The sequence below is a fragment of the Panthera leo genome, chromosome E1, assembly GCF_018350215.1.
Source record: "Panthera leo isolate Ple1 chromosome E1, P.leo_Ple1_pat1.1, whole genome shotgun sequence".
In the NCBI taxonomy this organism is placed as follows: domain Eukaryota; kingdom Metazoa; phylum Chordata; class Mammalia; order Carnivora; family Felidae; genus Panthera; species Panthera leo.
In genome coordinates this window covers 57,770,284-58,046,338 of record NC_056692.1, presented here as the reverse complement: position 1 = coordinate 58,046,338, position 276,055 = coordinate 57,770,284, and the positions used below count along the sequence as shown (strand labels likewise).

Genomic DNA, 276,055 nt, shown 5'->3' with positions numbered 1-276,055 from the left:
CAGGAGGTGCCCACGAAAGGCAGTTTCCCGGCACCGCCTGTCCGGAAGGCAGGAAGGCAGGGTCTATTCACCAGGGGATGCAAACGCCCTCTGACCTAGAAATCTTCCTTCCAGGAATTTATCCTGCAGATAGACTTGGTGCTGTGCTCAAACAAGCAAGTTCAAGGATATGCCCTGAAGCATTGTTGTGATGTAAAGATCACAGATATCCAAAGGGACGGCATTGGGGACCTGGTAAACTAAGTAACAGGACATTCCCCACAGCGGAATACTATGCAGCTGTTTAGAGAAGGGAACACCTCTCTACGGAACCATACGGAAAAAGCCGTGTTGTGAAGACAAAACTTACAAACCTTATTGAAAAACATTAACAAAGACCTAAGTAAATGGAAAGGCAAACCATGTTCTGGGTAAAAGGTCCAACATCAGAAAAATCTCAGTTCTCTCTGAATTAATTTATGGATTTAAAGCAATTCCATTCAAAACCCCAAAAGTGAAGGGTGGATGGAATGTAGGAGGGAGGTGAGGGGGAATTGTCCTACAGCACATGAAGGTTTATTCTTTTTTTAATTGTTTAATGTTTATTTTATTTTTGAGAGAGAGAGAGAGAGACAAAGTGTGAGTGGGGGGAAGGGCAGAGAGAGAGAGGGAGACACCGAATCCCAAGCAGGCTCCAGGCTCCGAGCCGTCAGCACGGAGACCGACGCGGGGCTTGAACTTGGGGATGGCAAGATCGTGACTAGAGCGGAAGTCAGACGCTTAACCGACTGAGCCACCCAGGCGCCCAAAAGGTGAGAGAGGTAAGAATAAGAACAGTAGTATTGGAGTGCAGATAACAGCAACTATACTGATATGACATAATAGAAAGTCCTAAACAGACCCATGTGTATACGGAAACTTGATCAGGGCAACAAATGGCATTGCATGCATCCTAGTGGGGGAAAGAATGGATTATTTCCTAAAAATAACACTGAAATGTTGGGGCATCTGCAGAAGAAGGAATATAAATGGTGGGGGGGGGGGGACCATAAGAAAGATAACACAACTTCTCAGCAATCCAGACAATGAGAAGACATTTAATGCCATCAGATTGGCAAAATGAATGCACCTGATAATATCTGTGGAGCGACGGGATCTCCCATCCATTGCATATAGTTTTATTTCATTTTTGTACAAGTTATAACAGGCATATATATTGTTGAGGGATGCATATCTATACGCTAAAATTATAAGATACAGGATGTGAGTGATTCAAGACTGGCAGTCACCTCTTGGGGTGAGAGGGGTTGGGAAGAGGGAAGAGTATGGAGAGCGTTCAGGATAGCAGGGCCAGCGTTTTCTTTCTCAAGCTGGAAGGCATATGTAGATACAGATAGTTCGGTAAATGCAAGGTTTGAAAATCATTTAAAAATAATAGTAATATATGGTATGTAGGTAGGACTCAGTTTAGCACAACGGGAAACAAGTGAATTCCAGAAGGGTTTGTCCCCTTTCCACCCCCCCAAAATGCAGAACCGAGTGTTTAGCAAATTTCCATTCGGCTTTTTAAAAAGGTAATTTAGGGGGCGCCTGGGTGGCTCAGTCGGTTGGGCATCCGACTTCAGCTCAGGTCACCATCTCGCGGTCCGTGAGTTCGAGCCCCGCGTCGGGCTCTGGGCTGATGGCTCAGAGCCTGGAGCCTGCGTCCGATTCTGTGTCTCCCTCTCTCTCTGCCCCTCCCCTGTTCATGCTCTGTCTCTGTCTCAAAAATAAATAAACGTTAAAAAAAATTTTTTTTTTAATTTAAAAAGGTAATTTAACGGTATGTGTTCATGATATGTTTGTGTGTCCCGAAATACCTCTGACAATAACCACGACAAACTAGTAATGGTGATCGCCTCTGGGCAAGGAATGCAGAACAGGGGCGAGAGGGTTATTATTACTGGACACCATTTACAGAATCTGAATTTTTCTCTCGCGCCTGTTACCTAATGCAAGGCTCCCCCGGGAGGGATGGGTGATCGCGCGCAGGCAGAGGCTGGAGGTGCAGACCCGCAGCTCTGACCCTCGCCTAGCTCTCAGCTCTCGTGGGACACTTCACTGCTACCAGGCTTTTTTCATGACTGCTAAAATGGGCATCTTTGCAGGACTTGGGGGTGGAGGGCAGGGATGTCCATCAAAATAGCTCAGGGGCCAAGGAGGGGACCAGAGCAACAGGACCAACTGGATACCCTTATTTGGGACACTCCAGCCTGCAGCCCTGAGCCCAGATCTTTACTTTGGAACCCGAGCAGCTTTCCAACGTGGCGGATTAGAAGGGCCGAGGAGAGAGGGGCTCTCTCTGATGAGGGTGGCAGGAAGGGGTCCGCGCTCCCCCGCCTCCCGGGAGACCACAAGGGTCGAGAGGGCCAGGCAAGAGGTCCTCAAATCTCGGCTGGAGAACTGATAGCCGCCTCCTGCCGTTGCTCCGCCAGCCTTCCGCTAGAAACCGGTGGAAAGGGCCTGCGGCTCCAGCAGCGCGAAGGTCTGCGTCGCCCCGGCCCTCGCCCCGGCCCTCGCCCCGGCCCTCGCCCCGGCCCTCGCCCCGGCCCTCGCCCCGGCCCTCGCCCCGGCCCTCGCCCAGGCTCGCTGAGCAGTAAAAACTACAACTCCCAGCAGCCCCCGCCCGCGCCCGCGCCGGCGCGCAGCCGCGGAGCCGAGGCTGCCGGGAGCGCGTCCCGGAGACCCGGCGAGCGAGCCGGGCGGAAGTCGCCGCCCGCTGGGTCCCGGCCCTGCCGCAGCGAGGCCCAGCCGCCCGCGGGCCCCGGAGCCAGGCCGCACCGGGTGAGTGACAGCTGCACCCGTCGCCGCCGCGCCCTTCCTCGCGACCGGCCCGCGCCGCCGCCCTCTCACCCCGCCGCGTCCTGCCCGTGGCCCTCAGACGCCGAGGAACGGTCCCCTTCTTCCGACGGGCGGGGGACACTCCACCCTCCGACTTGTGAGACACCTACCTGACAGACTTGCAGGACTCTCACTGGCTCTGCCTAGTGCGGGACACCAATCCCTTCCGACTCGTGGGACTCACACCCTCTCCCAACTCTCAGGACACCTCCCCCCTCTGACTCGAGGGACTCATTCCCCCCTCCAAGTCTCAGGACACCTCCCCCCTCTGGTGCGACACACCTCTTCCCTCTGACTCGTGGGGACTCACCCCCTCCAACTCTCAGGACGCCTCACCCCTCTGACTAGTGCAGGACACCTCCCCCTTCTGACTAGTGTGGGACATCACCACTTCCGACCCTGCAGGACACGTTCCTTTCCTGACTTACGTGGGACAGCTGTCCCTGACCGCGATCCCTTCCTGTCCCACCGCGATCTGCCCTTTCGATGATCGCCTGGCCTCTCCTCCCCTCTCAGACTGGCACTTTAGCGCACCTGCAGCAGGCCAGCCCCCCCCCCCCCCAACCCAGGCCTTCCTCTCCTTCCCCTCAGCCCAACTCACCTTCCTTCCTTTTGCACCCAAGCTGTCCACCACCCTCCTCCCCCTCCCCACTGTGGCCTGACCCTCTCATCCCTGGGTTCCTCCACCCCTGTTGCTTGGGGCCTTTCCTTTGCCCTCCGTGTCGCCAGGCCTGGCAGGCCCCTAGCGCTCGCAGTCCGTCTTCTGTCTGCCAGATACACCTTTCTCGCGAGCACCTTAGTGTCCCCAGGAAACCAGTGTCTCGGCTCCGTCTGTCATTCTTGTCTCCGGGTATGTGCTCGCCGTCTCTCCCTACTACGTTTCCAACAGCGCAGAGGTTTGGGAACAGGCGTCTGCCGACGTCCACCGACTCTCGCTGGCAGTTCAGGGCAAGGACCCAAACTTGGCAGAAGCATGGCGTCGTCACCTTCGGGAACCTAGAGTCTCTGCAGCTCCCCCCCCCCCCCGCCCCTCCCCGTAGGAGCTGTGTGGGAAAGACCTTTCTGGACGGGCTGCAGCCCCCCCCCCCTCCAGCTCCTGGCCCCACCCCACAGGCACAGTCCAGCCAGAGCCCGCGGGCACAGCGGGGCTCCTTCCAGAGCAGCCAGTGGCCTCCCCGGGCCCCTCCCTGATGGCCTCAATGAGCCTTCTATTCAGGCCTGGGGGCCGTGCTGAAAGATACATTGACCGGCCGGGCCTCTGCCGTGGGGACCCGGGAGGGGCGTCTCCTCCTGTGCCGGCCCGAGCGTCCTCCGGGAGGGGACTCAGGTGAAGCGCGGATTTGTTCAGGCGCTGTTAGGCGGCCACGGGAGTGGTCTCCAGACAGAGGAGTCTCAGTCCTGTCGCGGTTTCCCGTCCGGGTCAGCCGGATCGCAGAAAGCATGTTAGGCGGCAGGGTGGGGGAGAAAGTCACATACTTACAGGTGTGTGGGCGCCCCACCGTGTCCCCTGCGATCCCTCAGTTGAGGTGGACGTCTGAGTATTTGGTGCCTTGTGTTAGCTGAAAGCCCCGTTGCCCCCAAAACTGTACCCCGGACGCAGTTCTGGCCATACTTCCCGTGGCCCCCAACCGTGTAGCAAATGTTGGTTTAAGCAGTTGATAATTGAGGAGATGTTTGCCCGCCAGCCCAACTGCACGTAATCCGCCGTGCAAGGGAATTGAGCCACCGAGGGAGTGAGGACCACCCGAGCGTGACAGGTCCGGCTCCCCGCGTGTGGCCACGAGGCAGCCTCGCGCAGGCTCACAAATACAGCCCCTTCCATCGGACTCGTACGACCTTCTGAGCAGCTACATGGCGGGCCTCGTGGCAACCATATAGGGCAGGTCTGTAGATGCTCTAGTGTTTTCTTGTTCAGAAACGGGACGGCCCAGCTCTGAGAATGTGGTCCAGAGTCCTGAAATGGATCCGCACCGGGACAGAGAAGCCGTTGCTGTGTTGTGTAGACATTTGAGGAACGGTACCTGGGATACTGGAAGGACAATCCAGAAAGTACTGCCCTCCTTTCGCGAGTGCTCTGGACCGTGGAGGTTTTCTGGAAGGCTCTGCTTAAACGGCAACACTAAGGGAACGCAAAACGTTTGTTTTGATGTTTCGGGACTCCTTTGTTGATTTTCCCTCTTGCGAGACGAAGACAATTACTTAGAAAAAGAGAAATCCTGATAATAGAGCGATCTGGGAATACGTTCGGTTTTCTCTTTTTGTCTGCGTTTCCTTTGAATCCCACTTGTTTATCTGTACTAAGTGCAGTAATGAAATGGAACTCGCTGCTCGGGGTTCCTATGCAGAGCGCAGTTCTCATCCGTGGGAGCAGGCCACGGGAATAAGGCAGGAGCGGGGACCCAGATGGCATTGTGCCGACACCGGGTGACAGTGGGGATGTGAGTGTCAGATCAGAGCGCATCCAGAATGGCTTCAGGGGGTCCGGCAGGGCTGACCGCTGGCTGCATCCTGGGAGCCGGGCACCAGCAGAGCAGGAGAGAAGATGGGTTCGGGCAGGTGCGACCCCACCGTCTACAGGAGCAGGCCGTGATTTGGGTGGATGGTGGGATTTTTATTGTGTCCCTTTATCTTCAGGCTCTCTGATAACGAGTAGCGTTGTTTGGGACGTTGCTTTCAACCGGAAGGGTAACTTTTGCTGCAATTGCTCCTGATGGTACGAGTTCATCACACACGGCCCTACCGTGATGCAGTAAATACAGTCTCTGAGGCTGTGTGTGGAGGGTCCTGGCCCCGGGAAGCTGAGGCTTCTTGCCCCGTCTCCCTTCTTGTGGCTGGCAGAATGATGGCCCCCCAAGATGTCCACATCGTGACCCCCAGAACCTGCAGGTGTATGAGGTGGCAGAGGGGGCTGAAGGTAGCAGATGGAAGGAAGGGTGCCAGTCAGCTGACCTTGAAATGGGAGGCGCATCCTGGATGACCCAGGCGGGCCCAGCCTAGTCCCAGGGCCACAGAGCAAGTGGACGCAGAGACAGGAGAGCAGGGGGGAGGGCGTGCGAGGCTCAGAGAGATGCGGCGTTGCTGCTTTGAGGATGAGCAGGGGCCAGACGCAAGCATCTCTGGAAGCCGGAACCATCTGGGAAGAGGCTTCTCCCTGTAGCCTCTGAGGGAAGGGAGCCCTGGATTTTAGCCGAGCGGGACCCGTCAGACTTCTGTCCCGCAGGCCTATGACATAAGTGTGCAGTATTGAAGCACCACACCTGCCCGGAGTGGTCACAGCAGCCACAGAAGCTCGCTTCTCTCAGGTAGTTGACTATAAGCAAAAACAGGGCTGAAAAAGAAGTTGTTCTGAGGTGTATTTAACCTGACTCAGGAGGCGGCTGTGAGTGCCTGCTGTCTGCAGAGAAAGGGGTGGGAGACCTGCCCTGGGAGGCAGCTGTGAGTGCCTGCTGTATGCAGAGAAAGGGGGTGGGAGATGCAGAATTTAGTAGGATCCAGGGTGTGGGCCTTTAAGGAAATGATCTGGGAGGAGGGCCTCAGTCCCTAAAGCACATGCTTGGCCGCTGTGACTTTTTCCTTCCTGGTTTCCTTGTGCCTCTCACCCCGTCCAAATTTGAAGTGCAGTTTCCTTGTTGAGTGCAAGGAGGAAGAATGCCGTGAGCCCGGTAATGCTTTCCAGGAGCCTGGCCCCGGTGGGTGTTCGACATTCGCTTCCCTGACTCTCCCGGCATTTCTGGAGTCCCGGAGCCCGCCAGCCCTCGCCTCTGTCTTTGTCACTCTGAGGAGCTCAGGGCCGGCAGCCTCAGCTCTTTTCTCCAACCAGGAGGTGCGGTGGGCAGCCAGCTCCCCCCTGCTGCCTGGACGTGTGCCCTCTTAGGACCGTTCAGTTCCGAGACCGGGGCCGTGCTGGGGGAGGGGAGGCAGCCACCGGGCCAGGGGTGAGGCAGCGCCTGAGCCTAGATCCTGGAAGGGCGGAGGTTTGCTCTGGCAGCTGCAGCTAAACCTGTTGGTTCTGCCACCTGTCACACACCTGTCCTGAGGGAAAGAGTCCCTCTTGGCTGTGGGCTCTGTCGGGAGTGGCCGCGCCTGTCGTCTCAGCTTTATGTGGAGTCCTGTCTCGGCCTGGGGATGGCGTGAGAAGGTAGGGGTGGCCGCTCCCTCCTGGGGCTCGGGCGGGAGCGTCTCCCTAGCAGGGTCCGGAGTCCGGGGACCCGCTTGGGAGTGGACAGACCCCGGGTCACACCTCGTCGCTCAGGCCTGTGTTACAAGGAAGTGCTGGCGACGGGAACCAGAGATGTAGGCGAGGCAGTGAGCCGTTCTTGGTGCCCGTCTAAGAGAGAGGGGGTGGGGAAGGAAAGGAGGATTGGAGCCCCCGCGGGGGGGCGGGCGGTGGTTGTCCCCCCGGGTGGCTCTTTCCCGGGACCTCTCCCGGCGGTGCGGCTGGCGCAGGAGAAGGGAGGCCAGCAGGGGTGCGGCCCCCGGGTTTCCGAAGGGAGATCCGGAACAGGCGAGCGTGGCCAGCCAGAGACTGTGTGACATTTTGCCGTAGCAACTAGGTTCTAACTTTCCTGATTGTGTAGGATCAGCCCGTTATGCTGCAGACGGTGGGGTTGACGACCTGGTTGTCACGATAAAGCAAACATTTAAACTGTGGAGAGCCTTGAGGAGTGCGGGCAAAGAGATCCTCTTTGAGAGAGAGCCTCACCCGGGCCCTCTCCTGGGAGCGGCTCTGTCCGTTTCGCTGTTGCCCTCGTGGCGCGTTTCTGTTGGGGTTCATGGCTGCACGTTTGGGGTTGTGGTGGTGGCTGGAGGTGGTGGTGTTTCCTTTAAATACGAACGCGAGGCCCCGCACTGCGCCAGGACTCTGGCAACAAGATGCTTCAGGCCCCATCAGTTCTGAAAGTTCTGGGTGCTGAACCAGCCTGGGCTTGGGGGGGGGGGCAAATGGAAAGACATCTGATTTTATCTCCACAAAATAAAAGTAGCTCCTAGGACACTAATGGAGGGCTGTCTTCAGAGGTTGGGTTTTGGTCCAGAGAGAAATTAATCCAGTCGTGAAGCTAAAGGGATTTTTCTGGAAGGCAGACAGAGCCCACTGTCGTTCTCTTGTTCCCAAAAGGCGGTGGGGCCCCAGGCTCTGCCCGCCGGTCAGGGGCTGGGACTAGCCTGGCGGAGCAGAGCCCCTTCCCCCCAGGAGCTCAGAGTGGAGCCGTGGTCGCAGGGGGCAGCACAGAGGACGGCGCGGGAGGAGGTGTGTGTGTTCCTGGGGCCCTGCCGTGGCAAACTACCACGAACGTGGCTGGAAACCACACACATTTATTCTCTCCCAACGCGGAGGCCAGAAAGCCAGTGTCGGTGTCACTGGGCCGAGGTCAAGGTGTGAGCTGGCGAGTGCTCCCTCCAAGGCCGTAGGGGACAACCTGGCCTGGCCTCTTCCAGCTTCGGGGGCCCCAGGCACTTCTTGGCCATGGCCCCATCACTCCCCTCTCTGCCTTCGTGGTCACAGTCTCCTCTCATTGTCTCATCCCCCTCTGCCTCCTTTTGTAAGGACGCTCGTGGCTGCATTTAGAGCCCACCTGGATCATCTCCCCATCCCTAGATCCTTAACTTAGTCACATCTGCAGAGTCTTTATTGACAAATTAGGGGACGCTCACAGGTTCAGGGTCAGGCCTGGATATCTTCCGGTATCCACAGGAGGGAAGCTCACCGGTTGGGGAGTGGGTCCTTCGCCGTAGATGGGGGCAGGAGGGGAAAGGGACAGCAGAAGCATGACTATCATGGCACAGCTAGGGACCTCCAGGTGGTCCTGTGTGGTCAGAGAGGTTGGCGTCCCAGGCAGAGGCATCACGCACAGGGGTTTGGCTCACGGACTATGGAATTGGAAACCACCCAGCGCTGTGTGTGTGTGTGTGTGTGTGTGTGTGTGTGTGTGTGTCGGGCTGAGGAGTTTGTCCGTCAGTGGGAGAGCTTTAGGATCTAGTGAAGGACTTCAATCCACGTTCGCTTTTTCGGGGAATCGATCTGTCACTTGTGTGCAGGATGGGTCTGAGAGGGTCCAGGGCAGGGCCCGGCCCACTTTCTCGGTGGAGAGACGGTCCTCGTGTTTGGCCTTGCAGGCTGCGCCGTCCTCGAACTTGCTGCCGTGCCCAGTACTTCCGGGATGGTCCAGCCGCTTCTGGTCAAGCTTACTTACACGGCTAGGCCCTCCGGGCAGGTGGGCGAAGGTGCTGGCAGAGTGAAGGGGAAGGGTGGGGGGGAGCCGGCCACACGGCTCTGGGAAGGGGGCCCTGTCCTGTCCCGGCTTACACGTGAAGGAGCCGAGGCCCAGAGAAGCGAGCCCAGGCCTCTGCTGGGTGGCGGGATGCCGGTGGGACCTGGACGGTCCAGATCCCCAGAAGGCCAAGGTGAGAGAGGGCGCCAGGTGGAGGCCTTGGGGGTGGGACCCACATCCAGAGCTGGGGTGCAGACCAGACCAGGGAGGGGAGAGAAAGCGAGCTGCCTGCTCCCCAGGATGACTTCTGAGGGCCGCGAGTGCCCTCAGCCAGCTCAGCAGATTCCTGGGGGAACCCGTTCTGGTGCCCGCGGGCGGACGAGGGGGCCCAGCGGCCGAGCCTGGAGTTCGGGGCAGAGGTGCGGGCGGGGAAGGCGCGGGGAGCCCGCACTGTAGCAGTTCTGCCCCTGGAGACCGAGCCCTCCTCAGGGAAGATTCAGGAGAAGAGGTGGGCTGCAGGGAAGGAGCTGCAGGCTCGCTGTCCCCCTGGCAGGAGGTTCAGCCTTGTGACATGGAGCAGGACGGAGGGGCAGAGGGGGCGGAGGGGGCGGAGGGGGCAGAGGGGGCGGAGGGGCGGAGGGGCGGAGGGGCGGAGGGGGCGGAGGGGGTGGAGGGGGCGGAGGGGCGGAGGGGCGGAGGGGGCGGAGGGGGCGGAGGGGGCGGAGGGGGCGGAGGGGGCGGAGGGGGCGGAGGGGCGGAGGGGCGGAGGGGCGGAGGGGGCGGAGGGGCGGAGGGGCGGAGGGGCGGAGGGGGCGGAGGGGCGGAGGGGCGGAGGGGGCGGAGGGGGCGGAGGGGGCGGAGGGGGCGGAGGGGGCGGAGGGGCGGAGGGGCGGCTCCTCCAGGATGGTGAGGGGCGGGGAGGGACCGAGGTGTCACAGGCTGCGGAGGGGTTCTCATCACTCAGACACGGTATTTACTGGGTGCGTTCCGTGTCCCTGAGAGTATAACGTGGGGATCAAATGGCCACTCAGGTGGCTGATTTGGACACATATGTAGACGGTGGAGAAGGAACCAGAAGAGCAGACATGGCTGAACTACCCCCAAGAAGCAGGAGTGGGCCCCTTCTCTCCAGACCCCTTGGACCAGGGCCAGGCAGCCTGGTGCATGGGAGGGGTGGCCATGTGGGCTCTGCCCTGGGCCCCCTCGTCACCTGCAGGAAGCCAGCGGGCAGGAGATGTGACAAGATGACCAGGGGCAGGATGACGAACCAGGAATGGAGAGCGGGCAGGCTAGGGGCCAGTAGGGTGACACCTCACGATGGTGACCCCTGGCGGGCATTGCGTCCACCTCCCCTGAGGCCCAGTGTGACAGCCGGGCCGGATGCGGGGGTGTGGATCTGCAGTATGACCAAGGTGGGGCCTGGGGCGGAGTTGAGGGACTGTTGAGGACGTGGGCCTATTTTTCATTCCTTCCGCAAATATATGCCGAGTTTCCACCGTTTGCCAGGAGTGTAAGTTCGCAGTGGGCAAGTCCCTGCCCCGTGGAGCCACGGCAGCGTGGAAGTGATTACGTGGGTGGCTGAGGGCCTCGGAGACGAGGGGCAGGATGCCGTGGTAGAGAATGGGCAGGCACTCCAGGGCAGTCCCTGCGGGGTGGGCGGCCGAGTCTTTCCGGGCAGCTGACAGTTTAGAAAAATCCTGAAAGGTGAGGCAGCCACGCACAGAGGCGAGAGCGTCCTGGCGGGGGGAGACGAGCCCCGGCCAGGGTGCACGAGGGCCGCGGTGCCCGGCCGGCCAGTAGAGGAGCCGGCTCAGGGAGGTGGAGGTCTGGGCGGGGGCCGTGCGGCAGTGAGGGTTTACTCCCAGAACTCGCGGCGACGAGGTGCGATCCACCCGTGTGGGTAGAGCAGGTGTCGCCGGCCGCGGGGCAAGTGGGTCACCAGACGGGAGTGGCAGCAGACGGTGTGGTTGGAGGGGGTGGGTGGCCGAACTGCCAGGTCTCTGCCTGGAGCAGATGCTGTGGAGGGAGGGGGCGTGCCTGGGTTCTTCAAGGTGGTGGTGGTCCTCGTGCAGAAAAGGGCATCTCCTGAGGTTCCGATGGAGATTTGGCCCCGGGCAGCAGAGAATATGGCGGCTCTCGGTCACCAGCACTATTCCTAAGGGAGGGGTTGGGGGGGAGAGAAGCTTGGCGAGAGCAAGCAAGACTTAGTTGGGAATAGTAAGTTGAGGAAGCGTTAGAATCCAGATGGAACTGGGAACGGGAGGTGAGCGGGGGTTGAGAGCTCTGTGGCCACGTGGCAGAGGAGATGGGCTCTGGGTGGCTTGGGCCCGGCCGTGGTTTGGGAAGCCCTGGGCTTGGGTGCAGCAGAGGAGGGGCAGTGGCCGGGACCCCCGTCTCCCAGCCAGGAAGGCCTCAGCCACCAGCTCTGTGGCCACAGCTGGGCCGCTTCCCGGGGGGGCAGGGAGCCCTCGCCCAGGAGGGAGGCCTGGGACCAGCATCTGAGGTGAGGCGGGGGGCTTCCTGAGCCCACCTCCCCCGCGCAGCACCCCTGCCCCCAGGGCCCCCCTTTTCTGCACCCGACCCTACGGGCAAAACCTACACATGTGTCCAAAAGCAAGAGAAGGAAAGGGCTGGCTTCCACGTGGAACCATGGCCACACTTTTCTACCCGCAGAGCCAGCGGCCTGTGGTGTGGATGGGAGCTCCTTGGCCCCCCCGCCGTGGGCCGTGTGGACTGGGGTGCGGCGGGAGGGGGGGCTCGGGGTGGCGTGAAGCTGCCTGGCCCCCCGCCCTTCCCTGCTGCCACCCATTAGCAAGAGGAGCTTCCGCCCCTGAAGTCACGTCGTTGGCTGTTTCGGGGCAGAGGCAGAAGTGAACTAGCGGTCCGGCCCGGGGACTTTCTCAGGCCGGGACTTACTGAGTTCCAACTGAAGACGGAGACCGAGGGCCGCAGCCCAGAGCCGGCTGTCTGCCGATCGTCCCCAGCTTGTCCGGCACCGCTGTGGCCACGCCAGCCAGGCTGCCGTGGTCCGTGCCGGCGACGTAAACGGGGCAGGTGGTGAAGAGCCGGGTTCCTGGCCGCCGCCCGGCTGTGGTAGTGCCCCTGGGGAGTGGGCCAGGGTCCCACGGCTCCAGGCCAAGAGGGCCCGTCAGACTCTAGCCCCTCCGTCATTTGCATGAATAGAAGGGTGCCAGAGGACAGACTTTGCCAGAAACAGAAGTATTCCTGTTTGGTTTACGTCTGTTTTATACTTGTATCTGCATATTACAGACGCCTGGCCCAGGAGGAAGCGCGCACACGTCCGCTCTGTGCCCTGTTCTAGGAGTGCAGGACTGGAACACACTGATAATTGTGTGCCATGATGTTGGGGGGCGGGGTGGTGACAGATGCCAAGGAAGGGGACATGGGGGCTGCTGTCGGGAGCAGAGCCCTTGGAGCGGGCTTCTCGGATGAGGTGGCATCTGATGAGAATATAGCTCAGGAGCCTGTCCTGCCCAGACCCCTCGGCACCCCCACTCCCTCCCTCACCCCCTGCTGCTCCCTCTTTCTGAGCTTGTAAAGCGCCAGCCTCCACAGAACTCGCCCTCGCCAAGCTTTCTATCCCGCCAGTCGAGACAGAGGAGATGGAATACTTTTGCTCTGGAAAGACTTCTCACCTTGCCGAATAAGAGTGAACAAAGATATTGCTAGAGTCGGGTTTAATTAAGCCAAATCCTAACAGCCGCACAGCAGTGACAGTGCCGTTCCGGGTACGGCAGCCTTCAGGCCGTGCACCGTCACGGGATTGGGAAGCCGCTGACCTCTCTCCTCTCTCTCTGGGTGTCCAGGTACCGCCTGCCCTTCAGTCTGATGCCCGTCCAGCCCTCCAACCACCTGGAATGGAATGAGTCTATGCACTCCCTCCGGATAAGCGTGGGGGGCCTTCCGGTGCTGGCGTCCATGACCAAGGCGGCAGACCCCCGCTTCCGCCCCCGCTGGAAGGTGATCCTGCCGTCCTTTGTGGGCGCCGCCGTCCTCTGGCTGCTCTACTCCCACCGCCCGCCCCCAGGCCGGCCCCCCATACCCAACGCCCACAACTGGAGGCTCGGCCAGGCACCCGCTGACCGGTACAATGACACCTACCCCCTGTCCGCCCCCCAGAGGACGCCAGGCGGGACTCGATACCGAATTGCGGTCATTGCTGACTTGGACACGGAGTCAAGAGCCCAAGAGGAAAACACCTGGTTCAGTTACCTGAAGAAGGGCCATCTGACCCTGTCAGACAGCGGGGACAAGGTGGCCGTGGAGTGGGACAAAGGCCACGAGGTCCTCGAGTCCCACCTGGCTGAGAAGGGGCGGGGCATGGAGCTCTCCGAGCTGATCGTTTTCAACGGGAGACTCTACTCTGTGGACGACCGGACAGGGGTCATCTACCAGATCGATGGCACCAAGGCCGTGCCCTGGGTGATCCTGTCCGATGGCGATGGAACCGTGGGGAAAGGTAGGTCGGGCCCTCTCCGCCTCCCGGCTCTGGCTGAGGTGTTGGGGGACAGGTTTGGGTTGACTGTCTGCTGGTCTGGTTTGTGCCCGTGTGCGGTGAACACAACCAGGAGGGACCACGGGGAAGAGCCCTCCCCTCCTGCTTCTGGCCCCCGCCACCCCCCACCCCCCACCCCGAGCTGGGAGCCGAAGTCTTACAGGGCCTCGGACCAAAGCAGTTTCTAGCAGTAGGAGCTTCTTCCTAGAAGACTGGCCATGAAGCAGGCTCCTTTCCAGGACTAGTTTGAGGGCCCTGTCCACTGCTGCTCCCGGTGACCCCAGGATCGAGCCCTTTCTTCCATCTTCAAAGGTGTCTTCAGAGCACGCAGGGATGACACCCTCTGAGTGTCTTACCTTTAAAGCCATGGTGTCCGATTGCCCTCGTTTTGAACTGAGACTTTATTGAAAAGGTAAACTTACGCTGCCTGGGGCTCCTTTCTGGAAACCCAGCCGAGGGAGGGTCTGCGTAGCAGCGACCGCACTTGAGTGGGATCCGTGCTCAGAAACCAGCTGTCACCCATGCTCTGTTGAGCCAGAAAGGAGTTACCGCTCTCAGCCCGCGGGGAGAGGGAGCCAGAGCGGGCCGGGGCCTTCCCCGGGGGAAGGGGCCGGGAGGCGCTAGGCACCGGCGGGGGAGCTGACAAAAGTCCCGTTCCCAGGCTGGGTGTGCACCCTCTAGGAAGCTAAGCACTGCGGCCTCTCTAAGGCCGGAGCAGTGGTAGCAACTAGCTGGCCCGTGGGGCGCGCCGTCCGCCAGCCCTCCCCCCACCAGTGATAAAACCCCTTCCGGGCTTGCCCAAGCCTCGGGCAATTGGCAGGGAACTATCTCGGCCTGGGTTTTAGAGAAAACATTCGTTGCCCATTTCCTGCCATGGTTTGTCAGCGTTTATGGGCAGCCATATAATGGTTCTGTTCTTCCCTGTCGGATCAGGAAGAGAGCGGAATAATGGGAGCCTTGGGTTGCCCTGTGGTCAGGTCATCGGAAGGGACAAAAGACTGGTCAATGGAGAGGGCCTTATCTGAAAGTGACCCCGGGGGGTTGATGAGGTCCCTGAGACCACAAGGTACTCAGCGGGTCCCTCCAGAGCCACCTGCAGAGAAGCATTCTGGAGGCCACAGCTCTAGGTCCTTGGGGCCGGCCAGAAGCTGGCAGAACGTGTGGGAAAGCGGGCACAGTTTAGAACACGGGGTGCAGGGAACGGCTTTCCCACACAGCCTGAGCGCCCTGCAGCCTTCAGCTGGGCTCACAGTAAGTAAACCTGCCGAGAAGTAAACACGCTGATCAGAGCCGACTAGGAGCCCCCACCAGCCCTCGTAGCTCTGGCAACCGGGGCTTCACGTCCGCTCGACGGGTGCCAGGCACAGTTGCAGAGACAGAGACCGCTCTCTGCTACGGTAACCTCTCCAGGCGCTCCCACCTGCCCAGGGTCGGGGGTGATCCTGAGGTTGGGGCACACAGCTTGAGAAACAGTTCGGGGATCAGAGGAGACTGAGCAGTGGCTGCTGGGCCATTGGGAGTGGGGGAGCAGGCGAGGCACCAGCGGCAGAAGCCATTGGAATCGGTTTAGGACAGGCTGTCCCAGCAGAGGGTCCCTAGATCCAGTGGCCAAAGAGAAGGTGACGGGTCTTGGGGACAGAGGACAGGGAGAATAGCAGGCAGAGGGCCGGTGCCCCACTGCTGGCCCTCTGGGAATGGCGCCCTGAGCCAGACTGTCCCCCGCTGTCTTGTCATCGCCTCATGTGAGGTCCAGCATGGGTGCCCTCCGATGCCCAAGGCTGCCAGACCCCCCGCGAACCCAGGGAGCAGAGGGGTGGCTGTCATCCCAGGCACGCCCACTCGTCTCCTTGTCCCCAGGCTTCAAAGCCGAGTGGCTGGCGGTGAAGGACGAGCATCTGTATGTGGGCGGCCTGGGCAAGGAGTGGACCACCAGCACGGGGGAAGTGGTGAACGAAAACCCGGAATGGGTGAAGGTGGTGGGCTGCAGGGGCAGCGTGGACCACGAGAACTGGGTGTCCAGCTACAATGCCCTGCGGGCCGCCGCGGGGATCCAGCCGCCAGGTAAGGGACCCGGCCCCGCCCGGGGTCATGGCAGATGCCGGTGCTCTGCGTGCGCGCTTTCTCTGGGCACAGCGGTGTTGGGGATTTCTGCCTGTGCGGTCTGTTCCCAGCCCCACCCCATCCCTTCGCTGTCCCTGACAGAGCGCCTCCTGCTGTCTCAGACCACAGCCCCTCCTGTGCCAGCTCTTCTGGCCGTTCCCTGAGGGTGGGGCCCGGGCCCCGCCCCTGACCAGGTAGAAGCAAGGTGGACCGGGCTCTGGTTCTCCCCTCGCCTCCCGGGAGAGTGTCACGGCTGGTGTGTGTGTCGGGGCGGGGGGGGGGGGGCCGGGGGGGTCGGGATGCTTGGAGCGGCCAGGCAGCTCCAGGCTTGGGGGGCATGGCGCCGAGGACGTTGCTTCGCCCCCAGATAGGAGGGTGTGCTGCCTCCTTTTCAGCCTCGAGGGAGCGTCTCCCCCCAACCCTGATCCCTTCCTCACAAATCCATCGTGCTGGCTTATCTCGCTCCTTCCCCCGGGCTCGCTCGCTCATCGTGCTCCTTGGTTAGCAGCAAGGGAGCAGAAACGCAGACAGAACTCCTGGCCACGGGTCCCCAGGCCCGGGCGGTCTCGGTCTGGCTTTCCCGTCTTTGTCTCTCAGAGTGACCAAGGACAAGGACGGACGGAGAGCGCCACAGGAAGCAGGGAGGTCTCGATAGGACGGAGTGGTGACGCTCCCTGGCGGCCAGCCCGCCACGCACTGTCAGCAGCGTGGAAGCCCGCGCGGGGAAGGAGGCGCCGCGGGCGCACGACCACGTGGTGGAGGGTCCCGTCCGCACCCTGCTCGTGGGCGGGGCGGTCTGGTGACCCCGGGGGGGTCTGTCGTGTGTCCCCAGGCTACCTCATTCACGAATCGGCGTGCTGGAGCGACACTCTGCAGCGGTGGTTCTTCCTGCCACGCCGCGCCAGCCACGAGCGGTACAGCGAGAAGGACGACGAGCACAAGGGCGCCAACCTGCTCCTGAGCGCCAGCCCGGACTTCGGCGACGTCTCCGTCAGCCACGTGGGCGCCGTGGTCCCCACGCACGGCTTCTCCTCCTTCAAGTTCATCCCCGACACCGACGACCAGATCATCGTGGCCCTCAAGTCTGAGGAGGACGCGGGCAGGGTCGCCACCTACATCCTGGCCTTCACACTGGATGGCCGCTTCCTACTGCCGGAGACCAAGATCGGAAATGTGAAGTATGAAGGAATAGAGTTTATTTAAATTTACAAACTTCAGACCAGCAAGGCCGAGAGCTGGACGCCGTTCAGCTCCATCAGGACTCAAGTTTTATAAAAACCAGAGGACGGCACTTTTCCGCGGTGTTTGGTTTTGCTTTTGTCGTTTCCTTTTCAGAGCTCAGGTGTGTGCCTGGTGCAGAGACCCTCCCCGCCCCCCAGAACAGGGAGGTCAGCCCCAGGGTGCGAGCAGCCGCAGGAGGGGGTTCCGCAGTGCGCAGTGCCGGGAAAGGGGCCGGGACAGTTCCCCTTGTGGCCACCTGTTCTGTGCACTGCCACCTGGTGGTGGGAGCTGGTCCCTGCGGGCGTCCTAATCTGGGACCCGCCCTCCCTCCTGCCCACCTCCCTCTCTTTCTCTCCTTCCCTTTGTGCTTTCGTTTAATAAATGTTTCTTGAGCTCCTACTGTGTATCCAGCACTGTCCCCCCGTGGGAACAGAACAGAGTCTGAAGTGGGACCTGCCCGTCGGGAACTCCCAGGCCACCCCCTTTGCTTCCTTCCTGGTGAACCTCGTGCGTTAAATCCAGTCCTCGAGGCGCCCGGAAAGGAATCTGTCTACACTACAGGGTGTCACAGGGCTGTGTGGGCGAAGGCAGACCTCCAGGGACGCATCTGCCCACAACCCACAGGAAAGGACACAAGTTTGCTCGTTTGTCCTCAGCCTCACATCAGGCAGTCTCCGCTCCGTGTGGCTGACTCCACGGTTTTTCCCTTCAGGAAGCTTCTGTGGCCAGGCAACACTTGGAAGTTTTAATTATGGCGCTCGCTTTGCCAGCATGTGTACTGAGGTTTTAATTATTAACTCATTTTAATTAAACCAATTTCCTTTCTCATAGTGCAGTCACCAAATCTTATCACACAGACCAAAGTCCCATAGTTAACGAATTCATTCCCAGCAGTGGAGGAGGCTGGAATTCAGTTCTAGCAGGTGGGAAGACAAGTGATTAAGCATTTAGAAGTCCTTCCTCGGTCAGAAGATATGAAGACAAAACATTGGCAACTGTCAGATGTTGTCTTGCCTTTAAAGACTTCCACGAGTGACGAGCTTTTCCTTCCTTTACGGGCCTGCCCTAGGTCAGGGGTGCTGGGCTCTTTCCAAGAGAGGTCATGTACGAGGCCAGCCTGGCCCTGTGGCTTCTGTCCCCTGACCTTTTGTTTCTCCCTCCCCTGGGGAACTTTGCAGCTTCTCCTCTGGAAACTTCACACAAATCGCTTGCTTATCTGCGTCCCTGTGGCCTCTTCGTGCTCCACGGCAAAGGCAAAGGGTTTAGGACAGGTCAGCCAGGACCAGAGCCGAGGAGGGCCCTTCCCCTGAAGTTCCCTCACCCCTCCGGGAGTTGTAGGATGCCTGATGGTCTGGGAAGGGCCATCTTTTAGGCTCGGGTATCACTGAGGACCCCTGTCTCACAGACTTTTCCCGCTTACAGACTCTGATACCGCTGCTAGGCAGGAACCCAGGGAGGCTCCCGCTCCCACTGTGAAGTATCTAGGAAAAGTATGTGCCACGTTTCTCTGGAACTCGATTCCTGCTGGACGTAGCCTGGAGCAGCCAAGTGTTTTCTGACTGCCCGGCCAGGCTCCCTGACCCACGTCCTTGATAAACGTCACTGACGTGGAGGCCGTGTGAGTTTTTGAAACGGAAGCAAAATTAGGAAGGTTGGAGGACTTGGGACAGTCACTAAGTCGAGACCTTTCTGATGGCACTTCAGGCCTAGGTGCCCCAAGGGGGTTTTCACAGTTAGGGATTTGAGACCGTTTTAAAGCTAGAAGTTTTGTTTCTGTATTTGCTGCCGTAAGCATCAGGAAGCATCGGGATTGCGTTCCTTCCTACTGGAGCCATTGTTTTCTAAACAATAAAGTGCCAGAGGGGACTGTGAATGCTCTGTCTCCGGCTTTGTGTTGGCTGTTGGCCAGGGGCCTCATGCAGGAAATGTAAGGGGGGTGGCGATTCACAAACAGGCCGGGCTCTCTCAGGTGCGCTCTGTCCTCTTCTGGGGCGGGGGTGTCTGACGGGCCATGGGAATTGGCGGGACAGGCGCCTTCACAGACCAGGGAACGGCTTTTCTGGAAAACGAATCATCCAGTCCCAACTTTTCCTGTGTCTGAAGGAGCCCGTTTGGTCATTGCAGTGAAGGACACGGGCTGTGAAATCACTCACAGGTTCCAGTCCTGCCCCGACGCTTCCCAGCTGTGTGGCCCGGGACAGCACGTCTGACTTCTCGGTCCTTCGAGTTCCTCGTCTGTAAAGGGAGGACGCTGCTGTGAACAGCCCCCGGTGCCCAGTTAGCATGCGCTCGCCCGTTCTGGCTCGCCGCGTGATGGGGTGATGAGGAGGGTCCCAGCAGAGAGGTTAGGCCGATCAGGGTGCCCTTGGCGCGTCTGTGGAGCTGCGGGGATGAGCCCGTTCCCCGGGGTGCGAACCCTCAGGAGCACCCAGGAGCAGCGGATGGGGAAGGGCTGTTGGAGAAGACGGGCCTGAGCCAGCGTAGGACCCAGAGGGCGTGCTCACAGGTCCTTTTCTCTCTTCAGACCCTCCCTTGCCCTTCCTCCTCCCCGCCCTGCTCTGCGTCCCCAGAGACTGATGGTGGTGGGGGGGGGGGGGCCACGGAGGGAGGAGGATGAGCCGAAGGTCCTCAGTTCCCTCTAGCGGGGTCGCCTCCGGCACGGTCTCGCGAGAAGGGTCCCCCCTGCCCTCTCAGCCTGTGCTCCAGTGACTGCTCCCTGCCCTCGGCCCTTCTGGCCTGAGAGTGGTCCACACTCCAGGAACCACTCTACCCCTGCTCACTCACACCTCGCAGGTCGTCCCTTCCTTAAAGCCTCCGTCGGTGACCCCCGTTTGGAGCCATCTGTTTCCTACTGGGAGCCTGACCATCAGATACCGCAGGGAAGTCAGGGAAGAAGGTCCGCAGAGGGTCCGTGGACTGAGCCACAGGGAGGACCTGGTGTTCTTGGCAGTCCTCCGGAGAACAGCTCCAGGAGGGCCGCGAGGGGGAAGCCGGAGGACGTCGGCCTGAGATGGAACCGGACAAGGAGTCATCTCTTTGAGAAGCTCCAGATACCGCGGGGTCCGGGCTCACACCCTCCTCACACGCGTGGTGACTGCGGCCTGCTGGCTGCTCTCTGTGTTCAGGGTATAATTCATCAGCAAAAGGAGAGCTCCCAAGCACCGTCTTGGAACAGAGTGAAAACAAGTGACATTAATCTCTTCCCAAGCGTGAATCCTGTCATATGCACTTTAAATTGGTGAGTTTCAAGGTAAATCGTACCTTAATAAAATTGTGTAAAAGATGTGACTCAAAAGCCTTCACGCCAAGAAAATTCCAAGGCCACATGGTCTTACTGGTGAATTGCCCCAAAGATTTAAGGAAGAAACAATACCGAGCCAACACAAAATCTTCCATGATTTGGGAAATCGAGAACACGTCCTGACTGATTTTCTGAGGGCTCCACCATTCTGATACCAAAACCAGACACATCTTTTACAAGAAACGACAGATACAGGCCAGCATCCCTCATGAACAAAGATGCAGAAGTCTTTGATGAAAATCTAGCCGGTTGAATCCAGCTGTATGTAAAAGCGGAAGTAATTCACGAGAGAGTGTGTTTTATTCCAGGAAGGCAAGGTTGGTTGAATAGTCAAAAAGTAACATAATCCACCACGTTGCCAGATTGAAAACGAAAAATCCTGGAGCGCCTGGGTGGCTCAGTCGGTTAAGTGGCCGACTTCGGCTTGGGTCATGATCTCGCAGTCTGTGAGTTCGAGCCCCGCGTCAGGCTCTGTGCTGATGGCTCGGAGCCTGGAGCCTGTTTCGGATTCTGTGTCTCCCTCTCTCTGACCCTCCCCCGTTCGTGCTCTGTCTCTCTCTGTCTCAAAAGTAAATAAACGTTAAAAAAAAATTAAAAAAAAAAAAAAAAAAGGACAAATCCTATAATTGTCTCAAAAGACACAGAAAAAGGTTTGGACAAAATTCAACACCTGTTCATGATTTTAAAACAAACAAAACTCTTAGCAAACCAGGCATAAGAGGAACGTCGCTCATCACTTGATAAAGGGCACTTGCCGTAAACCTACAGCGAGCGTCATACTTTGTGCTGAAAGACCGAAGGTCTTCCCTCCCCCTAAGGCTGGGAACGAGGTAAGAATGTCCCCCCAACAACCTACTTTCTTATGTTGGAGCCATTTTAAACCAAAACTCGCACAGAAGTTGCAAAACTAGCACGGTGCCTTCGTGGAGCTGAAGGACAGATGGCACACGTACAGAAACTCCCTTGTTTCTGTGTAGCTGACGTGAACAACTGGAAACCCTGTGCAGTAGTTAAAACCTGGGAACGACCCAAATGTCCATCGGTGCACGTAAACGCATACGCAGGGTGTAGTCTGTCCCCATGGGGCACGACTCCTCAGGAAAAAAGTGAGCCAAGAGCTGGTGTTCGCATGTGGCACGAATGAGTCTCAAAAGCCTCGTGCTAAGTAAAAGCAGCCAGATGCAGAACATCACACGTTGTGTGTTTCTGTTTCTATGCAATTCTAGGACACGCAAAACGCATCGGTAGTTGCCAGGGATGGGGGCTGGCGGAGGGGACTGACCGCAGAGGGGCATAAGGAACGTTTGAGGATGATGAAAACGTTCTGTAGATTATGGTCACGGTTGCCATTTGCACACCTCTGTCAAAACTCATTAATGCATTTTAATGAGTGCGTTTTAATGTACGTAAATCATACCTCAAGAGAGCAGGGGGGAGGGGCAGAGGGAGAGAGACCGACTCTTAGGCAGGGTCTACGCTCAGCGTGGAGCCCCACGTAGGGCTCGATCCCATGACCGCGGGATCGTGACCTGAGCTGAACTCAAGAGTTGGACGCACAGCCGGCTGAGCCATCAAGGCGTCCTGAGCCAATTTTTTTTAAAAAGAAAAAGTGGGGGTTTGAATCCCAGCTCCTTCCCTTTCTTGCTGCACAACCGGGCACATTTTGCCTCTCTCGCCTCTGTTTTCTCATCTGCAGAGGGAACCCCCTTTGCAGATAACCACCCACGGGGGTTTGGGTAGCAAGTGGGCCGAGACCCGTGCGAAAGGTCTCTGGTAGACCCCAGCAGGAGCCTCTGGGGCCAGTTCCTGCGCTCGGCGTGCAGGTGGGGGAGACGCAGGAAAGATTGCCCTATGAACCGGCCAAAGGTCCTCGCCTCCGAAAATCCCCAGGCCTCTCCCTGCCGTGTTGGCAGTGGCTTCCTGGTGACAGCAGCCCGACCGTCGTCTGCGGTGCCCGGGGCTTTCCGTCCTACCGGCACGGAGTCCCTCCTCACCGGACCAGGCCCTCTCAAGCTCGGTTCCGCCTGGAGGGCCCCGGGGGAGCCCACACCCCGCACTCGGATTCCACGCAGAGGCCTTGGGCTCACACCTTCCTTGCCCGAACACGAAGGACTTTCCAGGACCGTGGGGCTAAAGATTCAGCAACTTGAGTGGGAAACCGCGCCACCGTGAAAATGAGGCCAAGGAAACCTCGGTGAGAATGGAGGGGGGCGGCGGGCGGGGGGGGGGGGCTCTCACCCCCAGCCCCGGTTGACCACCGCCGACCCAGCAGGAAGAGACCGCGTCACCGTCCCAACCTGGAGGAAAGCAGGGTTTCTTCCTCCCTGCGCCGCGGCTCAGCCACTGGGAAGCCACTTACGCCGCCTCCCAGTTTCCCGCAGGGGCCTTTCTGTTTATAACAGCCCCTCCCTTTGCTCTAAAACTGAGCCCCTTCTTCCTTGCCCAGTGGAGTTGCTTTGCCGTAGCCTGCTTGCTCCGGGTAGCAACTCTTAGCTCTTCGTCAACAAACTGGTCTTTGCTGGTAAGATAGCTGGCAGTTTTACGTTTAAGGGCAACGCCACCACCACCTGCCAAAGGACTTCCTTTGTACTCTCTTCCTGACGGGCAAAATCGTGGAGACTGTGAGAAGGCGGGGGGTCCTGGGGGTCCTGCACCAACGAAGCGGAAGCTCCTTCGTCCGGATGGGATTTTAAACCTCACCACGGTCTCTCCTGCCAGCGCTGTTTCCAGATGCTTCTCCCCCTGGATATCTGGTTTCTCTGGAGGGAGCTGGAGGAACCACGCAGCTCCCCGAAACCTCACCTCGTGGGCAAACAGCCATTCGGGGCTTGACCTCGGCGCGCCAGGGAACCCGTGTGTGTCAGCCCTGGCCGCGCACGGCAGCCACCTGGAGGGCTTTACGCGGCCGATGCCTGTCCCCACCCCGGACATCGTGACGGAGTGGGCCTGCACACCGGGGGTTTGTAAAACTCCCGGGCGACTGTCATGTGCAGACCAGGCCGCGAGCCACTAGGCTGGGGAGACCTGGGGACAAATCATCCAGAGCCGTGGCATGCAGGTGACAAAAACAAAAGAGGGCGTTCGTTGCCTCATTTAACCGCGAATCCCAGGGCTTGACCTTGGCAGCTGGACCCAGGGGCTCGGACCGCAGCCTCGGGACCTACCGCCTCCAGGTCTCAGGTCCACACCCCCCCCCCCCCCCCCCCCCCCCCCCCCCCCGCCTCAGATGGGCTCTCCCCGGGGCATCCGCAGCCCCCAGGCACACACACCCTACAGGGACCCTCCCTGAGGCCGAAGCTGACCCCCACTGGGCCCGCCGCCCTCACGGCCTCTCTCCGACACCATCCCTGTGGCAAGGGGCCTGCAGGGCCCTGAGCTGCCAGGTCTGGGTCAGACTCCGGGGGAGCCTGGGCCCCCAGACAGCCTGGGAGTGGGAGCCGGTGCCTTCCCGAGGGAAAAATGCAGTGCTGCTTTCTGTGGGGTGGGGAGGGGGGGGAGAAACGGCTGTCTGTCGGGGGGGCAATTTACACCCACCCTGCAGGGGTGAGACGCTGGGAGAACAGCCCTTATCGGGGGTGGGTGGTGTGCCCCCCTGGGGGTCACTTGCTGGCTGCGTACTTGGCCGTGCTGTCTCGCGTCTCCGAGCCCCCCTCGCCTGTCCGGGGATGACTCCGTGCAGCCTCGCGGAGGGCCTCTCAGTGACGTCAGGCTTGCCGCGCTCTCAGCGCTGGGTGACGCTCGGTGAGCGGCCGTCCCGGCGGTGGCCACCCTGCCAGCCACGTGCCAGACCCAGGATACGGCCCGGAGCGTTCAGCGCGAGCCCGGGGCCACACTGGCAAGGTGCGGCCCCAGCCTGTCTGTTCCCACCCCCTGCTCTTCTTCCCGGCTCCCCCTCCCGCACTCTCCTCCCTCTCCCCCTCCCCGCCACCGCCGCCCTCCCCCAGCGCCAGCCCTTGGGGCCAGTCCAGCTTGGAAGGTTGTTTACAATCGAGCCCAGCTGCCGAGCCTAGCTGCCGCTGTGGGCAGGCCGCCTCGCTCCGGTTATCGAGTCAGTTAGACTGCCCCCGTGAGGTCCAACATCTGCAGGCAGAGCTGAGAGGAGGGAGGGGACCAGGGAGCCTTGGGCCGGCAGCCAGTCCCAGAAGAGACCCAGGTCAGGTGGTTTCTAGAAATCGAAACTCCACTGTTTTCTGTGGCGTTTCCTGGGACCAGCATGCCACGCTTCACCCTGAGTTTTCTGGGTTGAAGAGGGGATCCTGCAGCAGGTAGGCAAGAGGATCCAGGGCAGCCATCAGTAGTGGCCTCAGGTAAGCTCACGCCTCTTGTTCTCAGGCGGGTGTCCCTCTCACTACCCAATGTAATCTGGTGGGTACAGTCCCTGTGGGTACCCAGCTGGGATCTGGTGCTCTCCCTCAGCCCAGAAACCATCATTGCCGCTCCCAGATCCACGGGGTCTCTATGTACAGTTGTCCAAGTGGTTCACTGCACAAGGACAGAGGGCAAACAGGCTTGGAATTCAGCCCAGTGCCCTCTCACCAGATGGTGTATTCCAGCCCAGGCCTATACCTATCCCAAGAAAGAGTATCTTTTTTCTAATTTGCAAAGGTCAGGCAGCCTTATCCCAATTTCCCATGTGAGGGAGTCAGGCTACAGCAGGTGGCCATGACCACCCCAAGGGCAGCCATATTTGCATACCACGTACCAGGTGCTTGATCGGCCACTGTTAATGCACAACTGGGGTGCTGCCTCAGGGTCACCAGCCCTGAACTTGTAGGGGTGCCCACAATGGCGGCCTCGTTGCCCACTTGCTGGGCCCGGGAGTGGCATGTGGCCATGGGATTGTCACCGAGACAGAGAGACGATGCCTGGTTCCCCCACAGCCGGGGCCTGGCGGGCAGAGGCAGGTGAGGGGCAGAGGCTGGGATTAAGGCGAAAACCGAGCCCCCAAAATTGCAGAGAAGCAAGGACTCCAGGCGGACGTTGGAAGAGCTGCGCCCCCCAGGCTGGCTGTGGAGTCTCGGTGGCCCGAGCCTCTCCGCGCCTGTGTCTTGGGGACACTAACCTCAGAGGTGGCAGCACCAGGTCCACCGCTCAGCATCTCCCCCCCGGCCTGCTCCCCCGGCCCCCGTCTCGTCCGCACCCCCACCCCCACCCCCACCCAGCTGCAGCCAGTCCCAGGCCTCAGCCCTGACTCCCCCTCCCAGCCACTGTCTCTGGCCCTGTCTGTCACTCCTGCCTGGATTTTCTGAGGACCTCCCGGCGTGTCCCCTCCCTTCGGGGGCCCACAGAGAGCTCTCAGGCACGCCCACAGGAGTCCAGCTGCCAAAAGTAAAGCCCTACCTTCAGCAAGGCCCACCAGGCCTCTGGGGATCTGGGCCCTGCACCCTCTACAGCCTTGCCCAGGGCCTGGTTTTCGGAGATGGGCTTTAGTGCCCACTGTCCTGCTGCTTAGAGACCTCCACCCGTTCCCCTCACCCTTCTTCTGGGCAAGTCTCACTCCCTCCTTACGCGCCGAGGACCACCCCTCGGGGGAGGGGCTCCCGCTGGGGGGGGTGGGGCACCTGTCACGCTCACAGCTGAGAGCAGGGACACCACACGTAGGGTCTGAAGGATCCTGGTCCCAAGGGCTGCCCAGCTCTGCCATCGGACTCTTCTGCTTCCTTCCACCGCAGGACGGGGGCCTCCCAGGAGAGCCATGGCCCTCCCACGACTCCTCTGGATGTGGCTGCTGGTTGCAGGGACCCAAGGTGAGCTGAGCCCCAGGCATGCCCAAAGCGGCCATCTGAGGGGCCGCTGCTCCGCCTTCTGTGGGGCTGACCCCTCCTTGCGGAACATCTAGGCAATGTTCTGCCTGGGTCACCGGGGTCAGCCCGGGTCTTCTCTCCTGCCTGGAGCCCTGGTGATCCCCAGTGATGGTGGCTCATAGGTTCTGGGGGGACACCAAGGGATTCTCCGTTGCATCCAGTGGGACCCGGAGGGACTGAGCACCGGGAGCCCATCACGCAGGCCGAACGCTGGGGGTTGGGGGGGGCGGGTCACGAATCAGTGCCCTGTGGACCCAGTCAGACTTCAGAGTTCTGGATGCCTGTCTTCAGAAGTGTTCTCAGGAGGCCCTTCCTTGTCCTGGTGACCCCATGGAGGCCTGCTGCACCCCCGACTGAGAACTACCCTTTGACATGGCACCCAGCTCCTGCCTGACCCTGTCCCAGAACAGCCCCACTTTCTCTCTGCACCTGGCGTTTCCTGCCAATGTTTCTGGGGGGTCGCTGGGCCTGCCACTCCTGGACTCCCCCCCCCCCACCCTCCTAGGGGTCCATGCTGTAGTGCATAGGCAGCATCCCCGAGCCCCAGACGCCCTCAGGTGGGGTCACATAGGCCCCTCCTCCTCCATTCTGCCCCCCGGGGTCCCGCCTCCCCCGTTCTCAGGCTTTAGGGTCCCAGCTGCCCCTCCTGCCCCTTCTCTACCAACAGAGGAAGGACCCAGACCTCACAGATAAGAGGCGTTTTACCTCCTGGCAGGGGGCCATGTCCTCTACCCCTCCCCTACAGGTGAACCCCTCGACGATGGAGGGAGGGCTTTAAAGTTCGTTGCACAGCAGGCACCCCGCCCTGGGGGGAACTGACAAGTGGTCCTGGGGGGGGGGGGGCAGGGCCCCCGGATAGGGAGGGAGGTGGGCCTTCCTCCCTGCTGACCTTTCTGTTCCCTTGGGGACCCTGTAGGTGTGAAAGATGGGGACGTGCGGCTGGCCGACGGGGACATGCGCCTGGCCGACGGGGACAGCGCCAATGAGGGCCGCGTGGAGATCTTCTACAGAGGCCAGTGGGGGACGGTGTGTGACAACCTATGGGACCTGACGGACGCCAGCGTCGTCTGCCGGGCCCTGGGCTTTGAGAACGCCACCAAGGCTCTGGGCAGAGCCGCCTTCGGGCCAGGTAGGCCTGCTGGTCCCCAGGTCCCACAGCTGGGAGCGGCTGCCAGAGAAGGGCCGGGCCTCCTCACTCGGCTTTGGCCAACACTTAAAGCAGGGCTAACACCCGAGCTGGCCAGGGGCACTCACGCTGGCCTTGCCGGCAGCCAGTCCCTCAGGCCCTGGGAACCATACCTTCCTGAACCATCCCCCCCACCCCCGGGGGGTGCACAGGACCGTTTCCACTGATGCAGGGCCGGTGATTCTGAAGAAAGGGAAATACTCCAACTATTCAGAGGCGGGGGTCGGGTACAGATGATGGCTAGTTTGTGGCCACCGGAATAAACCCGAACCCGCCCTCGGATCGCCGCCAGGTCACACCTGGGGACAGACCCCGCAGGGCAGCGTGAGGGACCAGGGGCCGCCGGCACGGAGCGGGAGGGCTGCACGGGGCTCCCGTCGCCGCAGTAAACGCAACTGGCCTCTGCAGTCGGCAGTTCTGGGGGAGCAGCAGCCCTGTCCACGCCCCGCCCCGCCCCCCCCCCCCCCGCGGAGGGCGCCAGCACCCCCAGCCCCGCCCTTGTGTGCCTGCAGGCGCGGGCCCTATCATGCTGGACGAGGTGGAGTGCACGGGGACAGAGTCGTCGCTGGCCGAGTGCAAGTCCCTGGGCTGGCTGAGGAGCAACTGCAGGCACAATCAGGACGCCGGCGTGATCTGCATCAACGGTGAGCCCCGCGCGCCGCACGCCCGCCCTCGCCCTCCCCTGCAGCGCCCGCACCCTCCCTGCGCACCGCACGCCCTGCCCCGCCCTGCCCCGCCCCACGCCTGTCCCGGAGGGAGGGGGCGGGAGAGCCTCCAGAGCAGCACCACGCCCCAAGCCATCCCCGATTCCCCACGGCCCTTCGCAGGGCCGCTCACAAATGCTCCCTTTAACCGGGTCCTTGGGCAAGAGCCGCCTGCCCCCTGCACGGGACACCTGCGTGCTGCACGCTTGCGTCTCGAAGCCTTTTACTTTCCTTCGTCCTCCGTCGGCGACACGGAAGGAGCGCCCGCGTGCCTGGACGGCAAGCCCTAAACCCTGCCCCCGTGGCTCCCGCCCCTCTGGCCTCCCCTCCTCCTCCCCCTGCACCAGCACGCGGGCTGACCTCTCTGGGCCGCTCCGCGTTCTTCAGTCCCCGATTCCTATCTTTCTTCTCCTTCCTGGGCTTCGCACGGGGCCTGGGGACCTGGGCAGCCCCCCCCCCCCCACCCCAGGCTTGGGGACGGAGCATTTACACAGCGATAGAGCCACCGCGTGGAGGGCTCCCTGGGAGCGGGGCGCGGGGGGGCCGGGCAGGGAGGCGGTGGTGACCGTGCGGGCGGAGGAATGCGGGGCTGGACCCGCCTGACTGACTTGTGACCCATTTGTGAAAAAGAAAGAACAGGTGGGATTTTTGTTTCCAGTTAGGCTTTGGGGGTGTCGGGACAGGGGTACATCACCCCCGGCACCACCTCGGGGTGGGGGGGGGGGCTTCAAGTGGCTTCTCTAGGCCCCTGTTCCCTGAAGGAGGCTGCTAGGGACCCCATGGCTCTGAACTGAGTTTCTGTAAGACTCTCCCTCCTCAGACGGTCCAGCCAGGGAAAGGGTCTGGGTTTTAGAAGGCACCACCTGGGTGACTGCTTGAGCAGCTGGGATTTTAAAGGGGGGGGGGCGGGGGTGCTGGACGTCGGGGGAGGTGCTGCCCGAATGTGGGGGAGCAGAGGAGCTAACTGGGGTGTCCCACGGCGGGGGGGGGGAGGCTCTGCACCACAGAGGGGACGGCACCCCCTGTCTCCCCTGGAGCCTTCCTGAGTAGATAAGGCGAGGAGGAGACCAAGTGCAGGGGGCAGAAGTGTTCTTGGGTGACGGCCCCTGGCCCTTCTTGCTAACAGTGTGCTCCCCTCTGCCCCTTTTAGAAACCCGCGGTGCCCACACCCTTGACCTGTCGGATGAGCTCCCTGCGGCTCTGGAGTGGATCTTTGACAGCCAGAGGGGCTGTGACCTGTCCATCAGGGTGAGGGTGAAGGACGACGAGGAGGAGGGCCTAGACGTGTGCGGCCACAGGCTGATCCTGTCAACCAACCCCGAGGCCGAGGCCCTGTGGAAGGAGCCTGGCCCCACCGTCACCATGGAGGTGGACGCAGAGTGCCTGCCTGTCGTCAGAGACTTTATCAGGTGACCATCCTCGGGACGGGGGTACCAGGGCCTGGGCAGGGTCCCCAGGGCGCTCCCACCTCCCTCCGGCGGCAAACCTCAGGGGCTACGGCACCGACCTCACGGGTGCTTCCGCGAGCAGGTGCGTGGGCACGACACAACACACACTCACACCCGCGTGTGCCCCCACATATCCGCATGGTCTTAAACAGGCACACCCACACCCTCACGTGGACACACGTGTGCTTGCACATGCTCGGGCTCACAGTCGTGTGCGTCCCACCCTCTCGCGTGCACACGCACACTCTTGTGCGCACACACAGTTGCACACTCTACACTGACACACACACACACACACAAATACCGACTTTCACAAAACACTGCATAAAAAATCTCCCAGCAGTCGCCGCCGTTAGAAGAGGCATCAAACCCTCTGTGGGTCACAAGTCCACCGGGTCCAAGACCCGGACCGGTTTGGTGAGAGGTCGCTGGAGGGGCCTGGGGCAGAGCTGGGAAGGGGTCCCGCCCACCAGAGGCCGCCGGTCTGGGCCACGGCCTCCGCGGAGGCCCAGTCGTGCGTGTGTTCGAGGAGGAGTCAGGTGGTCCAGAAGCACGCACACCTGTCTCTGAGGTCACGTGAGGTCACGGCCCAAGATTTGCGAGAAACTTAAACGTAGTTACGAACTCACCCTCCTCCCCGTCTGGCTCTGACCTTGCTTGTGTGGAAGGTGGAGCGCTTGTGACCCCAGACCCGTCGGCGTCTCCCCCGCCCGTGAGCCGGCGCCCCAGCTGGGGACACGGAGACACCAGGGGCCCGCCTCTCCGGGTCCTGGCCCGACCCTCCTGCCAGGCCGCCCTGCCGGGGCCCCCAGGGGCTTGTGCTCCGAAAGCACGTATTTAAAAAGAGCTGCTCCTTCTCCTTCTCCGGATCTAAAGCTCTATGTAGCTGGGAGCGACACTGAAGAGAAAACAACAAATGTTGGCAATTCAGACAGACTGAAACGGTTTCTTTCCGGCTGCCCTGTGCTGCACCGCCCCCCGCAATGGGACCATCTCTATGAGAACCAGGCAGGCGCCACCCCCCCCCCCCCCCCGCTGCCTTGTGTGTCCCCCCCCCCCCCCCCCCCCCCAGTGGGACCATCTCTATGATCCGTTCGAGAACCAGGCAGGCACCCTTCCCCAGCTTCCCAGGCCCAGCTGGAATCACACCCTTGGTCAGAGCTCAGGATTCTGGAGCAGTGGTGATGCCCCCTGTCTCTTTCCTTCTCTCTCTGTCTCTTCCCTTCTCTGTCTTTTCCTTTTTCTCTCCGTCTCTGTCTCTGTGCCCTCACCAAAGGCAGAAAGGCTACAGCGGGCTGGATGCCCCTGGCCTCCGGACCCCGTCCGGCCCCGGGAAGGCCTCAGGAGACCTGATCCCCATCGAGGGCAGAGATTCCCCCCATTCCTCTGCCCGGGGCCCCCTGATGCCCGGGGCCTCCTCACCAGTTCCCATGGTTTCTGAGGGTCGCCGACGCTCCCCGTCCTTGTTCGAGTCTGCCTCTCAGGGGCAGGCCGAGGGACGACTGGGAACCCCTCCTCACACCGGGGCCCACCTGAGGCTGAGGTGGGTAGTGACCGGCGGCCTGGGAACCTCCCGCTCCGGCCTGAAATGAGAATTGGGAGGGGTGGTAGCCACAGTCCCTCCCCCCTTTTGTCAACGCACCTGCGGGGCCTGCCACCAAAGAGGCCGTGCTCGGGAGGTGTGCGCCCCAGTGCCCTGCCACTGCTCCAGGGCGAGGCTTCAGTGATTCGGGCAGTTACCCAGCTGGTGGGTGGCCGGCCAGCGGGAAGATGCCCTCTTCCCCCTGCGAGTTCCTGTCGCCAGCAGGAATCACACGCTAAGCTTCGAGAGTAGCGAGTGCAGGAAGGGACGAGGAGGGGAGGACCCGCGTCTGCCACCGTCACTGGGCACAGGGTCCCCGTCTCCTCCCAAGGGACGCCACCCGCCCCATCCCGGGAGAGGGCGGCAGGCCTAGCCCGGCATTGCCCTCTAGGCAGACCCCTTCCACACCTGTTCTCACCCAGCACAGAGGGTCCTGGTGGCGCCCCGAGCCACAGAGCCAATCATAGATCGGGTGCCACTGGCATGGGCTCCCCGTCAGCAGGGGAAGCAGACAGGGAGCAACCAGGGGTGATGCCCGTGTCACGGGGGCAGGAGAAGGTGCTGGGGACAGAGGGGCACTGACAGGCACCCGGCAAGGGACCGAAGGGGCCCTGGCCAGGGCTGTGACGGCAGGAAGGAAGGGGTAGTGTAGCGCTGATGCCCGAGGTGGCCAGCAGGTCCTGGCGCCCAGGACACCAGAGGGTGATGACCGTGACGGCGGAGGCAGAGCACAGAGGTTGCTGGTGCTGCCTCCGTCACAGGTGAGGAGGTCACCTGTCAGATCTGAGCAGATGTGAGATTGGACTGTGGATTGGCCCGAAAGGTAAGTCCGCGGGGCACCGAACGCCTCTCGAAACGGGGCACCGCCGGGGGTGTCTGTGGGTCGCCGGCAAACACGGGACAGATAGTGATGTCAGAGAGGCAGGCCCGGCACACGCCCGGCCCCCTGTCGTCCCGCAGGGGCAGGGGTGCCCGGCTGGTCAGCGCTCGCTCCCCTCCCCAGGTACTTCTACTCCCGAAGGTTGGGCGTCTCCCTGACGTCGGTGAAGTGCTTCCACAAGCTCGCCTCCACCTACGGGGCCTGGCGGCTGCAGAGTTTCTGCGCGAGCCTCTTTGCCATCCTCCTCCCCGAGGACGCCTCCTTCCAGACGCCCCTGGACCTCTATGCCTATGCACTGGCCACCCAGAACCCCGTGCTAGAGGAGCTCTGCGTGCGGTTCCTGGCCTGGAACTTCGAGGCCCTGACGCAGGCCGAGGCCTGGCCGAGCATCCCCACGGCCCTGCTGCGAGTCCTGCTCTCCAGGAGCGACCTGGCCGTGCGCAGCGAGCTGGCCCTGCTGATGGCCGTGGACGCGTGGAGCCGGGAGAAGCAGCCCTCCCACGGGGAGGTGGAAGGCCTTCTGGACGAGATCCGGTTCCCCATGATGCTGCCCAAGACCCTGTTCGAGCTGCAGTTTAACCTGTCCCTGTACCGCGGCCACGAGGCACTCTTCCAGAAGAAGACTCTTCAGGCGCTGGAGTTCCACACCGTGCCCTTCCGGCTGCTGGCCCAGTACAGAGGCCTGAACCTCAGCGACGACGCCTACCAGCCCCGGCTGTATACCTCGCCCACCTGGAGTGCCAACATCTCGGGCGATTCCCAGGCCTCGTCCAACTACCTGGATGCTCCAAACCGGTCCTTCCAGACCCCACAGCACCCCAGCTTCCTGTTCCAGAACCAGCTCGTCTCCTGGTTGCTCCTGTACCTTCCCACCGTCCAGAGCTGCTGGGACTACCGGTTCTCGTGCACCGAGGACGAGGTCCCCCTCCTGGGCCTCTCCAAGTCTACCGACTCAGACCCCACCATCGGCTACCAAAGCCAGGCTCTGATGCTCTGCGAGGGGCGCTTCGTGGCCGACGTCACCGACTTCCTGGGACAGAAGGCCCCGATCCCCGACGCCCTGGGCACCAACAGCTCCCGGAGCGCCTCCCTCTTCCCCTGCCCGGAAGGGTCCTTCACCAGCTTCCAGGCGGTCATCCGCCCCTTCTACCTGACCAACTCCTCCGACGCGAACTAGGCGCAAGCGAGCGCCAGGAGGCCAGGCGCCTCCCAGTCCGCCCCAGGCTTGCCGTTGCTGGCCGCCTCCTGTCTGCAGCCACCGGCCGCACCGGCCACCAGAGGGCCCTCGCGCTTTCACTGATGTCTCTGAGCTTAGAGAAAGTACTGGAAGGTTTCAACTAACGTTCACCACCCTGCGCAGAAGTCCCAGTTCCACCCCCACCGCCCGGCTGGTTTCCAGGTCGAGAAGCAGCCCGGCTGGTTTCCAGGTCGAGAAGCAGCAGGACCCGGGAGGGGCAGCGGCTGGACTTTCCACCCGGCCTTTCCCTTTCCCGGTCGGGTCCTGTGCCGTCCCTCGTCCAAGATCATTAAAATTGCACTGATTGCCCAGTTCCCGCGTTGGTGCCCAGAGTCGCGCGTCCATTCTGCGCTCGGACGTTGGGTGTGCTGGGTCCTGGGGCTCAGAATGAGCAGACACAGCCCCTGTCCTCGCGAAGCTGCGACCCCGGCGGTGGGACGGGCGGGGCAAGTAGACACCGTCGGCGTCATCGCAGTGGGGATGCAGGTGATGGAAACCAGAGGGTGCGCAGGGCGGCGGGCCGTGGAGAAACGAGAGGCCGGGGCATATGGAAAATGGGGCGGGGGGCGGTGAGCCCCGGGGAGAAGGAGCGGCCCCTGGCGACCCCGTGCCTCCGCGAACCCTCGCGCATGCGCACGAGGATGCGGACGCGGATTCTCCTCGCAGCCAGGCTCCTGGGAATTGGAAACCACCGTCATGCGCATCAGCCAGGGGCTAGCGCCCCGACAAAGGACACCCACGACGGGGTGGGCGGGACAGAAAGACATGCTGGAGCGACCCTGGGCCACCCACGCAATCTAAGTGAGGGCAGGGGACCGAGCCTGGGGTCCCGTGGGGACTTATCCTTGGTTCGGGGTGCTCAACCCTACCCCCCCCCCCCCACCCCCCTCTGAGAGCAGGGCAGGAACTCTGAACTGTCCCTGCTGCTGTGTGATGTGAGCTCCAGGCCCAGGGTCCCCGGAAGCACGCGGTTGGCCGAGCCCAGGCCGCGTGCTCGCAGCTCTTGGCCAGGGTCTGAACGGCAGCATCTGGGCTGCTCTGGCCTCGGGAAGGGGAGGCGCGCACGGGAGGGAGGGTCAGACGCGGGACGGGCCAGAAGGCAGCAGGCCCGACGCACACTGCGCCCCCGCCCCCGCAGGGACAGAGAGCCTCCCGCCTGGCCCAGGCACAGCTTCGCCTTCCCGAGGGGTCCCAGCTCCAGGCCCGCGGTCTTGGCCACGTCGGTGGCTGTGCCTGGACGTTTTACAAACGTTACGCGTTTCGTTTCTACCGCGCGCTGACTAGCACCAGCTCCTGTGTCGGGCTCAAACGCAGGTAGAGGTCGAGGGGAAGGAAAGGTCGGCGGGAGTAAGCACTGGGTCCCGGAGGTGGCCCCGGGGACCACCAGCTTCCACAGCGGTGTTCTTCTCTGGCTCTGGGAGAACCACCTGCCGGCCTCGAGCTCCGCGTGCACCGAGAACCGGAGGGCGGTTATCGGCTTGTGCGGCAGCCCGTGATCGGATTCGTAAGGAATCTGGAAGCAGGGTGGTTCCGGCAGAACTGGCTGGCATGCCTCCAGGCCCAGGTTCTTCCGTCTTCCGCCCCTGCCGTCCCCGAGCCCTTCCACACTCGTGAGTCACGGGGCTGCCCGCATTAGATCCCTGGGCCTCGGCACCTGCGTGCACTGGGGCCAGGCACCACGCCATTCGGTGAGCCCAGGGTTGGTAGGACAAAGGCCAGTATGACGGGTGGGGAGGGCCAGTCCAAATCTAGAATAAATGTCGGATTCCTTGGCTGGAAGACATCCGCCAGGCGCGAGTGCCCTCGGGGAGACGGCGTTCCGCCTCGGCATCACAAGACGCCAGGGGAGGGCTCGGGAGCAAACGTCAGATCGCATCGGCCTGGGTGACTAGGCCAAGGTCAGCCCACGCACAGCCACCCTCCCTGCCACCAAGGCCACCTGGAGAGCCAGAAGAGCAGGCCACTGTGGCCGGGGAGGGGCAGTGACTCCCCCCGAGCAGCCTGCCTGACCCCCATGGCATGAGGGCCTGTTTGGTCAGAGACTCTCTTTGGTCAGGCCCTCTGATCAAACCCTGCCTCCTCTGCAGACAAGGTGGCCCAGACCCTCTTCCCTAATGGGGAGTGAGGTGTTGCTCAACCTTCTGCCCTAAGGGAGGGCGACAGTGCCACAGCAGGCCTCTCCCGCCTGGTGTTAGCCAACCGTGCATCCCGAAACCAGGCTCGCGTCTTCCCCGAGAGGCTGCAGGTGGCCGAGGGAGGGGCGACCGATGCGCAGAATATGGCAGCCCACAGATACGAGCCACCCACTACTCCAGGGATTGGTCGAGCCACTCCTTGGGGACCCACTCCACCTGCTGCTGGGGGCTCAGATCCTGTCGAGCTCAGGGAGGGCTGCTCAGGACCCGTGCTCAGGTGCTGGGGCCCAAAGCTGGTTGTGGCTTAGGAGAGAGGTTCCCTGCTGAGGACAGCATCGACTTGACTGCAAACGCCCAGATACCTCCCGGATGGTCCTCCCACCAGGCCTCGTGGGCACCGCCCCCCCCTCCCCTGCCAGTGTGCCTTGGTGAATCCCAAGCACCGCTGGGGAGGCAGCTCATAAAGGAATCCGTTCTGATCCCGAGCCCCTCACAGACAGCTGGCCACATCCTTCTCCTTGCAGTCGGAAAGCCCCCACCAACTGGCCCCTCCTTCCTCAGTGCATTTCCCCGGGGCGTTCAGGCAAGAGGGCTGTCCGGGTCTGTCTAGATGAGGGGCCACAGATTCACTGCACGTCGTGCACATTTCAGGGTCCTGGATCCTAGGTTCCTTTCTCTGCATCGTAGCGAGGGCTCCATGGGTCACCAGGAAGCCCAGTTGTCCCATCAGGCAGGTGAGACAGCACTACTCTCAGCGGCTCAAGCAACGAAGGCAGGTCTCTGATGGTTGTGCCTGTACTGGATATTTTTAGCTTCCGCTTCGTATATTGAAAACGCAAAAATAGCAATGACTCAGGTGGGATGCTTTCTTTTTCTCTCACGCAGGAGAGATGAGGCAATCATTCTGGAGGTGGGAGCCTCCTTTTCTCAGCACTATCTTAGGCTATGACTGCCATCTTTGAGGTTACTTCATGGTCCGCAGTGGCTGCTGGGATTCCGGCCATCATGTCTGCCTTTCAGGAGGAAGAAGGAAGGAGGTAGCAGAAAAGGACCAAAGACTTTCTTCTGGCTGTCTGTCCCCTGAGACTGGGTCTTTCAATTTTGCATCTTTAAATTTTGCACGTACTTTAGCTTGCTTGGTTCATCCTTGCTTCAGTCCCATTGAAAACAGCTGCCCCTTGAGCCTGCAATCCTTGAATATCTTTGGTTCTTCATAGTATTTTGTGGGCAGCAACAGGGTCCCCAACATTTTGCCTCCAGTGGATATTTCATTCCAGGCGACCCACAGGCCAGTAACTGAAATCAGCTGGTTTATACACTGCCAGCCGTCTATCCCTGTGTGCCAGTGGAATTTTGAGAAACGGTGTTACTGCTTTACGACATATACGTATGAGGGTACAGATCTACATCGATGCATATATATATATATACACGCACACGTATGTATAAAGTATAGAGCTCGGTTAATCTTTATATTACGTGTATACAACAAATGCCGACCCCTCAGATCTGGATTCTAACACCTCCCTCGGCCCCAGAAGACGCCCTCATGCCTCTTTCCAATTAGTACCACACCCCCGCCCCCATAACCACCGTTCTGACTCTCATCAACACAGACTAGTCTTTCCTGTTCTTGAACTTCACATAAATGGAATCACGCCGTGTGTACCCTTCAGCGTTGGCCTTCTTGGACTCAATATTTTGTCTGCAGGTTTCCGCAGAAAGACAGAGTCCCATTATAGGAATTTGCCCCAGTTTTCCAACCTGTTCTACAGCTCCTGGGTATCAGGGCTGTTTCCAGCATTTTGGTATTTTATTTAAATTTTTTTTTTTAACGTTTATTTATTTTTGAGACAGAGAGAGACAGAGCACAAATGGGGGAGGGTCAGAGAGAGAGGGAGACACAGAATCTGAAACAGGCTCCAGGCTCTGAGCAGTCAGCACAGAGCCCGACGCGGGGCTCGAACTCACGGACCGCGAGATCATGACCTGAGCCGAAGTCGGCCGCCCAACCGACTGAGCCACCCAGGCGCCCCAACGTTTTGGTATTTTAAAAGAAATATTTACTTATTTTGAAAGAGAGAGGAGGGGGCAAAGAGAGACAGAGAGAGGGAGAGAGAATCCCAAGCAGGCTCCGGGCTGTCAGTGTGGAACCCAACATGGGGCTTGATCCCATGAACCGTGAGATCATGACCTGAGCAGAGATCAAGAGTCGGATGCTTAACGGACTGAGCCACCCAGGCGCCTCTGCTGTTTTGAAAAAAGCCTCCGTGAACATTAATTGCGTGCGTCCTTTGGAGGACACGTGGGCTCGATGTCCCGGGGGTGCACCTGGGAGTGCAGTTGATGGGGCGTGCGTTTCGCTTTAGTGGACGCTGTGCAGCCCTTTTCCTCAGTGACCGTGCCAGTGTCCCCCCTGCCCCCGCGTGAGAGCTCAGCTGCCCCGCGTCGTCCCCAGCACCACTCACTGTCAGCCTTATCTGCAGTCATGCTGGAGGCGGGGGGGGGGGGGGGGGGGGGGGGGGGTCCAGTGGGAGTTTCTCTGCTTTCAGCCCACCGTTCTCCAAGGACCGCTCGCCTGAAATCCATTTCCAGCACCAGTGTCTACACCAGCCGCTGCTCTCGTTTGCAAACAACAGAACCAAGTCTGGCGACTCTAAGCGGAAGAGGGTTTAAGGAAGGAATCGGGAAGCTCGCGGACCGGAGGGAAAGGCTGGAGAACCAGGCTTGGGAGCTGGGCAGCAATTAGGGAAGTTAGTGTTTCAGGGAACTTGCCCACTAACAAACCGCTCCCAAACTCAGCCTCTTACTACCGCCATTCCTGCGCGCATGGCCCTAGGGGGCGTAATTTGGGCTGGATTCTCGGGAATGGCTGGTCTTTGCTCCCGCGGGGTTGGCTGGGCTCCTCGGGTCCCGGCCTCACCTGGGTGGGACAGCTGGGAGCGTGGGGCTCGTCTGTCCATCTGGTCCTGGTGGATGCCAACGCCGCCTTGGTCACCCGGTGGCAGAGTTCCCCGATGCGAGGCCGCCGTAGATCCAAGGGTGCGGGGAAAACAGCATCTACCTCCTGCCGGGAGGAGCACAGCCAGCAAGCTGAGGACGGCTGGGCCCAGGTAGCGAGGCTGGAATTTAGAAACCGCCGACGCCCCGCCGGGGACACACTCTCTGCCTCATGGGCCCCTGGGGTTCCGGATGCCGCCGCTCCTCTTCTGTCCCCTCAGCAAGCTTTCTGAACCACCCCTGCCTCACTCAGCCACCTGCTGCAGACCCGAGGTCCCGAGAGGCCACCCGAGAGCAGACCTGGCCTTTCCAGCCCGCACCGTGGCAGGTGTCCCGAACGCAGGAAGGAGCTTCAGAGGCCCTGAGAGATCGGGGACACGTTACGGCCCTGGAGAGGGGAACGTTCCTGGCTGTCTACCGAGTCTCTATGCCCCCCCCCCCCCCCCGCCCCAACTCCGGGCCCTCTCCCAAGGACCCAGCTGTTCCTTCTGGGACTGCCCCTCCCCCACCAGGTAGCAGCAGTGGGCGATCCCAGGGAGGGGCCCACAGGACCCCCACCCGTCTGTGCAGCTTCTGGTTTGGGGTGCAGTTCGTTGACGGGGAGGAGCACGTGACCCCTGTTCGAGCTTCTGTTGGGGGAGGGGAGTCGCGGGCGACCCTTTGACCCTGAGAATGCTTGTGGACCCCCCACCCCCCCCCCCCGCCCGATGAAAGGTTTCTATTGTCTGCTTTTTCCATTTCGTTTTTATTTTTTAATGAGGAAATAGGTCGCAAGGAAAGGTTTTCCAAAGCCGTCCCCTTGCTGCTCAGGCCCTCACACCTCAAGCTCTGGCCACAGCCTGGCGCAGACGCGTTCACGACGCCCCGAAATGTCACAACCCGCGGTGGGTTCCTTGCGCCGCCGCCCCCCCTGCCCTGCGTGGCCCCAGGCGAAGGTGGCGGGCCCGGGGCCTCCGTGAGGGCTGGACAGAAAAGGTTTGATGTGGCAGCAGCTGATCCCTCCGAAAGAATGTCGCTGGGGGGCTGCCAGAGCCCAGCGCCAAGCATGTGGTCGTTGCAAAACGGCCGGGAAAGAACACAGAGCCCTGCTCCCGGCTCCCCTCCCGCACCCGCGCTGCCCGGCCCGGCCGGCCCTCCCCATCCGCCCGGATGCCCGCGTCGGGGAGGGGGCGCCTTCCCTTCTCGGGGCCAGGGTGCAGGGGCGGTGGCCTCCCCCAGCCCCAGCCCCCCTCCCAGGTCCAGGAGTGAGCGGATGCCTGGCAAGTGTTGGGGGAGGGGGGGTGAGAGGCGGGGAGGAGAGGGCGCCAGGGCCAGAGGCACCACAGGCTGTGACCTATGGGGGGGGGGGTGGTGGAGAGGAGTGGGGTCCTGGGGACAGTCCAGAGCGGCCCGGAGGGTCTAGGGGGGGCCCAGGTCAGCAACCAGAGGGGCTTCGGGGCCTCCGGGTGAGCACCCACTGGAGTTGCCGAGGCGGGGACAGCCAGCACCAGCACCTGTGACCCCCACGTGCCCCTGAGCCAGCCTTCAAGCCTGCTGGAGTCGGCGGGGGGGGGGGGGGGGGGGGCCTGTCCAGGGGGCTGCACCGCGTCCAGGCGGGAACCGGCCTGTGTTAGTTTCCGGGGCTTCCGGCTGGAGTCGCCCCCACCCCTGCACGGCTAGAGACAGCACAGGGGTACCTCTCCCAGTGCTGGAGGCCACGGTCCGAAATCAAGGTGTGGGCCGGGCCGGTTCCTTCCCAGGGCTCCTCGGGCGGTCCGCTCCAGGCCCGTGCCCTTCTGCTGCCAGCCCTCGATCCCTGGCGTGAGGGCACGCGGCTCCCGTCTCTGCATCCAAAGCTCGGCTCCCTGTGTCTCCCGCCTCCCTGCCCTTTCTGTCATAAGGACGCCAGCTCCTGCATTCGGGCCCACCCTCCGTCCAGGGCGAGCTCATCTCCAAGTCCTTAACTTAATTACATCTCCAAAGACCCTTTTTCCAAACACAGTCACACCCTTGGGTCTTCGGGGTCAGGACACGGACATATCTTGTGAGGGAACACCGTCACCCCACTCCTTCCCTAATCCGAACCCTGCTGGTGCCCAGGAGAGGGGTCCTGGTCCCGAGGGGGACCTTCTGCCTTCCTGCCACGGCACCCTTGGGTGCCCGGAGCTGGATGGGGGCCGCCAGCCCGTTTTCTCCTGCTTGAAAATGGGAAGCTGTCTCCCCTCCTGCTGCCCGGGGAATGACGTTCAGACTCAGAATATCTCACCCTTCCTGGGGTCTGCTTTCTTTGAGACACGGACTCTCCCATCTGACTTCAGCAGACCCCCGTGCCTGGTGACGCCACCTCTGCCCGTGCCAGGCCCGGGAAGCGACGGGGAAGCTGGCCCTTGGACACTGCTACAGACCCCGATCCACATGAGCCCCGGGATACCGGCGAGGGGGGGGTCAGGTGGATCATGGACCGCGACCTCTTTCAAAGATCCGAGGGCCGAGGCAGGGAAGCCACCGGGACACAGGTTTTGGTGTAATGTGACAAGGCGCATTCTAACCATCAGAGTGAGACGGGGACGCACAGCTGGCGCTTGCTGGGGACGGCCACGGGGCAGTCGGCCGAGACCGGCCGGCGGGCCGGGCACCTGAGCCCCCGTCCTCAGCTGCAGAGCTGAGCGGACTGGGGCCCCTTATCCCCAGCCCCAGGCTCCTCTGTGCAGAGGGGACCCTGCCGGCTTCCCAACCCTTCCGCCTCCCTTCCATCTGTCACGTCCCCACCCTGAACCCAGAGCGACCTGCCTCTCCTTTCCGGAGCCTCCCCGCCACACAGCTCTGCCATCGTCCGGTGACAGTGCTGCCCGAGTGACGGTGCCACCGCAGGGAAGCGGGAGCAGACTTCCTAAGGTGCAAATCTGTTCTTGGAGCTGTAGCAAAACGATGCCCCACTTTCACCGGTGAGAGGACCCACTGGAAGTCTCCCAGCCTGACAGACAGAGGCTTGGAGGCCCCGGACAAGTGGAGGAGAGCCACCAGGAGTGTCCCCAGTCGTGGTCCCTTCACAAGCAAAGATGCTTCTCTACCGCCAACACCCACCCCCACGTCCTGCTCTGGTCGGTGGAACTTGTTTTCCCTCTTAGAGCGCACACAGACCAGAATGTTCTTCTGGAACATTCTTTCTCTTCCTCTTCACCGGGTAATTCCTACGCATCCTTCAGGTCTGAGGGCCCCTCAGATCTCAGGGGTCTGGCGGAAGGGGGCCTGAAGTTCTGCACCTCTAACCAGCTCCCTCCGACCACACTTTGGAGCCCAGCGCCTTAGACGCGGGACCTCTGGGAACGCTTCTCTGTCCTCCTCGCCGAGTCAGCTGCCCGGCCCTGTGCCCACGACACACGACATGTCCCCCTGCCGCAATCCTCCCCCAGGGCATGGCCATCCCCACCCGTGTCTCTGCGGCCACTAGACGGAATTCTTTCCGAGGCCGGATCCCAGGGATGCCCAGCACAGAGCGGGAACACGGTCAGCCCTGAAATCTGGGTCGGATGAAGGAACCAACCCATGCGTTCAAACGCACGGTCCGTCAGACCTACGCCCCCCTCCTCCAAGACCACATCTACACCCTAGGGGAGAAATCCACTTAGAACACGGACCTCGCGTCGAGTCCCAAGTAGAGGAAACGAAACGGCTGTGGAACATTGGACCAGCTTAAGTCAACTTCTGATGGGATCATCTAGACCAGCGGTTTTCACAGCGGGGTCCCCCATCAGCAGCGTCAGCGTGGCCTGGGAAACTTGTCAGCAATGCAAATTCTCGGGACTGCCCCAGCCCTTCCGAGTCAGGAGCCCTGGGGAAGCGCCCGGCCTGCGTTCCAGAGCCCCAGAGACGCCAGCTCCCGCAAATGCAGGAGCCCGGGTCTCCACCCCGTGACAGCTGCCGTGGCTGCAGGTGGGAACCCCCCGGGGGGCTCTGAGCGTTCCTGAAACCCCTGCCCTCTGTGCTGCTGTCACCACCCCTCTGACACCGAACGCGAGGGTTGTGGAGGACCCTGCTTCCTGGACCTCCCGGAAGACTTTGTTTCCGACCCTTCTCCGGCCCTCAGATACCAGCTGCCGGGGGTCAGCGCGGACCCCACCGGCTAAGGGCTCCCGTCCCAGGAGACCACTCCCACCTCAGATGCCAATCGCGGATCCCCAGGGGGGTTCCCACCACCCCCTCCTCAGGCTTGATCGTTTGCTGGAAGGGCCCACAGAACTCAGGGAAACACTCGGCCTGCCGTTACCAGTTTATGGTAACGGATACCAGCCCGGCGCGGTGGCCGAGGGCAGCCCTTACAATTCCTTGTGTGCGGTGCCCTGAGCAGCCGTTCCCCATGAGACCAGCCTCCAGCCCTTTCCCGGGAGCCGCGTGCAAGAGGCTTTGTGCTTCAGTCAAGGCAGCCCTGTGCGGGGATGGGGAGCGTTGCCTTGGCAACACGGAGACTTCGGGGGTGGCGATGGTGAGAAGGCCTGCGTTTGACCTTCTCGCCGTCCCATCTCGCGGCTCTGGCGGCTTTCCCGGCTCCCTGCTCTGCCACCAGGGCCGGGCCCAAGCCCTCGGCCGGGTGCGTTCCCCAAGGGAGGCCTTGGGCGCCCCCTCCCCACCCCCTCGGCTCAGAGGGCAGCCGCCTATGACATCGGCTTCACCAGGAGGCCCCGAGGAGTCCTGTGCCCATCTGGAAGCGGAGCCCCCGCCTGCACCAGGATAACCAGGGAGCCCCCCGTGGCCACACCTTCTGCTCGCTCGGAGGCTGTAACCACACAAAAGCAAGGTGATCTCTGAGTTCCGGGCGGCGAGTCAGGTCTCCGTCTCGGCCGGGTGACCTCAGGCAGAAGGCTTCCCCTCTCGGGGCCCCGGCTTGGCGACCGTAACGTGCGCACTGACACGCCGCCTCTCTCCGGGGACTGTCGTCAGAACCACGTGAAAGGGTATCTGAAGGCTTCCGATGTCACGGTCCCTCTTATCACGATGGCGAGGGCATTGTCTCTGCACGCTCGGGCGGCTCTAACAGAGCCAGCCGCAGACCGGGTGGCTCAGAAACGACAGGAACTCGCTCCCCTCGGCCTGGAGACTAGACGTCCGAGATCAAGGTGCCGATAGATTTGGTGCCTGGTGGGAGCCACCTTCCTGGTTCAGAGATAGCCCTCTTGGTCCGCTGTGTCCTCACAGGGAGGAAGGGGTGAGGGAGGCCCCGGGGTCCCTTTTATAAGGTCATTAATCCCATCCCTAAGGCTCCGCCCTCCGACCTGAACACCTCCCAGAGGTGACACCCCCTAATACCATCACACTGGGGGTTAGTTTCCAGCATGTGGATTTGTGGGGGGACACGAACATGACCAGATGCTTCCGGGAGCTCAGCTCTGTGCGGGGGCCTCCGGGAACCTTTACTCGGTTAGGGACCCAGGTCGGAGACCTCAGTGCCCTCCCGCCGCGGGGCCCAGCCGCAAACTCCCCCACCCCCGCACTCTGGATCGCAGGCACGGTTGCACATTTGGGGTCCTGGCTTCGCGATGCTTCCAAGGCTGTGCGTTGACCGGGGTTCGGGGAGGGGAGGCGGGCCGGCCCCAGCGGCCGGGGTGCATCTGGTCTGCCCTCCTCGGCGGCCCCGGCCCGGGGACGTGAGGAGGACTCACCCCTGACCACGCATGGGTCGGGCCAGCTGCCCCCCCGGCCCCCCCACTGGGCCAGTCGGCTCCCTCAGACCTTGGTGGGGTCCCTCGGACCCAGGCTTGGGCAGCCTGCCCGGTCTCACGCGAGGTCTGTTCGGAAAATGCTTAAAAGCGTCAGCTCCTTTAAGAAGGCTTTTCTCCAGTTTGGCACGGTGGGGTGTTTCTGGGCTGTGGGCTGCCCAAACCCTGGGGCGCCTGTGTTTATTCACCCAGTCAGGGAGGAGGCCCGGCCGCAGGAGCTGGCCGTGCTGTCCTCCGAGAAGTGGGTGTCGGGGACGTGTCCTGGGTTTCCTGGGGGGGGGGGGTGCGCACCCTCCGGCCCGGGAGGAAAGGAGGCCAGTTCGGTGGGTCCCCTCCAACAGCCAACACCACGGCCCCAGGTGCCGGCCACCGGGGGAGTCATCATCTGCTGGCCCCGGCCGTCCCGACCCGGGCACCTGCTCCCCGCACAAGGTCAAGAGGGCGCCCCCAGAGGGCGTCCAGAGGGAGAGGGGTCCCCGAGGCCCACGAGGAGGAAAACTAGCTGGGCCCCTTTAAGACTCTGCGTCGCCAGAGGAGAGAGAATGCAGAGCTTTGGTAAACATCTGAGGCCTTGCGGTAACAACTACCAGCTGTGTGAGGGGGCGCTGGGGGGGCGGGGAGGCCGCCCCAGCTCGGCTGGAGGGTGGGATGGGCTGAGGTCAGTCTGGGTGGGGACAGAACAAGAGCGAACGTAGGGAGGACGGCGGCCTGGGACGCGGAGAGGCGTGCGTTCGAGGGCAGGAGCAGCGGCCCAGCCCCGAAGCTGCCGAACCGTCTGGGCCTAGAAGCTTCCACCGAGGCTCCCGGTCTTGTCCCACCTCCTGCTGGGAGATCTCCAACCCTCCCCCGACTCCCCGCAGCAGCCGGGCAGTGAGGACAGCGGGAAAGGACGGTTTCAGCCCCCGTGGGGGCCGTTTCTTCGAGACGCTCTGATAGTCGCGTCTTCGCCCGACAGGGGTGGCGTTTGGGATCTCGTTCTAGAGCGAGTAGTACCGAGCCCGGCACCTGTGAACTGCCCCTCGGCAACGCCCTTCCCCAGACCCGTGGGCTCGGCCCTCACCTTCTCTTGCCTGGAAGCTTGGCTGCAGAGCCCTTCGTGTCGTGGCCGTCCTGCCCCCAGCCGTGCCCAGGCCCGTGGAGCCACCGTGGTACCGATTGTGTCTACAGCAGCCAGGGTGCTTTGGGATTATGAGAACGAATCCACTTCAGAAAGGCTTAGCCTCTGGAGAGGGTGTTTTGTGGGCATTAACGGGGACGTGCGGAAGCCGGTGGCATCGTGGCTTGCTGGGCCCAGCGTTCGGCCGTGTCTGAGGGGCCTGGTGCGAGGCCACTGCTCCTTTCTGCTTCCTGTAGCAGCCTCTTCATGCTCACGCCGCTCCCCTTCATGGCGCCAAAAAGGCTGCAGTGGCTCCGGCTCCATGCTGCGTTTAAAAGGCAGGACGAGGGACGCTTGGGTGGCTCAGTCAGTTAAGCATCTGACTCTGGGTGTCGGCTCAGGTCACGGTCTCACGGTTCAGAGGTATGAGCCCCGCGTCGGGCTCTGCCCTGACAGCCCGGAGCCTGCTTCGGATTCCGTGTCTCCCTCTCTCTCTGCCCCTCCGCCCCACTCTCTCTCTCTCTCTGTCTCTCTCAAAAAAAAGTAAACATTAAAAAAATTATAAAAGGCAGACTGAACCTTTTCTTTCAGAACTCCTGTTCCGGTTATCTATTTCTGTATAACAAATCACCCCAAAACCTGGTGATTGAATCTTTTGTTTTGCTCATAAATCGGCGATCCGGGCTGGGCTCAGCAAGAACGCGGTCAGCCTTGTTCTGTGTGGCATCTGCTGGGGCAGATCAGCCGGGGGCTAGAGGGTCCGCTTCAAGACTGCTCGCCCACAAGGCCCGCAATCCATGTGGCTCCTGGCCGGGAACCCGGGGGGGCGGGGTCTGGACTGGGGGCCTCAGCCCCGCTCAGGGAGAGCTGCTCAGACTCCCTACCAGCACGGTGGCTGGGTTCCAAGGAGACGAGGCCGAAGGGCACGACGTCTTTAGGACCTGGCCTCGGAAGTCACACCAAGTTACTTCCATCGGACTCTGCTGCTCGAGGCCTCGCGAGGGCCTGCCCAGCTTCGGGGGAGGGGCCGCAGGTCCCACCACTTCCTGGAGGAGTGTCGAGGCTGCCCTGACGAGGACCATGTGGGGTCGGAGCCACGGGTGCGGACACCTTAGAAAACCTCATCAGCCACAACCCCCCGCAGACGTCTTCTCTGTTCCCACTGAGCCACTTTGGGGCCCACGCCCAGCACCAACCTGGTAACTGAAGCCAGGGCACAGGGGAGTCTCAGCTCTCCCCACCGGTGTCCGGGATGTGTGAGGAGGTGTGGGTTCCAAACGAAACCAGCAGAGTCCCCCAGAAAAGGAAGGGGAAGCTCAGGATGTAATCACAGTGTCCCCGAGAGCCACATTCATTGAGCACTCACTATCATGTTTATTTATTTTTGAGAGAGAGAGAGACAGAGAGTGAGCAGGGGAGGGGCAGAGAGAGAGGGAGACACAGAACGGGAAGCGGGCTCCAGGCTCCGAGCCGTCAGCACAGAGCCCGACGTGGGCTGCAAAGTTCAAGACTGCAGCAAAGTTCAAGACTTCTGGTCTGTGGCTGAAGAAAGCACAGACCAGACTTTGACTGTGGGGGAAGCATGTAGTCTGGTTGCACTGGCAGCCATTTTGGGACAGGAGGCCATCCAATCTGAGAAAGAAGCAGGTGCCTGGAGGAGGGGAGAACGTTGACGGAAGACAGCAATGCCTGCCCTCCCCGGGGACACTCCAGCTGCCTGAGCCAGGAAATCTACTTTACCGTTTAAGACTGTGGCAGTATGGTGCACAGTTACTTATGATTGAAAATATCTTAACCAATACAGGAAGCTACTATAGTGTTTTTCCTGTTTCGTTGCGGGGGTGATCTGTAGGTCAGTCTATGCAACCAGACAACAAGGGGCTTAAGAGGAGGATGGGGCGCCTGGGTGGCTCAGTCGGTTAAGCCGCCGACTTCGGCTCAGGTCAGGATCTCGCGGTCCGTGAGTTCGAGCCCCGCGTCGGGCTCTGTGCTGACGGCTCGGAGCCTGGAGCCCGTTTCAGATTCTGTGTCTCCCTCTCTCTGACCCTCCCCCGTTCATGCTCTGTCTCTCTCTGTCTCAAAAAATAAATAAACGTTAAAAAAAAAAAATTTAAAGAGGAGGGACCAGGCCTCAAGCATCTCTGTCCCCAGTGCCTAGCAGAACGCATGAACCCTACTAGGAGAGAAAGTGAAGGGGAACAGGTGTAGCTTTTCCTCCAGAATTTTTAGGTGTTTATATCAGAAGCTCCTCTCTTCTCTGCATCTACACCTGGTGACATTGACTCACTGCGTCTAATTTTTTTTTTTTAATGTTTATTCTTGAGAGAGACAGAACACAAGTGGGGGAGGGGCAGAGAGAGGGGAAGAAATGCAGGAAGGAGGCCGCCCTGGAGTCCCTCCAGAGGCGACCTCGGTGGAAGAGGGCAGGCGCGTGCGTCTTCCCAGGGCAGCGGGAGGAGGCCGCTGGTGCTGTTCTGTTATCAGCACGTCGCCTGGTGATGGCTGTGGCCTCAGCCCAGGACACGCCACCACCCTTCGAGGCCGCTTCTCATGAGTCAGATTCCCTCCCACACCCAGGTTACGGGGGAGCTTTTGCACGTGAAGCAGCTTTGCGCAGCACCGATAAAAGAAAGCCTCGAAAACAAGCGTGTTCTGAGAGTTGGTCTGACAACAGCATACCCGGCCGGCTCCCTCTGCACCCGGGGAGTGTGGGCGCCCAAGGCCTGAGCCCCGGCTTCGCGGCCCTTCCGCCAGAACCAGCCGGTCGCCGTCCCGGGCTCAGGGCCTTCTTCACCCGCCTGAGAGACCCCGGCTCCTGTCCTGACGCTGGCCCTCTGTCTGGCCTGCCAGTGAAAGAAAACCCACACTCGGCAGGTGTAGACAAGAACGGTTTGAAAACGTCACCTGACAGGGAGCCCGGAAGCAGGGTCCCGGGGCCTGTCGACTCAGGGGCGTCACGACGTCTGACATCTTCTCGTTGTCCCGGGGAGTGGAGCTTCCCCTCATGTGTCGCCTGTGCTTCTGTCCTGCCCCAGGGTGCTCCCCCAGAAAGGGAAGGGAGGCGTTGGATCATTCTGGATGTTGCTGACTTTCCCTCTGACATGGTCACCCGATACGGATAAAGACAGACGGACGGTTGCCTAGAAATTCAAAGTCTAACTGAACCAAGCCGTGAGTACGTATTTTCTAAGCCAGTAAAATCATCTTTGCGGAGGTGACCGGACAGGTTTTTGGCACAATGTGTGTTTGAGGCGGCCTGGCCTAAAATAGAAGCCTGGCAGAGTGAGTCCCGGTGCCGGTGGTCAGGGCCGAGGTCTAAGCAGGGAGGAGCGACCCGGAGGGGACACGCAGGAGGCGGTGCTCCACGCGTGCTGGTGACGGGCCATTTCTTGTTCTGGACGGTGGTCGTGAGCCGTGTGCACACGGCAGGGATAGACCGAGCTCCATCCACCCTTAAGGTCTGTGTTCTCTGCACGTGTGTTGCATTAAAGTGGCTTTGGTATCTCCCCATGCAGGGGTCACACGATGTTCACTGTAAGGGCAGTGGGGGGGGGGGGGCCACAGGCACTCACCCCTCAAGCAGCTGGAGCCTGGGGGGTGACCCACTGGAGGGGGGGAGGGTGGCAGAGAATCTCACCTGTCATGACTCCCTGGCTGGAGACCAGCAGAGGCTTTAAAAATGTTTTTCTTGGGGCGCCTGGGTGGCGCAGTCGGTTAAGCGTCCGACTTCAGCCAGGTCACGATCTCGCGGTCCGTGAGTTCGAGCCCCGCGTCAGGCTCTGGGCTGATGGCTTGGAGCCTGGAGCCTGTTTCCGATTCCGTGTCTCCCTCTCTCTCTGCCCCTCCCCCGTTCATGCTCTGTCTCTCTCTGTCCCAAAAATAAATAAAAAACATTGAAAAAAAAAATTTTAAAAATGTTTTTCTTAACATTTATTCATTTTTCTTTTTTTTTTTTTCAACGTTTTTTTTTTTATTTTTTTTTATTTTTGGTATTTTTGGGACAGAGAGAGACAGAGCATGAACAGGAGAGGGGCAGAGAGAGAGGGAGACACAGAATCGGAAACAGGCTCCAGGCTCCGAGCCATCAGCCCAGAGCCCGACGCGGGGCTCGAACTCACGGACCGCGAGATCGTGACCTGGCTGAAGTCGGACGCTTAACCGACTGCGCCACCCAGGCGCCCCTATTCATTTTTCAAGAGAGAGAAAGAGAGGCAGGGTGTGAGCAGGGCAGGGGCAGGGAGAGAGGGGGAGACACACAGAACGGGAAGCGGGCCCCGGGCTCCGAGCTGTCAGCACAGAGCCCGACGCGGGGCTCGAACTCACAGACCGCGAGATCGTGACCTGAGCCGCAGTCGGACGCTGGACCGGCTGAGCCCCCCGCCCCAAGGCGCCCAAAGATCAGCAGAGGCTTCAGCCCCGAGCCCCCAGCACAAGCGGGTGAGCTGCCCGTCTCGCGTGCGGCTCTGTGCACGTGAGGACGGGACGAGGGCCGCGGCGGGCCTGGGGAGACAGGCTGTGGGGTCACGCGTCTGAGAACGGCTGGAACTTGGGTGGCCCCGGGACCCTCTGCCGTTCCGAGACCGTCACACCCTGTTCGGGACTTGCTGTTAGCACACCGGCCTCGCGTAGATGCCTTCCTGTCATGGGTCACTGGAGACATCAGGGCCGCCTGTCCCTCGGGCCACGGGCCTCCGCATCAGCCCCCACCCCCCCATTATTTCACTACATCCGTGCAGATGAGGACACTGGGGGAGACTTCCGGGCCACAGGGCTCGCGAGCCCACCGAGCCCAGCGCTTCCTGCGGCCCCGGGGGCCATCAGCAGTTCGCGACTCGTTCTCCATCCCGCGTGGCGGCGGCACGGCCGGGAGGAGGAAGGATCTCAGCGGCGTCGGGAGCGTGGCCCAGACCCAGCCCGTTTCCCTCCACGCTCCCCCAGAGCTGCTCTTGTCCCCCCGCACGGGGGAGGGTGCTGTCACACAGAGGGGGTCACCTGGGTTTAGTCAGCTAAGGGTCCGCCTTCAGAGTAGGTCATGATCATGTGGTTCATGAGTTCAAGCCCCACGTTCGACTCTGTGCTGACAGCATGGAGCCCACACTTGAGATGCTCTGCCCCCCCCCCTTCAAAAATAAATGAACATCGAAAACAATTAAAAACAAAGAAGATAATCAATACTGGTTCGATCGAGCCATCAAGTCAAATACGCGTGTGCCCCCCAAACTCACGTTGAAATCCTACCCCCGCCACGAGATGGTGTTAGGAGGTGGGTCCTTTGGTGGGGGGGGGGGGGGTCAGGTCATGAGGGGACAGCCTCATGAGGGGTTAGTGCCCTCGTAAGGGAGACCCCCGAGGGCTCCCTCGCCCCTTCTGCCACTGTCGGCCCCCCTGTGTCAGGCATCCAGCCTCCGGACTGTGTGTGAGACAGCTGTTTGCGGTGGGAGCCGCCCGGCACGGTCTGGGGCGTGTTTGTCACAGCGTCCCAGCAGACTGAGACATTGGGACCCATGTGTCACACTGCATCAGGTGATAACAGCAGGGAACCCCGCGCTCTCTGCTCAATTTGCCGTAAAACTAAATTTACCCTAAGACCTAGTGCTCGGTTCCGTGAAAACGACGAATACTGCAGATTTAATGAAGGTATTACACTCAGGCCTCAGGAGGGCCTGGCACCTTGCCCAGCCCACCTTGCACAGTGCCCGTGGCAGCCGCCCCCCGCGGAGTCCCCACATCGTCACCCGGTCCCACCCCATGTGTTTGACTCCCCCACCTTTTCCCGCCCCTCCCCCGTCTTCCGTGGCTTTGATTTGGTTCTCTCTCCCGCCAGCGGATCTCTGCCTTTGCCAGCCTCCAACGAGGAGCCAAGCTCCCCTCCCGTTCTCCTCCCGGCTGCCCACGACTCCCAGCCTGGGGTCCGAGGCCAGGAGCCACGCCAGCAGACTCGTGCCTTGCTGCTCAGATCACCGTGCACGAGTGTGGCTCCCAAGCAAGCAAAGTACCGGGTGTTGCCAAACCTCTCTTCCCGGGAGCACACGGCTCGAACCTTCCCCTCCTCCCGCCCCCCCCCGTCTTGTGCCCAACGTCCCCCTGGCGAGCCTGAGGAGCTGTCCCCGTGTGTCCGGACACTGTGGCCTGAGGGAGAAGCCGGAACCCCGGCTCCTCTCACGAGCGGCCTCCTGCTGGCCCCCCACCCCGCCTTCCGCCTCAGCCTCCCCGCCAGCCTCTCCCTGGGTGCCCTCTGCCCCTGCCAGCCTGAGCTCGCCACGTCCCGCCCACAAGTCAGGCCGGCTCCCCTCTCCGCCTCGGGCAGGCCCTCCCCTCCCCCTGGCCCAAACCCCACTATTCAAACCCCTTTCTCCTTCCTTTTTGACGGTTGCTGACGCACGAACCGGGTGCCACCTAATTCATCCATCGGAAGGGCACGGCTGCATGATTGACAGCGATATTCACAGCTCTCCAACCGCCTCCACGGTTCACCTTAAAACATTTTCACGGGGGCACCTGGGAGGCTCAGTCGCTTAAGCGTCCGACGTCGGCTCACGATCGTGATCTCCGGTTCGTGGGTTCCAGCCCCGCGTCGGGCTCTGTGCTGACGGCTCAGAGCCTGGAATCTGCTTCGGATTCTGTGTCTCCCTCTCTCTGCCCCTCCCCCACTCATGCGCGCGCGCGCTCTCTCTCTCTCTCTCTCAAAAATAAGCATTTAAAAAATTTTTAAAAACTAAAACATTTTCATCATTTCCGAAAGAAAACCTGTGCCCTTAGCCGGTCCCCGCCGTCTTCCCCTCCCCTCCCCTCGGAGCCCTGCAGCCCTAACGGACTCAGTCTCTACAGGCTTACCCGTCGGGTGGAGGGAATCGTGCAGTACGTGGCTGTGTGTGTGGCCGGCTCCTTGCACGGTTTGGAGGCTCATCCCCGTCGTAGCAGGAGTCAGTGCTTCGTGCTTTTCTGTGGCCACATAGTATCCACTTTACGGGTACCCACGTCCTTATCCGGCCATCACAGTGACGGACACTGGGGTCGTTTCCACCTCTTGTTACAACGAAGCCACCCTGCACACTGAAGCTTCTCCAGGCACTTCTCCAGCCCCGCTAACTCCCACCTACCCAGCCCGCGCTACGTGCCAGGCTCCAGACTGCACTCTCGCTCAGGCCCCCGAGGGCCGGCCTCCCCGTACCCCGACGGGTGCGGCACATGCCATCGTTCCCGTGTTACGGAGGAGGACACCCGAGTCCGGAGAAGTGAGGAGATTGGCCAACGTCCTGGTGGGAGGAGGACCCCGACACAGGTCTGCTCTGCAACCCGCAACCTCCCGCTATTGGGCATTTGGGCATTTACCCCTTGTTTCGGTGGGTCCTGTGTATTTATGGGTCTCCTCGAACTATAAGCCTCTTCTGGATAAGGACCACGTCTCTTGGCCCTTTGGTCGGCCGTCGGGGGGCGGGGGGAGCTCTATGCTTTCTGTCTGCTAAGCATCCTTTCCCTCACCCCCCTCCTGGCTACAGGATGGGCACGTGGTTCAGGCCTGGCCAGTCGCGGCCCTTCACTCCACTGGCTACAGTGATTGGCTCAAGGATGGGCACAGGCTCCAAGCCTGGCCAATCAGAGCCTTCCTTGGGTCTTTTGCCATAGCAACGGCTGAGGCCACCTGCTTCCTCTTTGGGACCGGGAGCTATAAGGACCATGAAGCCTGGAGCTGCCCCTGGAAAGTTCTTCCTGCCTCCCAGGGACAGTCTACACCAGAATGCCATGCAGATGTCAGAACTGATGCTGCGGGAAGCCATTTGATGGCACCGAAAGATGTTCGCGATACCTTCCCCGGGTTTACAGTAAGCAAGCTACGAAATAGAACGTGCAACATCACTTGCTCTCCGTGTGTTCCTGTATGTACGAAAACATACACACACACACGCACACACGCACTCTTTAGAAATGGACGCCAGATGCCAAAATATGAACAGTGTTTCTTTCCGATCCTACGACTTGTTGTATTTTTTCTTTCTGTTCATCTGAACTTTGAAGCCTCGGCCTGTTAGAAGTTGTTATGTTTGTTCTGTTTTGTTGAAGCCACAGGTTCTGCAGGACCCCCCCCCCCCCAACCACCAAGAAGTCCTTTTGAGTGCCCTCCTCCCTGGAATTTTTAGGTTCAGCCTGAGTCATGTCGTCTTGGCCTTTTTAGAGCACACAACTTTTCCAACAATCCCATTTTCTGCCCCGGTCCTGGGCGCTCCCCACCCTCGCCGTCTCTGCTCACCTGCCCCACCCCCTGGGCCTCCAGGCCTGGCCGTCCAGCTGTGCCTGAGTGACGCCATCCCCCAGTGTCTTCCGGACCCTCAGAGAAAGCCAGGCCTTTCACCCCCACCCCCAACCCGCCCTGCTGGGTGCTGTGTTTTCATTCTCAGCTCACAAGGAACCTGCAGAAAATATTTTCTTTGGCAGCCGATTAGGGAGTAGCAGCCCCGGACATGCCTTTCAGGCGACGTCCGAGCCTGGGCCAGCTGCTGGCCTCCACAGCTGCCCCAGGGGCTGTGGCCACGGGCAAGGCCAGGGTTTGGACCTCATCCAGCTTGAGTAAGGTTCTCTCCCCCATCAGGTTCTGAGACGTCCCAAGGCCCCACGGCACCCTTCTGGCAGACCAAACCTCTCCCAGGCCACCATGCCAGGGGGTTGGCGTCTGGCCTTCCAGAGGCCCACCCCCTGAATGCCTTCTCCCTCTGCCACAGGGTTCAAGGGTATGAGGGCCTCCCAGGCAGGGAGTCGAGGGCCTCATGTCCCCCTCCCCGCCCGAGTGTCTCCTTGTGGGGGCCCTGCCTTCCCTCCCTCTTGGAGGGGCTGCTCCCACTCCCCTTCTGAGCAGGCCTGTCCTTCAGATCTAGGCCCTGTCCAGCTGCCTGACCCTGGCTGGCCGGTCAGATCCACGCTGATAAGAACGGGACCCTAGCAGAGAATGAACTGGATGATAGGCTTTGAACCAAAGGGCCGGCAGGTTGTAGGGGAGCAGCCGGACCAGTAGAGCCAGGGAGAGGCGAGGGGCCGAGCTGAGTCACCCAGGGGAGCAAGAGGAGGAAGGGGGAAGGAGCCCTGGGGGCTCTCAGGTCCCGGATGCACAGCTGCACCTGTCAGTCTCACCACGTTCTCTGCTTCCTTCCAATAAAGCCCACTTTGGCTAAACATCCCACCTGGATGTTTATTCCCTAAAGCCCAAAGATACAGACGGTTACACTAGGGCACCTGGGCTTCCCCAGGTGGGAAGAGCCTTCCTCACCCGCCTCCAGGAGGAGGGCGTCCTCCTCTTGTCCCTCCCTCTGGCTGGAAAGCCCCTTTTTCTGCTCATTCCCAAGGGCCTTGAGCTCTTGAAGAAAGTGCTTTCCTGGGTCTCCTCCCACCCTGGTGTCCAAGGGAGGGGGTTCAGGGCAGAGAGGCCTTCCGGGTCACAAGCAGAAGTCACCGGGCAGCCTAGTTCAGTGGACCCTGATTGGGCATATGGCTGGTGGAAAAGAAAAAGGTAGCATATTTTGGAGTGTGGCAGATTTGGATTTGAATCCTGGGTCCAGCACCTGCCAGTTTATGCAGCCTGCTCTTTGTTGGCCCCGTGACACCAATGGCGTCCAGGACTTGCCACGCCCTGGACCCCTTCCTACACTCTCCTCTAGACAGCACTGCTACGAGGGTCCCGTTTTTCCAAACAAGGAAGCAGAGATGGGAGAGGGTAAGCGATCGTGCACAAGCTTCTCTCAGCCGGTGATGGGAGGGAAACCCTGATTTTTCTGACTCTGGGGAGCTGGTTTTGCCCTAAGAGAAGAAAAAAAAGTCTGGCTCTAACATAAACCCTCATGAAATAAAGCTAACGTGTTTCTCTACACAGAGGAAGAGTAGATAACCCTTCCAAAAAAAAAAAAAAGCTCTTCCCGTATTTACCCAGGAACTACAACATCTGGGATTTGCTTCAGAAGATCCCACTGGGGCCGGTGCTGATGAGCTGATGGTTCTGGAAGCTGGGGATGGGTGGCTCTCCCTCCATGTGAGTATGCTTGCGAGGTTTCACAATACAATGTTTTTTTTTTAAGTAGCAAGAAGGGACACGGCCAGGGTGGAGAAGCGGTCTTGCAAAGGATGTCAAGGTGCAGACAGCGAGCCCCGCGTCCCGCCAGGAAGGGAGCCCCGAGCCCCTCCCCACGGCCCGCCGCCAGCCGTGCCCCCTCCCCACGCCTCTCCCTGTTGACTCCCTTGTGGTCCAAGAACCCTCGGCTCTGAGTAATAAATGTGCGCTCTCTCGGCGGGACATGTGTTTCCAATCATTCTCCGCAGTGAGTGACCACCGACGGCTGCTGCCTGTCTGTCCCCCACCTCGTACCTTCAGATCCGCCATGACCACAGCCCCGGCCCAGCTCCCACCCCAGGTCTGCGCGGAGCTCCCCCCCCCCGCCCCCCCCCGCCCCATGCCCTCCCGCCCATGTGACTTCACGCAAGCAGGCTTTCGTCTGGAAATGAGTCCTCTGCACCGCCCCTGCCCCCGATGGGACAACTCCGACCACCCTGTAGGTCTCGTCTATCCCAGCGAGCGTCCCAGACCACCTGCCCCCGCCCTCCGCCGATGCCCTCGCTGTGCCATCAAGCACCCGCACCTGCTTGTACTTGTTTCTGTCCGCGTTTCTGCTAACGGCTGGTTGCTGCTGGAGGAAGAACCGGGCCACGTCTGTTCCCTCTGGGCGCCCGGCACCTGCACAGGCCTGGCAGATGGCGGGTGCCCAACACATCCTCACCGAATCAATGAACGAACAAACGAGCCATAACCTTAAGGAGCAGGGAGTCGAGGGGAAGACAGACACAAAGACGAGTAACCTGCTAGGGGACACGCAAGGGGCCTAAGGAGGCCGGACAGTGAGCTATGACCGGGTCATGTCCATCTCCGCTCCCTCTTAGGGCGACCCATTCTCCACGCGACTCCACTGGGCGCCGCCTTCGGCTGGCTGGGCCCGCGGCCTGGGGCTCAGCGAGGAGGGATCTTGGGCCACACCAAGGCCCGGTGGGGAAGGAGTGCTCGGGTCTGCTGGAGGTCGGGGGTCGGGGAACGCGGGCGCCCCCCCCCCCCCCACGTCCCCGAGGAGTCAGACTGCAGTCCGATGTGATAGGGGAGCAATGACGAGGACCCACAGCGCGCTCGGTGCAGGAACATCATCACCCCCAGGCCCCAGCGCCTCCCCCGTGGGCATCTAGGCCACACTTGTCGGGGGTGTGCTGAGTGGCAGCAGGAGAAGGCAGGGGACACTCAGGTGGCTGGCTCTCAGGCTTGCCTCTGGGGCCAGGAACCCTAGGACAGAGCTTGGGGTCCCCGGGAAGAGGAGAGAAGCAGGGGGATATGGTGTGGAACCGCTCCCATGGTCCCACCTGCCTCTGGGGGCTGGACGGTCCCTTTGGCGTCAGACGCAGGCACCAAAGGGCGTGGAGCCCGGCAGGTCTCCCCAGCCAAGGAGGGGCTGAAGGTGCCAGTGGGCCAGACCCAAACTCCAGAAACCATCTGGAGATGGCCATAAGGACCCAACGACTCACTTTCTAAGGAGCTGCGTTTCTCCTTGCCTCTCACGGCTCTGCTGTCTTCCGATCTTTTCGTTGATGACCAGGGCCACCCCACCCCTGCTCTCTCTGTTGTTCTGGCGTTTCAGCTCAAGGTTGAACGAGCGCCCTTAGGGATTCTCACCCCGTACTCCCTGGGTGCCGTCTCGGGGCTGGGACCGAGCCCGTACATGCCAGGGCTGGTCACGGAGCCTCACGGAAGGCGACAAGAGCCTGGACCGGTGCTGGCCACCGGGCGAACCTTCAGCATCCCGGAGAAGAGAGGGCCAGGGGAGAGGAGGGGAGGGAAGGAGAGGCAGGAGAACAGGAAGAAAAATAGGATGGGGAGAGGGAAGGAGAGAGAAAGGAAATTCTTGGGCACCGTCCTAATCATAGCCTTGAAATGAAATTTACTGCTGCACTCAGCATGGGGACGCCAGCCAGCACCAACCCCCCTTCTGTTTGGATTAGGCGATGACATCATGGCCACGGCCAATCACTGCCAGCACCAAAGAAGCAGAGGGTGGTGGGGGGAAACCTGAGCCCCCCCCCCCCACCCGCCCCGTGCTTCCAGGGAGGGGAACCTGAAACCAGCAGAAGTCAGTCTCAACACACCCCTGCTGAGCTGGGCCCGCCACTCCGGCTGCCCTGCTCCCTGCCAGCACCTGGTCCCCGGGCCCCGCCAGCTGAGGCTGCCTCCCGGAGCAGGCCAAGGCCAGGGGCGGACGCAGCAGTGCCGGGTTCCCGTCTCCGCTCTGCTCGCTGGCCCTGCTCCCCGACCCGCCCGTGTGAAGGAGGCACATGACACATGCCCAGGGCCAAAGGCAAGGGCTTGGGCACGAGAGAGCACAGAGCAGGCGGCGTGAGAGCGTGAGAGCCGGCTCTGGTCGGGTTCCCCCTGCTCTGTGTTTTGCGGCGACAGAGTCGAAGTGTGGGTCGGCGGGGAGCCCACGCTGGGGGCCTGCCCCCGCCGTGCCTCGCGGGCCGGGAGACCCTTCTGCGTCAAGGCCACCGTGCGGAGAAGCGGTGCCGGCTCAGAATCCGGGTGGGACGAGGTCCGCAAAGGCTTCGGCCCAGGGGACACGGCAGTGTGGCATCAGCCCGCCTCCCCGGGGGGGACGGGATGTGATCGCTGCTCCCAGACGGCTCAGGGGTGGCCAGTGACTTCACGGGCTGCCTGCTCACAAAGCAACAGCCTCCCTCGCACCCTCCCTCTCTCTTTCTGGAGTTACTCTAGACTGGATCAGAGCAGCACGGGCAGGCGGTGTTGGGACGGCATCCAGGCCTGTGGAACCTGTGCCCTGCGGAGCAGGCGGGCGGGCGGGCAAGGCCGGCATCCAGGCAGGCGTGCGAGGTGGGTGCCTGGGCTCCGACTGCCTTTCCCCACGGGGCGCCTGCCCGGGAGGAGTGAGGGAGGTGACTGGAGGCAGACAGTGAAGGAGAGAGAGGCCAAGCCCTTGCCTCTGCCCTGCAGGATGGCATAAAACAGCAAAGGAAACCCCGTGGGGAGGCAGGGGCTGAGGGAGTGTAGGTGACCACGTGAGATCACCGAAGTACCTGGCTTGGGGAGCTGAAGCCAGGACAAGCCTTGAGAGAGCCAGGCAGAGAGCCTAGAAAGTATCCAGATTTCGGCCCCAGGAGATACCCGTCGAATCTGCACCTGAAAATTGCCTTCCTCGCCCCAGGGGCAGGATACGATGCTCATCCCGGGGTCACCAGGTCCCATCACCTAGAGAAACTCCACGAACTTTCTGGCCAACACCCTCTTACATACTCTGTCCACGCATATGTGTAATTTCACGTAAATGAAACACTGTGCATACTGTTTTCTCAGGGACGCTTGGAGAAAACAAACCCTTGAAATACGCCTTGCCCTCCCTGTGTCCCCCGAGAGCCGATGTGGACACACGGATACGCCGTCCTGCACAGCTACCTCCCGAGAGCACGACTGTGTCTCTACAAAAACGGAGCCTTGCTTATCTCCTCTGCATTTTGCTTTTCTTGAGTCTGAAGATTTTATTGGTTTCCCTAAGCGAGTGGTTATCAACCAGGCGGTTTTGGTCCCACCCAGGGACATTAGGCAATGTCTGCAGACATGTTTGGTTGTCACAACTTGGTGGTGGTGGTTGGGGGGGACCCTTGGCATTCAGGGGGTGGAGAAGAGGGATGTTGCTCAACACCTCACAGCGCACAGGGCGCGCCCCTCCCCCACCGGAGATCAATCTGGCCCAGAGATCGGCGTCACCGAGGCAGAGAAGTCAGCCCTGGCCGCAGAGGGTTAATAATTTAATTAATGAGCAAATAGGAACATGGACCTTATAGCGTCCGCTCCTGGTCGTTAAGACGCTGACTGTGCAGAGAGCCACAGCCCATATTCTGGCCACAGTCGGACTCAGCTTCTTGTCACCGTGGATGTCCTGCGGTAAACAGCCCCACCAAGGAACACGGACGACAGATATCTGGGCGGATGCAGCGGGTGGCGGGGGGGGGGGGGGGAGGGAGGGGAGTACCACCTGCCTTCTATGGTCATGAGTCAGACGCCCAGAGTGGACAGGGGCCCATCATGACCCTGATCCCTCTCTGGGGGGTGTACGGACACACACCCACCCCCCACCCGGGAGCTGCCCGAGACATCACCGCTGTTCTGTATCTAGCCTCCTGGGCATGTGGGCCCAACTGTAATGCCTGTAAGTTACACGGAGCGTCTGGCTCTCTGGAACCTGCCGGAAGGAGGTGGGGGCTTCAGCTCCGCTCCAGCTGCCTCTCGGGAGAGAACACTCCATGCTCAGGAGGCAGGAGATCTCCTCCAAACTGAGAGAGTGAGTCTACGGAGAAGACGCACTCCCAGGGCTCTCCCAGTGCTGGGTGGACAGAGCCTGGCTCTCCTGGGCCTGCTGCCCGGGGCCCGTGAGGTCACTCTGACTCTGTTTACCTGACAGGAGCAGGAGGGAGGAGCCATTGGCATTTCCTCCTGGCTCCCGTCAGTGTTTACTCTGTCAGGCCAAGCCCGGGACACGTTTGCTGGGTGTGCCCCGACACGGGTAGGACGGGCAGCGGCTCTGGAGGACCGTGCATTGGAAAAGTCTCTTGGTGAGGGAGGCAGGGGCAAGCTGTGAGTTTCCGGTAGACAGCGGTGGGCCCACGAGTGTGGTCTGAGGGTCCCGGAAGTCCCCCCTCCCCGGCTGGCCCGGCAGGTCAGCTTCCCCCTGTCTGTCCTAAGACTCAGCCCAGAGTCAGGCTCTGGGGGCAGATACGAGCCCAAGTCCAGAAGGCGTAATCAGAATGGATCCCGGGGGGAGTGGGCCAAGGTCTCCTGCGTGGCTCCCCTACTGGCCCACTCCCCCAATATCAACGTAGAGGAGGCTGGGTAGGAGCAAAGGTGACAGAGGGAGCTACCGGCGGCCCGGGGCCTCCTCCCTCCCCACTCTGCATGGATGTGGGCCATCCAGACCCTGTCCTCCTTCTTGGGGGCGTGGTCAGAGGGCAGCCTCGCCTGGCTGTTGATGTTCTACAGCACGTAGCAGACCGAGCGCTCTTGGCGATGGAACATGTGAAAGATCACTCTGTTGACATCAGCAGCCGGGTTCTAATCTACTCCTATCCTCAGTACCTTCCTCCTCTGAGGCCTCAGTTTCCTGAGTTGGAAGACAGCACCTGGAAGGCTGGTCAAGGCTGCAAAGAGGAACAGAGAGGCAATCAGGCGGCAGTCAGATGGCTGGAGCCGGTGACGTGGAGATGGAGGTTGGGAGGGGGGCGGCTGCTGGGCCCGCATGAGAGTCATTCGATGTGGGGTGGCTCTCAGTAACAGCCAGCACATGCACCAGATTTTAGAGACCAGGTCAGCCATTCAGAGCAATCCGTTAGGAAGGGGGTTCAATCACCATCCTGCGGGTGCGGAGGGCGTGGTGGGACCGCGAGGCGGCTGGGCTGCTGAGTCTGAGATCTGCTGGTGCCCTCTGCCCCCACTCCAGCCTTTCAGAGAGGTACCTGCGCTGCCCATCTGCTAAAAACCCTCCAGAAGCTCCAAACTCACTCAAAATAAAAGGTGCGTCCCCTCCCCTCCCAGCCCCTCTGACAGCAAATGGGTCCTAGCTGGCCCCTTTTCCCTCCCTTCCCCCTCCTTCACTGGCTCAGGGGTCTTTCCACCCACTGCCCATGGGACTTTTGCCTGTTCTGTGGGTTTCTGAATGCCCTGCTCCTAGGACCGTGTCCCTCTGTAGATGCCCCAGTGAGCACTGTTGATGGAAGGGAGGAAGGAAGACCAGGTCTCTTATTTCCACCCCGGGGCAGCTGGTGTGGCCCTGCTCCCCTCTTGCACGGCCATCGAACCTACCTCTGGGAGCCTCATCACCCTCACCTACACCTGACTGCTCAGGTGTACGTCTTGCCTAAAAGGCAGGGCGCCCCTAGGTTGTCTGTTTCATAAACTGACAAATCGATTTTGGATTCTGCGAATTTCAGCAGCATTTTGGTTGTGCCTGTCACAATGAAAGGATGGGGGGGGGGGAAATGTTATAGTTTTCTGAATTCCCGACTAGAGATCGGACACCATCTCAAAACGACACAATTCTATTTTATGCGAACAAAAGCTGGAAAAGTGACTTTGGGTTTGTCAGGGTGCTAAAAATAACCACTCTGCCTATTTATCTTTGCTCCCGGTTGTGTGCTGCAAAGCGCACACAAACAGAAACCATTTTCTCCCAGCCTTCCAGTATTTTCCAGTTTCCTATTGAAAGTCAGCATCACACAGTTGCGTGAGCAATTACGCCTGAACTGTGCCCTTTTCCTGCACTTACAGCCCTCCTAGATAACACACGCCCTGCGGGCAGGAGGGAGGTCCTGTGTATAACACCACCACCAACCGCAGAGGGGCTCGGGGGCAGCCTCAGTGACAGACAGGTACACAGGGACCCTGGTGGCCACAGTTGGCATGCCATCTGCGCCTCCAAGATCCCGGCCTTTCCTGGAACACAGAACTGTTTTGGGAAAAGTCCTTCAGCCCCACATTTGTGGGCTAAGGGAGGAAACTGTGAGCTGAGCCCAGCAAACGCTTTCCATCCAATCCTACCGCGTCCTGAACTCCAAGGCCCACCCCCCACTGGCTCTTGTTGGCTGGTCAAAAATATGGCCAGTTTATATAAAATCCTGTTTTGTTCATAGTAACCACTCCCCCTCCCCCTCCATCTGAACTGGTCAACCGCCCTGAAAATTCTAAGACCTGCATTTGAGACAGGAATCTTCACTAAGCTTCCTGAGGCCACCTACCAAGGGGGGCATGGGCAGGGGGCGGCGGGGAATGACCCCTGCTCTGAAGCGCACACATCCCTTTGGCTCAATCCCTAGCCGAGGGACCCCAGGGGTGGAAGGGAATCAGGCAGCGTACGCCTCCAAGCCGGAGGGGAAGGGGCAGTCGGCGGGCGCCTGGTGCCGTTGAAGGGTGGGCTGCGAGTCCCAAGTGCTGAGTCAGGGCCCGGTGGGCGCTGCCCGCCCCGCGGCTGCCACCCCAACCTCGGGCGATCTCGGGGGGCGCCGGGGCGAGGGGGGCTGCGGGGCGCGGCCGGGGGCCAGGTGCGCAGCTGCGGGCGGGGGTGGGGGCCAGACGTGCCCGCCGGTCCGGGCACAACAAAGCCGAGTTTGGGGGAGGGCGGGGAGGCGCGGGAGGCGCGCGGGGAGGGGGCGGCCCGGAGCTGCCGGAGCCGCATTGGCCGCCCGCCACCGGGGGGCGGAGCCGGCTCGCCTCGGAGCGCAATAAAAGGCCGGCTCGGCCCGCGCCCGCAGCGCACGCATCCATAGAAGGCAGTGGAAGCCGCCGGCGCCGGGTCGCGCGCTCGCTCGCTCGCCCGCCTCGCCGCCCCCACCCGTCTCCTCGCCGCCGCGTGAGCCGCGCCCCACGCCCCGCGCGCCCCCCTCTCCGGCCCGCGACAAAGACCCGGGAAAGTTTGCGCGGGCGAGCGCGGGCCAGGTGCGGAGGGCGCGCCCGCGGAGCGCAGCGAGCCCCGCGCGGCCCCGGCGCGCCCAGAGGCCAGCGCCCGCAGAGCCGGCGGAGGCGGCCGAGCCCCGCGCCCCGCGCCCCGCGCCCCCGCCCGCCATGGGCTCCGCGGCCCGCAGCCTGCGGCTCGCGCTGGGCCTGCTGCTGCTGCTGGGGACGCTGCTGCGCCGGGCCGACGCCTGCAGCTGCTCCCCGGTGCACCCGCAACAGGCGTTTTGCAATGCAGACGTAGGTAAGGACGGCGACCCCGCCCCGGCCCGGTGCCCGCCTCCCCGAGGGTCCGCGGGCGCCCCGCCCGCCCGCAGCCGGCCGAGGGGCCCACGCCCCGGACCCTGGCCCTCGGGCCTTCTCGAATCCTGCAAGTGGACGCCAAAATCGCACTTTTTTTTCCCCACCCCCTTCCGTCTCCCTTTCTTTGCTTCTCCGCCGAGATGCTTCTCAACCTCAAAATTCCACCGAAATTCCGCTGCAGCTCCAGCCCCAGAGAAGGGAGCCAGGGAACGGATCGGGTTTTGGCAGGCGGAGGGCCCTGGGATGCCAGCGCGGGGGGCGGGGAGAGTGGGGGGACACAGCGTGGGACGGGGAGAGTTCCGGCGCCCGGGGGGCTGGAGGCCTGGGGACCCCGGGAGAAACTTGCACAGATAACATGGAGCTGGCCTTCTGTGGCCTGGACTCCCTCCAGCCCCGTGTGGGGGTTCGCAGGATTAAACTGGGGCAGAGTGGAAGCTTCCCTCCTCTGGCCGGCTTCCCTGCGCTCAGAGGGGCAGCCCTGAGAGGCGGCTAGAGCCCCAAAGGCAGCTCCTTAATCTGCACCCTGCCCAGGGGGCACCCAACCCAGGGCCGTGGGGGGGGGGGGGGACAGGGAGGAGGGTCCTTGAGTGGTTTGCACCCGGTGAGTGCTTTTTCAGGACATGCACAAGAACGAGGCCGTGTGGGGCAAGTGGGGTTGTGTGGCTGTTTAGAATCCTCAAGAAAATATCTGTTAACCCCAGGACTCCTTACCCCCCCCCCCCCCCCAGTGGTGGGAGCAGGCAGGGGAGGGAGGAGAAGCCAGATACTAGGTGTGATCCACGCAGGGGCTGGGACAAGTGGGGAGAAGCCAGCAGAAATGGGAGGAACCAGCTGGGCCCCAGAGGTTTCCATGCAGGCCTCCAACTGCCCTGGTGAGGGTCAGCCAGGTTCTCCTGGGCCAAGTTCAGTTGAGCCGGAAGGACAGATGCCCAGCAGGTGGGCCACTGCAGCCCCCTATCCCGCCCCCCCCCCCACCACCCCCAGGCTTTTCAACAGGTTTATGTTCTGCTCCTGAGTCTCAGCCAGCCAAGCATCCGGTTGCCAGGCCACATGTGGTGGGGCTGGCCGCCCTCACCTGTGCAGACAGAGCCAGGGTCTGTGGGTTTCTTCTGTTGTCAGCCATGCCCTTCTCATCCCCCCCCACACCCCCATGGCTGCTGGCCACACCCCAGTTGGCCCTCTGAGCTGTTGCCAGCCCAGGAAGTGTTCGTGGGTTCTTATCTGTGGGCCTCACATGGCTCTGGCCACCTGGGCGTGGGACGTGGTCCATGCTTACGGACTAGTTTTCCGTAAAACCCGAGTTGGGGGGAGGTAAGGTCGGCTCCCCGATTTGGCTTTGGTGCTCAGCAGGATTTGAGGGCGATGCACATCGGCCTCCTTCTGGGGTGTCTGCTGGGAGCCCCGGCCTGGCCAGGCCCCTTTGCTAAGAGCGAGGCCATACTTCTGACCATCAGGCCGTGGGGCAGGGTGGTCCCAAGGCCCAGAAGGAACCGAGTCTTGCAAGGTGCTTGGACTTGGTTCACAGGCACCAAGCAGGAAGGGCTGGCCCTGGAGACCACCTCACACTCTTTGGCCCCGGAGGGAGAATTCCTGGCCTCGTCCTGGCCCAGTAAGCTGAGGGAGCAAAGGGTCGGGGTCGAGGGGCTTCTCGCTTTGTGGTTCCTCTCTCTTCCGCCTGGATCTCCTGGCATTTGTGTCCCAATTCTCCAAAGCAGAAGCATCGGAGATCCTAGACTTTTAACCCCGTCTCAGCTCGGAGGCCGGTCGGGGTACCGACACCAGACTTGCATTGCGACGCCCAGTTCGTTAGATTCCCGTGGCTGCTGTAGCGAATCACCAGAAACTGGGGGGTGAAAGGGGGGGGGGGCGCTTAAAACAACAGGAATTGCTTCTCTCACAGTGTAGGGGCCCAAAGCCCCAGATCAAGGTGTGGGTAGGATTGGCTCCTTCCGGGGGCCCCGAGGGGGAATTCGCTCTAGGTCTCTCTCGCAGCTTGCTCTGGCTGCTGGTGCTCCTTAGCTTGTGGACGCGTCCCTCCAGCCTGCGCTCTGTCTTTACGTGGGTCCGTCTGTGCGCGCGTCTGTCCAAATCTCTCTCTCCGTAGAAAGACCCCGATCACTGAGTTTAGGGCCCACTTGAGTCCAGCATGACATCATCTTAACGTGATCACATCTGCAGAGACCCTATTTCCAAATAAGGTCACGTACGCAGGTTCTGGGTGGACCTGAATTTTAGGGGGAAGCTCGTCACACACCGGCTGCCCCGGTCGGCCCCTCTGTGTTCGATCTCCTTGGGATACAGAGCCGCGACACCCCAGGGTGGCCGTGGACTAAACCTCACGGTGAAGGCCGTGGCCCTTCTGTGTCTGCTTCTCTTTTAAGTCCTGCTTGTATTCCCCACTCTGGCCCAGAACCGAGTTGCCTGGGGCTCTTGTAGAGGCCACTCAAGGCTGGGTCCCTTTGTAAATACAGAGGGCCTGGCCTGGACCTCAGCTCTTGTGGTTTCAAAAGCTCCACAGGTGATTCCGTGCCACCACGGCCGGCTGTGGCCGCGACCCAGGGGCCCGTGAAGGGTGATGGCCTCACGCACGCTGGGGTTACTAAACGCTGACCTTGAATGTGCTGTGCTGGCTCCTTTAATTGTCGGCTGGACGCAGGCTCGTTAACTGGCTTGGTGTCTACGAGAGGCAGTTGGCTTAAGAAATAGTCTGATCTCTGTCTGCCTGCCTGTGTAAGGATTTCTGGGAGCTTGTAGGACCGGAACTGTGCTCAGGAAAAGGAGCTCATGATGAGGTTGTGAAATTTACGATGAAGGGAGCAGTAGGTAAGACCTGGGTCCCTCCTGGAAGGCCTTGTTCCCCATCCTTTCCAGGCAAATGAGGACAAACGGGAAACGTTTCCTGTCTCAGCCCTGCTCCCATGTGCTGCTGGCCCGTCTCCTACCACCTAATGGAGTCCGTGGCCGTCTACCGCGAGCCTGCCCAGCCCCCGGCACCTGGCCACAGACCAGCTTTGGGCCTTTTCTTCAAGCAGTACCACCACGGAGGGAGCCTCCAGATACTGAGCCAGCTGAGACACTTGGCCAGTTTGGGAGTCCTGGGTCAGTCCAGGAGCTCCCTGGATCTGGCAAAGAAAATCTCACTTCTGGCTTGGGTGGCAGCACCCAAGGCCACGTGGCTCCAGAAGAGTGGCCCACGATGGCGTCTTTCTCAGGGTGCTCCCGTCTCCAGACCCTGCTCTCAGCAAACCCCCTGGCGATCTCCGGCAGAGCGGAGAAAGGCCCACCGCCAAGGTCACTTGCCGGTTGCCTGGCAGAGCGGGCCAGACCGTGGCCACCTGCAGAAAACACACAGCGAGCATTCGGAAATGGCCGTGTCTTTGCTGGACGCACGTGTCCGGGAAGACCAGGGCAGATAAGACTCCCGTGAGTTGAATCAGGCCCTAAGTGCACGGGGGCCGGGTGGGGGTGGCTCTTTAAAACCGCCCTTGGCGACTCCTATGGAGTGCTTGCTCGCTTGGGGTTGTGTATACCCTTTCACAGCGGGCTGTGTTTCAACAAGCCGTTATGGCGTGGCTGGCTCCGCCCCACGGGAGGCATTGTCCCCCGCCTTAGGAGGGGACCTCCGGACACCAGTGCCAGGCGGTGTGGGAGTGCTGGGTGTGTCAGGGTGGGCAGAGCCCCGCAGTCCCCAACCCTGATGGCCACACTCCAGGTGCTTTGGGTAAATGATAAATCAAGTACCTGTGTGAGAGGGGAATGCATTTTTAGGATCTGGAAGTAGCGGGTTTTGAAGGGAGGGGGGCCACGGAGGGGACTGCAGCCCCTGGGCCCGGGTTTGGACAGTGTCCCTGGAAGGATGCATTCTCCCCAGGGAGTCCCTGGAACCTGGGCTGCTGGCATTTCCCGGGGTTGGGAGACAGAGGGCGGGGATGTGTCCGGGACACATGCGTGCAGGCCATGCCGGGCGTGGCCGGTGGGTGGAGGGACCCACCCACCGCCAGACCACCGTGGCCCCTGCCTGTGGGCTGAGGACTTGGTGTCAGCCTGCAGCCGGGACCCGGTCGGTCCTCGGGAATTTGCGGTTGGGGCCAGTGGTCTGTGAGCGGCAGGTGGGCTGGGCCCCTGCCTCTCTTCTGTGCTGTCTCTGCTGGGTTGCCGGGCAGACCCCCGTGCCGGGTGCACGGTCCAGATCCAGTGGTAGCATTTGAGCGCATTGAAAACAAGGATGGGGACCCCTTCCCAGGCTTATGGGGTCGGCAGGGAGGGAGGGCGTGCAGCCACCCTAGGCCAGATGCAGAGCCACTGATCCGATGCCCGAGGCCTGCAGGTGTGGGTGAACCCCTCAGATTCCCAAGTGGCTAAGAGATATACCCGGAGGACCCTGGGGAACGCAGCAGGAGAGAGAAGGGCCTGGAGGAGACCAGAGAAGAAAGAACAGCATGTTGGGCGGGGCCAGTGCTTCTCCCCTGCAACGGACGCTCCCTCACCCTTCCACAAGCACGTGCACAAGGGACCAAGGGCAGGTGGCCCCATGACTAGGATGGTTTTCCTGGAAAGAGAAAAGCAGAGCTGAGGAGCCAAGGTGGGAGAGCGTGAGCCCCAAATCTGAGGACAGAGCTGGGGGACCATGCACCCAGGCGTGGTTAGGTGCCTCATCCATGGCGGCAGCGTGGGGGTGTGCTGAGCAAAGGGACCACCCACCCAGGGAACGGGGAGAGAGAGTTCCAGGTGCAGAGCAGGGGGGCGAGGGGCCAGATGACCCCTCTGTGGCGTATCACGTGCCATCTGTGTCCCTTCCCAGGGGCCCAAGGCAAGCCTTTGAGGATGTGCACCTGTGGATGACAGCAGGGGTGGCCCCGGGAGTTGGCTAGAAGGCAGATGTCTGAACTGGTCCCGAATTGGAGCCTTGTGGCTCGGGGCATGGGCACTGGTATTTTTTATTTGGAGTGTGCACCTGGGAGAGGGGCAGAGAGGGAGGGAGAGAGCGAATCCCAAGCAGGCTCCACACTGTCGGCACAGAGCCCCACGTAGCTCTTGATGTCTCCAACCGTGAGATCATGACCTGAGCCAAAATCAGGAGCCAGATGCTTAACTGACCGAGCCACCCAGGCCCCTCATGGGCATTGGTATTTATAAGACTGTCCAGGTGATTCCGGTACGTGCCAATGTTTGCACAGAGCAGTTGTCTCCAGTGTGGGCTACTCAGGACACTTTCGGTTTGAGAAAAGAATGTTCTCGGGGCTCCTGGGTGGCTCAGTCAGTTAGGCGTCTGGCTCTTGATTTCAGCTCGGGTCATCATCTCATGGCTTGTGAGTTCAAGCCCCATGTCAGGCTCTGCACAGTCAGTGCAGGATTGACAGCTTGGGATCCTCTCTCTCTGCCCCTCCCCTGCTCATTCTCTCTCTCCCTCTCAAAATAAATAAACTAAAAAAAAAAAAAAAAAAAAAGAATGTTCTAGATCTTTAGTATAGGCATTGACAGCTGTACTTGTACATAACTTTAAATGGGTAGATAGGTCTTGAGGCTGCTCGGCCAGACTTCCGTCTTGGCGCTAAAGGGTCTGAGCAGGTGTGGAGACAGAGGGCCGTGGGGGTGTCCGGCCAGGGGTTAAGCAGGTAGATGAGATGCCTAGAGTTTGGGAGCAGAGGTGGCTGGGGGAGGCGGGGAAGGGGGACTTCCAGACCGAGCGATGGTCAGGAGCACCTGTGTCTCAGAGGGCAGGTAGGATGAAGTTGACTCCCCCATCCAGACCTGGGAGCTCCCAGGACCCACTCCCCCGGGCCCTTGAGGCCTGAACTGGCTGGAATCCTTCGGTGCCTCCGTCACTGCGTGGACGTGTGGCTCCAGGGAAAGGTGCACAGGACCCAGAGGAATCCTGTTTTGCAGCTGACTGACCCAAATTGGATCCGCTGGGTCTGAATAGTACCCCAGGTTAGGCTTCTGGAGACCCCAGCAAGGCGGACTGCACAAGTGTTTACTCTAAGAATCACATTGAGGTGGAGTCTTTCTAAGGAAGGGCCCTATCCTGGGCCGTAGGGACATCTATCCAAAGATAGACTGGGGGGTGGTGGCGGGGGAGGGGGGGCGGGGGACACGGGTCTCGAGCCCTGAAACCGTAAGCAAAGCCGTGTGTCTGTGTGTGCGCACGCGTATGTGTGTGCGCGTGCCCGGATTTTCCGAGGCAGGGGCGGTGGCTTCCACCAGATTCTCAGAGGGCTCTGTGACCTCCAAGAGCCGGTTCGCTACCGTGGAAACAGCCATTGTATGGCCTGTAGGGGAGAGTGGAGAATGTGGGGAGAAGCGTCACTGGAACCGAAATGCGGGCAGCTCTGAGCCCGGGTGCGGCAGTGGAGACTGCAGGATTTTGTGGGCGCCCCCCTCCCCCCAACTGTTAGACGTCAGGGTGGGGGAGGGGCACAAAGCTGCGGGCAGGAGAGCGAGTTTTTTTTTAATGTTTTATTTATTTTTGAGACAGAGAGAGACAGAGCAGGAGCAGGGGAGGGGCAGAGAGACAGGGAGACACAGAACCGGAAGCAGGCTCCAGGCTCCGAGCTGTCCGCGCAGAGCCCGATGTGGGGCTCGAACTCACAAACCGCGAGATCATGACCTGAGCCGAAGTCGGACGCTTAATGGACTGAGCGACCCAGGCGCCCCGATTTTAAGGGGCCTGCAGTTCTCCAGGGGCCCGTGCCTGCAGTGGGGAGGTCTCGGGAGACAGAAAGGCGGGTGTAGCAACTGGTGGGGCTGGTGGGGAGGGCAGGGGCGGGAAGGGCTCGTGGGGGCTCGTCTCTGGAGTTCGCCCTCAGTGCCCAGAGACCAGGTATCCCCTCACGTGCTCAGGGCTACCCTCCCCGTTTAGTTCTGCTGGGATACGGAGCCTGGGTCTACACGGGAAAGCCTCTGGCCGTGGCTCAGCAGACGGTGGAAAATCGGGGTAGGCGGGGGGGCCCCGGGAGGGAAGGGGAAGTAGAACACAGAGGGGAAGTCGAGTCAGCAGGAAACGAGGGAGCTGACTTTTATAACAAGCCTGTTAGGGAGGCCGCCGTGCAGCCCCATGCCGGCGTCCAGAGGGGTGAGGACCTGGGCCAGTGCCCTCTGCCTCAGTTTCTCCAGCTCCAAACAGATGGTAAATTACTTACTTGCTAGGGTTGTGGGCGAAGATCACAAGAACAAGCAGGGACGCTGCTCACAGGAGGTTCTGGTGTGTGTGTGTTTTGGGGGGGGGGGTGTTCGCTGTCTCCACGTGAGACCCTGTGCTGTGCACACCACCCCCACTGAACAGAGCAGAGGCCTTGGTGATCGATCGCACAGGGAAGGGAGCTGGGGAGACACAGGCCGGGTTCCCGGGCCGCCTGCGGGCAGCCAGGCAGGAAATCATCCTAAGTTTGGGAAGGGCACAGGACGGGGACCGTGACAATAATGGCTGTTGCCGAGTGCTTGGAGGTATGTCTGCGCGTTCCTGGTGTTAGCCCTGCCCGTTCAGTTGTTGTCCCCATTTTACAGAAGGTCACGGTGAGGCACGGCTGATGAGGTCACTTGCTCGGGGTCGTGCAGCGGGCAGGTAGCCGAGAAGACGGGAGGTGTTAATAGAGGAGCCCGACCTTCGGGATTCTGAGCCACGAGAGCTTGGCTGGGGCGGGAGGGTGGAGGGTGGAGGGTGAAAGACCTCTCGCTCAGAGGTGAGCCCGTCGACTGCAGATGAGCAGATAAATGAAGCTCTAACCTGACAGCAAAATATTCAGCTGTCATTTTCAGCGGTGTTACGGATTCATGTTTGTGACCTAGAAGAATCTTTAGGACGTATTTATTTTGTTTTTTTTTTTTTTTAATGTTTTTATTTATTTTTGAGACAGAGAGAGACAGAGCAGGAGCAGGGGAGGGGCAGAGAGAGAGGGAGACACAGAATCCGAAGCAGGCTCCAGGCTCCGAGCTGTCAGCACAGAGCCCGACGCGGGGCTTGAACCCACAAACTGCGAGATCGTGACCCTGAGCCGAAGTCGGACGTTTAACTGACTAAGCCACCCAGGTGCCCCAGGACGTGTTTATTTTAAAAGCCCAGTTGCACTGAGTGCTTTCAAATTTATTTTATTTTATTTATTTAGTTTTATTTATTTTATTCTTTAATTTTATCTTATTTTGTTTATTAGTTTTTAAATTTTATTTACATCCAAGTTAGTTAAACTGTTGTGTAATGGCTTCAGGAGTAGAAATCAGTGATTCATCACTTACATACAGCACCCGGCGCCCATCCCAACAGGTGCCCCCCCTTAATGCCCATCCCCCATTTAGCTCCTCCCCCCCCACCCAACTCCCCTCCAGCAGCCCTCAGTTTGTTCTCTGTATTTAAGAGTCTCTTACGGTGCGCCTCCCTCTCTCTTTTTGTCTTATGTTTCCTTCCTTTCCCCCATTTTTATTTTTTTAGGTTTATTTTCATTTATTTCGAGAGAGAGAGTGAGCAGGGGAGAGGCAGAGAGAGAGGGAGACTAAGCCCAAACAGGCTCCACGCCGTCAGCACAGAGCTGGGCTCGGACCCCGTGAATCATGAGATCATGACGTGAGCCGAAATCATGGGTCAGACGCTTAACCAACTGAGCCACCCAGCACCCCTGCTTTCGCATTTTAAACATTCTCTCCCCCGGGGCGCCTGGGTGGCTGAGTCGGTGAAGCGTCCGACTTCGGCTCAGGTCGTGATCTCACAGTTTGTGGGTTCGAGCCCCGCATAGGGCCCTGTGTTGACAGCTGGGAGCCTGGAGCCTGCTTCGGATTCTCTGTCTCCCTTGCTCTCTGCCCCTCCCCCGCTTGCACTCTGTCTCTCTCTCTCTCTCTCTCTCTCTCTCTCAAAAATAAACATTAAAAAAGAGGAAAAAGAAATGGAAGGACAGAGTGAGGTTTCCTCGGGAGGGGAGAGGCGGAGGAGAGGCCCCCACGTGATCGGGTGAGGGCGCTGAGCCTGGGGACACGTGCCGCCCCAGAGCCGCCTGACTTTGCCTTGGGTCCCCCGAGAAGCGGTCACACTGAAGGGTTCGTGGCCCCTCAGAACACCCGTCATCCTTCATCCGCCTCGGAGACGGGCCGTGAGTTCCGTCGGCTTTACTGAGGTGCGGTTCCCGTACGGCTGTTCGTCTGTTCCAGGTATATGAGTCTGGTTTTTAGTACGTTCGCGGGGGTGAGCGGCCGTCACCGCTGGCTGATTTCACAAGGGCCAGGGGACCCTGAGCTGGGTTCCCTTTGCGGTTTCTTAGCGGGCGGCGTGGGGTGGCCCTCAGCCTCCTCCCACCGCTGGAGCCTGCTGTTCAAACCCGGGGTCCTGGGATGCAGCCCCGTGCGCCAGGAGTTCGAGGCCCACAGCGGCTTCCGAGCCGGGCAGCAGAGCTGAGCGGTGGGCAGTGTGGCACACAGAGCCCGGTCGGGGGCCGTTGGGCCCCGGCCGGACCCAAGCCGAGCCCTGGGCCGTCGTGAGGGCCGGCTGCACGTGTGGGCTTTCTGGTGCCGGCTCCCCTCTCCCCTGTTGGCCTGTGGGGTGTCATTCCCCGAACTGACCTCAAAGATACGGTGAATCCACCCCCCCTCCCCCTTCTGGGCTCGAGCCGGCGAGCACAGTGGCAGAGATGAGCTGCAGGGCAAAACCCCGGCTTTCTGCCGTGGAACGTTCCGTGGGCAGAGAGACCCCGAGGTCACATCGGCGTGTCCTTGGGGACAGGACCTGGCTTGGGGTGAGGCTTTCCTTGTCCCTTTCTGGTCTATACTCTGGAGATGTTGGTTGGGCCTTCCTGGCAGCCCCATGAGGGGCTGGGGGCACCTTCACAGAGCCGGTGAGGCACAAGACCGCAGCACCGGGCTTTGCCCTCACCCCTGTCGCTGTAATCGAAGGCGCTGGTTAGAAAGCAGTTCCACTGCTGATTCTTCACGAAGGGCGGGATGAGAAAGCGGACCGACACGTTAGAGAAAAAAGACAAAGCAGAAGGTATTGGGAGAAAGGCCAGCCAGAAGTGGTTCCGAATCCCAACCCCTGTGCCCGTCTGAGTCTCCATTTCCTCTTCCGTACGAGCAGGATTGAGCTTCTGGAGGCCGTGCCCTCGTAGACGCTGAGTAAGGCTCTGCGAAAGAGTGCGGTGCAGGGGGAGGGGGGCCTCGACGGCCGTCGGTCCCCCCACTGCACCCAGGATTCTGAGACCCAGCACGATGCTCCGTCCCGCAGCTCTTTAGGGAGAGGCCGCGGCTGGCGCGGGAAATAAACCCGCGTCGTTCCTGGCCAGCTCTGGCCGCTGAAGGCCAGCCGGGCTGTCCTGGGGCCAGCTCGCGGCAGCTGCCTTCCTCCCCCCGTCCGGATGGGGGGTTCGGGGCTCGAGGGTGGACTCACGGTGAGGCCACGTGTCAGGAGGACCGTGTGCTTGATGATCACACGAGATCGTAGCGCCAAGGAGAGATTGCGCCTTCGACCGTCTGTGGCTCCGCCTCTGTGGCTGGTCGCGCCCGGTGGCTGAGAGTTCACCGTGCCGCGTTGGCCGACCCTCCCCAGGCCACCGTGTCCTCCCCCAGGTCCCGTGAGGTGCACGAGAGCGGAAAGCAAGGACAGGAGTGAGAATAAAGCCAGGAGTGTGTTGCACGCAGAGGTGTGGGGCAGTGATACCGTTTGGGCCGTGTGTCTTGCGTGTTTACACGTGCCCAGCGGGATCTGGGCTCACGTCACCACCAGGCGCTGCGACGCCGAGGAAGATTACCTGACCCTTTGCCCAGGTCGCAAGGCCACTGGGCGTCCCGGCCGCAGCCCCAGCCCGGAGTCCAGGGTGCTTTGGAGAGCTGGCGCTCCATTTGTCAGGGGCCGGGAGAGAGGGGACGTGGCATCACTTGTGGGCTTCGGGTCCGCGGAGAGGGTCCTGTTCCGTTCGGAGGAGAGTGCGCGTTTCAGGAGGATTGTGGCGGCCCCTGTGGCCGGTTGGCTTTGGGGGCACGTAAGGCGCCCTGCTTTTTGGGTACAGGGTTATTAGTTGGACGTGTGTACCCAGGTGCTCTCCTGGGGGCTTCTGTCTACAGCTCTCCTAGCATTTAGCCTTCAATTTTTAAGTCTCTGGGAGGAAAGGACCAGCCTGGCATCTCAGGAGGGGGGGAGGGTTGTGCTAGAGCAGAGCCAGGATGCAGGCCGCCCAGTTGCGTACATCTTGTCCCCTCATCCAAGGTGGCTCCAGGACGGAGAAGGAAGGAACAAATCCGTAGCGGCCTTGGCTTTTTGTGCACCAGTTCTGGAAGGCAGGGATTGAAAACCCAGGGCTCGTCGCCCCCAATTGTACGTCTCTTAGATGAAGATACCAGCTGTCGAGGCCTTCCCAGCACAGAAGGGCCTCCCTCCCGTGTCCCTTCCTGGTCACGAGGCCTCGGTGAGGCCGGTGAGGCCGCTGTCCTCTCCTGTCTGGACGGGGACTGTTTGGATGACTCGCCCAAGGTCACGCAGCTGAGGGCTCAGGCCAGGAATGCAAGGAGCCTGGTCCTGGCACGCGTCTCTAGAAATGGGACCGGATGTCACAGCTTTGGACTTCCCGTGGCTTGGTTCATCTGGCTGAGGGGCTTGCTGTCCTTGGAAGGGCTTGACTGTAGGATTCTGTCTTAACCCGAGCAGTTGAGAGGCTCGGAAGGGCATTTCGGCCTCGCCACTCGGGGGCTTTAAAAATCAGTCTCCCGTCTTATCAGGCAGCCCTGTATCTAGGCATTTTCTGAGGGAAGGAATTCAGCACACGTGCCAGCGTTCAGTCAGGATATTCATTTCCGTCTCGTTTGTCTCAGGGAAGCGTTAGAAACACCTACATACACAGCAGCAGGGGAGCAGTTAAATAAATCACAGCTTCTGATGCTCTGCGGGACCAAATGGTGTACAATTTTTTTTTCTTTTAACGCGGCGTGTTCAGATGGGGGTGGGAAATGAGACGTTCTCTTACAAGTGTGCGGTTCCTAATTTTTCTGTGACGCGTGTGAATGACACGTGTCGTTTTCGAAGCTAAGGTTCGCGAAGGTGTGGGTCGAACCGCGGAGCGCAGCAGTACGGGCCTGGGCTTGAGCTGGCTGGTCCTACGCCAGTGGTGGGCCCAGAGAGGAAATGCCGTCGAGCAGGGCAGGTCAACGCAGAGCAGGGGAGCCGTTGCTGAGGTGGTGTTAGGAGGACCGGGGCTCGGGAGAAATGTCTTCGACGGTGGTGGCCATACCGGGACGTTCTGGAAGGCCGTCGGGGGCCCCCTAAGCTGTAACATTTGGACGCCCTGTTTATTCCACCCCCCACCCCCACCCCAAACTTGTCCCTTGCTGGAGGTGGGTACGGAAGACCATGCTGAAGGGGCTGGGGGGCCGGAGGGGTATTCACTGCAGCAGAAGTAGAACTCTCTGTACCCGCAGGACCAGGAAGAGGGACCCCAACAGAAAGGGGGTGGAGGGGGCAGACTGTGGTTGAGAACTTCGGTGGGAGGTTCCGGCCCCAGACAAAGGCTTTTGTCCCCAAGATTCCCACGATTCAGCCAAGTTCCCGCTAGTAACCTTCTCCTCTCAAGAAACCAAACCCCGGGGCGCATGGGTGGCTCAATCGGTTAAGCGTCCACCTTCGGCTCAGGTCATGATCTCACGGTTCATGAGTTCGAGCCCCGCGTCGGGCTCTATGCTGATAGCTTGGAACCTGGAGCCTGCTTCGGATTCTGTGTCTCCCTCTCTCTGCCCCTCCCCTGCTTGTGCTCTCTCTCTCTTCCTCAAACATAAACGATTAAAAAAAAAAAAAAAAAAGGAAGAAACCAAGCCCCCGAATCAGTTGCTTTGACTTCTTAAGGCCAAAGTCATGTTCTCCAAACTAAATTTCTTGACTGTCAGATTGGCGGAGGGCACCCCCCCACCCTAGAAACAAGGTCAAGCATGTCTGGTTTCTTATTTTGTGTGAGTGGGTGGCCACAGGGGGCCGGGGCCAGGAGCCCTTCCCCTCCTCGTCTGGTTAGCTCTGCTCAGCAGCGGCGTCCTGCAGGTCCCTGACTTGAGTGGGGACAGAGGCTCTCCGAGCGGGGGGGGTGGGGGTGGGGGGGGGAAGGGGCGGCAGCATCTTGGGGATCCCCGACTTTGACTCGGGACAGCTCAGAAGAGCGACCCCCTGGCCCTCCTCACCAGCATGTGCTGCCGGGCCCCTCCTTAAACCCCAAAAGGGCACCCGCGCCCCGACCTTCATGATGTGCCTGTGTGTGTGCTGTCTGTCTGCTCGTCATGCCAGCCGCTTGAAGCAAATCTTCGTGATTGGTAGCCTCCCAACAGGTGTCCTCATAGGCGCTCGCCCTCTGGCTGGCTGGTCACCGTCCCTGACTTCAGCCCTGCTCTGATGTCACAGGCCGGCAGCTCTGTCGTTCCCGCGGCAACGGCCTGCCTTTGGTCAACGGCTGGGGCAGACGCCGGGCTGCTGGTGGAGGTGGGGAGCTGTGAGTCCAGCCTCCCTCGGCCAGTGCGCCCTGGAGAACCCAGTGCAGGCCGTTCAAAGCTCCAGTGGTGCCCGCCCCTTACCCGTAGTGGGGTGGGCTCCGTGTGTGCCCAACTGTTTGGGGGAGGGAGGTCTTACAAGGGCCTTGGGAAGTGGGCCAGTCAAGGTCGCCAGGCCACATGTCCAGAAGGCTAATTTGAATTTCTTTTTTTTTTTATATATTCATTTTTTGAGAGAGAGAGAGAGGGAGAGAGGCAGAGTGTGAGCAGGGGAGGGGCAGAGAGAGAGGGAGACACAGAATCCGAAGCAGCTCCAGGCTCCAAGCTGTCGGCACAGAGCCCGACGCGGGGCTCGAACCCACGAGCCGCGAGATCATGACCTGAGCCGAAGTCGGACGTTGAACCCACTGAGCCCCCCAGGTTCCCCTAGAAGTCCTGCACTAACGGGGCTCTCCATATGCAGCTGGATGGGTGGTGGTGGCTGGGGACAGGGCTGGCGCTGGAGGTCCCTGTCTGAGGGAATGGGGAGAAGTCATCGTGCGGCAACTTGGGGGTCGTGGGGGACCCCTGACCAGCACTGGGTACCTGGGGGTGCGAGGTTTTGGGGAAACCCGATGATTGACATAGTCAAGGGACGTTTAGAAAGTAAGCCCCCGGTTGGGTCAGCCGTAGCGGCCCCCTTGGCTAGCCCGGTGTCCCCCATGGGTTTGGGAGAGTCTGTGCCTCGTGTCTGTCTCTGAAGCTGGTCAGGGGGGTGTACAGATTTATAAGCCCCACCCTAGGATGTGGGTGCAAAACTCTGCTGTGGGACTTGGCCAGGATTATTCTTCTACCATGACTCCCCCCTGCTCCCAGTGGTTCCGATTCAGCTGGTCCAGAAGCCCAGCTGACTTTAAGAACCACCACTCGGAAACTTGGCTGAGAGTCAGGAAGTGGGCAAACCCCAAGGCTCTGGGCAGCCCAGTGGTTGTATTGTTAGAGGCTAGAGCTCAGACAAATGGAGTTTAAAATGTCTCTGATGTTTGTTTCATCCGGGCTTGGCTTGGATGCCTCCAGTGATGGGTGTCTCACTACCTACAAGGCACCCCCAGGATTTCAAGACAGACATTTAGCAAGTGCTCCTTTCCATCTGGCAAGTTTCCACCTCCCTGTAATGTGTTGTTGGTCTCGCTCAGTCATCTGGAGACACACACAGTAAGTACCACCCTCTTCCCCAAGTAGCTTGGCAAGCATTTGGGTGTTTCATGGTGCTGAATGCCAGCATCTGTGCAGATGGGTGCTGCTGTTACCACTATTTCACAGAGGAGCAAACCGAGGCACCCAGAGTTAGTCACACAGTTCATACTCGTCACCACCACATCGTGCTGTTCTAGACTTTTCCATCTCCTTCAAGCTCCTCTCCAGACACTCTTGGTTCCTTAGGATTTTTCTTCCACAGACAGGTTTTTCATTCTCCTCCCGAAGAGAGGCTACAGCCCCTCCCCCGCCTTGTGGAACTCTCTAGTTTTTTGTGAATCCTTTCTGGGAAGACACATCTCTCTAGTATTCAGATTTTCTCCTTAGTGAACGTGTAGTTCTCATTTATGTATATTTCTCTTTCTTTCAATGTTTCATTTTTTTTTTAATTTTAACCTTTATTTTTTGAGAGACACAGAGCACAAGCAGGGGAAGGGGCAGAGAGAGAAGGGGACACAGAATCCCAAGCAGGCTCCAGGCTTTGAGCTGTCAGCACACAGCCCGATGCAGGGCTCAAACTCATGAGCCATGAGATCATGCCTGAGCCGAAGTCAAACACTTAGCTGATGGAGCCACCCAGGCGCCCCTGTTTATTTATTTATTTTTTTTTTGAGGGAGAGAGAGAGACAGAGCATGAGCAGGGGAGGGGCAGAGACACAGAATCCGAAGCAGGCTCCAGGCTCCGAGCCGTCAGCCCAGAGGCTGACATGGGGCTCGAACCCACGAACCGTAAGGTCGTGACCTGAGCCGAAGTCGGACGCCCAACCGACTGAGCCACCCAGGCTCCCAGTTTTGTTTTTTTTTTTTAATGTTTATTCTTAGAGAGAGAGAGAGAGAGAGAGAGAGAGAGAGAGTGTGAGTGAGGGAGGGGCAGAGAGAGAGAGGGAGACACAGAATCCGAAGCAGGCTCCAGGCTCCGAGCCGTCAGCCCAGAGCCCGACGCGGGGCTCGAACTCGCGGACCGCGAGATCGTGACCTGCACCAAAGCCGATGCCCAACCGACTGAGCCACCCAGGGGAAACCATGTGTACATATTTCTTAATTAGGTTAATTCCGAAGCATTTCATTAGTTACACTTTATGAAGCTTTGCCCCCGATGCTAAGCACACATGCTGGCTGTCGACACCTCTTGCCCCTTAAGGTTATTTCGACACACGTCTGTCGCCTCCGTGCACGTGGGTTGCATCGTCTGCTTTTACGTCTCTGTGGTGCTCGGACGTTCACCGAGCCTTCCCGGGAGCCGGGCTGCCTCCCTCCATCCCGTGGGGTGGCGGCAGGGTGGGCTCCCCGGTGTGGGCACACACCTCTTCCACGTGCCCCCCAGCTCCTCTGCGCGTCCCCTCCACGCCCGGCTGGGGTCCGACCGGGGCAGCGCCGGGCCGGACCGTCGCCCTGCTTGTCCGAGGCCTCTCTGTCGCCACAGGTAAAGATCACGCGCGTCCCTGCCGAGCCGCTCCCGCTTTGCGCTTGTGCAGCCGGGGCTGGGGGGGGAGGGGGGGGGCCCAGGGGGGGCCCACGTGTGGGTTGTAAATGTCTTCCCCATCCATCGAGTGTTGTCAGGTTTGGTCGGGTGTTCAAAGCCTCTTAAAAATCTTCTGAGCTGGAGGTGTGCCTTCGATCCCCGCGGGGAATTGCAGGCTGGCTCTCCGTGCAGCTGGACTTGGGACGGCTAGACTCACACACTCGTGAACTTGACTCACAGAAGAGCCTGTGCGTGCCCCGTACTGCAGACTCTGTTTATTCTTCGGACACAGTTTAACAAGCTCCCTTGTGTGGGTGGCAGGCCACAGGAGTTGGGAGCTGTTGGAGAAAGGAGGATAGGGCGCTGGCTGTCACTCTCTGTCTGTCTCACAACCAGGGAGGAGGACATAGGCAGCTATAAAGAGTCAACGTGGAGGGGCGCCTGGGTGGCTCAGTCGGTCGGGCGTCCGACTTCGGCTCAGGTCGTGATCTCACGGTTCGTGGGTTCGAGCCCCACGTTGGGCCCTGTGCTGACATCTCGGAGCCTTGAGCCTGCTTCAGATTCTGTGTCTCCCTCTCTCTTGGCCCTCCCCCGCTCATGCTCTGTCTCTCTCTCTGTCTCTCAAAAATATTAAAGAGAAAAAAGTCAACCTATAAAACCCAGATTGTATTCGGGTATACAATTCGGGTATAGAGGAACCTTACCCTACGCGTGTCTTTTTCTTTCTTTTCGTTATTTTTTTAGTTTTCCGCATTTTAATTTCTTTCTTATTTTTTTTATGTTTATTTAATTTTGAGAGAGAGAGAGAGAGAGCACGAGCAGGGGAAGGGCAGAGCCAGAGGGAGACGCAGAATCCGAAGCAGGCTCCAAGCTCTGAGCTGTGTCAGCACAGAGCCCGACGTGGGGCTCAAACTCGTGAACCGTGAGATCATGACCTGAGCTGACGTCGGACGCTTGACTGACTGAGCCACCCGGGCTCCCCTAGTCCTATGCATTTTAAAAGCCTTTAAGGGAATCTTTATGTTACCGTCCAAAACAGAATCTGGAGTGTTCCAAAAGAGGTCAAGTTTGATCTATTCTGTGTACTCTCAGAGGACAGAAATGATGAACTTTGCATCTGAGAGGGTAAGCCTTAATTATATGGAGATGTTCTCCCTCTCTGGCCGCACCAGCTAACGGAAGCCTTTCTGTGTCTATTTTTGTGTGTTTCAAAGAAAAGGTGCTAAACCCTGTGACCCAGGCACTGAGCCTGCAGGCCTTTGGAGAGGGCAGGAGTGTTTCTCTAGTTGCTACAGAGCCCAGGGGGCCACGGGACCTGGCTTGGGAAACGTGGGTAGGGCTGAGGAGGTGTCTGTTGGTGGAACAAGAAATTGTGTATCCGGGGTGCTGGACCCGGATGGTGGGGGGGGGGGTGGCATTTGGGAACGGCGGGGAGACAGATCACACGCTGCCATCAGGGTCTCCGGCCCGCAGGCCGGGGACTGTGGACCCTGGTGGGTATTGTCTGGGAGCTGGTGATTGCCTGGTGAGCCGGCCGTGCTCTGGGCCCCTCCCTGCAGAGGCTGGGACGGGATCTGCGGGCAGCAGGGCCCCGGAATCTGCATTTTCACCGGCAGTGCAGGTGACGGGATGCAGGCGGGCTGTGGGCTGCACCTGGAGACCTGCTGGTGTGGGTGAGAAGATGTCACAGCCCGACCACCAGCTGGGCTAGAATGGTGGCCGAGGACAGAGGAGGAGTGGCCGGGGTCAGGGCGGGGGTGGGGGCACAGAGAGCCTGATTAGGGGTCTTTCCAGAGGGGCTCAGGTGGGGAGGGGGCTGGGGAGGAGGCAGATCAAGGCCCTGATGCTGGCTAGAGCCACCTACTAGGGCCGCCCTTCTCAAAGTATGGTCCCCGGACCAGAGTATCCCTTCCCCTGGGGGCTCCTCAGAAATCGGAGCCCCCAGCCTCACCCCAGACCTTCCGGATCAAAATCTGACTCTCCACGAGATTCAGGAAGCACTGTGCTAGATCTTGCCTTTCGGTGTTCAAGTAAAATACTCGAATGGGAAAGGGGAGGGTGGTTCATTCGATGACCTCAGAGAAAAGCACACGGAAAACACTGTGGACCCCCCCCTGCCACCGCCCGCTTAGCACAGAAGCTGTGCGCCTCAGAATCCCGAGAGGACAGGTGTCAGGTGGTAAGTTCTTAATTTTGCTTGCAGTTTATTTATTTATTTATTTTGACAGAGAGAGAACAAGCAGGGGAGGGGCAGAGAGAGAGAGAGGGAGAGAGAGAGAATCCCAAGCAGGCTCCACGCTGCCCGCACAGAGCCCGACACGGGGCTCAAACCCGCGAATCAGGAGATCATGGCCTGAGCTTAAAGCAAGAGTCTGACACTTAACCACCTGAGCCCCCCAGGCGCCCCCGGGTGATCTGACCACCCTCAGCTGCAGGGTAGGTGTCTCAGATCAGGGGTCTGCCTGCTCAGATTCGAATCCCTGCTGGACTGCTTCTGAGCTGTGTGGCCTCAGACAAGTTACTTAACGTCTCTGAGTCTTGGTTTCCCCATCCAAAAGTGGGGTAAGAATAGAGCTCCTCACGGTGAGACCACGTGAGGGGGATGGTCGGCTTCTACTGTGTCCCCGCTTAGTAGCCCTGTGGCGTTGTGCACCCTGTACACGGGAGGGAGCCACGGACCCGAGACCCTCCGTCCTGCCTGCCCTCGAGGCCCCTGGTCTGGGCACCTCCCGGCCTCTGATTGTGGCACTGTTGTCCTTCCTGCTCACGGGCACGGGGTGCCCCAGAGTCTGCTGTGGGCCTGGCGCTTCCCCGCCGCCCGCAAACGGGGTCCCCCCAGCAGCCTGGCAGGGGCCTGTCTCTATCAGAAGGCTGTCTGAGCGACTGCCTGGGGGCGGCCGCCGCGCCGGGGCCGCAGAGGGTGAGAGAGAGAATGGGCCCAGTGTCCGCTTGGCACGAGAGGCCAGTCGGTGACCACCTTCCTTCCGTCTGCTGCTCTGAGCCGGGCTTGTGTAGGGACCGGGGCTGTGGTTGCCCCGAGGGGCGGCAGGCAGCCGGCATGGGGCAGGCAGCCGTCCAGCTCTGGGGGAGCAGGCTTAGGAGACCGGAGGGAGAACCCCAGGACGCTGAGAACACTCTGGTCTTAAGTGAGCGAGCGGGGTCGGGCTTGGAGCGTCAGCACGCAGGAGCCGGGGACGTGGACGGACAGCGAGGGGGGCGTCTGCTGGTTATCAGTACTGGACTTTGTCCCCAAGACGTCTTTGTCCCCAGATTTTTCCGTTTCATCCATTTGTGTGTGTCCAGGAAAACCAGCTCAGCGGCTTTGGGGTACCCGCCTCCGGGGGCCTGGCTCAGGGTGATGGAGTGGTGGGGGGCACTCCAGAGTGGGAGAGTTGTGTCCAGGCTACTGTCCGGGGCCAGTGAGCAGAGGGGGAGCCAGTGGACCGCCGGATCTCGGGGTACACTCTCCCCCCTCCCCGCGGCTATCTTCCAAGGCAGACGAGGGGACAGCCACAGCTCTCCAGACCTCTCTCCCCCTGTTTGGACACCACCGTGGCCATTCCCGGGTTGGGAAGAGTTCAGTCTTGGGCATCTGAGACTCAGACCCAAGCTCCCCCTTCCCCCGGGAAGGTCGTGTCTTGGGTCACGTGCTTTCCTTTCTCTTGGCCACACGACTGCCGGGTCACCTGACAGATCTGGGTTTGCCTTTTAAAAATCGGCCAAACTCCTTCCCGAAGCAGCAGCACCATTTTGCGTTCCCGCCGGCAGTGTGTGAGGCTTCTGCTTCCTCCCCGTCCTCACCAACACTTGTTATGGTCCGTCTTTTTAATTTTGGCCGTAATTCGCGCCCGGCGGGTGTGGATGGGACCTTGCTGTGGCTTCAGTGTGCGTTCCCCGGAGGACCGTCCATGCTGAGCGTCTCGTGCCTTATTAGCGGTGTGCCTCTCCCCCAGGGAAGGGTCTGGTTTGATGTTGTGTGTGTGTGTGCCCGTTGAAAAATGGGATTGTTTGTCTTCCTGCATTTTGAGTGGTTTACATAATCTGGATTCAAGCCTTTTTTGTTGGATATGTGACTCACAGGTATTTCCTGCCAGTCTATCCCTTGTGTCCTCACTTACTAACGATGTCTCGTGGCAGGGAAATGTCTCGAGTGTCGATGGCATTTTATCAGTTTCTTTTATTGGTTGTGTTTTTGGGGTCGTATCTGAGACATCTTCACCTAACCCAAGGTCGTGAAGATGTACCCACGTTTCTTTCTGAACAGCCGTGGTTTTAGACCTTACGTTAAGGTCTGCGATCCATTCTGAGTTAATTTTTTTTCCAAAACTGACACAATGGTCAGTGTGTGTGTGTGTTTTTTTTTTAACATTTATTTATTTTTGAAGGAGAGAGAGACAGAGTGTGAGTGGGGGAGGGTCAGAGAGAGAGGGAGACACAGAATCCGAAGCCGGCTCCGGGCTCCGAGCTGTCGGCACAGAGCCCGACGCGGGGCTCGACTTCATGAACCGGGAGATCATGACCTGAGCCCAAGTCGGACGCTCTACCGACTGAGCCACCCAGGTGCCCCCTGAGTTAATTTTTATATACAGTGTATGATTTTGTCTGTGGCGAGATAGGGGGTCTGTGTTTGTGGTGTTTGCACGTGGCTGTCCCAGCACGATTCATGGGGGGAAAACACACCCAAACTGCTTTTGCCCCCGTTGAATTGCCGTGGCCCCTTTACCGAACCTCCATCAGTGCGTTTGATGCCCCAGCGTTCTCTTCTCTCCCCCTCCTCTTGCTCATAGCGGTGGTGGGCACAGTGGCTGAGCGTAACTCTGACCCCTACTGGAAGTATATCACCGCGTGATCAGATCTGCCCAGAGCCGGCGGCCCTCGGTTGGTCAAAGCCACTGTGGTCCCCGTGCACAGCATAGGCCTGGCTCTGCCACTTGCCGGCTGTGTGATCTGGGCTAAGTTTCTTAATCGGTCCCTGCCTCAGTTTCCCCACCACCTTGCGGGGTTATTAGAAGAAAGATGAGCCAAAACGCATAAGGTGCTGGAAGGGGGCCCCGCACAGCGACGGTCGGCTGTTCCACGGACGCGTGCCGTGTCCCGACTCCCACCATGCCTCTGGGCTGGCCTTGCTCAGCCCACAGAAATGAGAGCAGGGAGGGGTGGTGGAGGGGCGCTCGGCACAGCCTGCAGCTGTCCAGGGAGGGGCTCCTTTAGCCCACCAGCCTGGCTCATCTTGTTATCAGCTGCAAGGGGCCACAGATGTGACTCCACACCTTTTTGGTGTAAACGCCCCCCCTTTTCTGGGAAGGCGGGCAGAGCCCGGGTCCCTTCCTGAGGCCGGAGCGTCCCCCTCTGATAATCCCACGAGTGAAGAGCTGCGAATCCTGAGAAGAGAAGCTTAACCCCCTCTCTGATTGGTTTGCCCTGGATTCTGGTGCCAAACGTGCGTGCACACTTGCCTGCACACGCACACCCTTGCACACGTGCACACACATCCTGCCTAGCAGGCTCCTCGTCCTCCTCCTCCCTTTCCCCCTGCCATTTACAAGCAGCTCCCCCTGCAGAGACCAGACCCTCGCCCCCTTCCGCCCCTGCCTGAGTCCCGATGCGTCTCTACCTCGGGGTGGGGGTCGCTACCTCGGCACTGCTGACGTGTGGGGCTGAACCAGCGTTCGTCGTGGGGACCGTCCCGGGGCAGCGCGGGATGGGGAGCAGCATCCCAGGCCTCCACATACCAGACGCTGGCGTGTCGTGACAGCAAAGCGTGTGTCCAGACGTTGCCGCGTGTCCCCTGCAGAGCAGACCCACACCCCACCGGAAACAGTCGCCCTGCGGGATCTTGTTAAAGGTGTGCAAGACAAGTTGGGAACAGAGCCTGGGCCCTGGCGGGCGGGTGTGGGCCAAAGTGATCCGGAGGGACATGTCGTGGGGCTCGTCCCGCATTCCGAGCTCCGTGTGCCTTGTCTCCAGGGGCTCGCTCTGCTCAGAGCGTTCCGGGCCGCCGCGTGCGTCTCCTGTCCTCGCGTGTCCTCGGCCCCTGGCGCCTTGGCCCCCACCACCCTCCCTCCGAAGCCGTGTCCGCGGAGGCCGCCGACATGAGAAGAAACACAGGCAGAACCGCTCAGCCGTGTTCCAGACCCAACCACGAAGCCCTGCTTTTGAGGCGGAAGCACAGATTGCCCCAAGCCCGCGAGAGAGGAGACCTCGCTCTGCAGAGAGGACAAGACCGCCAGCAGCCCCAGCGCCTGGCCGAGGGGCCGAAGTCAGGGTCCCCGAGCCCACGAGCGCGAGGCCCGGAGAGGCCGTGTTTAGCGCATCTGTTCGGTGTCGCGGGAGGACAGGCCAGGGAGCACCCACCTGACTTGGAGGGGCCTGCCCAGCGAGGAGCGGCCCGGCTGCAGGGGGCCGGGGAGAAGCACAGAGCAGAGAGGAGTCACCCAGAGGAGCCGGTGAGACCGCAGCCCCAGCGCACCGAGAGGAAGGCGGTGGGCACGGAGAAGCGGGGGGCTACCAAAGCCACGGGCCTGACCCGTCGCCCCCGCCGCGCCCCAGAGAAGAATAAGGGGAAGCGAGTGCCTTCGACAAAGACCGGCGGTGGCCGCCGTCCCGCTGACCCGCAGGTGAGCAGAGGGGTGAGCACAGAAAAGCTGTTGGCTGCCGTGGAGGGACCGGAAGGTCTGGAGAAAAGGGAGAGAGAAGGAGCCTGGGACGGCAGGAGGCAGCCGGGAGAGGAGGCGCGTTCGCCCGTCCAAGGCCTGGAAAACAACCGTCGGGATCAGGGTCCCCGGGGAAAAGCGAAAGACCTAGAGCAGCTGTGGCCGCTTGGCTCTCCCCTCAGAAGGGGAGCCACGTCACCGGTGTCCCTGCGCTGGCACGGTGACAGGAGCAGGTGGCAGAGGGAGCTGGAGTTTGCCTTCGAAGAGTTGTTTGACACCAACAGAAAGCTGAAGGAACACCTCATCTTGAACCTTGCACCCAGGCCCGGGGCGGATCACAACCCCGGCGGGGAGCACGGCCTCTCGGGGATGCAAGGCCACGGAGGCGAGACCCAAAGAGACCAGAAGACGGGAGGTGTGGAGACGGAAATGGATCCTGGCAGGGAGTCCATGCGACCCGCGGATGTGGACGCCCGCCAGACGGCGTCCCGAGACAGTTGGAGAAAGTTCCTGAGCGAGCTCGAGAACCAGAAGTATCACAGGTTGGCCAGGCTCACGTTTAGGAATGAGAGTAAGCCGTCGTTTCCCCAGGCAGGAGGGTCTGTCGGTGAAGAGACCCGGGTCCCGTGCTCCAGCTCTGGGCAGGCACCGGCCGGGCTCGACCCGCTGGCCGGGGGCCCCCGTCGCCCTGCCCCACGACACCTGCCAGACGGAGCTGGCTGCATGGCATTGCGGCCCAGGCGGAGGGCGGAGACGGGGCGGGGGCCGGGTCGGCAGACGGGACCCCAGGGGCTGAGCTGGGGAGCCCACCCCCAGACTGAGCTGGAAGAGCCCAGAGAACAGGGAAGGGCGTGCGTGGCTCTTCTGAAGTCCCCCTCCTCCCGAGACCCGGACGAGGAAGGGCCGTATGAAGGCGACGCCACTTCCCCCTGGCCCTCTGGCTTCGCGGACGATGACGGGCACAGTCAGATGATCCGTGACCTTCAGCAGCAAATTGAAGAACAAAACAAGTTGCACAAGCAGTTTCTCGAAGACGCCAGGAAACGCTTGCAGGAGTTCCAGAGGATGTGATAAGCGCGAGAGTTCCCCCCGCAATAAATACACCGTTGGTACCCAAGCCCGTGCCCTCTGTGTCTGCATCACCCGCTCAGGAGCCAGTAGGCACCCCGCTTCACAGCGGCCTCCCCGGCGCGACCGCGGCAGCCCCTGTGGGGCACAGTCCGCGGGCCTGGCCACGGGTGGGGGCCGCCCGCTCGCGCCGCTCGCACAGCGGAGACTCAGGTGAATGAAGCATGTTTTGGCCGGACAGACACTGGACTTTCAGGGGAATCCAGGGTCAAGCAGGCACAGTTTCAGAAGTTTCAGTGTGGTGGTGCTTAGCCGTTGGCCGAGACCGAAACGGGGAGAATTCACTGAAACCTCTGAAGTCTTTTTCAGACCCACAAAACCAACATCGTTTAACAGGACCTCGCTTAGTATACGTTCTGGTAACTTTAATATCAGGAAGTGAGAGTGAGGCAGAGGAGAGGCAGGAAGAGAGGAAGGACAAGACAGAGGCCGAGGGAGGAAAGGGGAGTGGTCCCCAGCAACCGGGCCAGCCTGGCGACTCCGCCTGGGGCTGGCAGTGGCGGGGCACCTGGCCGGCTGGTCAGTGTCCCACCCCCCGCTGTACCCCTGACCCAGCAGCCCTGGAGACCTTGCCCTGGGCGGCGGGGGGCGGGGGGGTTCATCTGTCAGTTGCAGATACTGAGGGGCTGGGACGGGGGTGGATAAACTTTTTCTGCAGAGAACAGGACAGTACATTTTTCGGGCTTTGCCAGCCAGCCAGTCGGTGGCAATGACCCACAAACACGGCCATAGGCAACTCACACTGGGATGGGCGTGGCCGGGTTCCGGTGAGACTTTATTTACAAAAATGGGGGGTGTGGGTGTGGATTGGGACCTCAAGCCATAGTTAGGTGACCCTGGACCGGCGTGTGAAGGACGTGCTTGCGTCCCCCCTCCCTCCCCAGGACCTCAGGTGCACGGAGTGGGATCACCCGTCTTCGGTCGTGATGCATTTGTATCACTGGCCCATGAATGGCCTTTTCCCTTTTAACGTGCATTTCCTAAGGGATGACGTCATGAACGGTTGTGAGCCCAAGGCTGGAATATTTGCTCAAAACTGGCTTCTGCCTGCGTGCTACTTCCGTTTCGTGGCTGCTGTGCCTTCTTAGCTACATGCCTGTGAACTTGGGGTTTGTCCCCCGTCCCTCATCCTGTGGGGTGCGCCCAGGGAGATGTGGGGTGACCCAGTCACATGAGAAAGCTGAACTGGGCTTCCCTGGAGAGCATCGGGCTCACAGAACCCCCAAATACGCCACCTGGATGGGGCAGTAACAGCACCCCACCGAGTTTTTTGGGTTGTTTTCAAATCTTCAGTATCTCGGGTGAGGAGGCTTCTGTTGCCGCGCGTTTTCGTCTCATTGAAAGCATCTCCTCGGACTCTGTTGTCGGTCTGGCTTTTCCGCTTTAGGTGGAGAAAAGGTGTGATCGTTTTGTCCCCTGGTTCTGGAATGTCATGGGTCAGGACTGCAAAGCCAACTCGACGATCTGATCTAAGCCCAGTACGGTTAAGAACGAAGCCCCGGGCCGGGAGGGGTGTTGGCTTTGAGTTGCCCAGGGTTGCACATTTCAAGATGAGGTACCTGGAGCTCCTGCCTGTTCCTGAAGCTTCTCCGTGGTCGGAGAGGGTGCTGTGAGATCCCCAGGTTTAAAGCCATGGCCACAACAGGACGCAAGCATTGAGTAACGAGGTCTTCTGACAGCTGGAAGCCCCGGTCTAATGAATGGACGAGCCTGCCTTTGAGAGGGTGATTTTTGTTTCTACTTTCAAAGGTAGTATTTGTGGCCCGTGTGTTTTAGGTGAGGAACTGCCCCTTCTCAGCTACACTTGAGCTAAAAGTAGATGTAGGAGATAGGCAGTGAGACACAGTGGAGGGTGGGTCGTCGCTGCCCGGACGGTCACGCCTACACTGTCCCCAGAGAGCGGGATGAGACACCCTGCCCTCTCCCACCTGTCCTGCAGGCGCTGGGGGCCAGTAGTGCAGAAAATAAGACTGCCCTCCAGCCCACCCCCGACTCCCTATGAAGATGTCAGGTGCCCAAAGAGCAGGCTGGGGGCCTGGCAGACCCTGTCTTTGCTCCCTGTTGATCTGACCCACCTGGACTGCGGTGCCAGAGGCCCTGGGACAGAGCCACCTGGAAGAGTGTGGGGCTCCTGGCAGGTTCCCGCGGAGCATGCCAAGAAGCAGTGAGGACTCCTGACTCCCGGATGACTCTGTGCCCCTTCGTTCTCCTGAAGCGTTTCTTGGGGCCTCCCTCTCCGAACACCGTATTTTCTAGAACTTTCCGTGGGTTTGATGCTCCCGCCCGCATATTTTGAGGCAGCCTCCCTGTTTCCATCTCCTCCCGCATTTACTAGAACGTTTACCATCTGGTCGCTTCCTGGCAGTCCCGTCTGAGTCCTCGCCCCCAGACCACAGGGACTCGGGAAGGCCCCCGTGGCCGGTCTGGCGTTGCCCAGGGGGGTTGGAGAAGGAGAGCCGCACGTGTGCGCGGCTGAGGTCCGCTGCCCGCGGGACAGGTGCAGACCTGCAGTGCCGGGACAAGAGACGGGAACGGCGGTTCACCCCGTGATGGCATGACCCCCCTCCTGCTCTTGCCGCACCGGCAGGCATCGTTGGCTTTGGCTGTGACCCTGCCTTCTGTGTGTGCTGCTCTGAGGGTCCTCATACTGTCCCTGCCCCCGCCCAGCCAGGGGCACGGTCGCGGGTGTATGATAATATCCAGAACCCCAGGAATGTAGAATAATGGGGAAAAGTAAGATTTTTTAAAACTTGGGGCCCCGGGGGACCCTCTCTGCCCTGTAGTAGTTCTTCAGACGAGCGGGAAACGTAATGTGGTAGGGAGTTGATGTGTTAGTGTGGCCTGCCTCTGCGGTTCCTGTGACGGTCCGGGCCACGTCCCAGGCATGCGGGAGATGGCCGTGAGGACCGGACAGACCCGCTGGGTCCTCTCCCACGTTGGAAGCTGGGAGCGCAGGCCCTGGGATCCCTGTCTCTGCCTGAGAAATGCCGTGGGCTGGGGGTCAGCACGCAGACCGCATGCCTCAGCCCTACGCGAGGCGGGGGAGGGGGGGCGGGTGCTGCCGTGCCGATGGGCCTGAGCCCTGGGCCCAGCCCTCTGCCTTCACCCCTGAAAGTGGGGCAGCCCGGAGCAGAGCCTGGCCCGGGGTCCCGGCCTGCCAGGGGCAGCGTGAGGACGCCCCAGCCCCCAGCCCCTCCGTGCCCCTTCCTCAGCCTGCGGATGGGGAGGGATTGCAGGGGGGTGGCCAGATGCTCCCTCCGCGCCTCCCTGGGCTCCCTCTGCCTCCTGCCCCGCCCCGTCCAGCGGCTGCCCCCCGCTGCGGGCTCCAGGCCTGGGGTTTGCGGGGCTGAGCTTGGCTGCTCCTCGGGGTCTTGGCGGAGAAAGTGCAAAGCAGCAGTCCCTTCCACAAAGCCGCACTGTTCTCAGCAAATCCTCCCAGGATCGGGATGCATTTTTTTCAAGTGATTCAGCAGCACGTGAATGGGAACGGCCTGAGCCCAAGGCTTCGGGAACCGTGACCAAGGCCTCTGGCATGAGATCCCCCTGGGCTCACAAGGAGAAGGAAGGGTGGCGGGGCGCAACTCAGGGGCCTGCCAGGGTCCTGGGGGGGCGGGGGGAGGGCGGCCGAGCAGCGAGGGCCGAGGCTCTTCTCTGCGCAGCTGATGAGCTCTTAGAGACGGCTCCCTCCTGCTCCCGAGGGGGCCGTGGAGGTGGGAGTGCTGGTCTCCATGGAGACAGGGCATCCAGTGGACAGCAGCTCAAGCGAATGTGCTAGAATCTCGAATGGCCCAGGGCTGGGCCCACACTGCTGGTTCCTGTGCTCTCTCGTGCACCCCGTCACCCTCCCCGACACGTCGGCCTCCATAGACGCATCTGCTCCTAAGGGGTCGTGAGCGCAGGCATCTCCAGCACCGGCCTGAGTCCCGCCGGCCAAGCCTTGCCCTCACCCTGGATAGGCACAGCCCTGCCCCAGAGCCGGGGATGTCAGCCACCACCCACCCCCCACCCCAGGGTGAGGAGGCTTGCAGGGACCCGAAGGTGCCATCTGGTCTCCCAGCGCTGCCGCTCAGTGGAGGAAGCCCCTGGTTGCCTCCCGGCACCACGGGGAGGTCTTTAATTGTGAAATGATGCCTCTTCCCCCTTCTCAGTTCCCTAAAAGACTTGGCCTTGGAGGAAGTCTGCTGCACTGCCGACCGAGAGCGGCCGGGCACTGACAGCAGGGAAGGCAGAGCCAGGTGTTTGGGGAAAGCCCTCACCACCGTGTCCACCGAGGGGCACCTGCAAAGCTGGGGGCTGGGCACACAGGGAGACCGGAGGGGCAGGTGGGGCCGGACGCTCCTGTGCGCTTCTGGGTGCTGAGCCAGCACTCGATGTCCTTGTGGCATCTCCCAGGCTGGCTGACCACACCCTGCTTCCTCGTGGTGCAGTTCTGGGGGGAGGGGCATGGCCTCAAGCCCCGGGGGGGTCTGAGCGGGCCTGCAGCCCACGCGAGCACGGTTCCCTTTCTGGGTCCCTGTCTGCCCTGTCCCCCACCGTGCAGCTGGTGAGGTCCGCCCACCCTGCTCGCCATGCAGATGCAGTCCCGCTGGAGGGGTTCACACCCGTCTTTACTGTGCCCCCCCCCCAGCCACCGGAAGTGCTTTAGTCACATGCAAGCAGTTAGGGAGTCCCACGGCAATTGGGGGCCCCGAAAACCTAGTAATTTTGTTACAGCTTTTGTAGGGCAACGCCACAGCTGTTACCACTGGGCTTAGATGCTGGATGGGGGGCGGGGGGGGGAGCAGGGGGGGGCACCCCCTCCCTTTCCCAGCTCTGGCCTTGAAGGTGGAATGGAGGGGCCCCCTCCAGGGCGTGTCCCGGGGCCAGGCTACCCTCAGCCAGGCTTTAGACACGCTCATCACCTTCAAGGAGCTCCAGCCAGGTGGACCAGCCATCCGGTGTCACCCGTCCACCCCAGAGGGGTAAGAAAGTCTCGTCCTAAGCGGCAGCCGCAGGACGTAGTGGCAGGTGTCGGCGGGGACTTGGGTAGCTCTGCGGTTGGAGGGTGTAAATGTCTAGACGGCAGGGCCCCTGCAGCTGTCCCCGAGCCCCCAGCGGAGTGGAGCCCACCTGGAGTCAGTGGCAGCTGGGTTTCCCCTGAAGAGGTTGGCATGTAATTGTACGTGGAGACAAGGAAAGGGACCGGGTGACCCACGGAGGGCGTTTGCAGCTGCAGTGACCTCATTTCTGTGTGAGAAGTGGCCTTCCCCACACTCGCCCCTGCGACCGCAGGCCATTGCCGCGGCCGTCAGACCCCGGCGCCCACAGCGGGTTTGGCTCGACTGCGTTCCGGCTGCTGCACAGGGCGGCCCCGCCCGCTCTTGGGGACACAGGACAGGAGGGTCCAGGGCACACGTCTGGCAAATCTAGTCGAGACGCCATCTTTCCCTCCCCCTGGGCGCGTGGCCCCGGGAACATGCCCCTGACTGGAGGGACCACGGGCCTGGGAGCAGGGTGGAAGGGCAAAGCAGCTGTGTCCCTGCGGGCAGTGCTCTCCCTGGGCGACCCTCCCGGGTTCACGCTGGAGGCCACAGAGAGTAGGCTGGGCCGAGAGGGGACGTGGCCTGTGCTGACGCTGAGCCAGCCCTGCCGATCTGAGTCAGTGCACTGGTGAGGCTCAGATGATCCAGGGCTGGATTTTGACCTTGTATTTACAGGAGTATTTTTTCCGAACCCCGAGATTCCCACGTCTCTTCTGGGCAAATGCGTGGTTTTTCCATACGCCAGAAGCTCGGCCTCGCCCGGAACCAGGGCCTGGGGGCTTAGCGTGTGTTGAGTTTGTTGAGACGAGGCCTCGAGGGTCTAGAAGTCACGTTTTAACATCCACAGCTTGACCCGTGCTTTGGAATCGGAAGCCAGTGCCCAGGCAGAGCGGCCCCATTGGGAAGTGTCCTATTAGGATACATTCGTAAACGTAGCAGGTGAAATGCCTCCAGAGCGGCCAGGCCCATGGCAAGATAGTAAAGACGACCCAGTGAGAATAAAATACACAGGCTTGGCAAAGACAGCTCTCCTTCTGGGTCTGGCTCCCTCCCCACGGATTATGGGTACGGCTTGGTGTATCCTTCGTGGCCTCCCGGGAACGTCCACGGACACAGTAGGACTCAAAAGATGTTGGTGGGGTCCGGGGGGGATGATGTGAATCTCTGCCTGGGCTGGTCGAGCGAGCCACACCCCCTGGCCAGCCCAGGCCACGGTGCCGTGCGCTGAGGACACCCTGGTTTTCCCAGAAGCCCCCTGCTGCCCCTCCCCTGCCCCCCCTCCCCCCTCCCAGGACAGTCTGGCCTCCCTGGCTTTTCCCTGGGTGCTCGTCCTCTCTCAGAGTCTGAACACAGCCTGTGTTCTTGGGATCATCGTCTTTGCCCATGACTCTCCACCCGCCCAGCTCTTTTCCATCCCAAATCTGGCTGGGAGTGCGAGGGATCGGTTTTGCAGGCTGCTAGCCGGGGGAAGTGACATCATGTGGTGTCCGTGGCCCGAGGGGTGGGGGCAGGGGCTCTGCGGTTGCGTGTGCTTTGAATTAAGTCTACGGTTGTGCATTCCAGTAGCCAACATCTGGCGGTGAATTCATCAGCCAGTGTATCACCCTTGATCTCAAACCCAGATGTTGTGTTAACGGCAGAAAGGAAAGAAGAAAAAACAAAATCCCAGCAGCTTGGGGAGAGGCCATCATTTTTTAGCACAAAGCAGTTAGAACAAGGATCTTTATAAAGCCTCTTGTTCCCGCCGCTGCCTCTGGTTCCTACGGCGGAGGGCGGGCCAGCGGAGCGGAACCCCTCGCTGCTGGGGGGTGGGCAGGCCGTGGGCCGATCACCCACCCCAGGGCCGGACACCGGGCCCAGCAAACGTGTGTCCATGCCTGGATTTTAACTTCCTCTCAGATTCTTTTCTGCTTTTCCCCAGCCCTGGTCTTTCAGCGGCCTGGGACTGAGAGGGACCCGTCCTATGCTTAGAGTGGTCTCCATCCCAGAGCTCTGGAGATGCCCATCGCCCGGGGTGTGGGAGATGCCTTTCTGGAGAGTTCTCTGCCTCCTCCCTGTCCGCCGCGAGGGTGCGCGTTTCTGTTTTCCTGTCCATTGTCTGACTCCTTGCCTGGGTTGGATGCTCCTTGAAGGCCCTCCCACACCTCCCCCCTTTCTCCCGTGGGCAGCAGAAGGAGGCCCATGCTTTTAGGATTTCGCTTGAAATGCAACCCAACCCCAGACTCTTGAGTTTCTGGCCTCGTGCTGGGGGCAGAAGACTGAGGGTCCAAAAGTTGGCAGCCAGAGCTGGCTGGGGTCCACCTTGGTGCCCCTCCAGCCCTCCCGCCCTGTGGGGCCCCTCTGTCCTGTTTCCCCTCAGGTCTCCTGCCTCCACTTGCCTGTGAGATCCTCTGGCTCTGATAAATTTATTCGCTAAAGCTTTTCGCGTGCCCTTCCCCCACCTACAGTGCTGAGCCCAAGTAGCCCCTGCTGCCCGGAGCAGGTTGGCGGCTCTGGGGCTCGAGCCCGCGTGGACAGGTGTATGTGTCGCGCCTCTCCTTCACGTCAGGAGGGCGCTGACACTCCCAGAAGATCGCCAGAGAACTTCTCTTCATTCTCTTTCTTTCCTTCACCTTCTCTCTCGTCTTGCAAAGTGGAGAGAGGAGGTCCCCACGCAGAATTCAAAGACGCCGAAGCACCTGAGTTCTTGTGCTGCGTGGACGAGCCCCGTCCGAGCTCCTCCGGGCCCCTCCCCCCGCTTCCCTGCAAGCAGCTGGCAGCCCGGGAGCCACTTACCATTCTAGTCCGACCCCGCGAGTGGACCCTGGACCCTGGATGCAACCGGTGCCTTCTTTCCGATAATCTGAAACAGGGAAGTGTGGAGTCTGTCGCCCTAGGCCAAAGCGAGCATGTCAGGGAGCCGCGTCAGACCGGCCCCTGGGATTCGTGCTGACGGGGATGTGCGGTCTGGACCCGAGCGGCCAGCAGGTGTGGCTCTCCAGACCCGTCACCCGCAAGAGTGGGGACGTGCGTGCCGTTCTTCGCCACAGCGCTTTTGCTGTTCTGTCCGGAACTAGAGGTCCGTGGGGCCCTGGGCACCGTGTTTCCGAGCCCTCACCGCACCCGGAGGGAGTGCGAGTAGCGGCAGTGGCACCTGCCACTGTGAGCGGCTGTGTCTCCGCGATGTCAGGGAACTTCCCAGAGGCTGCGCGGAGGGGGAGGGGCTGACACAGAATCTAGCCCGGTGCTGCCCCTTTTGAATTAGGATTTGGACTGCCTGGGAGCCTTAGAGGTTTTTCTGGGAGAAAACTGCATGGAAGGCAGTGGAACCTTTTCACTGTCCGAGAGTAGCGTTTGCTTGTTTTCTGCCCGTCAGCGAGTGATGTTTCTTGAGCACCTATTTTGGGTTGAGCATTGTGTGGGGGTAGCGGGGCTTCTGGAAGGCAGTTCCAGAAAGCATGCAGAATTGGGTGTATTATAGTAAAATCCAGCAGCAATGTCCTTTCTAGAACCGTGGCTTCCCTTGGATGTTTCTGGTTCATTTGATATCATCAGCCGGTGACGGTGTCACGGGAGGAGACAGGGTTAATCTCGTACGTTTCCTGATTTGCATGAACACGTCTTAACGTGGCGTTGCAGTAGGGTATAGATTACACAGGTAGTACGAGGGACCACCGACAGACTTCACCTGGATCCCCAGATTTCCCAGGTACAGCTCATTTCCATCTGGCGAATACCTGGTGAGCACCAACTGCTCTGTGCCCAGAACATAGCGTCTGCCAAAAAAAAAAAAAAAAAAAAAAAATGGGGCACCTGGGTGGCTCAGTCGGTTGAGCGTCCGACTTTGGCTCCGGTCATGATCTCACGGCTTGTGGGTTCGAGCCCCGCGTCGGGCTCTGTGCTGACAGTTCAGAGCCCGGAGCCTGCTTCGGATTCTGTGTCTCCCTCTCTCTCCGACCCTCCCCCGCTCATGCACACACGCGCACTCTCTCGCTCTCTCTCAAAAATAGACATAAAGAAAAGAGAACGTGGCCTCTGCCTATCAGAAAGGCAGGTGTACAGGTGCTTGTGACAGGATGGATGAGGGTGTGGAATGTGCCAAATGCTATGGGAGGACAGGATTTCCCAGAACAAGACAGGAAAGGGCAGTTTTATCTGGGTCTTTAAGGATGAATAGAAGTTTTCCAGGCAGGGGAGGGGTAGATGGCATTCGGAGCAGAGGTGGGGATACCCCTGGGCAGGTTTGGGTTCAAGGGACTATTATGGGCTGGTGGAACAGCAGGATGGGAGCAGCTGGGGGTAACTGAACCAGGAGGTACCGGGTCGCAAAGGGTCTCCCGTTTTAGACGAGGGCAGTGGGCGGCTGAGGAGGACACTTGAGCCAGGAGGGATGCGTCTAGAAAAAGTCAGCTGATGCCAGGGCCAGGAGGAGCCATGGAAACAGGTTGACCTGTTGCCAAGGGCAGAGCCCTCGGTTCTGGGCGGCCCACTGGGTGGCATTTCCTAGATGTGGGTTTGCAGGTTGGGGCCTGGCTCAGCCCCGAAAACAGGAACCTGTGGCCTTGGCCGGTCATGACTCAGCTGCAACAGAAGACACATAAACGGGGCTTGGGCCTGGGTGGGGCGGGGGCGCTGGTCCCTGGTGCCAGGCTGGGATCCGGGGGATGGGCACAGACGGGGGGGGTCCATGTGCCTGGGCCTCCGGGCTCCGTGGGGAAGACCACCCTGGCCAGGGAGTCCCGAGATCCGAGCTGCCCACCCGCGGGTGGAGAACAGAGGCGCCTTGGTGCCCGGTTCTGTCTGTTCCTTCTTTCTCTGTCTTGCTCACATCCCATTAATGGGTGACCCTGCACAGCTGAGTTGTGGAGGCCAAAGCATTTAAAGCTCTTAAAACAGGCCGTGCCACCAGCTGATAGGGGTCAAAATGGGGAAAGGGAGGGCTCTGCCCAAATGACACGGGAACTGCCCACCTCACCCTGTCGGGGCACGGGCTGGGGCCCGGGGTCTGCCTGCCTTGCTAGGAGGAGGCCGTTGGGGGGGGGGGGGGCATGGCCCACGAGCAGCCTCGGGCTCTTGCAAACACTCCAGAACCTTCCCAGCCTGGCCTCTTCCCTTTCCTTCACCTTGTGTCCCAGTCTGGGGTCATTTTCCTTCTGTGGTGGCTCCTTCCGTGGCAGCGGCCCCGTATGTCGGCCGGGATGCCCCTGACTGCCTCCTCACCCGGTTCGATACCCTTTGGCGGGTAAAGCGCTCTGACCCTTCCTCTGTCGTGCTCCCTATAGAACCTGTGTCGTTATCACAGAGAGTCAGCCACAGGACATCTTTCAGGGGCACTTTTGGGACAGATTAGGCATAGCGGGATAGACTCTTCAGATCGAAGACCACCCCCCCGCCCCGCCCACTCCTAAACACGACGAGGCCTCTTGGGGAGGCTGTTACTCCCCTGCCTTCAGCCTGGAAAAAAAAGCCTGTTTGCCAGTAGACTGCGGACGGAGGCTGGGTGGTAGGAGGCTCCCCGTCTTAGCTGCACGATGATGATTGCGGGCCAGTTAATTTGCTTATCTGCTTCCCCAGCCACATGCATACACAGCGGAGAGAATTTGCAAAAGCCCCAGAGCACTCAGGCATGACCTCAACAAAGCGCTTTGTCCCCATCGGTGCCTACCAGTAACCCCGCTGGTCGTGAGAGATCAGGTTTCTGCTTCTGGCTCCCGTGGACCGATTCTTGGGACCAGAAGGGGGCTCTTAGGGCTTTACCTCTTGACCCTCCCCGCCGAGCTTGTGAGGGGTCTGGTGCCATGCTAAGGGCTGGGGTCATCTTGCCCCTGCCTCCCGCCTCCCTGCTGCCCCTCGCCCCTGCTCGGAGCCAGGACGGCACAGGGGGGACTCTCCTCACCTCTGTGTCTTTATTTTGCAGTGATTAGGGCCAAAGCGGTCAGCGTAAAGGAAGTAGACTCCGGGAACGACATCTACGGCAACCCCATCAAGCAGATTCAGTATGAGATCAAGCAGATAAAGGTAAGGGAGACTGTCACCAGGTTGCCCCACTGGGCAGAGCAGCGGGAAGGTTGGGAGCAAGGTTGGGCTCCCCCCCCCCCAGAGGCGGGAAACCATGCGGAGGTGTCCCGGGGTGTCGGGGAAGGCAGTGCGGCCCCCGTGGAGCAGACCTAAGGGCTTCGAGCCACAAGTCGATCTGGTTTCCCTTAGCCGTAAATGCCTGAAAAGTCGTGTGGACCTGCTGGGTTCCGTCGACTGGGTTACTTCAAAAATGTGTCGTCTTCCTTGTGATGGGTCGTAAATTCGGGGCAGGCCCTCAGCGTTATCAGCAAGTGTGCCAGAGTTTCTATGGACCATTCCACGGGTGCCTGTCCTCGGCTGAGCTAGGGCGAGGTTCGAAGCCAGGAGACCTTGGTCGTTGCGTCTGGGAGGCCTCTTTCCCCCCACACTGTGCTGTGGGCTCTAGTCTTGCCTGGTGAGCTTTAAATTCTAAGAGGAAGGAAGGAGTCCTCTGGGCAGGTGTGGTGGGAGCCAGCTTCTTGCAAGGGAACGTGAAGGAAGGAATGGAGCCCGTAGCCCGGCCGGTGACGGAGAGGAACATCGGCCGGGTGGCAGAGGGGCGGACAGATGTGGGGGGTGGGGGGCAATGCGTTCGTTTTTTCGGAACGTGTGTTCGTGTTCAAGGGCAAGGAGCCCGTATTTGAGGGGAGACGGGGGCAGAGGGCGGGGCTTGGAAAGACAGGACCAGCCCTGGAGGACCGTGATCGTGATCGTTGGCAACAGTAGCTAAGTCGGTCTGCAGGAGAGAAGGAGATTCTAGGCTCTAGCTGGAGAAAGGGCTTTGTCAAGGTGGGAGTTGTAGCCGTGCGTATTTAACTTCGTTACAAAAATGTTATTTTTAGCCGGAAACGTTATCAGAAGGTCAATGAAATGCTTATTCGCTACATCTGTGGCAGTTAAGAGGGCGTGTGCTATGAGCGGGAGAGAGAGCGACTCTGTTCTTGAGACCTCATTGAGGCATCGTCAAAAGGCCGGTGTCGACACCGAAGAACAATTCTTGCCCTTTGGTGATTAGTAGAGCTTGTTGTCGTCACCATCGGCCTAACCTTTCCTGGCGTGGGTGGGACGAGCTGTCTCAAAGCCGGTTTATCATGACATTGAGATGACCCTATTCCATCGGGGTTTGCTTGTTGAAAGCCCCTCCTCCCCCCCAATCCTGTCCCCCAAAACCAACGCTGTTGACTCTGATTTAGGCCCAGCAAAATCCCGATGAGGTGCCCAAAGCCCGGGGGCGCCCCCTGGGCTCCGCCCACGGCCGGGGTGGGGGACTGTCCTCAGTGCACACTCACGTCCCTACCGGTCACCACCCCTGGTGGGGCCACAGGAACCCCTGGCTGTGGTGGGTTCTGCCTGTGTCACCTCCTCCCGGGGAACAGCGCGCCCCTCCACGTGGGCTGCAGGCGCGTTCAATAGGTCAGTCAGTAGATCCGCAGGTGAGGAGTCAAACCCCATTGGCCCCGGGGAGTCACATCCTCATTGCAAGGGGGCAATCCCGCCCCGGGGCCCCATCAAGCAGCCAACGCTCGACCCAGATTCCTGGCAGTGCACAGGGGGTTGTCCCTCCACGACGGGTGAGAACCACCCGGAGATATACGGGCCTCTCCCCGGAGATTCTGAAATGACCTTGTCGGTGGTAGGGAGAGTCGGGCGTCTGAGACGGTTTCCTCCAGGTGACGGAGTCGTGCCCAGCGTGCTGATAGCTGCCACACTACGTGAGGAGTGTCTCCGGAGAATCAGTCTACAGCGGGAACGGTCACCTTCTAGCTCACTAGAACCTTCTGCCCCCCTTTCCCATGCTGGTGGTACCACGGGCGCAGGTCGGGCGGCCCCTCCCCAGGATGTTATGCGGGGGACCCGGACTTTGTTAGCTGTGCGGACCGGCCCTCCTCACGTTTCCTTATCCTTGTCTTTCCAGATGTTCAAAGGACCCGACAAGGACATAGAGTTTATCTACACGGCTCCTTCCTCTGCTGTGTGCGGGGTCTCTCTGGACATCGGAGGGAAGAAGGAATATCTCATTGCAGGTGTGTGTGTGGATATGCCCTGGAACGTTGTCAGGGACCGTCCAGGGCCGCGTCTCCAGGGTGGGACCTTGCGAAACCACGAGGCGGGACGGAGTCCCGGGTCCTGACGCCGAGAGGCCGTCCCGAGGTCTCTGGGCTTCCCTGCCCTTTCCCGTCTGCGAATTCCTGGTGGATTCTCCCCTGCCCCCCGGAACGGGGGACCCAGTGTGGCTTCACGGGGAGACACAGTAAACCAGTGTCCACGGGGAATCTGCGGCCGGGCAGACACCAGGAGGTGAGAGGGTTTGCGTTTTGCTCCTGAGGGGGAGTCGTGCGCGAGCTGCCGGAGGCACTCATGGCTGGGCGGGAGGCGGAGAGGGGTTGAGACCTTGTGTTAAATCTGCTGATGTTATGAGGTCCTTGACCTGTGCAGCAACTCCCCTCATCCTGTCTTTTTCCTTTTTTTTTTTTTTTTAGTTTATTTACGTATTTTGAGAGAGAGAGAGAGAACACGAGCCGGGGAAGGGCAGAGAGAGAGGGGGAGAGAGAGAATCCCAAGCAGGTTTTTGCACCGTCAGCACAGAGCCTGGACGTGGGGTTCGAACTCACAGACTTGCGAGATCGCGACCCGAGCCAAAGTCAGGTGCTCGACCGACCGAGCCGCCCAGGAGTCCCCTAAATGTTTTCTTATGAGCATCTATTATAGTTTAGGTTTTCTTGAGCTAGAACTCACACAGCATACAATTCACCGTTCAAAGGGCATCATTCGCTGGTGTGATACCTCCATCATCAAGATGGGCAACCACGGCCACCGTCGGAGAGAACTCCGTACCCTTTCGCTGTGTTACCTCCCTGGCCACCCCCCCCCCCCACGCTCCTCCCCCAGCTGCAGCACCCCCCAGGCTACTTCATGACTCCGTGGGTTTCCCTGTTTCAGAGGCCTCTGAATGGAATCGCAGAATATGCGTGGTCCTTCGTGCGCGACGTCCCTCACTCCGTGGGGTCGTTTCACAGCTCCGTCCAGGTTGTAGCAGGAATCAGAACTTGTCCCCTTTCTATGGCCGAGCAGACCGCGGTCTGTCTGCCCGCTCACCAGTCATTTCGTGGACGCCGGGGTTGTCTCCACCTTTGAGCCCTTAGGCACGAGGCTGTCGTCCACACCTGTGACCAGGTGTCCGCCTAGCGCTGTTTTCATGTCTCTTGGGCCGATACGTGGGAGTAGAATTCCAGGGCATATGGTGACCACGTTTAAGCATTTGAGGGGCTGCCACACTGTCTTCCAAAGCAGCTGCACCATTTTACATTGGTGGCATCTACTGTTTTTCCGATAAGAAAAATAAAGTCAATCGGAGAGAGAGGGATGGGGACAAAAATCACGACACGGAGACCTTCCTGACTGTGCTTGTCACGGTGATGCAGGGGACGGCGGGGCCGGGCAGGTGCACAGAACACGTGGCGCGGGTGCCCAGGGGCGGCTGTTAGAGACCCAGGTCAGCAGGTGCAGGGGGACAGTCAGCCTCAGGCGTGTCTCCTTTTTCATGCTTCCCTATGCTTGCGAAATTTTTGCAAATGACATCTATCGCTTTTATGATGATCAAAATAACGCCCTGGAGAGAAGGCAAAGGAGACAGAACCTTGCATGGTGGCGGGAACTTGGCGCCCTGACAGGTCCACGGTTTCCAGGTTCCCGCGTCGGGTTTTGCCCCGGTCGGTGAGGAGCAGGGCTTTAACCTACACGCCTCACCCCGCGTCTCCTCACATCGCCCTCTAGAGGCAGCCGCCCAAACTGCAGAGCTTCCAGAGCTGCTGGAAGGAGGGCGGGCCAGGGTCCCCTCCGGGTGGGGGCTCCTGGGTGGGAAGGTGACCTAGGCCTGGCTTCACGCACGTCTCCGCCGTCTCCCTGCGACGGGAAATCGTGGCGCCCCTTCCCTGGCCCCGGCGGGCTCTAAAAGCTTTTCGTGCAGATTCTGTCCAATCCTTACGACCCCTTATGAGGAAGGCACTGCCGTGATCCCCATTTTACAGATGAGGAAAACCGAGTAGACGAACACCGTGGCCCAGGTCCGGGGGTGTGTGCCTGAACCCGCTTCCCCACGCCAGTTGTTAGGTTCTGCTTGGTGGCTCGTTGGTCGCTTGACGTTGGGGTGTGTTTAGGGTGCAGACTTTTTTGGGCAGATGCTGTGCCAGGGGAGGGGAGGAGGGGCGGGGGGGGAGGGTGTTGGGCACTTCTCCACACACCCGCACCCGGGCCGCGCCGGGCTCTCACGCTCTGCCCTTCCGTTGGTCGGGTCCAGGCTGTGGAGGTCTCGCTGCCCAGCCTCTAAGCCAGCAGCCCCTCCCCCGCACCGTGTGCGAGAATTCCCGGGGGAGTTGGTCCCTGGTGCCCAAGTAGCACCGCAGACCGGATCAAGCAGAATCTCCAGGGGTGTGGCCCTGGCAGCAGCATTTTTTTTTAACGTTTGTGTATTTTGGAGAGAGAGACAGAGCACGCACACAGCAGGGCTGAGCCCCAGCAGCCAAGGTCGGTCCCCTCCCTCACGCAGGGGCTCTCCGGACATGACTCTCCTCTCCCGGCGCCCCTTGTGGTCAGGCCTGCCGCTTGCCCAGCGATTCCGAGGACCCGGGCCCTGCCCTTTTACTCCCTGAGGACGGGCAGTGGGGGACAGCAGTGGGGACAGCCCAGAAGGTGGATCCTGTCCAGCAGTCAGGAGCCCTGGCATGTCGTGTCCCCGTCCCGCTGACCGAGAAGAGTGCGAGGGAGCCCTGCGTGGCTGCCTGGAAAGTGTGGGTCCAAAACGAGAGCCGAGGTGCACACGGCACCTTTGTGGCGGTTCTTTTGCTAGTGGTTACTTTGTGTTGTTTTGGGGGACGTCATAGGAGAGTCTACTGATTTTGTTCAGCCCTGTTCTGAAAGGAAGAGGCTTCTGTGTCTCAGTGAAGCTGGGTTTTTAAAATTTATTTTTGATGTTTGTTTATTTTTGAGAGAGAGAGACAGAGCACAAGTGGGGGAGGGGCAGAGAGAGGGAGACACAGAATCCGAGCAACTCCAGGCTCCGAGCTGTCTGCACAGAGCCCGACGCGGGGCTCGAACTCACGAACCGCGAGCTCGTGACCTGAGCCAAAGTCGGACCCTCAACCGACGGAGCCCCCCAGGGGCCCCTCTACTTATTTTTAATTGATTTTTAATTTGCAATTTCCTGATGGCCTGAGAGCCACAAAAGGCACTTCTGGCAGCAGCTGACCCACCCTTGACAGGGGGGCCTCGCTCATCTGACTTCTTCCCCAGCTCGGGGAGATAGCTCTGGATACAGTCTGGTGTTCACTTTCTGAGCACAGGCTCTCCATCTCGTCCTCCTGGGGTCAGGATGGGCCACCCAGAAATCACGGGGCGCAGCAGACAACTCAGCCGGCCCGAGGCAGCCCACCTCCTCTCGGGCTGATGATTCAAGTTCACGTGTTGAGCCGGGCACCATGAGACACTCATGTGCGGGAACTGTTCTAGAACGGGCCCTGTAATTTTCTTCTGCGGTCCTCTCCTCCGAGAGGAAAAAGAAGCATACGGTCCTCAGTTACAAATTTTAATTAATTCCTGTCTTCCTCTCCAGTCCGAGAGGACTGTGTGTTTTTCCAAGGCAGACGTAGTAGAATGTGACAGACGGGCACATCACGCGTGCCCGCCCAAGTCTTGGTACCCGTCCCTGTACCGAGAGGGTGTCCTTTTAAGATCCGGAGATGCTGCTGGACTTTATACCCGACGTCCGAGGTCACCGGTATCCCCGTAACCAGGGCCACAGAAGACAGTTTGCATTGCATCGCGTGTCCTTCCGTGCCCTAGTCTTGGCAGAAGCTCGACTTCGTGGTGAACAGGTCACCAGGGAAGACAGACGATGGGGGCGCCTGGGTGGCTCAGTCCGTCGAGCGTCCGACTTCGGCTCAGGCCGTGATCTCGCGGTTCACGAGCTCGGGCCCCGCGTCGGGCTCTGTGCTGACGGCTCAGAGCCTGGAGCCTGCTTCCGATTCTGTGTCTCCCTCTCTCTCTGCCCCTCCCCCACTGGTGCTCTGTCTCAGAAATAAATAAACATTAAAAAAAAAAAAAAAAGAAGAACGGCAAAAAGCGGCAGGAAGTGGGACGCTGATGCCAGCCAAGCAAGACAGCAGACATCCGACATCCCTGTAGAAGTTGGGAGGGCAGAGCCAGCACGGGCCCAGCCTGTCTGTAAAGAACGACCCAGCCGGGCCAGGGGAGGGCCACGGCGTACCTCCCTGCGTGGGCCATGCACGCCAGGAGAATCCAGGAGACGGGAATGAAAGTCACTTGCCATCTGTCTGTTTCTCCCCTCCTTAGCTGCTCTGGACTCCTAGAAAGTCGGGGGGAAAAGCCAAACACTTATTTTTTTGTTTGCTTTTTTATTTTGAGAAAGAGCAGGAAAGGGGCAGAGAGAGAGAGAGAGAGAGAGAAAGAGAATACCAAGCAGGCTCTGCAGTGTCGGCACAGAGCCCCGTGCAGAGCTCGAACTCACGAACCGCGAGATCATGACCTGAGCTGAAGTTGGACGCTCAACCAACGAAGCCACCCAGGCGCCACAGAGACCTATTTTTAAAGTACTTAGAACCACCCAAGCACTTTGTTACTTGTTGGGAGTCAGAATGAATGCTGCAGTAGCAGTCCTGCTTGTTGATTCTGCCCTTCGCCTAGAATGTCAAGTGCAAACAGACACAAGGGAAAACAGGGCTCCCGAAGGTCAGGGGAGCCGTCAAAACAGAGGTCAGAGCGTCCGAATTCGCGTGCAGGGAGTGCCTCCTGCAACCCGCCTGGTGCACCGGCTGTCCCCGTGCCGCTCGCAGCCTCGGGCGAGCCGACCCGTGTCTCCCCTGGCCAGAGATCGCGGTGGCATTTACTCGCCGCAGTCGACAAGCCGCGTTAGTCACTCAACTACGTGTCTGTCAGCGGGTTCTCTCCGCGCCCAGTGCTGTGCCTGAGGTCGTTATGTTGGATGTACCGGAGCTTTGCCGAGTGCGGTGTGCCCAGGGTGCCCCCCGAGGCTCCCGTCTGCCCCCCGGGGAGCCTCCCCCTGCCCTCTGCCAGGCTCCGCCGCTCGTCGCCGGGCACCCGTGCGTCCTGACGCGATGCCATTGCGGTCACAGGGCTGGGAGTTGAAACGACCTCCCGAGCCCTCCTTACGTTCTGTCATTCGCCAGAATTCGCTTGCCTGCCCTTGTCTCCTGCTTGGCTAAGGCCAAGGCCGTCCCCAGCGTGAACTCTTCAGCAGAGGAAGGGAGGGGCAGAACCAAGAGCCTGAGGTATGAGACACAAAGAGTGCCTCATCTCCCCCCGCCCACCCCCGGAGGGAAGGGAATTTGGAGCGGATTCCCAATTCCGTGAGAGTCCAAGGTTTTGCCGTTCGTGGTAGAAAAACCCAGACAGGTAGACAGGTTCCTCATCAGATGGAGGAAACGTCTGAAAAAAACCAAACAAACAAGCAGGAAACAGTATGGTCTGCATGCGGCGTGATTTTTTCTGCGCACATCCATGGGCATGAAAGGATATTGGAAGGAAAGGCGTCAAAGCGTTAGCTGTGATGGAAACGGGAGGTTTTTTCCCCCTTGTGCTGTTCTGTGCTCCACGGCGAGCACACGTTCCTTTTATACTCAGAGCAAGCGACCCACGGTGGAGTAGCCCACTGGGGCTGCCGTGAGGCCGCTTCCCCAACAGGGATTGGTGTCCTCGCAGACCTGGGGGCTGGGAGTCCGAGATCCAGGCGTGGGCAGGGCCACCCGCCCCCCGTGGCCTCACCTGCTCGTCCCTCTGTGCGCGTCTGCGTCTGGATCTCTTCTTATCAGGACACTGTTCTTATGGGGGGGGCCTTGTGACCTCATGTACCTTAATGACCCCTGGGAAGGGCTCCAAATGCACATCCTGAGGTGCTGGGGGGTTAGGGCTTCGACACAGGGATGTGGGAGGAGACACGACACAGGCCGTGACACTCGGTATTTGTCAGTAGTAAAGTTCCCTGCGCCCCAGCCACGCTCAGGTGCAGGAGATGGGCAGGAGGAGGACGTGTATCTTGCCCTGAGCATGGTGATCCCTGTGTCCCCAGGAAAGGCCGAGGGGAACGGCAAGCTGCACATCACCCTCTGTGACTTCATCGTGCCCTGGGACACCCTGAGCACCACCCAGAAGAAGAGCCTGAACCACAGGTACCAGATGGGCTGTGAGTGCAAGGTAAGCCGATGCCACCTTCTTTTGGGCCTTCACTTCATCACCTCCGTCTCCAGGGAGACCGCTGGGCTTTGATCCCTGGTTTCTCAGTCCACGAGGTCCTTAGGACGGGGCCATGGGGAGGCACGGTCTCTCCACCAGCGAGGCTGTCTGGCCGGGGAAAGATCCCCGAGGCGTGCCCCTGCAGAGGGATCCGTGGGAGGTCGGGGCTGTCTAGCCACCTGGCCTATGGCTTCCAGGAAGGAGAGCCTCCCGGGGGGAGGGATTCTGTGGGGAGAACAGGGAAAGAATGTCCCAGCCCCCCTTCTTGAAAGCAGCACAGAGGCTGTGCCGAGCACAGCTGCAGCCGCGCTCACGTCAGATGCACCTGTACGCGGTGACATCCCCAGGCCTGCATCCCGTCCGTCCCGCCGCCCTGCACCCCACTGCCCCCGCCCCCAGCCCCAGCGCAGGAAACACCGCGGGCACCAGGGCCCCTCTGCCACCGGAAGTGAGTCTGGGGCCGGAGAGCAGCAGGGATCGGGCCCCAGTTGGCCCAGTGCTTACTGGCACACCGTCGTCGCTAACCTGTTCCTGAGCTCATTCAAAATACAAATTCCGACCCGCAGCCTTGCATACGTGGAGCAGAACCCCCAGTGCCCGACATGAAATCAAAACTGAATTCTATCCTTTCCCTGTCGTAGACTCTTGTTCCTCCACCAAAATGCTGCTTGCCGACCCCCTCAAAGCCCACACAGGCTTGAGAGCAAGATAGCATCCTTTTTTTAAAGTTTTTTTTTGGGGGGGTGAGGGCAGAGACAGAGACCGCATGAGCAGGGGAGGGGCAGAGAGAGAGGGAGACAGAATGAGACTCGCAAGCAGAGCCTGATGTGGGGCTTGAACTCACGAAACCGTGGGATCGTGACCTGAGCTGAAACCAAGGGTTGGACGCTCAACGGACTGAGCCACCCAGGCGCCCCAAGCTAGCGGCATCCTTTTTATTTGACTGGCGCCTCGCTCCGGAAAATTTAAGACCCTTTGTTGTTGTTAAGCTCCCAGGAGGGTGGGGCTAGCCCGAAGCTGGAAGGTCACACTCCTGCAGCATCTGGGGGCGCAGACACCATGCACAAGGGTCCCCCCGCCCCCGGCCCTGTCCCTGCTTCAGGCAGGTGCCTGCAGCTGCTTAGCAAGTGGAGGGGGCGGGGCACTGACGGAGCAGGTTCAACTCTAGTCCCGGTTGCTCGGCCAGGCGCGTTGGCTACGTTCTGGACGTGCCACCTTGCGCGGCCTCAGCCCCTGACCGAGTCCACCCCCGCGCCTTCTTCCTAGATCACGCGCTGCCCCATGATCCCGTGCTACATCTCGTCTCCGGACGAATGTCTCTGGATGGACTGGGTCACGGAGAAGAACATCAACGGACATCAGGCCAAGTTCTTCGCCTGCATCAAGAGAAGCGACGGCTCGTGTGCGTGGTACCGCGGCGCGGCGCCCCCCAAGCAGGAATTTCTCGATATCGAGGACCCGTAAGCAGGCCAACAGCATCCCCTTTGGCCAACGGAAGAGCCTCCAAGAGTTCAGACTGGTCCAGCTCTGACATCCCTTCCCGGAAGCAGCATGAATAAAATAGTCATCCGAGCGGGTCTATATTGGTGTGATTCTCCTCCCGCCCCCCCCCCCCTTCCCTTTTACGAACATGGTTGCGGTCCCACGCTCCATCCGCCAGCCTGGGCGGCGTGCGTCCCGGCCTCCCACCCTCGGGTGCGGACAGGAGTGGGACGCACGGGCCCGGCCACTGTCACAAACACTGAGCAGACAGCACTTAGGAGTCGCCCAGGCCTGGTCAGGGCAGAGCCTGGGAACGTGCGTTTTGCAGAAACTTTCGAGGGTCGTTGCAAGACTGTGTAGCAGGCCTACCAGGTCCCTTTCGTCCTGAGAGGGGCATGTCCCTCGTTTCCTGCAGCCTCCACGCCTCTGGCCCCAGGGTGGCAGTCCCCACCCTTTGCAAGTGCCCCGGCCTCCTCGGTGCCCATCATGGGCTCCCATAAGTACAGGAGTAGCCCTGGACGAGTGGCTTCCTCCTGTAGGAGCCCCGCTGACCCTGATGACCAGCAGAATTGCAGTGAGAGCCACGCTCCAGGGCCTTTGCGGCGTGGGCGACAAGCTTCAGCTTCAGTCCTGCCCCCCCCACACACACACCCCAACTCTGGGGGAGTCTGTCGCATTCTGCCCTGAGGGCAGGCACCGGGGGGACTCGCGGCTGCCCTTACAGTTTACTCCCAGGCGTCCGAAGTCCCTCCGGCTTCCCCCTCCTCGTCCCGGCCTCGAGCGCACAGGTGAGTGGCGCACGTCGGCTTTGCGAGGGGTCGCGTGCGCCCGGCGCACCGGGCTGGCTGTGCCCTCCCCACACACCGCAGAGCCCCTCCCGGGCGGGTGTGACCTCCCTCAAAGACAGACGGCCGCTGGGCTGTGCACGGATTCCTGTGAGTGAAGTTAGCCGGGCCTGCCGTGAAGTCTTCCCCGGGAAGGGGAAAGTGGACGGGGGGTGGGTTCGGTGGGTCCCCTGCTGGGCCTCCGGATGCTGTGGCCAACACCTCCCGCTCCTAAAGACAAATTCTCAGATAATACGTGAACCTAAGTGACAGCTGTACCAAGCTCTACTTCTGTTTGTCCTGTTGGCGCTCTCAGTTGGAAAAAAAACAAAACAAAACATCGTAGGGGGCTAGAAAACCTGTCCCCCACCCGTGGCTTTCTGCTGCCCGTAAAATAGGGGTTAACGCAGGCAGAAATCTCTCAGTAACAATAAAGGCAATCTTTTCCTTCCTCCTTGTGTTGTCAAGATGACCCGTTCTGAGTTGGCCACGCGAATTAGGGAAGGGCACACGCGGGCACCAAAACCGAAGTCTGTCGGCCGGTGAATGGTCCCTCTGCAGAATGCTTCCAAAGTCACCATGTTCTAAGCCTGCTCTGTTCTGCGGTGACCCCAAAACACCCCTAAGACTCCTGACCACCCCCCCGCCCCAAGTGGCATGTCGGTCCCATGCCTGCTGGGACCTGGTCAGCATAGATTTTTGATGACTTCCCTTTCTAGGGCAGACTAGAATATCCAGGAATCCGCCCTCGTTCCAAGGGTGCTTTCATGCTGTGCAGTGATAGAGAGTTTGTAAGATGTCATAATGGACCAGTCCACGGGATTGCAGTATATACGAGAACACCAGACCCCTCCAATCAATATAACACCCCACCCCCGTTTGCTTCCTGTATGGTGTTATCATATGTAACATTTACTCCTGTTTCTGCTGATTTTTTAAATGTCTTGGTTTGTTTCTGACATCAGTTGTAATCATTCCTGTGCTGTGTCTTATTACCCTTGGTAGGTGTTAGAGTTGCACTTTCTTGTTGTTGTTGTTGTTTTTTTTTTTTTTTGGTTAAGGTTTCTGCATCGTGGAAGCATTTGACCCAGAATGGAAAGCATAGCCTATGATGGTGGATTCCTTCAGATCTTTTGTTTCCTTCTTTGAGTATGGTTGCTTTTTTTCCATTTTGCTACCTTTTTGTTCTCTGGTTCAAGTCGTGACAAAGTAAAAGATCTTTGAGTAGGTCGGTTCTAAAATGTGGCCTTTCTACTTAATCCACACACATTGGTTCTTCTCGCCATGCTGAGCGGGGAAACAGAAACAGAAACAAAAAAAAAAAAATCAAGACAAAGTGCCCAGTGGCAGCCAAGAGACAAAGCCACTCAAATACCGTCAGAGTAAATAATTGCAACATGTATGTAGTTCGAGAAGGCTCTCCATTCGGCATTGTCTAATTTATGTGTTATGTTCTAAGCACTGCTCGTTCCTCCCACCATTCTTGTCTGCATTCAAGCAACTCAAAATATTTAAAATGAAGTTTACATTGTAGTTATTTTCAAATCTTTGCTTGATAAGTATTAAGAAATATCGGACTTGCTGCCATAATTTAAAGCTTTGTTTGATTGTGTTTGTTTTTGCTTGGTTTTGTTTTGTTTTGTTTTGTTGGTTTTTTTTTGTTTTTTTTTTTTTTTTTTTAATTTTTGGGCAATGTGTTTTTGCTGGAATATGAAGTCTGAGACCTTCCTGTGCTGGGAACACGTAAGAGCTGTTGAACGTTGACAAGCAGACTGCGCATGTCTCCGATGCTTTGTATCATTCTTGAGTGATCGCTCGGTCAATGGACAATAAACAGTATTATCAAGAACGTTGGCTCTGTCCGTGTGGCTGTATCCGACGTTGTGGCGTAAGAACCAGCCCCGACACCTCCAAAGGAGTCGCTCCCGTGGAAGGGGGGAGGGTGCTTCGTCTACGAGAGAAACAGAGGGCTGGGTGCTCAGAGGAGAACGTGGGGTAACTCAGCAGGGAGGGGGCAGACAGTGGTAAAGATGATTTGAAATTGGCCAAGGGGCAGAGTGCATGGCACAGGCCCTTTGTTCATCTAGCAGACGCACCCCACTTGCTATGCTATGCGGCACACAGAGCAGAGCCCCGTGCCCATCTTGCGTCCTCAACGGGGAGCACCTCCTGCCCCTCGTCCTCCTTCTTCGCCCATGTCCACACCCCGCACACCCCACTTGAGGTCATCAGGGAAATTCCAGGTGTGAAACAGCGTCACCTGTAAATGCTTCAGTCCGTGTCTTTTAAAAATAAGGACTATTTAAAACACATTTCCGGGGCGCCTGGGTGGCTCAGTCGGTTAAGCATCTGACTTCGGCTCAGGTCGTGATCTCACGGTTTGTGGGTTCGAGCCCCGCGTCCGACTCTATGCTGACAGCTTGGAACCTGGAGCCTGCTTCCGATTCTGTGTCTCCCTCTCTCTCTGCCTCTCCCCAGCTCCCTCTCTTTCTCTCTCTCTCTCTCTCAAAAATGAATATTCAAATTTTTTTTAATAAAAGCGAAAAATTTTTTTAAAAAATGAAAAAGGAGCACAGTTCCGGAATATTTTAATCACACCCTAAAAACGTAATTGGTATGTGCCTGTATCAGTGTTCAGACATCTCCGATGGTCCCATAGGATGCTTTTTTATGGTCCACTGGTGTGAATCAGGATCCTCATAAGGACCATACATTGTAGTTCCTCTCCAAGGCTCTTTTTTTCCCGCAGGTTCCCCTCCCTCCCCGCGCCCACTCTCCTTCGAGCCGGGAAAGATGGCCTTGTCGTGATTTAAACTTGAACCAAGTCTCACGTCGCACCAGGTCACCATAAAACTCTTTAATGGTCTGAGTCCTTAGCCACCCCGTGGCGCATTTGCAGAACGTGATCTTCCTGGCACAAACCAGAAGACGTGTATTCCCTGCTTTACGCGGCTGCCGCTGGGTCGGCGAGAACACAGTTCGCAGCAAAGAGGTAAGAGGACCAAGTTCGCCCCGATGTCTGCGTCACTGACCACTACGTGTCGCCCATTTCACGTCACCTGTGGCAGAACTGTGTGGATTGTTCTTCCCGTCGGGTGAAACGAGGGGAGTGGCCTGGGAACGGACCCAAACCATCTGTGTTGTGCGAATGCACTTCCTGGGCACGCGTGGCCCTCTGGAGGCCCCACGGGGTCTTTGCAAAGAGCACATCACATGATTGCTACCCGGTTCGTTTGTTTTATGTAATGTAGGTCAAGTGGGACTTTGGAAAAACACTTATTGTGGAAATTTTCAAACATTAAAAAAAGGCAGAGGGGTGCCTGGTGGCTCAGTCGGTTGATCGCCCGACTCTGGCCCAGGCCGTGATCTCATGGTCCGTGAGTTCGAGCCCCGCATCGGGCTCTGTGCTGACAGCTCAGAACCCGGAGCCTGCTTCTTATTCTGTGTCTCCCTCTCTCTCCCTGCCCCTCTACCACTCATGCTCTCTCTCTCTCTCTCTCTGTCTCTCTCTCTCTCTGTCTCAAAAACTAAATAAACATTAAAAAATTTTTTTTTCAAAGTCAGAGAACGATAGAACAAACTCTGTGCACCTGTGATCCCGTTTCAACAGTCATCCCAGTTTTCTTAATCTTTGCAAACTATTTTATTGTATTATTTTATTTTATTTCATTCTTTTTAAATATTTATTCTTGAGAGATAGAGTGTGAGCAGAGGAGGGGCAGAGAGAGAGAGAGAGAGAGAGAGAGAATGATCGGGGGAGGGGCAGAGAGAGAGAGAGAGGGAGACACAGAATCGGAAGCAGTCTCCAGGCTCCGAGCTGTCAGCACAGAGCCCACTCGGGGCTTGAACCCACGAACCGGGAGATCGTGACCTGAGCCGAAGTCGAACCCTGAACCGACCGAGCCACCCAGGCGCCCCCATTTTATTTTTTTTTTAAGTGATCTCCACACCCAGCTGGGGCTCGAACTCACAACCCCGAGATCAAGAGTCACATGCTCTACCAACTGAGCCAGCCAGGAGCCCCCCAGGATGTGTTCTTATCAGAGATTAAGAGGGGGAACCCTCCTGAAATCCACGTTCCCAGACGCCAGCCCAGAAGCAGACCTTCTGAAGGAGAGCAGCCTGTGGGAACTTCTGCATACACACCCCGACCCTTTCATGTTTGTGACTTTCCCCAGGCTCAGGAGACTCTGACCCTGAACTCCCCTGGGCAACTGCTTAGCAAATCATTCTAATAATAATCCTGGTCAAAGCTAACATTTTTTTTTATTTTTTATTTTTTTTTATTAAATTTTTTTTTTTTTTTTACATTTATTTACTTTTGAGACAGAGAGAGACAGAGCATGAACGTGGGAGGGTCAGAGAGAGGAAGACACAGAATCCGAAACAGGCTCCAGGTTCCGAGTTGTCAGCCCAGAGCCCGACGCGGGGCTCGAACCCACGGACCGCGAGATCGTGACCTGAGCTGAAGTCGGACGCTTAACCGACCGAGCCACCCAGGCGCCCCAAAGCTAACATTTTATTCCACGCCAGGATTCATACCGAGGGCTTCACGTACGTTATCCCAGGGGACACGGGCCAAATCCGAGAAGCCTGTGCTCTCATCCTTCTTGGTTGGTAGATAAAGAGTCTGAAGCATAGGGAGGTCCGTTTCCTGGGCACCCGGCCAGTAAGCACTGGGGCTGGGGTTGAACCCGGGCAGAGGCGGGGTCTGGCCTCCTCCCTCCCGCAGCATCCCTGAGGACCGCCAGCCACCAGGCTGGCACAAGCAGCTTCCCCTCCCCCAGACTGTCTCCCTCCTGGGGACATTTTGCCTTCCGTTTGCATGAAGAAGGGCCTTGTAGTGGCTTTTGTTTTCCTTTGCATGTGTCAGTTTTCAGAACAAGTTTTTGCCAGACTTGAAGCGAGCATGACAAAATCCCAGTGTCAGCTAAGACACGTCAAAACACCAAAATGCCTGTGATGGGTTGTAGTTTGTAAACTTAAAAAGGGTCAAATTCAACTGCTTGGAAGATTCATCTCCATACAATTTATCTTCCAAACTGGGACACTTTCGAGAGAGCAAGAGAGTGCTCGCAACGCGTGCGGCATAAACCAGGACGTGGTGTCGCCGTAGGACGACTTCCCCACGGACACCGGGTGCATCGAACCCCCCTCCGCTGTGGTCCCAGGTGCATGGCACCCGCCTCAGCACCCCACGGCCCCAGGGCCCTGAGATCTGGGAGCAAAGGTGCACCAGGCAAGGTGGTTGTGGATTCCGTAACAGATAGGCCCAACGTCTCCGAAGCTAACAAAGAGAGGGGATTTCTTGCCAAGATCAACGGGGACATTTGTTGGGTGACCTTCCTCAGGCGATTCAGAGACCTGGGCTCTTTCCCTCTGTGTCCCCACCACCTTCCGGAGCCTCAGAGTCCTTTGCTTTCGGCCAGAAAAAGGAGCAGAGGAGGCCCCGGCAGATTCTCAGCCTCCGGCCTGGGCTTGGGTGTGACACCTGTCACTTCCTCTCCAGGGCATCGGAGAGAATTAGTCACGGCTGAAACTCCCTACGGGAAGCCTCTGGCCACGGCCCCCTGGGCCAGTACCCACCTCCTTCCCAGGCAGGCCCAGACTAAGCCAAAGAACAATCTAGTTGAGCCTGATTCGTATGGCACCCTGGGCAGTGGCGGAGGTCTGAGTGTCCAATGCAAGGTGGTGCTGGGATTTAAACGGAAGGTCTTGGGGCGCCTGGGTGGCTCAGGTGGTTAAGCGTCTGACTTGGGCTCAGGTCATGATCTCCTGGTTCACGGGTTCAAGCCCTGCATCGGGCTCTGCACTGACAGTGTGGAGCCTGCCTGGGATTCTCTCTCTCCCCCTCTCTCTGCCCCTCCCCCACTTGCGTGTGTGTGTGTGTGTGTGTGTGTGTGTGCACTCTCTCTCTCTCAAAAATAAACATTTTTCTTAAAAGGTAAGTTCTAATTTGATTCATTTTGGTTACACTTTTTTTTTTTTTTTTTTTTTGAATTAAGAATTTTAGGGGAGGGGCACCTGGGTGGCTCGGTCGGTGAAGCCTCCTACTTGCTACAAGGTCAGGTCATGATCTTGCAGTTCATGAGTTCAATCCCCGTCTCGGGCTCTGTGCTGCCAGCTCAGAACCCGGAGCCTGTTTTGGATTCTGTGTCTCCCCCTCTCTCTTCCCCTCCTCCACTTGCACTCTGTCTCTCTCTCTCTCGAAAAATGAATAAACATTTAAAACACTTTTTAAAGAAAGAATATTTTCGGGGCACCGGGGTGGCTCAGTCGGTTAAGCAAGCATCTGACTGTTGATCTCAGCTCAGGTCTTGATCTCGCAGTCTTGAGTTCAAGCCCCATGTGGGGCTCTGCACTGGGCACGAAGCTACTTAAAAAAAAAAAAAAAAAAAAATAGAGAACGTTTTATTATTTTCAGTGTTTTTCTCCCTTTCTCCTTCAGGATTTAGAGATTATTCAATTGTCCCATCTTCGCTATTTCATTTTCTGTTTGGTTGGTCTTCGTGAACATTTACATGCACAGTATATCTGCAGTGAACCAGGCCCGGGGACACTCGGATGAGTGAGACATAGTGAGGGCTTTAAGAGTCATGGTAGGGGAGGGAGAAGACCAGAGAACATTCCAATTAATATATAAATGGAAAGTGCAGCAGGCCCAAGGCAACACAAACCTAATGGCAGGGATGGAGGGAATCCAGGAAGACTTCCTGGAGGAGGTGGCGCCTGAGGCCGTTGGAGAAGGGCAAGTGGGAAAGGGAATTTAGCCCAAAGACCGGTTGGAGCCTACAACAGAGACAGCCTTGTTAGGGTCTGGGCGGGGGCGCTTGGATTCAGCTCTGCTGAGAGATCCAGGGCAGGGAGTGGCTGGGGGAGAAGGAGGAAAAGGCAAGCAAGTAGCCAGCCCCCCAGGGACCATTAGAGACCATACGAAGGAGCTTGTCTTTCCCATCAGCTTCTGGTGACAGGGAAGGGTTCAGGCAGGTGCACAGTGTTTTCGGGTAGGCCTTTCAACTATATTATTCTTTTTGGCCGTTTGAGTGATGGATCTGGCCATCCCAGTAACGCAGGTGCAGAGGGAGAAGGGCTTTATTTGGGCAATTAGATGGAGGGAAGAGAGTGGCTTGAGGAATATTTGAGTAGTAAAATTAGCAAAATGTGTTGATTGACGATTTACACGGGGAGGGAGAGAGATGAGACCAGGATGTGGACCAGGAAGGTGGATGTTGGGGTCATTGTCTGTATCAGCCTGGGTTCACTCAGGAACACCAAAACCACTCTGTGCAGATTTTAAAACAGAGGGGATTTGGGGCGCCTGGGTAGCTCAGTCGGTTAAGTGTCTAATTCTTGATGTCGGCTCAGGTCACGATCTCATTGTTCATGAGTTCCAGCCCCGCATCGGGCTCTGTGCTAACCGTGCAGAGCCTGCCTGGGATTCTCTCCCTCTCCCTCTCTCTCTGGCCCTCCCCCATTCACTCTCTCTCTCTCTCAAAATAAAGAAGTAAACTTAAAAAAAAAAAAAAAAAACGGGATTAAAGCAGAGATTGCTTACAACCTGATGGAAGCCAACCAGAGAACAACAGGCAGCTGTTAGCACTTCTAGGGCAGAGGGACAGAGGTTGGAGGCTGTCCTACAAGAGCCCAGGGAGGGGACAGGCTGGGGAGGGAGAAGGCTGGAACCACAGTGCACATCGCTGGAGGGAGCCAGGGACTCCCGTTCCGAGCAGAAAGGGTGGAAGAGAGAGGCCCGGCCACTCCTTTCCTTTGCCCTCCAGTCTCGCCAGTGACCCCCAGTGGCCAGACCCTCCCGGATGCCAGGGAGCTTGGAAAAGCTGAAAAGGACAAGGATTCGGTCTGAGCTCCAGCCCGGCAGCCCAAGGGGGCAACAGGGCAGAAAAAGAGAGGCAGTTGAGGCAAGAAGGAATGCGCCCGTGTCCGGGCATGGTGGGCTCAAGGGTTTGTGGATCCTGCAGGGAGGTGATCAGCAGACACTTACTGGACCCCCCGTTCCCAAGATGGGGGTCAGGGGAGCAGAGGGCTGCAGCTGCGCATGTGGAAGGTCCTGGACTACAGGCATAGTTACAGTGGTGATGGCCACAGCAATGGGCGGCTCATGGGGCAGGTGTTTGTGTTACTGAAAAGAAACATTTAACTTTTCTTTGTAAGACAGTTGCATCATGTTATACTCCTAGGGGTTTTACGAGTCTACTTGCCTGCTTTCTCTCCAACACGTGGTGTTTTCAATTTTAGCTGTCCTAGTGGGCGTGAAACATCCCTCGGTGTGGTTTTCATTTGCATTTCTCTGGTGACCTTTGAGATGAAGCGCTTTAGGAAAGGCCTACTTGAACATACCTCGAGGAGATTCCGCGCTGAGGCTTCTTATCGAGAGTCGAGAGTCGGGAGGGGGAGTTAGGGTGGGAGTGTGGGTGGCGGAAAGCTCTTCCCTACTGGGTTTCAGATTACTTTGTGAAGCAGGACAGAAGCCTCTCGGCTAGCCTGTCATCTCAGATTTTCGGGGTCTCTCCGAGGGCTCCTGGTGTAAACCTGGAGCCGGGAACACCTGGGTTTAAACCCTCACATCACCTCTTTGCAGAGATGGTGCGCATGCTCAGTTTTTTTTTTTTAATCTGTAAAATGGGAACAGTATCTTTTTATAGGGTTGCCGGGGAGGCTTCAAGCATACGATGTTGGCAAGGCGACAGACCAGCTAGGTCTCTGACACATAATATCAGTTCAGCAGATGGAAGCAAAGGTGTTCAGTTTTGTTAAGCGCTACAGATCTGCTGGAGATTGTCTTTATTCCCCAGATGAGGAAATCCAGGTTAGTTCACTGTCCAAAGCAACCCGCGAATTAGGGCAGCGCTGGGATAAAAGCCTAGTCTCCTCCTTCCCCTGTCAGTTGCCAGCCCTTGGGACCTGCCCCCACACTTCTAATCACTCGCTTACACATGGGATCAGGCGACACCATAGTGAGAACTGTCTTGGTTTGAATCACTGTCTCGGGGCACAGAATGCTCTCACCCCAGGAACAGATCTCGATCTGAAGCTCCTGAGGGCTCTCCCAGGCCCGGGCCCCTACGGTTTTGTTTCTGCTTGTTTGCTTTTTCAGGACACCAGCATCCACGTAACAACTACAGGGTGAATTTTGTCCCAGTGACACCTGTTGTGGGTCCATCTCCAATCCCGGCCCCAAGGACTGTCGGGGTGCAGCGTGGGCATGGAGACTAGCTCTAGGCGGTTCCCCCAGGAGCTCACCCAACCCGCCGCAGGCTTCCCTGCCAAGAAAGAGCAGGCAGACAAGGCTCCGAGCGCCAGGTTGTGATTTTGGGTCGTTTATTCCCACCCGCTGCCCTCGTCAGTGTCAGAGAGCCACGGAAGGTCAGGCTAGGAGCCGCTCGTTCTCCCCCCTGCCCGTTCACGCGAGGAGTGGGTCTGGTGAAAAGGATGTTTTAAAATACCGCAGAAGCAATGCGTATTTGCAAGCATTCAACCAAGAGCTGAACGCAGTCGTCACAGGATGATGCGTTTGGAGGTCGGGAGTGGGGCCAGGGAATTGCACACGGTCCCCCCCCCCCCCCCCGCCCCCGGACATTTCAGAGGTCAACCGCCACCACTCCCCACAGTCATCCCAGCAGCTCTTTGCTCGGCCCTCCCTGGCTTTTCCGGGCCTGCCGCCCTCATCGCGCCCGGTCCGGGGCTCGGTCACTAAAGGCCCTGGAGAGCGAGGCCGACACCCCGCGACACCAGCACCACCCGCGCCGGGCACTGGGCGCGGGACTGAGGCCGCGCCAGGTGCGTTGCGCGTTAAGGACCCGGAAGCGGACGCCTCACGTGCTCTACGGGAACTCGCCCGGCTCCGACCCAGAGGGCGGGGCGTCTCCGACTCTGCGTGCTTGCGTCATCGCGTAGGGGGCGGGGCCGCGGGATGAGGGGATGACGTATCGGCTGCGTAGAGCGACTGTGGGCGGGCCCAGGGAGCGGGCCTGCTGCTCTTAAAGCAGCCACGACGTTTCGCGTCCGGCAGCGCTGGCCTCGAGTCGCGGCGCCTTTAAGCGTCGCGGTGACACGTGTGTGAGGCGCCCGAGGCCCGGATGGTGCGTGTGCAGGGCCCGGGCGGAGCAGACGCCAGCGCCGCGGGCCTGAAGCCGGGCCCACCGAGGGCCGGGTAGGCTGGGGCCGGGTGGCGGCCGCGCGCGGGCCGAGAGAAGGCTGCGCGTCCGGCCGGGTGGAGGGCTTCCGCGGGGCCTGGGGTGCGGGAAGATGCGCCCTGGCGGGGGGGGGGGGGGGGGGCGCCGCACAGGGGACATGTGGGTACTCGTCCTCGAGGGGCTCAGAGACCCGTAGGGAGGGCCCAGGGCTACTCGGTTGGCCAGTTCGGGGCTGCTCTGTCCGTGAGGGGCTCGGGGGTGCACGGGAAGGGCCAGGAGCGCGCGTTCCGCGAGGGGCTCGGGGGTCCACGGGGAGGGTCATGGGTGCGCGGCCCGCGAGGGGCTCCGGGGTCCATGGGGAGGGTCAGGGGCGCGCGGTCCGAGAGGGTTCTGCAGTCCACGGGGAGGGTCAGGGGCGCGTCGTCCGCGCGGGGTTCGGGGGGCTCCACAGGAAGGGTCCGGGAGGCTTCCTCTTTGCTGTTCCCGGGGAACCCTGACCGGTGATGGAGGGGAGAGCCTGCCCCAGCCAGGAGCTCCGGGGGGTCGGAGGAGGCAACTGCCTGTGTCGGTCGTGGACACGGTCCTTCCCCACGGAAGCATCATTTATGCAGAAACCAGACTCTCTGAAATGGCTTAAGTCAAAATCTGGAGGAGCCTGTTCGGTTTGGCAACAGTGCTGCCATCTCATTTTTTTCCTTTTAGTGAAAAACGTGGGAAAGACTTACCCCCGGAGAAGGTAACCTTCCTCAGGGTCATGGTCAAGGTGGATGCGAGTGGGTGAGGACAAGGTGGGAGGAGGGTGTTTAAAATACCCGTTTTAGTGGGTAGTGTGGAGTCTCCCCTGGGGTTATAGGAGCTAGACCGAGTAGCATTCTAAAACCGAGAGCGATGAGAGAGGAAAGCGTCCAGCCTGCTTTCTGTAAGCGATTGCTGAGAATCCGGCCTCCAAGGAGAGGGAGGCTCCGCTCGCCTCTGCAGAAGAGCCCGGAGGCCCCCTGTGAAGGTGCCCCAGGGAGGCCGGGGCTCTGTCCATCTGGGGCTCCTCCCCCACCAGCACGTGGTTGACCCTGTGAGTCTCGAGTGCATTTCATCCTGGAAAAGTGAATTTACAGGGCGGAGGGAGAGGGAATATGAGGCAGCTGTGTCCGGCTGCTCTCCGAGGTGGAACTAGGCACCCGGGAGCCTGAGCTGTTCTGGACCATAAGCGACGCGGAATGGAGGGAGCATCCTTCCCGACTTTGGAAGAGCAGGTTGTCAGATGCGCACATCAGAGGGCTTGCTGGTGATTGCAAGGACGTTTTTCTCTGGGTTCCTGCCCCTCAGAGGGAAATAACTTTTTGGTTATTGATGTTTTGGACGGCATCGGTGACACAGGGGTCGATCTTTGTCAGAAGTTGAAAAATGACGTTTGTTCAAAAATCTCTGGCTTCCACAGTGAGGAGTGGGCGGTGGGATAGGGGTTCTTGAAATTACTTCTCTTGAAATAAATCGGGTTATATCTCCCGAGTTCTGTTCGTCCCCTCGCTGTTTGGTCCCCCAACATTTGCCCTTGGGCCCATGTCTGTCTATGCCCTCACCTGTGCACAGTGAGGTATGAGTCTTGATTAAAACAGGGATATTACAGGGCGATTTTTGTAAGACCGGGATCTTCAGTTTCCACATTGGCTTTTCTTCTGAGATCACGTTTATTATGCTCCCTCTTTATTTTGGTGTGGGTATGCTTTTATTTATGGATATGAAATACAATGTATCTGAAATTTGCTGTCGGTAACGTGGGGACGGGAGAGGAATATGGATTGGGCCCACGTAGTAACTGCTGATATGAATAAAGGGAACGTGGTGGTCCCTATGTTGATTTCTCCACATTCCATATATTTAGAAGGAAAAAGAATGTATGTTTATTTTTGAGAGAGCAGTGGAGGGGCAGAGAGAGAGGAGGACAGAGGATCCAAAGCGAAGTCTGCTGACAGAGAACCTGATGCGGGGCTCGAACTCCCGAGCTGCGAGATCATGACCTGAGCCAAAGTCAGACGCTTAACCACCTGAGCCACCCAGGCGCCCCCACGTTGTATACATTCGAACGTTTTCACCGCAAAAAAATTTTCAGTACCTTAATCTTATGTAATCATAGTGATCGTGGATGGCAAGGACAAGAAATCTGCACTTAGCAAAGTGAAAATGTGGCGATTCTCTCTGCTCCTTCAATTTTTTTTTTTCCTTTTTTCTACTGGTCTCTGAAACATGGAAGTTGGAGGTGATTATTACCTCTCACTTTCTGGAAAGCATTTTGGACCGGAGCCCCCTGGGGATTTTTGGCCCCTGGACTTGTCCCTGGTTTGAAGGTTAGGACGCAGGGCCGAGGGCAGTGCTTCCCTCGTGTGCACGTTGCAGAGTTTGGAGCTGGTGCGTTCAGTTCTTCTCCAGAATCTTCCTAAATCCGGCAGTCGACCCTCCTTCAGCCTTCACACCGACTCTTCCAGGGAGATCGTCGGCCTCCCTGCTCTGTGTCCATGCAGTGGGGCCGAGGGGACCGTGCCTCACGTGGTGCTCTGTTCACCCCACAGATTCTGAACGACAGGCCCGCAGCTTTGGTGACTGACCAAGCCAAAGGCGAGGAGCTCGGGCATCTGAGGGTCGCGCACCGCACCTGCCCGCTCTGGCCCAGAACCTGACCCCATGCTGCAACAGCAGCACGCCCAAGGTCAGACGTCCCAGGTAAGGCAGCAGAGGTGTCTGTGCATCTTCTCATTTCTCCAAGCTGTCGGCCTGTTCAGGTGGTGGGAACCCTGGGATAAAGACTCTCAGGAAAGGTTCTTTTGTTTCCTCAAATCAAAGAGTTTGTGCTTGCTCTTTTAAAGATAAGTTCCAGGGGCGCCTGGGTGGCTCGGTTGGTCAAGCATCCCACTCTTGATTTCAGCCCAAGGTCGTGATCTGGCGGTTGTGGGTTCGGGACCTGTGTCGGGCTCCGCGCTGAGTCTGGAACTTGCTAGGGAATCTTCCTTTCCTTTTCTCTGGCCCTCCCCTGCTCACGCGCACGTGTGCCTGTATGCACGCTCGCCCAAAAAAAAAAGTGTTTTTTACGTTTATTTATTTTTGCGAGATAGAGATACAGAGCACAAATGGGGGAGGGACAGAGAGAGAGACACAGAATCCCAAGCGGGCTCCAGGCTCCAAGCCCCACGCGGGGCTCGAACCCTTGAACCGTGAGATCATGATCTGAGCCCAAGTCGGACGCTCAATCGACTGAGCCCCCCAGGCGCCCCTTAAGTTTCTGGGTTTGTTTGCGGAAATTTTGTTTTTGCAGAGATTTTATTTATTTCATCTTTTGAAAAGTGTATTTATTTATTTTGAGGGAGACAGAGACAGCATGAGAGGGGGAGGAGCAGAGAGAGAATCCCAAGCAGGCTCTGAGCTGCCAGCACAGAGTCCAATGTGGGGCTCGGACATACGAACCGCGAGATCGTGACCTGAGCCCCAGTCGGACGCTTAACTGACTGAGCCACCCAGGTGCCTCTGAAGTCGTGTTTTCTTTTTTTTTTTATTTTTTTAACGTTTATTTCTCTACCTCTGAGAGACAGAGGCAGAGCATGAATAAGAGAGGGACAGAGAGACAGGGAGACACAGAATCGGAAGCAGGCTCCGGGCTGTCAGCACGGAGCCCGACGCGGGGCTCGAACCCACGAACCGCGAGATCATGACCTGAGCCCAAGTCGGACGCTCAACCGACGGAGCCCCCCAGTTGCCCCGTTTACTTCTTTTATCACATGGATTTGTGTGTGCAACCAGGGTGTCCTGTGAGAGTTCGCGCTTCCCTGTTTGTGAGCACACATTAGGACCACGAGGTCACCTTTTGAAGGCAGGTGTGGCCGGCCGGAGGTGCGCGGTCCCGTATGGAGCAAATGCACGTCGCGCGGCTCGCCCGGCGCCGGTGCCGTCACTGTGTGTTCGGTGCTGTTTGTGGAAGCACCTGGTCTTTCTGAGAGAAGCACGGCCTCTGCTCCGTCCAAGCGGTTGGTGACACGTTTCCGTGTTTTACGCTTCCTTTGTAGGGTTGGCAGCCGATCCAGAGAAGCTTGTGTGGTGGCTAGCATCCGTAAAGACCAAAGAGGGGATTGCAGAGAAGTGATGCTTTGTTCCTGGGACCTGGGTACTCGTCGCTCTGTGTCCCTTCTCGTCCCCACGGTGATGCACCATGCCAATAGTCGATAAGTTGAAGGAAGCCCTGAAACCCGGCCGCAAGGACTCGGCTGACGATGGAGAGCTGGGGAAGCTCCTGGCCTCCTCTGCCAAGAAAGTCCTTCTACAGAAGATTGAGTTCGAGCCAGCCAGCAAGAGTTTCTCCTATCAGCTGGAGTCCTTAAAGAGCAAATATGTCTTGCTGAACCCTAAAACGGAGGGAGCCGGTCGCCACAGGAGTGGAGACGAGCCTCAGGCCAGGAGACAGGGTACAGACGCACGGTTGGCCGGCAGGAGGGGGTCTCGATGTGTGTTGACCACGCGGATGGACGGAGCGTTGGCCGAGTGGGAGGAACAAAACTAGAGACGTGGTCAGAGAGTTGGGAGGTTTCAGTGGGGTCGGTGGCTTTCAGTCGTAGAAATAACGACACGGGGTTGGTCAGAAAGAGATCCGTGACCTTAGAGAGGCCTTGGAACTCGTGTGTGTTTCATCAGAAGCGGGGCTTGGAAACGAGAGGAGCGGGCTGGGCCTCAGCATGCGGGGGCCTGGCCCCTCTGGCCGTTCATTCTGAGTCTTGCCTTCCCATCCGTGGGGGGCTCCTCGAATTCCAGACCTATGCAGTCTGCGAGGACCGTGGGATGACCGGGTTTTCTCCCGGGCTTTCTAGTAACTCCCGGTGGGCGGGAACACCAGTTAGCCTTTGACGCCGTGTTTTGGCCACGTGCAGGCCGAGTGTGCCTCTCGTGGTCCATCTGTGCGTGGACTCACGCCCTTTTTTCTTCCCTCGTCCCTTCTCTCACAGGCAGCGAGCATGCGTACGAGAGCTGTGGGGACGGTGTCCCCGCCCCACAGAAAGTGCTCTTCCCCACCGAGCGGCTGTCTCTAAAGTGGGAGCGGGTTTACCGCGTGGGAGCGGGGCTCCACAACCTCGGCAACACCTGCTTCTTGAACTCGACCGTACAGTGCTTGACCTACACCCCGCCTCTGGCCAACTACCTGCTCTCCAAGGAGCATGCTCGCAACTGTGAGTGGGAGGGGGCGGCCTGGGGGTCGTGGGGGACCGGACGGTGTCCCGCGGAGACAAACCCACGTGCTCACGGCCTGCCAGCCCTCAGCCCGGGTCAGATTTCGGAGTGACATTCGTGACGTAGTAACTGACAAAACCTAAATTTGTCGTGTGCCCGCGGCAGGACGGGCCGTGGAAGCCAGTCTCAGGTAGAGCGTTGGTCCCAAACTCTTGTAAAAAGGAGTACCTAAACGGAGAGAGGGGTTTTCAAAAAATACATCCAAACTACGTATATTCCACGACTTTATACATCCGTTATCGTACCAGTCAGCGTTTTATGCGCATTATAAAACATGCCCCCAAGTAGAAATTTAAAATGGGTAAGAGGGGTGAAATAAAATGTAACTTACCAAAACTGAAGCAAGTAGAAAGTTTTAAAAGCCTTGTAACTAATAAAGAAATTACATGGGCGGATTAGATCTTCCCATGAGGAAAATACCAGGCTGAGACGACTTCTGGGTGAGCTTCATGAAAATTTTGAGAAACAGTTCGTTGCAATGCTTCACAAACTCTTCCAGAGAATAGAGAAGGAGAGAAAACCCCCCCAGCTCGTTCTACGAGGTTCTAATAACTTGGGGAATGAAATTAAACGAGTACAACATAAGAAAAATTAAAGACCCATCTGATTCACGAATGTAGTGAAGAAACTTCTAGACAAACTACTACCAAACTCCAGTCTTTTTTTTTTTTAATTTTTTTAAATGTTTATTTATTTCTGAGACAGAGACAGACAGAGCATGAACGGGGGAGGGTCAGAGAGAGAGGGAGACACAGAATCTGAAACAGGCTCCGGGCTCCGATCTGTCAGCACAGAGCCCGACGCGGGGCTCGAACTCACAAACCGTGAGATCATGACCTGAGCCGCAGTCAGACGCTCAACCGACTGAGCCACCCAGGCGCCCCCAAACTCCATAGTCTTTTAAACACTGTGAGCAGTTTGTGTTCATCGTAGCCCTGGAAGGATGTTCTAAAATTTGAAAATCTCCCAAGTGTGACTGTTAAATGCTATGATCCTGATAGTGTTGTTGGGAAGTTTGAATGAATCGCGGGAAATGCTCAGAATGGTACTTAGGCCACAGTTTAGTGCCGTGTAAGTGACTGCTAATTTTGTTTCCTTAATTAATGTATCAGCAGATGAAAAGGGAACGGTCACCTGCAAATAGATGCCCAAAAAAGAAATTGATGATGAGCTTTTAGTAAAGCAGCAATAGGAAGGAGTTTCCTTATCTTGATAAATGGTTATTTATCTACCAAACACGAAAAAACAAAAACAAACAAAAAACCCCCCAAATTTCTCAATAGGAAAATATTGGAAGCATATACTCTTCAAAACACAGCGTGAAATAAGGGTCCCTGTCACCCCTTGTGTTGAAGATGTGTCCGTCTTAGCCAGAGTGGTGACGTGGGGGGAAAAAGGAGAGAACGCACCATTGTTAACTTGAAAATACTGTTCCTAAGGAAAAAAAAAAAAAAGAAGGAAGGAAGAAAAGAAAAGAAAAGCGAAAGAAACTATAAATTAGAAATTTGACAATGTAACTATGTCAGTGTACGAAAAGTTAGTTGAATTTCTCCGCACCAAACGAGTTTTAAAAAGAAGTTGCTACTATGAAAAAAGTTTGTAATAGCAACAAAAATGATAAAGTGTCTAGACTTAAATTTACCAAGAGATCTCTCACTGAAGGACGTTACACAAGAACCTACATACACGAAGATAGCTGCCTTCATTCAGAAGGAAGCCTCGCTGTTATAAAAATGTTGGTTCTCCCCAGATTAACGTAGATTCGTTAACGTAACTCCGGCTGATTCTAGGATGTATACGAAAAAGCAAAGCAGAGGACTCAGTATCACCAAGACGCTTCTGAAGGAGGCTATAGGGAGAGAGATGCCCTACCAGCTAGGAAGTCTTGTCAAGTAGAGAAGCTAAAGAGTCGAGAGTATTGGGTCAGGGAGGGACAGACTGACCAGTGCGGTGGAGCAGAGCCCAGAAACAGACCTGCACGTATCTGGAAGCGTGTTGCCTACATGCCGCTCTTTCACGTGTCTCGCGTTTTGAACAAATGGAACTTTGAAAGAACTCAGGCTTTCATCTGGGAAGAGTGAGATAGGACCCCCATTTCACAGCACAGCCGTGCACAAAAGATGCGTTCAAAATTTAATATCGGAAGCAAACATCACACTCTGATAGCAAATGTTGGCAACTATCTTTCTGGCCTTAGGAGGGGAGATTTTTCTTTTCTTTCCTTTTTTCTTTTCTTTTTTTTTAATGTTTATTTCTTATTATCGAGAGACAGAGCATGAGCAGGGGAGGGGCAGAGAGAGAGGAAGACACAGAATCTGAAGCAGGCTCCACGCTCTGAGCTGCCATCACAGAGCCCGACGCGGGGCTGGAACTCAACAGACTGCGAGATCATGACCTGAGTCAAAGACGCTTAACCGCCTGAGCCCCCCCGGGGGACCCCTGGATAGGAGATTTCTTAAACAGGACTCAGCACTAACGATCACAAATGACGAATTCCAATGCATTAAAAGTAGCAACTTTGGTTCACAAAAAGCATTTGAAGGAAATCAAAAGGCAAACGGGGAGCTGCGAACCAGAGGCAGAACCTGGGACGCGTCGCCAGCAGAGGATCACTGCTGAGAATGTGGAAAGAATACAGACCAACAGGGGACGGACAACCTACCCAAAACTAAATGAAGATTATGAACCAGCATTTTACAGAAGAGGAAGCTCGCGGTCAGAAGGACAGGGAGAGATGGTCAGCCTCGCTCGGAACCAGGGAACCGCCAGCACAACCGGGACTGGTACCAGGGCCCAGCTCTGTGATGGGTGAAGATTCAGAAGCCTGACGACACTGAACGTCAGGCAGCACGAAGGTGAGCGAGAGCCTCTGACGCTCGTCTGCTCTGGCCTCTTCCAGATACTCTCCCGGCCAGCAGTTCTGCAGGAAAGCTCTGGGACACGCCTGTCACGACACCTGTGTAAACACGGCTGCCAGCAGCTCAGGTGCCCGTGAACAGAACGGATCCCGGAGTCACGGGTGGGCCTGGGGCGGAGCAGCCCCCGGCGGTGCAGGAGCGCGAGTGACCCGCTCCGCGGGTGAATCCGAAGGCCACAAGGCAGAGTGAAGAAAAAGTCCCAGAAGACCGCATACGGCGTGAATTGCTGTTTATAAAGCTGAAAAAGCAAGACGACACGGTATTTAGGTACACGCGCATGGGAGAAGGCTAAAAAAGAACCATGGTTTTTTTAGTTGGTACGCAAGGAAAATAGGAAATCAGGCTAGACCTGGGGCAGGGAGATGGGAGCGAGAGAGGGGCAGCGGTAGGGTAAGAGGTTTGGGTTGTGTGACGTGTTCGGGGATATCGGCTGTGTTCTTTTTTGTTATTTCGTGAAAGATGGCCACGCGGTGGAAACTAGCATTTTGTAACGTCGTGGGATCGGAATGGCTCTGTGGCTGCTGCAGTTAAAATACTGAGGCACTGTGCACGCTGGAGGCATAGCTGGTTCTAAGTCCCTATTTCCGGTAGCGACCTCGGTGCCATTAGGGTTGTTTCGGGTGGACTTCCAGTAAGACCAGACTAGGCTTTCTTTGCTTTCATCTCGTGGTGGTGGTGGTGATGACCCTGCTCTGCCCTAGTTTTGTTCTGTCCTTCCCTGCACCGCCGCCCTTCGTTTCTGCTTTCTCTGCAGCACCCGTCGTCCACCTTATTAGGGCTGACGGAGGGACGTAGGAAACACCCGTAAGTCCCTGCAGCCCATCCATCACACCGGGCGCGTGGGAGCGAGGGTGTGAGGTGGGAGCCACCGGGATCGGCCCTGTCGGTGGTGGGACGTCCCCCGTTCCCTCAGGTTCCCTCTCCTGGGAGGGCGCCCGCGTCGCTCTGGGTCGCTCTGCCGAATGTTGGTGAGCCTCAGTGTCTAAGGTTTTTTGGAGTAAAAGTATTAAGGGAAGTTTTAGTATTTTTCCCCTGTACCCCACTGGCTGAGTGACCCCGAGTGGGCTTGGGCTGTCCTCTCTTCCTCCGCGAGTATGTGCTGTTTCGAGATCCTCAAGGATCCTGAAAAGTATCGCCGGAACTGCTACAGGCTGGCTGGGCCGCTTCGGCACCGGGATCCAGCCAGAAAACCGATTTTAGTATTTTTTTTTCCACCCCCAACCTGGAGCTCAGACCCATGACCCCGAGATCAAGAGTCGCACCCTCCACCGACTGAGCGCCAGGCGCCCCCAGACTTACCGCTCTGAGCGCACGGCTGAGCGGCACGAGGTGCATTCACGTTACCGTGCAGCCACCCGTCCGGCTCCGGAACTCCATCGTCCCAAGTTGAAACCCTGCCCGTGACGACAGAGTCCGCGTCCCCCTCCCCTCCCCCCCACCCCGGCGCCCCCCCCTCCTGCCTCTGTCTCCGTGAACCGGCCTGCTCCGGCTCCCTCGCAGAAGTAGAGCCCGATGGCGTTGGGCCTCTCGTGTCTGGCCGACTACACCAGCGTCTCGTCCCCAAGGTTCGTCCCCGCCGTAGCAGGTGTCAGGGTCCGCTTTTCGGTTCCAAGCCGAACACCGTTCCGGTGTCCCATCTGCACCGCATCTCATTATCCATTCGCTTGTGGGGGACACTTGGCTTCTGTGCTGTAGCGCTTGTGAATAACGCCGTGAGCGGTGGTGTGCGAATGCCCGCTCGAGACCCCGTTGCCCGTCCTCTTGGGCGTGCGCCCTGGAGTGCAATGGCTGATTCCTACGGGAATTCCATTTTTAATTTCTCCGGGAGGCGCCATACTGTTTGTTTTCACAGCCCCTGCGCCGTTCTCCGTCCTCAGCGACAGTGCGCAGGGTTTCCAGTTTCTGCACGTCTTTGCTAATGCAAGTTCTTTTCTGTTTTTAAATACTAGAGTTCTTAGGTGCGTGTGGTGAGCGGGCCGCATGCCGTTTCAGTATCGATTCTGAGACGGGCCTAAGTAACTGGGTAAGGAGGAGTGTTGCAGGCGAGAATGATTGGTTTGTGGTACAAGCTGGGCCTGTTGGAGAAGTAACATAGGGTATGTGGAACAGCAGGTATCCTGCAGAATTGAAGACACGCCTGCCCCGGGACCCAGAAGTCCGTCGTGGGCGTATGCGTTAGAGAAGGTTGCACACAAGGAAGCAGGTGTGGGACTGTTTGTGGGAGCAGAGACACAGTCAGCAGGAAGCATGTAAGTGAAGCGTGGTCTGTCCCTGTGGTCAGATACTCCAGCCTACGTGAAGGAACCACAACCACGTCAGAACTGCCGAGCCGTTCACACTGCGCGGCGTAGTTTATGTAGGCTAAGCGTAAACACGTTTATTGTTTGTGGGTACACACGCTCGTGCGTTAGCGCAATAACTACGTAAGCGGGAGCAGTTGTGACCTAGTTCGGGATCGCGGTGACCTCCGATGAGGGCGTGTGGGCAGTGCAGGAGAGGAGACGTCGCTGTCACGGCAGTGTTTTCCTTCTGGAGCCCCTAAAACGGGTTGGCGCTCAATGGTATAGGCTTTGTACTTCTCTGCATTTAAAAGATGTCATTATTTGAAATAAAGGTTAAGACGTACCACCGTCCGGCCTGCTGGCCGAGCAGCAGCAAATAGTTGCACACACGGCAGGGGCTGGCGGAGCGTGGCCTGTGGTCTCAGTCTGGCCCGCTGCCTGCTCTGTAGGTCAAGTTCCGAGGCGCACATCCCGCCCGTTGATGTACGGTCTGTGGCTGCATGGTGTGCTGCCTGTGCTCCCCAGAGACGGAGCCACATCGTCGTGGACTGTGTAAGAGCGGACGGCTCCCCGACCTGGCTGTCCTTAACCTCCCGGGTCTATACGGAAGAAGCTCGCCAAGCCTTGAGACGGCAGCGGGCAGTTTCCAGAACCAAGAGAGCAGACGTTCCCACAGCTGAGGAGCAAACTAAGAGTTGTCGGGGGAGCCTAAAACGTTCACGTTTATGGACCACGTGATCCAGCTTAGAAATTAGGAAAAACGTGTTCTAAACTTCATTTTGAAAGTCAGACTTCCCGCTTTTAGTAAGTAGCACCCAGGAAACATGAAAAGGGCCTCACACAGGTCAACAGCGCTGGCTCAGGGTGGTGGGGTGCGTGCCGGAAGTACAACTTTGGATGGGTCACGACCCCCCACGCTCTCCAGCAGAGGAAATGCTTCCTTCGTGGACAGCGGGCTGGCTTCAGGGCATCTGGGACCCCTGTGGCCCAGCCGTTCCCTGGGCCGTGTGGCGAGACGTCTCGGGAGCTCCCCCCTCACGGTGACCGCCTCGCCCTGCAGGTCACCAAGGCAGCTTCTGCATGCTGTGCGTCATGCAGAACCACATTGTGCAGGCCTTCGCCAACAGCGGCAACGCCATCAAGCCCGTCTCCTTCATCCGAGATCTGAAAAGTAAGAGTTCGTCTGCCGTGGGCGCTGGGGAGGTCGGAGGAGGGGGTGCGGGGAGGAATCAGGAACCAGGCGACGGTCTAAGACTTCCCAGAAGAGCACTCGGGCGCAGGTGGTGGCGCTGGGGTCAGCGGGGAGGGCTTCGCGTGGGGGTGCGCGCTGCCCTCCACCCTGAAGAGTGTGGAGGTTCGGGCCGGGCGGGGGGAGGGGCTCTTGTGAACATCACAGGAGCCACTTAACACAGACTGACTTCCCTGGGTCTGAAAGCTGTGTATGGTGCCGTTGTGATCGTCTGTGCTGTGCGTGGGCTCCTGGAAAAGTAGTTGACCAGTGGATTCCACATCCTTGGTGACTGGTGTCTCGTGGCCTCTGGCTCTTCTGTTAAGCACGGAGAGTTTAAGCTCTTAGGTCTCGGTGGGGAAACCTCTGCCATGAGGACGGGACACGCACTTTACGCAGAGCTCTCGATTTCCTCACTGGCCGCTTTGCAGGTGCTTCCCGTTTACCCTTGGGACAGCGGGGAACCGGGGGAGAAGGTGTGAGCTCTCCCCTGCCAGTCTGATGCTTCTGTCTGTCTGCAGAGATTGCCCGGCATTTCCGCTTTGGGAACCAGGAGGATGCACACGAATTTCTGCGGTACACCATCGACGCCATGCAGAAGGCCTGTTTGAATGGCTGTGCCAAGTAGGTGCTTCCCTTCACCCGCCTCTCCTCAGAGGCTTCACCCCTGTTCCCGCGGAGACGGGAGACGAGCCTCTGTCCCCAGGCTGTAGACCCTGCCTTCCGGGTCCTTGACCTGCTGATGCTCACATGAGGGACTGCAGGGCCCCCCCTGGGGCACCTCCGAAGGGGGCGGTGGGGGCGGAGCTCTGTGCCCGCAGCTGGCTGCAGGGAGGATGCTCTGGCAGGTCTCTGTGAGGGTCGTCCGCTGTCGTCCCGGACTCTTCCCATCTTTAGAAATCACCTTACTATTTTGATACGGAGGATGGCGGGGTAGGAATTACGTCTTTATGAAAGAACTTGAACACTCGAGGGTAGGAGGTTTATGATTTTTGAGCTTACTTTCTGCACGGTTACTGTTCCTTCATTCTAAATTTGAGAGCATGTGATGGGTCGCCGACTTTATGCTGCGTCTTGCCTTTTGTGACACAGTTGCCATCGGGGATGGCCGGTGTCTATGAGGTCACGTAGTACATGCTGTAGTGCAGGGACGCCTCGGGAGCCTTCCCAGGAGGATTCCACTGTGCTCTTACCTGCAGGAGGCCTCCTAGGGTGGGTCACCCCAAGGCTCCGATGGGGGCAAAGGGGAGGCAAGCAATGTGGCCTCACTGCCATGCACGTGGGCACAGCACGTCCCCAGCAGTGGTTGCCAGGCCTGGTCACAGCACGGAATCACCTGAGAGGTTTTAGGACAGCAGCTGACCCCCCCCCCCCACCCCCCTCGCAACATACACGCACGCACGCACCCTGCCAGCCAGCCCAGTTACCCAGGCCCTCCAGGGGTGGGAGAATGCGGGAGGGATGGGTAAGGTTGGGGTTTGGGCCCGTGGGCAGGAGGAGTCCAGGTTTGTGGTCTGGAGAGCCAGGTAGGTGGCGGTGAGCCTTCCAGGTTGGGGCACAGAAGTGGAAGATGAGCGGGTCTGACGTCAGGTGAGGTGCGCGTGTGGCCGGGCACCTGCACAGCGGGGAGTTGGGTGCTTTCCACGCACCCGTCCGTGAGAAAGGTGTCGCTGGTCTTCGCGAAGTGAGAGGAGAGTGGCGTAAGCTGAATTGGTTTGATTTGCAGGTGGAAGTGACTTTTTTTTTCTTTCTGATTTTATTAAAGATTTTCAGTTGAACTTGTGAACGGAGAGTATGTATAACGTTTCTACTTCATGGAACTTCCTGGCACCGGTTCTGACCCGATGCATGACGGTGGGGGTTCGTGAGTGTCCCCGTGCACCTGACACAGTGTAGTCTGTAGTTGGGGTCGCTTGTTGCGCGTCCGTCTTGAGGCCTGTGCCGTCAGTCCTGTGGCTGTCCCCTGTCTGCCCTCGCCTCCGCCCTCCTCGGTGCTGATTCTGGGCGGGCGCCAGCCTCCTTGTATCTCCTGGAGCTTTTGCTTTGGAAGCACGGCTGTGGTCAGATACAACCACCGTGCCTTTGTTGGAAGTCCGTTTCTCCCACGGGCAGGTTCAGCCCCCTTCTCGGGTGCTGTGACTTAGTCCGGCTGTGATACTGCTCCACCATTACCCCGGCACACCTGCTGTGTTTCCGTCTCTCCGGTTTTCCTTTGCTCGGTAACTTGTGAGCTTCCGGCTGGTGCTTAGGACAACCCGCGTCTGTTCCGGTGACGACTCTGCGTGCACCCGTGGAGGTGGCCTCCCTCCTCTTTTTTGGAGCCTTTGGTTTGTCACTGCTTCTTGTGCTCCGTCCTTCCCTCTCCTCTCACGCCTGACTCTGGGTTGACTTATCTCTTACATCGTCGGGACTTCAAGTGTCATGTGTTCTCCCCCCACGTTCATCCCTACCTTTGCCTCCGTCTCACCCCCTGGGCTGCCTGAGGCGAGTCCCTCTCTCTCTCGTCCTTGCAAGGACCTTGCCTTAAAGGGTGCACGGTCTTTAAAGTGTGACGGCTTCACAGGAACGTTCGTAGAGCTGACCATTGTCGGTCGGCTTTCCTAGACACCCGAGCAGTGACCAGAGCTGACGTTCGTGGCGGGCGGACATCGACTCTGGAAACGTCTTCTTACGCCTTACGCGGCGGGCCCGTGGTGTCCGAACCACGGCTTTTGAATCGGCTCAGTTCTGAGCGTCTGGGCTTGAAAACGTGCAGCAATCACTTAGGCGGGCGCCGTGCCCCCAGACGCGGGGTCCCCCGGTGGGGGCGCCGGGGCTTCTCCGCCCGGCCCGGGGCGGCGTCCCACCCCCATCTCAGGGCAGGTGCGTGTTAAAGGCCTCCCTGTTACGTCTCCCTTGGTCGGGGTCTCCCCCGCAGGACCCCCTCTGTCTGGCGGCCCTTTCTTCACCTCGACCGCTCCTCCGGACGCGTCCCCGCCTTGTCGCGCCCCTCCCCCGAGTTCACTTGCGTCTCGTCTCCTTCGGGCCCCGCGTGATTCCCGCTTCGTTTCCCGACCTGATTTCCTGTTTTTTCCCCCCGTATCGGTTAACTTTCTCCGTTTGCTCTTTTCTGTTCTTGGTTCTGAAACTTCTTACGATGGTTTTCCTCTCCCCAAACGCTTGTGTGCGGATCCTTACTTCAGCTTGGGATTTTGTCTCCTGCCTTGTGTGTGCTTTCCGGGGGCTCGTCTCCACCGGATGAGGTGGCTCTCGTTCACTGCTCTGTCCCGACGGTGCCGTGCACGACTGGGGCCGCCTGGGCGCAGCTCCTACGCCTGGTGGCTCCCGTGGTTCTCAATCCAGGGTGCCGTGAGCGCACCTTCTGTCCTGGGCGCCACAGGCTGGACGGCCTGTGGCGTGTGTGTGCCTCAGGACCCCGTGTGCTCTCCTGTGCTCTGCTCGCCCTTCCCCACCGTCACCTCCCCAGCCACTCTGGTGGCAGGCGCCCCGAGCCTCGCTCTCCCGCGGGCTCCCCTTCCTGCGGGGACTCTGGGCGATTCCCGGCTGCCTCTAGGACTCGGGCTTCTCCAGACCGCCCTTCAGACGTGGAGTTGGCTCGCTGGGATTGGGTTTTCTCCTGCCTGGGGCTAGTGTGAAGCTTGAGCTGGCTCTGCCTCGGGCCGGACGGACGGCGGGCTCCGTGCGGTGGTTTGCCCCTTTTGGGACAGGCTCCTGGCTGGCTTGGGGCCACCTGGGTCTCCAAGCTGCCGTCACGTGTGGCTTCCCACACGCTTCCGGCGTGTGCTGGGATTATGTCCTCCACGGTCCGGGGAGTTAAGACATCCCTCCTTTCGGCGAATGGCGGTGGTGATACGTGGCGGTAGTTGGTTTTCCTCTCCTAACTCGACAAGATGAAAACGTGCCCTTGTGTCGGTCCCCGTGGTGTAGACTTGTGCACCTCAGCGAGCTCCCCGGGTCGGGGCCGCCCGCACGCTGAGGCAGAGAAGGGGCCAGGGCAGGGCGCCGTGGGGCGTGTGTCGAGGTGGCGGGGGGAGGCGTCCGCAGGGCTGGGGGTGCAGGGGAGGGGAGCGCGCTCGCGAGGGCCCCCGTGGCTCCACTTGGCAGCTCGGTGGGAGGCCGAGGGTTGTCTTGGATCCTGGTTGGTTAATGGGGCCGGGGATTTGACCGTGACCCATGACCGCTGCTGTCCTGCTGAGGGCGCGCGGGGGAGGGTGTCCCTGCTCACTCCCCCTCTTAGCAGGTAAGAGGCTTGGACGTAGGACAGCCAGGCGTCGGACGGGGGCGGGGGTGGGTTCCAGGGGGATGGGGCACTTCTGTCGTAGACTGGGTGGGCACACAGGCGCGTTTCCCCGGCCTCTTACTTCCCGTCAAGGGTGGGGGGTCGGGAGGGGGTTCTTGAGGCAGCTGCTGTGGGGAGCGGCCGGGGACCCGCCGAGGGGCAGGGTGAGCGTGCCCGTGTGGTGGGGTCACGGGCCGTGTGGTGGGGTTTCCCCCCCGGCGCGCTGGGCCGGGGTGACTCAGGCGGGGGCTGCTAACTGTCATTCTCTTGAAGGTTGTGGCCTCCTTTCCAGGTTGGATCGTCAGACGCAGGCAACCACTCTGGTCCATCAGATTTTTGGAGGCTATCTCAGATCGCGTGGTAGGTGAAGACGCTTTCTCTACGCCCTTGTCAGGGAGGAGGATGTTGATCAGGGAAGGCTGAGAGTCCGTGCCCAGGTGGGGCCCTTTCCTGGCGGGCGGACCTGGGCGAGCCTCGGAGGCCCCGGTCTCCTCTGAGATGCACCCTTGGCCGACGGGCCCACTGTTCCCGGGAGGAGGTCTGGAGCAGAGCCTCCGGCACGTGTAGACGAGGGTGGCGTTATTCTTTCTGAGCCCCTGAGCTCCTCACACGCGGCCTCCGCCCTGCCGCTGGGGCCTGGGGCCCGGGGCCCGCCGAGGCCACGGTCTGGGACGGAGGCCATCGCTGGGCTGGCGCGCATGCGGGCGGGTTCTCGCGGGGCCGGCGGCCGAGGGCTTCTCCCGGCGCTGGGTGTTGGAGACGTGGGGGTGGCGTGCTGGGGGCGCCCGCCCCCGCCCACTGCCGCTTGTTCCGTTGCAGTGAAATGCTCGGTGTGCAAAAGCGTCTCAGACACGTACGACCCCTACTTGGACGTAGCGCTGGAGATCCGGGTAAGGACCACGGCCGGCTGTGCTTGGTCACGTTTGCCGGAGGCCGGGGAGGCGGGGGAGGCCGGGAAGCAGGGATGGCGAATGACCCAGGCAGGTAGGGAAAGAAATGCCGGGAGCGTCACCGCCTTGAAGTAGGGGCCGCCGTTTTTGCACGATGGTTGCTGGCCTTTTTCCTGTGTGCGTTGCTTTCGTTTAAAACGAGATAAAACGTGGCTTTGTGTCCCCGAGGCATGAGGGGTGAGCCACGGTACGTGCAGGACTTGGGCAGGGAGCCGCTGGCAGGCGGGCCTTCGGGAGAGCAGCCTTGTCTCGCTCCGGCCTTCGGGTGCTGCAGCCGGGGCCGGGTCACCTGCGCCCAGGGCGTGGGGCCAGCGCGCCTGGGAGTCCTGCGGCAGCTGCCCTGACCTGTGTGGCCGGGGTCACCGTCGGCCCTCCACCCCCACCCCACCCCCCACCCCCGGCCCCGGCCCCACTCCTCCGCAGCACATCCTGGGTGTCAGAAGGTGGCAGCCAGCAGGCCGGTCTGGATGCAAGTAGATTGTTGTGATTTGCTGCCTCAGCCTGAAAAAGACCTTGCGTTTGGCATCTCTCGAGTCAGCCTTTTTCTTCCGCTGCTGATTCATTTCCCCGTTTTTGTCCTTCTCAGCAAGCCGCTGACATCGTGCGCGCTCTGGAGCTTTTTGTGAAGCCAGATGTCCTGAGTGGAGACAACGCCTATATGTGTGCGAAGTAAGTTCCGTTTTGCTCACGGCGGAGAGCGAGCCGTCGGGGAGCCACCCCCGCCCCTCCCCGGAGGTGACCGCCACTCACATTTCGTGAGGAGGGTATACAGGTCTCAAGACTAAAACCTCTTCACGACGCAGATGGAGTAGCCACGGTTTTGCAGCTGGTGTCGGTTCGCGTCGCACTCAGGATGCGCCAGCCCCTGTTCTGAGCGCTCCTCACCCGGGAAGCAGGTCCCTTGGCGACACAGAGCGGCAAGGTGACCCCACGTGGCCCTGTGCCGTCCCGCCTCTTGGACGAGCTGCCTTCTGTGGCCTCCATCAGCCACGGCAGACATAACCGTGACCTCGTTCTGCTGAGGGTCACGTGGATTTTACTGCGTGGACGTTGTGCTTTGTATTAGCTCCTTCCGAAGCTATAGTCGCTGAAGATTCTTTTTCTTTCTTTATTTACTTTGAGAGAGAAAGAGAGAGTATATCCCAGGCAGGCTCCACACTGTCATTGCAGAGCCCGACGTGGGGCTCGAACTCACAAACCACGGGATCGTGACCTAGTTGGATGCTTGACCGACTGAGGCACCCAGGCATCCCCACCCCCCCGCCAAGAATATTTTTCTCGATGCTTTTCAGATTCATTATTCCTGCCCTTTCTTCCCCTCTCCGAGTCGGCCTCCCTGTGCCCCGGAAGCTGTTTGCTTTCCTTCATCTTCCCCCCCCTCATCCCCTGGTCTTCCGGCTTCGCGTTCAGTGATTTCCCGCCCGCCCTGCATTCCTGGGCCACACCCGCTCCAGCTCGCTCCTTCCTGTGTGTGTGGAGTTGCTTCCCCGTGTGGGCAGGTGCTTCCTCAAGACTCCATAGTCTCCAGCTCTTCGGCGGCCCCAGGTCCCTGTGGTAGCGTTCCTTCATTTAAGTCACGGGGATTCGGATCTAGGGACGCAGAGCACGGACTGATCACCTTTTCCACTTGCCGCCCCTCACAGATGCAAGAAGAAGGTTCCGGCCAGCAAGCGCTTCACCATCCACAGAACGTCCAACGTCTTAACCCTCTCCCTCAAACGCTTTGCCAACTTCAGTGGGGGAAAGATCACGAAGGTGAGTGTTCACTACAGTGTCCAGTCTGCTCGGTCGGCCGCCTTTAAAGAATACAGGTTCCATGGGGCGCCTGGGGGGCTCAGTCGGTCGGGTGACCGACTTCGGCTCAGGTCGTGATCTCGCGGTTCCTGGGTTCAAGCCCCGCGTCAGGTTCTGTGCGGACGGCTCGGAGCCTGGAGCCTGCTTCGGATTCTGTGTCTCCCTCTCTCTCTGCCCCTCCCCTGCTCACGCTCTGTGTCTCTCTGTCTCTCAATAATAAATAAACGTTAAAAAAAAAAAAAAAAAAGAATGCAGGTTCCAGGCTCTGCCCCTGAGCCAGTGACTTACAGTCTCAGGAAGACAGGGCTTAAGAGCCTGCATTTTTGTAGAATCTTCGAGTGATTGTTATTTTTTTATCTTTTTATCTTATTATATCAAAGTGAGTCATTTATTTAAAAAAAATTTTTTTATAGTTTATTTTTGAGAAAGAGAAAGCGCAGGGGAGGGGCAGAGAGAGAGAGAATCCCAAGCAGGCTTTGCACCACCTGTGAAGACCTCGATATGGGGCTCGAACCCACGAACCGTGAGACTGTGATCAGAGCCGAAATCAAGAGTCAGATGCTTAACCGACCGAGCCACCCAGGCGCCCCATGAGCCTTTTATTTTTTAACTTAATTTAATTTTACTTTATTTATCTTTAAGTTTATTTATTTTGAGAGAGAGCATGTGCACTCACAAGTGGGGGAGGGGCAGAGAGAGGGGGAAAGAGAGGGAACCCCAAGCAGGCTCTGCACTGTCGGTGGGGCCCAAACTCACGAACTGAAATCATGACCTGAGCCAAAATCAAGAGCTGGACGCTTAACTGACTGAGCCTCCCGGGAGCCTCTGTTTTACTTCGTTAACTTTTTAAAGTAATCTCTATGCTCAACATGGGGCTTGAACCCACAACCCCGAGATCGAGAGTCAAGTGCTCTCCAAGCTGAGCCAGGCCGGTGCCCCTGCACAATGGCGTTTTTAACAGAAGATGTCACGTCATGAAAGCGGTTAGAGCTGGTGATGTGGTTTGGGGAGGGCACTTATCTGAGCCTCAGTTTCCTTGCTGGCAGTGATGCGGTGATGGGGGCTGACTTAGAGCACCATTTCCCAAACTTGTGTTCTGCGCAACGTCTGTGCTGTGTGTTTACAAAAGACCGTATTTTGTACATACAACTGTGTTGTACTTTGAAAGCATCTGCCCAGCTGAGTTTGGGAACTGCCAAGCTGCAGTTCAGCAATTCTTTGGAATTACAGGCCTTCTCAGAGCCTTTATTAATCAGCTGTGTTGCATTTTGAATTTCCCAGAGGGGACTTAGGTTATGAAGGGTTTTCTGAAGTTAATTGTTTGGGGATCCGGTCATTCATTCATTCATTTTACTCACACTTAATGTGCTTAGGTCGTACCGTGCCGTCAGTGCTGTGGGAAGTCGGCGGGACTTAGTGGTAAATGAGATCGTCGTGGTTTTGCCCTAAAGAGCTCATATTTCACCTTAGTATGTCCCGGAACTAGTTTTCCATCAGAAAACCGTTTGATCTGGGGGCCCATATCTGGCAGGATTGGATGGGGGCCCGTGAGCTTCGTGTGTGTTGAGTTTGTTGAGATTCCGAGTTTGTCATTTTCGGCTCAGGTCACGGTCTCATGGTTCGAGCCCCTTGTCAGGCTCTGCACTGGTGGCTGATGGCTCAGAACCTGCTTGGGATTCTGTCCCTTCTCTGTCTCTGCCCCTCCCTCTCTCTCCCTCAAAATAAATAAGTAAACTTTTTTTTTTTTTTTTTAATCTCTCTTTAAAAAAGAAAAGTACACGTTCCAGGTCTCTAATGGTATAAAGCTCCGAAACAGTCAGAGCTGATAGACGGCGACAGAAATCACAACAGTGGGTATTTGAGATGCAGTATTTCCCGGGGTTACGAGACTTCCGGCTTGATGTCTGTGTCTCGATAGGAATATGGGTCAGTACACGCTTGTCAGACTCTGCTCCGTGGTTCACACTACGTAACTCATACTTCGTGTTTAAAAGCGTCTGTTTGTGTATAGGCAGAGATGCAGGTAAATCTATCATTCAGAGGTAATTTTGTTTTTGAGAGAGAGAGGGAGGCATGAGTGGGGCAGGTGTGCAGGGAGAGAGAGACTTAAGCAGGCTCCATGCCCAACATTAAGCACGGGGCTCGATCCCACAAACTGTAAGAATGACCTGAGCCTTGTTTTAAAAAAAAGGCGGGGGAGGGGGCGCCTGGGTGGCTCAGTCGGTTAAGCGTCCGACCTCGGCTCAGGTCATGATCTCACGGTCTGTGGGTTCGAGCCCCGCATCAGGCTCTGTGCTAACAGCTCGGGGCCTGGGGCCTGCTTCGGATTCTGTGTCTCCCTCTGTCTCTAGCCCCCCCCCCCTTTGCACTCTGTCTTTCAAAAATGAGCAAATGTTAAAAAAAAAAAAAAAAAGGATGACCTGAGCCAAAGTCAAGAGTCAGATGCCTAACCAACTGAGCCACCCAGGTACCCCTCAGAGATAATTTGTGAAAATACTTCCCCGTGGAAAACTGTCAAATTTGAAATAAATTCTGGCACGAGACCTCTGTCCCGATGCGCTTGGTTCTGGTTTTGACCTGTGACAGTGGGCTCCGTGGAGTGAGCACCGTTTTCTCTGAAGACCCAGACCGGGCCATGGCCTCCCTGATCCCCCCCAGTGCTCCTTACGGTGGCGTGGAGGGCACGAGCTATTTCTCGCCTTACGCTGGGGGCCCGCGCAGGGAGACATGGTCGTCCAGGTGTCACTCGACGGGACGATGAAATAGTTTCACGTCGGTCGGATGGAAGACGCCCTTCTCTGCGTCCTGTATTTTCACCCTTGGCTAAGGGGCTCTTGCCGCAGCGTTGCCGCGTGGCCTGGTTGCCCCCCGGTTGTCAGAGACCAGCCGATCGTGCGTTTTATGTAGCTGTGGGTGGAGGGGGCGAACTGACCCCCTCTCGCTGACGCATCTCCGTCGCCTCGTCTGGGCTTTTCCTTCAGGATGTGGGCTACCCGGAATTCCTGAACCTCCGTCCGTACATGTCCCAGAGCAGCGGCGAGCCCGTCATGTACGGGCTGTACGCGGTCCTCGTGCACTCTGGCTACAGCTGCCACGCGGGCCACTACTACTGCTACGTGAAGGTCAGTGCTCCGTGTCCAGGTGCGTCGGCGGCCGGTGGCGGCGCGCGTGCTCTGCCTCCTGGGGGCAGGCGTGCCGTGCCCGTGGAAGGTGGCCACGTTTGTGGCTGCGTCCCGGTCCCTTCGGTGCTTCAGCGAACGGAGGGCAGAGATGTCTTTAGAACCCGTCGCGCCAGGATCTGTAGTGTCCTTGGACTTGCGCTGAGACTCCGGCGGGGGGGGGGGGGGGGGGGGAGGCTGCCTCCAGCAGCCTGGAGGCGGCCCAGGACGGCCAGGTGTTGGTGGGAGACGCTGTGCAGATCAGACCCTAGACGGCCTTGCACCAGGAGGGAGCGGGGATTCGGGGCGAGAGCAGCGCTGGACGTTTTAACACGAGGTCATTGACAGCACACGGGTATACGTGGCAGTTAACAGCAGATTGTTTTTTGTGTTTATTTGTTTTTGAGAGCGAGGAGGACAGAGCGTGAGCAGGGGAGGGGCAGAGAGCGAGGGAGACAGAATTTGAAGCGGGCTCCATGCTCTGAGCTGTCAGCACAGACCCTGACGCGGGGCTCGAATTTGTGAACCGTGAGATCGTGACCTGAGCTGAAGTCGGACGCTCAACCGACTGAGCCACCCGTTTATTTATTTTTGAAAGGGAGAGACAGAGTGCGAATGGGGGAGGAGCAGGGAGAGAGGGAGACACAGAATCCAAAGCAGGCTCCAGGCTCAGAGCTGTCAGCCCAGAGCCCGACACTGGGCTCGAACCCACGAACTGTGAGATCACAACCTGAGCCGAAGTCAGACGCTTAACCGACTGAGCCCCCCAGGCGCCCCTACCAGCAGATTTTTTTATTTCCTTCTTTCAAAGGTACGGCTTACAGAACGCGTGTTGATTGTTTGGTTTTGTGTCGTTTTCTCCCACACCCCGTGCCGCTCCAGGCAAGCAACGGACAGTGGTACCAGATGAACGATTCCTCGGTCCGTTCCAGCAACATCAAGGTGGTTCTGAACCAGCAGGCCTACGTGCTCTTCTATATGCAGTGAGTCTTTTCGCCCCCCGCCGTCTGCGAGCCCGTCCCCTCTGCTGTGGGCCGCGGGTCCCCCGTGCCCGCTGCCGCGTGCGCGTGACGGTGGGCTGCGTGGGCGGGCCGTGTGCAGGGGGGAGCGTCCACCAGGAACTGCTCCTTTAGGCCCGCCTGCCTGGCCGTCGTGACGGCGGCTCCCTCTGGGGGGGCCAGAGCAGGACCCCGCCTGCTCCATGTTGAATGCGAGTGGGGGAGTTGCCTGTTATTTTCTGTTGCTGCCCCAGACGCCACGTGTCGTGTCTGGACGGAGGCCGCGGCGGGGCCCCTTCTCTTGGGGCCGGTTGTCCCCGACCTAGAGGTTGGAGGACGTGGAGACTGTAGGCATTTTTGCTGCCTCGTCCGCGTCCTGCTGAATTTGAACGCAGCGATTGAGTGGGGTGGGGTGGCGCGGCGGGGGGGGGGGGTCCTCTGGCTTTCTGGTGAAGCGAGAGTTCAGTCTCGGAAGGGCTCTGACCCTGACGCGCTCCCTGCCTGTGCCGAGCGGACGTCCGAGGCTGTGTGACGGCCGCCGTGGTGTAAGGGGGGGGTGAGAGCTCAGAGAACCAGACCGTGTTCTTCCTCTGACAGAATCCCGGGCTCTAAGAAGAGTCCTGACGGCTCCCTCCCCAGGACGGCGTCCTCCGCTCCCGGCCGGGCAGGTGTGGTCGCCGACCGCTTCAGGAAGAATGTTGGCAACGGGACTCTTTGCTCCCCGCTGACCGGAAAGGTACTTGTTTAAGAGGATGTGAGTTTACGCAGCGGATCCTCCTGCCTGCGCCCCTAGGGGGTCCTGGGGCCCCCAGCGCTCTTCACTGCCCGATGGCAGGAGAGCTCGGTTTGTCCTGGTTTATTCCGTGTTCTCTCTCAAACTGGTCACGGGCTGACACTGGGTGAGGGGCGGAAGGGACAGCGAGGAGAAACCCTGAGCCAGCGAGCGAGTCAGGCCGTGGCTCCGCGTGCCCCTCAGACCAGCTGCCGCGCACAAGTGCGGTGACGGGCTCGCCAAGCGTGTCCTCGCCCCGACGCGTCCTGGAAGGCGTCGTTTTTGTCTCCACGACTTAATGTTGGAAACGTGAGCGGTTTCTAGCAATGTTAATTTCCTGCTTTTGATAATCCTGCTGTGATCAGGTTAAGAAAACATCCGTGTTCTGAGGAACATACACGGCCGTTTTTAGGAGCGAGGGGACATCATGTCTAAAACGTATTGAGGTGGTTAGGAAAGGAAACGTCATACGTGTACGTGTGCGCACGTACGGATACGCAGAGGGAGAGAGCGAGCGAGAGATCTAAGGTGGAAAAACGTTAGCAATAAGGAAATACCCTCCTTTTCAAGTTATTTTTGTGTAATATTTGAATTTTTCTACTGAAAACCAGTCATACTGACCAAAGTAGCGAGGGATTTCCTTACCGTAACACCGTCTGTCGTTGAGAAACAGATCGGTCCTTTCTGTCGGCCGCTTCTGTGAACCTTCCCCTTCAGTCTGAAGATCAAATCCAAACGCAGGCTGCCAGGAAGGAGGTGGGGGCCCTTCGCGGTCTGCGGGGGTCTGGTCATTTTTGCAGATCTGTGTTTCCCTGCCAACACGTGAGAATTAGAAGCGTTGGGTTGACCCAGCAAAGAAAGGCCACGACCTGTGGCCCAGACCAGGAGTCGTAAGCCTCAGCCGTGCTCAGAAACACCGTAGGGAGGGGCGGGGTGTCGTTGCGGTCCGCCCGCGGGGCCACACGCCTCAGCATCATGAAGATAACGTTCCACACATACTGCAATTGACAAAATCCTTTTCACTTTATTTTATTTTTTATTTTAGAGCACGACTAGGGGAGAGGGGCGGGGGGAGGGGGAGAGCATCTTAAGCAGGCTTCGCGCTCAGCGTGGAGCGCGACACGGGGCTCGACCCCACAACCCTGGGATCATGACCTGATCCAAAATCAAGAGTCAGATGCTCAACTGAATGAGCCACCCAGGTGCCCCCAAAGCCATTTTATTTTAAATAACATTCTGTAGGTTACATAAATGTCAGTGCTCCATCGACGAGAAGGTCTCGCAGTGCAGTGGGAAGACGTATACTCTTTGCAAAGAATGTAAATAAAGGATAAATCGTTGTTGAGCGTAGAGACAAAAGAGAGGAAAACTCGGAAGAAAATAGAAGTGCATGTTCGGTAAACTTCCAGAAGAGGGAAGACTTTGTAAGAGAGAACACCTCGAAAAACAAATCATAAATTGGGTAAACTAACATTTGAAGTTTTGAGTGTGAGATATTAGAAAAAAAGAAACGACAAAGCGTCTAAAAATTTGTGCAGCAAATCCAGCAAAAGGTGAACGTTTCTCACGCACAGAGGACCCGTGCAGGTGACGTGTCAGAGCGTACGAGTGTTAACGGTAGAGCCAGCAGCGGTGTGAAATTAGCGAACGTTTTGAGAAGGAACCAGTAGCTCTTGCTGGTGAGAGTTTGGTAAATGCGTCGGCAGCGTGTCTCAGAATTCACGGAAGTGCTCCCGGCCTCGGAATTCCGTCCCGAAAACACGAGCACCGAGCAGTAAATAGGGAAAAGGTCTGGTCTTTTGGTGGTTCATTCGGCCAGCAGTTGTAAGCTCGGACTCCTAGACCTGAACCAGGCGGGCGGTGAGGCTGGCAGGCTGCAGACACCGGCCTCGCGGAGCATTTAAACCAGGGACGGCACGGACGCCGCTGCGAGGAGTCTGGAGGAGGAGTTGGGGTGCCCGGAAGGGTACCTGGAACCCCATGGCGCGGTTCGTTTCCGCGGCAGCGGGAGGCAGGGCAGCTTGTGTAAACTGTTCACCGAGGTGCTTGCTGGGCACACAGGAAGACCTTTACTGAGAGGAGTGACGATGCTTCGGGAAAGCGCGCTGGTGGGCCCGGACGCCCCCGTGTGGGCCAGAAGCCCTCGGGAGGCAGGGCCGGCCGGAGGGGACGCCAGTGTGTCGATCTGTGCCGACGTTTAGCCGAGGGGTGCGGCTCGGGTACATGTTTTTTTTACTTTACGCTTTTTTGTGTTTCTTGACTCCTGATGAAAACGTCCTGCTTTCAGTAAAGGTGACCATAAAGATCCCCACGTGCGCACGACTCACAAAATCCCACCACCGTTCAGAGAAGCAACAGCGTCCTTACTGTGTGTCCCCCCCCGGATAATCCATCTTGAATTGCTTGGCAGGGACCCTGCCTGCCTCTGACGGTGCTTTGACCTCGCGGGGGGAGCCGCCGGCCCGCGCTCCCTCCCGGGTGTCACCGTGTCCCCTGCTCCCTCCCGGGTGTGACCGTGTCCCCTGCTTGCTCTCCTCCAGCGACCGGACCCCGCGACGCTGAAGAAGCTGCAGGCCACTGAGGAGCTCGGCGTGCTTGTTTCCAGAAACGGCTCCGTGTTGGGTCTGAAGTCTCAGAATGGATACGTTCCTCCAAAGCCACCCTTGGGGTCCCCTTCCCCCCGACTCTCCAAAACGCCCCCCAACACTCCGACCATTCTGGATGAGCCCGGAAAGAAAGTCAAGAAGCCGAGTCCCCTGCAGTTCGTGTCCCCGTCACGCAGAGCTTCTCAGGGGCTCCACGGTACCAGCACCGGGAGCGGCGGCAGGGGCGAGGGCCACAGGCCCGGCTCCTGGGACGGCAGGGCTGCTGCCCCCTCTACCTCACCCAGGCTCCCGGCCGGAGTGACTGCCAGCGGGCCCGCGGCGGGCAGCGAGCGTCCCGAGCCCGACAGGAGGGGTTCCGGTGGTCCCAGCCCGGAGCACTCCGCCAGCAGCGACCCCACCAAGGCCCCCCCAACGCCCGAGAGCGGAGCCGCCCCCTCGGGTGATTCTCAGGGAACAAACCCCAGAGCGCTGCCGGGCGGAGAGGACTCCAAGGCGGCGAAGCCCAAGCCCCCCGTCCTGAGCACCACCGCCACTGAGCCCGCAAGCATCATGTCTCCTCCACCAGCCAAAAAACTGGCCCTTTCTGCCAAGAAGGTGGGTGTGTGAGGGTCTCGCCGCAGGAAGTGTGTCTGTAGAGTTCAAAGAGCAGGTTTGGTGCTAGTCTTGGGGGTGGGGGTTGTGGTGGGGCCTTTGGCCCCCCCCTCGACCAGAGGAACAGAGTGGTTGTGGGCGCTCGCAGGGTGCACAGGGCCGCCCCGGGCGCGGGCAGGGGCCCGGGGGACGCTGGTGTGGGAGTACTGCGTGTGGCTGTCGGGGGTCGGGGCGAGGTGGCGGTCCCCCGGATCCGTCCGTAGGCAGGATCTCCCGCGGAAGCCTCGGGGAGGACGGGGCAGGTGCGGTGGGCGGGCAGGACGCGGGCGGGCTGCACCTCTGCGTGTAGCACGAGGCTCGAGGAGGCGACTGTTGTGCTGAGACTTTTGCTTCGATTTCCTTCCTTTTCTCCTTTTTGTTTCTAACCAAAAACACTTCTGATTCTTCTTCTACCATTCCCCACCCCCACCTCCCTCTGTTTTGTCCCCTTCTGTCCCCTCATCCTTCTTTCTGGGCTCTTTCATTTTTACTTTTCGTTTACGTTTATTTTCATTTTTGTTTTCCCTCTTCACTCACGGCAACCTCTTTTAGACCACCAAGTTTTTATTTATGTCAATAACTGCAGGCCAGCACCCTGCGGAGGGCAGCCGGCAATGACCTCCGTCCACCCCTCTCACCATTGTCCGACCTCACCTACCCCAGGAAAACCACTCACCCGGTCGCCGCCTCCGCCTGGCCTGTCAGTGCCATCAGGTGAGCCGTGGGCGCGGGCCCTGCAGGCCGGCTGCTCCTCCCCTGTGCTTAGTGTGTGCTTGGCTGGTGAGGACTCACCGGGTCTCCAGCCTTGCGGGATGGACGGTGTTGTGCAGCTCGACAGGTACGGGGCGTATCCCGCACCGACTTCTCCCTGTTTTCTCGGTTTCCATCTGGCAAAGGAGCCCTGGCTGGTCAGAGGCGGCCTGGTCTCTGCCACGCTGATGTTTTTTTTTTTTACTGGTCTTCGTTTTCTGTCTGCCGTGTCCATGTGGTGACGGTGACGTGCCTGTGGTCCCTCCCCAGCCTCATGACGGGACCGCACAGGAGAAGAGGAAGGCGGGAGTCCCAGAAGGACCCTGCGTGGACTCATTTCTGTGAGCCCACCGAGGGGTGTCTTTTTGTCGCCGGTGTCATTTCGTGCGTCCCCCCGGTACCCCCCGAGCGGGTTCCCCGGGCCGTCTGGGCTCGCTGGCCTCCGGAGCTCCGGGCGGGCATCCAGAGCGGGAGGTGTGGCTCTCTGGGGGGGTCTGTTCAGGCTCCGCGCCGACGCGTCTCCCGGCCTGTTACGCACGGGGTGCTGGTGTCCCTCAGGGTGTCGAGTGGTAGAAAGCGGAGTTGCTGATGCCCGGTCGCCCGGTGGCCGGTGGGGCCTTTGGCGCCTGGGGAGGGAGGGAAGGAGGCAGCTGGGTGAGGCGGGACATGGTGCTGGTAGTTTGGTGTTCGCCGTGGGCGCCGATGTGTCCTCCCCACCCCCCGGCTGCCCCGGGGATGGTGTGGTCAGCCGCGTGTTCCCGCCACCCAGCCTCTCCAGCCCTTGTGCTCGGGCTGGACCCGGCACAGTGTTTTTGCAGCGGGTAGGTCCTTAGACTCTTAAGGTATTTACTGTGTGTCTCTTACTCTTTCTCTGACACGCAGCTTTTTCATGACATTTGCCAGGGAGCGCAGTAAATGGCGTAGTAGTTCCCTTGGCCCAGGTGTCAGTCTGTTCCAGTTTAGGGGACAGCATCCTGTTTGCTGCCGTGACCCTTCCGGGCAAGCTTTGTCATCACTCAGTCCCGAATGAGAACAGTGAGGCCCACAGAGGTTAGCTGTCTTGGGACCCTGTCGCCGGCAGGAGGTGGGCCAGAGAGTCTGGCGTGAGGGAGGCCCTGTTCCTGCCCCGTCCCTGTCTAGCCGCGGGGTCCACTGTAGAGTCTGTTCCCCTGATTTCCCAGAGCCCCCCAAATTGGAGAGTCCTGGTACACGACCCCTAGGCCTGCACCGGCCCTCCTTGCGAGGCTGGCGTCCTGGGCATGAACATCATGAGGCTCGTGGGGAGCTTAGCGAAGCTGCTTCTCCCAGCACACTCGTGTTGAAAATTAGTAACAGGAGGGGCGCCTGGAGGGCTCATTCGGTTAAGCGTCCAGCTTTGGCTCAGGTTACGATCTCAACGGTTCGTGGGGTTGAGCCCCGCGTCGGGCTCTGTGCTGACAGCTCGGGGCCTGGAGCCTGCTTTGGATTCTGTGTCTCCCTCTCTCTCTGGCCCTCCCCTGCTCACACGCTGTCTCTCTGTCTCCCAATAATAAATAGACGTCAAAAAAAATTTTTTTTAAATTAAGATCAAGAATTTGCAAAAATACTTCAAACCGTCTGGTGATAGGGACAAAGAGATACGTTACGATTTTTATTAACTTTGATCTTTGGTGTATTTGCGTCTTCTCGTGAGTCTCTTTTCTCACTCGCTACGTATGACCAACGTACGTCTAAGGTTGACAGCGGGGAAAACCACCTGAAAGGGAAGGGGGTCGAGGGTGGGTGGGAAGGGCCCGGCTGTGCATCAGAGCAGCGTGTCCTCACAGGGCGCTCTCACCTGCTCCCAGACCATCCAGCCGTCCGAAGCTCCCCGTCGGCCCCTGCTCGTCACTGTCCAGTAGCCCCCGACCCCTCGGGACGTCAGACCCACAGAGCTGCTCCTCCGCCTCTGCTCCCCTGCCTCAGGTCAACGGGGGCTTCCGGGCCCCTCCACACCAGCTGCCGGAGGCCAGCAAGCCCCCCCGGAGCCTCTGTAAGAAGAGGAAGAGGAACCGGAGGGGAGAGACGCAGGGGCGGGGCTCAGAGATGTGCGCCGTGGCCGCAGCCCCTCCCGGGAAGAGGAGAAAGAAGAAGGGGAAACGCGCGGAGGCCGTGGACGCCTCCCCCCTGCAGGAGGGGCAGGTGCAGAGGCAGCACCGGGGCCTCGAGCGCAGGAAGGAGGGCCGGGCGGAGGTGCCCGTGGACCGCCTGGAGGAGGAGGGCGGACGGCAGCAAGAGAACGGCCAGCAAGCAGGGTGCGTGGCCGACGGCCACCACGTGAGCGGCAGGAAGAGGAGGCGGGAGGGAGCCGAGGGCCTCGGTGCCGAAGACGGCCTCCCACGGGACCCACCGTGGCACAGGTGAGCGCGGGGAGCCAGGCGGCCCCCCACCCCGCCAGCGACACGGTCCGACCCAGGTGGGTGTCGTCTGGAAATACAGCGTGCCGACCAGGCTCCTAGGACGTGGCCGCGTCGTCAGGTGTCTCGCCGGAGCCAGAGCCGGCTGGCGCGGTGCCTGCCCCGGTGCGTGCCCCCAGGCGGCAGGCGTCGCGGCCGCGTCATCCGGCCTGTACGACTTGCCCGGGTCGGTTGCAGTTATGGGCTTTTCTCCCCGACCGTGGCCTCGGGCAGCTGGCACGCTCTGTCCTGCTCACGTCGGGGGGTGGGGGGGGCGGTTTCTCAGGGGGGGCTCTTCTGCACAGTTAGGCATCTGCCATTTGGGAGTTCCGGGGCGAGTGAACCCCCACTGTCACTCCCCGTTTGCTCAGAGCTGACTGTTGACTGACTTCCCAGCAGCTGTTCTCTCTTGGATGTCACCGAGTCAGAGGCCAGTACAGCATCTCCAAGGAAAAAGAAAAAGAAAAGAAGGCAGCAGGAGTCACGGCAGGAAGTACAAGAGAACGAGCTCCCCGAAGCCTGCAGGGGCGAGACGCAGAGGGGCCCTGCCATCCCTGGGAGCCAGCCCTCACCGGCCGTGAACGGCAGGCGGCCCGGGGACCGAGCAGGTGTGCACCCGCCGAGGAGGGGGAGCCGGGGGCTGGGCCCGGGGCCGCGTAGCTGTACATCCGGGGAGGGGACCGCAGGGGAAGGGGGCTGGGCACAGGCCTGCTGTATTCCAGAGGCAGGTGCGGTGCAGGGGGAGGGGCCAGGATGAAGACCTCTTACCTCTGCTCTGTCCCCGTGGGCAAGCCGCCTGCCCTGGGGGTCTCTGCCTCCCCATCCGGACAAGCATTCGGCTGTAACTACTCCGGAGAAGCAGAGAGGGTACGCGTGCCCTTCTCCACATTCTGGGAATACTGTGTTTTTCCCGATTCAGGGCTCTTCCTGCCTGAACTTTCCCGTCGGGATGAGTCCTGGGCCATCCAGCCTAGAGTTTCTCCGTGACTCTTGAACTTGGAGTGTCGGCCTGTGTTTATATTTGGCCTTTTCTGAAGATCACGTGGCCTCTTGCTGCCCGGGTGCCCAGTGTTTCGGCTGTCCCCAGGCCTTAAACGCCCGTGGCTCAGCACCTCCTCTGGCTTTTGTTTCCTTGTTCCCTCAGAGCTGGCCAGCCTCAGCTGGGTGCTCCTGACACAGCGTGTCCGCTAAGCGAAGGGTAGAGAAGGTCACCCCTGCTCGGGAAGGGATCCGGCAGGCGGCAGACTCCGTGAGATCTGCTCTGCCGCCGGGGGATCCAGTTACGTTCGTGCCTTTGGGGGCGAGCGGGCTGCTGGGGAGCGCTGTGTATTTGTCCAGCCCCTGAGAAGCGAATCTGGCTGGGCGTTCGTTACCGTGGGAAGCGCTACCACGAGGCCGTGACGAATAAGGCGGCCAGCCTGTCGAGGAAACGTCCGCACGGAGGTGGCCACGGAGCAGCCTGGCCGCGGTCGTCAGACCCCGGCTTGCTCTGTCAGCACGCTGAGCACGTGGAGACGGTGCTCGGGCCGCAGGGCCCACCGCCCGGCGCAGGTGCCCCCGCGGCCACTCGTCTGTTTGCTTCCCATCCCGAATATCACAAGGCTGGGCTTCGTGGGCAAGGGCCTTCACGGCCAGGAGACGGGGAGAGCGTTGCGGTAGCTCAGCGGGACCACTGGCCCGGGCCGTGCTGTGGAGCAAGCAGGAGGCTGGAGAGGGCAGCGGGCACCGGCCGAGGGGCACCGCGCTCGGGACACGAGCCCGCAGTTCACGGGGTCACTGACAAAGTGGAGGCCAGGAGAGCAAGGTCCGCTCTGTGCTGAGGGAAGGGAATCGGTTCTGGCAGCTGCAGGCAGAGGAGCTCGGGCAGAGGTTGGGACCGGGCAGACGTCGTTTCTAGAAGCCTGAGGAGGGTGGTCAGAGCCGTCAGTACCCAGGTGTCCGCGGTGGCCTGGCCGTGCCGGGACGGGGCTGAGAGACCGCCTCCCCGGAAGCTGAGGTGATGACGGTGCTTTGTGGTTCCCTCCGGTTCCGGCCCCTCATTTCTGGCCCCTTCCCTGGAGGAGGCGCCGGTTCCCACGGTGGGGCGCTGGGGTTTTGGTCTTTTCCGAGAGTCGGGGTGGACGGTGGCCCGCCTGTGGAGAAGCAGTCGGGTCCCTCGTGAGAGGCAGACGTGGTGTTTGTCTGATTGTAGGGCAGGCACGGGCTCCTCGCGTGTCCTGGGTCCGAGACGGGGAGGCCGACGTGCTCCAGGAGCTGCTTGAGTATTCCTCAGATAAAGCCTACGGGAGGAAAGGTACCGGTTTTGAGCCCGGGCAGCGCAGAGGTCTCAGATGGGCCCTGGGGTCGCGATCCTGGGGCGCGGGAATTGCTGGGCTCCAAAGATGAGCCGAGGAGTGTCCGTTCAGAACCGGTCCCTGGGGGCGGGGAGAGCAGACCCTGTGCCCCTGGGCGGCGCGGGCCGGGCGGGCACGGGTTGGAGGGAAACATCCGGCGCCTGAGACCTCGTAAACGAGGGCGCGGGTCTGAAAGGGACCAACTGCGGGCTGACGATTCAGAGCCAAGGACGTCTGCATGGAAGTCACGGAACCGCTGACTGTCCTGCTCGCTGCGGGCCCCTCTGCCCTCCCCCGTCCTTCTCTGCACGTCCGTTTCACCAGAGGGTGGCACTCGAACGTTTGAGTGTATCAGGAGTAGGCCCGTCCCTGTCTACACCGCGTTCTGGAAGCCGGTGCACAGAGGTGTCTGTTTTGCAGTGTTGACGTGGGACGGCGAGGTGTCGGCCGTCAGTCAGGACGCCATTCAGGACAGCAGATGGGCCCGCGCGGCCACGGTGATCGACGACTGGGATGAAGAGTTCGATCGAGGGAAGGTACGAGGTGTGCTCGTGGCCGGCGTGGCGGGGTGCTCGTGGTGGCCCCGCTGAGGCCTGGCTCAGGGAGGACTAGGCCCTTTGGGGCGGTTGGAAGTGGCAGTGGCCTCGTGAAGTCGTCCGGGACGGCGGGAGGTGGGCTGCTGGGCTCGATGCCGGCCTGGCCGCTCTGAACGTGGCGTGGCCACGGACGAGGCGTCTGTCCCCCGCTGCTGTGTTGCTTCCTCGGCAAGGTGGGGACAGTGGGGACGCCTCCCACGGGCCACACGAGAAAGCCTGTTGATTTGGTGGCATGTTGCGATCCGTGTCCCCCCCCCCCCCCGCAGTAAGCCTTCACGAGGGGCTGCGGGAACGGGGACAAGCCCTTTTTGGGAATTGTGATGCCTGCGGTTTCTTGACGCAGGAAAAGAAAGTGAAAAAGTTCAAGAAAGAGAAGAAAAGAACCTTCAACGCCTTCCAGAAACTTCAGAGTAGACGGAACTTTTGGTCTGTGACTCACCCAGCTAAGGCTACCAGCCTCAGTTACCGCCGCTGAGTTTGCTGCTGTCGAGATGGGTCAGTGTGTGTGTGTGTGTGTGTGTGTGTGTGTGTGTGTGTGTGTGTGTGTGTGTGAGTGTGAGTAGTGGATGTCAGTGTGGGTTCTGGGCTGTGTCTCGTGCATATGCGTGTGTGTGGTGAGGTGTGTGTTAAGTGTGGGGGTTGTGTGATGAGGTGTAAGGGTGGGGGGTGTGGTGCGTGTGCGCGGGACAGAGCTGGCTTCATCTGATGTCACGTGATGACTGGTGTGGACACGCCCTCCGGGACGTTGGCGGGAGTCCCAGGCTCTCCTTTCTCGTCAGAAGCAATGTCCTTTGCCCCACAGCCTCTGGAGAAGAGGTGTCCTTCCTGGGTCCTGTCCGTCTGAGCTGAGAGCAGCCCCGCCGAGGACTTTGTGCCCCGTGGCCGCCAGGCCGGCACCGCGAGCCCGCCGCAGGAGGACGGCCCACGGAGGCCCTGGGCTTCTTTGGATCGGGACCTCCGGTGTCACGGCGTGAGCCGCACGGTGACACGTAGAGCGGGTGGCAGCACGCCGGGCCGGCGGCGCGTGTGGTCCGCAGGGGGCGCGGGGGAGGACGGCGGCCGCACCCCTCCCGGCGCATCCTCGGACGAGAGGCCCAGACGTCCGTCCCTTGCTGCTGGCGGCCGGCGCTGCCGTCTGGTCCCGGCCTCCCTGTCTCTGCAGCGGGGGTGGGGGGGGGGGCTCTGTCTATGCCTTACGTGTCCCCTCAGAGGGTAAGCCCGGGGCCGCCGCCCACCGCACTCCTCCCTTTTCTGGAATCGGGGGCGGCCCTTCCGGTGTATCGTCCCCTGCGAGAGACTCTAGGCCGGCTCCGGGGAGCAGGGGCCTCGAGACGATGTGCCGACACGCCTGCCTTTCCGGCCGTTTATTCCGAGGTGGCTTTGCCATTCCTTCCCCTGCAGCTGCAGCGACCCGCGGGTCTTTATCGAGGTGGTGGTCTTGGGGTAGAATCCTTTTCTTTTACTACTTAATAGAAGACTTTCGTTTTGACCAGGTCTGTGGCTTCCATTAGCAACGTATTTCCTTCCCCCAATACGCGACACTAGCTTTATTCGCTCAATTTTGTGAGTGCTTTTGAATTTAGATGATTGTATGATTCGAGATCACTTTTTTATCTTGCTCAAGCTGTGCCTGCGAACTTGTAATTTAATAAATGTGGGAAACCCGCAGTCGAGGTGGCGTTTTCCGGAGAACAGACACGTGACCCAGTAGTAGAGGGCGTAGAGGTAAACCTTAGAGCGACTCCACGGTATACGTCTGTCTGCACTTCCTTTCCTCTTGGGAACGTCCGCGTGGAGGTGGACTGACGTCTGGTGTGGACCTGTCCGTCCTTCGCGGCCTGAGGCCCGCCGATGCCCTTGTCCGGCACCCCTGTGCCGCACTCTTCCCGAGCCTTGCCGCTTGCTCGGGGACCGGGGGGGGGTGGGGGGGGATCAGAAAAAGCGTTACGTGTTTCACAGAGGGAGGTACGTTAATTTTTTCACGGAGGTAGTTGTGTTTGGTTTTCCTTTCTGTCCTTCTATTTCTCTTTGGAAAAGGTGGGAGAGTACTAATACCCTGGCCCGCTCTGGGGCTGCTTCTGGTCCCAGCAGGAAGCTTGGGTGCTGTGTCACCTGTGCGGGGGCCTTTTGGTTTTTCAGAGGACGGAACCTTGTTCGTAGATGAGGGTTGCTCCCCACCCCAGTCCCCAGTGTTCTATGGCCTTGTCATCTGCCCGTTTGGGGGGGGAAGACAGGGGCCTTTATGGGCAGGGCTTTTTTTTTTTTACCCCCCCTCTTGCAGTGTTGACCTTCATTCTTGTATGGCCCTATTTTTCTGGAACGTTCTATAGTTGAAAAGGGAAGTTCATTGTCTGCAACACAGAATTTGTCTCTTTTCTCGCTCCCTCTTCAGACCAGGCTCTTCCCTCATCCGCTGTGTAATTATGAAGCCTTTTTCTAGGAAAACATGCCCGTTGTGTCTTGGGCGGTGCTGAGCACTGGCCTGTCTACAGCATTCGTCACTGTTCCATAGGGGCAAGCCCTTTCCTCCCGCAGAAGGTCGTCAGCCACACTGGGAGGGGGAAAGGGTGAGCCCGGAAAGTCAGTCCAAACTCTAGGGGATGTGTAAATATATAAATATATATAAGTAACGAAAGCTTTTATACGATTGCAGTCACTTGGTTGACTTAGGACATGGGTTTAATTTAACTTTGTGTTTGGGGGGAAGGGTCCCCCTCTCCCATTGGTCCCGTGCGGCCTCACTCGCCTGCCTTTTCCCGGTGGGCTCAGCCCACTGCGTCCCGTGCGCCACGCCTCCGCTCCCGGGGCTGAGGTGCCCCAGACGTTGCCAAGATCCGGGTGCAATAAAACGAGTTTTTGTGAGCCCTGCCCGTGTCCTCGTTTTCCTGTTTTTCTCCCTTGGGTTTTGTCAGAGTTGCAGTCCAGCCCCCGGCACAGGTGAAGGCTTCCCCGCGGTGTGGTGCTGTAACCCGCCGGTACGTGGGAAAGCGTAGAGCAGATCTTCGTTAAGGAAGAAGAGGAACCAAGGGGTTTATTCAAGTGTATTCATAAATACGTTTATTGGAATTTAAGACAGAGGAGCCCTTTGAAGTGGCCCACCAGGCCTCGTGGGTGATTTGCAGGGAGGACTGCGTTGAGGAAACTTGGAAACCGTAGCATTCCACTGAGGTTTGCTGCTGTTTGAATTTTTTTTTTTTTTTTTTTTTGTAACCGAATAACGTCTGGGTCTCTGCGGGGAAAGAGGAGAGAGAAATGATAGGTTTTATCGAACTGTGAGTTTTCTTCAGTCAGCAAGAGCAGCACAGGCCTCCGGTTTGGGATCCTCCCGGCTTGGCTGGTGCCCGGCGGAGAGCAGGTGCGGCCGCGCGGGTCGCGCCCCTTGAGCCCCTCCTGACGCGGGCAGACGGGCCCAGCTGCTCTGGCCACACGCTGGGGGGCGTGGCGAGGAAGACTGGATGCCGGGGTCCACACGGGAGCTTAATTGGGGCTCATCTGCTGAGCGGGAGGAGCCGGGTCTGGAAGCTGGGGGAGGCCACCGGGGGCGGCAGGTCCCCGCACAGGTGACCGTGACCGTGATCGAGAGGTTACGTTTGGCCAGAGCCCCACCTGCGAGTGGGAGACGGAAGCGAAGGCGGCCCTGGGCTGGAGGCAGGCTTCCGGCAGGTGGGTTCGGTTCCGGGCGCTCCGCGAACACCACCGGGCAGGCCTGTTCCCGAGCCCCGCGGCTGCTTCCCTCTTCCTCCCCCTCAGTGTCTCCTCCGAGTTCCCACCCAAACACGCCCGTCATACCCGTGGCCTCTGCCCCGTCACTAAGAGCAGATGAAGTGAGACCACAGCCGGACGCACACCGAACGGGGTGCCCGGTGGGGTGGGAGAGTTTGGGGCGGCTGATGGCAGCCCAGAGCCCCGGCTGGCAAAGCCCAGCTCACGTCCGTAGTTCATGAATCGGGCTGGGCGGCGGTAGGCTGGGGGTCCACTTCAGCTCCGGGGCCCGGCGGGCATAGGGGCAGGACCACCTCCTCGTCGCTGTCACTTTTCCAAACTGTAGGGCTGCCAGAGAGCTCAATCTCCCAGGTGGCCCGTGGTCTCCAGGGCAGGGACCAGCGGCTCTGGGTGGGAACCACGAGGATGTCTGTCCACAAAGCGTGGGGTATGTTTTGGTGGATGATGTCGGCATGAGCCACGTCGTGCGGGCGTCTGCGTGTAGGGAGTTCCCGTGAGCTCCCGCACTACTTGCGACAAGAGTTTGCAAGGTCTGGTTGGCGCCGTGGACTCTGGAGTCTGGTGGGGGTGGAGGGAAGACAGGTGAGGACGACCCGTCCGCTCGCCAGCCAACAGTTGCCCCAGGACGGCAGTGGAGAGGTGGGGAGCTGGCATCCAGGAGCGGAAGGTTCCAGGTGGGGGTAGGACAGCTCCTGGCCTAGGTGGGCAGTTGAGTGGCAGAACCAGTGTACCAGGGAGGCCAGTGGGTGACAGATTCCCTGCGGTGATGCAGTCACGCCTGAGGAATGCGCACGTTCTGGGAACAGGAACCTCGGGAGGGTCACAGGGGTGAGGTGTAGGTGAGCTGTGGGCTCCGAATCTTGGGGTTCAGAAAAGTCCAGGCGTTTGGCCACTGCCCCCACCCGCACCCCCCCACGCGGGGAACCCACTGGGGTCACCGTAGCAGTGAGCGTGCCCTCCGGTCCAGAGAGGGGCCTGAGTGCCAATCCCTGCCCTGAGTCTCGGGAGCGTGGACAAGCCTCCGTGTAGACGGGACACAGCAGGGGAGAAGGAGCCCCTTGGGGGGCTGTGAAGACGCCTGGTTCTTGGTAGGTGCTCAGCAGCATGATTCTCCCCCGGCCCCTCCCTTTGGCCACACGCGTGCCCCGCTCCTTCCTCCCCCACCTCTGCGTGTCTGGACAGCTGGCTGCCCGTCTTTATGAGGCTCTGCCAGCCCCTTCAGTGGTTTTCCCAAACGCCGTTGCTCCCTTCCCGCCTCTGTGCCACTCACTCTTGGCGAATGGTTTCTAATCCCGCTGCAGGAACCCCCTCCCGCTCCGAAGCAGAAGAACAAACCACGAGGAACCACCTGCCCCCCATCTTCCTCTGCTCCTGGCGGTTCCAACACTCGCGGGGCAGCAGAGTCAGCTGGGCGTGTTATTCCAGGCCAGTGTGAATGAAACTGGAACCTGGGAGCGAGGCTCGGGCATCGGCATTTAAGACCCCTCCGCCTGCATGCTACTGGGCGGCCAGTGCCGAGAAGCGCTTATTCTGGTCCCAAGCGAGCCTCAAATGTGCGCGCGCGTCGGAATCACCAGGGGGTCGTTCAGACACCCACGTTGCTGGGCCCCATCCCCCGACAGTCTGATTCAGCAGGCAGGGGCGGGGAGGGGGCTGAGAGCGTGCATCTCGAACGCTCCCAGGGGGTGCTGGATACGATCCAGTGGTCCTCCTATGGAGTGGCCGGCACGAGGGGGAGTTTGGGAAGGGAGTCAGGTGCGTAGACGGAAGACAGGAAGACTTACGCTTGACCCGTGGGGACCGCCACAGACACCAGAAGATGCGCCCGCTTCCCTCGGTAGGGCCGGTACCCTGCCTTTGTCTGGAGGCCAGCCTCTTCCACCCTCTGGGGGTCCGTCTGCCTCCTTCTCTCATGACCTGTTCACTTGTCTGCCGCCCTAAAACCCCTTGTCTCCGTGTCCGCCCCAGCCACCGTCTCCCCCCGCCAAGCCTCAGCTTGCTCTCTGCTCCTTCCTCGAGGTCCTCAGCGTGCTGCTGTCATTACTCCACTCAGCGGCCCCGTCCGCAATGTGATGGGCATTGGCCACAAGCCCTTTTCTGTATTTGACACTGTTCACTGCCCCCCCCGCCAAGAGTTCTTTTTCTTTTCTTTCTTGTCATTGTTTTGTTTTAGCGCAAGCAGGGGAGGGGTAGAGAGGGGGAGATAGGATCTGAAGCAGGCTCTGTGCGGACAGCAGTGAGCCTGACGCGGGGCTCGAACCCACGAGCCGTGAGATCACGGTCTGAGCCAAAGCCGGACGCTCAACCGACTGAGCCACCCAGGTGCCCCTTTTTCTGTCCTTTAAATGTTAAAGCTGTTGCGTTAAATGGAGCCAGAACCCGTCAGTTCCGATCAATACATCTCACTGCCCGATCGATGTAACCCTGCTGAACGTCTTTTCCTGGATGCCCTTCTGGCGAGTTCTTGGCCCGTCTTTTGTTTGCCTCCTCTTAGCGGGTCCTGCTCCTCCCGGGCCCCTCCGTGGCTGGGGGCTCACCCCCTACCCCGTTGCCAAACCCGGAAACGTGGCCACCCCCCTGCACGCCTCCCTCCCGTCACCCACACACACTCCAGTAACGGAAGTCTCATCTCCCCAACGTCCCGTCACCGCCACCCGTCTCTAAGCTTGAGTCCCCACCATTTTTGTCCTGACCCCCCCCCCCCAAGAATCAAACCAGCTCGAACGTCCCGTGGGCCTGCTTCCTGCTCTGGTCTCCTGGCCCCCAGGACGATCTTTCAGGACAGGAAACCCTAGGCAGTCGCCCCCTACAGAGGTTTCCCACACCTCTGGGCTGACTGCACCTGCATGGCCTCGGGGCAGCCGTCTGTCAAGGCCTCGGAAAACACGCTGGGGGGGCCCAGGGCTGGGCGGGCATGCTTCCTCCAAACACAGTCTCCGCCTGGCTCTCCTCCAGGAGCAGCTGCTGCTGGGAAAAGAGGTCGGGTCCCAGGGTTGTGGGATCAAGCCCCGCGTCGGGCTCTACACTGAGCGTGGAGCCTCCTTGGGATTCTCTCTCTCTCTCTCTCTCTCTCTCTGCCCCTCCCCTGCTTTCTCTTTCTCTCTGCCCCTCCCCTGCTGGTGCAGGTGTTCGCTCGCTCGCTCTGTGTCTAAAAACTAAAATCATCAAAAAGAAGTGATCTGTGTTTATTTTTTTTTAACGCACCTCTTCCTTCTCTTTCACGCTGATCATTCCATTTCCTGTCTTACGAGGCCACAGTCACGTGCTTCCGGTGACCAGCAGTCACTGTCCAGAGCAGGGCCCCGGAAATCTTTGTCAGGGGAGTGCACTGGAAAAGCCGCTTGAGGAAGTGTCACTCGTGACTGTGCATGTGGCCCCGTGCTCGGAAAACGGGCCGCCCACCCTCCACCCACGTCACGCTTCAAATGCCGCTCCTTTTTGACGTGGCAGCTTCCTGAGCCCAAGCCCCTGTGCGACCCCCTTTGCTTTGTTCTGTTTCACAAGCGAAATCATGGGGGCAAAGTCTGGCGGGAACTGGAACCCCCCCCCCCCCCACCGTTGGAAGTGAGAGCCTGAATCGCGTGGCACGTGGCCAGCTGTCTTCTGGGCGGCACGGGAACAGTTGGTGACAGCTGGATACAATCAAGTTCCATTACAAACAGATTTTAAGTGCCATTCACACAGAAGAAATTGCGAGCTTTAGCAAAATAAAATCTGGGGGTTTTCAAAGCGAGACAATGCCCCAATCTCGGCCCGCACGAGCGATCTGGTCTGTGGTCTCTTACGTGTGCGAAGCACCCTTTCCTCCCCAGCGCCCCGCCTGCCGGGAGAGCGGAACCAGAGAGCCAGGGAAGAACCCCTCGCAGGCCAGCTGCCCGGTGCCCTGGCTTGGGTTTATGGAGGACGCCGGGTCGAATGCCTTTCTCAACACCGTTCCCGCTCGCGTGTATCGGCTTTTCTAGAAGAGCCCCTGGCTGCCTTCCACTCTGGCCTCAGGTGGACACGAGATCATGACCTGAAACCAAAGTCAGATGCTCAACTGACCGAGCCACCCATGCGCCCCTAAAAGTTCTATCTTAAAACTTTAACAGAGGTATAGGGGCGCCTGGGGGGCTCAGTTGAATGTCTGACTTTAGCTCAGGTCATGATCTCATGGTTCATAAGTTCGAGCCCCACATCAGGTTCTGCATTGACAGTGTGGAGTCTGCTTGGGATTCTCTCCCTCTCTCTCTCTGTCCCTCTCCCTCTCTAAATTAATTAATTAATTAAATAAATTACTATAAATAAATAAATAGGGGCACCTGGGTGGCTCAGTTGGTTGGGCAACTGACTTCAGCTCAGGTCATGATCTCACCGTTCGTGAGTTCAAGCCCCATGTGGGGCTCTGTGCTGACAGCTCAGAGCCTGGAGCCTGCTTCGGATTCTATGTCTCCCTCTCTCTATGCCCCTCCCCTGCTCTCTCTCTCTCTCTCTCTCTGTCTCTCAAAAAAAAAAAAAAAAAAAAAAAACATTAAAAAAGTTGTTTTCAATAAAACATAAAATAGGTATATATTTGGCATATGGTATATATGATGTATAATTTAAAAGCTCTATATGTCCCAGGCCTACCATAACAAAGCCCCACAAATTGGAGGGCTTGAAACAACAGAAATTTATGCCCTCTCACCATATGCTTCTGGACGCCTGAAACCTGCAGAAAGTGTGGGCTGAGCCTCACTCCTTCTGACGCCCCCAGTGGCTCTTGGTTTGTGGTCACAACCCTCCAATCTGCCTCCTCTGGGTGTGTCTGTGCCCTAATCTCCTTTTCTTAGAAAGTCACCAGTCATTGGATTAGGGCCACTCTAATGACTTCGTTTTAACTTGATTCCATCTGCAAAGAGCCTATTTGCAAATAAGATCACAATTCACAGGTGTTGGGGGCTAGGGTTTCAAGGTTCCTTTCTGGGGGCCCCAGTCCAACCCCTAACAATATGGAAGGATGGGTAATGAAGAGTCTCTCCTACTCCTCCTGTCTGTCTCTGGCAGGAGCTCTCCGAGAGGCAGGCATGGCCCGGCCACTCCGTGAGGGTGGGGCTTTCCTGCCACTGTCTCCATGGCTGTGTCCCCAGCACCTTGAACAGTGCCTGGTACGGTGCAGGCCCCCAACACACATTTGTCGGGTAAACGTCTACTACGTGTGTAAATATTTTTATTACAAATGGAAATATATTATACGCTCCGGTTCTGTCCCTGCTTTTTTCACTGCCTACAGCTTGGGAATCATCTCACGCTGGACAATACGGAAACCGGCCTCAATCTCTTTAAAGCCTGCGAACGGTCCTTTGTAACGAAAGCACCGTAACACATTAACCTGCCCCCTGTTGAACACAGATTGTTTCTGAAGAAGTTTGAATCACCACAGTGTAAGCACAAGAAAACTTTGCTTAAAACCTTCCTTCATAATTCTGATTTTTAAAAAAATGTTTCAAATGTTTATTTTTGAGAGAGAAAGAGACAGCATGAGCAGGGGAGGGGCAGAGAGACAGGGAGACACAGAATCCGGATCAAGCTCCATCCAGGCTCTGAGCTGTCAGCACAGAGCCCGAGATGGGGCTCGAACCCACAAGCCTTGGGATTACGACCTGAGCTGAAACCAAGAGTTGGACGTCTCACCAACTGAGCCACCCAGATTCCCCCGATTTAAAAAGTCGGTCGTGGCGTCTGACTCTTGCTTTCAGCTCAGGTTCTAATCTCACCGTCTGTGGGTTCGAGCCCCACGCTGGGCTCTGCACTGACAACACGGAGCCTTCTTAGGAGATTCTGTCTCTCCCTCTCTCTCTGCCCCTTCCCTACTTGTGCTTTGAGTCAGAAATCCAAGTCGCGTCCTTGCACGCCTTCACACCCGACCGAAACAAGCACTGTATTACGTGTGACCGATGCGGATCTTGGATTTTAGTCCATTTTCATCTAACGATGATGGGTTTCTCCGCCGTCGAGAGTTGGGACCTGCTATTTGAAAGCCCCTGCTGGAATAAGACCTTGTCAGGTAAACGAACTTGTACACAGTCAAGTGCCATACTAATTGCAATGATGAGCATTGACACCAGTACCCCTCATTATCCTAACGGGCTGACATTTGGGAGTTGGGACCACGATCGAGTTCCGTGTGGATAGTGAGAATTACCCTGTCCTCTGAATGGCTTTTCTTCCCGAGGTTTGGTCACCGAGCAAGAGTTCAGGTGGCAAGGGACCCCCGTATCGTACCGTCAAGGGAAGAAAGCCAGCTCGGGAATGCCTTGAATCTCCTGGTGACTCTGGCCTAGAGAGTGGTAGGGAGAAGACACAGAGGGGACGGATGTCAGCGAGAGTCTCGGTGCTCCGCTCGGGTGAAAGGAGATCACCAGGTCAAAGCCGGTCGATGGAGCATCGAAGCCCAGGCCAACACGAACAACACGCAGCCAAATCACTGAGCACACACACCCCCAAAGGACACGGTCACGCCGGGGCCCAAATAGGACTCCCTGCTGTAAAGTCCCCGCTATAAACTAGACCACGTGGCGAAATCAGTGAAGATGAAACTCAGGAATCCACCAGAATCAACCTTTTAGGAGAAAGATAACATCATCTATTCAAGAGAAGTGTCTAATTTCTGGAATCATTTGAAAGAAACACTTGGGGGGGGGGGATAGGCCCAAAGAAATGGAGACACTAAGGTTCCCCACCAAAGGCTGGGTTGGTCCGCTCGTGAAATTAAGAGGGATGTTCGGGAAGGAGCCATTTTCTTAGAAGAGTGGGCCAGAGCTATAGCCCCGCCCCCCAGATAGGATGTAAAGATTCGGGTTCTTTAGGCTGTTATCTTGAAATCCGTCTCCTCTAACAGAAGTGACGTCAGCCAGCCGTGTAGAAGTTGAGCGGAAGACAGGGACAGACCTGTCCCTTCAGAGATCAGTTCTGGGCAGAATGCACGTTTACAGGCAGAGGCTGCATTTTGTGGGCAGGAAAGGGTCTGGAGGGTTGAGGGGCTTGCCCAGGTCACAGGGCTAATCAGAAGCAGATCTGAAATAAAAGCGCCAGAGTTTCCTCATTCATTCTTTCTTTCTTTTCCCTCAAGGGGAAATTACTTTTCTTTGTTGCCTAGAACAATTGAGAAGTCCTGGGAGGCATACTTGGGGGTTGGCCAGTAATGAAATAGGCTGCCGGGAGGGGTAACACTTCCCCCACCCCCGCCCCCACCACGGAGATATTCCAAGAGAGGTTCATGAGCATTCAGGAACTTGGCCAAGGCCAAGCTCTCCTCCAGCAGCCCCAGGTGTAGCGCACTGTGTTACGTGTCCAATGATCTGTCCAAAAGGAGGGGCTTGGACCAGCCAGAGTGACCGAGTGATCCCGAAGTCCCTGAGGCTCCTGTAATTTTTATGGCTAGCGCTAAACCAAGAAAGATCCCGTGCATCTGGGAGTGGCTAGAAAAGTAGCTTTTTTTTTCTTTATTTTTCTAAATTAACAACAATGAAGATACATTCACACTGTGTAAAAAGACCAGACAGCACAGAAAGACCATGACAAAGTATAGAATGAAATGTAGGTCACGGGGCCCCCTGGGTGGCTGAGGCAGTTTAGCCTCCAACTCTTGGCTTCGGCACCGGTCATGATCTCACGGTTCGTGAGTTCTAGCCCCACGTGGAGCTCTGTGCTGACAGTGCAGAGCCTGCTTGGGATTCTGTCTCTTCCTCTCTCTGCCCCTCCCCTGCTTGCCAGCTCTCTCTCGCTCTCTCTCTCTCAAAATAAGTAAATAAACTTAAAAATGAAAGAAGGATAAAAAAGTCTCAACCTCCCTTTGTCCCAGTTTATTCCTTTTAACTTCTTTTGTGGAGCCTTCCAGAAAAATCGTTTTGCACAGAACAACACATATATTTACACGCAGCATTTGTATCTACCGGTGAGTGTTTCAAAGTGGACAAGGGAGGGCACCGGGGATTCAAAAACACTGAAACTGTCCATAAAAGTTGTGAACTATCAGTGTAGACAAGCACTCTCAGGAAGGAACGGTTCCAGCAGGAAAGTCAGCCAAGACGGGGTTGCACTGGGGACAGGACGGCCCACAGGAAGAGTTATCTTCACCTCCCTCTTGTGACTTGTCTAAACCCCCAGAGGTCCGTGGATGTCCACGGAGGTCCTGAGGTAGTGCACGGTGTTTGGGTGAGGAGTCCTGAGTTCTGGGGCTGTCATTCCACAGCCCTGAGATTTTCCTCTTTGTCACAGAGAAACGGCCTTCGTGTCTCACTTGATCCCTTCTTGTATTCTTTTGCTGTCTTGTGAGCAATTATCATAAAGGGTCGGGTAGGAACGCAGTAAGGTGGGGGGGGGGGCGTTTAGTTTAGCATGGTAATGTTGGGAGATGTCCGGGAGAGGGGCCACTGTCTGGCCCTTGCCTCAGCCCTGTGTGTGCCCTGGACCTCCTAGGACTTCAGTTTCTTTGTCTGCGAGATCTCAGGACACTGTTCTCCAAGGGTCTTTCCAGTGCATTCTTCCATCCCCTCACTGGTTAATGCAAGCAGATACCTGTTAAGGAGCCCAGCACCCTGATAGCAGAGGTCTCCAACTTTCAGGTGCAGAGCTTCGCTGCCCCAGCACAGCAAAGGGAAGGGGACTGGTTAAGCCCGGTGCGGGCAAATAAAACACGTAGGGAACAGTCTAGAAACGTGTGGATTTAGAGATGCAAGAATCAGGAGCACGAAAATCCTGAAATGCTGGGGGGTGAGGTGCCTCCCTTTGAAACCTGATCCAGGAAAATTCAAAGGACTAATAAAAGCATGTATGAAAGCAGTGAAGTCATGGCACGCATGGGGCTAAGGTTTGGACCACAGAAATCAATGAATTCAAATGCTGTGCAGCCTCTGGCCAAGGACACGGCCCTCCCTGGCAAGCTGAGGCGGGCATGACCTTCGGGGCTGACGTCAACGAGGACCACCCTTCCCTTCGTGGCCGGACGCGACCTTGGGCGTGTGGGCGGCCGCCCGCCGGCTGTGGGCTGGGCACGCCGCACCGCCCTTGCGAAACCCGAAACAGGCGGGGCCCGCGGAGGCGGCCGGGCGGGGCTTCGGGACCAGGGGGTGGGGCCCGGGCGTGCGCGCGTGCGCAGGCGCGGGTCTGGAGTTGGCGGCGTGCCCGGGGGTGCGCGCGCGCGTGTGGGTGTGTGGGCGGCGGGCGGGGTCTCGGGGGGGCGGGGTCCGGGGGCCGCGCGTGCGCAGGTGCGGGCCTGGAGTTGGCCGTGTGTGGAGGGGGGAGGGGGGATGCGCGCGCGCGTGGGCGGCGGGCGGGGTCTCGGGCTCGGGGGGCGGGCCCCGGGCGGGCGCGCGTGCGCAGGCGCGTGCGGGCGGCGGCCGCGTGCCGGGGCGCGCGCGGGTGGCGGGCGGGGCCCCCCGCGGGAGTCAAGGGGCCGGCGGCAGCGGCGGCGGCGGCGGCGGCGGCGGCGCGGGCCGGGGGCGGGGCTCTGAGCCGGACCGAGGCGCACGGGGCCAGGCGCGGCGGGACGTGAGGGGCGAGCGGCGGGGTCCGGCGCGCAGCCCGGCGCCGGCACCATGGAGGAGGACGACAGCTACGGTCAGTACGGCCCGCGGCGCGGCCGGGCAAGCGCCCCCTCCCGCGCTTCCTGCCGTGCCCGCCCGGCGCCTCCGGCTGCTCGGGCGGCTGGCGCTTCGCGGCGACGGCGGTGCGGGACTGGAGCCCAGGGGTCGGCGGTGTTCGGGGACCGGAGGCCGGGGTCGCGCGGCGTCTCCTGCGGGGGCCGCGTCCCCCTAGTTTCGGGCCTCTGTGGGGTGCGCAAGTTGTGTGCCGGGTCCGCGTCTTTGTTCGCGGGCGAGGAGCACACATGGGCGGCCACGGAGCGCACAGGCTTCCCCGGGGAGCTGCTGCGGGCGGGCTGCGGGGAGCGGGCGCCGTCGGGCGGGCTCCGGCCCCTCCGCCGGCCCCCGGCCCCCCGCGAGCTGTGCCAGCCCCCCGCGAAGCCCGGCCGCGCTTCGGGAACACCCAAGTTAGCGCTCCCGCGGGTGCGCGGGGACAGATCGCCCTGCACGGCGTCCCACTTGACAGTTCCCACATTGCCCTCCTGCGACCCTTACCACCCCCCGGCCCCCCGAACCGCTGGTGGCCGGGAGCCGGCGCATCCCCCCCTCAAAACAGCCTGAAACTGCGGGGCTCGCCGCAGGTTCCTTGGGAATTGAGTAACACTGTATTCGGGAGGAATTTCGGAAAGAACTGGCAACTAGGACGAGGGGCGAACTTGGGTGGTTTTGGTAGCCGCGCAGGAGGCAGCCCCGTTTACAGCGCTTGTGCGGCTCGCCGGAGCCGGTCCGGGGGCAGTCGCGGAGGCAGGTCTGCTGTCTTGTGTTTATTTACAAGTAAGGCGTTGTGGAGCTGTTGGCTGCGGAAGAGGGGGGCCTGTGACCCGCAACTTGACCCCGAGCCGCGCGCCGGGGAATGTGCAGCTGCTCTCTAGACCCACTGGCAGCTCAAGTCCGGAGCGCGTTGGGGATGGCGACCGTCAGACGTCCCCGAGTTACCTTCCAAAGAGAAGACTTCTGTGCGCTCCTTTATGTGATGGGGGGGGGGGGGGAGATCACCCACTGGCTGGCCTCAGAGGATCTTTCCGCCCCTCCTGCCTTCTCTTTTCTGCACATGAGAAGCTTCGCCTGCTGCTATTTTCTCTTCCTTCTCTTGCCATTGAATCTGTGTGGGACCCCGGGGTTCTGCCAGGCTTTCTTCTTGCCCTCTGCTAGTGTTCTGACCCACCAAGCGAGGCAGGAAGCTGTCGGTCTGGTTGCTTTTAATGCAGCGACTGCTTTGCCAACGGGCATGCGGCGAATTTGTGCTTGGAAGGGGTAAATGGAAGCGGGCGGATTGGTGTCCTGGGGCAGCTGTACCGGATTAGCACAAACTCGATGGCTCGGAACAACATAAATTTATGCTCGTGTCGTTTTGGAGGTCACGAGCCCACATTTGGGTCTCACTGGGCTGCCGTCAAGGTGTTTGCAGGACTGTGTTCCATTCTGGGGGGCTCTAGGGGAGGACCCATTTCCTGTTTCAGCTTCTAGAGGCCACCTTAATTCCTTGCGGGGGGGGGGGGGGGCTTTTCATCTTCAGAGACAGCAGGTAGCCTCTTCTTATTAGGACCCTTGTGATTACATTGGACCCGCCGGGACGGTCCAGCTTAGCAGGGGTACTCCGCAGGGGTAATCCCACGTTTGCCACCTAGGGTAACACAGTCATCAGTTTTGGCGATTAGGTCACGGACATCTTTGGGGGCCGATATTCTGCTGACCACACGTAAAGATGAGAAAGAAGTTTGTTCTTCCCCTTCATACAGTTAAAAATGTCATCTTCTTTGTATTTTGGTGGAACCAAAAACGTTGGAATTAAAGAAGATTCGCCACCCGTAGGGCTCGCCACACAAGAAGTACCTAATGGCTACGAAGAGTAAGAATGTCAGTTCTTTGAGGGTTGTCTCTGTCCCCAGAGCGGCGGTTCCCCTCCCGGGTTTTACAGGGAACCCACCTGGCGGGGTAGGACACGTGGGGTGCAGACTCCTAGAGCACACAAAATGCACGCCCAGACGGTCTCTCGGCACCTCCAACCTCCGTCGTGTCGTGAGTTAGCCTAGCGCACAGGCCCTGTTTTTAACGTTGTGTCTCAGGGGAAGGATTGTGGTTTCCTGGCTGCCACGTGGGCATGAAACACTTCTGGAACAGAATTCGTTCATAACACGCTGAAGACAGAGGATGAGTTTTAGACTTTCCCTGTTCAATTACAGAGAACTTAAAACACTAATAGAACAGCCTTTTTTTTTTTTTTTTTTTTTTTGAATGTTTATTTTTGAGAGAGAGAGCGAGCAAGGGAGGGGCAGAGAGAGAGACACACACACACACACACACACACACACACACACACACACAGAATCCGAGGCAGGCTCCAGGTTCCAAGCTGTCAGCACAGAGCCCGACGCGGGGCTCGAACCCACGAACCGCGAGATCGTGACCTGAGCCAAAGTCGGACGCTCAACCTACTGAGCCACCCAGGCACCCCCAGAACGGCCTTTCCCGACTGTGGACTCCGGTGTTCTGTAGACCCAGTGACCACACCTTCGAGTTCGGATGCCCTTCCTCTCGTAGACGCGCCCTGTAATGCCGTCTTTTTAATTCAGAGGTTCTTAACTCACTGGACAGGTATCGGGTGCTTCGCACGGTGCACGTGGTGGGGCACAATGGACTGTAAGGACCCGGGCCAGGGGGTAGGAGGAGAGTCGAACAGAAGTCCCCTTCGGGCTTTGTTTTCTTTGAAAACCGTGGAACTGGTGATTTTCGAAAAGCTTAATTGACGTTGGAAGAGAGGTGTGCCTATTGCTTGTGGCTGGTCGATCTTCGTCCCCCAGTGTCTTTCTAAACACTGTGAAATAATTGGGACTTTTTTTTTTTTAAAAGGGTCACGCTCTCTTCTTAGGTCACCATTCTTTGCGGATTTCACAGTTCTCTTTGCAAGAGGAAGAGGGATTTTTGCCTTCGTAGATACCCTGCCCGGGAAAAGACTCCGTGACCATTCCCCTTGGTGCCTCCTGAACTTGAGCGGACATTGTAAACCTGCGGGCCACCTCTTAGCGGGCCTCTGGGGCCCTCCCGAAAGCGTACGTGAAAGTTTTTGTGCATGTGCGTATTTGGAGGGTCCGTAGCTTGGTTCTCGGGAGGTTCTGACCCAGGAATTGCAGTTCCAGAGTCCCCGTGGGTTGTCCACCCCTCTCTCGGGACAGATTGTGAGGGAGAGGTGGGCAGGGCCATCCCGTAGTGACTTTGGAAGCATTAGCCGTCAGGATTCTGTGTCACGGTTCTGACCTCAGACCATCAAATATCTGGGCAGAGCCGCTGAAGAGCTTTGAACCCGTGGTGCCATGTATGGCCTTTACTTCCCGAACACAGCTCCTACTCTCCTTGCTTTCCATTAGCTTCAGACTTGTCCCAAGTTTCGCCATGAGGGAGAACTGGCCTGTAAGGAGTAAGCTTCTGTGTGAAGGACACGCTGACCTCAGCCCGGGCCCGACTTCCGCCATCAGAAGACGGAACGAGGTGTGGGCAGTGGGGTGCGTGGGCGCTGCTGTGGCAGGGGTGGGAGCCCCGTGCCTTCAGGGGAGATTTGCTGTCTCATCTCTGTGCCTCGGGGGCAGGCCAGCGTGGGGTTGGGACCCAGCACAGACCCCTCGGCAGCCGTTGAGGGAACGGTAGTAGACTGAACCGGGTTCCATGCTGCAGAAGTTCATGTTCAGTGGTTAAGTTTTTGCCTGCCGCTCTCCATCCCAAACAGAAAGAGGAACACCCCTCTGTACGCGTTTGACCCTGTGCCAGACCAGTTTTCCTTTTTTTTTCCCCCCGGTGATAATGGTGTCTTTCGTTGTTCTCAACTTCAGTTACACGCTTAGTGATTTGCCTTTATGGAAAACAATACAGTTCTATGAAGTCAGGGTTTTCTTAGAAAAATCTGGAACATAAAGTTACCATAATTATACATTTTGTGGTCTTTAAGGTAGATTTCCAGGGGTGATATTAACCTGTCAGAGGCGATAAACATTTTTAGAATTCTTGGTACATGGTGCCGACTTGCTTTCCCAAAGGGCTGTACAGATATACCCTGTTCCTAGCGATGTATGGGGGAACGTGTTTGAGTATCACGGCAAGTACGCCACCGGTGAGGATTTGCATTTGAAAGCTTTTTTTTTTTTTTTTTTTAAAGAAAACAAATCTACTGGTTACAAAATGGCACCTCATTAAATCACTAGCTGGGTTGAAAGACTCTTTTGGGTTTTTGCGTATTATGACCTGCGTGTTTGTGTGGGATGATGGCTTCTTTATTTACTTACCTGAGATTAACTTTTTTTGTGTGGCTGCGAACAAATGAACTGTTTTTCTCACTGTGATGTTTTCAGCATGGGGAAAGATTTTGGGGTTGGGGTGAGATTTTGCCCAATGGTGGTGTTCACCTGTTTATCTTTTTTTAATTGTTTCTCTTTTTTATTTGAAAGGGTTCGTTTATTTTGAGAGAGAGTGTGAGCAGCGGAGGGGCAGAGAGAGAGGGAGAGAGAGAATCCCAAGCAGGCTCTGTGCTGTCAGCATCAGAGCCCGACGCGGGGCTTGAACCCACGTACCCGTGAGATCATGACCTGAGCCCAAATCAAGAGTTAGACGCTTAACCGACTGAGCTACCCAGGCGCACCTAGTTTTTCTCCTACAGATTGAAGACCTCTCAACCCATATATTGTCTTCTGGCCAAATACAAACGTTTCCTTTAGAGGAGAACTCATGAGTTAGGTAGCTCTTACAGGTCTGGGTTATGATGATGCTTGGGTTGGTCCGTGGGATCTTAAGGCTCATACCCGTTTCTTTCTAAATGTCCCGTGTATTAATCACGAGCAGTCTTGCCAAATGGGTTTTCCTTAATGTGTTTCAAACATTCAAGATCAGGTAGTTCTACAGAAGGAACTGGAAGGAGAGTGCCTTCCAGTTCAAGGGTGAGAGCAAACCCACGGGTCAGTTGGCGAGGGTGAGGCCGACGTGCGGGCGTGTTGCCCTGGATTGTGGGGCAGAGGTTCAGCGTGGGGCCGGGTGGCCGCCAGAGTCCGCCCCCGAAGACCTGTCCGCCCCTTTCCTGTTCGCCCTCCAGCACGAAAGGCTCGGACAGCGGGCTCCTGGAGACAGTACTTTGCCCGAACCTGTCCATTGGCTTTGTTGCCACACTGCCTCTTGATTGTCTAATTATTGTTGCTTAGTTTCAGTTGCAATAATAGAGGCACGGAGGAGGTGGAAAATGATTTAGAAATGTTCAAGAAGTGAGTCCCACATCCTCTGAAACTGCTGGTAGTGTTGTTTTGCGGGTCTCTCTGCACTAAAAGCACGTAAGATAGGCTGAAGGCTGTGTAGGGGATTTTTGTTACCCGTCCTTATCCAGGATGGTGTGACAGTGTCTGTCTCTGTGATGCTGAGGTGGCCGTGAGCTGCTTTCTGAGCTGCCTGGCTCCTTTAACAAGGGTCAGGACATGACCTTCCTTATCTGAGTCTTTTCCTGTTTTTTACCTTTTTTTTTTTTTTTTTTTTTTGAGTCTTCAAGGTTTCCTATTTCAGAAGAGTACCTTTCTCTGGCATCGTTACAGTGCATATTATAATTATTAATGCTGGTGCGAAGGATGGAATCGGTGTCCTGCTATTAAAAAACCTTTCCTCTTCGGTGGTACCGTCGTAGGCCCGTCTGGGCAAGCAGTTCGGAAGCGCGTATTTGGTCAGCCAGCAACGCCCCCCCCCCCCCCCCCCCCCCGCCCCAGCGTGCAGCCCCCATTGGCAGGCGTGCTTGGAGCCTAGAAGACAGACGTGGAGGCCTTGAGGGCGAGGGTCAGAGTGCGTGTGGCAGGTGTGAAAACCCTGGGTAAGCAGCTGGAGGAGTCCTGCCTGGACTTGGGGTCGAGCCGGACTGGACGGACGACAGTTCACAGAACTGGGCTCTAGAAGCCCGGTCGGTGCCAACTGGGTGAAGACGGCAGGGAAATAACATGTCCAGCAGAGAGAGTGAGCCAGGGCCAGCAGGTGAGGGGCACTGGCCCCTCTGCACCTAGAGAACAGGAGGCCACAGACACAGGCCCTGGGGGGGGGGGGGGGCGGTAGGGGGCGGGGAGGACAGAGTCATGGAAGGCTTCTGTGTGTTCCAAAGACTGTTGTCTGAGCCACAAGGAGCCTGGGGGGCTGAACTGGGGTATTTCGAGGTGATGATTTTGCATTTTAGAAAGATCCCACTGCCTGCCGTGGTTCCAGGGGGCAGCGGGGAGGTCCTTAGGAAGCCCTTGGCGCCATCCTGGTGGAGGAGGAGGACCTGGGCAAAGGCAGTAGGAGCGGGCAAGAGGGGGCATTAACCACAAGGACCGACAGTCATGGGGTCTGGTTGCCACGGCTCGGGAGAGACCGAGCGTTGCGGGAGCGAAACAGGGTTCCAGGTGAGCGCCGGGCTGCTGTCTCAGATGACTGCTTGGAGAGAGCCTTCAGATGAAGGCAGGTGCTCGGGTTTGGACATACTGAGTGGAGCCCGGGGAAATGGGGAGGTCGCGTGCTGAGAAGAGGGCGAAGGCTGTGGTCCTGGGCAAGGACGCCCAACCGACTGAGCCCCCCCAGGCGCCCCAAACACCAAAATGTGTATTAAAAAAAAGACTATAGGGGTGCCTGGGCGGCTCAGTCGGTTGAGCGTCCGACTTCAGCTCATGATCTCACAGTCCGTGGGTTCGAGCCCCGTGTCGGGCTCTGTGCTGACAGCTCAGAGCCTGGACCCCACTTCCGATTCTGTGTCTCCCTCTCTCTGCCCCTCCCCTGCTCGTGCTCTGTCTCTCTCTGTCTCAAAACTAAAATAAAACATTAAAAAAAAATTAATACACGTTTTGAAAACGATTCTGAGCCAGTCTTGAATTACAGGATTCACTCACGGCTCCTCGAGCAGGACCAGGCTCATGTTCTTCTGTCTGTGGGGCTTTTGTAGCCAGCAGCTGCCAGGGCCACGTGTGTGTTTGCACCTATTAGCTTAAGTTACTTTAAGTTCTGTGTTTCCCTGAAACACGGCTTCCAGCAGCCCTAGTGACTGAAATTAAGAGGATGTTTTGATTTCTAGCTGTATTCTCGTGTTTCTGGCTGCGCGCTGGACGGTCCCCTTGGCCGTACGTCCCCGTCTCAGATTCCGCGTGTCTGAGGGTGTCCTGCCTCTCCAGTCCAGTCCTCCCTCCAGACTTTTCCTTTGTGGTTTTTGTTTTGTTTTTTTTTTTTTTTTCACTTTTACCACCATTACCTATCACCCCAATTATTCATGCTTGGAAAGACATTTGATTCATTCTCTTTCTTGCCATCTGAATTGTTTTCCAGCTACCCATCCGTCTTTCTGCCCGTTGAGCATTTTTTTCATTACCTTCTCGGTGTCAGGGTGTTTGCTGGAATTTTAAAATACAGGCCTGCTTTCAGGAAGCTCCTGGTGGAGTTGACATGTTGAAAAATTTCAAGACTGTACAGCAGGAGCTCTGATGGACATGTGAGCAAATGCTGTGGGAGTCTGGAGGGTTCGGTTTTCACTGTGCTGGGTGAGAGAGAGTTCGGGGGCGGTTGGGGGGGGGGGGCACCTGGCTCTGGGGCCGGATGAGATGAGATGGAGGCACGCCAGAGCACAGCAGGAGTTCACAGCCTGCTCTGCGCTGAGTTCCTGCCGAGCACTTTGCCTGAGTTCTCCTTCGGTCCTCAGGGTGATCCTGCAGGGGAGGAGCACAGAGCCTGCCCGTCCCCAGGTGAAGAGGTCGCTGTGTATGTGAGGTGGCCTCACCGATGGGCGGCAGCCAGATTCGCAGACCCGAAGTCGCTTCTGCCGTGCTGTCTGCTCGTTCCTATTCCCCATTATTTCAGACCCCCTTTCCCACTTGCTCTGGACCCTCTGTGCTGTGTATCAGCTTTCTAAGCTCTCTGTGTCTCTCCTGGAGTCGGGGTGCGGAGTTCCGTGTCTTGCTGTAGTTGGGGTAGTTTTGTCGTTACAGCCTACATTGGGGGTCGTGAAACAGATTTAGATTGAAAGAGCCCGCCGTTAATGTTAGGGTGGAAATTGGAGGGCTCCAATTCCAGTTGGAGGGAAATTGGAAATGGGTTCCACAGGAGGCCATTCTTGCCCTTCATCTGTTGGATGGTGTCGGTTTCGAGGTCAGCGTTCCCTCCCAGGGCCTCTGGTGACCCGGGCTTGGTGTGGTGGCAGGGGTGTGACGGGCTGGCCTTTGATGAGTCCCGAGAGCCAGAGCTTGTGTTGTGCTTGGGCGGCCAGAATGTCAGCGAGCAGTCGGGTCACCAGGTGACAGTTAACGTAAGTGATTCCCCCCCCGCCCCCCGCCCCTTACAGATCGTACTGAAGTTGGCGTCTCAGCCACCTGCAGGGACCTTTCATGCCACTCCTTGCCTTTTCGCCCTTGTGATGAAATAGAGAAGGCTATTGAGAAAAGAAATTTCCACAGTGAAGCAGGAGAGCGCGGCTGGAGAACAGTATTTCTTCGGGCGAATGACAGCGCGTCTTCCAGCGTCTTCCCACCCGAGGCCCGGACTTGGCAGCTTTGTCTCCTGTCCGGGGAGAGGCCGGCGTCTGAGCGGGGCCCCCTCAGGACAGCGGTACCCCGGAGGGGTCACCGAGGATGCTGACGCAAGGCGTCAGCTCTGCGGGCTCAGAGACAGACTTTGGGGGCCTGGATTCCCAACCGTGACGCGAGATCGCCCATCTAGTGCCGTGTTTGAAGGAGTTGTAAAAGCCGGCTTTTGCACATTTGGCTCTCCCCGGCCATCCCCGGGAGCTCCCGCAGGGGGCCTGTGGTTCAGGACAGTGGGGGGCCTGGGGCGCGCCTCCCGGTTCCCAGCCGGGGGCCCTCACCCTCCTGTCAGGGCCGCACTGGACGGAGAGGGAGGCGGCACACAGCTTCTGGGTGACCTGGGCCGTCTCCTTGGAGCCGAGGAGCCTCCGGGGCTCCTGGTCTGGGATGCTCCCCCCAGGGCGCTTCTCCTCCCTGGACCCCATGACTTGTCCTGATGGGGAACCGCCTTTTCTTCAGCCCGTTCGGTAACTTTGACAGAGACCTTCAGGGATCTGCCTCTGTGCCCGGGCGAAGCGTGGAGGAAAAGAAGTTCTGAAGAGTCTTAGGACTGTAATTGGAAGATGACTTCCTGGATTTCCGATAACCCCACAGAACTAGGGACGCCCCCCTGGACTTGGTGGTCTGACTCTGGCTGTGGCCGCGGGGCGCGGGGAGGCCCCTCCACCGCTGGCCTCGGCGGCCGCTGACCTCAGCGAGGCCCCCCGGGTCCGCCGCTCGCACGTCTCGGCTCAGCCCGCCCGCGGGCTCTTCCCCCCGCTCGGATGCCTTCCTCCCCACGTCCTCCCGGTTCGTGCCCTTGCCCGCCAGCCTCGGCTCGTCCCCAGAGCACCTGCCGGCAGTCACGTGACTGCGTCCGCTCGGTCTCCGCCGCCGCGGCGTCTCTGGTTACCGGCCGGGCCCCAGGTGCCCGGCGCCGGCCCGGACCTTGTGGGCTCTCGGAGTGCGTCGAAGGAGTCGCTCCGGCCGTCTCTCCGTCTGTGGCCGACAGGGAGACGAAGGCCACCGAAGGGGCCCGTGGCTGCCCGCGAGGTGCAGTTGAGATTAGAACGTAGCCCTCTCACCTCACTTGTAAAATGTCCCGCTTCGTTCCTCTGCTGTCCCGTGCTTTGTTCGGGGGCTCGGTTCCTGCGGCAGCTGGCTGTGGCCGTGACCCAGGGGGGAGGCTCCTCGCCGCTGACTTGCCGCTGAGCTGCGGGGAGGGTTATGGAAGCGCTTTCCGTGCGTTCCGAGATTTCAGTGCGAGTCTTAAAAAAGGAACATTGAGACGAAAAATAGGATTATTCTGCTCTTGAAAGACGAGTGCGGCAAGGAGGTTAAGGGGGGCTCCCGCAGGGGTGCCTGGGTGGCTCAGTCGATTAAGGGTCCAACTTCGGCTCATGATCGTGATCCGTCCGGTCTTTGAGTTCAGGCCCCGCGTCGGGCTCTGTGCTGACAGCTCGGAGCCTGGAGCCTGCTTCCGATTCTGTGTCTCCCTCTCTCTGCCCCTCCCCTGCTCACGCTCTGTCTCTCTCAAAAATAACAAATAAACATTTTTTAAAAATAAAAAAAAAGAGGGGCTCCTGCATTCTCCAGGAGGTGATTTGTGGTGTGGGCTTACTTTATTCTAGGAAGCGTTGACGTGTTTGACAAATGCCTGATAAGGAGTAGACCTAGGTTACCAATTTTTCTTCAGGATTAAAAAGTCAGGAAAGCAGCCGGACATGGTGGCGGAAGGCTGCTCTGACTCGGGATCGCTTCTGGATGTGCCCTCGTGTGTCGGCGAGGCGGGGACAGTGACTTTGCTGTATTTGTATTCTCTTCCTGTGGCTGCCGCTCAAAAGATCGCACGCTTACTGGCTCCAAACAACACAAATTTATTATCTTATTGTTCCGAGGGTCACAAGACTGGGTCTCACTGGGCTAAAACCAAGGTGTCAGCAGGGCCAGTTCCTTCTGGAGGCTCCTGGAGAGATTCTTTCCTTGCCCTTTTCACCTTTCAGAGGCCGCCTGTGTCCCTCGGCCCCTGACCCCTCCCTCCATCTCAGAGAGCCCGCAGTTATTGCTAAACTCTTAATCTCATCATCCTGATCCTGAGTCCCCTGCCTCCTCCTCCTATATACGAGGCCCTGGTGGTTCCGTTGGGCCCGCCAGACGATCCGGGATCATCTCCCCATCGTCGGGACGGCTGGTGCGCTACCTTCACTCCCTCTGCGTCACTCCCCCTTCGCCGTGTGATTTAACAGATGCACACGTTCCCGGGACTGGGCTGTGGACATCTTTGGTGGTTCTGCCGACCACATCCGCCCTAGGACTTCTGTCCCTGGGTGTTTCTAGGGAGGGAAGTGTCCCACGTGGACAGTAAGGATTACAGTATTGATGGAGACTTGGTCTGCTCTTGGTAAGCATTTCTGGTTCTGGAAGAGCATTCCTGATTCAAAGGTGGAGGAGAGCACACGCAGAGCAGCCATGAACTTTGACCCGTCCATCCTGTTTCTGCTTCTCAGCAACCCTGTTTGTCATCAGACGACCAGAGAACAAAGACCATGTTTGGTCAGAAGGCTGTGTTGTTGCTGCCGATTCTTAGGAATGTTTTTTGTACTTTCTTCAAGAGTAAGGAGAATTTTTCCAGGTTCCAGGTAATGGAAACATCCCTGCACAATGGTGCTTGATAGGAAAAAGTTGTTCATTATTCTGGACGGAGATATTGGCGTGACGTGATTTGGCGATCATTTTCCCAGGCATCTGCCCTTTTCCGCATCTCAGTGGACCTCTCGTTGCGTGGGGGAGGCGGGCTAGGGGCATTTACTCTTGCACAGATTCGTGCCAGAGGCTCATTTGGTTTAATTTCCACCCCAAATAGATTTCAAGGATACGAAACCAAATTTTTGGCCAAATACTACTGTTCTTTCTGAAGGTCCCGTTTTCTTAAACACATAAATGTGTGCGTATTTATAGCATTCTACTAAGAGGAATTTAAACTTCTGCTTTAAAAAAAATTATAAAGATAATACATCTTTATGGTAAAAAGTCAACTGCTAGAGAAAAGCACATAGTTAGAAGTCAAGTTTGATTTTTAAAGGGGTTTTTATAGGCTCTAGGACGTTTGCACAATTTTAGTTCTCTGCCGTATCCCCAAGGTCGGTTGCTTTCCACACAAAAGTAGGTTACACCTCACCTGATTTCAGCCTGGAGCCGCGGGACTGAAGGAGACAGTCCCTATGAGACTGGGTGGCACTTGGAGAAAATCAGAATCTCAGGACGGTTTGACCGCATCTTGGTGAACACGGACGTGCGCCAGAGCGTCGCCGCCAGAGCCAGAACTTGGAAACCGCTGACTGCTCATCAGTAAAGAGACGGTTCAGTACATCGTGGTGTGTTTGTGTTGCAGAATATTAGGCTCCCCTGTGTGCACAGGTGCGGAGGATGGCCGTGTGATGCGGAGTGAGAAAACAGGTGGCTCGTGAGGTAGCGTGTTTATTTGAAAAAGTACGTAGTTTATCAGTTCACATGCGTGTGTGCCAAGAAAACCTCTGTCGCCTTTATGAGGATTCAAGTCAGACCCACAAACCAAAACAAAGCTGCAGACGGGGGACAGGGTGGGGGGAGGGGAAGGGAGGAGGTGCAGGGCCGGTGAGGGTAGAAGGAGTGGAGAAAAGTCCGGTCTTCTGGACACTCGGGGAAAATGATGGTGGCTGAATAATGCTTACTTTGGGGTGGATTTTGGTTTTGAGAAGTGATGCCATCAGACTTCCTTGCGTTCTGTATAGCTTTTAGAAAGATAGGGATGTGGTACACTGTGTGTAAAATTCCCTTTTAGTTCTATTTAAAAGTCTCACAGTCTGTGGGATAGTGGGATTTTTTGTTGGCCTTAAGAGAAGCCATTCAAACTCGTAAAATGTCATCGCGTTCTTTGTTAATCTGTAAAAACCTAACTATTTGGATAAGAGGCCAGGGTCAAGATATCAGTGGTCAAAAAGATAAGTAAAAGGAATTTACTATTTCCTGAATTTTTGGTTTTAGATATCCACATTTGTAAAATCACCACGTAGTTTGAGTTCCACCTGGAGACCTGTTCTAGTTGGAGTAGGCAGGTGTCTTAGGAAGATGAACCTACGAGTGTTCATCTACCTATCTGAAGCTCGTCGTCTTGTAAATTGGGACAAGCATGGTGTGGTTCCCGTCCCTGGCTCATCTGCAGAATCGCCTGGGTGGTTTTTTTTTTAAGAAATCAGTGTTTTCCGGGGCCCCACTTGAGCCATACCTACTAAACCAGGGCCCTCCAGGGTAGGATCCAGGAATGAATGAATGAACACACACATGTTGTCAGAGCTCCTAAAAACTTCAGGAGCTCAGATGCAGAGGAACCTCACACCTCCCCCCGCCCCCCCCCCCCCCCAGGGTGGGTGATAGCCCTGGCTTGGGCTGGTGCTCCAGAGATTGATCTGATCTCATCATTTCCCACGTCCGTTGTGAGCAGTGACGGTGTGAGGGTTTGTGTGTCCCAGATTGTAGGAAGTGCCCTCCAACTGTAACCGGCTGATTGATGAGGTTTTGCTTCAGGCGGTTCAGAATTCCCCTTAGAGCGTTTTGAGCTTTCAAGCAGAGGTTGGTTTTTTGGGTTGTTTTGTTTTGTTTTGTTTTGGTTTTTTAGGTTTTTTTCTTTTAACATTTATTTATTTTTCAGAAAGAGGGAGAGGGCGTGCGTGCACCAGAGCAGGGAAGGGGCAGAGAGAGGGAGACAGAGGATGCCAAGCAGGCTCCGCACCCTCAGCACAGAGCCCGAGCCGGGTGGAACTCACGAACCCGTGAAACCCGAAATCGAGAATGGGCTGCTCAACCAGCTGACCCCCCAGGCGCCCTCAGGCAGAGGTCTCTAAGTAGAGGCTCAGCAGCTAAAAACCCCCACAGAGCCAAGTTTGGGGTTTTTTTTTTTTTCCTCCTTCATCAAAGCTACCGGGCATAGCTGCCTCCCCACCTCAGGTTCCCCAGGTGTCTGTGGTTTTAGTTCTGTTCCGTTTAGAGACGCCGTCCCTCTGTTGTTCTGTTGCCAGGCAGCCCCTGGGCTCAGGCCCTCTTACCGCTCTGATCCGTCCGGCGAGGGAAGCGACCTGAAAAGATCCTTCCCCTCTGCCCCTTGGGACCTGGCTTGCCAGACGCAGGAGCCTGCGGGAGAACTGAGCCCAGTCACCTTGCCAGTGGCTTCCGGCCGCCTTCCCTCCCCTCCGGGCTCCTGGAAGGTAGCCTGACACTCGGCCACGTTAGGCGGCTTGCGAGGGTTGACTGGCATCGTGTGTGTCCTTCTTACTTTGTTACCACTTGGGCGGACTTTGGAAAATTCTTACTAACGGAGGATTCCAAAAATGCCAAGTAGAGGGAAGAGTGTAATTAGCTCATTACTTGTGTACATTTTGGTGTAATTTCCTGCAGAGTTTTTTTTTTTTTTGGTTTTTTTTTTTTTTTTTCTGTGCTGTCAGCCCGCCTAAGTCCCTTTGGAAAAATGTACAATTAAAAAGTAAACGTAAAAATGGGCTCCAGTCATTCTGCAGACTCCGTTGTAGCTTTCCAGATGTGTTTTTCTCGGCCATTAAAATGTGTATGTGGACAGTGTTTTAGCGGCATCTGTCGGGGCAGGGCCCCATCCTCATAGAGGACAGCAGGCCAGCTGGCCGGCCGCAGCCTTGCGGGGGCTGGAAGCAGGTAGGGAGACAGTGGGTCACAAGCGGCACTGCGTTCAGCAGGACCTCAGCCTCCCCGGCCCGAGTCCCACGGGGTGACGCGACGGGCCCAGACGAGGACCAAGCACCTTTTGTAGCGAGCAGCGGACGAGCCAGGCCCCCTCCCCTGGGAGCCAGCGAGTTGCGCTGTGGTCTCCTTGACCAACCAGATGTGGCCGAAGAGACGTGCGGGGACGCCTGGGTCCCCTGGTGGGCCGCCTCTGCCAAACGCGGCACGTGTGGGTGCACCACCATTCAATTAGTTATCCCCTCTTGTTGGCTATTTAGAAGTTTCCGCTTTGGTCCCACGACAGGGTCATCCCTGTAACGTTGTTGGGAAAACTTCGCCCACGTTTCTGAGTATTTTCTTAGGCTAGATTCCAGCAAGTACGATCCGTCACTTTCACAATTGCATCTCGCACTAGTGTTTGATTGTATTAGTTTGCCCTCCCGACACTGAAGTGTTTTATTTTTAATTTGTTTTTATTCCTTGTTTTTTTTAAAGTAGGCTCTACTCCCAACGTGGGGCTTGAACGCACAACCCCGAGATCGAGAGTCCAACGCTCCACTGACTGAGCCAGCTGGGCTCCCCTTATTGAATTGATTTTTAGTCATTGGCTTTTTGATACAATGTTTAAATCTTCTTTTCTTCCTCCTCTCAGTGTTGGTGGAGCGAACATTGACTGTTCTGAGATCTTGTCTAGTGTGTGCGTGAGTCAGCGGGGAGATCGTAGCCGTTTATCCCCAGGTCCGTTTGAATATATTCCCAGCTATTTATTGAGCATCTGTTGGGAGCTGGGCGCTGTGCAGGCCCTGGGGTTGGGCATGAGCAGAGCCCTCAGGGACCTTAGGCTGTAGATAGAAGAAGCTGGTTTTCCGTGCATAGTGTGTTTCATCTAATTTCATTTCTCCGTTGAGTTCAGATGAGGGCTTCTTAATAAAGTTAAGGTGGGAACCCATCTGCCTTCGATTTCGTGGATTGTCGTAGGCATCGTTTTTCTCATGTTTAAAAAAAATTTTTAAGTTTGTTTATTTTTGAAGGAGAGCGTGAGTGGAGGAGGGGCGGAGAGAGAGGGAGAGGGAGTTGACACGAATCATGATGTAGTTGTGAACAGATAGGTTTTTAAAATCGTTTATGGTAGGAGAGAAGACCGTCTCTGTGCAGACAGGGACACCGTGGTTGAAAGGAGCTTGACTTTTTTGCTTCATAACTACCCCCCCCCCCCAATTTTGCCAAAAGGCATGGTTACAGATCCTTCATCAGTCAGCCTAAACTTTATTTAAAACTGGCCATCTTGTGCCTTGGGCAAATTCTCAGTCTTCTCTAAGGGCCACTAACTGGACTGGGGTAATGACGCAGTCCTACCTGCCCCTCGGGGTCAGATGAAGGGTCCGGTGAGGTGCTCCGTGTACGTCGGTTGGGGAGTCGACACGCACAGGTGCTTGGGGAGTGTCAGCACCGGTGGCCGTCACCAGCAGGCACCGCCCAGGGCTTCGTGGGCTCCCCAGCAATCCGACACACCAGAGGTGACATTTAAACGCCTTTAGTCATAACGAATACATTAATTTCCACTTGACTGTTGCAAGAAACTCTTCGGGTTCCCTTTTCTTGTAGTGTTTTTTTTTTTTTTTAATTTAACACATACTTACCTATGGTAAACTGTATCCATTAATGGTTTTATTTTCTTTAAACTGTATCCATTTGAAGTGTGCGGTTTGATGAGATCTATCTGACAGATTTTTGCCCCGGTGAAGGCGCAGTTACGGTGAAGAGGTGAAATTCCGGGAACACTTATTGCCCTGAGAAGATCCTCCCTTGTCTGTCTGCAGCCCAGCCCTCCCTCCCCCGGATCTGCCTTTTGTCACCGCAGATTGGTCTGCGTTCCCCAGAATTTTGTATTAATGGGATCATCCGACGTGTTCTCTTGCGCCTGGCTCTCGCTCGGCGTGAAGTGTATGAGATCATTGTGGGGAGAGTCAGTCTTCCCTTTTCATTGCTGAGTTGTTTTATTTCTACTATCTGCAGAGAGCACGTTTTATTCATCCGTTCACCTGTCACGAAGGTGTGGATTATTTCCAGCTTGGGGCCACCGTGAATTAAGCGGCTGTGAGTGTGTGTGTGCAAATCATTGTGTGGGCGTCTTGGGTTAGTACCAGTGGAACGGCTGGGCTATACGGCAGGGTTTTTCTTTTCCCTCGAAGGCGTTTTAGGTAGAATGTAATAGAGGTAACAAGGACTGGTGTTTGCAAATGGTGCGCAACTAGTCCCGAAATAAGTGTTAGAAAAGCTCTTACTGAATGTAAGCGTAATGTGCCAGTCTGTTACAGGACGTTTTAATATATTTTGCATCAAATAAGAAAATCAGCATTTACCCCCCCCCCCCAAAAAAAGTCACAGAGTAAATGAAAACATTCTTTTTTCTTGTTCTTGCAGTAAAAAAAAAATCACAGTTTTGAACTTCCTTAAAATTGGGGAGAAAGCCTCGCACAAAATTAAATCGTTGTGGCTGGGCCCCGTGCAGGGTGGGGGGAGAAGGGGCCCTTTGGAAGGTTCCGTCAGCATTGTCTGCTTCTCCTGCGCTCTCCCCTTTCCAGAGCTTCCCTGTGTGTCCGGGGGAGCTTCTCTGTGGCTCATGCTCTCGTGCATGACGTTTATGACTCAGCCCGCATGGGAGAGTGTGCCGCGCTCCGTGGGCCTAGCGGGAGAGGCGCCCTCTCCTGTTACTAAGGTGTTTGCCCCCTACCGGGCTACACCGCCACCCCGGGGTAAATCTTCTTTAACGATGGGGGGGGGGGGTGTTTGTTTATTTACTTATTTATTTTTTGAATGTTTATTGTTTTGAGAGGGAGAGAGAATCCCAAGCAGGCTCCACGCCGTCCGCGCAGAGCCCGACCGGGAGAGCATGACCTGAGCCGAGACCAAGAGTCAGACTTCACTGGCTGAGCCGCCCAGGCGCCCCAGTTTTTTAATTCATTTTTAAGTAGCTCCCACCTCCAGTGTGGGGCTTGAACCCACGACCCTGGGATCAAGAGTCGCATGCTCGACGCGCCCAGCCAGGTGACCCTGTGAGCATTTTGTTTGTTTGTTTGTTTTTCAGGGATTCTTCTATAGAATCTTTTGAGAACAGTTCTGTTGTTTGGGGGTTCTGGGTGTTTGAACTCCCAGGTAGAGGATCTACTTTGGAATCAAGGTATTGATCGAAGGTTACTCTGAAGAATCCATAGTTTACGTCCCCACGCGAGTTAGGTGGCGGGGGTCAAAAGTAACGGAAAGCTGGGGACGTTGGTCTTTGCATAGTTGCAGTGTGGTAAGTCGCTGATTGAGTCGGCTTAGTGCCTTGTTTCGTGCTGTTTTCCATCCTCATTGTTAGTGCTACTTAATTAAATGCTTGGGGTCTCCTGCAAGACTCCCCGGGACCTCGCGGAAGCCCCGTGTGGCTGACGACGGGTGCCAGCAGCCGTGTGGTCCTGGGTTGACTGTCAGCCTTGCGGGGGGCGGGGGGCATGAGAAGCCTGGCCTCAGTGTTCTCACGCTCCTGGGTGCTCACCCTGTACTCCCCTTGCTCACTCCAGCACGCGCCTAAGGCCTTTGGGGATGGAGGGGTCAGTCTTTGGGGGGGGGGGGGAGGTGGGGGGAGGGGTTGGCACCCCTGAGTGCACCCTTTTTTTTTTTTTCTTGATGTCACTGTTTCCCAGCCGAGATTATAGATGACTTTTGGGCAGGACTGTCTTTTTCCTTTCCCTTTTCTTTCTTTTAAATTTTCATTTGTTTTTGCGACAGAGGCAGAGCATGAGTGGGGAAGGTGCAGAGAGCGAGGGAGACACAGAGTCCGAAGCAGGCTCCAGGCTCCGAGCCGTCAGCACAGAGCCCGACGCGGGGCTCGACCTCACACACCGTGAGATCGTGACTTGAGCCGAAGTCAGATGCTTAACCGACTGAGCCCCCCAGGTGCCCCTGGGCAGGACTGTCTTGTACTAAACAAACAGGTTGCATGTTTTACAGTGCTACCTGTAGCTTTGAATTTAATGAGGCATTTTACACTTTCAGGATAAAAGTTCATCTGTCCGAGCACTTGGTGAGGGGAGGTTTGTGGCACTGTTCGCATTTACGTGGTCAAAGTTACAAATTAACTTACGTGCCTGCAAAGTTCCCGGGGGCAGCAGCCCCTGATCCCCGTGGCTCTGAAACCCGGTGATCGATGATAGAGACTTGACTTCAATTAGATCCTCTTAAAAGGTGGCTTCTGTGAAAATCACTGCGAAACGCATCTGGTAAAGCTCTTTCCTTTACAGCCAGAGGGAGCACTAGATAAAATTTCTTTCTTTTCCTTGCACGCTCTGAACTACGGGGAGTAGAGAAAGGAGTCAGCGAGTGGGGACCACACCACCAGCTTTGTCGCGGGGGGAAGGGGCGGAGGAGTCGCCTGACGAGGAGCGTCTGGGAAAAAAAGCAGGTCACGTTTCTCACGGTTTCTTCCCTGCTGATCGGATCTTCTGAACTTGGGAATTCCGGTCTGACCTAACCCGCAGCGTCACGGGCTGCCTTCCTTCGAAGTCTCCTACGTTCATACAGCCCTTCCTCATTACTCGTGGGTTCCATATTCGTGAATCTGCCTTCTAACGTTTATTTGTAACCCCAGATCAGTCCCCAGAGCAGTGCTTTCGTGCTTGGGAACACGTGCGGGCAAGTGGAAACTGCCTGGCGCCCCCTGAGGGTTCGGGGGGCGGGGGGGGGGGGACCCGGCACCGCCCTGCCCCCCTGTCGCGGCTCCCCCTGCCGTAAACAGGGTCCTTTTTGCGGCCCGTTTAGTGCTGTGTCTTCCCCCTCGTGTTGGTGATTTCGCCGTTTCAGGCAGCCCCGAGCGCAGTGCTGAGGTGCTGTCCGTGTCCCCGAGTGCAGGGAGGCTCTGATGTGCCCCACCGAGATGTGGCAGATGAGCTTCCTCCAGGCCTGAGTTCAGTGTCGGCGAATCAACAACGTCGACTAAACGAGATGCCCTTAAACGGAAACACACCTAAGGTGAGCCTGGCTATTGACGGCTGAGAAAACGTGATCAGGGGGCTCGCGGGAACCCAGCCCTGCTCTTTCCCGGGAACGCCGGTTTAGTGCCCGGCCGTTGCTGGGACACGACTGCCCCAGTCACTACAGCGGGCTGTCTCTGGCCCTGTCCCTCCCTCCAGGCTTCAGGCTCGGCCAGCTTACTGCCTCATTTACCATCCCTCTGGGGTGTCTGAAGGGGGTCTCCCGTGAACTCAGGGTGACACAGCTCTCCCCTGTCCACATAGATGTGCACGTCAGATGTCGGGAAATCAACCCTGACTCCCTCCTTTCATTTTCCAGTTCATCCTGCCTCCAAAACATGTCCCCGAGCAGTCTGCCTGCCTCCGTCTCTACCGCCTGCCGCGTTAGAGGAGCCCCCCGGCCCTGCTGCCCACAGTGCCGCCCCGGCTTCCTGTGATAGATGCCACTGTGTGCACCTGTCATGCTCTCCCTTTTCTGGGCATGGGAGCTGTGCCGGCACTTGATTGGCTGTCCCTTTTCAGACCCAGAGGAAGCAGGCCGAGAAATGCTTCGGGCAGCGTTGGTAAGGGTTTCCCCGGGTCAGGGCTGCTTCTGCAAACCGAGACCGGCCTCTGAACCTGGTAGGAATATTTTTGAGGCTGGAAGGGATTTTTTTTTTTTTTTTTTAAGGGAATAAACGTCTAAACAGTAGTTTCAGTAAGAGCTTGAAGAAAATCTTGAAGGAATGCCCTTTCAAAAGTAGAGTTTTCTTGTTCGGATCTTACTGAAACCACTGCCTCCTGGAACAAGGGGATGAGATGTTACCACAGTGGTTTCTGCTCGGTTTGTTTAAAAACCAGTAACAGATGCCAAGAAAAAAGCTTAGTCCGGCCGACCTCTGTGGTGCCACCCGTGCCCTCGTTGCCCGGCCTCACGACAAAAAGCGGGCATGGCCCGCCTTCCTCCCCAGCTCCTCTGTGGTGTGATGGCTTCGTCCCCACTGGTTCGGTTTGTTCTCTGTCCGCTGAGTAAAAGGATGGGTGGAGTGCACAGATTTTGTAACATTCGTCTTGTGGTTTTACAGAGAAAGGGGTGATGTATAATTAGAAAGGCCGAAAGGGAGCAGAGGAGACAGGAAGGAGGTACGCAGCGCTTGTGCAGCGGAGTGGATGTCCGGGGCAGAAACGCGCGGTCCCCGCCCCCGCCTGGGCTGAGGCTTTGAGTTTTCAGAGAATCGCTTGAATTGCACGCCACGATGTTCATCGTTTTCGTGCCCGGTGAGGGCTGGGCGTCTTCTCGAAGCACGGAACACCCAGTGAATGAATTTGATCTTCCCTGCGTCTCATACTAATTTTGTCTTCCTCCAAGTGGTAAAAGTACCAGAAAGATCCCTTCTGGAAATAGCAGTTGAGTTTATCATAAGCGATTGGTGCTTGTAATGCATTACTCTAATCGAGTTGAAGGATGAACTTTCCAGGTAGCTTTGTCTCCATGCCCTCCTACAAAGCTGTTACACTTGTTTGATCTTTAAATATTTTCCTTTGGACCCAGGATGGTGTGAACCGTCCGTTCATTCTCCAGTGGGATGATGAGTGTTTATACTGAGATGATGGAATACCTCACGCGATTATTAAAAGCGTGTGAAGCTGGTTCGGCAGACGCTTTTCATCCTTGAGAATGGGAATCTTAGATCACGGAACCATCAAATGGTCAGAAGTGAAACTCGTAAATGCGAGTCAACACTTTCAGTTTGTTTCCTACGTACGGGGCGTGGTGGGCGACGGGAGAGTGCCGTGGGAGAGGCAGCGGACTTGGAAGAGCAGGTGGGATTCAGATGGGAAACTAGAAAATGTTGCAAGAGTTGTTCCTATGACAGCGATGCCCCTGCGTAGTTTAGAAGGTCACTCCCCACGTGGAAGTTGACGTGAGTGCTCACAGTAGCATTATTTCTGGCAGCTGGCTGTTCCTCCCCCTAGAACGGACAGAGTAAGGCGCAGCCCTGCGGTGGAATAGTATTGAGCCACGTAAAGGAACGAAGCGCTGATCCGTGCTGCAGCAGGGCTGAGTCTCGAAAACACGTTAAGGGGTAGACGCCCGACACAAAAGGCCATCTGCCGTGCGCAGGCGAACCCATAAGCACAGACAGGTTGGTGGTTGGCGGGGACTGGGGGTGCGGGCAGCGGGCAGTGAGTAACGGCTAATGGGAATGGAGTTTTCTTTTTGGGGCGATAAAAACCTCCTAGAATTAGATAGTGGTGACCGTCACGTGCCTTTGTGGATGCACTAAAACCACTGAGTGGTACACGTAGAAAAAGTAAAGTTTACGGTTTGCAAATTATATCTTAATTTAAAAAAAAAAGCCACTCTCCCTTGAGGAAACTGAGCGTTGATACCATTTTCAGATTAAAGCAATTTTCAAGTATTGTCGTTTTCATCTAAATAGTGGAACCCACAAGGTGACCAGCACTGATTGGGTTTGATCTTTTAAATTCAGATGCACTGCATCGATTTCAGCCCCCTTGTTTAACAAATGCAAACAAACATTTGCCATCTTGGAGGAAAGGAAAAAAAAAATGGTCGCACTAACTAACTGATGGAAAGGAACAGCCCCCTGTCCCCCCGCCCCCACCCCACCCCAGACCTGCCCTGGTGCAGCCGTTCTGAAATTTGATCAGCTGTTTATTTGTCACACCAGGTATTTCCAGTTTAAGACATAATTCGACAGCTTTTCGACTGCCTGTTTCAGACACGATCTGTTGACTTCGCGTTGACCACGGTAGTCTCTGCTGGGCCACGTGGTCTCCCCGACCACACAGCCTTTCTTGTACAAGTCTGCTTTTCCCGGAGCTGTTCTTTGCCCCAGTTTGTCCTTTGCCTGGTTTTCTTTGAAATCACCGGTTGCTTTCTAACATACTCCCCCTCTGCCCTCAGCTTCTCTCGCATGTTTTCTGCCTGCCTGGACACATCAGTCCCTTGGCTGTGCCTGGACAGTGCCCCCCCGTCCTGCTCAAATCCAGAGAGGTTTCTCTTTGTCTACGGCGTGGCCTCTGTTTTGACTTCGCTACCAGTCGTTCTGGGCTTCCCTCTTGGTTGGAGCACCTTTTCTTAGTAGGTCCCTGTCTTTTCTGTTTTGGGTTTACCTTAAGTCTGCGGAAGCATATTTTCTAGAAGTTTCCTAAGAAAGGCTATGTGGGAAGTTTGTGTTCTGAGTTTGCCCATTAGAGAGTGTCTTGACGTGTCCTTAACCCTTCTTATTTTTGGATTTGATATAAAATTCGTTCAGTAAAGTTTTCTTGTGATTTTGAAGGCTGTTTCACTTGCATCATGTTCATGAGGTTCCCCCACTGTGTTTCAGGGAGCCGGTTTGTTCATTTTTGCCAGTGTGTAATGTTTCATTGTTTGAATGTAGCACAGTGTTTACAAATCTCCTCCACTCTTGATGGGTATTTAGGTGGTTTCCAGTGTTGGGTTATTGCTATAGACGCGGCTCTGACCTTTCATATTCACATTTCCTGGTATCTGTGGGAAGGGTACATCCCCAGCAGGCAGCTCTTGTAGAAAACTCAGTTTGCGGGTCCCCCCAGCGCGCCCCCGTGATCTGTGTGGCCCCTCCGTCATGCACTTACGTCTGTGTGGGGCTCTGCCTTGGCTCTTCTCGTTCTTCCCACGAGGGACCACACTGCCTTCTAATCCCTGAAACAAACCGGTGAAACCTGCTGGCATTGTAGTTTGCAGCAGCAGCAAATCCGGAGAGCTTCCGGAAAGAAACTGACGTCCCTCGTGTAGGAGTCACGAATACAGCTTCTCCCTTGGTTTATTATGGCCTCTTTAAAGTCTTCCAAGTACGTGTTAGGATTTCTCTTGGTAAAACTCTTGCACACTGTTGACAGATCAGTTCCGTCTGCTGTTCTGTAGTGTCTGCTTCCTGTGGGGCGCTAATCTACGGAAATGCATTTGTGCTTTGTGTAGCGATATCTTTGTGACCAGCAGCCTTGTTCAACCCTGTCAGTGATTGTAGGAGTTTATCTTTAAGGTGTTTTTACCTTTTCTGTGTGGGCAAACCAACTGTGATATGATGATGGTTTCTTTTCTTTCTTTCTTTCCTTTTCTTTCTTTTCTTTCTTTCTTTCTTTCTTTCTTTCTTTCTTTCTTTTCTTTCTTTCTTTCTTTTCCTAACCTCTTTCCATTCCTTATGTCTTCTCTTGCCCTGTGTAACTAGCTAGGGCATTAGGATTCTTCCGGGCTCCCTGGTTGAGAAAGATTGGGCTGGAAAATCCTCTGAGTTCAAAGGCAGATTTCTTCTCAGTGTTAACGGAGAAGCTTTCAGCTTTTCCCTACAGAGTATATAACATGCAGTATAAATTGTACCTACCCTTCATCCTGTGACAAGAACATTCGTCTGCCTCTAGTTTTCCAAGAGATTTTTTTGCAGTCGTGAATGGATGTTCCGTCATTTTGGCACTTTTCCTGCACACACACGTGTGCACAGGCACACGCGTGTGATCCTCCCGCATCAGAGGTCCGGGCCACCCCTGCCCCGGCCCCAGCGCTGACCAGCCGTGGTTGGAAACGTGAAGTGTGCCCTGGTATAAAACGTGCACTGCACTTTGAAACCTTAGTACAAAGAAAATCATGCAGAATGTCCTATTAATTATTCATTAAATCGGCTGTATGCCGAAGTGTCACAGATTATGTTGGGTTAAAAATTTATTAGTAAAGATCATTTTACCCGTTCTTTTAGTTTTTTGACATAGCTGCTAGAAGATTTAAAATGACGTATATGCCTCACGTTTTAGTATTGTTGTGGATAGCACTGGCTAGACAGACCAATGCTTGTCGTACAAATTTGGTTTGTAACGATAATCGCTGTCACGTATTCAGGGCTTCCTGGACGGCTGCACTGTTCCAAGCGCTTTCACGATAACCTTGTGAAGTGGGAGGATTTTCTCCATCTCCTAGAGGAGCAAACTAACAGGCGTGGAAAGAGGAAGCAGCTCCCACACACAGAGCCTAGAAGGTGGGCCGTCCAGGACCGCCCTGTGGGCACCTGTCTCCTGGGCCTGTGCTTTTAGTCACTGCCTGTCCTGACCGTGGTGACGTCTCCCATCAGCGGGAAAAGGATGTGCTTCTTGACAAATGGTGATGGCACTTGACTATCCAGTCAGAAAAAAGCTTAAAAATTCAGATTTCCTTTGTCATTCTGTACTTAAAGGAACCAAAAAACTCCAGATGGAGTATGGATCAAAGCATGTATACTTTAGGGGGGCCTGGGTGGCTCAGTCGGTTAAGCGTCCAACTTCAGCTCAGGTCATGCTCTCACGGTTCGTGAGTTCGAGCCCCACATCAGGCTCTCTGCTGTCAGTGCGGATCCTCTGTCTCCCTCTCTGTCTGCCCCTCTCCCTCTCCCCTCTCCCCCCCCCCCCCTCCCCTCTCCCCCTCCCCTCCCCCCCCTCCCCCCCAAATAAACAAACATTAAAAAAAGTATATATACTTTATATATACATGTTTGTGTATGTGTACATATGTATTGTATATACTTTGGTAATTGACTTGAAGGTTTTTCTTTTAAGTGTAGAATGACAAAAATATGTAAATATATTTTGTATATGTATTTGTATATGTATATGTATATGTATATGTACATATATATATGTAAATATATATAATACATATTATATATACACATACATGTGTATATGTAAATTTTAAAGTGAATATTTTTACAACTTCATTGGGAAGGAACCCCATTTCCTAATAAGATCACAAAAACCCAGATCATAAAAGAAAAAATAATTTACAGACTTCATATGAATGGACTTAACATATAAATTTCTATTGTTTATGTTTTGTGTGACATAAGTTAAAAAGTTCAGATGTCTCATAGAAGTTAAGACGGTGCAGTTGGAAAAAATATTTGCAACGCTTACAAGCAAAGGATTACTATCCAAAACATACTAAGAGTACCTGCAAATTAATAAAAAGACGAACCGAAAAGAGGACCAAAGATATGAACAGTTCACGGGAGAAGCATAGACAGGCAATAACGGTAAGTGTTGGGTATTCCTAGTAAACGGGGGAATACAAATTATAGTAGCCGTCAGATTAGCAAAGCGTAAAAGAGCGTTGGTGGAGTTGGGGGACGCGGACATCCTCGTAGTGTGTGGCGTGGAATTTGGGGGGGGCGGTTTGGTACCACGGCCCGTGGTTGTACTGCCCGGACCTTGGTTTCCCATCAGCACCACAGTCCACTAAAAGCCGGGGATCGTTGGCGAGATGGCCGATCGCGGGGCTGGGGCAGGGAAAAGTACAAAGTGAACCCGCCTCGAAAATCTTGTGATGGCAGAAAGTCTAGAAGTGCTCAAAAAGTGCTGGGGACGGGTTGCAAGCCACAGGAGCCAACGTGAAGCAGCTGGCCGTTGGCACCAAGACGAACGGGCAGGGGAGGACGACGGACTGCTGGGTGGCCGCCCCCTCTAGAGCGTCTCCCACGCGCACTCACCAGTTACACAGGGACATCACTTTACAGAAACCCGCCGCTCACCTTTACCACACGTTCAAGGTTGGCGTCACTAGTAAATGGACTCAGCCAGGTCACGGGCCTTCGACATGATGCGCTGAGAACACGACCTTGCCTCTTGTGTCGTTTTGGCCAGAGTGCCCCACCTCAGGGAAGTCAGAAAACCTCCAACAAATCCAAACCGGGGAACCTTCTACAAATTAAGGGGCCGGTCCTCTGCCCCTCTGCCAGGGCTCAAGTCCACGAGACACAAGGACCAGGGAGCTGTCACAGACCGGGGACTGAGGACACAGGGCGACCACAGGCAGGGGGACTCCTGGACTGGATCCAGGAGAAAGGACAGTAGTGAGAGAGCTGGAGGCGTCCCTGGGAGTGTGGCCGCCTGTCCGCGCCCAGCCAGCGGTAACTTCCTGGTTGCAGTAACTACTGGGGTTACGTAAGGCGGAGAAAGAAGGTGGTGCTGGGGGAAGCGGGGGGGGGGGGGGGTGGCGGGGAGATGGGGACTCAGGGACTCCACGTGGTTGCCACTTCTCTGCAAGTCTACAGGGATTCAAGACACAGAGTTCAGTGCCCACACCAGCGCTCTGCAGTTCAGCCCTCCCCGCCGTCTTCCCCAGACACACCTGCGCAAGCACGGAAAGCCTGGTGGAGACGCTGATCTAGCTCAGCCTGTGGCAGCAACTCCAAGGTCATCCGTCGGAAACGGGAGTACGGCACACACTTTGCCGTGCGGCGTACCGGTTTCCAGAAGTTGAGATGCATACACTCCAACGCAGGGAAGTGTCCAAGACCTATTCGGTGAAAAAAGTAGCCTGTAGAAAAGTACATACCGTTTAACCTTTGTTATGCAGGCCGTAAGAAGGGCCTTGTGTGTTTTGCGTTTTATATCCTGTCCCCTGGGCCTCTACCGGGACCACGGTAACCCTGTATTTCTTCTCTGATTTAGAAACAAGAAGAGGGGCCTCTGGCTGGCTCGGTCGATGGAGCATGTGACTCTAGATCTCAGGGTTGTGAGTTCAAACCCCATGTTGGGTGTAGAGATTATTTAAAAATAAAATCTTCAGGGGTGCCGGGATGGCTCATTCGGGTAAGTGTCTGACTCTTGATTTCAGCTCAGGTCTTGATCTCAGGGTCGTGAGTTCAAGTCCCACACTGGGCTCCATACCAGGCATGGGGCGTACTTTAAAAAAAAGAAAGGAAGGAAGGAAGGAAGGAAGGAAGGAAGGAAGGGAGGAAGGAAGGAAGAAAAAGAAAAGAAAGATAAAGTAAAATATTTAAAAAATTAAAAACAAGAAGAAAGTAAGTTTGGTGTGTTTTGCCTTCAATGAGGTGATCCTTTCTTTGGTTAAAAGTACTCTGGGTGATCATTTAGTTTTCATGCTTTATTTCATAAGCAGTTTACTTTGATAAAAACAAACATGAAGACGGGAATTTAACCTTCAGGGAGACTCTCTTACTGGCCCACCTTTGTGGCTCTTAGACTTGTTTCAGTAGAGGTGCTCTCATTTGGGCCACGCCAGAGTTCTGGGGAATCACGCTGGACCCCACGCCGCGTGTTGCTATCTGGTTGCCGTGGGCAGAGCGTGCGTCCCACAGGAGGAGGGAGCACGGAGAGCAGATCAGCCGCGGGAAGAACCCCACTGGGCCCGCTCTCGGCAGGCCGGGGTCGGCGTAGCTCCTGACACCCTTCCTGTGTCCTGAGCTTGCCTCGTCGTGAAATGACGATGATGGGTGGTGATGGTAGGAGGGTCCCCTGCTCTGCTCCGTGGCTGTTTTTATGCCAAAAGAGATTCTGTATTTCTGGGACGGTATCTGTGTTTCTTTGCAAACTGATAACGTGCTTTTAAAAATTACCCGATTGACTGTTGTGCATTAGTATGTATCCCTTTAGTTAACATGGGAGACCTCACGAGACTCTGACGGCTCCGTAAGCCTGTTACCTGCTTGGACCTTCCTGTCTTTGTTTGTTTATTTATTTATTTTGAGAGAGAGAGAACATGAGCAGGGGAGGGGCAGAGAGGGGGGGAGAGAGAATCCCAAGCAGGCTCCATGCTGTCAACACAAAGCCTGACGTGGGGCTCGATCCCACAAACCGTGAGGTCATGACCTGAGCCAAAATCAACCACCTGAGCCACCCAAGCGCCCCAACCTTCCCGTCTTTTCGTCTCTGAACTTGCATTTAACGGGTCCCTCTTCCATGCAGACTTCTTTGCAGGTAGGTTTCCGGGAAAAGTATATACACTCCAGCAACCGGGGTGACTTTAGATATAAAATTAGTTTGGGAAAAGAGTAGAGGGTCCGGACTGAGGATTTGTTTGGGGGAAGGGAGTTCGGCTGGGGGCCACGTCCCGGGAAGGACGAGACAGTGCTGTGTGGGCACGGACATGCCCCTGTGCCCCTGTGCACGTGGCAGGAAGAGCCAGGCCTCCAAGGGCCTCTCGCCCGGTCCGCTGTCTGAAGGTGCCCTTCCTCTCCCGGACAGCACCTCCTCACCCTGGTGGCCAGTGTCTGCGTCCTTCAGGATTGTAGCCCAGGGTGGTATCGGACCTTGCCCAGATCTCCTCCTTAACACCAGGGAACGCCACTAGGATTTTTCCCAGAAGTCACTCCGCTTTTGTGGACTGCCCCCCTACTCTCCCAGGGACTGATTTGGGGCATCCTTCCACTGAGAGCTAGGAGCGCCTGGCCTCCCGGATTAGTCCTTAGCACACCGCATGGTGGCATCTGTGACTGCTGCCGCCCCTGGGTCCTCCCATCCCTGTCATGTGCCGGGGAGGCACAGTGTCCCCATCTCTGTGGCCCCAGCGCACGGCTGGAGGGTCGGCAGCACCGTTCGACAGGCATTGTTTAGGCTGAACACACAGTGAAAACTCAAGCCCTTTTTGAATGAATGCAGAGTCCTCAGCAAATACCTTGTTTTATTTTTTTATTGTTATTATTTTTTTACTTTGAAAAAGAGAACAAGCTGGGGAGGGGCAGAGAGAGAGAGAGAGAGAATCCCAGGCAGGCTCCACACGGCCAGCGTGGAGTCTGATGTGGGGCTCAGACCCATGAACCGCGAGATCATGACCTGAGCCGAAATCTGGAGTTGGACTTTTAACTGACTGAGCCACCCGGGGGCCCCAGCAAATAACCTTCTTAAAATAATGAGCCATGTGTGTGTGACCAGTAGCTAGAAAATGGGAGAACAGGTTTTCCAAGTGTGTTAGGCTCTGTGACCTAAGGTTCCCAGGTTGGTGAGACCTTCTCCTAAGGAGACACAGGCAATGGGGGGAGAGGGGCCCCTCCGCCTGGGTCCCCAAGCTCGGGCCTCTAAACAGAGAGGTGGCCGTGGTCATCAAATCCTGAAGGGGCTGTGTACTTTTACTGGTCTTCACGGAGAGGAATGGGAAGCAGGACATTGAGAGAAGAACATAAATGCGTCTCGTATGTCACAGAATTGTAGAAGAGAGAGGCCTGCGTGGTCTTTCTGTCTTGGGGGCATCGTGACTGTGGCCCGGATTTCACCTCGGCGGTCCTGTGCCCCCCACCGTATTCGGTGCTTTCGTAAGGCTGCTCCCCACACACGCACTCCTGGTTTCCTTCTGTAACCCACGCTAGTTAATATATTATTTATCACGTGTACAATACAAGTTCCTACTGGCTGGTAACCTGTTCCCACAACTGAGCCAGTGTGCGGACAAAGGGCAAACCGATTTTAATTATTAAGAAAACCATTTCGGAAAATAAGACAGAAGTACTGGTAAATATCAGCAGGGCATGGCCCGTCCTAGGTAAAACATGAAGATCCTCTTTTTCTCCCCATACATGTTCAAAGGGTCATTTAATTTATCGGCCAACTTGGCTAGTTGTCAACCTTTTAACTGTGTCTTTATTTAGCCAGCAGAGGGCAGCACAGATTGACTTTACCGCATCCAGTTTTTTTTTGTTTGTTTGTTTGTTTTTTTACTTTAAAAGGCATTTAAAACTGCTGTACCAACTATTTTCTAGCACAGTTTGAATTTTTTCTTCTTTCTCATCTGAGAATTAGTGTTGTTGCTAACCCGTCTTTGTGGAGGACGATGTTTTGATGTTTACATTTAGCCTCACAAATACTGTTACATTCTTATTTTGTGAAGTATTTGTGACCTGTTTGCGAAAGTCTGCCCGGACTGGTGAGGCTGGTGATGGTGGCTGCCGAGTGCAGTACGTAGGGACATTGGTCCACTGTCACCAGAAAGTGGGGAGTCGTTTAGCCAGGGTCCCGGGACTGGTGCCACCTGGACCCGCCCCGGGAGGAGTGTGACCCCGGACGCGGGTTCTCGAGCACCAGGGCTCTGCGTGAGCGTCTGATAAATGTATCCACCCCCTTCTCAGGAAAAAATGCGTATAAGCTCGGAAACATACGGCTTCTCAGTTTTATGGCGTTTTATGCTATCGATAATGGATTTTCTTCACACAGAAAAAAAGACCAGAGTTTGTGAAGAATTGTACCTTTCTATTCTTTCCTTACGAGAGTTAATGACTTCTTGGGAAAAATTGAAATTCAAATTGTGTGTGAAAAGGAAAGGGCAGAAGGGCATGGTTTAGATTGTTGTTTTTTAATATATACCTAATTGATTCTGACTTTTTTAAAGCATTTTATTTAAAAATTTTTTATTTTATTTTAGAGAGTGCAAGACACCCCCCCCCCCCCAGTGGGGAGGGGACCAGAGTGAGAGAGAATCTTAGGCAGGCTCCACACTCAGCACAGAGCCTGACGCGGGGCTCGATCTCACGACCAGGATCATGACGTGAGCTGAGATCAGGAGTCAGAGGCTCGACTGACTGAGCCACCCAGGCGCCCGTTGACTTTTTCTTTTGATGATAAGAGTGCTTTAAAAAAAAAAAAAAAGTGCCAGAAACTCTGCCTCACGGCAGTCCGTATTGGCAGATAGTCAGGAACCCCAGTACGCTCTCCTCCAGGTGCAAGGTTCGCAGTTGTCATGGGATGGCCATGCTCTTTGAAGTCTTCGTTTGACTTCTTTGCAACACACACATATTTCCTTTGTCCTCAGCACCACCCCCCCTTTTTGGGCAAGATCTATTCATATCTGTGAGGAAAACAGTACAAATGTGTGTCGTTTGTTTATTTTATTTCATTATTATTATTTTTTTGTGTTTATTTTTGAGAGAGAGAGACAGAGCACGAGCAGGGAATGGGCAGACAGACAGAGGGAGACACAGAATCCGAAGCAGGCTCCAGGCTCCGAGCTATCGGCACGGCGCCCGACGCGGGGCTTGAACCCACAAGCTGTGAGATCATGACCTGAGCTGAAGTCAGACACTCAACTCACTGAGCCACCCAGATGTCCCTAAATCCGTGTTTTTTAGGTAGCCCAAGCAGTGGTAACCTTCCAAAGAGTTTGCAGTATGTGCAGGGGTGTGTGTATGTGTGTGTGTGTGTGTGTGTGTGTGTGTGTGTGTGTTTTGCTGCAGAGAACTGCTGTTTGTGTCCCCACCCCCCACGTACAGCGGCTCTTCTGGTGACGGTGTGCCCCGTGCCGCCCTCCTGCTGGCAGCTGGCCAGGAAGGATCTAAGCTGCAGGGGAGGAGGCCATCAGGAAGGGGAATGATTTACCCTCACAGCCCAGAAAGGCTGCAGGGCTCCATGGGCCTTTGAGAACGGAGCTGAGGGGGAGGCTGGAAACGGGAGGCTGGATGGAAGGTGTTCATGGCGGGCAGGTAGGCTCTAGTCTCCTCTCCTCTGTCTTGCCACAAGGCGATGTCTCTTCCACTTTCTGTAAAACACGAAGAAGGTTTGACTCCCGAAGGAGGATGTGGAGATGCGTGGCCTCGAGCGTACGCGCCCGGTCTCTCCTCCACCTGCCCCCCGGCCCCGGGTACTGCTGGCCAGGGTTACAGCCCGCACAGCCCAGGTGGGAGGTCGGAGGGTGGCTCTTGGGGTTAGTAGGACAGAGAACCCACAGAGTCGCTCCCGGGCTCTGCGCGGCACCCCTTTTTTATTTACAGGGAGACCCAGCCCACCACACACCGCTTCCGATCAGGTTGTTGGTGCCGGGCTCTTAGACAAGGAGAAACAGCCTGTGTTTACTAGACGTTTAAGGAAAAGCCTCCGCGTTAAATAGGAGAACAACGCAAGTGGAAGAAAAGATACTTGAGGAACCACACCATAGCAGAACGTCTTAAAAGCCACGGACTTCAGAGTCATAGGGGTGGTATTAATGAAACAAGAACAGGATGCTATCCAGAAGGAATATTCAGAATTAAGAGTGAGTGCGTGCACCCTGAAAATAGCAGAAAGGAGACACCGAGGGCCAAGCGTGGAGGACGAAGCAGAGAGCCGTCCGGTGCAGGTGGCCGTGACACGGTACCCCTGACCGGGTGGCCTCTGCAGCACACGTGTCTCTCTCTGGGTGTGAGGCTGGGGTCAGAGAGCCGGCCCGCGTCAGCACCTCTTGCTGAACTCTCTCCTCCTGGCTCCCAGAGGGCCGTCCCGTGTGCCCACCAGCTACGGGGACAGCCAGCTGCCCTCTGGCCTCTCCCCGTGTGGCCGCCGGTCCCACATGAGCAGGGACTCACAAGCCGATTGCCTCCCAGAGGCCTCACCTCCAGACTCCATCGCGGTAGGGTTTCAACACACAGATTTGGGTGGACACAGGCCTTCGCCCCATTGCCAGAACCCTTCCTAGAAAGTGGCTCGACGAGGAGATGAAAAGCAGGGTGAAAAGATAAAAACCAGAGGATCCACGGCAGAGGGCCAGCGTCTAACAGAAACACTGAGAGCAGCTGAGGAAAAGGGTAGGACATCATTAGAGATCATAAGACTTCAGAATTGGGGTCTACCTAGGGGCCAGCATGGTGCATGGAAACGAACTCGCACCCGGGCAGCTTGTGACAAAGCTGCACAGCACTGAGGGCAAGGGCCCCGAAAGCTTTCGGAGAGGGGAAGAAGGTCCCACGGAAAATTCTGGGAGTCAGAAGGGCACTGTAGCTAACAGCACCGTGGGGACAGGGGACGACGAGGGAGTGCCTTCACCGTCGCGAGGAAATGATTTTAACTTACGGTTCTGTACCCAGACAACATGCCGGTCGAGTGTGAGAGAAGAAGAGGGGTGTTTGTGGACACGCAGAATCCACGCAGCAATGAAGACCCGCCCCTGCGCGTCCTTGTTCTGTTAGCAGAGGGTAATTCAGGAAAGAAAAACGCACGGAGTCAGAGGAACCAGAGCCGGCAAGTGCCAGGGGGACGGGGGGAAGCTGCAAGGCCAGGCCGCGGAGGCGCGTGGAGGCTTTTGGAGGGCCGTCGCCAAACACAGGCTGCTCCGAATGTTTAACCCTGTGGACAGTTTCCTGCCTTAGTGTAGAGAGTTTGCCATTCGGCCCGTAACGCAGAGAACTCGGCAAACGGAAAAAAAGAGACACTTAGCGCCCGTCTATGGTAATTTTAACCACAGTAGGTTCTATAGCTAAGTCGTGAGCAGTATTTATGGAAATAGTAAGTGTTGATTGAACCCAGAATTTACGTGTGACTCTACCGCGTGCGTGCCAGTGTGTGTGTGTGTGTGTGTGTGTGTGTGTGTGTGTGTGTGTTGGGGGGGGAGGGGAGAGGTAGAAGCCAAGCCTTCGTCCATCGTGGCAGGCAGTTGGTGTCCAGAACTGAAAACTCGGGAGCACATCGTGTGGGTGTGTTACTTGGAAACAGGGAGGTGATTAGCAGAAGGCCTAGCTAAGAGGGCTACCTCTGTGGAGCACGATGCAAGGGTGGGAGATACAGTTGGGCAGGAAACTGTGGGTTTCTGTTTTAAGCCATAGGTACTGTTTGTTTTTTGTACGATGTGTGCATGTTCCTCTGGTTGAAGAAGATGAACCAGGCATGAAGGGTCAGAGAAAGATCCGGAGGGGCTGCTAGCAGGGTCGCGTTAAGAAGGGTCTTAAGACCATGAGGAGGAGCTGAGACTTCTAGGCAGCTGATGGGGCCGAGGCAGACCTAAGGAGAGGTGCCCGGCAGCCTGTGGTTTGGGGTCCGCCCTTCTCCATCCTGCTCTGCTGGAGGCTGCCTGGGTGCCCTGTGCCCGCAGGCTCCCCTGCCCTTGGCCCCCGCCGGAGTTGTCCAGGCGGTTGGTCAGAGGAGAACGAGGTCCAGGTATTTTCTCCCTGCCAGGCGGCTGAGGGTTAGCCGAGTCCTGTCCCCAAGGCGGCCAGCCACCGCCACCTGCGGGCCTGGCCCTGATAGGGTGCTCCTTCCTGCTGACCCTGGGGTGCTTCCCCGCCACTTGTGGGTCTCCCCAGACCCCACCCTTACTTCTGTAGACAGTGCCTCAGTTCACCCTCCAGACTCCCGCTCCTTGGGATCATGACTGATGTAGGTATCACGCAGAGAGAAAAGTTTCCCCGGGACGTGACGTGAATATTCATGCACGTTTCCTCCCAGCGTCATTTCAAACCATCACAAGGTTGCACGTTCCCGCCTGCCTGTCCCCAGAGAAGACGAGACGGGGGTAAGGGACTCAGGCTATTGAAGGTGTTTTATCCATTGAAAACATAACACGTCTTGAGTCAAAACACCGGCAATCCAAGCGCCTTCACGTGTGAGGTGGATGCGAGCAGCTACAAAGGGCTGTCTTTCCCTCTGTTGGTTTCGTCCTTGCTGTGGGGCTGGGCCAGGGCTGGGCCGCCCATCTCGTTACTCACACGGCTCTGAGGCCTGGGCAACTGTTGCGCTTTTGTATTTTCCTTGTTTTCCCAGTGAGTTCAGAGTGTGCTTTGAACTTGTGCACAGCTCCGCTGAAGGAGCCACGTATGATCTTGGTGCTGTATTCGGGACTGATGCTGGAGCCGTGCCTGGCGAGTAGGGTGGCACTTTGTTTCCGTTTGCCCGGGAAGGCCAGGTGTCTGCCTGTTGGCTGACGTGCTTATAAATAGCACCCACCTGCAATCTGAAAAATGTCCCAAGATCTGGGGTAAGTAATGCAGTCACTCAGGAGTGAGTCAGACGTGGAGTTTGGTGCTTTGGTAGTTAAACTTCTGTTTTTAGGAACCGAAGTTGCCCTTCATTCACAACTTCGCTTTTTAAATAATGTCATCTGTTGCACTAGCTTCGGAACAGCGGTGACCGCGCGGCAGGCAGCGTGGTGGCCCGCCAGGTGCGCCTGCCGTGCTCCCGGTTTAAGGCCTGAGCGGCAGTTCTCCTGCCAACAGCTTACACAACCGGGACAGGAGCCGGTCGTGAAGGGGCCGCCGTCCCCCATGGGGGGGGATGAGCCTTAGAATCCCTCCCGGGAAGTGAACTGGCCAGCGGTGCCGCGCAGGGCGGGGCTGGAAGTCCGGGAGGTCCGGGCAGAGGCTGAGGCGCGCCCTGCGCCCTGGGGCGGGGACCCTGGTGGCAGCTCCGCCCAGAGACGGCATGTGCCTTCTCCCGCCCGCCCAGGCCAGAGGGCTTGGGCCACCCTTGACCTCTCTCACACCCACAGGGAGTCCGTCAGCAAGTCCCTGGCGCTGCCTTCCAAGTGAATAGAGCAGGACTTTGATCACTGTCCCGTCGCCCCTCGCCTGGGTGGCGGCAGCGGCCTCCCTGCCCGTCTCCCTGCTTGTGCCCCTGCTGCCCCGCGGCCGGAGTCATGACAGCGGAAGTCCGCTCCTTCACTTCGTGCCCGCCCCTGCCAGCGCCTCCCCGTCTCACCCACCGCGGAAACAGCCCCCAAGGCCCTCCGCAGCTCTCCCCTGCCTTCCCCGCCCTCCGGCCTTGCCTTCCCCTCCCGCCGCTGTCTGCTCCGCTCCAGGCCCGGGCCAGGGGCAGCCAGCCCTGACCCGCTGGGCGCTTACCTGCCCACGTACGTGCATTGTCCTCCCCGCTGCCCTCCCTCCCCAGCCCCCTGCAGCCCTACGTGCCACGGAGGCCGGTGCCCGGCACGCCGTGGGGTACCCAGCACCGCACGTGCCCGGAACGAAGCCAGTGGAGGAAGAGATTACATGTTTGATTGTAACACACAGAAACTTCTATAAAGGGAAAAGATACCACCACTGCTATTAAAAACAAGCGACCGGTTGTGAGAAAAGATTTGCGACGTTAAAATAAATGTGGTTTTTTTGACGTTTATTTATTTTTTGAGAGAGAGAGAGAGTGTGCACATGAGCCAGGAGAGGGCAGAGAGGGAGGGAGACACAGCATCGGAAGCGGGCTCCAGGCTCTGAGTTGTCAACACAGAGCCCGACGCGGGGCTCGAACCCGCGAAACGAGAGACCATGACTTGGGCTGAAGTCGGACGCTTAACCGACTGAGCCACCCACGTGCCCCAAAGTTTGCAACGTTTAATACAAAGAATTCACAATCTACAAATCAATAAGAAAATGGGCAAACAATATGAATAAGCAGTTCAGAAAAGAGGAAATACCTCAGACTGTTGAAAGGGTCATCAGCACCACCGGTCATCAGGTCAGTGTAGACAGTAACCGCCGAGAAGCCGTTTTCACTTCTCAGACTAGCAGACGTGAAGTTTGTCCTGCCAGGGAGGAGGCAGGCTCGGGCAGGGTCTGCGAAGGCGGCAGGTGCTCATGCCGGGAAGGGGGTGGCCACCGCGTGCGGGTGGGGGGGACAGGCCTGCCTTTGGGCATCTTTCCAGAGAAACGCTCTACCGCTTGACAGGCATGAAGTAGAAGTGCCCCGTCCTCTGAAAAGTTGGGATCCGCATCAGAGACCGGCCCTGGCCCCAGAGGGTACAGATACTGATTTGGGAATGAGTAACTTAGGTTTTGAAATGGGGCTGGAGGGGCCTTGGCCTGTGACTCGTTCCAGAAAGGGACGCGCCGGAGAAAGCATAACTTTGATGTACAGAACTGAAGGTAAGAAGTTGGTTTATGTTAGTTGCCTCTACAAAGCAGAGTGGTTTCTAAAAGTATGTGTTTGTGTGTTTATTTATTACCAGACAAAGAAGGAAAACGGTGGGCCGGGGCCGCTGCCCTGAGACACCTGGGGCCACGTGCCGAGCGTGCCTGGAAGCGATGCTCTGGTGTCTGGCCGTAGACGTGTGCCTTTCTGCCCGCGGTCAGGGCCCGGCCTCAGGACGGCTGGCCCCGCGTCCCGCGCGCCTGCTGCGGGAGGCGCGCCCGCGACCGCGACCGAGGCCACCGGGAGGAGGGGTCGGGGTCCAGCAGCGGAGGGAGCTCGGGGCCGGGTTTCAGGCTTCGGGCAAGTCGTGTGACGCCCCTGGGCCCTCGGCATCAGGCGAGCCCCTCACAGGGCGATGAGTTAGCCGGGCCGGGCCGGGCCACGGGGCCTGCAGCGATGACGCCCGAGGCACACGTTGTTTCATTGGTCCCTTGTGAGTGAAGAAACTGAGGAGGGGACCCGGTATCTAGATCCAGCAGTTCTGCTCTGAGAACGTGTGCTCAGGGGATGATAAAGGGCAAGCCAGAGGGTGTGCCCGGGGGTGTTGAGATGGGCAGGAAGAGTGGAAACCTCGTAGAAGTCTTACAGCAGGGGATTGGTTAAATACCGTCTATGCTGTGAATGACAAAAAATGTGATCAGTTTGCGTCCGTTACCATGGAAGATGTTTGTCATAAGTAAAAAATGGCCGGTTATAAAAGAGCATGTAAAACACCGAATTTTTGTCTTTCTGTATATGTATTTATTTCTTCATAGATCTGTATTTCTCTCTGGATGTATACACTCTAGATGTACCATCTCTAGAGATGATATAAACACATTTCAAGAGATATGTGTTTGTGTAACATATATGGTTATTATACACGTCATATATAGGATCCAAGGTATCTACAGAGGTAAAACATATATTTGTACATGTGTGTATACAAAGAGAGTGGGAATATGATACACAGAACAAAAATCTGGAAGAATATAAATAATACATACCGGAGTGTCACCAGTGGTTATTCCCAAGTGATAGGCTTTTTTCCTCATTACTGTTCATCTGATTTCAACAGTAAACACGTATCGTGAATATAATAACAGTATGCAGAAACGAACCCACAGGAGAAAATAGAAAGGGGATAAAACCGAACTTGTGTTGGAAATGTCCTTGGAATTTTTTTTTTTTCCTCTCAAACTCTGCTTTCTTGCCTGGGTGGCTCAGTCGGTTGAGTGTCCCAACTCTTGATTCAGCTTAGGTTATGATCCTGAGGGTCATGGGATCGAGCCCTGTGTCGGGCTCTGTGCTGAGTGTGGAGCCTGCTTAAGGTTCGTTCTCTCTCTCTCTCTCTCTCTCCCCCCCCCTCCCTAGCTTGCTCTCTCTCTCTCTCTTCCCCCTCCCTCTGCCCCTCTCCCTAGCTCTCTCTTCTTCCCCCCTCCCTCTGCCCCTCTCCCTAGCTTGCTCTCTCTCTCTCTCTCTCTCTCTCCCCCCCCCCTCTCCCTCTCCCTCTCTCTTAAAATCTGCCTTCTCCTTTTAGCCTGTGACCTCAGAGCATACCGTAACGATGACGGTGTCTTAGTCATTCTCTTCGGAAGTGTGCCGCCCTCTCGGTGTGAGAGCACCGGGGCTTTATGGGACTCTCTTCTGAGAAAGTGCTCGCCGGGTGCAGGGACGCGGGGGCTCGCCCCGTCCGTCGCTGTGGTTGAGTCGGAGGAGAGTCCGGGAGGGCGGCTGCCGGGCTCCTGGGCTCCGGCCTCGGGCTGCTTCCAGGGAGGAGGAGACGGTTAACTGCTGAACTTCCTCCGAAGCTTCTTGAGCTCGACTCCGGGAACTGGGTGGTGGCCGTGACGCCTCTGCCGCGGGAGGCCCATTGGTCCCCGGCGTTCAGGAAGGCGCCCGGCGGCCCCGCAGGTGCTCCCGCCCCGCCCGGCCCCGCCGCCCAGGGGAGCTCGGCCGCGCCAGCTGGCCTCTGAGAAACACAACCTAGCAACCTTCGGGGCCCTGCTCTGGTGGGGGAAGATGGTCCTTAAAACCCAAGAGGAGGATGGTGAGTCCCAGCCCCGCCCGGGCGTCTGGAGTGGGGGTGAGGTCTCTTCTCGATCCGTGTGGGTGACGCCGGGATGACAGTTGTGCTGCCTTTCGGGGGGGGGGGGGGGGGGAGCGCAGCCCAGGCCGTGGGCTCGCTCTCGCCGTTTTCGGGAGCGCGACCGGAGAGTGCGGTGGCGGGGAGGAGGCCGGGGCTGGCCCGTGTCCAGACTGAGAGTGATGGTGAGAAGTGCGGATCGGAGCGACCAGGGAGAGCCCCACGGAGGCGTCCGTTGGCACTAAATGAGGTGTAACGGAGGGGCCACTCGGGGTTAACTTGATCTTCCTCTTTCGGTATTGCTACCGGCCGCCGCCAGAGGCCCTGAGGGGTCTGTAAACTTCCTTGGTCCTCTCCGCACCCACACTGTAAACCGTGACCTTTTAAGTAAAGGGGCAACAAGTCACGTGGCCCATACGCCCCCGAGGACCCTGGGAAGGAGGTGCGCGAAAGCCCCTTCTGTCGTTCTGAAGCTCGCGTGTGGACGTGTGTCTGTTTTGTGATGTCGTCACCAGATGGCAATGTTTCAGTGGTGGAAGACACAGCACAAACGTGTACCGGTTTGTAGTTAGTAATGAATTACGTGAATGAGTTTGAAGATTTCACAGTAGATTTTGTGAAAGTTGGAACGAGTTTTGGGGGTCATTTTTATGCTTTTCCTTATCTGGTTCGCTATAAGATACATTGGAAAGCTTCACCTCTGAGCGCAGATTATCTTGGCCCGTATCCGCGGGTGACTCGGAAAGCTGTGCCGTGTGGGAAAGACTCTGGGAGAGAGGGACATACAGGTGTTCGTGGTGATACTTTTGAAGACGGGGCGTAAAGAGAGGCAGTTCCGGGCTAGCGTTGAACAGCCCACGTGGGAGGTGCTGTATCTGGAAGGTGGGTCCACCGTAGCCAGGGTCTCTCGTTGGAAAGGGGATACGTGCAAGAGGGGAAGAGAGCACTTCACTGACGATTCGGGGCAGCCGGTGTGAGCCTGGCCTGGGCAGTGACCGCTGGTCACTCTTACACGCCGCTGGTCCTCCAGGTGAGCTTGGCCTCAGACCCAGGAGAGGTCCTGCTGAACAGTCGCTTCGAGGCTGACTCGCAGGGCCCCGTGTCATCGGCCTCTGGCCGTCCCGGAGGGCCTGCTGATCCAGCCTGAGCTGCGCGTTGCGGGCGCTTGGCCCGGTGGTGACAGCGGGCACCATCTGGGGACTGGGGACTCTCGGGCTCAGAGTTGAGAGACAGGGTTAATGGGCAGCGTTGCTTTGAGCGAGTCACCGTCAAGAGCCGGCCACTCTCCACTTCCCTCATCGCCTCCCAGGAGCGCTTTGGCCTGTTGTGTACTGGGGACGTGAGGGAGGACGTGAGGGAGGACGGCGTTGCCCTTCTAACTGCCGCTGAAATCGACGCCCGAGGGATTACGAGGAGACACAGAAATGGCGTTCGCGCAAACGTGAACGGGAAGGGAGCAAACGGGCCTCCCCCCGGCGGGTCCCCGGGGTCCCTGGGGGAGGGGACTGTCCGCATTACGCTCCTCACAGAGCAGCTGCCTTTACTGGTGCCCAGGACGCCGAGGACACCCCGGATGAAGGGCAAGTGGGGGTTCGGAAATGTCTCTAGGGAAGTGAGACCTTTCCTGCTGCACGAATCTCAGACCCGTAATCCGTAAATTAAACGTGCTCTTGGCCGCTGTCCTTCCCTGGTGCCTGCGCTCGTCGGCTCGTCGGCACCCGTTCCCGTGTCCCGTAGGCGTGGGAGCCAGCGCGGACGCCGTGCACTGAATGGGGCAGTGTCTCCACAAGCCTGGCCTCTCGGTGCGTAGTCTACCCCCTTGGTTTGCCCTCGAACCTCTCCTTTGGGCCGGAACCCAGGCTCCCCCCGTATGTGGAACACGAGGCCCCGGCAGGCGGAGGCGAGGCTGTCTTCCGGGTGCCAGCCCAGTCCTGACGCGCCCTGGGCCCTGACCCCAGGTGTGCTCACTGTCCCCGGGCACCAGCCGCTTCCCGGCCTCCTCGCCTTGCGTGGTATGTGCGTCCACAGTATCTCTGCTTCCCCATTTGAATCCATTCGCCCTTCAAGTCCCGGCTCAGAGGCTTGACCTCCCTGAGGCCTCTTGGCGTCCCCAGGCGTCCTCCGGGTGCCGGGTGTGCGTGGCCACTGTGGCAGCGTGGGCCGCAGCTACAAGGCCTCCCCGTCTGGCCTTGCTGTTCTGTGCAGGGCAGGGGCCGGAGCCGTTTAAATCTGAGCTCCGAGCGCAGGCCGGGCCTGTGCAGGTGCTCCGTAAGTGGCAGTGCATGGGATTCTTCCAGTAAGAGAAAATAAAGAGCTAAGGACTCGGCCAGTGAGTTCGAATGGGCCTCTCTTAGTGGGTTACTTGTACTGAGCGAGTCTTCCCTCGTCTATAAAACTGGACGTGACCGTGCACATTTCATTGTCAGGAAATACGCAGACTTCACAGGTGGACTTCCTTATCTCGTCCAAACGAAAGCGGAAACGGGAAAGAAAAAACGTCTTAGGCTGTGAGGGTCCATGTGAGTCTAGGGAGGGGTGTGGGATGGAATGAGGTAGAGTGCCTCCCCACCAGGGCAGCGGGCTCTCAGGCGGCACCCGGAATAGCGTCCCACCCGATCCCCTCGTCTGGGCGCGATCCCCGTGATTGTGCCGGCCTTCGTTGGGCAAACCGCTTAGGGCGCGGAGCACAGGGAGAGGGGTGGCCCAAGCGCCCTAACTAGAATTAAGATAGGTTTTGCTCCCTTCCTTGGGGGTTGAGTTTGTGATTTGCAGATCAAAATGGTTGCATCCTTACTTTTAAGCGAGAGCACCTCCCAGCGGACCTGCTTCACCATCTGCTGTGGCAGGTCTCGAAGGGGACTGGCTCTGGTCGGAATCTTCTAGGCCCTCCTGCGAGCGCACCAGAGACGTCGCTCACAGCGCACAGAACCGCCCTTTCTTTCCGGTGAAGAAGGCGAGCGGAAACGAGGCTTGGGTCTGCCCCTCTCGAAGAGTGAACCTTTACCCGTCGTCTGAGGCTTCCTGCGGCCTCCCGAGTTCCCTTGGTTATGGAATATGAAAGCACAGGCCCGGCCGCTGGCGGTCAGGGCCCGGGGTCCGACACACAGGTGGGGTGTGGAAGGCAGCAGGTGGAATTGTCTCAGGAGCCAGCGTAGGTAGAAAGGAAGGGCAGGTGTCGTGGGTCTAGGCAGGCCCAGGTCTGGGCCTTCGGAGCACGGATCTGCCTACAAAGTGGTCAGCGGACAGGGCCTCGGGAACAGGAGACCTTCCCGTTGTTGCCATCGACCCTCTCTGCTTCTGGAAGGGTCGCTGAGGTGTGTTTGTGGTGGGGGCGGTGGCACCTGCATGCGGCTTGCTGCGGGTTGAAGGGCTCGGCCTTCTGGAAGTGTTGGGCCGTGCCGGGCTCTCCCTTCTCCCGTGCATTTTGACAGCCCTCCAAAGGCAGCTTGACTGGCTATACGTTGTTCTCGTCTCTGCTCCTCTAACTGCTTGTCCACTGGGCCGAGATTTCCTCGTGACAAGTAAACTTATAGCTGCTAAAGGCCTCTCCTGTCTGAAGAGCTGCGGCTGGTGGAGGTTTCGTCTTGCAGCGGGGACAGTCACCGACCCCAGTGTGGCCTCAGACCCGTGCAGCCTCAGCAGTGACCCGGTCAGTCCCGCCTGGCTGGCCACCGTGATCACCGGGGCTCCCCGAGGGACGGCCGGCTCCGCCAGGAACCCACGTTCATGAGCGCCGTTGCTACGGCCTGGCGATCTCGTGACTTCCTGTGCGTGTCCCCCGAGTGCGTGCCGTGTCTGCCCACGTAGATGTGGGTGACGCACCGGAGGAAACCGAGGGGCAGGTCAGGCCCCACTTCCCTCCGCTCCGCTCCGCTCTGCCAGCGGTCAGCGCTCACCCAGCACGCCCCTCCTTCCTTAAGGAAAGAACTTCCTTGCTGCACAGAGGGCTCCCGAAAGCTCAGCTTCTGATCTAAGAAAGATCCGGTGAATTTCTTTTCTGAGCCAGTGGCTGTTTCCGCGTCTCCTTTCTTTCTGGTGTTTAGAGTCTCCTTTCTTCGGTATCTTCTGTTGGAGTTCAGGATCCTGGTGCAGAGACTTCAGGCAGAGCCCCACGTACAAAACCACAGCACAATGGTGTGGCTACAGCAGGCAAAGTTTTACAGACATTAGAACAGAAGTCAGGTGTACTTTTTTCCACAAGAGAAATATTTAGGCGTCAATCTGGGCAGGTGTTTTGTGGTGTAGGTAAGTGGCTGGCGGCATTTCCGTATTTTCTCTGAATAGGAATTTCAGCATACCGTGTCGCCTGAGCTGCGGACCCAAACACGCGGTGGGGTTGCAAGTGACGTGTCCACACCCACACTTGCTCGCAGCCTTTCCACGCAGCCTCCGAAGACGGTCCCCGTCGGCCCCTTCAGGCGTGTCCTCCTTAGTCTTCTGTGCACTCACACACCTAGTGTTCTGTGGTTTCCTGTTGCACGGAGTGTGTCTCAGAGATTTTTCTAGATTAGCACTCCCGGATTATCTCATTCCTCTTAGTGACCGCATCGTGTTTAAGTAGTCTTTCATTTTTGCAGTCTCGGGGAGGATGCGTGTCGGGTAAATTCCTAAATGGAATTCGCTGAATCGAAAAGCACGTGGCTTCTAAGATTCGGTCCTGTGGAAAGGCTGGGCCAGGTTACGCGCCCCTGGCCTGTGTGCCCCCACGTCCTCGCCAGGGTCTCCTGTGTCGTCAGACATTTTAACTTCTGCCGGAATGACGGAGAGCAGTATGGTATTCGTGTTTTGATTGTCGTGTTTTGAATTTTTAATCTTTGGGGCGTTCGGGCATCTCTCCACGTTGGCCACGCGTGTGTTTCTCCTCGTGTCTGCCTGTGTGTCCTCGGCCAGCTGTGTTTGTCGCTGACTTTCCGGTCTTCGTGCTCCTGTCCTTGGGACTTACAGAAGTTCCCCCTCGCACGTGCTTGCGTGTTTGTGGTCCCGGCTGCTTACGTCTGCACCCAGGCGTTTCGTTTCGGTGCAGGAAACACACTCTCCGGGACTATGGCCATATTAATCCGTGCTTTATTCTAGAATTTTTATGGTTTCTCTTTCTACATTAAAATCTTTGGTTCGGCTGGAATTTACTTTGACATAAATGAGGTAGGCATTCAGCTTAGCCTCCCCCCGAATGGCTGGCTGGCTCACTGCCACACCACCGTTGTCCGAATAATCCTACTCTTCTTTATATCTGTGTGTCTTTTCTCCCCGAGACCCTGTGACTTGAAATGCGGCCAGGTGTGTCGGCGTCTCTTGAGTGTCCCCCGGGGCCGCTTCCCGTCACCGAGCCTCGTGAGCGTCAGTCACCAGGAGCGACTCTCTGACTTCATCTTTTTTCTCCTTTGTACTTTTCTGGACTGTCCGTATGTAAATATTTTCATCAGGACTTTGATATTATTTCATTTATACCGTTTCTGTAAAAATCTTGGTGATACAGTTTTTTTTCCCCCCTTTCTTTGTTTTGAGAGAGCATGAGCAGGGGAGAGGCAGAGAGGGAGAGAGAGGATCCCAAGCACAGAGCCCAACGTGGGGCTCGAACTCACGAACTGTGAGGTCATGACCTGAGCTGAAATCAAGAGTTGGACGCCCAACCCACTCCAGGTGCCCTGATGTAAAGGTGCTTTTAGGAACCGTGACCTACATACTGAGGGGAGACCTTTTCCTGTAGGGGTTTTCCTTTGTTTTCCTGGTGACTCTCCTGCCGCTGTGAGAGGCCGGCCCTGCCGCGGTGGCCGTGCGGGCCTTGGGGATGGGAAGGCATTTGTCCAGAGAAACCCGTCACAGCCGACCATCCAGGATAAAGGCCAAGAGGAGAGGATCTGTTTGTCCTGGAGGGGAGGCCCCCAGAAACCTCCCTGGTGTCGGGAATTCACAGCCAGACCCCCCACCCTCTCACGGATCACATCGCCTCTCCAGTTCATCTTGGAGACGGAGAAGCGCCACCCAGGGTCCCGGAGCGCAAAGAACATGGAACGAAGCTTTGCCCACCCACTGCGGCCCTCTCGTGGCCCTCCTCCCCGCAGCGCGGCTCCCGGTGGCTCAGCCGTGCGCTCTGCAAAGAGCCGGAGGCGGAGGGCTCTGAGAGCAGCCTCTCAGGACAGGACGGATACGCCCTTGGCCCGGCCCCGCGGCTGGGCCCTCCGTGCCTGTCCCGGCTGCGCCCGCCCGGCCCGGGCCTCCAGCCCCTCGGAAGCTTCTCTCAGAAGTCAGAAAACCTTCTCTGGATCCCCGGCGACTCTGATCAGGGTCAGGGTGTGGTTCTGGGAGCCGGGTTTTTTCTGCTTTGGGGTTAGAGTAGAAAGCGCTGCTCTCTTAAGAGACCTTCAGGCCCTGCCCGGTGGGAACAGATGTGTGGCGAGAAGTATTTATGCTTCTCCCTTTTACTAAAGGAAAGTTAAGCACTTTTAAGGGTCAGGAATGGAGCGGAAGTGTTGAAGAGCTCCACGCCTCAGCTGCCATGTCACACGGACGGGGGGCGGAGGGGGGGACAGGAAATCAGGTGCTCTGCGTGCTGGGGCCGCTGCCCAGGTCAGCTGGGACTTGCCGTGCCTCACGCCTCGACACCTAGGATGAGCCCGTGTGGGGCCTGGATGAATTGAAAGATGGTGATTTATCTCCACCTCAGAAGCTGTGGCTCAAGTAAAGTGAGTGCTGCCGCCTTCCCCCGCACGCGTGGTAAAGGGTCACTGGCCGGTTCCGTGCGCCCCGGGCCGCGCTGGCCGAGGGAGAGCGGGAGCAGGGGCAGGACGGAGGGCCAGCCAAGCCGTGAGCACTGCGCGGGGGAGCCCTGTGTGGGGGAGCCCTGTGTCAGCCTGCAGTTGCAGGCGTGAGCCGCTAGGGGGCGGCAGAGGACACTCAGTTCTTTGCTCCCGCTTCGGAACCCAGGTTTTTACTGCACTGGACAAACACCCTGTGTCCCTGTCCCTGTCCCTTCGCGACCGTGACCGCTGAGAAGCCCGCTCTTTCTTTCTGACGCCCCTCCCCGCCACTTCTCACCGCACCTGAAGTGCTTCTCTCCGGCTCAACAACAGCAGAGTCCGGATGTCTTGGTGTCACATTCAGAGGACACGGTGGGACTCCAGCTTCTCCACACGTTTCCAGAGTGTTCTTTCTCCCCTTTCCCCGTGCGACTGTCACGCTGCCCGGCCTGGAGTGCCCTCTGCTGCCCGGCTCTGGCCTCGGCCCCTCGCGGAGCCTTCCGGCAGCCTGGCCACTGCGTTCACGGGCCCGACCCCGCGGCACCTGTTGCTAGTGTTTCTTTGCACGTACTCGCTTCTTTTTCCTCCAGAAGGAAGGGGGCTCTTGGGGGGCTGAAACCATCCCTGAGCGTCTCTGTATCTTCCACAGTAACTAGTAGGGCGCCTTGTTTATGGGTGGTATGGGCTTTTTTTTTTTTTAAGATTGTTGAATTAACAGTCTGAGAAAACCTTTTTTTTTTTAATTTTCTCTGCTTGTAGATTTCCTGAGATTACTGGCCTTTGAACGGTCTTTTTCTTTGATCACGGTGATTTCATGACCTTGATCATGGGGCTACTTATTTTAGCATCTGTCGTCTTTATTTCTGAGGAGGGCCATGCTGCAGCCTTTCGTTGGCGGCTTTTTCGTCTGACTTCCGGTCCGCTCACTTTGTGGGTCATTTTGTTTGTGCCGGAATGGACTCTGGTGGCCTCTGCTCCCAGCTGCCCGTGGCCCACATTCAGGCCGAGCTTTGTCCAGGTTCACGCGCTGCCGGTGAAGCGGGCTGTAGGTCCTCTGCCTGCACAGCAGGAGGAGTGGGCGGTGGGTGGCAGTGAGCCTTGCACGGGAGGGGAGAGGTCAGGAGCCGCCTGCTGCGTGTGTGTATTTTTGTAAACATCAGTAATGCTGCAAACAAGGGGACGTAGCTGTGGTTGTACATTTACAGTATGAGGTCCATCTGCGCAGATGAAACCCCTGCGGCGGACCCTCCGGGGCGGGGGTGGGGGGGAGGGGTGGCCGGAGTGTGTGGGGGAGGGGTGACGGTCCGTCTTCGCCTTTGCAGAAAGCTCGTTTCCTTTTGCAGTCTAAAACGAGTTTATAAATAGTTTTCGTGTTTATTTCTCGTAGACTTGCTATGATTCTTGTAGATGAGAACTGCCATTTTGACACAAAAATAAAACCGTTCATATGGCTGTTTCTTAAAAGACTCTGCTGGGCTGCAGAGTTGGGATATTTGGGTCGGGTCTGGTGACCCTGTCATGGTGACGAGGAATCCACAGAGAAGGGAACCCACGTTAGTGTGGCGAGGGCTGGGGTGGGGGTGGGGGCACCTCCTAGCAGAAGTCAGGGGAGGGTGTGGGGATGTTTTTTTGGGTTTTTTTTTTTCCCCTCCCTTGTTTATCTGGAGCAGTGGTTTTGCCTTCAGGGGGACATTGGGCAGCGTCTGGAGACCTGTTTGGTTGTCACATCTGGAGGGGGCCGGGGGAGGGGGCCCTCCGACGTCCAGTGGGTGCAGGCCAGGGGTACAGCCCTGCGTCGCCCTGGACACCCCAGGACGGGGAGTGACCCGCCAGGAGGTCAGCAGTGCCGCCGGGGTCAGAGAGCCCTGATCTGTGCTTAACGGTTCCTCTTGGGTCTTTTCTCCTTGCTTGTTTGGCACTTGCTTTTGAGGCCTGTGTCTGCCCCTGTGAGTCAAAGGCAGCATTTTCTCCCCGGGTGGCCTGTGCACAGCTGCCCCGGGGTCATCCTGTGTTCTGGTCTAACGTGGAGCCCGCGTCTTGGGGTCCGGGGGTCCGAGTGTGTGTGTTTCATGGTGCTCCTGGGGTGTCCTCGGGCTGTCCGAAGTTTGAGAGCTCTCGGGCCGCAGTGATGTGTCCTGTCCCAGCCACTGTCCCCGAATTCAACCTGCCGAGCGCCTCCTATCCAGAACGTGCTGGAATGTGAGTTACAGCCTCTGGTGACCGAGTGGGAGGTGACCCCTCCGCCAGGAAGGCCGGCGCGCCCGTGTGGACCCGGTCTGGTCGGCGTCACTGCCTGCTCCGGGGGTGCCCTCCGTTTGTCCGCTCGGTGATGAGAGGGCACCTGACGGCAGCGCTGCGTCCTCCCAGGGAAGCAGCCATCAGCCTTCTGCTCCTGGGGGGGGGGGGGGAGGGAAGAGCAAGCGCAGCCTGCCTGCGAGCTGGCGGCGCACCCCTCCCCCAGGAGGCCGCGTGGGGGGTAGTAGGAGGGGCCGGCTGTAATCACATTCATGGAAATACGCCCGCCCGCAAGGAGCCCCCGGCACTCGGGCCGAGTGGCAGCCTGGCGGCAGCTCCGCGCGGCCATCTCTGTCCAGGCCGGCCTTCCCCGCCGGGACCCGCTCCCTCTCCGCCCTCGGTCCCCGCTTGCTTCTCGGCTTTTGTCTCCTCGCCGCCTCCTCTCCGCTGCTGTCACACATGCCGTGCTCGCTCTGTCCCTCCGTCCGCCCGGGGCTGCGGGAGCTCCTGGGGGCCCGGGACGATGGGGTCGCGGTGCCGGCCCCCCGCGGCCTCTGAAGCGGAAAGCTGAGAGCTGCCCAGGCTCTGACGGGGGCGCTGCCAGGACGCTGGGGCTGCAGGAGAGGGGCTCGCCTTGGGTAAGAGGCCGGGCGGGGGGTGCGTGAGCGCGTCGCGGGGGTCGCGCCCGGTGTGCGGACCCCGGGCCCCGCTCGGTCACGCTTTGCAGCCGGGCTGGCTTGCGCCGCTGTCTCCGCACGTCTGCCTGTGGTCTCGCGTTCCGCTCCCCCGACCTAGGGTTTTCCGCTAGCTCCTTGGGGGCAGGTGTCCAAACCCTCGGCCTGAGATTCAGGGAGAAGCTCATCACCGATGTCGGTGGCCTTCCGGGGTGAGGTGAGAAATGCTAGGACAGCAGGAAGCAGAGGGACGGATTCAGGGCGATTCTGTCCCCTGGACCCACCCCGTGAGTTTCTGTTTTAGTCTTGGAGTCCAGCGGAGCCGTTCCTGGGTCCGGGTAGCCCTCCTTCCAGGAGTTGGAATTGCACGTTCACTTTGATCCTCGGGGTCCTTTGCAGCTGTTATACCGGCTGAGAACGTTTGAGTGTGCAAAAAATTAAGGGCTTTACAAAGAGGCGGCATCCAAATAGGTTTTAGGAACAGGCAAAGTGAGAGAGAACCGGCTTCCTAAAACCTGCACGGAGCCCCTGTTTTGGACTAAAGGGGCGTGGCAGCGCAGCTGGGCAAGCCGGAGGGCGCCTGCGGCCGGTCCCCTTCCTCAGGGGACAGGGGGGCAAGCCCGGGTGACTCGGGGTGTCTGGGGGGCTCCCCCAGAGCTGAGCGCTCTGCCTCTGTGTCAAGGAGGCCAGTGTGAGAAAATGGTTCTCCCGCTGAGCTGGTGCGGCTCTGCTCCCTGCTCTGTGATCACACCCGGCCTTGCACACGGAGGTTGCACACGGAGGTTGGACGTCTGAATGCAGGCGAGAACCTTGCTGCAGACCTCCAGCTGGATCCCGTGATAGCTGCCGGGCTTTAGACAAGGGGGAGGGTTTTAAAACGGTTGTTTTCTAGTTCTTAGCATTTATCGAAAGCAGATGTTAACTTTGTTTTTCTCAAGCAAACTTTTAGGGTACAATTTTATGACTTCGTCCCTTTTCCTACCTGGAAATTTGACCTCCTTTCCCTTTGGTTGGCTGGCTAGTCTTGGAGTTCTAGGATTTATTAGATAAAATGTGTCAATTCCCTTTAGTGTGTAAGGTAGATGGTAGAATAGCTTGTTTTTTCCCAGGACAGTTTACGGGGCTGTATGTGTTTTGTTTTGGTTTTTAAGATTTTATTTTTAAGGAATCTCCACACCCAGAGTGGGGCTCAAACTCACAACGCCAGGACCTAGAGTTGCACGCTCCTCCCACTGAACCAGCCAGGTGTCTGTGGGGCTGTTCAGTACATGTTCTGTCATTGGAGAAGGGCGGTGATGATGACAGGCCCATTCGTGGGGCAGGGTGAGGTGGTGGCTTGCCCAAGGTCACAGGACTAGTTAGGTGAGGAAAACCCCCAGCAAGTGTCCCCTCCCACCCCAAGCCCAGATAGCTTCTCGTCGGAACTAAGGAGGCTTGAGTCATTAGGGCAGTGGTTAGATGAGCCGACCGGGGTGGGAGCAGAGTTTTTCTTAAAGATGAGAATGTGGGGGCGCCTGGGGGGCTCAGTCGGTTGAGCGTCCGACTTCGGCTCGGGTCACGATCTCGCGGTCCGTGAGTTCGAGTCCCGCGTCGGGCTCTGTGCTGACAGCTCGGAGCCTGGAGCTTGCTTCGGATTCTGTGTCTCCCTCTCTCTCTGCCCCTCCCCTGCTCATGCTCTGTCCCTCTCTCTGTCAAAAAGAAACAAACATTAAAAAAAAATCCAAACTCTGTTGTTCAGATGCAGAATATGGTTATAAAATCATTAACGTATCTGCTCTTCTCCTGGTCTGTTAGCAGGTGCCTCGGGCCTCTCTGTGCTGAGTACGTTATGTTAGCCACACGCTAGTTTAACCCTTTTCCGTCCACGTCGTGTCTGCACATTCCTTCAAAATCTCCTAGGCCGTGAGTTGGCAGTGAGACACTTTTAAATCACTCTACACAAAAGTGAAGTCATGAGTCAGTCGTGGCAGACGAGCACAGTAAGCAGAGACGAGGGAGTCGGGATGTTGCTGTTCACTTTTTGTGTGTTTATTTTTAATCACGGTACGATGCACACAAAACAAAACCTATCATTGTAAGCGTATGGTCCAGCTCGCATCGTCGTGTGAGCAGCGTTCAGAAGTTTTCCGTCTCGTAAAGCTGAAACTCTGTCCCCAGTAGCACCACGGCCCCCTGCCCCCTGCCCCCTGCCTTCTCCTGTCTGTCTCTGTGGATTTGGCTGCTCTAGGGGCCTCACGGAAGTGGGATCCTCCAGCACGTGGCCTCTCACGACTGGCTGGCCTCACCGAGCGTGCTGCCCTCAAGGTCCATCCACGCTGGGGCAGGTGTCAGAATTCCCTTGCTTTTGGAGGTGACAGCGCAGTGTTCGCTCTTACAAAGGATTGCCGTGGTTTTGACTCGCAGGGAGGAAAGCCCTCGGTTGTCTCAAGTTGGCAGACTTCCCGTGAAGGTGTGACGTGATCACGTGTGCTGTTGGCTCGCGGGTGCCCACGGGTTCCCGGCTTCGGCCACCTCCGTGTGCTCCGTCCGTCTCCGCCCCCCCGCCCCTTGCCCTCTGACCCCCGTCCTGAGGCCTGTCTGTAAAGCTGAGGCTCTCAGTGAAACCCCTTCATCCTTACAGCTGTCTGTGGTCCGTATCTCCGCGTGGTGCCCGGTCCCTGGGTCGTGCTGCCATTTTGGCTTGAGTTCTCCCCGTCTGAGGTCTGATCCCAGGGGTTCCTCGTGTCAGCTTGGAATCGAGACTTTTGTGAAAGTTGGCTGCACGTCCGTCTCCAGTGCCTGAGTTCTTTCTCGTCGTTTGAACTCTTCACACTGCGAGTCTCGGGGATTTCCGGGGACACCGGGTGACTCACCCCCGTCGGGCGGGGCCGCGTGAAGCGTCCAGCTGGGACGGTGAGCACAGGTGTGGGGGCCGCGAGCACCGGCCCTTCGGCCTTGGGTCTGGGGAGGGGAGAGAATCTGCCTTCCTCCCACGGACGGTTCCCCGGATTCGCACTCGTGAACCCCAAAGCTGTTAGTAAATAGCTGTGTTCTCTCTAGAGCTGGCAGCAGCTTCCAGACGGTGTAAGGAAGCGTGATGTTTCACTTTGCTGCTGCTGCTGTTTTAGGTGGGGCTCACGTAGGTTTCTGAGGCTGTGTGTTTTTTGTGTTTCAGAAAACGTACAGGTCGGTAAAGGGTTTGGCTTCGGTTAGCTGGGGTTCCTCAGGCGCTGGTGCTCTCTGGAGGGCGGGGTTGTGTCCGGACACAACGTTGCGCTCCCCTGGCTTGGGGGCGGGGTGGGGGCGGATTGGACCAGGGTGTTTTCTCCTGTCTGTTTACCTTCTCCACACTTGGGGGGAAGGGAAGCGCCTTTCTAGACTCTTGGCTTTGCTTAAAACATTTCCCTGCTGTGCTGGTTTAAATTTGGACCCTTCTTAGCCACCCAAAGGCAGGGCCTGTATATAAGATGGGTGAAGATTAGGATTGGAAAAAGAAGACAAGCGCTGTGCTTTACAGGCAGGCAGAGGGAGCTGGCGTAGCCGGAGGGCCCGTGGAAGGAAGCACATCTTTAGCTCCCCGGGGATGTACGACAGGGTCCTCCACTCGGGTGGGCGGCTGCCGGCACTCCTGCTGAGCAGAGACTGCCGTCTGAAGAGCCGCCTTTTCTGTTGAACTTCACGGCGGATGGCCGGGCACCTGCGCGCAGCCGCGGCTGCTGAGGGGGGGGGCAGTGGCTGCGCCATGTGCGCATTGATGGGAGCTGTCCCTTTAAGACAGTCCTCCTTTGTGTCTGCTGGTTGGAGCGCATTTCAGCTCAGGGGCTCTGCCTGCTGGTAAAATCTGCAGAGCAACATTGAAATAAAGAAATAAATGGAAGCTTCCCTTGTGTGGCTTTTCTGTTCACAGCTGAGCACAATGGCCCCTTGTTGTTGTGGGCACTTTAATCCCCTTGGTTCAATTGGAACCCTGCGAGGGACTGGGGAGGGCCCATCCCGGGCCGGTCCCCCTGCTGTAAGGGGGACACCTTGTAAGTGAACCTTTGCGGGAGTCATTCCCGAGGCCCCCAGACCCCCAGGCGCTCTGCTCCCCGCCTTTTGTGCTCAGGCCGCTGCCTCCCTGGTTGCCCTTCTTTTCAAGAGAAGGGGGCTCAGCCGCCTTCCTGGCACAGAAGCGTGGCTGCAGCACGTGGCAGTCGGGGGAGGGAGGAGTTGTTTGTTGCTCTGCCATCTGGCCCATCAGCCCATCTTTTACAGTTTAACCCTCATGGCTTCGAGGGAAAGCCACGGCGTGGATACGTGCCCTTCGTGGGGCCCATGCTGCTTTTCCAGCAACGCTGGGTTCGGGGTGCATGTGGCTGTGTCTTCCTTTCCAGCCCGGCAAGCGGCCTGCCGGACCCGGGGGCGGGGGCGGGGTGGGCTGGGCTGGGTCACTCACCCCTTGGGCTCCCCAGCCACGGTTTCTATTCTTCTTGCTATTAAGTGACACGAAGCATTTTCCCCGTGGCATCTGTTTTCCTCTTGGGCAATGTGGGGGTGAAGGCTTGTACTGAACGGGACACGTTACCCTGATGAGAGGCTAAGTGCAGGTGGTCCGTTTTCTTAAGTGCTGGGGTTTTCCTTGCCTCGGGAACATTTGCACGGGAATGATGAGATCTAAAGCTGCCCTCCTTTAAGAAGAAAACTTCTCGGAAGATTTGCTGAACCAGAAGGGAAGCGGTGCTGTGATGTAAGGTGGCTGAGTGTGGGATGCAGGGGGGCTTAGAGAGCCTGTGGTTAATGTCAGGAGACAGCATCGGAGTACATGTGAACAAACGTCGTGTTCGTTCTCACTGCAAATTAGCCAGAAGCTGCTTCCTTCTGGCCACCGGGACATGGAAGGCCCGTCTTTCCTGGTAACGTAGATTAACGTTTTTTTTCGTCTTAAAAATGCAGTAGCACCTACGTGTATTTTTTTTTTTAAGCGAGTATTCAGGAGCCCTTGGCCCCCCTCTCTCTTCCCAGACCCACTCCCCAGAAGCAGCCCCTAGTAATTAACTTTTTCTGGCTTTCAGCGACCGGTAGGTGCTGCCTCATGCATATTAATACTCTCATCCCGCTGATTATTTTATCAGCGTCAGAGATGGTCTCTTGACCTCTCTCACCATGTGTCCTCTTCCTCTTCACTTTCCCCCTGTCCCATTTGTTGGTCCCTGTATTTTCACCTTTGGAACTTCCATTCGCACGTTTCCGACGTCATTTTCTCGTTCCTGACTTTGTAGGTCTGTCGCTGCTTTTTGTAAGCAGGTGCCTGGCGCCCTCCTTGCCTTTCCGTTCGCCCCTCCCCCGGCCTTCGCTGCAGGTACCGCGTGATTTCCATTAGCCTTTGTGCTGTGTGTGCAGGCCGGCTCCGCAAGGTGACGGCGGGTACGCCGCACCGTCGCGAGGATGTTCCTGCGGCTCGGCCCGGAGCCCGCGTGTGCTCTGCTGGGCTCCCCCCTCGGGAGCCGGTCCCAGCGCCCAGGTCCAGTGGACTCCCCTTACCTTCCGCTGCCTGCCGCCAGCCGTGGCTGCCTCGTGATTCCCCCTCGGTGTCGTTTTCTCTGTTTCCAGTGATCGTCCTGGTGCTGTGGAGGGAAGGCCCAGGACCCCTCCCTTGCCTTCCCATTGCTTCTCTGGGGTGCGGCTCTCGCAGCCCGTCTTCGGTCTCCTGTTCTGATCCGGTCATTCTGTCCATGTGTGTGGGGGTGTGTGCTCCCGAGGGAGCCCCATCCTTGTGAACACGTTTTCCTCCCCCTGAGGGAGCACGGGGGGATAAACGTGGAGTCCTCCTCTGTCTGAAATGATTCTATTTTGCCCTCCCAGTTGACTGAGAATTCTAGGGTCAGAGTGGTTCCCGTGTGGACCCTTGAAAGCCCTTCCCGTCTCCCAGGGTCCAGCACGAACCAGCCACACCCTCCTTTCCCTTCCTGCTCACGGAGGTTCTAGGAGCCTCCTTAATCCTCCAGTTCTCGAATTTGTTTTCCAACTTCCGAACGTTGACAACGTATGTTTCTCTGTGGGATTTGTAAAGACCTCAGGACACTGAGTCCGTTTCTGCTGCTATTTTCAAGTGCTTTGACTCTTTATTCTGCGGGAGTACCTCACCTTTATCTTGTAATCCTTTTCTGGCGGGGGGACAAAAAAACGTTTATTTTCTAGGAGTGTGTTCTTTCGTTGTCCCTCTTTCAGGGTTTTCTGTTCTTTTCAAGTTTTCTTTTGTTCCGCTCCAGGGTGGGCTTTTGCTGTTTCTTGTTCGGGCCGTGGGCTCCGCTGCCTCCGTGGGTGCAGGAAAGACACGGGGCAGGTTCGATGGGAGCTCCGCGTGCGGGGTGGGCCTCGTGTGCAGCTGGCGGGGGGGGGGGGCCGGGGGGGGCTGCTTCAGGCCGGCTGGGCGCGGCCCTCCTTTGCTGTAGGACAGCACCCAGGTCCCCCAGCCTAGCTGCTGGCCCAGTTCTCCTGTTTTGCCTTGGGCGGATACGTGTGCAAGATCTTCGGTGTGCGGGGTGCTGTGGACGTGGCAGTGGTGGGCACACGTGGACTAGGCCTTCCAGAAGGGGTCGGCACTCTGCTTGCTCTGTCCCAGAAGTTCGTTGAAATCTCTTCTGCCAGTGGCCCCTCTCCCCGTAGTCTTTGATGTGGTAGGCTTATAGCTTTGTAAAAATGCCTTTACTGTTTCTAAAATAGTACCTTGGAAGGGGGAGGGCCAGCAGCACATTCTGAATTTAGAGCACAGAAACTAGACGGTGGCCTTCTAGGGAAACGGTCGTGTGTGAGCGTTCACCCAGAGCAGCTGGGTGCTGAGGTTCTGAAAACAGAGCAGCCACAGAGAGTTTCCATGTGGAACGAGAAAAATCGGTTTCTCGGGGCGCACAGCGCTCTTGAGATATAAATTTTCTACACGATGGTTCTGGTTTTCGTCAGCCTCATTCTGAGGACCTTAGTCTTGCCTCTGCCTGGGCAGGGACTCGCTGATCTGATTAAGCCGTCTCTGGCTTCAAACTCAAAGCCTGATGATTCTCCCCCATGGAACGGCTATTAAAAACGAACTGTCGCCTCAAATTTTCAAAACCTGTTATGTTAGAACGAATGTTTGTGTTCCAGGACCTCCGGAAATTGTTTCTTAAAGGGACCTTCCGGTCCTCGTGGATTAGAAAATCTGCTCTGTGAAATCCAGAAACGTTAGAATGAACTCCTTTAAAGCCTGCTTTTCTCAAGGAGGGAGGATCTGTGTTTCGCCTTTTGTGTGGTTTCTCAAAGTAGGGTTGGCTCTGACTAGAGCTGATCTGTGAGTCACAGGGGAGCACTCCCTCGGGGCTCTCAGGGACACAGCGAGGCCACTCCTGGAGGGTGACCCAGCCTGGATTTCGGGGGTCCGCCGGAATCCTGCAGCCTCTAGCGTTAGCGGGACCCCATGCATTAGTTCTGCTGTGACCTCACGGCCACCGTTAAGAAAACGAAGGGTAAAATGATGGCGTCGGTGGGCTTCGCATGGGGAAGGCACGGTTTTGGTATCGTCGTGTGTGGAGAAGATCGGGTCGTGATGGCAAGTGCATTTTTCAGTGCGTCTTGGGGAAGTTTAAAATTTGGGCACTTCTGGACAAGGGTGGGGGAAAGCCGGGTAGAAAAACGAAAAGCCAGCTTACCTAATGGAGCTATAAGTTACCTGTGCTGTGGGTATCGTCGTTGTGTGTGTTGCTTCTACCCTCTTGTGTTGTCTTCCGTGATTTTCATGAAACGTTTGGGGAAGGGAACTGGCCCCTGCGTGCCGTAAAGTTGCGGTGTCACGGTTCGAAAGAGAGTCGTGGGTCCTACGCTTTCAAGCAGGGCTGCTGTTCCAGCTCCGTGCTGTCCGGGAGAAACGTATACGCCGTAGGGGCACCTGGGTGGCTCGGTCGGTTAAGCGCCGACTCTCGGTTTTGGCTCAGGTCACGGTCGCACTGACTGTGCGGAGCCTGCTGGGGAGTCTCTCTCTCCCTCTCTTTCTGCCCCTTCCCGGCTTATGCTTGACTCACTCCTGCTCTCTTTCTCTCTGTCAAAATAAACAAATGAACATTAAACACAAAAAGAAACGTGATATGAGCTGCATATGCAGCGTTACTTTCTAGTAGCCCGCGTGAGAGCCACTTAGAGTCATCTTTTATTTATCAAGTTACGAATTCAGTATGTAATCGACATCAGCCATCATCAGAGAGATATTTCCCTTTCTGTGTAAAGTCTATACCCACCGTCCATCTCAGACTGGTCCAGTCACATCTCAGGTGCTTCGTAGCCACGTGTGGCCGTGGCTCCTGTACCACGTGGTGTGGCTCTGACGCGTTTCGGCGCCTGCGTGGGTGTGCAGGCATCCGAGCGCTGGCGCCTGCATCAGGCCACGGGGGTGCCTTTTGCTCTTGTCCCAAAGGAAGCAGAAGCCACCACCTTCCGGCTCCCGCTAAACGCCGGGCGGGGTGCGAGGCACTCTCTCCGTTGGACTCCGTGCGTGTGGCAGCCCGATGAAGCGGGTGAGGGTGTGCGCCTGCTTTGCTGGTGACAGCGTGTGGCCGGAACAGGCCAAGTGACTTGTGTGAAGTGACCCTGATTGGTGTGTGGTGGGCTGGCGCCGGGATCTGAGCCCCGGTTTTCCCGCTGCCAGCGCTCGTTTTCCCCACGGACCGTGTGGCTTTCCGCAGCACGTTCAGAAGGGTCACCCGCGGGCTCCCATCCCGCGTCCCTGTGCTTACGGGCGAGGAGGAGAGGCAGTCTCAGAGGAAGAGGTGCTTCGTGGGGAGAACCGTGCCTGTGAATTCGGCACTTTGTTCCCAGGATGAGAGCTTATTGAAACATAATCAAACAGGAGCGCCTGGGTGGCTCAGTCGGCGGAGCCTCTGACTCTTGGTTTCATCCCGGGTCATGATCTCACGGTTCTTGGGATCGAGCCCCACGTTGGTCCCTGCGCTGACAGCACAGAGCCTGCTTGGGATTCTCTGTCTCCTTTTCTCTCTCCAAATAAGTCTAAAAACACCATGCTCAACCGGAAGGGCATAAAGCAGCGAGAAAAGTCTCCGTGACCCAGTCCTCAGAGTTAAGCACTCCGTGGGGGGTACACCCTTCGAGATTTTTTTCCTCTGTACGTGTGTAATCCGTCCCCTCCCCCTCCAGCAATGGCACCGAAGCGTTCACGTGGTTTCGCGGCCGCTGCCCCCTCCCCACTTAAGGTGTCACGGAAGTGGTTCGGGGCTCGGGGTGGGCCCGGCGAGGGGGCCGAGGCCTCGAGAGGCTGGCTTGCCGGGGCCTGACGTGCCCCCACTGTAAGGGCTGAAGATGGCCAGGGCTCGGCTGACAGTCCTTTCATCCCTGGCCAACCTCACCTGACCTCAGGCCGCCTTTTCCCTCTCGTTTCCATGGCAAGCGCTCGTGGAGCGGAGCGGCTCTCTCATCGGGGTGCTCTCTTCCTTTGGTGAAGCCGGTGAACGAACGAACGGGAGCCAGAGCTGTCCCCGTTTCCAAAACGGGCTTCTCGCTGCTGCCGTGGTGTCCTTGTCCTTTTGTGGTCTCTGGAGTCTGTTTATTTTTGGTGACAAAGCTCTCTTAGTAACGTTTCCCTCCTTTCTTGTAGTTCCCAGTGACCTGACAGCAGAGGAGCGTCAGGAGCTGGAGAACATCCGGCGGAGAAAGCAGGAGCTGCTGGCCGACATTCAGGTAGGCGGTGCCAGCAGTGACGCGTGCGGTGTGACAGGTGTCCTTCCCAGAGCCTCCTCACCAGGTGTCGGGAGTTGACCCCCCCCCACGGCCCGGGGCCGAGCCTCGTTACTGACGGTCACTTCGGCTCCGCCCGTGAGAAAGTGGACTCTTCGAGGGGTTGGGAAGGCCCCGCCCGGCCGGTCCGCCGTCCTAGGTGACCCCCAAGTGGAGCCCGCGCTGCCGCGTGGGGTGTGGGTGAGGCTCAGGCGCTTGGAACACCGACCTCAGGTCAGGCCCGGACCCGCGTCTGGTTCTGGCGCTGCCTCTTTCTGGAGGAGTGACTTCAGACACGAGGATCCGGGCTCTTTGAACTTGACAACGAAGACGCGCGTTGATAGGTTGCCGTGAGGGTGGAATGAGGTCCTGCTCACCCGGGACTTAGCGTGGCTGCGGGTCCCTAGGAGACGCCTAGGCAGCCATGGCTGCTTCACCAGAGTTTTTCCAAGCCCCTTGGTGTAACCGCCACGCTTTGTAGAAGTCAGTCATAGAAGCCATTGGCTGGGCTCTTTTAGCCCTCGGGGCAGGGAGCTCGGGAGAGGGGAGGGCGGGGAGGGGACACACCCTGTGACCCCAGAGCTGCCCAGTGTGGAGAGGAAAGACTTGCTCCGGTGTGGTTTCAGTATCTTTGATCATCTGCGCAAATTCTCGGATTCCTGTTTCACTGATAAATGCCGGGAAGTCTGAGCAGACGTTCACTCAGAGCCCCCTTCACCGCACCCGTCCAGCCCGTCCAGCCCGTCCAGCCCGTCCAGCCCGTCCAGTCCGAGGGTCTGCTTGCCTGCCTTGCAAAGGCCGGAGCGTGGGACGGACGATCCCCCTGCTGGCCGCTTGGCGGCAGTGTCGGCCCGGGCCAAGCACCCCCCGGCCCCGCAGCCTGGGCGTTTAGGCAGCTCTTCCCGAGTCTCCTGACACCTGCTGGGCTCCGAGAGGCTGTATCCGGCCTGCCGTGTCTCAGTGGGAAGGCTGTGTTTTGCACAGTGCACACGACTAGAAGTTCTGTCCTAGACCGTGAGCTCCTCGAGGTCGGGGGCCGTCTTGCTCACCTTTGGTTCCCTGGAACGCTTCCTTCCTGGCAGGAGCGCCATAAATATTTGTCGAATAGATGAACTTCCCACTGTCTGTTTCCACGTTAAGGTGTTTTTTTTTTTTTTTTTTTTTTCTGGTTTGTCTTTATTTCGTTTTGGTTTATTTGCTCTTGTTTTGGTTGGGGGGAGCTCTAGGAGATACGCCAGGCCCCCCTGGTAATTCCGGACTGTCTGTTTTGTAGAGGCTGAAGGATGAGATAGCAGACGTGGCTAATGAAATCGAGACCCTGGGGTCCACAGAAGAAAGGTGAGTCTGTCCAGCCCCTGCTGGCGGCACACGGACGGAGAAAGTGCGCTTTCTGTCCTCGGTCCCCAGCAAGCACACGCACCCCCTGGGGTCCTTCAGTGCGGGGGCTCTGACCGTGGGGGCTTTCCACATCATTGCAGGGTGCAGGGGTGGAGCCAGGGAACCCCGAAGGCCCCCAAAGCCTGAAATAGCCCTTAAATGACTGTGGTCACTGCCGTTTCTTCCCTTGTTGTCCGTGGTGTTCGCATTTTAGACTTTCTGTTTTCCCTTTGTGCCAAGGAAAAGCTTAACGCTGCCCGCACCATTTCCAAGGAGGAGAGCGCGTAGACAGGACATTATAGCGCCACACAAGGAGCGTCTGCGGGTTAACCACGTGAAGCGTCAGTGACTCCAGAGTTTAATTTTGAATGGGGTTCCCAGACCGTTTTCTAAGTACTTAATGCGATAACGGGGCTGTTTCTAACTCACTACACGTCTGTATTTTTCTAAGCCTAAGTCCCCTGTCTGGCTTCCTAAGACCATCTGATTCTGTTATTTTAAGCGGCTGTGGGAGGTGCCATTAGAGATTAGTGTAACCCGCGTTCTGCAGAAAGTGGCCAGCTCATCACTTTCAGGCCCCGCGTTGTCACTTTGGGACTATAACCTTCTTACCTGCCATTACAAAAATTTGTAGCTTTAAAGCAGCGGATAAATTAGGGTTCGTCAAAATGTAAAGCTTGTGCTCTTAAAGATGCTGTGAAAAGAAAGGACTAGGTAAGCCACAGACCAGGAGAAACATTTGCAAGACGCGTGTCTGAAATAGGATCTGCCTCTAGAATGTGTGTGTGGAACACGTGCTAATCGGTAACGAGAAGACGGCCCAGATGAGAGTGGGCCGGGGGTCCCTGGTGTCGGCGAGCGCTGGCGACAGAGTCGCGTGGCCGTGGGGAGACGGCGTGGCACTTTCTTGTAACGTGAGGCTGACGCCCGTGCCGTGGCCAGCAGGTCAGCGCCCCGCTGTTCGTTCGAGGGAAATGAACGCGTGCGCAGAAGAAGGCGTGTGTGGGAGTGCTTCCTGCGCTCTGACGTCACATGGTGCCAACGGGAGGCGCCTGCAGGCCACGGGCCTTTGTCCCGTGGGCAAAGGGACGGGCGGAGGGAGGTAACGCACGGTGAGCTCACACAGCGCACCCTTGCTGGTGGTGAAAATGCTCTACAGCTGGTTATGGTGATGGTTGCACCGCCTCGTAAGCTTACGAGAAGTCGTTCGAATGTACAGTTAAGATGGGTTTATCGTATGATATGTACGCGCGACCTTAATAAAGTTTCTTTAAAAGTCACGTTAAAAAAAAGGAAACGGGTGGGGTAGAAGGAGCAAATGAACGTGGCGTCAGGGTCAGGATTCCAGCCGACCTGCCACGCTGAGCCCTACGTGGGCCCGCGCTTTCCTGGGTAGGGTTTCCAGAAATCCCTGTGAGCCGGCGGATGGATGCAGGCGGGGACGATGGCGGGCTCTCGGAACTTCCCGACCGCCTGGCGCACCAACACGGCCATGCTGCTTGTTTTTCAGGAAGAACATGCAGAGGAACAAGCAGGTGGCCATGGGCAGGAAGAAGTTTAACATGGACCCTAAAAAGGTAAGGTGCTGCCGGAGCCCTCGGGCTCTACGACGGGGTCTCTGCGGCGCTCGGTAGAGTTCGCAGCGCCCGTCCCAGCTCCCTGCCCTTCTGTAGAGCATGCGTCACGTGGTCCGCGCTAGGCCGTGGCTCCTCAGCTGGGCTCCCCCGACCCCGTGTGTCAGCCGCCGAGTACTTATTAGACACTCCCTGTGTGTCCAGAGTGCCCACACCCGCTCTTGTCTGCCCTTCCGCCTCCTTTCTGGATGTTTCCCGGGTGAGCGTCATTGGCGTCTGTGCTGCCTTTTCTAGGGGATTCAGTTCTTGATAGAGAACGACCTGCTGAAGAATGCTTGCGAGGACCTCGCCCAGTTCCTGTACAAAGGGGAAGGCCTCAACAAAACAGCCATTGGTGACTACCTGGGGGAGAGGTAAGGCCTGGAGAGACACCTGTGGCAGAGTGGGTTGGTCGGGGCTTCCGGGACGCTCTGAGCCCTTGAAGAGAGTCTTGTCCTACGGCAGCGGTAGCCACACTGGCACCGAGAGGGTTCTCCTGGGGAAGAGTGGCTGGCGTCGCGGTGTCGTGGGGACAGAGGGACGTGGCTCCTTCCTTGCCGTGTGTGCGGAGCCCACGGGACCGTGGCACTCGGCATGGAAAACTGCCTGGCTGGGGACGGCCTGATTCTCAGAATCGGTGCCTGACTTCCGCCCCCCCCCCCCCCCCCCCCCCCCCCCCGCTTCTTTTGTTTCTCTTGATAGAGACGAGTTTAATATCCAGGTTCTTCACGCGTTTGTGGAGTTACACGAGTTCACTGACCTTAACCTCGTCCAAGCGTTACGGTGAGTGTTTGAGGAGGGTGCCCCAGAAGGTGGGAGGGGCACAGAGAGAGGGAGACACAGAATCGGAAGCAGATTCCAGGCTCTGAGCTGTCAGCGCAGAGCCCAGCGTGGGGCTCGAACCCACGAACTGTGAGATCGTGACCGGAGCCGGAGTCGGATGCTTACGCGACTGAGCCACCCAGGCGCCCCGTGAATTTTTTTCTAATTTTCGGCTTGGAAAACCCTTTGATTCCCCGTCTTAGAGCAGGAAGTCAGTAGTTGGCGCGCTTCAGAAGCCAGCAGCCAGCAGGTTTCCCTTCGTCCCTTGGGATTCAAATCCACGGGGAGTGTTAACAGCCGTACCTGCGGAAGGTGGGGGTCTCCCCGGGCCGCAGCCCAGTGACCCAACCCGTCCTCACCACTCAGGCAGTTCCTGTGGAGCTTCCGGCTGCCGGGAGAGGCCCAGAAGATCGACCGGATGATGGAGGCGTTCGCCCAGCGGTACTGCCGGTGCAATAACGGCGTGTTCCAGTCCACAGGTAGGGCAGTCCCGCTCCCTGGTGCTGACCGCCATTTTGCACGAGATCCTTCCTCGGCTCGGGACAGTTCCCAAAACGAAAGGTTCACGCCCGGAACGCGGATTTAGACGTTGGCTACGATAGTAAGCAGTTGGGAAGGATCCAAAAGTCCAGGGAGGAGGGATAAGGGGGTGGGAATCTACGTCGTAGTGTCTGTGAGTTAGGCCACGTGCTGCAACCACTACAAGTCACGTTCTTCATCTCCGTGGCTGGCTTGTCTTGTAACTAGAAGTTCGAGAGGCTTATCTTGTAACTAGAAAGCGCAGCATAGGAACTCCAGTCAGTACCGCCGTGATCCCGCTGTGGTGACAGGCGGGAGTAACGTGCGGCGTGCCGTGCGCCCGAAACTGCTGGAACGCTGTGCGTCCGCTCTGCCTCGGTGTGAAAAAAAGAACTAAAAAAAATTATGGGTACAAAAAGAGGTCTTATTGCCCCGAGAGGATGCTAAAGGTTAGCAAAATGGCAGGATTCAAAACAGCGTGTCTGTTCCGATTCCAGTTCCGTCAGGAGGGTGCGTCCTGAGGTACGTTAGTCACGTGCCGCCGGTGGGCACGTCCGTTCGTTCGTGTGATGGAGGAAATAAGTTGTCACCGGGTGGTGGCATCGTAGGTGTTCCGTGTTTTCTTTCTTCTACGTTGTGCTGTTTTTCGGGTTGTCTGCGGAGTACCCGCTCTCCTTTAGCGATCTGAAAAATACTCCCCTTTAAGGCCTGAACAGTCGCCGCGCCGTTTTGTGTCCCGCCCCCTTTGGTTAGTGGTACGTAACTTTCAGTTAGAGGGCGTCCGGGCGTGTGGATTGGTCTCGTTCTTTCGAGAGCACGTCTTGTGTTCTTGATCTCGTTGGGTATTTCTTGTTCCCTCAGGTGGGATGTTTCTGATCGTTTGTTTGCTTTTCTCTTTAGACACTTGCTACGTCCTCTCGTTTGCCATCATCATGTTGAACACCAGCCTGCACAACCCCAACGTCAAAGACAAGCCCACCGTGGAGAGGTTCATCGCCATGAATCGCGGCATCAACGACGGAGGAGATCTGCCCGAGGAGCTGCTCCGGGTGAGCGCGCTCTGACCGGGAGACAGGGACGGGGACAGGAGAAAGGCCTGTCGCTTAAGTGGGTGAATTCCGTGAAGGCGCGGGCAGTGTGGCCGGCCGGGGGGCTCGCTGGGGGACAGGGCAGTGGTTTAGGAGTCTGAATCTCAAAGCGCGAGTGCAAGTCCGGCTACTTTCCTTCTTTCTTAATTATCCACGAGGCACCTTACTTATTTTGTCCCTGGGAGCCGCCCGAAGGCAGCACTGGTCACGCTCTGCTGTTCTTGGTGCCTAACAGACGTGTGGCCCGTAACACGTGCTTATTGCGTGAATGAAGAGAAAGGGGAGGGGGGAAGATCCTTCTAGAACCAGAGACATGCAGTGTCCTCTTTTATCCCAGAATCTGTATGAGAGCATAAAAAACGAACCCTTTAAAATCCCAGAAGACGACGGGAATGACCTCACCCACACTTTCTTCAATCCAGACCGAGAAGGCTGGCTGTTGAAACTCGGTAAGTAACGCACTCTGGGTTAGGACTCCTGACGCAGAGTCTTAGGACGGCCGCACGCGTGCGCTCACACACACACACACACACACACACACACACACACACACACGTATGCTGTGGGGTGGTGGGGGTTGGTGACAGGAGGCGCTATGGAGAGCGCAGACAAGTTGCCGTGAACTCGCACTGTCCCAGCAAGCTCTGTCTCCAGAAGGGAAGCGAACGCACGGTCAGCGCAGTGCCCCCGTGGGGTATGTAGATGCCGCTGGGGACAGACTCACTCTGCGTGAACACGGCCCCCGTGGGCACGCGCTCCACGGTCTTACCGCGGAGGTGATCGACCAGGTTTTGTTGCGAGGCAGTTCCCAGAGGACCTGGCTCTCTTCGTCTCTCTGCCCTCTCAGTCCCCGGGAGGGTGGCCAGCGGCGTCCGTCTCTTCACTTGCCGTCACACCAAGCGTATCTGGTGCTCCCGCTTCCCCCTCCCCCCCAGCGCATCATCACCTCCCCCTGCATCCGGCTCCCACAGGCAGTGTGCATGGCAAACCTGAGCCCTTGGCTGCAGCGCCACCCACAGCGGTCTTCCTCCTTCTCGGGCAGTGGTCCCCCCGCCCCCGCCTCCTCTCCAGCCAAATCAGCCCCCTAACGGTTTTTTTTTCCCGTTCCCAAAAAGAACAAAAAAAAGTATTCATCTTCCCCTCTGCCAGAAGTGAGGCCATGTTGCCGAGGTCTGTGGTCCTGCCTCGTGTGCAGGTGGCAGAGTCACCAAAAGGAGAAGCAGTAGGGTTTTCGTGACATTCATGCCCACACGTGACTATTTCGTTAATTGTTCCAGAACAGGGGGAGGGCCCCTGGACATAGTCACGGCGGTGTTTTGGGCCTGAGAGAACGCGTACGTTCCCGTTTTCTTGTGCCTCCGCCTTTTGATGTACGGTTCCCTCATCGTCAGGAGGCGTTTGCCAGAATGATCCCCCTCTTCCATTTCAGCCGCTGGTCCCGGTGAAGTCAGAAGCTGTTTCCCTCTTGCTCTGACCCCTCTGGGAGCCGCTGAGACGGAATCTTTCATTTCTGACTAGTCCAGGCAGCGGTAGGGTTTCTATTTCCTTTAAAAAGCACGTCCCGAGTCCTTGTGTTTCGGTCTAATGACTTAATTTATAAATTCTCCTCAAAGCGCTGGTCAGAGGCTTGACCATCTCTCGGGTGAGTCAGCATTTCTCCTGTGTTCAAAAGCCAGTAGAACCTTTGAAGATAAGGCTCTAAAGTCGCTCACCCCACAGGCCGCCGTCCCGCTCTGTGTCTTTACTGCCCGGCGGGTCGAGCTAAGAGGAAACCCACTGGAAATTGGAAAGTACACCCAAGCTTGGATTTACTTCCCCTCCAGTGAAATTTGTTTCGGTGCTAATGCTGAGTGGTAGCTTTGACAGCCCAGGTGCTAAAATTAGAACAGCGCAGAGAAGATCTTGGCTCTTGCCCCAGGATGGCATGTAAATTCATGAGGCATCCTGTATTTTTAAAAGGAAAAAACATTAACGAAACGTGGGACTTGTTTTCAGGTCCTCGAATTACCTTTTCTAAACCTCCTCCAAACCAGGAACCGACCGTTCGCATCGTGTTTTCGTTGTGGCCGCTTAGACTCACCCCCGTGTGCTCGCAGGCTGCGGAAGGCAGGGCCTCCGGCCGCCTGCAGCGGTGTGTGTGTGTGTCTGTGTTTGCAGGTAGCCGTAAGAACGCGTGTTCTCGTGTGCACACACATGGACGTATGTATTCATGGGAACGTGTGTGTGCGTTCTTGCACACGCTTCACGAAGCGGTCGGCATCTGAAGAAAGACAGTAAATTTTCCCCAGGGTAATCGTCAGACTCTCTCAGCTCTAGGCTCTGGATGGACTGATAAACGTTAGCTTTGTGAGGACCGACCTGTAGCATTGTGGGGGCCCGGTTTTCGGTAGCGCCACGGACGTTGCCTTCCCCGGCTGGCGTGTGGCGGTTCGGACCGGCTGCCCCCTTCACGCGCCAGGCAGTGGCGGGTGTCCCGCTAGCGATTTTCGATTTTGACTCCCCCGGGCAGGCATGAATGACTGATACGTTGCACTTAAAGGTTAAGGAGTCGGGTTTAATTTCTTTGTTTTAATTTTCTTTTCTCCCTCATTTGTATGTTTCCATGATTTTGGCTCTCCTTTTCCTTGCCCCAAACTCCAGGAGGTATGTAACCCACCCCCCCCCCACCCCCACCCCACCCCGCAACCTGCTCGCTCGCTCTGCCAAGGCCACTCTACTCGCCGCAGCGTTTTATTTTGTTACTTTCGGTCATTTTGTTTTTTAATCGCTGGTGGTAGTGTTAATGCTGCTTCTAACTTACCGTACAGTCCCTAGGGAACTGCTCAGGATCGGGGGTTCACGTTTTCCCTTTCAGGACGAGCACACGGTGCATCAGACAGCTAGGTACCAGGCCGTGGAATAACGGAAACTTTCCTGACGGCAGTAATGCAGGAAAACGTCCGAAGGGTGGGTTTATAAACGCAGAGGGAGAATTCACTGGATCTTGCCTTGGAAAGACTGGCCAGGCGAATTCTATGTGCGTTGCATTCAAATTGGCACCCGTGAGTGACGGTAATTTCTCAGGCGGAGAAGAGGAGGAAGGGGAGGGAGGTCTGCCTTCCCAGTGCCGTGTGCTTCTGGTATGTCCTGAGCAGAAGGCACACCGGGACAGGAAGTAAGTGACACAGCTCGGGACATTTGCCTTTGCGTGAAACAGGGAGATGGCATCTCCTAAACTCAAAGTGATGCCAACTTGGAAAAAAAAAAAAGACAAAACCCAGAAGCCCCTCCCAGAAGTCCTGGGGATGAGGGGACCCGCATTACGACCTTGGCTCCGTATTTCATGTTCTGTTTTTCTCCCTCCTCTTTTTCAATGACTGTTGTTAAAAACCCAAAATTGGCCCTCGAGTCATGTCGTTGGTACCTCTTCTCCATTTGCTGACTTGGGGAGTATGTTTTTCCTAGAGGAGGAGCCCCTCAAGTGTGTGCTCCAGCGTTACTCGAGCGGAGAGCTGCACGTAGAAAGAACAGCCCCGACGGTGACATCCGTTAGAACCTTCTGGGGGGTTGTCAGCTCCAGGGAAGAGGGCGCCTGGCCGGCACGGGGGTGGGAGGGGTCCTGTGAGTTCCACAGGGACTGTCCTAGGTGCGCGCATTGGTCTGTCTGCTTGTTTCATGTCTGTTTCTTTCAACATGGAAATGTCCCCCCGGGACCTCCGTGATCCCTCACGGCAGAGGTCTCTGTAATGCAGCAGATTGTCAGGGGAAATCAAGCTTTCATAATCAGGGAGGGAATCTTTCCCGGCTTCGCTTTTCCTCCTGGATTTCCTTCCACCTTCTTCCTTTCCGCATCTGACCCCCCCTCCATGCCCTCCGAAGCCCCGAGTGCCCCTGGGTGGTCCTGTGGGGGGAGCGCGTGGGAGTCAGCATGGTCGAGGTGTCCCGCGTACAGAGCCCTGCGTGGGGATGACGGCCCACGAGGCAGAAGAGCCGATTTCTCAGGCCCTCGAGTGGGGGAGGGGGCTTCCTTTTTATAACATATCGGCTCCAGTTCTAAATATATTCCTTGTTTTCTTTGCCATCCTCGTTTGTTTCGATGCTGCCCAGCCTCTCCCATTTTCCACATGCATGTCCTATTTCCACCTGCGGTTTTTCTCCTGATTCATGCCCTAGGGCCTTAGGGACCGGAGGCACAGGCTCACCTCAACTGGCAAACGGCCGCAGGGGGTCCGTCCTCGCTTGGCGCTGGCACAGGGCCCCCCGCGGGTGGGCAGCGTGCGCGTGCTGACGGCAGAGCCCTTCGTAAGCTGGGTCTGTGCCGCTTAGAACCGTGGCGCCTTGCGATGGGTCCCTTAACCTCCCCGGGGTTCGGGCCCCCACACAGAGCCGGAAGAGGGACCGGAAAGCCCCACGGTCCCGCTTGATGCCGGGACCAGCGCTGGGCGCGTCGTGCCCGTCACACGACGGGCAGTGCTCACGCCCCGTCGGGAAGCGTCCTCGCACCTGGCGGCACAGCCTCACAGGCACGCTGCTCTCAGCTGCCTCTGGCGAGGGGCAGGAGAGCTCTGCACCCCAGAGGCCTTTGCGAGGCGCGGGGGAGCGATGTTCTCTGTAGGCAGAGTCTCCGCAAGAGCACGTGCTGCTGGGGCGGCAGGAAGTGCTTCCAAAACGGCACACGTGTCACGGCGCGAGAAGGCCTTGGCCTGACTCGTGTGGGCTTCGCGTCCAGAAAGCCGCCCCTTGCCCGACGCGGGCGGGGTTGGGACGGGCTCGGCTCACGGCCGCGAGGGGCGCACGCGTGGCTTCACTGAAACCGCTCGCGGCTGAGCCTCGCCCCCGAGTGTCCCCCTCCGCGTAGGATCGCGGCCCCCGCGTTGCGGTCTCACCGAGACCTCGCGGAGGGTGAAGGGGCCCCTGGGCGCTCGCGGCCGCTGCTCTTAGCGCCCGTCTGGCCCGCGGCCCCTCCTCCAGCCCGTCGTGTCCGGAGCTCCAGGCGGGGAGCCCGGGCTGGGGAGGTCCTTGAGCACTTTTTGCGCCTGGGCTGGTCCAGGACTCTGGGGAGGTCCCATTGGTAGGACACCGGCCCTCAGACGCTGGGAAGCCAGAGTAGAAGCTCACTTGGATCAGGAAGGTGGGGTAGAGGGCGAAACCACGGGAGTCCGAGTTCCACGTTCCAGGAAGCCTGTAGATTTGCCCCTGAAGGGGTTAACACGTCTGAGTCCCCCTTTCTTCCCTCCCGCCCCCTCCCGCGGAGCCCGTCCACGTGTGTCCACGTGTGCCCCGGGCCGGGTGACCTGGCAGTGTAGCTCGGGCCGGGGCTGCCCCTCTCCCCCCTTTCTCTTCTGTTGGCCTGTCCCCGCCACGCCGGTGGGCTCCTGCTGGCGCGTCTCCGGCCCAGTCAGGCCCGCCCTGCGTGTCCTCCTCGCCCGGGCATCCCTCCCCGAAGCCGTGCTCTCATCCCGCCGTCCCGAGCTCCTCTCCGGGGGCCCCCGACCTGCTTGCTCTGCTTTGCTCCCACGGACTTTCACTCTGTGAGAGGCGCTTCTGTTCTGGCTCTGTGTCTTGTCACGGGTGTGAATTTTGCCATGGCCTCCGTGTTCTCCCGGCGCCTGCCCCCGCTGCCTCCTCCCTCGCGCTCTTCGAGGGGAGGGTTTCGTGCGTCACGGAGCCCGCTCCCGCCTGCCGGCCTCACGCGTCTCTTTGTGCTCTGCAGGTGGCAGGGTCAAGACTTGGAAAAGGCGCTGGTTTATTCTGACCGACAACTGCCTTTACTACTTTGAATACACAACGGTGAGCGTCTGCCCGTCGGCTGTGGGACCAGGGGTGGGCCCGGCCTGCGTGGCCGCTGCCGCTCTAGTCCGATGCGGTTGGAGGCGGCCGTGGGGAAGGGGGCGCGAGGGGACCCGAGGTGAAGAGGAGGGGGCGCCGGGACGGACCCCAGAGCCGGGGGCCCCGAAGACGCTTTGGGCGTCTCGGCCAAGGTGGTGTGGCTCAGAGCCCGCGTCCCCCCGCCGGGATCGGGGCAGGAGAAGCCCGGAGGGGCAGGCGGCAGCCTGACAGGACACACGGCGTCACAAATGGGGTTCGGGGCCGGGTTGGAAAGAGGGAACTTGGGTCAGGTGCCAAGGAAGAGTTTGTGGCCTCCTCGAAAGGGAGGCGAAGGAAATGGCGTTGTGGAGAATTCAGATGTTCTGCTTTGTGCAGAGGCGGTCCAGGGGCGAAAGGCCTAAGAGAGGAGAAAGTGAAATGAGATGGGGGGGCTGGTGCAGCTTTCAGCTGAAGTTTTCTTGAAGCGTGCACGTTCTGTTGGTTTTCAGCGGGAGTGGAATAATAACTGTAAATACGTGTTACCTGTAAGTTTTTTAAAAAACTTTCAACGTTTGTTTATTTTTGAGAGAGAGACAGAGCATGGGGGTGGGGGGAGGGGGCAGAGAGAGAGGGAGACACAGAGTCCGAAGCAGCTTCCCTGAGCTGTCAGCACAGAGCCCGACGCGGGGCTCGAACTCACAAACTGTGAGATCGTGACCTGAGCTGAAGTCGGACGCCCGGCTGACTGAGCCACCCACGCACCTCAAGTCTCTTGTAATAAGAGCCTATGAGAACAAAAATCATAAAACAAGATCTTTTCTGAGGCTCCCTCTGATGCAGCCCCCTGAAAGCCCGGCGGGTCGGCTGGGGCCCAGCCCAGCTCCCCACCTGCAACTCGATCCTCTCTTACGTCTCTGGCGGGACCTGTGCCTTGGATGAATCAGGGCAGCTGAGTTGGGGAGAGCCGGTGTCTGTTCTGACCCTCCTGCGGCAGTGAGGACGAGGAAGTGTCTTTTGTAGCAAATGCGGAACAAGCGTTACTTAAATGGAAAATGACAGTCCCGGGTGCACAGCTTAGGAGGAGCCCCGGCCCCGGCACGTTCCTGGCCACGCTGCCAGGTGGCTTCCTTTGGTGGCATTCCCTCACTGTGGACGCCATACGGGTGTAGCTTCTCACACGGCGAGCGTGTATCAGCCTGTGATTCAGGCACTCGTTCCGAAAGGGAACCACTTACGACAGTCATCTTCTGCCTGTTTCACCCCCAAAGGACCACTCTGAACAGCGTGGTACCTTCCTCTCTGTCCCCTCCCATCCCCCGCCCAGCCCAGATTTTGCCTTTTTCCTCAACGATCTCAAGACTGAGGACATCTTAAAAGTCGTGTTTGGATTTTTTCATTGTTCTCCGGGTCAGAATGAAACACATACAGGCGTGTGAACACGATACGCCCGAGCACCGGCTCAGTCTCCGTGGCGGTGCAGTGAGATTCTAGAACCCTGTGTCCTTCGGGGTGCTGACTGGCGGCATCGTGGAGTCCTGCACTCGGTGCCAGCACTGCATCAGGCCGTCGGAAGGCAGGGAGGTTTCTGCAGACGCTGAGGGGGCCTCACAGTTAACGTGGTGGGCAGAACTTCCACGCAGAATCACCTAGAACAGCGACGGGATCCAGTAGTGGGGGGGGGGGGGGCGGGGGCATCTCTGTGAAGCCCCCGCTGCCTCCCCATTGCCCTGAGTCTGAGAGAAGCAAACCCAGTAGAACTGTTTCCCTCTTGTGATTGGCCAGCGGTAAAGTCTGACACTGGGGAGGGAGTGGTGACGTGGGAAGAGTGAGAAGATGGGCCTCACTCTGCAGCGTCAGGGAAGGCTCTGGGCTGTAAACTCAGTTGGGAAAACTGTCCACCGGGGGTGTGCGTCCACGAGCATTATATCTACCCCAAGCTGATGTTGGACGTTCGCAGTCCCCAAGGAGAGCTGCAGCTCGGCAGGTGTCTGAGGAGGCCCTGCCCTTGGCTCTCCGTGCTCTCATGAGACTGTGGAAGGGGCTGGAACACAAACTGTCCAACCCCACCCCCCACCCCCCGACCCAGGTTCAGACTGGAAAACAAATGAGAATCGCGATGATGTACTTAGAATATAGCTGTGTAATCATAGGCTTGTAACTTACGTATTAGCAAGTTAAAACTTTAAAGAGAACAGATCGGCCGAGAATAAAATCACTATCGTAGAGGAAAGGTTGAGACAGTCAGAGAGCTAGTATCTGGAAAAAAAACAAGTATTAAACCAGTTCGAGAAAAGGTAGCCGGTTCTGGAGGACAGAGAAAGGTGATCCCAGTACCGGATTCCTGGCATCTGCATGTGCAAGGACACCCTGTGTTATGTGGGGTCACGCCCTGGAAAAGAAAAGGAACCTGGATCTGCAAATCGAGAGTGCACAGAGTCTCAGGGACATTTGCTGCAGGAGCTTGGTGCCCGGCTACACTGTTGAACTTGGAACGAAGTCTTTGGCTGTCAGTTGGCTGGATATCCAGGAGAGGGAGGTGTGAAGGTTGACAGCAGATGTCTGGCAGGCAGAGAGAGAGAGAGAGAGAGAGAGTGTGGGGGGGGGGGGCGGCCTTTGCCAAGAGGGGAAGTGCTGGAGGGGGGCCACTGGGGCCGAGGGCAGGCAGGGGTGTTGTAGCCCTGTTCCGGACAGGAGTTTAGGTGCATTTTTAGATGTCCGTGGGGTTGTCAGGAAGGCGGTTTCTCTTTGAAGACGGTGTAGTCTGGTGAGGGGGAAGATGGGGCGGGGGGTGAGTCTATACACACAGCTCGGCCCCTGGCATCTGGGGCACCGAGCAGGGCACCTGGGGTGAGACCAGGGCTTCCCGGGGTTGCCGACACCGGAACACAGGCTGATGAGATGAGGCGGGGGGCCAGGCAGAGAAGCAGGGTGGTCTCCTGAGTGGGAGCGGCCAGCGTGCTCCCTGCTTGCGGGCCTCCCGTGGGCTCTTGCCACATTCAGTCTTTCAGGAGCCTCCCCCGGGCGTTCTCCTTGCAGAGGCCTCTGGTTACAGGGGGCCCCATACCTGTACATTTCTGACCCTTTTCTGATTCTAGAACGTAGGGTGTGGGCCCTAGAGCAGATCTGTGAGCTCGAGGCCACGGGGGAGGAGCAGAGGAGCCGGGGGAGTTGTGGGTGAGGAATGCGGTAGGATGCGTGCTCGTGCTTGTGATGCCAGAAGTAAGGACTTCATGTCTCTGTTCTGCAGGATAAGGAGCCCCGGGGAATCATCCCGTTAGAGAATCTGAGTATCCGGGAGGTGGAAGACTCCAAAAAACCAGTGAGTATTCGGGGGACAGGGGGACACAAGGGACAGGTGTGGCGGGCCTTTGACAAGGACTGAAATTGCAAAGATCCACTTAGAACTGAAAAGTAGCGTCGCTCCTCTAACGTGGCCTGCCTTTAAAACTCTCTTCCGTGTTCAAACCAAAGAGGAGTCAGTAAGTGACCTCTTCATTCTGTCCGTGTGGCTTAGTGTCACCTGTTGAGTGTCACACGAGGGATGGAATTGTCCCTGCTTAAAAGGCAGTGGCAGGCGCTCATGATGGGGCCACTCGCGGGAGGCCCCTCGGGTACCTTACAGATCCCTCTCCTTGGGAGTCCGGCGACGCGTCTGGGGGCGGGGGCGGGGGCTAAACCGCATCCCTGTGGCGTCCGGCTCTCCCTGCTTCCGGTTTGTTGGGAGCAGGACAGACGTGTATGTATCCGGCTGGTACCTTCGCTATCAGCCTTGTTGACGCGCAGCCTACGTTCTTCAGATTTCTGCCTCTAGGCTCCTCTTCCCCGTAGGGAAATCCGCACTGCCTATATTTTACGGAGGTCGGGACGGTCTTTTGAGGAGTAAAGTAACGTTGTTTCTGTGTCGGTGGGCAGCTCTCTCAGATCTTTGTCGCTCTGTCCCTCTCTTCTCTGATTCTCAGAACTGCTTCGAGCTCTACATCCCCGACAACAAAGACCAAGTAATCAAGGCCTGTAAGACCGAGGCCGATGGGCGGGTGGTGGAAGGGAACCACACGGTCTACCGCATCTCAGCCCCGACGCCCGAGGAGAAGGACGAGTGGATTAAATGCATCAAGTAGGTGGCATCTGAAAAATAGACCTGCTTTCACCTGACAAGGGCTCTCACCTCTGTCAGATATTTACTTTTCAAATTTTAATTTTTTTTTTTTTTTTTTTAGAACAAGAGTACAAGTGGTGGGGGGGGTGTGGGGAGAGAGAGAGAGACACAGAGAGAGGGAGAGGATCCTAAGCAGGGCCCATGCTCAGTGAGGAGCCCAACACGGGGCCCGGTCCCGCGACCCTGGGATCATAACCTGAGCCAAAGTCAAGAGTCGGACGCTCGGGCTCCCGAGTCACCCAGGTGCCCCTCTCAAATGCTTTATTGCTGCGGCTGTTGAGTGCCGCCCGCCTCTGTCCTGGGTCCTGTGTGAGAGCTGGAATTCCCAGGCTGCTTTTCAGTGGGTCTTTATTTTATTTTTTATTTTTTTTAACGTTTATTTTATTTTTGAGACAGAGAGAGACAGAGCATGAACGGGGGAGGGCCAGAGAGAGAGGGAGACACAGAATCCGAAACAGGCTTCAGGCTCTGAGCTGTCGGCACAGAGCGCGACGCGGGGCTCGAACTCACGAACCGTGAGATCATGACCTGAGCCAAAGTCGGCTGCTTAACCGACTAAGCCACCCAGGTGCCCCTCAGTGGGTCTTGAGCTGCTTGACCACGACAGTGTGTTTAAGAGAGCACCTTAAACCGAGGCTTCCCAAAGTGCACCTCGTAGACCCGAGGAGGGGGCGGGTGACCGGGCTGACAGGCACAGGTGCCATTTGTCCAGCTGGTCTCCCACGTCGTAGGAAGCAGGTCTCGTTTTCAGGACGGCAGCTCAGTGGAGATAAAATATCATCACGTTTCGTGAGTCTCTCTCGGTGGTACGTTGTCCCGTTTACAGGGGAGGAAACTGAGGACCGTGGAGGTCGTGTAATTTGCCCAGAGTCACATGGGTGCGACCCAGGGTCCCAAGACCGACTCGCACCGTTCACGGCTGCGCTGTGGGGAGGGAACAGGGTTGTCAGGGTTACGGAGGTACAGACAGCAGCGGCCCCGGGCTCGGCTCTGCCCGCCTGGCTGAGTGGCACGGTGCGGGGGTGACGGCGGCGAGGGCTGTCCGCATGTGGCGAGCCGCCTCCTCCTTCCCTGGGACCTCTGTGGGACCTGTCCAGACGGCCATCGTGCCCGCGTGTGCGGTGTGGCTGCTCCCTCTGAGAGCGCGTCCTTGCTCTCCCAGTCGGGTGCTTGGTCCGCCAGACGTCACCGGCCCTTTCCTTAGTCTGCCCGTTACTGGGCTCTGTGACTCCCCCGGAGTCCAGGGGGGCGGCCCTGACCAGGTGACCTGAGGCCCTGCAGCCCCGCACGGCCTCTGTGACGGGCGCTCTCCCGCCCGGGCCACAGCCTGCTCCTGAGGGGGGAGCACTGTAGCTTGGAGTCTGCTTTGGTGGCAGGGCCAGGGTGAAACAGCAAACGGGTGAGTGAAGGCGGGGCAGAGGACAGACTCACCCAGAGTCGGCCCGGAAGGCCTTCCTGGGCGCGCCGCCTGCCCTCCTGCCAGACCTCGGCTTCCCCACGGCACGGCGGTGAATGGCGGGCTCCCTGGTGACTGGGCACGCCTCCCACCCCTTCGGAGTGATGGGGAAGGCTCCCGGGACGTCTGGGGGTAAGACCGGGTCCTGTGGTGGGCATGCTCAGCGCGCCCCGGGCCCTGGTAGCTTCTCCCCCCCGCCCCTCGATGTGTGGCCTCTGCAGGGGCCCTGTGTGACCCTCGCCCAGCGGACGAGGCTCCAGTGTCCCTGTGGACGCTCGGTCGTCACCACCAGAAACGAGACAGAGCCCTCCGCTTGTGGCGAGCACGGGGTGCCCCAGGGAAGGGCTGGGTCACTAGATGGTACACGTGAGACCAGCATTTATTTCAACATTTATTTATTTTTGGGACAGAGAGAGACAGAGCATGAACGGGGGAGGGGCAGAGAGAGAGGGAGACACAGAATCGGAAACAGGCTCCAGGCTCTGAGCCATCAGCCCAGAGCCTGACGCGGGGCTCGAACTCACGGACCGCGAGATCGTGACCTGAGCTGAAGTCGGACACTTAACCGACTGAGCCACTCAGGCGCCCCGAGACCAGCATTTAAAGAAATACTTAAACGCCCTCCACTGAGGTCTGGGCAGAGGAGTCACCGTGCCCTGGGCGTCCTGGGCAGTGAGTGGCCCTCGTCCACGTATCCCGCGCTCTGTTTTCACCGTACATCTTACAAAAAGCACTTAATTCTTTAATCCTTATGGAACTTATTTTTAGTATATGGTTCGAGGTGAGGGATACAACTCACTCCCTCAGCCGAATGGACGGTCGTCCTGATAGCTGATTCGCCAGTCTGAGGCGCCCTCTGCAGTTTTCCCACGCCCCCGTGTGTGCGTGGCCCACGGGCTGTGGACCCCTTGTGTGATCACGGGGGCATCGGAGCGTGTTTTGTTCCGTGGCAGCTCACGGCCCTCCCCCGCGCTGCTCTTTCGGATAGTCTGCACTGCAGCCGGGGAAGCTGGGCGTTGTGCAAAGTCAGGCCTACTGTTCCGCCCTTCAGGGAGCGTGCACACAGGCCCTCCCCGGGGCCACTCTGCCCAGCACCGCCTCGTCTCCGGTGCAGGGTTCACACTGTTCGTGCTCTCTGGACGCCGTCTCCTTACCCTTCACCGCAGCCTGGGGAGTAGAGGCATCCCGTTTTCCAGATGAGGACACTGAGGCACACAGCAAGGCCCATCCCAGTGTCCAGAGCCACCGGGGTGGTGCTGGTGCTCGGACTGAGCCCGCGACTCCAGAAGCCGCGCTCCTGGCGGCCGTGCGGCCCTCAGCCTGAGCGCCGTGGCTCCCGACACTTTAACTGATGCCTTCGTGGCGAGTGCCCTCGGGACACGTGCCGGGGACCGTCGGTTCTCGCTGCCCCAAGGAGCCGTGGAGACGCTCCTCAGGGACACGTGACCTCGGTTGAACAGGTCGCAGTCAGTTGGCCGCGCGGTCATCCACCCTGGTCGGCGGGGCTTGCGAGCTCGTGTGGAAAGTAGTCTGCTCGCGGAAGGCTTCGGGACGCCCGCGCCGCGACCTGCTTGCGAGCCGGGAGTGACGGTGACGCAGGGCTGGCCCTGCCGTCACCATTCTGCGCGGTGTTTCCGGGGCGGGGCCGGGACACAGGCTCCCTCCTCACCGGGCTGTGCACACAGAGCGGAGCAGGCCTGGCCGGCCGCTCCCTGAGGGCCCAGGGAGGGTGTGGACGGCCCAGTTGTGCGGCTGTCGAGTCGGTGTGCACGGGACAGACTGCCTGCCATGGACGGGTTGGGTAGCGTGGCGCCCACGGTCTTCGTGGAGCTCCGGTACCACACTCGTCCTGGGCTGGAACGCGGTTCCGTGCTGCCCGTGAGTCTAGGGAGAAACAGGCAGGAAACGCCCCAGAATCGTCTCGTCACACGCACCGTGTGTCTCTCTCGAAGCTCGCGTCCCTTCGGTCGTCGTGTGGACCCCGTGGAGGTTGGCCCCACTGCCTTGGCCTTTGCGGTGGCCGTCGAGCGGGGCGGGGGGCACCCGTGCTCCTGCAGGAGCCCCAGCCTGGGCTCGTCTCCGGGCCTGTTCTCAGTCTTGTCTCTTTTGTCCCCTCTCTGTGTCCAGAGCAGCCATCAGCAGGGACCCTTTCTATGAGATGCTGGCGGCGCGGAAGAAGAAGGTCTCCTCCACGAAAAGACACTGAGCCTGCGCAGTGAGCGGCCCCCGGCGTGCGAGGCGTGCGAGGCCCTGGGCTCTGTCTCCCGTCCCCCCACGGGCGGGGCCGGGCTGCCGAGCAGGGGCGTCCCCTGCTGGGAGTCACCCCGGATTCCTGGACACTGGCTTCAGCTCTCGCTGTCTGTTTTTAAGTGGGAGAGGGTAGGCGGTGGCACCGGCGGGGAGGGCGGGGATGCCCGAGCGGCAGGGGGGGGTCTTGAGCCTTTCTCTCCGGAAAGAACAGAGCCCCGCCCGTCGGCAAACCCGCCCCCTTCAGGTCTCTCGCTCGGCAGGTCTGACAGCGGAGCTCGAAGCCAAGCGGTTACCTCTCGGTTATCTCCCTGTGAAGAAGCCTTCAACCGTGCACCGAAAATACACGTGCCGATATATTAGTATATGCTGAGAAAAAAGTGGAACGGAAGACAAGCCACGTACTATAAAGATATATTTTTGTGCTTTAAAAGAAAGAGAAAGACAAAGCGCCTTTGCACGGCGTTCTGCCCGGCGTGGTGGCCTCTCCGGGGCGGCAGGTCCCCGGGCGGCTGGCGGGTGCCACGAGGGCTCCGACCCGGCCGGGACTCCGTGCCCCGCGGCCTGCGGCGGCCCGCATCTCCCTTCCAAGTGCCGGGGGCGCCGAGGGGAGGAGAGGGTCCCGGCCGCTCATCTTCTCTCTTTCCAAATCCTTCTTGTTGGGCTTTAAGATGCAAGGTCAGCCTTTTCCTTGAGCTAAATACCCAGTAACCAAAACTGTGAGGACGGTGACCCCAGCGAGGTTCCGGCTGATCTGCTTCTGACTTGGTGGCTCCCCGTCCCCCAGACCTTCCTCCTCGTTTTAGAGGACGGGGGTCTTCCCCGATCACCTTAGGTCTTTGGCTCCTCTGCCTCAAAGCCGGCCCCGCCCTGGGCGCATATTGGGGGGGGGGGTCCCCCAAGAGGCAGGTGGGGCGAGGGGTGATGAGGCCGGCCTCAACTGGAGCTGGCCTCGCCCCTCCTAACTTAACGGTGTGAAGGGAGCCACGAAAGGCAGTCGTCCTGCTGTTCTCTCAGGGACTCTCGGGGCCGCTCCTGCCGCTCGTCCGGGCTGGATGGCGCCTGGCCCGGGCCATCCCGGCGCCCCCAAGCGGCCGGGGACCAGGCGGTGCACACGCTGCCTCACGGAAGAGGAGCTGGCGGTCTCCTTGGGCCGCGCCACCCCAGCTCCGCCGGCACCGTTCGGTGGAAATCGCTTCCGTAAAAGGGCACGAAGGGGGTGCTGGGCGGGGTACCCTCTGGGGCCCCCCACTTCATACAGGTCCTACCGGGGCTCGTGAGGGCGGCGGAAGGGGGTCTGGGCTGGATGCCCGCGGCCGGCCGGGTCCCGTGCCCCGGTTCTGGCAGATAGCAGAGAGGCCCCTGCGTCAGTATTCGTCTATTTATCAGAGGTGTACATAATCCGTGTATAGTTTTTCTCCTTTTAGATTATTTTGTATTTGTTTAAAAAAAAAGAAAAGTTTTGTCAAAATATAAAATATAAAGAAATGACTGAAAGTTGTCGACAGGGTTTCCAAAAACTTATAATTATTATCCCAGTTGTCTTTCGTTTGTATTTTTGTTTCTTTGTTTTGTTTTGTTTTGTTTTGGCATTGGAAACGAGCGCCAAGGAACCGCAGCGAATAAACTCCACGTCTGCCCAAAGCAGCTGTGTCGTGTGCGGACTCTTTTTTTCCCTGGTGACCGTGAGCAGGAGGGCCGTGGCCAGCGGGCACGCCCAGGCGGGGGGCGAGTGACCTCGGGCGCGCGGCCGTCCGTCCGTCTGTCCGCGGTCCGGCGGTAACGCACGTGGGAAGTCGGGCGAGGCGCTGTCTTGTGCTCTGCAGGAGACCGCTCACCGCTTGTCCCCTCTTGTCTCAGAGAAACAAGGGACCAACCTCCAACGTCGAGCTAAGGTCGAGAAATGCGCCTTTGGCCGGTGGAACATACGTCGCGTGTTTCAGTTTACAGACGTGCCCACGCGGCACCGGGGAAGAGTCGCGGGGAGCCGGAACCGCCCAGAACACGGACGGGCCCGGGCCTGCCCCTCACTGGCGGTCCTTTCCCTGAAACAGCAGCGCCTTCCCGTTCCCGTCCTTGCTTCTCGCGGGTTTGGGGCGCTTCGCCTCCAGGCCTTCTCGATCTCTGCGGGCGTCTGGAGCAGGTAGCGTCTCCTAAACCCGTGCGCCGCGGTCCTCTGCAAGGGGCGTCTCGGAGAGACCAGCGTTCCTTTGCGCGCTTGGGGCCGGCGCCGCCCTTTTCCGTCGATCCCAGACCTCTTGCTCACAGCCCGGCCCTCCCTCCCCTTCCTCGCTGGACCGGCTGTCTCCCGCCTGGCCGCCCCCGCCGGCGCCCTCCCTTCTGCGTGGGAGCCCTTCCCCCGTCTGTTCCCGGGATGTCCTCCTCCTCCCGGAGACCCCGGCCCAGCCACCCCACCCCACGTCCCTGCCACGTCCCTGGACTCCCCATCACCACCTGCACTGCGCTGACTCTCTTCTGTTGGGGAAGGAACGCTCTTCGTTGTACGGCTTGCTGAGTCTTGGGTTGTTTTTTTTTTTTTTTTAAGTTTATTTATTTTGAGAGGGGGGCGGGGAGACAGAGAATCCCAAGCAGGCTCCGTGCCGTCCGCGCACAGCCCAGCGCAGGCTCGAACCCACGAACCGTGGGATCACGACCTGAGCCGAAATCAAGAGTCGGACACTCGACCGACTGAGCCACCCAGGCACCCACAGCTCGCTGAGTTTTACGTAACCACGCTGCATTTAAATTGTACGGTGGTTTGTCTCAGCCCAGGCAGGGTCCCCCAGAGCCTTCCTCACTCCGTGCTCGTAAACACCACAGGGAAGCAGGAACCACTTGGTCCTGCACACAGAGAGCTTCAGGATCTGCGCCAGAGGCCCTTCCGGACGGGGCCGCTCCGTCACCGGCCGATTTGGGGGCCACCACTCTTTAGGCCTTCGTCACCAAGGGCCCTGGCCTGACCGAGGGCCAGAGGGCGCGAGGCGTGACCCGACCCTGCCGGGGTAGCGAGAACGTCCCGATTCCAGCCCCCAGCCCCCCACGACCGCTTGGCTGAGCCCAGCGGGGCCGGGTGTTGGGCCAGCCTCTCTGAAAAGCCGCCCAGACCCCACGAACGCAGGGGGCTTTGCCGTGCCTGCCTCTGCCCGGTGGGGTTCGGCGGAGGAGGGCCTGAGCAGAGTGGACGTGGGGTCTGTTTTGCTCTTTACTTGGGTTGCCAGGAAGCTCAGGGTCAGGGGCGCAGTCCGTCATGCGACCCGGTCCTGCTTTTTTCACTTACCCTGCTTCTTACTTTTATTTTTATTAATAGACGGTATTTTTTAGAGCAGTTTTAGGATCGCAGTGATACTGAGGGGGCGGTACAGAGATTTCCCGTTGGCCTCCTGCCCCCGCATCGGCACAGCTGCCCCCCGCCCATCCGCATCCTGCCAGGGGCTCTGTGTGTTACAGCTGACAGGCCTCCACTGCCGCATCAGCATCCCGCAGAGCCCACAGTGTGCCCTCGGGCTCCCTCTGTGGCTTTGGACAGACGTGATGAGCTGTAGCCATCGTTACAGCATCGTACAGAAGACATTCGCTGCCCTGGACGTGCTTCCCGCTCCCCCCTGTCCGTCCCTCCCTCCCCGCTGGCCCCCAGCAGCCATGTTTTGACCCTTTGTCTATTCTGTTCTTACCGTAACATCAATCTGAATTTATAAGCTCCATCTTTTTTTTAAAAAAAAAACAGAAATTTAAGGGGGCGCCCGGGTGGCTCAGTTGGTTGACTCTTGATTTCATCTCAGGTCACGGTCTTGTCCTGAGATCGAGCCCCACATCGGGCTCCGTGCTAACCGCACACACACAAAATAAATAAATAAACTTCAAAAAACGATGATGCGATTGAGAACTTAAGGCAGAGAATGCTTTCTGAGAACTGACGACGTGGCCGGGGCTGGAGCGGCCCCTGGCCTTCCCGGGGAGCACGTCCTAGCTGCCCTGGGGCTGCTCCTGGGTGCCTGCCGCTGGCAGGGCGGACCCCAGCTTCGAACACGGGACACCCCCGTGCGGCTTGGGTGTCCGCCTCGCCGAAGGGGCTGGCTGCCTGTGCGCTCGGCAGGGTAAGCGGGACGCGTCCCCAGAACCCGCGCGCCTCAGCCCGGCTCGCCAGCCGTCAGCAGGAACGGGCTGTTCACAACCAAGGCAGGTGTCTCCCTGACAGAGGCCGCCCCGCGTAGACGGGGCCGTAGAGACGAAGCCCTTCTTTCTTCAGACACGCGGACCTAATGGCATCACGAGACACATTTGGGTGTGCGGTGCCACGGGGGGGGGGGGGGGGGTGCCACCGGCTCCCCCAGAGCCACACGGCACCTGACATCATCCTTTCTCTTCTGTGCTTGAGCTAGTCTGTCCCCGAGGCTCCCATGGCACCTGTTTGAAGACTTGCTAATCCCCTTATCTCCTAGGAATCAGCGGGGTCTCCTTTTGCTTTCTGAGGGAGGTAGAAATGCTACTCCCTTACCGGAGCTCTGATCTTGACAAACCAGCCCTCCCGGTCGTAACCTCTCCGTTATGAGACTGTCTTCTCGGGAGGTGTGGGGACGCACCATCCGGCAAGAGCTTGTGTGTCCGCCTCACCCAGGAGTCCCCATGGAAGCGGTTCTAATTATTTGTGGGCCCCAGGCCCCTCTGTGAAGCCAACGTGAGCTACGGACCGTCTCCACGGGACACTGCCCAGAAAGCCCTAAGCGCAGAATCGGCAGAGTCCCCCGTCCTGAGCCCCTCCGCGGGCTCCAGACGGAGTAGCCCTGGTCTAAGCCTGCCCACGCTTTCCATAGCTCGGGGGGGCCCTCGGGGAACCTGGGAAGCTGCATTTCAGTCCGCAAACGGTTCGCCTGTCCGCTCCGTGTCTGTTCCCTGAGGGACCTCAGTCCGCTCGCCCCACGGTAACACGAACACCACAGACGGGGCGGCTTAGCCCATGGAAACGTACTCCTCGCGGTTCTGAGGGCGGGGAAGTCCAAGATCAAGGTGCCGGCCAGTGCAGTTCCTGGGGAGGCCCTCCTGCCTTCTCGCTGTGTCCTCTCAGGACGTCCCCGGGGGGACGGAGGGCGTGGGGGGCGGGGGAGCAAGCTCTCCCGTGTGTCTGGAGAACCCAGACCAGTGCAGTCGGCAGAGGAGACGTCAGAAGCGACCCCGAGAGGGGGGCATCTGCCAAAATGACTCTCGCCAAGCGTGTAGGCGGAGAGCTGGAACCATAGCTTCTTTAGGCCCCCAAGACGGCATTCACCTTCCCCAGGCAATTGTGTGACGCTCCTGACCGCGTCAGCCAACTCTGCTAACGCCCGGATGGCCGGTAACACCGCAGAGTAGCGCGACACCCCTGGGACTCGGACGCCAAGTTTGTGAGCTTGGCATGACACCTTCTGGGTGCTGGTGGCACCCTCCCTCAGAGACCGCAGGAAAGCGTGGGCTCCATCGGGGAGTCCTTAACACGTGCTGGCCCCACGGGGCACCAGTGCAGACTCGAGGGGGCACCTCACCCAACGTCAGGTGCACCGTGGACCCAGAGTCTGGAGAGCCTATTGAAACCCAAGGTCGGGGACGGGGGGTGTGCCGAGGAGACTAGGTGACTTCACGTTGACCCCGGGTTGAAATGGAGACAAGCAGGGGCGCCTGGGTGGCTCAGACGGTTAGGTGTCCGGCTTCAGCTCGGGTCATGATCTCACAGTTTGTGAGTTCGAGCCCCGCGTCGGGCTCTGGGCTGACAGCTCGGAGCCTGGAGCCTGCTTTGCATTCTGTGTCTCCCTCTCTGTGCCCTCCCCAAATTGTGCTCTGTCTCTGTCTCTCAAATAAATAAATGTAAAAAAAAAAAAATTAAAAAGAAACAGAAGCAAGCAAGGAGTTAATACAAGTCACCGGACATTCCTCGGAGGCGGACAGTCAGGTTTCCGGGGAGCAGGGCCCAGACCGCAAACGAGCAGCCCGTGCACGTTCAGAGGTAAGTGCGGGTGCCGTGCAGACGAGGACGCGCCCACGTGCAGGTGCAGGTGTTTGTTGGGACGTGTGTTGTGTTTAAACTTCCCAGTGGTTATGCCTTCACCTTCAACTTGGGATCCACGGGCTGGGTCTGGAAATGTCCGCAGACAGAAGAATATTCTTTAGACAGGTGTGTTAGGAAAAGTCAGTTTTCCACCTCCTGTGTGTGTGTGTCTCTCCTTTACCTTCACATGGAACACTTTGCTTCGGACGCTTCTGGATCCCCCCCCCCAAAAAAAGACAAACAATCTGGAGTGATACCAGGAGGGTGTCCCACAGTTTTGCTGCGTTCGGGCACCGTCCACCTGGAGGTAGCGGCCAGCCTCACAGGTGAAGGGCTCGGTCCCTGGAGAGTGCCCACCCCTCCAAGCAGGGGGTCCCCAGGGAACCCACAGCTTCGGTCAGACTTGATGGTAAGCTGCAGTTTCCCGTGATTCCCCTTCTCGGGTTTAATTTGCTAGAGGGGCTCACAGAACGCAGGAAAACCATTATATTTACTAATTTATTAAAAGATGTGATAAAGGCCATAGAGGAACAGCCAGGGGAAGAGATTCACAGGGCGCGTTCCAGGGGGGCATCTCGAATGCAAGCACTGTCCCCAGGAAGGTGGGGTGAGCCACCCTCTCAGTACACATGGATGCAGTCACTAACGCGGAAGCTCCCTGAACCCCATACTTTGGGATTTTATGGAGGCTTCCTTACTTGGGCTTGATCGATCACTTATCCATTTCCAGCCCCCTCTACTCTCCCTGGAGGATGGGGGGTGGGCCGAAAGTTCTAAGCTTCTGGTCATGGCTTGGTCTCTCCAAGCCAGAGAAGGTTCACCTCTTACATTTAGGTCTGACCCATTTTGAGTTAATTTTTAAATTAAAAAAAAAATTATTTAACATTTATTTATTGTTTGAGAGACAGAGCATGAGCAGGAGAGGGGCAGAGACAGAGAGGGAGACACAGAATCCCAAGCAGGCTCCAGGCTCTGAGCCATCAGCACAGAGCCCGATGCAGGGCTCGAACCCACGAGCCATGAGATCATGACCTGAGCCGAAGTCGGATGCTTAACCGACTGAGCCACCCAGGTGCCCCTCCTTTTGAGTTAATTTTTGTGTGCGGTATTAGGTAAGGGTTAAAGTGAGCATCTTTGTCCTGTTCCTGATCGTAGGAGAAAAGCGTTCTGGGTTTCATCATTAGATGGGATGACAGCCATGGGTTTTTCAGAGATGCCCTTTATCGGGTTGGAGATGCTTCCATATTCTCCTCGTTTGCCGAGAGTTTTAATCATGAATAAGGCTGAATTTGTTAAATGGCTTTTGGGCACAGATACAGTTGCTCATGTGATTTTTCTCTTTTCGTTAGATTAGTACGATGGTTACACCAAGCAATAGTGGTAAATCAACTTTGCATCTCTTGGTGTAAAACCCTCTTGGTCATGGGTTTTTGTTTATTTACTTTTTTTTTTTAAGTTTATTTTGAGAGAGGAGAGAGAGAAAGCATGTGTGTGAGCGGGGAGGGGAGGAGAGAGAAGAGAGAGAGAGAGAATCCCAAGCAGGCTCCATACTGTCCGCACAGAGCCCAGTGTGCAGCTTGATCTTACGAACCAGGAGATCATGACCTGAGCCGAGATCAAGAGTCAGACACTCAACTGACTGAGCCACCCAGGCGCCCCCCTCATGAGTTTTTAAAAATATGTTACAGGATGGGGTGTCTGAGGCTCAGTCGGTGAAGCGTCCGACTTTGGCTCAGGTCATGATTTCATGGTTCATGAGTTCAAGCCCTGCATCAGGCTCTGCACTGACAGTACAGAGCCTGCTTGGGATTCTCTCTGCCTCTCTCTCTCTGCCCCTCCCCTGCTCGCTCACTCTCCTTCTCTCAAAATAAATAATAAATAAACGTAAGAATATATACATTTTACTGGATTCAGTTTGTTAATATTTTGTTAAGGATCTTTTTGCGTCTGAACTCTTGAGGGACATGGTGATATGGTCATTTGAGCCATCACACCAGATTGGCGGCTCTGTGACAACGGGGACTCTGTCTGTTCAGGTCACCTCCGGGTTCCCAGCTCCTAGACTGCACCTGGCACAGGGAGGGCCCTCGGGACGGGTCCGTTGAATGAATAAATGCATGACAAGAAGCCACAGGTTGCTTTATGCCCGGCAGGATCATGGGAGTAGTTTATCAGAACCCGTTTTCTGCAAGCCAACAGAATGTGATTCAGATGCGTTGAGAACGTCTCGGGGTAGGTGCTCTGACTCGTAAGGTGGTCCAAACTTGTGAGGCTGGAGGTGCTCCGAAGTTGTAGGGGGGAGAAGCAGCAGAGGAAGGAGGAAAGGAGCCTGTTTCGGGCCCCCCCCCCCCCCGCCTGATCCTTGGCCCATCTCCTGCCACCTGAGAGCACGCTCCCTGCTCACGGAACTCTCCTCCCTACTCTTCCTCTCGGCAGCTGCAAATTCTCCCTTAAACACCCGGCGGATCCGGGTGCAAATTGCATCAACCCTGCACACGCTGTGAACAAACTGAAGGCTGCGGCTTGCTCTCTGGGTGCAGGGGAACTGTAAACATCACTTTCCACGCCAACACCATCACCGTTGTCATGACCACCGGCCGTGTACTGTGTAAATACCACGTGGAAGTCGCTCTGCTGTGGAAGGCCTCCGGCCAGCACACGGCATAGATAGGATCTGGAGCCATTTCTCTGGTCGCTGCTGGACCGGACTCTTCTCCGGAGTGGCCAAGCCCTGAGGCCGTGGACTGTGATTCTAGCCTTGGCCTCCCCCACCTCCCCAGAGGCCACGTTCGAGGCTCCCGTTCCCGCGGTCGCCCTGCGCCGGGCCCTCCAATGACCTGTCTTCCGTGGGGCCGCCTGACTGCCCTCTGCAGCGTGGGGGGCTAGGACGCCCCATCACTGGTCAGCGGGGCGGTTTCCCAGCCAGCGCACGGAGACATCCATGAGAATATCCTCAGCACTCTTGCGACTTTTTATTTTCAGGTATTTTCAAACTTGTAGAAAAGTTGCAAGCATAGAACGGAGAATTCCCGTACACCTTACCCACCTCCAATTTTTAGATATTTTTCTACATTTCATTTGTTTTTTCCGTTCTTCGGCCTTAGGTTTCTGATTACAGGTCTTTCTTTTTCGTTTATCTCCGAGTGTGTGTTTGAGGACATTTATTCAGTCTGGGGGGCTAAATTACAGCTTTCTCCTGCCTCATGGGTGACGTGGGAGAGAGAATTTCCATCGGCAGAAATGCTTTGTGTCAGATTTTCTATTTTCTTCTTAAATAACTTTCTATGGAGTTTCTCTCGAGTTTTTCTATTCTCAGATCTTTCGGTGAAGGGATTCCTAGTTTAAGAGCACCCTGATCTTTGAATGTTCCTGGATCCAGTTCTTGCTAGAGAACTAGACTCTAGTTCAAGAATTCGACTTAATTCAACCCAATTCTGACACTGTCTACCCGAAGATAGCATCAGATTCCAAAGACTAAGGGTCCGGTCCTACAAGACTATTCCCCAGCCCCCACTTCAGATGCCAGTCCCCAGGGCAGCTGACAGCCTGCAGATGGGCTGCAGATTGGGGGTTCCAACGACCCCCTCCTTAGGTCCGATTAATTTGCTAGAGCAGCTCATAGAACTCAGGGAAATGCTGAGCTTTACCGGTTTATTAAAGGGTATGATAAGGGATGCAGGTCAACGGCCAGATGGAGAGACAGGAAAGAAGGTGTGGTGTGGGGAAAGGGTGGGGAGCTTCTATGCCCTCGCCAGGTGCACAGGGCCTCGACCAGGGCCTGGGCTCCCCTCCAGGCTGCCCCTCCTGGAACGAGGGTGGTGGCCTGGGAGCTGCAGGGTACTGGTGCTTGGAGGCTGGGATGACTGCTAGGTGGCTAGGCCTGGAATGTGCCCACGAAGCAGGACGCTCATGTTTTCCTAAACTTTCCAGAAAGAATCATCCGTGCCTGCCAGTGGCTTCACCTGAGTGAATTCACCTCTTTTTCCTTGGGCCGTACTGGTGGTTGGGCCGTGTGCCCTCCCGCTGGGGGCTTCTCCTGGCCTCCTTCCTGCCTTTTGTCGGGGCCGACCTCGGCCCGCACCTCCCTGGACCATGACATCACCAGCTTCGACCCTTGACCCTTACTACCACACACAGAGCTCGGCCTTCCCGCCCTGGGGGACAGCGCCCTCACCTGTAACTGCCCGAATACGGCCGCACTCAAGGGGCTGGACGGTTCAAGGCTCTCCCGGCTCGGACGTGCGGCCAGCGTCCCTTGAGGTGGTTCCCCTGGAACCAGTGACAGGTGTGGGAGGGGGCCAGGCCCCGGGCTCAGCCCCACGTTTTGACATTCAGATTTTGGTCTCATCTGTGCTGGTTCTGGCGGGAGACGGCCTTGGTGGAGGACGCAGTGAGGGTGCTGTTCCCGCCGGGCCTGCAGAGCTCTGTCTGCGTATCCACGGGGCGCGTTCCGGTGCCCGCTGCCCGCACAGGGCTCCTGGCCTCTCCGGCCTGAGCGCCCTGCGCGGGTGGCCCCTGCCCTTTAGACCAGCGTTCACCGTATGGTCGTAGTGGCTCCAAAGTTCTCGCACACGGGACGGTCGGCTCAGAAGAAGGGAGGATCCGGGTACGTTTGGAAAGCAAGGACTCCAGCTGGCACGTGGCAGAGTCAGATCAGTTGTGGATGGATTGTTCTCTCTCCTTTTTATTCTATGAGCTGCCCCTCCCCCCCCCCCATACGCCAACACACACACGCACACCTCCCCGCTCAACGTTCAGCTCCTGGGTTTTTTGTTTGTTTATTTTATTTTTGAGAGAGAGGGTGGAGGAGGGGCAGAGAGAGAGAGACGATAGAGAGAGAGAATCCCAAGCAGGTTCTGTGCTGCCAGCACAGAGCCCAGCTCGGGGCTCAAACCCATGAACCGCGAGATCATGACCCGGATCAAGAGCCAGACGATCGAGCGACTGAACCCCCCCCAGGCGCCCTTCAGCACCTGTTTTGAATGGACCTTTTTCTAATTAGGAACCTAATTTTAAGAATCCACGGGAGAATGAATTTTTTTCTGAATTACAGATCATAAAATCATCGTCTGTTGGCCAGTGTTGGTCAGAAAAGAGGGTCTCTTGTGCGAGAACATGTGAGCTGAAATGGTACGACGTCAGGTTAGTGAGCTGAGAGGCACATCGGATGCCTGGGGTGGGGACAGGCGTGTGCGGGGGGCCCGGGGCGGGGGCCGCGCTGCACGGCTGACACGCCCGCGTTCCTCTCCGCCAGAGCCCTCCCGGTGTCAGGTGTCGTGGCGAGAACAGCTTCGAGCAAGGGCAACGAATGGGGTGTCGGACGGGTGACGGAGGGAGGAATTACAGAGAAGGACCAGGGTGGGAGGTCACCGGGAACGAGGGAGCGCCGTGCCTCTGGAGGGCGTGGAAGCTCCAGGCGTGGGACCCGCGTGTTTGTGGACCACCGTGGGCTTCCCGCCCGCCGCGTGCTCTCCTTCGCCACGTGAACACCGTGTGGTCAGGGGGCTGTGTCTTGAGGGCCGTTGTTCTAGAATTTCAAATTACCGGCCTGACATGGTGCGTGGAGGTCTCTAACTTTTAATCTTCCTATTTGCGATCGCAGCGACGCTCTCATTCCTCGCGTGGGTTCGTCTTGCCAGACTGTCGGCCGGTCTCGGGCGTCTCTTCGAAAGACGGGCTCTCCTCCCGTCAGATCCGCAGCGGGTTTTCTCCCGGGGGCGGGAAGATCTGATCCCTTTGTGCGTTTTCTTAACCCCTTGTCCTTTCTTCTTCCCGTAGCGTGGGTCCGGCGCTCGGCTCGGTTGTACCCAATTGGACACCGAAGTGCCTCTCTTTGTCTCGGGGTAGGTGCGAATCGACTGCTATCAACCCGCTGTGTGCAGACGCGCGGTTCTATTTCCGTCCCTGCTCAGACGCGCCTCTGACAGGCCCGTCCCCGCTTGGCAATGAGAAAACTAAATTTAACTCAGCTTCGCCCGGTAAACAGTTCTGCCGGGCATTTTTCGCTGACATCGCCTGGTTTAAAGCTTCGTGTTTGTCCGGTAAACACCCGGCACGCGCCCCTGCACCTGCCCTGGGAACCGGCCGCTGGGGTAGCGCTCCGAGACGTCCGTGTCCGTGGCTGGCTGCAGGTTTGGGGGAGGGAGGGGGGGGGTGGGGGGCTTCTCATCCGGTTTTGGCTTCGCACGGTGACACTGGCCGTGGCACATCTGATGGTCTTTGGGTTTGGGGACCCCACGGACGCGCTGCCCGGCACCCTCCCATTCCTGTAAGAGCGACACTGGCAGCCCACTGGGCGGGGGTGGGGGGGGCAGGGTGACGTAGCGGGTCCTCCAGTAACGCCTGTGGCCTCTCTGGGTCCCCAGGAATCCCCGCACGGATGCACCCGAAGCTTCTGCTTCTCAACTGACTGCGAGGAGGAGACGCCTCTGCGGAAGCCCAGGGCCTCTCCAGACTTCGGGCAAGATGACGTCATAGCTAATGGTGGGCGGGCTTCTTCACACACACACACACACACACACACACACACACACACGCACCCCGTCTCCCCTGCTGTCCCTTGTCACGCTTGACCGTCCCTGGGAGGAAAAGCAGGCAGCACAGTGTCTGGACTCACTGCCAGGACCACCCTCCTCGTGGAACGTGAGTGTGTTTTCTTTCCCACGATTTCTGTCCTCCCACCGGCCTCTGCGTCTCCTCTGGGGCAGAGCTCTGAAAGCTTCGGGGGAAAGGTAGGGACGTCCTTGGGCGGCTTCCCACCTCAGAGCCTCTTTCTTTCCCCTGCCCCTGTTCTGGTCCTCGCCGAGCAATCGTCCTACGACCCGGTTGCCCGGGACCGGGGCTGGATGTGTGAGACGGAAGGAGCGGCCGTCCAGGGTTACGGCGGTCGAGGCAAGACTTCTGTTCCCCCCAAAAAGCCCGGCTGTTGAGACTGTGGGCTCCACACTTTCATCAGCAGAGGACCGCACGCTGGATGGACGGCTTGAAACAACAAAATTCTTGCACGTCTGAAATCAGGGTGTCTCGAGGCCCACCCGGGGGCGGGGCCCTCCCCATCTCTCCCAGCTCCTGGCGGTGAATCTTGGTGTCCCCAGGCCGACAGCTGCCTCTCCGTCTCTGCCCCCGTGTCACACGGCCCTCCTCCCTGTGCCTCTGCTCTGTCCTCTTAGAAGGACCGTCTCCGGGTTGGGGCCCACCCTGACCCAGGAGGATCTCAGATCATCTTTACTGACCATGTCTGCAGAGACCCTATTTCCGATAAGGTCTCACTCACAGGCTCCAGGGTGGACGTCTTTGGGGGACGCTCTCCAACCCGGGTCCAGGTGGGAACGGCCCGTATGCTGACGTCGTCACGGTCTCAGGATCGGTATGCCCTCTACTGACGAGCAGGCTGGGCCCGGGGGGCAGGTGTAATGTCTGTGGCTCGCTCACGTTTCTTCACCTGTACTCTCTACCTGAGCCAGAAGCTCTGCCACAGCAACACGTGTTTCAGAGGCCAGAATGCGGTCTCGCGGGCCTTGTTAATCCCGCTCATCCTGCCTCAGGGGAGACTTCCAGAACTTTCTCCCTCGATTGCTGCTTTGTGGTCCCAGTCCGCGGTGGAAAATCAGTAAGGGGCCCCTCACCCGCTTCCCAGATCCCTTTGCAAGGAGACCACGAGACCGCGGTACGGAAGCGAACCGTTTCGTTTCTAGAGAATTCGGCGGTACTTAGTGATTCATACTGGCGTGCAGCCAGCACCTCTCTCTGGTTCCGGAACACTTTCGTTACCGGAAGGCAACCCCGGGCTCGTTAAGCAGCGGCTTCCTGTTGCGCCCTCCCCCAGCCTTTGGCAACCACCCGCTTTCTGTCGCCATGGATTCACCTATTCCAGAAATCTGAGGCCTTTTGTGTCTCAGCGACGTGTGCAGGGTCTGCTGGCGTCATGGCAGGTGTCAGAGTTCCGTGCCTTTCTCTGGCCGAACACCGTTCCGTGGTGCGGCTAGACCACAGATTGCTGACCCACTCACTGCACGTCACGGACGGGCGTTGGGTTGTTTCCACCTCTCGGCCGTCGTGACGAATGCTCGTGCGAACGTGCTCGTGCGTTTATGTGTTTCCGTATCTGTCTTCGGTTCTCCCGGGCACATGTTCAGGAGTGGGATTTCTGGGTCACGGGGCAATTTTATGTTTAGCTTTTTGAGGAAGCACCAAGCTGTTTTCCACGGTGACCCCACCATTCTCCGTGCCCGCCAGAGCGCGCGAGGGCTCGTCTCTCCACATCCCCGCGAACGCCTGTTATTATCTGTCTTGACTCTGGTCCTTCTGTGAAGTCGTGTCTCATTGTGGTTTGGATGCTGTGGTTCCCGTCACGCCTCCACGCGGGGGTCCGATCCCTCGTGCAAGCTGTTGTGGCCGTGCGGTACTTCCCGCTCTGGAGTCCCCAGGCCCCCTGCCGCCCTGGTTGTGAAGGGACAGACGGAGGTGTCTCCCACTTCAGTTTTCCCATAATCACGTCCCTTCGCAACAAAGTGGTAAGCTTGGGAGACACCCAGGAGCCCCCCTCAAGGCGCAGGCTCCTTACGAAAGACCAGACCAGACAAAGCCCGATGGCAGAAATGACGCTTGCGTCCCCTCAAGGTCCCCCCCATCCCTTAGCTCAAAACGCGACCACGTTCTGGGTAAAAAAGAACCTATTTTTATTCTGAAGGCCCAGCCTGTCTTGCGTTTGCACTATTTTCTCCCACGCTGTCCCACCAACGCCCGTGCTCTCCCGCCCCTGAAAACAACTCACACACGTGAACACACATCAGGAAAAGTCTCCAGATCCCAAGACGAATTCCAGCACTGTCTGTAAACCCCGCTCTCCAGGCCCACTTTTATCTTGTTTTGATTCCTAAGAGGCCCCGGGGCGTTTGGTTTTCATCACTGACCCCCTGAAGGCCCGGCCAGCTCCCTGCAGGGAGCGCACGCGGCCGGGCTGGCGTCCCTTCCCCGAGCCTCATTCCTTAGGTCTGGAAAGTTGGAGGCCCTTCTGCATTGTGTGGTTTATGTCAAATGCCTGAGCGCATTCGAAGCAAACAGACAGCTTCATCCGCTGGGAGGTTCCGAGGCGTAACTTGAATTATCAAGCTCTCGAGGGTGGTGACCGTCTCCGTGAGGCGCTGGAGAGAGACAGAAGCAGGTTCTCAAGCTGACGAAAAAGGGGGTGAAGACAAGAGCCTCGGACACGGACCAAGTACAAGGAGGGGGTGTCCTGGGTCCTGGAAGCACCCCACATTGGCTTTTCCAAAGCTGCTGCCCGAGCCAGGCACGCAACCGATTTCCGTCTGAAAGGTGTCCTCCTGGCCATCGGCAGCTTTGAGAGCCTTCTGACGGGGCAGACGGTTCCCAGGCTCTCCCTGGCAAAGATGGAGGGAAGGTACCGGATACCGAGGTCAGAGTGAACGCTTATCACCTGTGCATTGGAGAGACAAACCCAGGGCAAGCGTGTTAGATGCGCTAAGACAGAGCGCTGGAAAAGTACCCCAATACCGGCCCTAGCAAGACCGGGTCGCTCCCAGCACCCCTAAAAGCAGAGAAACGCTGTGGGGCCTCATGCCCCGGCAGAGAGCTGGGCTCTTGGGTGAGGCTTGCAGCCTCGTCGAGCTCGCTTAAAATTCAGGTTTCTCAAAGGTGGCTCAGCGATTCCAGAGCAGGCATCGGGCTCCCCACGTGTGAGCGCGGTGCCCTGTGCCCGATGCCACGGTTGCTGCCTCGTGGATCGAACCACCGATGCCAGAGGTCGCGGGATCTTAGAGGTCATCCGGTTCATTTACTTTGTGAATAGGGAAACCGAGGCACGGAGTGGCGGGGCGCCTCTCCCAAGGGCACTGAGCTGACCTGTGCAGGGCTGGTCCGAGGGCTCGGGTGACCGCTCCTGCCGTGCCAGGCGGCCGCTGGAGTCTACGGCACCTTCTCCCCCGCGTCGGAGCGGGGGTTCGCCTTGAGAGGAAAAGGTCCCGGGTTTCCCGTCTGACTTGCTCACGTCTGACAATCTCTTCTCACCGGCTTGTCGAGAGACGGCCTCAGGCCATGCTGCAGGATCCGCGGCCCGCGTGGCGGTCCCACTGTGCCACCGGCATCACCTCTGCTGGGCCTGGGAGAGACTTTGATGCCAGGCGCTATGGACTGCCCACAATGCGGGAGCTCCCGGGCTCCGGTATTGAACTTGGCCCAAGTTCCTAACGCGCTGTGTACCAGTCAGAGCTCGACCGGAGACACAGAACCAGGAGCCTGTGGTGTGTGCGTGTCTGTGTGTGTGCGTGTGTGTGTGTCTAGATTTGTCGCAAGGAGCAGGCTCATGTGACCGAGGGGGCTGGCGAGGCAAGCCTGAGGTTGTAGGAACGGCTGTTAGGAAGGGTGCTGGCCAAAGCTGCCTAAGCTACGGACGGGAGTCTTCCTTCTGCAGGGAAACCTCAGCTCTGCTCTTCAGATTTTCAACTGATTGGACGAGGCCCCCCCAGATAGCCCAGCATCGTCTCCTTCTGTAAAGCCAGCCGATGATGAACTTTTATCCCCTCCGTAAAATACCTTCCCAGCAGCACCTAGGTTAGCGTCGGAAAGGGTAACTCGGGGACTGTAGGGGCACCACGCGGACACAGAAGGCTGACCCCTGTGCGCTCTGCCCCTGCAGAACGAGCCCCTTTATACTGACCAGTCCTTGAAAGTCGAGTTTGCCAACCCCCCTCAGAGCTGAGCCACAGAAACAGTGACCTCACCATGCTGCTGCTGACTTGGTGACAAGCAGGAATCGGGACCCAGTCCCTACACGCTCCATTTGAACCCATCTCCTTTCAGTTTGCCAGCTCAGGAGGCCCTGTCCCTCAGGACTTGGCCAGCAGTGAGCCAGGACCCGGAAAGGAGCCCAAACCATCAAACCCCGTGGAAAGGTGTGGCCTTGACTCTGGGGTACGGGGTTGTTGCCTTTGGATCGGCCCTGTCGTCAGGGCTACGGAAAACCCAACCCATGCTTCTTTAAGCCTAAAGGACTGGGATTTCTTTTGCACAGGACCCAGAGCCCCCGGGGCAGATGGGCCTCAGGGTACCTGGGACATTCCAGAATGCTGTCAGGACTGTCTCCATTTTCACTCCTGCTCTGTTCACCTGCCCCACCGCTCTCTTCCTCTGGAGCCTCCTGAACCCCCCGGTTTATGATTTAACCCCCGCCCTGGGAGAGGGTGTGTCAGCTCTTTCTGAACCCCCAAGTTCAAGACCCTGGGGCGAACCCCCAAGTTCAAGACCCTGGGCAAGCAGCAGCGAGTGCCGTTTCTAGCTTGGCCAACCATGACCTTGAGGGTGTTGGAGAGACGTCCTGCCTGGAAAGGACACGGGGTGGTGTGGCCGGCAGCCTGGGTGGCCACCCTGAGCCCTTCCCACTGGACAGTATGGTCCCCCAGTCCCCCAGGCGAGTGGGGGTGGGGGTGGGAGGATGGGCCAGATGGTTGCAGGCCTCAGCACCCCTGCCTGCCTGGCTGCCCGCTCCCCCATAGCTCTGCACACGGCATCCCACGCTCTGGATCTTCCTTGATTTAAACTTGTATCTTAGAAATGGACTTTTCCTGGGGCCCCTGGGTGGCTCAGCCGGTTAAGCATCTGACTCTTGATTGGGCTCAGGTCATGATCTCACAGTTCGTGAGTTTGAATCTGGAATTGGGCTCCGTGACGACAGTGCAGAGTCTGCTTGGGATTCTCTCTCTCTCTCTCTCTCTCTCTCTCTGCCTCTCCCCTGCTCATGCTCATGCTCATGCTCTGTCTCTCTCTTTCAAAATCAATAAATAAACTTAAAAAAAAATGTGTTTTTCCTCTGTCCCAGGTCTTCAGGCCTCTTTCATTTGCCAGCCTCGTGCTTCTCAAACTACCTGTGGCAAAGGACCTATTTTTTGGTTTTATTTCGCGTTTAAAGTCCAATCTGTTACAGGACTACCAATGTCGTAAAATGCAATAACGCTGAACTGTCGGAAAAACGACCGTGCACCTAGATGCCTTGGCAAGGGCAAGGTGTTAGCAGAGTTTGTGAACGCTGGCTCTCAGCCCCGTGCCCGGTGTGGGCCCAGAGCCGTCAGGTCTCCGCCTGTTCCTGAGCATGGGCCCTAAATGCCAGGTGATGAACCGAGGAGTCCAGCGAAATCTTCCCCAAGCCAAGCGCTTACCCGGCACTGTTGCAGCTCACGGAACTCTACATTTAATGTGGGAAGGCAGGCAGTAAATAAACGTGACAAATGAGTACATAACAGCAGTTCGTTGGAAGGTGATGTGTTCTTGCGGGAACAGTGGGGCGCGGGAGGGAAGGGGGGTTGAGCTGGTTGGGTTTTCCCCTTGGGAAGGGGGATTGCAGTTTTAAACAGAGGAGTCTGGATGACAAGTGATGATGTGAACCAACCAGAGAAGGCTGTGCAGGGCCGTCCCCATCAGTGAACACATTTGCGTTTCAATAGGGACATTCTCACGATCGAAGGAGCAGGTGCACAGGCTGAGAATTGAGGCCCCCGTTGACACACGCTATCTTTGGGGCAGGTGCAGGGGAAGAGCAGGGCGGGTCTGGAGGAAGGTAGCGGCAGACGGACCAGGGCAAGAGCAGAAGACGACCGAAAAGGCAGCCTCGAGGACGCCCGCCGAGCTCAAGAGGAGGGAGGGCCCGCCAACCCAGCGGGTGGCAGGCCAGTCCGGTGACCTAACGACGGAGCAGACGACCCGGAAGTCTCCCGTCTTGGTGCAGTCAGCGGGTTCTCCAGCAACCGGAATGTTCCCGTTGGCATTCCCACCACCGCCCTCCCCCCGGGACTCGGTGTTCCACCGGGAAAGAAGAGAACAGAATTAAGGAATGTGCCCAGAAGCCTCGAAATAGTATCAAGGGTGCCCAAGAGCTGCTTCGAAATTAGAGATTTTGTAGTTCGTTTTCGCTTTCGGGGCGAAAAAAGATTCCGCGAGAACCTGCGCGTTTATTGTTCCGTTCGGCAAAACAAAGAGTGGAGACGGGAGATACCAGGTAAGGCCCGTTCCCTGCACCAGGCCTGTTCCCGAAGCCTTACAAATGTCTCTCTTCACCCTCACGACTCCCCTAGGTTGGGGGTGCTTTTATTATCCCCCGTCTCGAACTGAGGTGTCGAGAGGCTGGATGCCAAGGTTGTTGAAACCCTGGCGATTTGCCTCCGCGTCCGGGCTCCTACCCACTCCGCCATCCTGACTCAGAAGCACCCTACGCCCCCCTCTGCAAGTTGGGGGATGCTTTCCCAGGCGGAGGGAGCGCCCAGAGCCCCTCACGGTACTGTGACAACCCCTACCCGGGCAGGTCCAGCTCCGCCTGTGAGAGACGGAGGGCCCGGGACAGCCCCGTTGCCCGGGCTGGGCTCCTGAAGCCGGGGGCCGCAGCTGAACTATTTAGAAAGTCTCCTGCCGGTTTTCCCGAGGCAGCCCGAGACCACACCGTGAGGACGGACACCCCCCACCGCCGAGTTCTCTTGACTGACGAAGGAGCCAGTGGATTCCCAGAACCGCAGGAGGTAAGTCCCTGTCCTGTCGGAGGTTGGCCTCGCCCCCTGGCCTCCCTGTCCGCTTGTGGGAATGAACAGACGCCCAAGAAAGACACGGGCCGCTTACTCAGGGCCCGTCGGCGGGGCGCTGGCCACCGTCCCTGCGTTCGCACAGGGACAGGAGAGCCTATGGCGGAGCGGGAAGTGGGGGGGGAGCTGTGGGCTAACGAGGAGCGGGACATCCTTTGCGGCTGGGTCTGGGGCACGTCTGTGTTTTCCTGATCGGTCCTGGGTTGAAAGCGAGGGAAGACGAGGGAAGCCACGGTTCCGTGAAGGTTCTGTTGTCGCAGACGGTCGGGCTGCTGGCCGTTTTGTCCGTCCGGCCTCTCGCGCTAATCGGGAAAGCCGGCTCCCGCGAATTCCGCAGCGTCCTGGCGGGCGGCGTGCCCAGGGCCGTGAGGGTCCGCCGTGCCACTGGAGATGAATGGCAGGCCCGGGTGCCGGGTGGCTTTACGCCCTCGTGTGGGGACAGTCGTGCGGTGGTCATTTCCCAAGTGGCCTCTCTGTGGGGACCAAATTGTGGGGCCGGGAGTCCCCTCCCCCAGCCACCCGCGCTTGTCCGGCCATTTCCCTCAGAAAAGGCTGGGAGCTTGGGGTTGGGGGCTCAGGGGAAGGAGACCCACTTAGCTTGCCTCGTTCTGCTAATCAGATCAGTCTCTCCTGCGCTGCGTTGTATTAAAAGTAAGAAATGGGGGCGCCTGGGTCGCTCAGTCAGTTAAGGGTCTGACTTTGGCCCAGGTCATGATTTCATGGTCTTTCGGGCTCTCTCTCTCTCCCTTTGTCTGCTCTTCCCTTGCTCACCGCCCCCCCCAATAAATAAATAAACTATTTTTTAAAAAGCAAGAAATACCCCACTGGCGTTAGGTCTCTTGCACATCCAATGCAGCAAATGGGGCTCACTTGATGTCCAAGCCTCCATACCCTCCATGACCTCACCCCAAGCATCCTGTGATGGGTAATTTTATGTGTCTGCCTGACTGGGGTAGGGGATGCCCAGGTAGCCGGTGAGCTATTTCTGGGCGTGTCTGTGAGGCTGTTTCCTGAAGAGATTAGCATTTGAATCCAGTCAGGCAGACCAGGTGGGCATCAGCCAATCATAAAACAAAATGGCGGAGGAAAGGCTCATTCACTCCCTCTGCTTGAGCGGAGACCTCTCTCTTCCTATCTTCTCCTGCCCTCGCCCGTGGGTGCTCAGGCCTTTGGTTTGGACTGACCCACACCCCCAGCTCTCCTGCGTGTCCAGCTTGCAGACGGCAGGCCACGGGGCCTCTCAGCCTCCATCATCACATGGGCCAACCCCTCATGAAACATGTCTTCCTGGTTATTTCTGTGCATAGCCTACTGGTTCTGTTTCTCTGGACTAATGTTCATCCCTAAGTTCTATTCTAAATCTATTCTTGACTTTATCAAAACCCTTCGTGGACCCCGTTTTCAGCCAGTACTGCCTTTTGAGGTTAACAGTTCCCTCACCTCTACTGTCTGCTGAGTTGAAGGTTATCATGAATTAGGGGCGCTTGGGTGGCCCAGTCGGTCGAGCGTCTGACTTTGGCTCAGGTCACGATCTCACGGTTCGTGAGTTCGAGCCCCGTGTCGGGCCGTGTGCCGACAGCTCAGAGCCTGGAACCCGCTTCGGGTTCTGTGTCTCCCTCTCTCTCTGCCCCTGCCCTGCTCATGCTCTCTGCCTCTCTCTCTCTCTCTCTCTCTCTCTCTCTCTCAAAAAATAAACATTTAAAAATTTTTTTAAAAGGTTATCATGAATTATTTGCATGCCCTTTGATTTTCTTCAAATACTGCATCGAAAAGTTTTCTATCTTGGTCACAGAGTTTGGGGCCTTCCTTGAGTTCTGCCCCCGAGGAGTGTGCCTCCCCTCCCTGCTTTCAAGCCTGGTGCTCCGGGCCCGGTGAGGAAGCCCTACACGTTTTAATGGACTTTTATGTTTCAGTCATAGTTTCTGCTTCTCTGTTTGGTAATTCGTGCATTCATTTCGCAGGTGTTTCTTGAGCCAACTCTGTTCCAAGGATGTGCCAGGCGCTGGGGATTCAAGAGCGAGCAAAACACGCCAGGGCTCTGTCCTCGTGAGCCCGTCTCCTCGCTGGGCCTCAGCCCTGCAGCCTTCCAGACCCCAGTGGGCTCTTTCCCGTGTCCGGGTGGAGGAGAAGGGCTCCGGGGAGAGCATCCCTGGCGGGGTGGCGCCCCCCTGTGTTGGGCGGGGATGAGCCCGGCCGGTGCCTCCTGGCCTCTCTGGGCTGCGACAGGTGTAGGCGTCCCCAGGCTGGGGACGGCTTCTCCATCCTGGTGCCTCTGTGAAGGAGACAATGGTCACAACCGGCCCACGGGACGCCTGCCTGAGGGAGTGCAGACAGAAGGACAGAGGGGCCCCGACAGGAGCCTCCCATTTCTCCGCCAGCGGCGGGCACATCCTTGCTCTGTTGTAAACTCCCTGAGCCCCGAAGACAAGTCCCGGCAGCCGCCAGCAAGGGACCTCACAGGAGGCAGCCCCGCCGTGCGCCTCTTGGACAAACAACCGCGAGTGGGTGCAGCGGCTACAAACCCCACTCTGCAAACCGGAGGGGACATCGGCTTTGCAAGCACAAGTGTCCCCGCCCCCCGGGGACAGTTAGTGGCTTGCGGTCCTGAGCTCACAGCCGCCCCTCCTGTTCCCTCCCAGGCGTCTTTCCGCACAAGGCCCGTGGGGATCCCGCCCGACCTGCGCGCTGTGCCTTCCTCACCGAGCCCCTGACCCACGGAGGCCGCGCGTGACCGTGGCAGGTGCCTGGGCTGTGCCGGCTACTTTTCGGGGTTAGAAATGCCTCATTTTCGGGGATTAAGAGGCGCAAAGGTCTCAACTGTGAGACAGCGGCTCGTCCTCTGTTTGGTTTTCCAGTGGTCGCTCTAAAATCCACTCTAGGGGCGCCCGGGGGGCTCCGTGGATTAAGCGTCTGACTCCGGCTCAGGTCATGATCTCGCGGTCCGTGGGTTCGAGCCCCGCGTCGGGCTCTGTGCTGACAGCTCAGAGCCTGGAGCCTGTTTCGGATTCTGTGTCTCCCTCTCTCTGCCCCTCCCCCGTTCATGCTCTGTCTCTCTCTGTCTCAAAAATAAATAAACATTAAAAAAAATAAAAAATAAAAAAATAAAATTCGCTCTAAGTGTCTTAGCTACTTGGCTTTAATAACTGTTGCAGGTAACTGTGCAAACACCCACAGGGCTACGGCGATGTCTCTCACCTGCTTGGAGGCACTCCGGTCGGCCTGGGGAGGCAGCATTCTTGCATCGGAGGCTTGGAGCTTTAACCCCAGAAGTCCCTTGGAATTCGCTCTCCCGGGTAGAAGGCACCATCCGGCTGGTTCAGAGAGGACCCTGCCGTCGCAGCTCCAGCCGCGGCTGGCACTCTGCCAATGGCCGTCTGCAAGGGCCTCGAAAATAGTTCTTGGGTTTTTTTTAATCGTCCTAGTTGGAAACTCAAGGAGCAGAAAGATAGGCGAGTTGCTACGATTTGGGGACACCCCACCCTGTGTGGATCCAGTAGGAGATGGGTTTGCACCTCCTGTTGGGGGGCGGTGGGGGAGACCCCCGACTTACAGGGAACCAGCTGGCGTGGGAGGTCACAGACGCTTCTGAATGAGCAGTTCCCGAGCCCCCAGGGGCCGTGACGGTGTCCTGAACTCAGGAAGAAAAGAAACGGAGCCGGTGAACGTCTTCCCTTCGGCCTTTCTCGAAGCCAGGGGTCAGCAACACGGCCTCCCGGCCACACCCTGTCCTCGGCCTGTTTTCTCAAGGAATGTTTGATGGGAACACAGCCACACCCGCTCATCCCCCAGCTGTCTGTGGCAGAGGTGACCGCTCACGACACACCCCACCCGGCTCTCGGAGCCTAGACTGGTTACCATCTGGTCCTGCGCGAAGGTTGTAACTCCGAGGGCCCCTGAGGCCCCGGAATCCTGGAAAGACGGGAGAGGCCGGTGCTGAAGGGTTTGCATCTCAGAGAACTCAGCCTCGGTGGCGTCCTGACCGATGGCAGGGAGTTCTCAGCAAGGCCCCGTGGTCCTGTTTTCCCCTCGGGCAACCGTTTAGCCAGGAGGCCTGCGAGTCACGGGCCAGGCCCCCGGAAGGTGGGAAAGTCGTCTCATTCAGTGTCTGGGCAGAAGGACCGGGACGGAGATCATCCGAGGGACTCAGCCGCCGGGCGGAGGTTCGTGGGGCTACAGGAGGGACCCGGGGCGAGCGGTCCAGTCGGGGCAGGAGAGGGAGGGTGTGTCGGCACGGGAAGTACCGAGGTCCTCGGCAGACAGTGGTGCCGACGGGCCACCACACCTGCCCTCGCCGCCACTGTCTGCCCGGTCGCCATCTGTACCTCGGGTCGCAGGCACCTGCCCCGCGGGGCGGTGGGGCAGGAGCCGAGCATCATCAGTCCGTGCCGGGCGGCGGGGGTCCCTGCTGTTCCCCTGCAGATGCTCTTTCCCGGAGCCGGCTGCGGCGCGGGACCCACGTCCTGCCCTCAGAGCCACCACCTTCCCAGGCGACAGGGACCCTCTGCTCGGGGAGGAGCACGGAACGGGGCAGGAACCACGGGCCCCGGCGGGGGGCACCGGGCTGCGCTGAGGAGGCAGGTGGGAGCCAGGGCTCACGACTTGAATTTTGCTCAGCGGACGTGCCATTTTCAACACAGACCTTTGGTTTTTCCCCGAGTGACGGGGACCCTGAATGCAGCCGGGCGGAGGGAGAGGGCTCACCTCCGGCACCCCCGAAGCTGAGCGTCAGAGAGGACCGGAGGGGAGCCGGTGAGCGGGGCAGGCGGGGAGTGGCCGGGATTAGGAAGGGATGAGGCTTTGCTCTGTGAGGTCAGGCCGCTTCGGCTGGTGGTGTCGCTGGTGACCTCGGGGCGTCAGAGTTACTGGCACAAAGGGAGTGATGCACCCCAGTGACCTTGACCTGAGGGGGCTGGGGGCAGCCCGGGACCCTCACGGGCAGACAGAGCAGGTGGGGGGCGTGCAGGGAGGTCTCCGTGCTATCCTAACCGTTTTAATTTTTTTTAACGTTTATTTATTATTTCTGAGAGAGAGAGAGAGAGAGAGAGCACACGCACAAATGGGGGCACAAATGGGGTGGGGCAGCGAGAGAGGGAGACACAGAATCCGAAGCAGGCTCCGAGCTGTCAGCCCAGAGCCCGACGCGGGGCTCGAACCCACAAACCGTGAGATCGTGACCTGAGCCAGAGTCGGAGGCTCAACCGGCTGAGCCCCCCAGGAGCCCCCCATCTTAACCATTTTAAAGTGAACACTTCAGTAGCATTTAGGGCGTTCACAGTGCTGGGCAACCGATGCCCATAGAGTTCCAGAACCTTTTCATCAGCCCACAGGGACAGCAATCCCCCCCCCCAACCCCCATGCCAGCTGCCCCTATTAAAAATCCCCTCCTCTCCTCCCCCCTGCCCCCTCTCCCCTCCCCCTGCCCCCCCACCCCCCGCCCCAGCGTCCTCCAGTCAGCCCTCTGTCTTATGGTTTTGCCTACCCTGTACATCTCATATAAATGGACTCCTACAGTATGTGGCTGTGGCTTTTTAAAAGTATCTTGTTTTAGAAGAATTTGCTTCCCAACTAACAGCTAGGCAAAGGATCTAAACAGACACCGCCTCGAAGAGGATACACAGATGAGAAATACGCACACGAGAAGGGACTCCGTGTCGTGTAATTCCCCGACGAGAGAAGGGCGCATTAAAGCCACAACAACGAGACGCCCCCGCTCACCTGTCGGGATGGCCAGGATCCGGAGCACTGACCACACCGACGCTGGCGAGGATGTGCAGCCCCCCGAGCCCACTCACTGCTCACCGTGCAGCCCCTGCAGAAGCCGGTGTCTTACAGAACCAGTCACACCGTCCCCGTACGATCCCGCAGCCACACTCCTTGGTACTCGTACCCAAAGGAGCTGAAGAGTTACTGCCACACAAAAACCTGCACACGGATGTTTATAGCATCTTTATTCAGAGTCACTAAGGCTCGGAAGCCACCAAGAAACCCTTCAGTCGGTGATGGATAAAGTTACTGTGGTCCATCCAGACAATGGAATATTATTTAGTGGTGAAGAGAGACAGAGAGCGGGAGAGAGAGACCCCTCTAGCAAGTTCCCCAAAGACATGGAAAAGTCTTAAATGCACGTCACTGAGTGAAAGAAGCCAGTCTGAAAAGGCGGCAGACTGCGATTTCAACTGTAGGACATTCTGGAAAAGACAGGACTCTGGAGACAGTAGGAGGACCAGCGGCCGCCAGGGGTTGGGGAGGAGGGAGGGATGAACGGGAAACACGGAGGGTGTTCAGGGCAGCGAAGCCCTCTGCGTCAGGCTATAATGGTGGGTATACATCACCACCGTCCATTTGTCCAAACCCATAGAATGTATCACAACCGAGAGGAACCCTGCGGGAAACTGTGGACTTCTGTTATTAAAAAAAAAACACAAAAAACAACGTATCAGTGCGGGCTCCTCAATTTTAGCATACATTCCACACGCATGCAAGGTGTCACTGACGGGGAGAACAAAGACAGAAAGAAAAGTAGATAAAATTGTATTTCCTTGTAACCTGCAGCCTTGGCTTGCGAGCACAATTTGTTCCAGAAACACGCTTGTAACCCAAAGTTCTGCATGGGGGCCATGGTATACGCTCGCACGGATGTTGACTACAATACAGTATTAATACACTCTTGTCATAGACTGTATTTAACGTAACCGGCAATAAGGCAGCGGAGGAAAGGGTCTATATCCACAGGCAGCCTGACCTAGAATGAAGCAAAGCATTCCTAAGCTCACTCTTGGGTGGAAAAGCAAAGGACTGTCCAAAATGTGACAAAGATTACCCTAGTGCCAATTGTGGGCACCTTCCAAGGTTTTGAAAAATCACTGATTCCTGCCGCACACCGCGGCCTGAGACCAAGCATCTGAGCATAGGAGACGATCATCCACAATCCCCCAGCAAGAAAGAAAGAGAGAGAGAGAGAGAGAGAGAGAGACACCACTGGATCAGTTGTGATCACGTGACATTAGGCATCACGTACTACTCGCGTCGCAAGACCTCGCTTGTTTATCAAGTTAAAATTTATTAGAAATGTTTGCTCGAGCAGGGGAGGGGCAGAGAGAGAGAGGGAGAGGGAGACGCAGAATCCGAAGCAGGTTCCAGGCTCCAAGCTGTCAGCACGGAGCCCGACGCGGGGCTTGAACCCAAGAACCGCGAGATCACGACCTGAGCCGGAGTCGGTGCTTAACCGACTGAGCCACCCAGGTGCCCCGTGTTCTTTAACATCTGAAAATCCTTTTGGAAACTTTCCCCCATCTTTACCTCCCCCAACTCCAAAGTATATGATCAATTGCCCCTCACAACCCTAGTGCGGCTCTTTCTGCCCACGGGCCCTATCCCCGTGCTTTAATAAAACCACCTTTTTGCATCCAAGACACCTCAGGAATTCTTTCTTGGCCGTGGGTTCCAAACCCCCATCACCCCAAACCACACCATTACTAATGGGAGAACTGGGGGGTGGAGAGGGTGGGGACTGAGGAGGTAAGAGGCATATCAGAACTCTGTAACGTATACTCAGTTTTTCTGTAAACCTAAAACTACCTTAAAAATGGTCTATTCGTTTAAAACACAAAAGAATCTCTTTCTGCCGTGTGTGAAAAATGGATTTCCCAGTTTTAGTGAAAAACACCTGTAACTGCCCTTCGAATTTGATAAAACTCTAATTCAGAGCCTATGGTCTCGTTAAATATCCCACTTAGCTTGGGGAGGCTGCCCCCAGGTCAAGTGCTGTTGTTCTGTCGCTTTGCATAAGAGCGGCAATGACTCCAGCACCTTCCTCCGATCCGACCTGTGTCTGGAGCTGGCCTGTCCCTGGTCTAATCGCGCCTGGGCCCAGAGTCACCTGGGGATGGGATCAAACCCCGGTTCTGAGTCCCAGGAGGGGATGGAGAGGCTTCCTTCCCACCAGATCCCCTGAGGTGGTCTGGTCTGAGGACCACCCAAGACTATAAAATAAAGCTTTGCAATTCAAACGATGCCTCGAGGGATAAACCAGCAGCATTTGGTGAATTGGAAAACCAGATTCCAAACCTGGCTTGCTAATTACAAGCTGGGTGGTCCTGAGGAAGTTCCCCACCTCTCCGAGAACTACAGAGAATTCTTCTGGATTCTAGGAAGGTTCCTGGGGAAAACAGCTTGTTTTCACTTCTACTGCAGTCCTTTTGGCCCCGGCAACAATGAGAGGGCCACCAGTTAGCCTCACGGTGTCCCCAACTCTCCTGGGTTTTGTTCTGAAAGTCCCAGATCCTGGGCAGTCCCTTGGCCCCAGGCACACCAGGACAGCTGGTCACCCCGAATTATTAGTTGCTTTTGTGTTAGCCAAGAAGACAAAGGACCACTGAGATTCTAGCTTCAGAGACGGAGGCCAGACTGAGGGAACAGGCCTTGCGGGATGAATCTCTCAGCTGCTCAGGGTGACTGGTAGGGGAGTCAGGAAAGAACGCAGGATCCTCCCCAAAGCCTGGACAATCTCCCCCCGCCCCCCACACACACCGGAGGAGTCCTGGGGATGCACACAAGTCCTGTCACATTGGAACAAATGTCCTTGGGGTAGATTTAGAGACAGACAGGCGTGAGTCAACCCACAGGCAGGAAATCTCATTTCCAGACCTCCTTCAAATGCCGCTTTCCTGACTCATTACTTTCAAAGCACATTTAATTTTGCAAACAAAGCCGAGAAGTCCTTCCAGCAGTGGCCCAGCCGGCCCCTGGGGCCCTGTGTGTCTTTCTCCCTCCCCTGAAGTTCAGAGTTGAACTTGAGCAATCGGGCAAGGCAGGACGGAGGGGAGCACGCACGCGGGGAGCACGCACGCTCGCGCGGGAGGGAGGCTCGTGGTGCTTTAATGGGAAAAGCCTGGAGTCTTACGGCCTTGTCCTGACTCTCAGAGGTTACTCAGGGCACTTAAGTTCACCTTGGAGGCATTTGTTTTCCAGTAGATCTTATAAACTAAGTCATTGAGAAGGAGAGTATTCTGTAACGCAGTTCAACCTTTTGAAGAAATAGTCCAAAGACTAGGGGTCGTGTTGCTTTCAAGGAAGCAATATTTGATATTTCCTGGTCTCCAGTAGATGCTGAGCTAGAGGGACCGTGGGTATCTCGAAGCCTGGCCTGTCCCCCGGGCTCCCAAGCACAGAGTGTTGCCCACCTAGCCGATGTGATGGACGAGCAGCCGGCACCGAAGAAATGGTCAGAAGAGGGGGGATCCGTAGGGCCTGGCCTGGCACCTGCTGGAACGCCTTCAGGCACGTCCAAGGTCTCCCCTGATGGGGAGACAGACAGTCAACGATAGATCAATCGACTGCGAGGGCTTTGGCAGATTCTGTGTCCCTCGGGAGGGGTCCTGGCGTGCACCTTGCTGCTTGTGCCGGGACGCGTTTGTCTCCGAGTCGAATCTGCCCGGATTTCTAATTCGTTCTCTCTGTGACTGTTTGGCCACGATGGGGTAAAGGGCAGTGAGACTCCCCTCTGAGGGGCACTGAAGCCTCCCCAGGCAGGGATCCCCACTCAGACCCACAGGGAAGATTTAAAGCCTGGACATATGGCCTCGACCCCTGGGGGCGGTGGGGCCGGGCACCATTAGGTCCAGAAGCTTCCCAGGTGATTCCACTGTGCGGCCACCGGAGAACCATTGCGTGAAGCGACACCTGCTGGGCTTGTTGAAGGGCAGGCCGGCTTTGAGGGTGGGTTCTCCTGGAGCTTGAATGACCAGAAAGAAAGGAAACACAGGAGGGCCCTGGTAGCTATTGCTGCTTCCAATGAAGTTACTCCAAACAGAGACCAAAATTGTATTTGAAACCCGGGGCTTGTTTAGATGAGGACGGCTGGGCCCCACCCCCAGACTTCCCACTAAGAACCTGCAGCCCTAACCGGCCCCCAGGTGCTCCTGCTGGTTCAAGGACCTCGCATCTCACTCTGCTCTAAACAGAGATAAAGCTCCCAGGCCCTGAGCTGGGCCCGCCCGGGACACAGGAGGCTCGCGTCGCCCACAGCCAGTTTCGAGCAACACAAGGGCCTGGCCTGGCAGAGGGATGGGGCGTGGCTCCTGGAAGGCATGGGGTAAGTGCTTGACATTGAGCTTTGACTCCGAGGCACCCATTGGAAGCTGTCCATCTGGCAGGAGCACACTGCCTGCCGGGTCACAGGCCAGGAGCAAAACGGCCAGATGGGCAACTGGGCCCCCCACCCGGAGTTCCCCTTTCAGAAGACGCGGCCTCCGCGCTCCTGAACCCTAATTCCCCTCTTCTGTTTCAAGTTAGCCAACAGTCAGCTGCCCCGCAAAACCCAGACACCCTGCCTTTGGACCCTGCCAAAGGGAGAGCCCGAGGTCCACGTTCTGTCTCTCTCATCCCCTGTGACCTTGCTGTGTGCCCCTGGGCATGCCGTGTACCCTAGGACTTGTGGCTGATAAATCTGGTCCCTCCGAGTTCCCTGTGGTTTTGCCTGATTCTGCCCCGAGCCACCGGCCGGCGGGGAGGGACCCCTCTGTCTGCTGCCCCGAGGGCCAACTTCTGTTCCCCCAAACTCCAAACCCCTCACGAGGTTGAAGCCTGAAGGCTTCTTGCCCAAGCTGGGGACGGGTTCCTCTGAGCGCTCTCTGTCTCGGACAGGCTGCTTCTCGGTGTTGGGGCCCAGGTTCCAGGTCTGCCTAAGCCAGTCTTCGGGAAGAATCCCGTTCCGTCACCGCCACCCCCGCTGCCATTGATGTCTGTCAGGCTCCTCGGCCCCCGCCTTCGGTGTCTTAAGTCCTCGGCTGCCTCTAGCCAGAATCCCTGTCCCCTGGCGTCTCGCGTTGGTCATTCCCACCCACGGACCCCTCGCCGCGCAGGGCTGCAAATGCCCAGCCGCCTCTGCTGTGTTCGGAGTTGCGTCTGGTGCTTTCCTCCATCCCAGCAGCACCGGAGGGTCTGTCTCTCTCAGCTCAGACCAGAGTCGGCTCTGTTCCTCTTGGGCCAGCCAGCCCGAGGCATGTCCGTCAACCGCCGGCTCCCGTGGGGAGTGCCGCGCACCGACCCCTTTCCCCGGGGGTGGGCAGGGGCAGATTGTGCCGCAAAGTGCTCCCACGGGCCTGCCCCGTTCGCAGCCTGGACCGCTTGGAATCCACACTCCCCTCCGTGCCTGTCGGGGCCTCACCCCCGGGCTTGCTGTCCCAAGAGCCCAAGCTAGAAAAGGCCTCCAGAGTGCCTACCCTTGCGGCGACCTGTGGCAACCTCGAAGGCCAGAGAACCCTCTCTCTGGCCACACTGCCCTGGTCACAAAGGAAGAGTCCCCTGCAGGGCCAGCCTGGCGGGCAGGCTTCGGCCCTCCCTTTCTGCCCAGTGCCAGGGCAAGGACGTGCCTGGGCGGGAGGACAAAGCCCGACTGTCCTCCCGTCCCCCTTCTGCCAGGAACTCAGCATGAGGACGTGTGTCAGGGCTGCAGCAGAGGGAGGATGTCGGGGCGGGGAGGGCTGACGAGAGCCAGATGGCCGGCCCCCTGCTGTCCGCAAGCGTCCCCAGCAGGAGAAAATTGTCCTGCGATTGTGTTTAATGAGGGGTCACGTCTGCTGTGAAACCGGGAGGAAGTGCTTCCTGGGGCTGGTGAGTGGGGGATGAGTTTTCTTGGAGTGGTCTGTGACTGTCAGCAAAGGAAGTGAGTGACTGATGTGCCCCGCTGGGGGCCCCAGGGCCGAGGATCACCACCAGCCGCCCATGGCTCGGCCCGAGGGCATCTCCCGGTCCGGAAGCTTCGCCCGCTGCCCTGGTCGTTTCCAGAGGGCCTGCCGCTCCCGCTGCAACGTGGACAGTGGGTCCGTGTCAAAAGTGCCGCCTGGAAAGTGGGTCCTCCTCTGTCTTCTTTGCTCAGGTGGGACCCACCGGGAAACTCCGTGGCCCTCACGGGTCTCTCCCTCGCATCAGGCACAGCACCCACCCTGGAGCCCGAGGGCTGTGGTTCGAGGGCGACAGGAGGTCTCCCTGAGTCCCTGCACGTCCACGATTTCAGCAGGAGACACTCGATCCTTTGTGTCTCACGGACACACAGACCCTGGGGAAGCACAGTTGCAGTAGACGTGGGACCACCTAAACCTGCATCTAGGGTTTCAAACAAGGGATGGGGCTTCGAGGAAAGAAGGGCTCCACTGTGTTTCCAACACATCTGAGGGAACACCAGGTTGGATGAGGTTAAACAGACCTCCTAGCAGCAGGACTTCTCAGGGCCTTTGTTCCTTTGGTAATATTTACAGAAGGCCTGCGGTGGCCCAGGCACAGTGCCCGGTGCAGTGCTCATCCAGAGGGCTGGGCACTGGGAACTTTCTGGATGGATGGATTTGATGGCTCTGGGCACCTCACATGAGTTCATTCCCCGGCAGTCAGCGATGTAAACATCTGTTCATGTGTTTGTTGGTCACGTGTATGTCTTTCTTGGAGGAAAGTCTACCTTTGCCCATTTCTTTTTAAGTTTTTTATTTAAATGTTTTTATTCATTTATTCATTTTTGAGAGATAGAGTTCAAGTGGGGGAGGGGCAGAGACAGAGGGAGACACAGAATCCGAAGCAGGCTCCAGGCTCCCGAGCTGTCAGCATGGAGCCCAACACGGGGCTCGAACCCACGAACTGTGAGATCATGACCTGAGCCGAAATCAAGAGCCACACGCTTAACCGACTGAGCCGCCCAGGTGCCCCTTAAGCTTTTTATTTTGAAGTTTATTTATTTTGAGAGCGAGAGCTAGGGAGAGTGTGTGTAGTTCAAGGGTGGGGGGAGGGGAGAGAGAGAGAGAGAGGAAGAGAGAGTGCGGAGCCTGCTTGGGATTCATTCTCTATCAACTCAGAGCTCGATGTGAGGCTCGAACCCTTAAATCATGAGATCATGACCTGAGCCGAAATCAAGAGCCACACGCTCAACTGACTGAGCCACCCAGGTGCCCCCTTTATCCATTTCTAATTATGTTGTTTGCATTTTTATTATTGCATTACGAGTTCTATATGTATTCTGAATACAAGTCCCTTATCAGATGGAAGATGTGAAAATACTTTCTCCCATTCTGTGGGTTTTTCTCTCTTTGTAGTGTCCTTTGAAGCACAGAAAGTTTTCATTTTGATGATGCCCCATTTATCCATTATTTTCTTTGATCTCATGCTTTCGGTGTCCACGGAAGAAACCATCGCTTTCTGCAGGGTTGTGGAGATCAACTCCTCTGCTTTATTCTAAGGTTGTGACTCTTACATTTAGGTCTTTGATCCATTGTTAGTCAATTTTTGTAGCTGGTGTGAGGTAGGGATCTGACTCCTTTCCTGTGCGTGTGGGCTGGACTCATCCCAGTGCCGTTTGTTGGAAAGGTTACTGCTTCCCCTGCTGGACTCTCCTGGCATCCCTAACACCAACTGCCCATAAAAGACTTCTAGGGTCTCGGTTCTGTTGCATGCATCTGGATGTCTGCCGGATGCTCTCAGTCTTGATTACTGTAGCTCTTGTAGGCAGTGTTGAGCTTGGGAAGTGCATGTCCTCCAACTTTGTTCTTTTTTCTTTTTCTTTTTTGTTTATTTTTGAGAGAAAGACAGAGTGTGAACAGGGAGGGGCAGAGAGAGAGGGAGACACAGAATCCAAAGCAGGCTCCAGGCTCTGAGCTGTCAGCGCAGAGCCTGATGTGGGGCTCAAACCCACAAACTGTGAGATCATGACCTGAGCCAGAGTCAGTCGCTTAACTTTGTTCTTTTTCAAGATTGTCTTGGTTCTTCTTGGCCCCTCACATTTCCCTGGCATAGGGTGAACCAGCTTTCCCATTTGTGCAAGAAAGGTAGCTGGGATTTGGATAGGAATTGTGTTGAATCTAGATCAATTATAGATCAATTTGAGAATTGTCATCTTAACAAGACTGTCTTCTGAACCATCAACACAGGATGCCTTTCATCCACCTAAGTCTTTTTAATTTCTCTCAGTGATGTTTTCTTGTCTGTTTTCAGCATATACGTCTTGCACTTCCTTATAAAATCTAGTCCTAAGTATTTCATTCTTTCTGATGCTCTTGGAAATGAAATTGTAAGCAGAATTGATGTTGTTGTAAATGGAAATCGTTTTTTGAACTTGATTATCGGGTTGCAGTGAATAGTATAGTGGGATGTCAGGATGCATGTTGTGATGTCTATGCGCCTCCAAAGGGAAAACAAAAAGATGTATAATAACCAAAGTAATGAGAGGGGGGACAAAATAATAAAAACTATTTAATTCAGGGGCGCCTGGGTGGCTCAGTTGGTTGAGCATCCGACTTCGACTCAGGTCATGATCTCGCAGTTCGTGAGTTTGAGCCCCACGACAGGCTCTGTGCTGGGAGCCTGGAGCCTGTTTCGGATTCTGTGTCTCCCTCGCTCCCTGCCCCTCCCCCACTCATACTGTCTCTCTTTGTCTCTCAAAAAATGAATAAATGTTTGAAAAAAAATGAAAGAATCCAGAAGGTGGCAAGACAGGAGAAGAAAGGCATTCTGGAAGAGGCAGGATAAATACCAAGCACTAAGTAAGACGATAAACCTAAATCCCAATATAGTAGGGGT

The 276,055-nt window shown here is 57.9% G+C and overlaps 4 protein-coding genes, 2 long non-coding RNA genes and 1 other non-coding gene across 29 annotated transcripts; 5 read left to right on the top strand and 2 right to left on the bottom strand.

Annotated features, from left to right (window-relative positions):
• The first annotated feature begins 2,703 nt into the window (after positions 1-2,703).
• CANT1 (calcium activated nucleotidase 1) lies at positions 2,704-33,209 on the top strand. Of its 8 annotated transcripts, XM_042914562.1 has the most exons (9): positions 2,704-2,802; positions 12,896-13,049; positions 13,209-13,548; positions 15,442-15,645; positions 25,879-25,953; positions 26,927-27,139; positions 27,709-27,840; positions 29,051-29,309; positions 31,934-33,209. In XM_042914562.1, exons 2-9 carry the CDS (start codon positions 12,918-12,920, stop codon positions 32,985-32,987), a joined length of 2,409 nt encoding a protein of 802 aa, XP_042770496.1. In that variant the 5' UTR covers positions 2,704-2,802; positions 12,896-12,917; the 3' UTR covers positions 32,988-33,209. The 8 variants fall into 8 exon arrangements, with proteins under 8 accessions (XP_042770496.1, XP_042770493.1, XP_042770501.1 ...); XM_042914559.1 differs by having other exon boundaries at positions 12,896-13,548; XM_042914561.1 differs by lacking the exon at positions 2,704-2,802 and adding an exon at positions 3,498-3,709 and having other exon boundaries at positions 12,896-13,548.
• Positions 33,210-62,590: 29,381 nt separating this feature from the next.
• LOC122207260 (metalloproteinase inhibitor 2) lies at positions 62,591-110,185 on the top strand. Of its 11 annotated transcripts, XM_042917269.1 has the most exons (6): positions 76,215-76,231; positions 77,286-77,423; positions 97,626-97,726; positions 99,681-99,789; positions 105,867-105,991; positions 107,297-110,185. In XM_042917269.1, coding segments are annotated over exons 2-6 (534 nt in total). In that variant the 5' UTR covers positions 76,215-76,231; positions 77,286-77,422; the 3' UTR covers positions 107,495-110,185. The 11 variants fall into 11 exon arrangements, with proteins under 11 accessions (XP_042773202.1, XP_042773194.1, XP_042773197.1 ...); XM_042917268.1 differs by lacking the exons at positions 76,215-76,231; positions 77,286-77,423 and adding an exon at positions 62,591-62,739; XM_042917260.1 differs by lacking the exons at positions 97,626-97,726; positions 99,681-99,789; positions 105,867-105,991; positions 107,297-110,185 and adding an exon at positions 84,895-86,733 and having other exon boundaries at positions 76,144-76,221.
• Positions 71,896-76,070, bottom strand: LOC122207262. The gene is made up of 2 exons (XR_006196738.1): positions 75,982-76,070; positions 71,896-75,028 (listed from the first exon to the last, which is right to left on the bottom strand). It is a non-coding gene; the product is annotated as an uncharacterized LOC122207262 (long non-coding RNA).
• Positions 110,186-118,417: 8,232 nt separating the features above from the next.
• Positions 118,418-157,312, top strand: USP36 (ubiquitin specific peptidase 36). 5 transcript variants are annotated; one of them, XM_042914715.1, is made up of 21 exons: positions 118,418-118,433; positions 121,052-121,202; positions 122,537-122,932; positions 123,467-123,688; positions 130,010-130,120; positions 130,699-130,801; positions 134,749-134,816; positions 135,276-135,346; positions 135,993-136,075; positions 137,050-137,161; positions 140,182-140,322; positions 141,241-141,341; positions 141,954-142,092; positions 144,669-145,328; positions 145,951-146,078; positions 147,920-148,492; positions 148,925-149,136; positions 150,720-150,821; positions 151,282-151,397; positions 151,801-151,952; positions 152,260-157,312. In XM_042914715.1, exons 3-20 carry the CDS (start codon positions 122,680-122,682, stop codon positions 151,930-151,932), a joined length of 3,327 nt encoding a protein of 1,108 aa, XP_042770649.1. In that variant the 5' UTR covers positions 118,418-118,433; positions 121,052-121,202; positions 122,537-122,679; the 3' UTR covers positions 151,933-151,952; positions 152,260-157,312. The 5 variants fall into 5 exon arrangements, with proteins under 5 accessions (XP_042770649.1, XP_042770651.1, XP_042770650.1 ...); XM_042914717.1 differs by having other exon boundaries at positions 118,420-118,504; positions 147,941-148,492; XM_042914716.1 differs by having other exon boundaries at positions 118,420-118,504; positions 148,928-149,136.
• On the bottom strand, positions 126,822-146,126 carry LOC122206005. The gene is made up of 3 exons (XR_006196335.1): positions 146,041-146,126; positions 142,774-142,940; positions 126,822-126,905 (listed from the first exon to the last, which is right to left on the bottom strand). It is a non-coding gene; the product is annotated as an uncharacterized LOC122206005 (long non-coding RNA).
• A 7,357-nt stretch (positions 157,313-164,669) lies between the features above and the next one.
• Positions 164,670-243,547, top strand: CYTH1 (cytohesin 1). 2 transcript variants are annotated; one of them, XM_042917139.1, is made up of 13 exons: positions 164,670-164,759; positions 222,717-222,799; positions 224,109-224,173; positions 225,723-225,789; positions 226,081-226,199; positions 226,528-226,608; positions 227,014-227,126; positions 228,067-228,215; positions 228,592-228,704; positions 233,945-234,023; positions 237,289-237,360; positions 238,001-238,155; positions 241,781-243,547. In XM_042917139.1, the coding sequence occupies exons 1-13, from the start codon at positions 164,738-164,740 to the stop codon at positions 241,857-241,859; spliced, it is 1,197 nt and encodes a 398-aa protein (XP_042773073.1). In that variant the 5' UTR covers positions 164,670-164,737; the 3' UTR covers positions 241,860-243,547. The 2 variants fall into 2 exon arrangements, with proteins under 2 accessions (XP_042773073.1, XP_042773072.1); XM_042917138.1 differs by lacking the exon at positions 164,670-164,759 and adding an exon at positions 203,323-203,442 and having other exon boundaries at positions 228,592-228,703; positions 233,947-234,023.
• Positions 230,107-230,208, top strand: LOC122207434. Its single transcript, XR_006196850.1, has one exon. It is a non-coding gene; the product is annotated as a U6 spliceosomal RNA (small nuclear RNA).
• Positions 243,548-276,055: the final 32,508 nt, after the last annotated feature.

What these genes read in the sequence shown, in the direction of transcription:
- LOC122207260 (XM_042917260.1), top strand. Translation starts at nt 85,020, where the DNA reads ATGAGAAGAAACACAGGCAGAACCGCTCAGCCGTGTTCCAGACCCAAC.
- USP36 (XM_042914715.1), top strand. Translation starts at nt 122,680, where the DNA reads ATGCCAATAGTCGATAAGTTGAAGGAAGCCCTGAAACCCGGCCGCAAG. An exon ending in ACGTAGCGCTGGAGATCCGG is followed by an intron (nt 135,347 to 135,992) that starts GTAAGGACCACG and finishes TGTCCTTCTCAG; the next exon opens with CAAGCCGCTGACATCGTGCG. An exon ending in AACGCCTATATGTGTGCGAA is followed by an intron (nt 136,076 to 137,049) that starts GTAAGTTCCGTT and finishes CGCCCCTCACAG; the next exon opens with ATGCAAGAAGAAGGTTCCGG.
- CANT1 (XM_042914559.1), top strand. Translation starts at nt 12,918, where the DNA reads ATGCCCGTCCAGCCCTCCAACCACCTGGAATGGAATGAGTCTATGCAC. An exon ending in CGATGGAACCGTGGGGAAAG is followed by an intron (nt 13,549 to 15,441) that starts GTAGGTCGGGCC and finishes CCTTGTCCCCAG; the next exon opens with GCTTCAAAGCCGAGTGGCTG. An exon ending in GCTGGTTGCAGGGACCCAAG is followed by an intron (nt 25,954 to 26,926) that starts GTGAGCTGAGCC and finishes GGGACCCTGTAG; the next exon opens with GTGTGAAAGATGGGGACGTG.
- CYTH1 (XM_042917138.1), top strand. Translation starts at nt 203,415, where the DNA reads ATGGTCCTTAAAACCCAAGAGGAGGATG. An exon ending in CTGGGGTCCACAGAAGAAAG is followed by an intron (nt 224,174 to 225,722) that starts GTGAGTCTGTCC and finishes CTTGTTTTTCAG; the next exon opens with GAAGAACATGCAGAGGAACA. An exon ending in ACTACTTTGAATACACAACG is followed by an intron (nt 234,024 to 237,288) that starts GTGAGCGTCTGC and finishes TCTGTTCTGCAG; the next exon opens with GATAAGGAGCCCCGGGGAAT.